General features: G+C 57.4%; 4 protein-coding genes across 7 annotated transcripts; 2 read left to right on the top strand and 2 right to left on the bottom strand.

The window, feature by feature from the left end:
- Nucleotides 1-18,325: 18,325 nt before the first annotated feature.
- GLIS2 (GLIS family zinc finger 2) lies at nucleotides 18,326-54,253 on the top strand. 4 transcript variants are annotated; one of them, XM_044980375.1, is made up of 7 exons: nucleotides 18,326-19,053; nucleotides 43,035-43,376; nucleotides 43,943-44,115; nucleotides 45,419-45,595; nucleotides 47,485-47,618; nucleotides 48,436-48,554; nucleotides 49,155-54,253. In XM_044980375.1, the coding sequence occupies exons 2-7, from the start codon at nucleotides 43,142-43,144 to the stop codon at nucleotides 49,961-49,963; spliced, it is 1,647 nt and encodes a 548-aa protein (XP_044836310.1). In that variant the 5' UTR covers nucleotides 18,326-19,053; nucleotides 43,035-43,141; the 3' UTR covers nucleotides 49,964-54,253. The 4 variants fall into 4 exon arrangements, with proteins under 4 accessions (XP_044836310.1, XP_044836308.1, XP_044836309.1 ...); XM_044980373.1 differs by lacking the exon at nucleotides 18,326-19,053 and adding an exon at nucleotides 41,532-42,250; XM_044980374.1 differs by lacking the exon at nucleotides 18,326-19,053 and adding an exon at nucleotides 41,536-42,250 and having other exon boundaries at nucleotides 43,035-43,316.
- A 2,333-nt stretch (nucleotides 54,254-56,586) lies between these two features.
- PAM16 (presequence translocase associated motor 16) lies at nucleotides 56,587-61,400 on the bottom strand. Its single transcript, XM_044978865.1, has 5 exons — nucleotides 61,062-61,400; nucleotides 59,498-59,582; nucleotides 58,605-58,741; nucleotides 57,989-58,054; nucleotides 56,587-56,745 (listed from the first exon to the last, which is right to left on the bottom strand). The coding sequence occupies exons 1-5, from the start codon at nucleotides 61,383-61,385 to the stop codon at nucleotides 56,653-56,655; spliced, it is 705 nt and encodes a 234-aa protein (XP_044834800.1). The 5' UTR covers nucleotides 61,386-61,400; the 3' UTR covers nucleotides 56,587-56,652.
- A 3,694-nt stretch (nucleotides 61,401-65,094) lies between these two features.
- CORO7 (coronin 7) lies at nucleotides 65,095-242,203 on the bottom strand. Its single transcript, XM_044978862.1, has 28 exons — nucleotides 242,068-242,203; nucleotides 220,434-220,530; nucleotides 218,890-218,964; nucleotides 217,124-217,194; nucleotides 216,149-216,332; nucleotides 215,154-215,230; nucleotides 204,168-204,218; nucleotides 165,560-165,646; nucleotides 163,608-163,690; nucleotides 81,055-81,109; nucleotides 80,549-80,606; nucleotides 78,923-79,068; nucleotides 78,475-78,570; nucleotides 77,670-77,810; nucleotides 76,473-76,587; nucleotides 76,051-76,226; nucleotides 75,307-75,415; nucleotides 74,171-74,257; nucleotides 73,588-73,730; nucleotides 71,916-72,020; nucleotides 71,508-71,593; nucleotides 70,370-70,511; nucleotides 69,451-69,540; nucleotides 67,423-67,539; nucleotides 67,158-67,293; nucleotides 66,611-66,702; nucleotides 65,837-65,923; nucleotides 65,095-65,299 (listed from the first exon to the last, which is right to left on the bottom strand). The coding sequence occupies exons 1-28, from the start codon at nucleotides 242,125-242,127 to the stop codon at nucleotides 65,294-65,296; spliced, it is 2,772 nt and encodes a 923-aa protein (XP_044834797.1). The 5' UTR covers nucleotides 242,128-242,203; the 3' UTR covers nucleotides 65,095-65,293.
- On the top strand, nucleotides 98,955-123,287 carry VASN (vasorin). Its single transcript, XM_044978864.1, has 2 exons — nucleotides 98,955-99,099; nucleotides 120,608-123,287. Exon 2 carries the CDS (start codon nucleotides 120,618-120,620, stop codon nucleotides 122,631-122,633), a length of 2,016 nt encoding a protein of 671 aa, XP_044834799.1. The 5' UTR covers nucleotides 98,955-99,099; nucleotides 120,608-120,617; the 3' UTR covers nucleotides 122,634-123,287.
- Nucleotides 242,204-242,861: the final 658 nt, after the last annotated feature.

Raw genomic sequence — 242,861 nt, 5'->3', positions numbered from 1 at the left:
GCAAAAAGTCCCTGCAGGCAGGCATGTGACTTCATCTGGCCACAGGGTCACTGGCTCCTAAATCACCAGGCCTAAGAGAGCCCCCTTCCCATCCAGCCCTGGTAGGCTGACCAGACAGCAAGTGTGAAAAATTGGGACTGGGGTGGGGGGTAATAGGAGCCTATATAAGGAAAAGACCCCAAAATCAGGACTGTCCCTATAAAATTGGGACATCTGGTCACCCTAGGCCCCGGCACAGGCCACGTCGTGCCCCAGGCAGAGGGAGCCCCTTCCTGCAGGCACTCTCCAATTTTGATAGTGGTTGTTTGGTTGCTGTCCCGTGGGGATGGGCAGGGCTGGGAGCATTGCAAACCCAGCGCTCTGCAGGGCTGATTCTCCCCTGCCCGGCACATGGTGCACTCACCCCAGTGCAAAGCGGGTGCACAATGCCCACAGGGCTGGGTACAGTGCAGCACCTGCTTTCCTGGTGCACCCCCTAGTGGCTAAGTACCTGGTACTACAGCCCCTTAGGAGACTCCCCAGCAATGCGCTGATTCTGGGGAGGGTGGCAACAGCTGAGCCGCCAAGATGCTTAGTGAGGGGGTCGAGCACCAGGGAACTCCCGCCCCAGGGAGGGAGCCAGATGGTCCTTGGGCTGGGAGGGATGGGACCACTGAGCCTCATGGGAACCATGTGGAGCCGCAGCTGCCAACTGGAGCTCATTGGCAGGGCCTGAATTCACATTGCCAGGGCCCTGAGCCAACAGATGCCAGGGAGGGGAGGGTGGCCCTCATAAAGGCAGGGTCAGCTGGATCTGGGTCCTGCTGTCTGACGAAGCCCCCTCATTCTCCAGCCCCCTCGTTCTCCAGCTCAGACCACTGCCCACCTAACCAGGCCATGGTGCCCCACTGCCCAGCCTCCTCCATAGCCAGCACCACCCTCCCTGGCATTGCCAGCAGGAGAAGGCCCGCAGGGACTGAGCTACTCCCCGCTCTGGGAAAGGGGGTGGGGGTCCCTCCAAGAAAGTGCACAGTGGGCTGAGGGAGCTTGGCACTGCCCCGTTCTGTGCTTAGAGGCTTTCAGCCTCCAGGGCTGTTAAAGCAGCTTCTGCCACCTCAAACCATTGTCTGCCCAAACCACTGGAGAAACAGCTGGATTCTCTGTGCTGAGCATTCGGTGCCACTTCCCATGCCTGGAGCCAGGACCACACTGAGAGATGCGCTGGAAAAGCTGTTTGCTTTCCCGTCTAGCTGCTGCATCCGAGGAAATGGGCCAGTGGTGAGAGCACAGGACTAGGAGTCAGGAATTCTCATCCCAGCTCCACTACTTCCTGGAAGCCACAGGCCAGTGGCTGAGGACCAGATTCATACCTGCTCTAACTCCACTGATGCCCCGCCCTTCCAAGTCCCTGTCGGTAGAACCGGTGGGAGGGCTTTAACCTAAAGAGCTTTGGCATACATTGGTAACAGTGAAATGAGGTGCAAGTTTTTAACAGTGCAGGTGGTTAACCACTGGAACAATTCACTAAGGCTCATGGGGGATTCGCGACCACTGACAACTTTTAACTCAAGATGGGCTGTTGTAATGCTGCCTGCAGTGACTCCAGAGCAGCGTACTAACCTCAAGGCAGACTGCCACAAACCAGGACACAGCCCCCACAGCCCCAGGTCTGTACTTACATTTCACCAACCAGTTATCAAGTGTCAACCCCCTTGGTGCTATCACAGCCTAAACCTGGAGTCACAGGGGTCCTCTGATTTATCTCACCACCCAGGTCAAGCCTACCTTGACACCCAGGATCACAGCAATGGTCAGGTTATGCCCAGTCCCAAAGGACCAGTCACTTACTCCAGGTCAATTGCACCTTAGATCTCACACCTTAGACAACTCTTGTAGCCAATTCTATGCTAAACTATCTAAAGCGATCTGATGTAAGAGAAGGATATGGGAGAGTTATGTACAATGTAAAGCAGGTAAATGTCCATACACACAAATGAGTTACAATCTTACATTTCAGAAAATAATAGAAACTTCTATAATCTCTATGTGTCCAAGCTAAACAGCTGGGGGGCTTTTGCTTATGCCTAGAACACCTTGCCCTGGAGTCCAAGCAGAATAGAGGATTTGTATCCCCCTCCTGCCATGTGCTCTGAGCTGCAAACTTAGCTGAGGGAAGGAATCCACTTGCATGACTCATCTTCACAGTGGATGGGAGGGGGAGAGCTTTACCATCCCATGATAGTCCTCCTGGTGATGATGGACTTTTCCTGTTGGGCAGGACATGACACCTGCTGTTGGAGATCAGCCCTTCGTTACTGTCTCTCTCCTGTCTGGTGGTTCACAATCCCGGAGGCTCACAGTATAACCACTCAGTAGGGGATACAGGTGCTCTAAGGGAGATTAATGCTGGCAGCAGCTCACAAGCATTCCATAAACACTAAACACACTTTCCAAATCTTATTCCCTGTTTTAACCGTGCTAGTGCACCAGGGAGCCAGAGTGCTTCCAGATCTGCATTTGTCAGTGTTCCGTTGATATGCGGGGACCTTGGCATGAGCTGGCACCTGCTCTGCCAATGTTACCGGTGGCTGTCTAAAAGATCTACTCTAGGAATTACTTTGGCAAAGTCATGTGGCCTGTGTTAGACAGGAGGCCAGACCAGATGAGCCCGGTTGTCCCTTCTGGACTTGGAATCTAGGACTCCCTGGACTGTCGGTGCGAGAGGCACATGGGTGTGATTCTCTACTGCTGCACAGCTGGCCTGCAGTTTCCCAGCCTGGTGCTCGCACCCAGCAGCTCCCACTCTAGCCCCTCGTGGATTGAGTCTGTGTCTTTGTTCTCGTTCTATGTAGCGCAACAACTAGCACTGGGGCTGCAGGCTCTGGGCACTCTGCAAAGTATGTAAAGTGACATCAAGCAGCAGCTTCCCACAGCTCACCCCTCTGAATACAAACAGCCCCCGACACACGGACCAGTGCTACCGTCTCTGCCAGCTCCCCTCAATGAGCAGCGGAGACCGGACAGCGCCCACTAGCTCATGGCTGTTACCTGATTAAACACAGCCAGCTTCAGTCACCCCTGGCTGCAAAGAAGCAGCCCAATGGAGGGGGATGTTGCGATACCTGGGAAGGGATAATCTCCACCATCACTTCTGCTTGTTTTTCCCACCGCCCCTCGCTCTGGGCCACATTGCTCCTCAGCCGCTCCCTCTCCCCCACATCCCAGACCCCAGGTCAATCTGTCAGCGGCGCCTGCTGGATCTGTTGCAGTGGGGAGCGAGCTGGTGTCAGCCGCAGGCTGGAAGCATGACAAGCTCGGGTAAGATGCCGGCTAGCATGTCTGAAGCTGTTGTCTGGACTAGGCGTGGCCAGCCAGTCTGGCTTGAGACAAGTGGGCCTGCATCTCCAGGGGCTCCTCAGCCATGCTAGGCTACCTCACCTGCGCCGTCCGAGTGAAAATCACACCCTTTGTGCTTGTCAGGACAGGGCCTTGGACCCGACAAGCAGTTGCTCAGTGCCTAAATGGGAGCAGATGGGTACCATGGAGTCAGTTTTGACTTAGTGGGTAGAGCACTGGCCTGGGACTCAGGAGACCTGGATTCTATTCCCAGCTCGTGCCTCAGTTTCCCTACCTGCATGCACTTTGTAAAGTGCTTTGTGATCTCCTAATGGAAAGTGCCAGGTCTTCTTCTCCTTCTTATTTTGAAAATCTGCCCTGGCTCTTTCATCAGTCATAGGCGACCTCCCATGTCCTGAAAGGCTGCGCTACTGCCCACCTGCCCCTGCTCAAATAAATGGTAAATTCTCAGAATGGAGAGGGGTAACTAGTGGTGTTCCCCAAAGGTCAGTCCTAGGACCAATCCTATTCAACTTATTCATAAATGATCTGGAGAAAGGGGTAAACAGTGGGGGGGCAAAGTGTGCAGATGATACTAAACTGCTCAAGACAGTTAAGACCAAAGCAGACTGTGAAGAACATCAAAAAGATCTCACAAAACTAAGTGATTGGGCAACAAAATGGCAAATGAAATTTAATGTGGATAAATGTAAAGTAATGCACACTGGAAAAAATAACCCCAGCTATACATACAATATGATGGGGGGCTAATTTAGCTACAACTAATCAGGAAAGAGATCTTGGAGTCATCATGGATAGTTCTCCGAAGACGTCCATGCAGTGTACAGCGGCAGTCAAAAAAGCAAGCAGGATGTTAGGAATCATTAAAAAAGGGATAAGAGTAAGATGGAGACTATCTTATTGCCATTATATAAATCCATGGTACGCCCACATCTTGAATACTGCGTACAGATGTGGTCTCCTCATCTCAAAAAAATATATACTGGCATTAGAAAAGGTTCAGAGAAGGGCAATTAAAATGATTAGGGTTTGGAACAGGTCCCATACAAGGAGAGATTAAAGAGGCTAGGACTTTTCAGCTTGGAAAAGAGGAGACTAAGGGGGGATATGATAGAGGTATATAAAATCATGAGTGGTGTGGAGAAAGTGAATAAGGAAAAGTTATTTACTTGTTCCCATAATATAAGAACTAGGGGTCACCAAATGAAATTAATAGGCAGCAGGTTTAAAACAAATAAAAGGAAGTTCTTCACACAGTGCACAGTCAACCTGTGGAACTCCTTGCCTGAGGAGTTGTGAAGGCTAGGACTATAACAGGGTTTAAAAGAGAACTAGATAAATTCATGGAGGTTAAGTCCATTAATGGCTATTAGCCAGGATGGGTAAGGAAAGGTGTCCCTAGCCTCTGTTTGTCAGAGGGTGGAGATGGATGGCAGGAGAGAGATCACCTGATCATTACCTGTTAGGTTCACTCCCTCTGGGGCACCTGGCATTGGCCACTGTCAGAAGACAGGATACTGGGCTGGATGGACCTTTGGTCTGACCCAGTATGGCCGTTCTTATGTTCTCCCAGGCTGCCAGTAAATCCTGCCCTGTAAAGTACAGACTTATAATGACCAAATCAGTTTCTGGAACTACAGTCCCAGTGTCTCTGCTCCTTCAGATCCATTTATGCCACTTCAGCAGCACAAACAGCTCCCGGGGGGACCCGAGCGTTGGCCCATAGCATGTGGAGCCCTATGCCCAGCCCCGGCATAGGGGGAGTGGGACAGGAGGGAGGGGACTGAATGCTGCAGTGTACCAGCCATTGTTTGCTTCCCATAGAGGCCTGGGACACTGCCTGGAGCTGCTTTAACTCACCCTGCGGGACCCTGATGAGCCTAGAGCCACCCCTGCTCTGCCCATCCAGTCCTGTGGTGAGAGCGGGAACAGCAGCCCCGCAACGGGCCCTGGGGGCTAACCCGGGCTGAAGAGAGCAAGGAGGAGCCACTGCAATGCAGTCCTGGCAACACCAGCGGGAGTGGCAAGAAGAGAGCGAGCGGAGAACCAAGGAGAGTAACGCCACCGAGGAACTGCCACAACAGAGTTTGCCAGAACAAGGAACCCAGCTGAACCCAACTTGTCTGCCTGGGTCAGCGGCAGGGCTTGCCAGGGCTGAGCCCCAGCACCTCTGGGCCTGGCAGTTCAGACCCCCGGCACCTCCGGGCCTGGCAGTTTGTAGCCCCAGCACCTCTGAGCTCAGCAGTTCAGAGCCCCATCACCTCCAGGCCTGGCAGTTCAGAGCCCCGGCACCTCTGGGGTTGCTGTGTCAGTTATTATCAAGGTTGATTCCCAACTCTGGCACTTCGAGTGCAGAAGGTGGGGGCCTGCAACGATTCTAAAAATTAATACTGGCCACTCCAGGCTTGTATTAAATTCCCAACGTTACAGCTTTTCTCTGACCTTGGATGGGTAGATGCTGCCACCACCCACATGCAGAACCTGTTTGAGAGCCCTGGAAGGCGCACTTGGGAATTCCTTCCTGTAGGTACCCTCAAGCCCTTTCACCCCCACCCCCGGGGAATTGCTGAGAAGGAAAAAAAAAGATCAGCTGTTGCCACCAGCTAATTAAACAATGAGCACAAATCTCTTAAGACACAAAAATCCAATTCTATTCTTTAAAAAGGTAAATTTTATTAACAAAAAAAAGAGAGAGAAAGAAAATACACCTGGGAACTCAGGCTATTGCTAAATTTTAAAAGAAAGTACAAGGATTAAGCACCAAGAATAGCTTAACTGAGGCCCAGCTTAAAGGTTACAAGCAAAACAAAAGCACCTGGGGTTAGCACAGAGGACTCCACAAGCCATAACGAAATAAAAGGGACAAACCTAATCGTATCTTCCTAGACATTTCCTGATCTACTTACATATCTGGGCTTTTAAATGAGTAGTTTCTAGGTACAATACTGATGATTTTTTTCATACCTGGCCCAAGCTTCTTACAACATAGCTCTGCCCTGTTCGCTTCTCCCAAGGAGAACAACTACAGACAGACAAAAGAGGAGTCTTTTTTCAATTTTAAAAAGTTCTAGCCTTCCCATTGGCTCTTTTGGCCAGGTGCCTACTCACTTTCTTTTACCTATGCATCACAGTGAGTAACTCTTTACAGGTAGAGCAATTAGAGAACAGCTACTAAGAGGGAGTTTATAGACACTGGCTGGCTGGGTGTCCATAAAAGGAAGCTACCTCCCCCCTGCCCCTTCATTTATCACAGTTATTTAAGTAAAAAAATTGCTTGAGTCCCAGCACCTCTTTCATTACAAAGTAAGCGCTGGTCAGCAACCCACATGCGGCTCACAAGTCGCATGCTTACAATGGTTACCTGGGTCCCATATTGGATGATTGGTGGAACAGGCCAAACACCTGTTTCCTCCAGAGTCAGCTTCCTCCTGTGCAATGCAGCCCTGGAGAGCTAAAAGGTCATCCATGTGCTTTCACCTCTAGGGCACCGGTTCAAATCTAGCCCTGCCATGGCTGAATGCTGTGCCAGCAGGGGAAGTGGGTTGGCACATCTCAGTCCAATTCCTAGTGGACAATAGTGCACCTCAGGAAACCCCCTGCCACAGCTCGGACTAGCTGGCCCCTTGCAGCACCAGCAGAGAAACCTTGCATTAAGCGGCTGATCGTCCCCCAGAGAGGATCCCTTCATGGCAGGGTATGAGACATGCAGCCAGAGAGGCAGGATACCTTTCAAGGGCAGTGCCCAGGTTCAGCAGATAAACAGAGGGCATCATGCTCCAGCACTGCCAAGCGGGCACCAGGCAACAGCATGACAGCCACACACAAATATTTGGGTTTGACCCCACAGGACGCATGGGTCTAATTTAAATATCTTCAGGCTGGGAAACATCGTTTGTGTGTGTTCTCGAGATGGGCCTGACCCAATTTCAAGCTGCTCCAGACTTGGGGGGCGGATAATGAAATCCACATCTGAATTTTGTAACTTTGGGCCATTTCTAATCCCCCATAAACCACCTACTCTTATACCCTTTTTCCATGTACGATGAGTGCTGCCCAACGGCGCTCAGCTATCCCTATAGTAAAACCGGTGCAACTAGCAGTGTCTATAGTTAAGTTTGTCTGACATTTTCCATTATAAGACCCTAGTTTTTGTTGCTTATAAGTTTGCCAAACTTTAACCATTTGGGCTGAAATTTCCCAGTCTCAGTGTCCACCTCAGGCTGATTTTACATTTCAGCTAAAATGGTTCAGCCACTTCCAAGAACAAGATATGGGGAAATATGTTTGTGACACCACACCCTATATTCTTCATAGAGATATTATGATATGAATATGGCATAACTAAGATATGTTTTATGCAAGATGGATCATGTGAGGTTTCATTGGAAATGTTATGATGTACTGATTATGATTATTCGATTTCTATGCATGTATTATTTTTGTATCTAAAGATAGGAATATTGACTATGTAACAACTACAAGTGGGGAACGCCAACCAGCCAGAATGCAATCAGTCTGGATGGGCCCTTAGGGAGAACAATAGGTCTTGGAAGATGCTAATCTCCCACCTTCCTGAGAAGCTTCCTGGGATGCTGCTTTGACACTACAGGGTCATGTGATCATGTCACCTGGTCCTGGACTCCATTTTGGTCTGCTAGTATTTTTCTACAAATAGTGGGTGGGGATCAAACTGGGAAACAAAGGATTCCCGCCATATATAAATCCTATTTAAAGCAGGGAAGTGAGTTAATTTTGGTTGGTTCTTCACTGAATCCCCACCCAAGACCACTGCTGAAAACACCTAAGACTGATCTGGGGAAGAAAATACTGCACCCAGGTTAGAAGGTGTCTGGCCTGTGAAAGGAATATCTGTATGTCTAAGCTGCAAGCAAGAGCAGTTTGTCTACAACAGGGGTCGGCAACCTATGGCACACGTGCCAAAGATGGCACGTGACCCGTTTTTTAATGGCACGTGGCTGCCTGCTGGGACTCCGCGTGCCATTAAAAATCCTGCCGATACGGCAAGCTGCAGGGTCCGCACTCCCGGGCCGGAGCGTCCGGCCAAGCGCAGCAAGCCGGCGGCCCCTCCTCCACCTTCCCCCACTTCCCCTGGAGCCTTGCCGCCGCGTGTGCAGTGCTCTGGGGGCTGGGGCTGCGTGCTCCCACGGGGCAGCATTTGGCTCCGTGGGGAGGGAAAGATGCGCCCTGCTCATCTGGAGCCCTGCCGCCTCGCACGCAGCGCTCTGAGGGGGTGAGGCGGGGCTGCGCGCGTGCACGCGGCGGCACAGATCCGGATGAGCGGGGAGCCTCATGGTAAGGGGTCCGGGGCTGGTGGGGGGCTGGGTAAGGGGTGGGGGCAGTCAAGGGACAGGGAGCAGGGGGGGCTGGATGGGGGGTTGGGATCCCGGGGGTTAGGGGCAGGGGTCTCTGGAGTGGGCAGTCAGGGAGCAGGCGGGGTTGGATGGGGCATGGGAGTTCCGGGGTCTGTTAGGGGCTGGGGGGTGGATAGGGGTCAGGGCAGTCAGGGGACAGAGAGCAAGGAGGGTCCTGGGGGTCAGTTTGGGTGGGGGGGTCTCTGGAGGGGGTGGTCAGGAGACAAGGAGCTGGGGGGGTTGGATGAGTCGGGAATTCTGGGCGGGCTGTCAGGAGGTAGGGGTGTGGAGAGGGGTTGGGGCAGGCAGGGAGCAGGGGCGGGGGTTGTATGGGTCCAGAGTTCTGGGGGTCCTGTCAGGGGGCGGGGAGCGGTTAGATAGGCATGGGAGCCCAGGGGGTCTGTCTGGGTGTGGGGGTGTGGATAAGGGTTGGGGCAGTCAGGGGACAGGTAGAGGGTAGGGTTCTAGGGGGGCAGTCAGGGGACAAGGGGTAGGGAGGCTTAGATAGGGGGTGGGGTCCCAGGAGGGGGTAGTCAGGACAAGGAGCGGGGGCGGGGTTGGGGGTTCTGGGTTTAAAACAAATAAAAGGAAGTTCTTCACACAGTGCACAGTCAACCTGTGGAACACAGTTCTCTGTGCAGTGCAAGACAATATAATTTTGGGTTTGCACCCCAGAGGGGGTGTGCACTTGAGTGCTGGGCAATCTCTGAGCTGAGTCTTCCCAGGCAGAGCTGATCTCAGTGTCTGTGCCTCTTTGCAGCTGGGTGTGGACCTACCTGTGTGTGCTGGAGGAGGCTGGAGAGCCTGGCTCAGCAGGACAGTGTAAGGGAGCCCAGACTGGTGGGACCAGTGGGCTCAGTGGTACCCCAGTACATCAGGTGGCACCCTTGGGAGGGGGGGGGGCAATCCATCACAAGATTGTTTTCCCATGTTTAAAAAAAATCCTTACAATGTTTTTATTGAGATGCTCCAGTGCCTTCATGTTATGGAGCAAAGACTTGGAATATGAGGGGTGGGGGCTAGTGTCAGGGAGGTGCCTTTGGTGAAAATCCCCCCAAATCTGGCCTTGTTATAAACAGCTGAAGAATCTCCATCCATGCATGCTGAGGTGGGACTTGTTAGAAGCTGGCAGATACATTCCTCAAAGGGTTCTGGGTGCCCTGGGCATGCTCCTGCCCCTCACAGCACTTACTGCCAACATGAGCCATCTCTGCAGGGCGACTGAGCATGCCCCATCTCACGGATGTAGCGGCTGAGCAGAACTTGCCCTGCAATTGCTTGTCCTGGCTGTCAGGGCTTCTCTCATGCTGGGCACTGGAGCTGAAAGCTTGGAGATTGTCTCAACTGTACTCTCAACACCCTCCCTGCAGCTGCTGGTGCCCAGGCAGCACAGAGAAGGAGGAATGGCCTGGCTGGAACGCAAAGGGGTGAGGAACTGGAGACAGGGCAGGAGCAGAGGGGGGCAGAAGGTAGGGAGACAGGAACAAGTGGGAGGCAAGGGGCAGAAGCAAGGGATGGGGAAGGATATAAAGAGGGGGGGTCAAGGGCAGGAACTGGGGAGAAGACCAGGAGCAGAGGGAGGGGTTCAGTGGCAGGGGATCGGACAGAGGTGGGGAAGGATGAATAGAAGTGGGAGCATGGTTGGCAGCAGAGGGGACAGGAGCAGAAGAGAACAGGGAGAGCCTGGGGGATGGGGGCAACAAGGTCTGTAACCACTAGAGAACACTCCCCTCCAGAACCTGGAATTGAACTCAGCATGCCTTCTCTATCTAGCAAAAAGCTGAGAAGCCCACTGGCAAAATGTGTGTCTCCAACGCCCTCTAGTGGCAGGCCCAAATAGTTGACTCAAGTTGTAAAGGTTGGTGCTGTAGAACTAAAGGTGATTCATGGGGCAGGGTCAAAATGGGTCTGCAGTTTGGGTTTTTCAATGTTTAAGGGTTTTTTTTAAAATGTAGGAAATTACATTGAAAACGACTTCAAATAATGTTAAGGTAGCAAAGGCAGGTGCTCAAAAGATAGGAAATGCCAGAATTAATGCTGCCCATGCAACCTTAACTCTGCCCCTTGATTCATGATACAAGTCTTCAATTACATGATCACAGACGTCCATAATTACATGTCCATAGGACCCCCTGTCTCATTCAGTGCACAAGACAGACCAGCTAGGGGATGAGGCAGGGCTGTGCAGTGAAGGAGGCAATCCCCTGCCTCATAGTTTTTATAGAAGCTGGAAGGTGAGGCAGGAAAAAAAGGATGGTTTCATGGTTTAAGCAGTTGAATGCTGCCCCAGAGAACTGGATTCCATCCCTGCCTGTGCCACTGTGTTCCTATCTGATGCTGAGCAAGTCATGTAAGTATTTTCACAGGTGACCACTGGGGTCTAATTTGCAGAAGTGCTGACTACTCACCACAGGCACTGCAGTCGATGGGAGCTGGGCTCTGAACAGACACAGGGCTATAAAATGTGGAGTTATCTAAAAATCTCACGCACATCTCCAGTAGAGCACCCAAAACTAGCTGATGCTATTGACGATTGGCTTGAACCTCTGTGCCTCCATTCCCACTGTGTAAAATGGGGGAAATACCATTCCGGCTCCCCTAGGCACACAACCTCCCTAGGCAATTTAGACCAGCGTTTAACCACCCTGACAGTTAGGAAGTTTTTCCTAATGTCCAGCCTACACCATCCTTGCTGCAATTTAAGCCCATTGCTTCTTGTCCTAGCCTCAGAGGTTAAGGAGAACAATTTTTCTCCCTCCTCCTTGTAACAACCTTTTATGTACTTCAAAAATGTTATCGTGTCCTTCCTCAGTCTTCTCTTTTCCAGACTAAACAAATCCAGTTTTTTCAATCTTCCCTCATAGGTCATGTTTTCTAGACATTTAATCATTTTTGTTGCTCTTCTCCGGGCTTTCACCAATTTGTTGACATCTTTCCTGAAATGTGGCACCCAGAACTGGACACATTGCTCCAGTTGAGGCCTAATCAGCGTGGAGTAGAATGGAAGAATTACTTCTTGTGTCCTGCTTACAACACTCCTGCTAATACATCCCAGAATGATGTTCGTTTTTTTGCAACAGTGTTACACCATTCACTCCTATTTAGCTTGTGATCCACTATGACCCCTAGACCTCTTTCTGCAGTACTCCTGTGACTTTGCACTCCATATGCTTTATGAAAATATACTTGGAATGTGAATATAATGTAACTGGAATATGCTTTATGCAAAAGGTCTCTTGTAAGGTATCATTACAAAGCTTATAATCTACTGAGTGTGTTCATCCTATTTGTATGATGTATTATTCTTGTATCTGAAGCTGGAAATATGAAGTATTACTCTGAAGTCCTACTGTAATTATACAAAATGTGGGTCATTAATGGTGGTTTAGAATCTTGATGCCTCCCATTGACCAGGACAATTGGTTGTAAATGGCTCTGTTTACTTGTAAGCCTTCCTGTATACGTGGATGCCAGCCAGTGAGTAATGAATTCTCACAGGACATGTGAACATGTCACATGATAATGGAATCCATCTTAAACGTGGTGCTTTTCTATTTAGAAGGAAGGGTGGAAACCTGAGAGAGACAAAGGATTCCCGCCTTGTGCCAAAGATATAAAAGGGGGTGGAACAGAACAAAGGGGGTGGCAGTCATGAGAAAACCCCTAGTTACAACCTGAGCTGGAACTAACAAGAACTGTACCAGGGGAAAGGATTGGCCCAGACTAAGAAGGAGTCTAGTCTGTGAAAGAAGCTTATTGGAACATCTCTGAGGGTGAGATTTACCTGTATTCAGTTTCTTAAATGTATTAGATTTAGACTTGTGGGGTTTTTTGTTTTGTTTTGCTTGGTAACTTACTTTGTTCTGTCTGTTATTACTTGAAACCACTTAAATCCTTTTTTTTTTACTTAATAAAATCACTTGTTTATTAATTAACCCAGAGTAAGTGATTAATACCTGGGGGCGGCAAACAGCTGTGCATCTGTCTCTATCAGTGTTATACAGGGCAATTTATGAGTTTACCCTGGATAAGCCTTATACAGAGTAAAACACATTTATTTGGGGTTTGGATCCCATTGGGAGTTGGGTGTCTGGGTGCTGGAAATAAGTGACTTTCTGAGCAGTTTTTGGTTAAAGTCAGCAGCTTTGGGCGGCATGGACCAGACCTGGGTCTGTGTTGCAGGAGACTAGTGTGTCTGGCTCAACAAGGCAGGGTTCTGGAGTCCCAAGCTGGCAGGGAAAATGGGCACAAAGGTAATTCCAGCACATCAGGTGACAGTCCCAAGGGGGTGTCTGTAACCGAACCCATCACAACTCCTTCCTAGGCAGTCATTTCCCATTTTGTATGTGTGGAACTGATTGTTCCTTCCTAAGTGGAGTACTTTGTTTTTGTCCTTATAGAATTTCATCCTATTTACTTCAGACCATTTCTCCAGTTTGTCCAGATCATTTTGAAGTTTAATCCTAGCCTCCAAAGCACTTGCAACCCCTCCCAGCTTGGTAACATCCACAAACTTTATAAGTGTACCCTCTATGCCATTATCTAAATCATTGATGAAGATATTGAACAGAACCAGACCAAGAACCGATCCCTGTGGAACCCCACTCACTATGCCCTTCCTGCATGACAGTGAACCACTGGAAAACCCTTTACAAGAGAGTAGTTGTCAACCAGTTATGCACCCACCTTATGGTAGCTCCAGCTGTTTCCCTAGTTTGTTTATGAGAAGGTCATGCGAGACAGTATCAAAAGCCTTACTAAAGTCAAGATATACCACGTCTACCACTTCCCCCCTAGCCACAAGGCTTGTTACTCTGTCAAAGAAAGCTATTAAGTTGGTTTGACACAATTTGTTCTCAACAAATCCACGCTGTTACTTATCGTCTTATCTTCTAGGTGTTTGCAAATTAATTGCTTGATTATTTGCTCTATTGTCTTTCCTAGTGCTGAAGTTAAGCTGACTGGTCTGTAATTCCCCAGGTTGTCTTTATTCCCCTTTTTATAGATTGGAAAATGCCACTCTATTTGTCTGTCCTCTGGAATCTCTCCTATCTTCCATCAGTTTTCAAAGATAATCGTTAATGGCTCAGGTATCTCCTCAGTCAGCTCCTTGGGTATTCTAGGAAGCAGGGTTGTAATGATGTAATTAAAGGCTGTGTCATAATGCATATGGACAAGGGGGTAGAGTTAAGGTGGCACAGGCCACCTTAACTCTGGCATTTCCTAGCATTTGAGTGCTTGACTTTGCCATCTTAACTCTCTTTTTAGCATAGCGTGCAATGTTATTGAATGTAAAAGGATCATGAGGGAAGGAGCTCACGAGGAAGCACTGGTGGATGGGAGCCAGGATTCCTGCCTCTGCTCTGCCACAGACTGTGGGCAGCTCACTTTGCCTCTCTCTGTGCTTTATTTTCCCTAGCTGTAAAATGTGGCAATCACAGTTGCTTCAGAGGGCCGCGATGCTGTTTGTCACACTGCTCGCATGTCCTTGTGTCGGAAGTGCAAGCTGTTTGTACAATTATGGTGGTACAATTGTGAGACACCTGACACATCCAAGCAGATAGGAAAACATTGGTGTTGTGAAGGCCAATACTATAACAGGGTTCAAAAGGGAGCTAGATAGATTCATGGAAGATAGGTCCATCAATGGCTATTAGCCAGGATGGGCACGGATGGTGTCCCTAGCCTCTGTTTGCCAGAAGCTGGGATTGGGTGACCGGGCATGGATCACTTGATAACCTGACTGTTCATTACCTTTGGGGCACCTGCCCTTGTCCACTGCCAGAAGACAGGATACTGGGCTTGATGGACCTTTGGTCTGACCCAGTATGGCTATTCTTATATTAACATGGATGGGGATTGGAAAGAGGCGTAGATTACTAGTGTGGGCCAATTCCATTGTTGTGGGGTGAAGCTTCCCCTGGGGAAGGCTAGCTTTCTGCCCCATCTCTTCCACCCATGACCCCGCCCACACTCCACCCCTGCTCCACCACAAGCCCCACCCCAGGCTCCATAACTTCCCCACTCAGCCACCCCTGGCCACATCCCTGCTCACCCCCCTGTAAGTGGGGAAAACCTCCAGGAGGAGGGGTGGAGTGGAGGAGAGGACAGGACTCACCAGGCAGCAGCAGGCCGTGGGGGCCTCAGGGAAGGGGCAGAGCTAACATAGTTCAGGTGTCCGGCAGCAGCTGCACCAGGGGAGGCCTCCCCTGGCCTATTATACCTGCCGCCCACGGCCTGCTAGCTGTGTATTCTTGTGCAGGGTGGGCAGCCCTCCTGAGCTAGCTGGATGTGGGGCTACAGCCACTAGCTGTTCCCCCTAGACCCAGAAGTTCTTCCCTTTTCCCCAGTGCCCTGTTCTGTTCTTCCCTCCATCTCGCCTCTCTGAGCACGGCTCCAAATGCCCCAAGCTGACAAGGGCCACGCTCTGCCTCTTGATCAATTTTTCCTCTGGAATATGCCCATGGTTTCTCTGCTCCCTGCAAACACACCAGGGCTGTTAACGGGCTGCTAATGCGGCAGCATGCTCAATCCTCACCACTTGTCCAGCGCTGCTGGGAAAACAAGGGACATTTGTGCACATGCCATTATTGCATGGCTTCATGGGCAGAAGCCATGTTTCGGCCCTCGCTGGGCAGCACAGGTAACCTGTCACCATGAGAGATGGGGTTTCAGGCCAGGAGAGTTCACCCAGAGGAGGGGCTATGGATTTGAAAATTAGATTCAACCAACCCCTTGTGCAGCGCCTCAGTCAGCCCCAGGAGTCCAGGATGGCTTGAGGCCCTGGCCATGAGATCTGGAATCTTTCCCTCTAGCTCAATGGCCTGGCTCCATTGACATTAACTCCTAGGTTACCTGTGGCCCATATGAAATGAGGGGCTGATCGCAATGTATTTCCAATTCACAGATTCTAAGGGCAGAAGCACTGTGATCACCCACTCTGCCCTCCTGTAACACAGGCCAAAGACCTGCCCCAAAATAATTAACTTGCCCCTTCACAGGCAGCAGCAGAGGAGGCGAGGATTGATAGAGCCACAGAAACTGAACTCCACCGTCCCATCTGGCTGGTCAGTGGGACCCGGGGACTTTAGCAGCTTCAGCATTTTGTAAAGAACTCTGTGTTTTTAAAGGGAGAACTTTGGAATGGGTTTTCCACAGACCCTGCTGTGCCCGCTCACCCATCCACTCTCCCCTGCCCACCCCTGTTTCACAGCTGGCCTCCTTTGGCCACAGTCACAGGGTGAGTCAGGGGCTCATCTAGGACCAGAGCTCAGGTGGGTCACAGGACCCAAAGAGCCCCGCGAGCCAGGCAGCGACACAGTAACGGACAGCGAGATGGATCCGGGGGTGCAATCCCTGGACCCTCCATAGCAGCTAGGCAGGGGGAGGGGAGCTGCCTGCACTGGCCGCAGCAGAGGAAGCTGCTGATCTAAGAGGGCTTTTCCAGCTCCAACTCCTGAGGTTACTGTAACCCCCCCGCCAAGCTGGGCTCAGTTGGCCCTGCTCTCCCTCTCCCGCTGTAACCTCCCCTCCCCCCCGGGTCTCCTTAACCCCCGTCTCACCCACACCCCGGCCCGTGCAGCAGGGCGCTCTCCCAGCGGGCCCCAGGGAAGCAGAGCTGAGCCCCCCGCAGGCCCGGGAGGGGAGCAGCCCTGGCTGCTGCTGCTGCTGCCGCCGCCCTTCACGTTCCCCGCCCGGCCCAGCCCCACCTGGGCCCGCTGCCCAGCGAGCCCGGGCTGCCCCGTGCCCGCAGCGGGGAGTTTCCACTTAGTCACGGCCGGGGAATCTCTCCCCTCCCCTCCCCGCCCCGCGGCTGGGCGGGGCGCGAGCTCCAGCGCTCCCCCACCTCCTGCCTCCGGAAGCGGGGCGGCCCCTTGGCTCGGCATCGTGGGGCCCGGCCGGGGCAGCGGCCTCCGCCCGACGGAAATAGCCACAGGCCGCCCGGGCCATAGAGCCACCACCGCCCTCCGGCGCGTCACGCCCAGCTGCCGTGCAGCCAGGGGGCTCGGGGGACATCACGCGCTGAAGGTGGCCGGGGCGGCGCTGTGTGCTGGGCTCCCTGGAGAGACACGGGGACCTGCTGTCCCTTGTCTTGCACCATGGCCGGATTCCCGAGCACCTGCCCCTGCCTTAAACCGACTTGGCTGGGGCTCAGTGGCTACAGGAGCGGCCAGGGAAAAGCGGCTCTATTGGTTACATTTGCTGTCTCAAACGACATCACTTCCTGGGGGGAAGGCCCATAAAGGGGCGGCTCCCGGCAGCGAGGCTGGCCGAGCAAAGCAGTGGCTGGCTGTTGTTGTTGTTCTGGAGGTTAATTCTCATCCCTGTTCATGTGGGCACAGCTGTAACCTTAGCCCTTCCCCCTCTAAAGAGGCACCGCGAGTCCTCCAGATAGCCCCATCGTCCCTGATCGTCCTGGCTGCCCGCGCTGTCCCTGAGTTCTGGGGTATCGGGAAATGCGCCAATCTCAAAACGTTGCCGAGGTTTCAGATTGTAAAGACGAATCCTGATTGTGCAAATTCCCCTCCTCTCTGCCCGCCCCGTCTGCACTGGCTTGGGCTCTTGTTACATCTGCTTCTACAGCCCCCTTATGGGAGCCTGTGGCTGCCCCCTTCTGAGCAGGTAGTTGGCAGAACTCCTTTCAGAATCCGGATTGGCTGCAGGGTCACTGGAGCAAGGTGAAGGGCTCCCAGCCAGCGCCCTAAGGACCCGCCCCTGGCCTGCATGCACTCAAAGCCCCATGCTGGCAACGAGGAGTGGGCACAGAGCCCAGGGATGCTGCCTGGCCTTGCACTACCCAGGGGCACCAAGCCAGCCCCAGCTCTAGTCTGAACACACACACCCCATTCACCCAGATGCGTTGGTCTCTCCTTCCCCTCTAGGCCCAGGTAATTCACAGCAGGCTTATTTACTGCAAGGATTTTGTGCCCCCTCTCGCGTGAGGCCCTCAAACCACTTTGCAGTCGTTAGTTCCCAGGCTGAGCCTGGCAGTTCCTCCTAAGGCTCTTCATTAATAGTAGCAGTTTTCCAGTGGGAAACTGAGGCAATGTGACCTGCCTGTGGCCACACAGCAAATCGGTGGCAGAGCTCAGAAGAGACTCCACCAGTCCTGATGGAACCACCAGACCTAGCCCCTTCTTCACAGCCCCCTAAAGCCCCTTAGCAAAGAGAAACCGCTTAGGGGAATGTAAAGGGGCACCAGAAATTAAAGTGCTGCTGTGGAACCTGCCTGCCCCCGCCGGGCTTCCCACCCCTCTCCGATCCTTTCAGGGCTTGCCGCAGGGCTGAGGGAGGGGACGGGCAAGGGATGTGTGTGAGAGGAATGCAGGGCAGCCATCGTTTCCCAACTGTCCCCCTCCTCCCCAGGTGCATTGCTCACACCCCTGGGCCCGGAGAAGCTCGCCTCGCCTCCCTGCAGCCTGTGACCTTCCCTGCTCCTGGCGCGGCGGGGGAGCTGGATTCCTGCAGGGATTTCCTGGGGAATGTGGGGAGGTGGGTGGTGGGCCGGGGCTGGGACTGCATTGTGCGCGTCCCTCCCTCCCCTGGCTGGGCTGTGTGCCTGCTTCTCCAGCCTGTCCTAGTGCTGCCCTCTAGCCAGGGGAGGAGCTGCTGGGGGGCATGCGCTCAGCTCCCAGGGTTTGGTTCAGCCTTGAAATGGAGAATTTGTCTGAAACTGATCAGCGCTGGTCAATTTCAGACAGCTCCGCAGGGCTGCAATAAATCACGCTGGGAAATAACACCCCCCTCCACAGCCCCCTCCATCCATCCACCCACCCACCATCCCTCCCTCCCTCCCTCCCCTCTCTTCCCCTGAAACAGGCGATCACCTCTGATCCGCAGCCTTTTCCTTTCAAACCACTCACTCCCGCCCCCCACCCCCAAAAAAAAGCCGGAGGAGGAGAAGAGACGCTTCCATCTCCCCGCAGCCCCTGCTCGCTTTGCGCCGCAAGCCCCCTCCCCACCCTGCCGCCTGGAAGCAGAGACCAGCCCCTCCACCCTCCTTCCCCAGGACTGAGAGACACAAATCCAGCGCTAGAGGCAACGGCAAACATCCCTGATCTCCGGAGCTGCAGATGTGGCGGAGCAGCCGACGGCCCAGGCGCTGGGGGTGTTCCAGGGAAAGCAGCTCTTTCTTCTTCCAGGCGAGGTCCGCATCTGCTTCGGCTCCCGGGGCCCCGTGGAAACCTGTCCTCCCTGCTTCACCCATTTGCAGTCTGCTGTGAAAATTCCGGTACGATCGTCCGACACCCCTCTCCATCTCAACCCCCGCAGCAGGCAAGAGACACACAAAGCGGCGAGGAGCAGAGGTCTGTGTCGTCTGTCCCCCCTCCCCCTGGTAGAAAAGGTAAGGGAATCCGCGTTGCCTTCAGTGCACCGGGCTGTGATATTGCCAACTCTTTGTCGTGCTGTTTGCTTGTTGGGGGGGGCGGGGGTTGGCTGGCGGAGTCACTTTCCGTGCAGATTGCAAGAGATTGGTTGCAGATCTCCCCGGATTTTTGGTTCTGGGGTGGGGGTGGACTTGGGCTTGATATGGTAGAGCTAGTGCAGGGGGAGCAGGTTGGTAATAACTAGTTTGCATGTTGATTCAGTAGGTGCCACTCACCTTGTGCTGTTGTGAGACCTCCTATACCTCCCACCTTTATTTTAGATATAAAGCAGAAAACTTCAGCGTGAAAGTCCCCGTCCCCCCCGACATTTTTGGAAACAGCCATCAGTTGCAGCAGGCTGCCTTTATCGGCGGGGGGAGAGTATTCTGGATTGCGGGAGGAAGTTGTGTGTCATGAACATTCATTAAGTGGAAGCAAACGCTTTGTAGTAAGGGCAGGTTTCAAAGGAACACCCCCCACACACACACAACTACCAGTAAACAAGTAACCCCCCCCCCCTACACACACACTCATTTCAATTTGGGTCTAGATGCCCAAGGCTGCTGAGATTGGCGAGGGAGTCACCCTCCAGTGAACCTGCCCCTCTCTCTTCCTCTTGGAAGCAGAAAGGACATTTCTTTCTCTGCCTCTGCCAAGCACTTCAGGCGCCCTGGGAGAAAATGCAGGGCAGTGTGTATAAAATGGTGCTAACCAGAGGCTTCAGCGGGCCAGGGCACTTAGCTGCATGACTTACATGACTCTCCAGACACCACTGGAAGGGAAAATAGCTATTGCAAAGAGAAGGGGGTCGCAGGTCCCTGCAGGAGCAGGCCAGGTTTGGGTGTCAATAACTCGAGTCCTTAGCTGGACTGGTTTTGAGCCCTGCAGTTTTCTTATGTCTTGCTAGAGCGCTGCCAACATGCAGGGCGCTCCCCAGCGAGAGTGGACGGGACCACTGCCCCACAGCACTTACAATCAGAGTAGGCCTGAATTTCATTTTGTTGGTTCTGGCAGTGAGTTTCTGTTCTGGAGAGGAAAATGAATGGGAAGCTGGGCTGGCACCATCTCCCTGGCACCTGCAGTGAACTGGCTCTGTCCCTCCAGCAGGTCCCTTTGGTGATGCATGCGTGTGTGAGAGCGTGGTGGCGTGGCTAACTCTGGTGGCTCGTGCTTGTCTGATTTGCCTCTTCCAAGGAGAGATGGAACCCCAGGCTGCTGGGCTGCATGCCCCTTGCTGTAGCACCTGTGCCAATGTGGGCTGGCAGGTTTGTGCAGCCATGTGTGATCTCTAGTGGCATGTCCAGCTAAGCAGTTTGGTTTGGGAATTCACGTGCTGGCACCTCAGGGTGGGCAGGTGCCTAGACCCCATGACCATGGGTGTATTGGGATAATGGAGCCCATCCCCAGCTGCCATGTGGTTTATAGTGATCTCAGGCTGTGCACTTCTTTGGTCTCTCAAGCTAAGCAGGGTCTGCCTTGGCCAAGGTTGGGATGGGAGATATGCAAGGGAGGGACTAGAAGAAGTGGGCTATGGTGTTGCTGGTTCATTAGGGGACACTCTTCACTATGGGCCCAATGCCCCACCTTGGTACTAGGGGGCACTGTGTTGCCATGTGCTGGTCTTTCTGTGCCTGCTTGTTGTCAGGGCATGCTCTGGTGCTTTGTACCCCAGAAGGGTCATCCTGGCCAAATCCTACCTGGGGCAGCTAAACCTCCTGTGGTAGTTTCATCTGGATAAGATCTTCTCCCCCATTCCATGAATTAAACTGAAGTGTTGCTGTGCCCTGTTAAATGGCTGCTGGGTTCCCCTCCAGAGGTGGTAGCATTTCGGTGGTGGGTGACGTGTGTTTGGAGTCTTAGGGAGGCAGTGGAAATGAGCGACTCCCTCTGCAAGACTCACTTGAGACTTGCCCTTTACTCCAGGCTGAAATTCCTCTCCAACACCACAGTGCTGGACCGAGCACACGGATGCAGCAGAGGACAGCTGACATTTCTGTAATGTTGGTCAGGTCACACTTCAACCATGAGCCTTTTGGAAATCTCACCCTGGCACACTCCAGTCTTTGGCTAAAACCCCACAGTCCCCAGATCTCGAAGGTCCCAGCACCTCCCAGGGAAAAGATATTGAGAATCAATGGCAACAGTTTCTAACTGGGGGGGAAGGGAAGGGAGCTGGCCCAGGTATTGGGGCGGAGATCAGGCAGCAGGGCTGGGGATGGCTGTGCAGTGGGAGTCAAGGAGACAGCAGAGAGCCCCCTGGCTCAGCAAGTGCCCCTCCCCACACTGCCCCATACAGCTCTGCTCCCTGCCTGCCCAGCCCCGTGTCCCTCTGCACAGCCCGGATTTCTCTGCTCCAGCCCCCTGTCTCATTCTGCTTCTATTGTGGATGGATGTTGCCACCAAGCGATACCAACGGGATGACTTCCTATGATGAGAAATACAGATTTTTACAAAAACCTGGGAGATCCCCTCCCCACAGCGTTTGGTCGCTGACAGGCGGTTGCTGAAGCGGGAGGGTGATTTAGAGACCTGGGTACTCATCCCAGCTCAGCTCTCAGCCCTTGGGCCTGTCACCTCTGTGCCTCATTTCCCAGGGTAGCGCCACGCCTGGCCACCCAAACATAGCACCCTGCCTTCCAACCAACACACAGCCCAAACCACGTCCACACTCAGCACTGCACCTCCGTCTGTGGAGAACGAGTGTTCCTCGGGCTGGCGGAGTGATGCGGCAAGCAGGAGGGTGTACTGGGTGCTGGAGCTGAAAGAGGGTCTGTGGTGCGGCTGGTAGGGTGTGAATGTGTTTGCCTAGCATGGTGTTTGGGTGGCCAGGTGCGGGAGGGGAGGCTGGGACCGGCGTTTGGGTGGCCAGGCGGGAAGAGGAGGGTGACATGGGTGTTTGGGTGGCCAGGCGGGGGACAGGAGGCTGGTGGGGGCATTTGGGTGGCCAGGCAGTGGAGGGGAGGCTGGTGGGGGCATTTGGGTGGCCAGGCAGTGGAGGGGAGGCTGGCACAGGCGTTTGCATGGGTGGCAGGTGAAGGACCAGAGGGCCCCGGCCTGAGGATCCGCACCCCTTCTCTGCCAGAGCTCCCCCTCCCTGTGGCCATCAGCCCCTCTCCCCCCAGCCCTGGAGCACCGGGCAGCCAGTGCGTGGGCCCCCCTCCTGGCCCTCTAGCACAGGGCAGGCAGGCAGCACACTCCCCCCTGCCAGCTGCCAAGCACAAGGGAGATGGGCAGCGTATTCCCCCTCCCTCCCCAGCCCCTGAGCACAGGGTGGGCAGGTGGGCGGCATGCGGCCCCCCCCCCCGACACAGGGCAGGCAGCCCCAGTGCCTCCAGCCCACTCCTCCAAGCTGGGGCCCCCCAGCACAGGGCATCCCCAGCCACCCCAAGTCCTGGCCACCCTAGCCCCAGCCCCAGCACGCTGCTTCCCTAAAGAAGAGCAGCCTGCCTGGGCTGGGTCATTGGGGCCCAGCAGGGAAGGGCAAGCAGGGCTTTGGAGAGGAGCGTGGGTGGGGCCACGCCAGGCTGTTTGGGGAGGCACAACCTCCCCCAGCCTATGCGATGTGGCGCACATGGGTGGCCGGGTGGGGGAGGGGAGGATGGCATGGGCATTTGGGTGGCCGGGGGGGGGAGGGGAGGGTGACATGGGTGTTTGGGTGGCCAGGTGGGGGAAGGGAGGCTGGGTGGTGGCGTTTGGGTGGCCGGGTGGGGGAGGTGAGGGTGACATGGGCGTTTGGGTGGCCGGACGGGGGAGGGGAGGATGACATGGTCCATAAACGTTGGCTTTCCCTGGCAATGTCCTGTCTGTTCCATGATTGCGTTGCTAGGAAATGCGCTGCAGCAACCTGAACTGCAGGTTCATTATGCCCTGTGGTGGTGGGGCCATGTGACGTGAGCGAGGGACCCCCTGACGGGGTTTGACGGGCGTCAGGGCAGGCCAGTAGCTGTGCCAGGCCAGCCCCACTGACAGGGGTGGCTCTAGGTATTTTGCCGCCCCAAGCACAGCAGGCAGGCTGCCTTCGGCGGCTTGCCTGCGGGAGGTCCCGTGAATTTGGCGGCAGCCTGCGGGAGGTCCGCCAAAGCCGCAGGACCAGTGGACCCTCCACAGGCATGCCTCCGAAGGCAACCTGCCTGCCGCCCTCGCAAGCGACCAGCAGAGCACCCCCCGTGGCTTGCCGCCCCAGGCACGCGCTTGGCGTGCTGGTGCCTGGAGCCGCCCCTTCCCACTGAGTGCTGACAGGCTCAGCGTGTGCCCCACATCTGCATTGGGATTCTTGTCTCCCTCCATCTCCAGGGCCCTGAGTTAGCAGGAGTCCAACTGAGCAGAGCCTAGGCAGAGAGAGAAATCAGCAGTAGGAAGTGCTTGTAACAGGGACCTGCAATCGCTTGTTTGTCCCTAGAATGATCACCTGGGTGTATTGGCCATGCAGGGCCTCAGGCAGGTGTAATTTGGAGGTTGGGGGAGTGGAGGATCCATGTCTGAGGGGGAAAAGGAGGAGACCTTTCTCTGGCAGGTGGATTTGAGGAAAATGGTGGCTCTCTGACTCGGCTCAGGAGCTTGATGCATTAGAACAAGTGCTGGTGGAGCTGGGGTGGGTGGAAGGGGCTGGTGTGGAAGGCAGAGGGGCAGGATCTAGTACCACGACAGGCGTGGGGTGGGGTGTCTGGGGCTGATCTCCAGGCATTGCACATTGAGAAATGTCAGCTAATAAATCCCCCTCCCACAGGGGTCTGATATTCAACTTCTCCCTCTCCCTGGGGTCCTCCAACTTCGGCACCCAGAGCTTGGGAGGCGACTGCATTGGGCCCCGGAGATCAAACCCTGCCCGTGCTGAAATCACTAGCGTGCGTTGCCTTCGAGAGCCCCGCTCCCCTGCAGAGCCCCTGTCAAGAGCAGGGCCCTACATGGCCTGGCTGGGGAGAAGGAGCTGCGCCATGAGTTGTTACCACTCCTAGTTCCGTGGCCCGAGGGTGCCAAGTGGCACTTTGCCCGCTGCCATGGTTCAACCTGACTGGTTTGCTTTGCTGCCCGTGTACTGCAGCATGCTGAGCCCCTTCTCCGGCGGGTCACCTGCCCTCCCAAAGCCTGAGCCGGACCTGCCCACCTTCTAGAGTCCCTAACCCCTGTGCTGGGGTGGGAACAGCGCCCCACTCGTGAACTGGGCCCTGTCTGAAGCAGGTTCTCCCTCCTTGCGTCTTTCCACCTCCATTCCTCACCTCTCTGGCAGGTGCTCAGGGGAGCCAGAGCTCTCTGCATTTGGCTCCCTTCCCAGGGGAAAAGCCACTGGGAAACAAACAGATGGAGTGGAGTGGGCTCTGTGAGCTCTCTGGCCCCGTCCCTGCCTCGGGCTCCCTTCTACCCCTAGGCCCAGCAGCTAGGACGAGCCGATCCTGCACATCCTGGCTTTCTTGTATCCCCAGGTGCCCACCTTGCAAAGCCCGGGGAGACCCCAGCCTGTCCCATGCCTGCGGGCCCATCCGAGGAGCCATGTGATGTGGCTCAGCTGAGCGTGCGCTTTGCCACTCCCGAAACTGCCCGGAACTGTGCATTCATTCCCGGCAGGGGGGCAGTAACTGGCTGGCGGAGCCTTTCCCACACTGAAGCACAGGAGTGTCTGCCACGGTGCTGGGGGAGGGCTGCCTGCAAAAGCCCTAGCCCCTGGCATTTCCCTGTCAAGATGCAAAGGGGCAGGGAGCTAGCAGACGGACTGCTGCCCTCGCAAGGCCTCGGCAGACGGCCCCGGTGCCAAGGAGGCTGCGAGCTGCTAAAAGGCTCTCTTGTTTGAAAGGCTTATTTTGCAGCTCAGGGCCGCGTCCTGCCCAGCAGCCAAGACGAGTCGATCTGGCTACTGCTGCCGGGGCTGGGGCCATAGGGAGCAGCCACCCAGCCTCCCGATCAGACCACCGGCTGCCAGCCTAGTGCCTGCACGGCCCCCTGGGTAGGACACCCTGGTGGCTGAGGAGAGACGGGTTCCCATTCTTCCCTCTACACAGGGCCCATCTTGGGTTAGGAAGGGAAGAGGGGTCTGCGGGGCGTGTCCTGGAGGAGGAGGGACTAGGGGCATCAGAGGAGGTGGCAGTCCCAGCGTGGGGCCCATACAGCGCAGGAGTATTCACAGTAACCCACTGGATGGCAGTAGTGCCCATTGTGCCAGGTGCTGCCCAGTGAGAGACCGACTCTGCCCACTGAGCCAGTCAGATAGAGGAAGGGTTCTCACCCCACTGGCCAGGTAGGGAATTGAGGCCTGCAGAGACGAAGGGACTTGCTCAGAGTCCCCCAGGGAGCCTGTAGCACAGCTGGGAACTGGATGCAGCTCTCCTGGGTTGCCGTGCAGTCATCCTCCCTCTGTACGTGCCAGGGACGACACTCTGCCCCTGCGACTGGCCGCTGCGGGAGTCCCAGCTCCAGCCAGTCTGCAGGCGCTGGGTGCACACGCTGGGAGCCGGGCCACCCTGGCGGCTGGCATCACTCTGAACAGCCCGGGGACGTGAGGGGGATGTTCCCCCGCCCAGCGTTCAGACGCTTCCTTTCCTAGCACCGGCGAGATTCTCCTGTGTACTGGAAACACCCTGCACCTCCTCTTACAGCCTCTCCCCTCCCCCAGCCACCCTGGAGAGGGTCTGGCCCATCCGTGGGCCAGCCAGGGCAGTTCTAACAGCATGGCAGGAGGGGCGCAGTGAGGTGGGACATGACCATATCCGGCAACCCCTGATGAAACTCCTATGGACACATGGGGAAAAGGAGGAGCAGGAACTGTCAGGTTCACTAGCCGGCCATGCCCTACTGACAGACCGGCGTTTGCTTTTTCCAAGATGGTCAGGGAGGCAACCCTATGCTCTTGGTGTCCCTAAACCTTCCATTGCCAGAATTTGGGAGTGGACGACAGGGGATGGAGCACTCGATAATTGCCCTGTACTGTTCATTCCCTCTGAAGCACCTGGCACCGGCCACTGTCGGAAGACAGGACACTTGGCTAGATGGACCATTGGTCTGACCCTGTATGGCCGTTCTTACCTTCTTATGGTCAACCCTCTCCCTCTGGTTGTAGTACTCCTGCTCCTCTGTTACCCAGAGTCTTCCCAAGAAAGCCGAGGGGATGAGGCCTGACTTTCTAATGGATAAAACAAACAGCAAGCCAACTGACCCTTCCAGGCCGCTGCTCCTCAACAGAAAGACTGGCCCAGGCCCATCCTGTCTCAGGGCAGGGTGCCACGTGACTCCGGCCCAGCTGCTAGAAGTACCATCTGGCTGATCCATGCTGCCTCCTCGTCTGGGCAGCGTATTCCACAGCATCCGTGTGGCCTCTTAAGAGCTCTGGGTTCAGTTCCTGCCGCTGCCCTCCTGCATTGTGGGAAGGGGGCTCTGGCTCCTCCAGACCCAGGCTGGGGGCAGGTGGGCAGCCCCAGCACCTCTCTTGATGCTGGTATTGGCATCGCTGGTGGGACACACGCTGCCCCTCTCACCACTATGGGGCTGCCCATTCAGGCCTCCAGCCCTCACTTTTCTCAGGGCAGGATCCTATGACCTCCAGGCCAGGCCCGAGGCTGCAGACCCTCGGGACTCTCTGTGATCCCCTCCGTGGGACTGAGTTCAGTGCAGCACCCGCTGTCCCGTTCTGCCAGGGCAGGGGCAGCCGGTGCCCAGCCAGAGCTCCTAAGGCAAAGTGCTGTTTCCTCAGAATGAAAGTGTCTAAAACACACGAGCCCACTGAGCAGCGTGTGGGCAGGCCTGGCTGGTCTCCTCCTGCAGGGCTGTTTCTGGTCCCAGCCTCCTGCCTCTCAGTGAGTCACCCTCTCCCCAGGCCAGGCTGTTCTACTGCTCAGGGCCCTTTGTCTGCTGAACCAGGTCAAACCAGGCCAGGGCTGTTTCCAGGGGCGGAGGAGCGGCTTCAGCTGTTACCTGCTTTGTTCCACTCCTGGGGCTTTGCATTAGTTACACCTAGGGTGACCAGACGGCAAATGAGAAAAATTGGGACGGGGGGCTGGCACGTACAGCTGGTGTATCCTACCTAGTTACACCCCACACTTCCCCCACGGTCATGGCTGCAGGAGGCCTCCCTTATGTGACCCATTTAGCCAAGAATACAATCTCTGCCAGCCCGGCAGTCCATGGATAGCATTAGCACAACCAGCCTCGAATGCTCCATGTGTCCATCATGGGTGCCGGCCCTGCAGCTCCCCCACCCCATCAGAGAAGCAGGGGAAAGCGCTGGGGTAGACGGTTCCACTTCTATTCCTTTTCCCGCATCCCTTTTCTCTCCCGGAGCAGCCTGCATGTGAGAACGCTGCATTCTCCAGCCACCCCCATCCTCCCCCGAACTCCCTCAGCTCCGCTCCCGCCTGTGTGGGCTCCCCGGGCCAGGCTGATGCGTCACCATGAGACTAGGGGCACAGTGGCTCTGTCCCCAGCACTGCACAGGGGCTGGCATGTACAGCTGGTGTATCCCATGCCTGGTGCCAGACCCCACCTCCCATTTCTGCGTCCACCTCCCCCCTCTCTGGGTCCGTTCCCCACCCCAATGCCCTGCCTGGCCAGTCCAGCAGGGCTGTGCTGCAGGTGCCCAGGCACAGCTGGTATGTGCAATCCAACCTGGAGCAGATGGGCTTGTGGCTCTGGAAGCATCTCACAGTACCCAGGCGCTAGGGGCCCGGGTCTCCCCTCTCATGGGGGTCCATGGACCGGGCGTGGTTTTCAGCCTCGTCTCCAGAGGAGCGGTGGCTGGGCTCCCCTTCGCTGCTGCCTGGGCTTCTGGCTTGACCGAGCATTGCCCATCCATCCCCATCCACGCTGGCCTTGCCGTTAGCCTCCCGGCGGGCCATCGCAAGTGCTGCTAGGCGGCTGGGGAATTTCAGGGCCCATCGCTCTGCGTGTGTTTTTGGGGGTGGAGGCTGCTCTGGTGGGGCGCAGGGTTGGCCCTGGTCTTTGCCCCACTCTCTCTCCCCTGGATACACTGCAAAGTCAGTTCTTTCTCCAGCCAGCTGCTTAGGAGGGAGCCTTGATTCCCTCCCCACTCACCTTATGGGGCCGCGGGGCGATTCCTTCCTGCCTCTGCCCTGGAGCATGAGGGTGGATTGGACCCTGCTTGGGCTCAGAAGTGCCTGCAGAGGCTCCCTGGGAATGGCTTGCCCCTCCCTCTCTGAGCCCTGGCACGGCAGCGCAGATGAGGACAGTCCCTGTGTCTTTTGGCCCTTCCCTGTTTCTCTCCCTTGCTATTTCTGGCTGGCTTCACGACGCAGCTGCGGCTCCACAGACAGCTTGGGGCCGGCCGGCTCCCCGTTGGCAGGAGCCCAGGTGAAGCATTCAGGATGCTGCTGGCTTGTTCTCGGCCCCTCCTGGGCCTAGCAGATTCTGCTGCGATGGCACCCGGGCTGCCCCTGCCCTGGGGAAATGTGGGGCAGGGCTGGACGTGCTCTGGCTCTCCCGGGATATCTGAGAGTATCATGCCTGCGGAGCTGGCAAATGCTCTGCTGTGGGGCAGCCATGTTTGACCTTGAACTGAGAGCATGGACGCTCCCACCATCGTGGGTGCCAATGGCTCCCCGCACCCGGCCTCTGAGCCCACAGCCAGGCACTGACTAACCTATACCCCCACCCAGGCCGCTGCCTGATGGGACCCAGCTGTGCCCTGGGTCTGCAGCAGCTAATGGCATCACTTAAGGGCTAGTGCCACCCCCCCACACACCCTGGCAGATTGTCTCTCCTGAGAGCAGACAGGTTTGGGGGCAGCTCGGCCTGCTGCTCATGCTTCCCATCTGAGCGGGCGGGGGGGCTTACTCTCCCCTGCCTGGTGGTTGCGTCGCTGGTGAGTGAGGGGCGAGGATGGGGAGAACGCAACCTGGGGCATTCCCAGGTGATGGAGCCGGCACGCAGGAGCGTGTGTGTGTGTGCAGCGGGGCAGTGGAGATCCAGGAAGAGGGCAGGGAAATTGAGGCAGACGCAGTGCTAGTGACGAGGCAACCGGGGTGGGAAGAGAGCCCATCCAAGCTCATCTCTAATGATGCTATGCCCCTGTTGCAGGCTGGGGCTCCCTGCCACACTGGTAGCACGCTGGGGGAGGGAAGGCGGCACTGACCATCCCCTCACCAGGGCAGGTGGCAGTCACTCTCGCTGGCAATCCAGCAGAGACGTCGGGGCCCAGACGGCATTGCTCTGTCTTTAGGTCCTGCAAGAGATGGGTCCATGATCTGGGCCTGCTTCAGCTGCATGCCAGAGAGGGGGGAAGGTGCAGTCGGCTGGGGTTTGTGGCAGAGCACCCCGTGATGCGCACGCACACTTCACCATGGGGCCAGCACTGGCTCTGCGGGTCAGTGGGAGCCTGACATGAAGCTGGGAGGCAGGCGCGCTTGTAGGGGAAGCACTGATTTTAACCTGCAGGGGACCTGAGTACGACCCCTGAGGAGGAGGCACTAGGCCACCCCGCGAGGGGCAGGATGGCAGGAGCATCCCAGGCTGGTGATTGGGATCTGCCTAGCACAGGCCCCTGCCCTATGGCCCTGGGCCACCATGCCCCTGGGCTGCTGGACAGAAGTGAGTGAGTATGAAGGTGGCAGGGCACGGCCAGGCCCAGGAGGAGAAGGCCAATGGGGGTGGGACTGCTCCCCAATCCCCTCTTTTGCACCCACATTCCAGAGTAGGGTGCGGGACCAGCAACTGCCTGGCTCAGTGGGCTCAGTGTGCGCTGGCTGAAGTGTTCTGGTAGCTCCCCCAATGCACTTTTAGGGGTTCCCCAAGGGTCTGGGGTGACTCCCTAGCACCTGCTCACAGAGGGAGTGAGTGCCGGCTGAGCCTACCAGGGGAAACTCCCCAGCTGCTGGCACCATGGGCGCTCTGCTCCAGGCTCCATGAGGTGGGCCAACAATGGACACAGCCCACCTGAGTGCCCCTCCCTTGTCTCCTGGACGTGCACACCCGCCCGCTGCACCCCACTTCTCCACTTTCCCCTCGGTTCAACATGCTCCCGAGCTGAGCAGAGATGCGAAGTTGATTTAACAGAGCCCAAGATAAAGAGTCAATTGCAGACCGGGTTCCGGGTCAAAGAAAAGCACTGGCCATAATGCAGCCTGTGCTTGTTACCGGGTGACTTTCCTGGCAAAATCAGGCCTTGCAGCGCCTGTGCAGTCCAGAGAGCCCGGATCCCCACTTCGTGAGCCCCCCACTGGCTGAGTGGCTCCTCCCGTGCCAGATAGCAGCTTGGGTGAGTTCTGCTGCCTTTACGCAGTTCCAGGCCATTGGTTCTTAGCCCCCCTTAGAGAACCCTCCAGGGATTGGTTTGTCTTTGGGGAGGCTCAGGCGATGAGCTCACTTCCACCGTTTTGCAACCCAAGATCCCGCATGTGACATCTCGTTGGCCATTCCCTGGTGCTCGTGGGGTCATAGCTGGGCCCTGTGGTGAGGCCAGGCTGGGCTGCAAAGAGAGACTCTCGTTCCGTGGCATCTCTTGAAGCCCCCCTCTGTTCCCAGCCAGACCCGCCCTGCAGGGAGGGGTGCCCACTGCCCAGTGTGCTCCTGCCAGGGGGCATGGAGGAAACCGGCCAGCAAAACAGCCCTCAGTGCACTAGGAACCTGGTGATGACGTCTGTCTCCATGGCCCAGCAAAACCAGAACTCCTGCTTATCTCCCATGCACCCCAGAGCAAGCAGCGCCCAAGAGCCCTTTGACTACACCTGGCCCCGCAGCTTGGGCAGCAGTGGAAGGCAACTGGCACGCTGGGGTTGTCCTTGCTCGCTGGGCACAGTGGCAGGGCTTTGTAGGACCCAGGAGCAGGCAGGACCCTGCTTTTACACCCCAGCTGTACACCAGCGCCTCCTAGTGCCACACAGGGGCTTCTGCACAGCACTGGCTCCTGCGGTGGGCCGGCCTGCCTGCCAGCCCTGCGGCCATTGGGTTTGCCCTGATGAATTGTACCCCGGTACTGGTCAGTCCCGCCTGACGGGGCGATCTGACGAGCTCCCAGTCCCTGGGGATTGGAGCACAGGGAGCCCCTCCGAGCCCCGGTGTGGACACTCCAAACCATAGGCTGCTTCTGAAAACGGTGCCCTCCAGGCTAGCGATCCCTGGCCCCGATGCTCTGAGTTGTGGCCTGGAGGGATTCCTGGCTCATGTGTGCATGATTCCCTCCTGCCACAGCCCCAGCTCAATCTCCTTTGTTTCCTGGGGTGTGGCCTGTGCCCAGTGGGGAGCTCTTGTGCCATGGGAGGAGATTGTGCTGCGTGTGTGTGGGCAGGGTCCGATACTGCTCTCGGTGTCCCGTATGACACCTCTGTGTGGCTACAGCTGGCCTGCACCTAGGCCCATGTAATGGACACACCCGTCTTGGGACAAACCTGGGAACCGAGGCCCTGCCGGCCTGGAGTGCCCAGAGAGCCACTTTTTGCAAGAGCTGGGATGTTAGCTGGAGCGTGCTGGCTCCTTAGCTTCCCTGTCACTGCCTGCCCTACGCTGGGATGGTGAGTTGCTGTCTGCTGTTAAAACAGCTGCCCTGTCCCAGCCCAGAGGTGGCTGCATTTCAATGGGGGCTGAATTGATTTCTGTACAATCATGATTTTGCCCCGATGCTTTGGGGAAGAACCCAATGTGGCAGCTGAGCAGGATTCGGGTCATTGGAGGTGCTGCCAGGCTGCAGACGCTGATATCTGCCCTCCCCATCCCCTGTGCTGCCCTCAAAGCCTGCGATCCCCAGCCCTTGTAGACCATGTTATGGGTTCACAGGCATGCAGCTGGGTGGCAGACTGAGCTTGCCAGGGCGCAGGCTCCTGTGAGTGGGTTTGGATCAGGGAGGATTCAGCGGCAGAGGCTCTTGGATGGAAGAGTGGTGATTTCCGGGGCAGACCCTGCAGGTGACACCAACTTGCTGGGGGAGCGGGATGTCCATGTTTGGCACATGGAAATGCCCGTCCCTCCTCCTCCGCAGCTGCTGGCGCTTTCCCCTGGAGCAGTGCTGTGATTTCCTGGGGATCACGGCAACTTCCGCACGCTCCCTTGTCTTGGGGGGACCCCTGGAGAGAATCAGTCTGTAGGGCCTCTGGAGAGCCTGCAACCCAGGGCAGTGCTAGGCTCCATTGCCAACTGCATGGAGGCTGTTGGGTGGCCCAACTGTCCTGACCTGGATCGGAACTGGCAGCCTCAGTCCCCTGGGGCTGGGCCGTCCAGCGCCCGGCATTGGCATTTCAAAGCAGCCAGACGCAGGGTGTAAATGGCTCAGGGGAGGGACCAGGATGCGTGGGGGAAGGGACGTCTCTCCCCCAGGTGAGTGAGCCACTTTAGCACCTGGACTGCCCTGCCCCTGCCACCTACCCTGTGCCCATGGACGTGGCACGGCCAGACCAGCTTGTGCCATTGCCCCGTTTTTACATGTCTGGCTCCCCGTTTGTTACATCTGTCTGAAGGAGGGGTGTGGATCTCAGGATGCCTGAATCCAAAGCCACCTCTGGGTCTGGACTGGAGGGCAGTGGCAGAGCTGGGAGCCCAGGGCTGGGCTAGTGGAGGGCTGTGGGTCAGGAGTGAGGGGCATTGGCACAGCTGGGCAGGGAACCCAGGGCTTGGCTAATGGGGGTTGTGGGTCAGGAGTGAGGGGCGTCGGCAGCACCTAGCTGCGCTCTGCCCCGGGCCGTGCTCTGGGCCCCCCAGCCTGCCCCTGCTGCGGCAGGCATGGCAGGCCGCGATGTCTGGGGGGCAAGGCAGGGCGGCTCTTGCTGTTCCGGTTCCTCTGGATTCGAGGAAGGTTTGTTCCCAGGAATTTGGTGCTTCGGGGCCAGTTTGGTTTGGCAGCTGCTCGCTCGCTCGGGAGTAGTTTCTTCCGCGGTTCGAAGCCCTTTCCCAGCCAGCGGGCCCCACCCATGCTGGCTCCCAGTAGCAGCTCAGGAATCTAGGATGAGGCCAGCCGGCTGGGGAGAATGGGTGGGGGAAGGCCCTCAGCTCCCCCTCCCCCTTGCCCTCCGCCTTGCCCTGGCGTGCAGGCTCTGGGCCCCCGGCCAAACCCCTGGCCTTTGCTCAGGCCTCCTGTCAGCCTGCCCCTGCCGGGTGGAGCTGGGGCCCCATTTGGATGGGGCGGGAAAGCCGCCAGCGCCTGGGCTGGGGGGACTGAGTGGAGCAGCTGGGTCAGGCAGGGTGGGGCTGAGACTGGGACCGGCCCTGGCAGCTACCTGGGTTCTGTTCCCCCCATAGGCAGTTGCCCCCTGTCTGAAGGAGCTGCCCCCAGGGCATGCCCTGCTCTTCTCCAGCCCCAGCCAGCCTGTGCTCTCAGCAGCACCCCTTGCTGGCTCCGTGAAGCTGGGAGCAGATTGGGGTGGGTGGGAAGGGCAGCGGGTGTCCAGCTCACAGCTGGCACATCCCATCACTGGCACTGCATGCACTGAGTTCCTAGCAGCCTTTTGTGTGACTCCCGCCCTGGGGCAACCCCGGTCCCTGGGCCGGCTGCTTCCTGTTCACAGCGGGTTCAAGCTGCTTACCCTCGCAGGGGATGGGCTCCAGGCTCTGACAGGCCTTGGCCATCCCCACCTCAGTGCCCCCTGCCCCCGCTGGCTCTGGGCTGGCAGCAGGGGCGGCTCTAGGTATTTTGCTGCCCCAAGCACGGCAGGCAGGCTGCCTTCGGCGGCGTGCCTGCGGGAGGTCCCCAGTCCCGCTGATTCGGTGGCAGCCTGCGGGAGGTCTGCCGAAGCCGCGGGACCAGCAGACCCTCCGCAGGCATGCTGCCGAAGGCAACCTGCCTGCTGCCCTCGCGGTGACTGGCAGAGCGCTCCCCATGGCTTGCCGCCCCAGGCACGTGCTTGGCGTGCTGGTGCCTGGAGCCGCCCCTGGCTGGCACCAAAGGCTGTGCCACCAGAGGCTGATGCGGCAGCACTAGGGGTGCGGCCCTACCCCATTTGATACCTGCTGGGCATGGTGGAGCCCAGCACTGGGATTCCCTGTGCCATCGGCCTGTCTGGCCGGCGTGTGGCCCTTGGGGGTCCTTCAGGCATGGGTGCTGGGGGCAGGCTGGGCATTGCCAGTCCTGCTCCTGCTGCCTCCCCGGGGCTGGCAGCAGGGTCCTGCCTGTCCATGGGGCTCAAGCCAGGCTCTAAAGGCAGGCTGCCCTCACCGTGCCCTGCGCTGCCCTCGCCCTGTCCTCGCTGTGCCCTGCCTTTGCCCTGCCCTCACTCTGTCCTACTCGCTGTGCTGGGGCTTGACCCAGGAACCTCTGAGCATGAGGGAAATGCAGCCAATGCCCTGGGGACTGCGCTGGGGCGCTGCAGGAAAGTGGGTGCTGGGCCCCTTGGCAGAACGCGAGAGAGTGTGTGGAGGGGTGAGGCCGTGTGCAGGATGGGGGAGTGAGGGCAGGTGTGTCAGGCCGTGGGGGTTCTGGGGTTGCAAGGTGTGAGTGAGGGGCTGTGATCCTGGGGGCTGACTGTGCCGTGAGTAGGGCTGGCTCTGTTTTTTGCTGCCCCAAGCACAGCAGGCAGGCGGCTTTTGGCAGCACGCCTGCGGGAGGTCCACTGGTCACGCGGATTCGGTGGCATGCCTGTGGGAGGTCCGCCGGTGCTGCGCCATCAGCGTCCCCACCGCCAAATTGTCGCCGAAACCGTGGGACTGGCAGACCTCCCACAGGCATGCCACTGATTGCCGCCTGCCTGCCGCCCTCACAGCGACTGTCAGGCTGCTCCCCACGGCTTGCCGCCCCAGGCACGCGCTTGCTGCGCTGGTGCCTGGAGCCACCCCTGGCCCTGAGCCAGGTTCAAACCCCAGGCCTTTGGCACGGTGTCAGGTCTGCCGGGCCAGGCTCAGCAGGCTGGGAAATGCCCTGGCAGCATCTGAATCTGGGCTGTGAAGTTGCGGGGTGGAGGTGGGGGTGCGGGCGGGGAGTCCGCCTGCCCTGACCCCGTGCGCCTGCTGGGTGACCATCGCCACGGCCCCAGAATACTGGACATTTCCGTGGCGTGACCTCAGCCCCACTGGTGTGACCTCTGGAAGTGTGACCCCACCACTGTGTGTGCAAGGTCATACCTGCGGGGGCGGGGCGGGGCATTCTCCAAAGTGATGCCCTCCGCTCATGACAGTGGGCAGACCACATCGGGTTTTGTCTCAGTCCTGGGCAGGGGACAAACCGCAGACAGAGTGGGCTGTCTGGCTATGCCCTGCCACCCCTGAGCCTGGGCCTGGGTTCTCCTGCCCCACCCAGGGCATCACTCCAGGTGGGCAGGGTGCAGCCTGTAGGCTGAGGACCTCCCTGGTGAATAGAACCAGGCGTTAACTGCTTGCCGCACTTTCTGAGGCCAGGCAGTTCTTGGGGGGTGGGGGGTGACTCTTTGTGGGGTGGGGCACTATAGTGGGCATGGCCTCAGGGGGTGGGTCCTATCCAGTGGGGGGTGGTGCCTGTCAGGGACATTACAGATGTGGTGTCGGGAGGCAGGGTGTGTTGGGGACAGTACTGGTGTGGTCTCAGGGGTGGGGCCAGCGTAGTCTTGGGGCGGGGCCTGTTGTGGACAGTTCAGGCATGGTCTTAAGGGCAAGTCATGTCTGGGACAGTACAGGCATGGTCTGGGGGGTAGGTCCTGTAGGGGACAGAACCTGAGTGGTCTTGCGGGGGCAGGCCTTGTCGGGGACAATACAGGCGGGGCCTTAGGGGCGGAGCCTTGGGCAGTACAGATGTGTTCTCAGGGGCGGGGCCTACCAGGGGCAGTACCAGCGTGGTCTCAGGGGGCGGGGCCTGTCAGGGACAGTACCGGGGTGGTCTAGGGGCTCAGACCTGTCGGGGACAGTGCAGGCGTGGTCTTGGGGGCGGGGCCTGTCAGGGACAGTACGAGTGTGAGGTGCCCTCATGTGGCAAGGCTGGGCTTAGAGTGTTGCGGCCCAGCTTAAACAGGGGCCCGCGTTGGCCCCATCTCTCCACCCCCATTGCCACGAGCTCTGTGGTGTGCGGGCGCCTGGCCCTGGGCACATGATGGGAGAGGAGCTCCCCCTGCTGGGGGGGCAGCGTGGGGTCTCCCGCTGCTCTCCTGGCCCCCACTGACCAGCCCTGTTTCCTCTCCCCACCCCCAGTCTACCTGGGAGCAGCCGTGGGAGCTGCCAGGTTCCTGTCAGGGAGGGCGACTTGCTGCCTGAGTGGGCGACCTCCTCCCGGGCCCCTCCCCCCAGCACCCCTCCCCCAAGGGCTGATGATGGCGAGGCTCCTGCCCTGTTCCCTGGGCCCCACTTCCCTCCTCTGCTCCATTTCCCTGCTCTCCCCGGCCCTCTTCTCTTCTCTTCTCCTGCCTCCTTCGGCTCTCCCCCGCCCCATCCCTGCGGTGAGGCAGAATGACAGGCAGGCAGTAGAGGGATCTCGCAGATGGGTGGGCGGACAGATGGACAGGCAAGAGCATGGGTGGATGGACAGACTAGCAGGTGGGCAGATGGATAGGCTGTGACGAAGTGGGAATATTTTGATGAGGCCAGATTGTGCCTCAGTTTCCCCTATATGTGGCATCGTTGCCTCAGGGGTGGCAGAAGGCTGATTTCTCTCAGGGCAGGTGAAGAGACATAGCATGGGCATCGTCTGGCTGTCTGGGTCTTGGTCCCCATATCAGTGGAGCCTCTGACAAGACAATGGCAGATCCAGTTTCCTGCACATTGATACCTGAGAAGCAGGGACCCCGCCTCTCTGCAGGGGGCTGAGAAGCATGGTGGGAAACAAAGCACTGGGTGTGGGGGAGCTAAGCGCTGGCTGCCGGAGGGAATTGGGCTTCTTCACCCCCAGCATCTCCTTTGGCTCCCTGTGGGGGAGGGGTAATGCTCTCAGTGGGAGGTCCCCCAGTGCTCTCAGTGGAGCCTCTGGGTGCTGAGTGCTATTGGAAGTCTGGCCCAAAGAGACTTGCTAGGGGTCCCAGAGCAGGTGGTGAGGTTGGGGCATGATCAGCTGAGTCCCCACCCCCCATGACTTCACCAGAAGCCCACTCTGCCCTTGGGATACCACACTACAACCCCTGCCCCACCACTCCCCTGCCGTGGAGGGGCAGTGGGGAGGGCACATGTGTGTGCTGGGAATTGGGGGGAGGGAGGTGTGTGTGTGTGTGCAGGGGATGGGGGTAGGGAGGGTTGTGTGCAGGGAATGGGGAGGGGTGTTCACAGGGGATTGGGGAGGGGAGAGGTGTGTGTGTGTGTGTGTGCAGGGGAAGGGAAGGGGTGTGCACAGGGGAAGAGGATGGGAGAGGGGTGTGTGCAGGGGGTTGAGGGAAGGGAGGGGCGTGTGCAGGGGAGGGGGTGTGTGTGTTCAGTGGGTGGGGAGAGGGGAGGGGTGTGCACAGGGGAAAGGGTGGGGGAGGGGTGTGTGCAGGGGGTTGGGGAGGGGTGTGTGCAGGGGAGAAGGGGAGGGGTGGGTGTGCAAGGGAGAGGGATGGGGAGGGTTTGTTCAGTGGATGGGGGAGGGGTGTGCACAGGGGAACGGGAGTGGGGGAGGAGGGTGCGCAGGGGAGAGGGGTGGGGAGGAGGGTGTTCAGTGGATGGGGGAGAGGAGGGGTGTGTTTGCAGGGGATTGGGAGGGGAGGTGGTGTGATGGGACAGGAGCGCTTTGCATGCGTGTTTGGAACACTGGGTGGGGGGGGCGCTGGTTGGCTGGCGGGGGCGGGGGGCACTGGGGCTGGCTGGTGTGTGTAGCAACGAGCCCCCAGCCCAGTCCCCTGCCCTTATACTGGCGCCTCCTGCTGGCCCAAAGGCCCAGGTCAGTGCAGCGTGCCTGGCTCCTCCACCCTGCCCAGCATCTCTGCGAGAGCTGGAGGGACCTGGGAGGAGAGGCTGGGTCAGGCTCCATGGCCCTGCTGAGCCTGCCAGTGCAGGGCCAGTCGGTGCCACTGGGCTTGGCCTGCCCCGCTGACACATCGCTCAGGGGTCCTGCCTTCTCTGTGAGTTTATCCTGCCTGTTGCCAGCCCAGCCAGCTGCCCCCAGCCCTGCCCCACACCCCATGCAACAGCCCTGGCCCCATGGGCACAGGCTCCATCGCCCTGGCTGGAAGACAGGGGTCCGGGGGGGGGGAGTCCATGTCTCCCCCTTGCCGCCCCTGCTCAGCCTGGTGCTCGGCCCCCGCCCCCGGCCTGTCCTCACCCCCCACGCAGGGCTGGGAGACGCTTTGCATTCCAGAGCGTCTGAGCCTGGCCTGGCCGGATGCCAGCATGGGGGTGGGGGGTGCCTGGGCGCGGGGGCAGGGACAGGCCTGCTCGAGCCAGGCAGAGCCAGGGAACAGGTGCCACACGGGCACGACTGGCAGGGGCTCTGGCCCAGGTGGGGGAGAAGGAGGCTGGCATGGGGAGAGGACGTGCAGGGGGGAGCAAGGGCTGGCCTCAGCTCCGCGGAAGTCTCTGCTTCCTGCTTGCCAGCCCCGGGCTCGCTGGAGAGGAAAGAGCCCCCCATTCATGCGCCAGGCGCTGGGCTGCAGCTGCAGACACAGGCGGGGTGGGGGGCTGGCGCGGGGCCTGCCAGAGGGTCAGGAGCAGAACGAAAACAAACCCGGCCCACCGCCAGGGGCACTGCAGGGAGTGCCCCCCAGTGCCACGCTGGCAGGGCTTGGCACAGAGCCCAGGCCAGCAACACCCCCCCTGGGGGGCAGTGCCCACTGAGACGGAGCCTGGCTTGAGGGAACAGCACAGGGCCTGTGTGTGTGTGTGGGGGGGGAATTTCTTGAACCTGTAGAAAGCGGGGGATGCCCTAGGATATTTCTGCCCTTGGGGTCCCTGGGGGTGCAGGATGGAACCCCCTGGGGTGTCAGTGCCAGGGTGGGGGATGGAGCCCTCCCAGATGTCAGTGCCGGAGGCCCGAAGCTGGCTGTGCTCTGGGCTGGAGGGGCCTGGTGGTGGTCGTGGGGGCAGTCCCAGGATGTCTGTCCCCTGCAATGGGAGTGCTCTAATGCTGGCACTGGCCCATCCCTCCAGCCCTGCGTTGGGGGGGAGCGGGGACTGCAGAGGTTAAGCCTGGTGTGGGAATGTCTTGGACCCGAGAATGGGGCCCCTGTGGTCCTAGGGGCCCCAAAGGGTGGGAGTGACCAGGCCATGTGGGCCTGTGCCAGGCTGTGCTGAGTGCGGGGATGGGCTGAGAGCTGGGGACATTGCGCCTGCCCCTCCTCCCTGCTGCCTCTCTGCTGTGCCCAGCCAGCGTCTCTGCCCTGCGCTGTGCCGCCCTCTGCCCAGCCCGAGCACTGATATCCCAGCCTGACCCCAGGCTGGCTCTGTGGCCCCCTCCCCATGCCTGGCTCAGGGCCTGGCAGTCCGGGCCTGGTTTGGGTTGCAGTGAGGAGGTGGTGGTAGGGGGCTCCCAAGGGAGGGTGCTAGTGAGCCCTAGACTCTAGGAGGAGCTGGCTGAGATCACAGCTGAGACGAGCACCTTGTTCTCAGCCAGCTGCAAAACACCCTTCTCCAAAGCCAGTGTAGGCACCTTGCTCTGCACAGGGGTGGGGGGAGGGGAGGTGCCAGGGCTGAGACAGCAGGGGCTGTGGGTTGGGATTGAGGGGCACCGGCAGAGCTGGGGTGGGGGGCGGGTGTAACAGGCCTGGTTTGTACACAGCCCCCTGCATTGTCCAGTCCCTGCTGGAAGGGGGTGAGTGCGTCTGCTGGGGGGGGTGTGATGGGGGGCTGGATGGCTGTGGAGGGGCGCTGCAGGGCTGGCCCAGTGGGTGCAGCAGGGATGAACTGAGGCAGCTGGAGAGGCAGTGTGTGCTGCAGAGCCGGGAGATCTGGCTGCGGGCACCGTGGGGCTGGAGCAGGGCCGGGTGTGGGCACCATGGGGCTGGGGGGATGGGTGTGGGCACTGTGGGGCTGGGGGGGCCTGTGGCACATTCCCTGCTATCCTGCTGCAGGCAGCGCAGGGTGTGGGGCTGCTCACTCCCAGAAGGGGGTCTGCAGGGCCGAGCGCATCCCACGCAGAGGGAGGCAAAGGGGGTGGGGGATGAGCATCTCGCTCTTGGATCTGCTGGCGTTGGCAGAAGCCAGGGCAGTGGCAGGACGAGAAGCCCCTGGACTGGGTGGCGGGCGCCTGTATGTGATGCCCCTGCTCTCACAGGTGGTGGGTGGCAGATGGGTGATGCTCTTCCCCTGCCAAGGAAAGGTGCCTGGGTCGCTGCCTGAGGTGCTCAGCAGAGCCCCTTCCTGCACAGCCCCTGCCTGGGCAGGGCCAGCCACGGAGCTGCCTGGGGTCTCACTGCAGCACAGGCACCTCTGGGATCAGGCTGTGTGGGGTGCTGGGGGCTCTCCGAGCACTGCCAACTCCTCATCACTGTCCTCCTGGCCATGTGGGGAAACTGAGTCACAGGGCAAGGTGAGACGTGCAGGGGCGTGCCAGGGCATGATGCCACGGCAGGAAGCAGGCAGGAAATGAGCCAGGCCTGGCGTCCATGGAGGAGCCCAGGATGGCAGTGCAGGGCCCGCCTGGCCGGGCTCACAAGGAACCAGCTAGCAGACGGCTGGCAGCCCGCCAGGTCCCCTCCCCTGCCCCAGGGAGAGGCCCCGGGCAGGGCAGGGCAGTCCAAGGAGGGAGGCCGTGAATGCAGCTGGAGCCTTCCCAGGCTCTGAACTGCCGAAGATAAATATTTACTTCCTTCCTCCCCCTTCCCTGTGCCCGGCGCAGCCAGACAGGGGGCCACAGGCCGGCTGGACGGCGGTTGGTTGGGTGCCCCTCCCTGCCCACCCCAGCGGGGCTGCCCCCAGCCAGGAGCAGGGAGGCCCAGCAGCCCTTTGGGGGCTGTTGAGGATCGGGGGCGGGGGAGGGGCACGGTCTGCTGGCTGGGCTCTGGGCTGATCCAAAGCTGCCCAATAGGAAGGGGCGCAGGGCCCTCGGGCACTGGCTGCCGGACCCCAGCCAGGCCCTGGGGCGCCGAGGCTCGGCGCAAACCTCATGGTGCCCAGCAGGGCCAGCCTGGCCTGAGCTGAGTGGCTCTGGGCTGGCAGGCAGGGGGCAGAGTGAGGCTGGCTGTGAAGTGGGCACCTCTCATGTCCTCATGCTGGGGACAGTGCCCCCCAGGTCTGGGTCTGCCCATCCCCCTTCCCTAACCACCCCCAACCCTTCAACCTAGCAATGCATCTGGCCCCGTGCTGCCCCCCCCAGCCCCATTCTGCCCCCCCACTCCCCAGCCCCATACTGCCCCCCCACTCCCCAGTCCTGTGCTGCCCCCCCCTCCCCAGCCCCATTCTGCCCCCCCACTCCTCAGTCCTGTGCTGCTCCCCCACACTCCCCAGCCCCATTCTGCCCCCCCACTCCTGTGCTGCTCCCCCCCACTCCCCAGCCCCATTCTGCCCCCCCCACTCCTCAGTCCTGTGCTGCTCCCCCACACTCCCCAGCCCCATTCTGCCCCCCCACTCCTGTGCTGCTCCCCCCCACTCCCCAGCCCCATTCTGCCCCCCCCCACGCTCTCTGTCCCCCTGCTGCCCCCCAAACCTGCCAAGCTGAATCCCCTCCTGGCTCCAGCAGCTTCAGGCTGCTGGTGATGGGGAGGCGCCTGCAGCCCCTTGCTAGCCCAGCTCTGGGCTCCCCACATGGCTGGCACAGGCCTGGTTCAGACTCCCTGGCCTTCCCTGCCCAGCGCCCTAGGCTGAGGGAGTTTGTCCCCCCAGAGCAGGCTGAGCTCCAGGTTTGCAAGCTCCATGATGTGTCGCAATCTCCCCGTGGACGGCAGGAGCAGCAAGGCCCAGGGCAGGCTCCCTCCTCAGCTGTCAGAGCTTTGCCTCCTCCAGCCTGGCCCCGCCGAGAATCTCAAAGCACCTGAAAACCCCAGGGGGCTGCGGGTTGGGAGTGAGGGGCACCGGCAGAGCGGGGTTGGATGCTTGCCCAGAGCCCCTCCACACTGGGCCTGGCTTTGCCCTGGCGTCTGTGAGCCCTGCATAGGCCTGAGTAACCGTGTAAAGCAGAGGGGCCGGCATGTGACTGGGCTGGTGTCTGCTGGGCCCCGCCCTGCAGAGCCCTGCGGCTCCTGGCGCTGCCCCCTGAGCTGTGGCTGCTGCAGGCAGAGGGGAAACAGCTGCTTGTAATTCCAGACGGGTCACTGTGCTGGGGGGCTGCAGCCCGGCTCTGGACCAGCTCAGCCAGTTCTGCCGGCTGCCTCTGGCCCCATCCACCCCTCCCCGCCTGGCAGGCTGGGCGAGGCAGGCGGTCACTGAACCCAGCCCCTGCCTGATGGCTCCTCACTGATCCTAGGACCCGCCCCCCATCTGGCTCAGTGGGAGCGGGCATGGAGCTCCATGGAAAATGTAGGGCTGAGTTCTGAGCCAGGCAAGGGGAGGCGCAGGAGCTGGGACTCTCCAGCGCAGCCAGGGTGGTGAGAGGCTGCCAGGACTCTGCCCTCAGGGGGGGTGCTTATGGGGGGGGGGGCACTGGGCAGGGGTGGGAGCTGGATGGGATGGGTGGCAGGGGCAGTGTCGTGGCACCTACTGCATCTGCTTTTCAGCTCTGGAGGTCTGGCGAAAATGGGGTTCAGGGGGCCCCAGGATTCGGCTAGCAGGGGGCTGCAGGTCAAGAGTGAGAGGCACTAGCAGAGCTGGGGGTGGGGGGGAGCCCTGCCCAGCCCACAATGTCCTACTTTTGTACACAGAACTGCTCCTTCTCCAGGATCTGTCCTTGCATTTCCCAGCCCCCTGTTAAGAGCAGGCCTGGTGACAAGTTTTGGGGGGCTCCTGATGGCAGGTTGGAGGGGGATCCTGGTGGCAGGATTTGTGGCTCTTGGCAGCAGGTTGGGGCAGAGGTGCTGGAACAATTTGTATAGTGGGGGTGCTGAGAGCCATTGAACCAGACTGTAAACCCCATGTATGATGGAAACCACTTTAAGCTGTGGGGGGCTCCTGATGGCAGATTTTGGGGGGGGCTCCTGGCAGCAGGTGGGGGAGGCACCTGGTGGCAGGTTTTGGAGCTCCTGGCCCCGATCCTGTGGCTGCTGGGACAGGCTGCGTGCAGGGTGGGGGTGCACGGGTGGCCATGTGTGGGTCCTAGAGGGTGGCATGACCCAATTCACCTCCCTGTCCCTCTGCTCCCCTGCAGGTTGCCTGGGCACCCTGCCTCTGCCCCCGGGCTGCAGGGGGAGCAGGCCCCAGAGGACGCCATCTGCTCCCTGCCGGAGGACACTGTTGGTGGCCACACCGGGCACCATGCACTCCCTGGACGAGCCCCTCGACCTCAAGATCAGCATCTCCAAGCTGCGGGCGGTGCGGGAGAAGCGGACGCTGGGCAGCACCAAGCACCGGGCCTTGCACCGCGAGCTCAAGAGCCAGGATGATGGTGCCACGGCGATGGGCCCTGGCTCACCTGGCTCCCCGCTGGCCGGTGAGAGGGGAAGGGGCCTCCAGGGCCCCACCCGGGGGGACCACCTTCCTACACCCTCTGGTACGGACACCAGGGGGTGCCACCAGGGCTGGCTCCAGCTTTTTTGCAGCCCCAATTGGCGAAGCCAATAAATAAATAAATGGAAAAAGCCGCGATCGGCTGCTCTTCGGCAGCAGCTCTACCGCGCCGCTTCATTTTTTGGCAGCAATTCGGTGGTGGGTTCTTCCCTCCGAGAGGGACTGAGGGACCTGCCGCCAAAGACCTGGACGTGCCGCCCCTTTCCATTGGCCGCCCCAGGCACCTGCTTCCTTTGCTGGTGCCTGGAGCCAGCCCTGGGCGCTGCCTGGGTGCAGTATTCGCCGGGTGGGACCGGTAGTGAGAGAGCCTTGGGGCACACTCTGCCCCCTGCTGGCCACCTGCCCCTGGGGCTGGGCCCACATGGCTGGGGTCCCCCAGGCCTTGCTGGGATCCCTTGGGGCAGGCCATGAGCTGTGGGGCTGGGCACAGGGAGTGAGGAAGAGGGGGGTCGCTGCCGCGCCCTGCCCCAGAGGTGGCTGCATTGCAGTGGTGGGGAAAGGTGCTCGGGGTGGGAATCGCTGCTCACCCGCTGGCTGTGTGCCCCCCAGGTCCCCTGCTGCCCTCCAAGTACCATGACAAACGGGACGCTCGCTTCTCCTCGATGCCCCTGCTGGACCTCAGCCTGTCGCCCCCGTCCGGCCCGGACTCCCCCGGCGGCAGCACCTCGCTGTCCCCTGAGCGGCAGGGCAGCGGGGACCTGCCCATGGCCCCCACCCCCCATGTAAGTGATGGGCTACGGCAGGGCAGGGGCTGGGGCAGACAGGGGAGCTGCTGGGAAGGGGGCTGGGGGCACCGCTGCAGCAGCTCCCTCCCCCGGCTCAGCAGGAAGAGCCTTTTCCAGATGGCTGCCCCTCTGCTCACGGCAGCCCCACACCTAAGGCCCTGGGCCCCGCTGGGCTGGGCTGGGCCACCAGGGAGGGGAGGGGGAGGGGGAGAGGGATGGGTTGGGGTGGGGAGGGAGGGGGAGGATGGGGAGAGGGATGGGCTGGGGTGAGGAGGGAGGGGGATGATGGGGAGAGAGATGGGCTGGGGCGGGAGGAGAGGGAGAGGGATGGGCTGGGGTGGTGGGGAAGGGAGTGGGATGGGCCGGGGCAGGGAGGGTGTGGTAGAGGGAGGGCTGGGTTGGGGGGAGGAGAGGGAGGGCTGGCGTGGGGGGAAGGGAGTGGGATGGGCCGGAGCAGGGTGGGTGGGGGAGAGGGAGGGCTGGGCTGGGGGGGGGGAGGGAGGGCTGGGGGGGGAAGGGAGTGGGATGGGCCGGAGCAGGGAGGGTGGGGGAGAGGGAGGGCTGGGCTGGGGGGGGGGGAGGGAGGGCTGGGCTGGGGGGAAGGGAGTGGGATGGGCCGGAGCAGGGAGGGTGGGGGGAGACGGAGGGCTGGGGTGGGGGGAAGGGAGTGGGATGGGCCGGAGCAGGGAGGGTGGGGGAGAGGGAGGGCTGGGGTGGGGGGAAGGGAGTGGGATGGGCCGGAGCAGGGAGGGTGTGGGAGAGGGAGGGCTGGGGTGGGGGGAGGAGAGGGAGGGCTGGGGTGGGGGGAAGGGAGTGGGATGGGCCGGAGCAGGGAGGGTGGGGGAGAGGGAGGGCTGGGCTGGGGCAGGGAGGGTGGGGGAGAGGGATGGGATGGGGTGGTGGGGAAGGGAGTGGGATGGGCTGCAGCAGAGGTGTTGGGGGGAAGGGTGGCTCGCCCGGCCTGTGCCTGCCTGGGGATGGGCACCGGGCCCACACGGGGTGTGCAGGTTGTGGTGCGGCAGAGCTTGGGGAAGCTGGCCCCAGCTGGGACGAGGGGGTTGGGTGCAAGTGGGGGGCTCATTGCACTGCAGAGCTTTGGGATCCAGCTGTGCAACATCCTTCCTAATCCCCAGGGTGGGGCACTTCTGCCCCCCCAGTCCCCTGCCCCAGCTGGTGTCTCTGACCAACCCCCGAGCTCCCTGCTCCAGCTGGTGTCTCTGACCCACCCCAGGCCCCGCCCCCCGAACTCCCTGCTCCAGCCGATATCTCTGACCCAGCACCTTTGTTCTCCCCCCCACAGGATTTCCCGTCCCTGCGCTACATCGACGGCCTCCCGAGCTCCTTCCAGTTCTTCCTGCCCCTGGGCTCAGGCGGTGCCCTGCACCTGCCGGCCTCGGCCTTCCTCACCCCCACCAAGGAGAAGCGCCTCTCCTCAGAGCTGCCCCTGCCGCAGCAGCTGGTGTGTCGCTGGGCCAAGGTGAGGAGGGCAGCCAGGCCCCGGGGGGCTGGGCGGGGGGTTGAGCCCATGGCCCCAGTCCTGTGTAGGATAAATCCCCTGACATCTGCGTCCTAGAGGGGGGCAGCGAGGGGCATGCCGCGGGGCTGTGGGGCAGATGGGGGCAGCGAGGGGCATGCTGAGGGGCGGATGGGGGCAGCGAGGGGCATGCCGCGGGGCTGTGGGGCGGATGGGGCAGCGAGGGGCATGCCGCGGGGCTGTGGGGCGGATGGGGGCAGCGAGGGGCGTGCCGCGGGGCTGTGGGGCGGATGGGGGCAGCGAGGGGCGTGCCGCGGGGCTGAGGGGCGGAGGGGGGCAGCGAGGGGCGTGCCGCGGGGCTGAGGGGCGGATGGGGCAGCGAGGGGCGTGCCGCGGGGCTGTGGGGCGGATGGGGCAGCGAGGGGCGTGCCGCGGGGCTGTGGGGCGGATGGGGGCAGCGAGGGGCGTGCTGCGGGGCTGTGGGGCGGATGGGGGCAGCGAGGGGCGTGCCGCGGGGCTGAGGGGCGGATGGGGCAGCGAGGGGCGTGCCGCGGGGCTGTGGGGCGGATGGGGCAGCGAGGGGCGTGCCGCGGGGCTGTGGGGCGGATGGGGGCAGCGAGGGGCGTGCCGCGGGGCTGAGGGGCGGATGGGGGCAGCGAGGGGCGTGCCGCGGGGCGGATGGGGCAGCGAGGGGCGTGCCGCGGGGCTGTGGGGCGGATGGGGGCAGCGAGGGACGTGCCGCGGGGCTGTGGGGCGGATGGGGGCAGCGAGGGGCGTGCCGCGGGGCTGTGGGGCGGATGGGGCAGCGAGGGGCGTGCCGCGGGGCTGTGGGGCGGATGGGGCAGCGAGGGGCGTGCCGCGGGGCTGTGGGGCGGATGGGGCAGCGAGGGGCGTGCCGCGGGGCTGTGGGGCGGACGGGGCAGCGAGGGGCGTGCCGCGGGGCTGTGGGGCGGATGGGGCAGCGAGGGGCATGCCGCGGGGCTGAGGGGCGGATGGGGCAGCGAGGGGCATGCCGCGGGGCTGAAGGCGGCAGTGAGGGGTGTGCCGTAGGGTGAAGGGAGGGTAGCGAGGGGTGTGCTTTGGGGCAGGGATGTGTGAGGGGGGTGCTGTGGGGCAGGGGGGATGGGGCTAGGTGGCTGCAAGGGGTGTGCCATTCGGTGGTGGGGGATGGGGCAGAGGGTGCTGGGAGGGGCGTGCCATGGGGCTACGAGGGTCAGAGGGGGATGCAGAGGGGGCTGCGAGGGGTGTGCTCAAGGGGCGTGCCATGGGGCTGCGAGGGGCGTGCCATGGGGTGGAGGGGGCTGGGGTGGAGGGGGCTGCGAGGGGCGTGCCATGGGGTGGAGGGGGCTGGGGTGGAGGGGGCTGTGAGGGGCGTGCCATGGGGTGGAGGGGGCTGGGGCGGAGGGGGCTGCGAGGGGCGTGCTGTGGGGCGGAGGGGGCTGTGAGGGGCGTGCCGTGGGGTGGAGGGGGCTGCGAGGGGCATGCTGTGCGGTGAAGCGGGGCTGGGGCGGAGGGGGCTGTGTGGCGTGTGCCGTGGGACAGGTCTTTGGGACACTGCCCCTCCTGACCATTGGTGGATCTCTATGGGCCACCTCTCCCAGTCACCCTTCCCAGCCCGGCGCCCGCAGCCTCTGGGGCCAGGCACAGCCGTGGCGGGTCTGGGCTAGGGAGTGATGGGGCGGGGTGGGTACATCCTGGCCAGTCCTCAGGGGGCCCAAGCCACTTCCCACTTGATCCCTCCTGCCGTGCATCAAAACACCCACTCCTCCCCCAGACGGCCCCCTGTAGCCGTCCCTCCACCAGCCAGGCCCCCCTGTGATCCCCCCCCAGCCAGATGCAGTGGGGCTCCCCCTGCTGCCACCGTCTGACCCAACCCTGCCCTCCCCCCGCAGTGTAACCAGCTCTTCGACCTGCTCCAGGATCTGGTGGATCACGTCAACGACTTCCACGTCAAGCCAGAGAAGGACGCGGGTTACTGCTGCCACTGGGAGGGCTGCGCGCGCCATGGCCGGGGCTTCAATGCCAGGTGGGGGCTGGGGGCGCTGAGGCTGGGACAGTGAGCTGCAGGGAGAGAGGGAGATGCGGCTCGGGACCCCGAGACCGATGGGAGGGAACAGGAAAGAGATTCAGGCAGATTGTGGCTTCCCAGGGAACCACGTGTGTCAGTTACACCAACAACTGTTAGTGACACACTGGCTGGTTATGGGGCAAGGACGGGGCGGGGGGATCAGGACTGGGCGGTTAAGGGGCAGGGACGGGGAGATTGGGGCTGGGTAGTTATAGGGTGGGACGGGGATCTGTGCTGTGTTGTTATGGGGTGGGGAGATCAGGGCTGGGTGGTTAAAGGGCAGAGATTGCGGGGGGGGTTGTCTGGGGCAGTTACGGGGTTACGGGGCACGGATGAGGAGGTCTGGGTGGAGTGGTTATGGGGCAGGACAGGGATTCAGTTGGGGGCAGGAGCAGATCTGGGCTCTGCCCCGATTCCTGGGTATGATATTGGACAAGTCTGTGTCCTGTCTGAGCTGGGAACCATTCCTGGCCCCCCCGGGGGCCGCTGTGGCGATTTGTGTGTCCTGTGATGGGGGAAGGGGAACAGCTGTTCCATCAGCTCCCTGGATTCCCATGGCAGCTGCAGCCCCACAGCACCTTGCTGGGCCAGCTCACCCCAGCCGGGCCCCCCTCTCGCCACGGTGCCCTGCCAGGCCAGCTCACCCCAGCCGGACCCCCCCCCCCTCTCGCCACGGTGCCCTGCCAGGCCAGCTCACCCCAGCCGGGCCCCCCTCTCGCCACGGTGCCCTGCCAGGCCAGCTCATCCCAGCTGGCTTCCCTTCTCCCTGGGGCAGGTACAAGATGCTGATCCACATTCGCACCCACACCAACGAGAAGCCTCATCGCTGCCCAACCTGCAACAAGAGCTTCTCCAGGCTGGAAAACCTTAAAATCCACAACCGCTCGCACACAGGTCAGTGTCAGGGACAGGGGGCCTGGGTGTCATCCCCTCGCACGCAGGTCAGTGTCAGGGACAGGGGGCCTGGGTGTCATCCCCTCGCACGCAGGTCAGTGTCTGGGATAGGGGGTCTGGGTGTCACCCCCTCGCACACAGGTCAGTGTCAGGGACAGGGGGCCTGGGTGTCATCCCCTCGCACGCAGGTCAGTGTCTGGGACAGGGGGTCTGGGTGTTACCCCCTCGCACACAGGTCAGTGTCAGGGACAGGGGGCCTGGGTGTCATCCCCTCGCACGCAGGTCAGTGTCAGGGCAGCCCATGGCCCAGCGGCACGGCCCTGTGGCACGCCGGGTCAGGCAGCCCATGGCTCAGTGGCGGAGGCCCCAGGGCACGCCGGGTCACGCAGCCCATGGCCTGGCAGTGGAAGTGCCATGGCACGCTGGGTTAGGCAGCCCATGGCAGGCCATGGCCCGGCGGCAGAGGCTCCATGGCCCGCCGGATCAAGCAGCCTGTGGCTGGAGGTGGAGGCCCTGTGGCACACTGAGTGTGGCAGCGGCCCCATGGCCTGCTGGGTCGAGAAGCCTGTGGCAGCCCATGGCTGTTGTGTCCCCCTGCAGGCGAGAAACCCTACATGTGCCCCTACGAGGGCTGCAGCAAGCGCTACTCCAACTCCAGCGACCGCTTCAAGCACACGCGCACCCACTACGTGGACAAGCCCTACTACTGCAAGATGCCCGGCTGCCACAAGCGCTACACGGACCCCAGCTCACTGCGCAAGCACATCAAGGCCCATGGCCACTTTGTGTCCCACGAGCAGCAGGAGCTGCTCAAACTCCAGCAGCCTCCCAAGACCCCCGTCACCTCGGCGGAAGTGCCTTACGTCAACGGGGCGCAGCTCATCATCCCCAACCCGGCCGCCCTCTTCGGTGGGCATGCGCTGTCCGGCCTGGGCGCCTCTCTGCCCATCCCCCTGGCCCCGGGGCCGCTGGACCTCAGCACCCTGGCCTGTGGCGCCATGGGCTCTGCCGCGCTGCCGGGGCTGCCCAGCCCCGTGCTGTCCCTCAATGGGGCGCCACTCAACTTGGCCAAGAGCCCCTTGCTGGCGTCTCCCTTCGGGGCCGGCGGGCTGGGGCTGCCAGTGGTGTCCCTGCTTGCTGGCAAGACGGACGTGGAGAAGTGCCAGGTGGGCGACACCAGGGTGGCCAAAGCGGGCAAAGCTCAGGGGCTCGAGAGCCGCAAAGACTCGTGTGACAGGACTGAGCGGGCCCGGCTCAGGCACGCTCCGGAGAGCCTGCCGCTGCTGCCCGGCACAGTGCTGGACCTGTCCACCGGCGTGAGCTCTATGGGCAGCCCCGAGGCCCTGCCGCCCGGCTGGGTGGTGATCCCCCCGGGCTCCGTCTTGCTGAAGCCGGCCGTGGTGAACTGAATGAACGAAGCCCAGATGCAAGACAAGGCACCACCTTGGCCCGAGTCTTGACGGGTGAATCTGCCAGCGGGGTGGGGGGGAGCCGGACCTCCCGCCCCTTCCCCTGTGACTGCCGCTTGGGTCTCGCTTGGACCCTTCACGAAAGATGAGTTTGACTCTTCTGAGAATAGCAATAATCCCCATCCCAGCCCCGCGGCTGGCCCGCACCACCAGCCCAGCACAGGCTGCTCCAGAGGCCTCTTCGTGGGACCCCCTGAGACAGCTAACTGCCCCCTTCCTGAGTCAGCCGCACCCTGGCGCCTCCTGCTGGCTCTCCAGGGTGCCAACGCTGGCGCAGGACACAGCAGGAGCAGGCTCATGGCTCTGGCAGGCACCAGGGTCGGTTGTGGCAGCAGAGCGGGCGCCGGAGAGGGATGATTGCGGAGGGACCAGAGCCAGGCTGTGGCTCTGGGAGCAATGGAGTGTGGAGCTGGATCGGGGCCCTAGGGCCAGCCTGGTGTGCCATCACCCTGTCTCTCCCTGGGGGCTGCCTGCCCCAGGCCTAAGGCAGTGGGAGGCGCCGCTATTTTATTTATCTCACCCAACACCCCGCTCTGACAGGTCCCACGTCGGGCCCTAGTCCCTGGTGCTGACCAGGTGCCCCCTGCCTGAGGCCTGATCCACGCAGCCACCTGCATTGAGGTCCCACCCCCCAGCCCCATGTCCACCCCCCAGTCAGTGCCAGGTGCTCATGTCCTAGCGCCCTCTGCTGGCTGTGTGAAGCCCAGTAGCTGGGTGGGTGTGAGCGAGCCCAGGGGAAGGGCCCACTGACCCTCCCCAGCCTGCGGCTCCTGGGTGTGGTGGCCCCTGGCCCCTGCAGCAGAGCTGCCCCCTTGGCACTGGCCACACCCTCTGGCCATCACACATGGCCTGGCAGGGAGGACGGTGCCAGCAGAACCCACAAACACAGGCATGTCCCCCCCCCCCCCCGAGCCCCATGACGCAGGCAGCCCTGGGCACCTTCTTCTCTGGCTCAGGGTAAGCCCCCCACCCTAGGATTGGCACTGCCATGGCGTTGGGCTGGGGGGCTCCCTCCACTCCAGCTCCGGTTCCCGCATACCGTGGGACGCTGGCTCGTTTCCAGGAGCTCCCATGTGAGGGGCTCTAGCACCTTGCTCGCCCCAACACCTGCCACTGGCCCTCTCCCATCACCCACCTCCCTGTGCCTGTGCCTGCGCCAGCCCAGCCTGCAGCACAGCCAGCACCCTGGGAGCCAAGCGGCGTTTTCCTGCCATGCGGCGCTGACCTGGGAGCAGCCAGCCCAGCCATGTGGGACCACCAGGAGCCACCAAAGCAGGGGTGTTCCCGTTGTCACCCCCCAGCTGACGGAGTTCCCACCAGGCGCCCTGCCCAGTCTGACCCCCTCTCCCCTCCAGATCAGTCGGGCCCCGATTGCACCCAGCTGGCTCCGGGCCCGTGCGCCAGCGGAGAAGGCAGAGCTACTCACCCGCATCTGGGCTTGCCCGCCGGAGATGCCAGCGAGACAAGACCATGATGAACTTCTGGACTGCAGCCCCATCGCCCTTCAGCTCTGGGTTGACTGGACTCAGACAGACAGACGGCCCCCCCAGTCCCATGGGGAGCCCTGTCCCCAGATCCCCCCCCCGACAACGCATACTGGCTGAGTATGCCGCTCGCCGGCTCCCGTGCCCCTTCCCCAATGATGGGGGAGGGTGGGGGCAAGATCGCCTTCAGCTCTGTTAGAACCTTAGCATGTAACGCAAGTGTGTGTGGCTGGCCGGCGCCACAGGGCCGGAGCCCCCCTGCCCGCCTTCCTGGCTGTGAACCCTGGTGCTAGTGTCCTGGCCAGCCCAGCTGGGAGGCGGGTGCCAGGGGCAGTACTTCAGTTAACACCCTGAGTGGGCAGATTGCTGCAGCCCCACCCTGCAGGGAGCCCTTGGGCCACCACCCACAACCTGGCGCTGCACCTGCCAAGCCCCCATTCTGGCCAGCTGCCAAGGTGAGCCTCATCAGGCCTGGGACTGAGCCCCCACCCCACTGTTCCTCCCCCCCCACCCCTGGCAAGGCCTGCTGCTGATGCTCCCCAAACTGGTTTGCCTCCACCCTTTGGCCAGATCCCCCCACAGACCCATCTCCCAATGACTGGCTCAGCAGCTGCAACCTTCTCCAGCCTCGCCCCAGCCTGACTGCCCGGAGCCCTGGCTAGCCCTGCCCTGGCACATGCCACCTCCCTGAGGCATGGCTGCCAGGCTGCCTGTGGGCACATGGCCTGGGCAGGCTGGTGCCCTGAGAACTCCCCTGGGCCTGTCCTCAGCCAGGGGCTGCAGCATATGCAGGTAGGAGGGACCCCATTAGCGCTGTCCCCCCCACACAGAGTAATTCCCATGGGCTGGGTGCAGCCAGCTGCCCCACATTCTTCTCTGGCTCCATCGATGGGCCTAGCTGTGCCCCCCACTGTCACTGCCCCAGGGGGTGGGTTGGAGACACCCCAGCCAGCCCTGTGGGCAGCCTGGTGAGCAGCAGGCCCAGTGCCAGGCTCAGACCCAGCAGCATTGGGTGACAGCTGGATGCCCCTGGGGCACCCGGTCCGGGGGAGGAGCAGCAGGAGGCAGAGCCTGGTCCATCAGAGCACTGTGGTTATGGGTGCCAGCTGCTGGGGAGCATGAGCTTCCCCCCCTCCCCATATGCACGCCGCTGGTTAGAAAGCTAATTACACACACAGCATAGGGCCACTCTCACTGCCCACGGTGCAGCCTGGGGGGAGGGCTCTGCTACCCCACAGCACTGGGGGCTGATGTGTCTGCTCCTCCCAGCCACGGGGCATCACAGCCCTCGCTCAGCGTGGGGGGGAGCAGCTGGTAAGCTGCTGGGGCTCTGCCCTGAGAGGGCAGCAAGCCAATCTAAGTTACAGCATTAAATGTGGGGTGGCCAAGGCTGTGGCCTGAGACTACAGCTCCCAGCAGGCACTCCACCCCGTTCTGAGCAGTGCCTACTGGGAGCTGTAGTCTCCAGGCGACACCTGCCCATGAGGAATAGAGCCACAACAATGTACAGATTGGGGTCATGCCATGCGGCCCAGCGGGCTCCTCCCAGCCTGGCGAGGGCCTGGTGTGGCTGCCCCCAGCAGGGAGCAGATCTGGGCAGGGTTGGCCCCTGCACGATGTGGGTCTGGAGGTTCAGCTGTGGCCAAAGAGGGCAGGCATGTTGGCTGGCTGGCACCGCAGAGCTGCACTGAGCCGTGGTGGGTGATGCCTGTGGGCTCAGCCCGTCTCTTCAGCTGGTGCTGGCCGGATGGCCCCGCGCAGTATGTACCGTAAGCTATCCTAGACACTCCAGGGCCAGCCAGGCTGGCCTACGGACGTATAAGCTACATAAACTCTTTAGACTGATTTAGCACTTTGAGTGGCCGCTCCAGAGCCAAGCTCCTTGGGCACAGCTAGGCCTGGGCATGGCATGGCTGTGCCCGCAGGAGCAGGCCCAGGCCCTTCCTGAGGACAGGGCATCTCCAAGCAGCCACCGCTTGTGCCCAGGTCTCCTGGCCTCTCCCCCTCCCCACGCTTGCCCCTCGGACGCTCCCTCCCCCCCAGAGGGATTGCTCAGTGCTTGCCCCAAGGGGCCCACCCGGACTAACCCTCCCTTGTAGGAGGGGTCTCGCTGTCTTTTCTCCTCCTCCTGGTATACAAGGGGGTCCTGCGTACCTCTCCCCTGCCCTCAGCAGGACCCCTGCTCTGCTGCCACCCTCCAACCAGGAGATCCCCCTGGCCAGGCTCTAGACCCCCTCACTGGCCACATCCTCCACCTCAAAAGCTCCATTGCAGCTGCTAGAGGGAGGGGCCCTCAGGGTCTGGTGGTTACAGCACTGCAGCCTGGCTGGCGGGGAGCCAGCCCCCCAGAGCCAACACTTGGGGGGGAACTGGTGCTGCGGGTGAGCACCATGCCTGCCAGCTCTGGGGCTGCCGAGAGATCCCTGCCCTCTCGCCCCAGGCCAGGCAAGCAGCATGCCACTCAAAGGGTTAACGGTAGCACAGCATGTGCTTTGTGCTAGACTAGGCCTGCCAGGCCGGTATACGTTTTGTTTTTTGGTCGTCGTCGCACATTCCAGGCTCTCGGTATTTTACCCGTCTCTAAGTGCCTTTCTCTGGTAGTGTACGTTCTTTCTCCTCTCGGCTCCATTGCTGTTAGCATAGCGTTTAACTAAAGAAACAGAGCGAGACGCGCTCACGACTGCCCCTCTCGGCCTCCACAGGAGAGGACGTTTAGTAAGAAAACAATAAAGTGAATTGACAAGTTGCCCTGGCTGTGTCGGCCTGTGATTGCTTTTCAGGGGCTCTCCCTGCTCAGCGCCACCTAGGGACACCACCCCCATGAGCACATCTCTGCCTGGGAACGGGCGGGGGGTTGCACAGGAGCTGCTGGCGATGAGAGACAGTGGGCAGGGCTCTGGTGTGAGGATGGGAAGAGCTGGGTTTGAGCCCGGAGCTGCTGGGAGATCTTGGACAAGTGGCCACCCATTTCCCTTCTCCCTCGGTGCCTAGCTGGTCCACAAGCTCTTACCACCTCCCAAGTCTGGCCAGTGCCCAGCGCAATGAGGCCTGCAGGTACTACCGAAATGGAGAGGGGGAGCCAGGATGCTGCAACCCCGTTTGGGAGTCACTGAGCCCTCTGGTACTGAGGTCTCCCCCCACCCCCCAGGCCAGAAGGCAGCCAGGTCAGGCTTAGAATCATAGTCATAGACTTTAAGGTCAGAAGGGACCATTATGATCATCTAGTCTGACCTCCTGCACAACACAAGCCACAGAATCTCACCCACCCACTCCTGTATCAAACCCCTAACCTATGTCTGAGCTATGAGAGTTCTCAAATTGTGTTTTAAAGACTTCAAGGTGCAGAGAATCCTCCAGCAAGTGACCTGTGCCCCATGCTGCAGAGGAAGGTGAAAAACCCCCAGGGCCTCTGCCAATCTGCCCTGGAGGATTCCTTCCCGACCCCAAATATGGCGATCAGTTAAACCCTGAGCATGTGGGCAAGACTCACCAGCCAGACACCCAGGAAAGAATTCTCTGTAGTAACTCAGATCCCACCCTATCTAGTGTCGCATCACAGGCCATTGGGCATATTTACCACTAATAGTCAAAGATCAATTAATTGCCAAAAGTAGGCTATGCCATCATACCATCCCTTCCATAAACTTATCAAACTTAGTCTCAAAGCCAGATATATCTTTTGCGTCCACTGCTCCCCTTGGAAGGCTGTTCCAGAACTTCACTCCTCTGATGGTTAGAAACCTTCGTGTAAGGGTTTGGGATGAACCTCAATGTTCTCAGGAGTGTCCATCTCTCTGTGCAGCCAGCCCGGGACAATCAGGAGCGAGCGAGGGAATGTCAGAGCCCGCCCTGCAGTGCCAGGGGGCAGAGAAGGGCTTCTGCCAAGCAGCACAGAGGGCAGTGCCATAAAGGCTTTGCGTGTGTCACTGTGGTACCGATGGCCCTTAGGAAATGGAAACAATCTACTATGCCAGCTAGGTTATTCCCTCTGGTCTGTTCCCAGCCGGATCTCAGGACTTGGTAAAGCTAACCCCCCATGGGGTGGGGGCTGCTGTCCCCCCGAGAGCTGCAGGATCGTGCTGCTTTGGGAACATGTCGCCTGCCGCCCCCCGGGTGGCCTGGTAGTTACGATGATCAGGAGTGGCAGGAGCACGGATCTGACAGCTGTTGTGATCAGCGGCTGCCAGAGCTCACCTCGCTGGAGGGGTTTGTGGAACAACGCTGCGCCCCAGGAAATGCTCCAAGCATTTCAGGGCAGCTGAAGCCTGGAGTTTATGGGGGAGCCCCTAGAAGCCATGCGGGCTGCTACCCTCCCCAGTCTGCCAGGGGCCCAGGCTGGTGGTTTTCCTGTGGTGGTGACAGGCCAGCAGCAGGGCGGTTACAGCTCCTGGGCTCAGCCGTTCCCCTTGCTCCTGGGAAGGAGCCACAAAGGGGCCATTTGCTGCACTCTAGTTTGGCAAAACCCTCTCAGAAATGGTGCCTGGTGAGATTTGGTTCCTAAGCCCCCTGGGCTCAGTCTGGTCCCAAGAGCCTGGCCTCCGTGGCTGGACAGGAGTGGCTGAGACAGGCAGCTGGGGCTTTCCAAATGGCTGGGCAGAAAATGCATCACTGCAGCCCCCAGGTGAAACCGGCGGCCCTGCACCCTGGTTAGTCTCCTTGCCCCGCTAAACTGCTGGGCTCTTTAGGCTGCCCTCGCCCCCAGGGAGAGCTGGGCGTACAGGGGTCCTAACAGTTAGGGTGGGCTCACGCTGATTCCCGGGGGCCCAGCAGTGGGTCTCCCCGCACGGCAGCTTCCCCACCTCCTACCAGATCTCTGCCCATGTCGTCCGAGTCTTCCTCCCCAGCAGACACTGGCCTGAGGACGCTGGTGGACCTGGCCAGGGAGTGGAAGGGCAGATACGAATGGTCCAGGAAGGAATGCTCCTCCCCCATCTACTTCACTGCCCATTTGTCCTAGTGCATTATGGGAGGCCCCCGGCCATCCGGTAGTGGATACAGCTGCCCGCAGAGCAATGGGCCAGGCCGTGACCCCCCATCTCTCCCACGGAATCTCCTGAATCCAAAGCGCACACAGGAAGCTGCAGAGAGGGGATTTATTGGCTGGCTATAATTTAGAGGGGCTGAGAAGAGGGCATAGGGGGGTAGTTACGTCTCTGGCTTCTGCCCCTGTTCTCTTTCACTCTGTCTCTCGGCCGTGATTCGGAGCTCTTCGTCCAGCCGCTCCTTGGCTCTCACCACCTGCGGGACAGTGTCTCCAATGAGTCTCACCTACCGCCCAGTCCGCCATACCCGGGCCGGGCCTCAGGATAGCCAAGAGACATGGCTGCACTTCACAGGGCAGCCAGGAGGCGGCAACAGAACCCAACTGTGTGACTGGCTAAGTTCCCTCTAAGCTGCGCAGCTGCCTATTAAGCCCTGCACAGGGGCTCAGGCGAGGAGAGGCGCCCCTCCCTGCTGGCCCCAGTGCGGACCTGTCGCGGCCGGGGAAGAGGAGTCCCTCCCCTGGGCTGGCCCCAGTGTCGCTCTGCCTTGGCTGGGAGAGAGGAACCTCTCCCTCAGCCCGGCCCAGCCCCGCCGGGGAGAGGTGCCTTTCCCCCAGCACTGAGTTGCTGCGGCGAGAGAGGGCTGGGGGGGAGTCATCTCACCCCACTGCAGCCCCAGGGCAGCCTGCACCCCAAACCCCTCATCCCTGGCCCCACCCCCCACCCCAACCTGCTGCCTCAGCCCTGAACCCCCTCCCACATCCCAAACCCCTCATCCCCAGCCCCATCCCAGAGCCTGCACCCCCAGCCAGAGCCCTCACCCCCACACACCGCCACCCTCTTCCCCAGCCGTGAGTCCCCTCACACACTCCAAACCCCTCGGCCCCACCCCCCCCACATGAATTTTATTATGTGCACCAATATGAAGGTGACATGTCACATGTCATCTCCATTTTGGTGCACGTAACAAAATACATTCTGCACATTGGACGTAAAAATTAGAGGGAACACTGGTGACTGGCATGGGGGGGGCTGCTGATAGTGGCTCCAGGCCAGGGCCCGCCATGCAGCAGCAGAGGGACCTGAGAAAGACGCTGCAGCCCAGGGAAGTTTGCCCCCTCAATCCACATGCCCCAGAGAGCACAGGATGGGCAAACAGACGCTGTGCCAGACCCCAGGGAACTCGGCCTTTCTCAGGGTCCGACATGCTGCCATCGGAGACACCCAGGGTCCAGCCTGCGTGACAGGGGGCCCAGAGAGGTGTGGGGGCATGTGGGCGGGGTGTGGGGATGGAGACATCCAGAGGGCACTGCCAGCAGGACGTTCACCCTGCTCAGAGGGGTAATTAGAGCACCACAAACAGCAATGACAGCCTTAGAGCCTCCAGCCCCAACTGCCAGCTCCCAAGAGAGCCAGCTGACCCCCAAACCGGTGAGGCCAGCCCAATAGCCTGGCACAGAGCAGGACGGATGCCCAGACCCATCCAACACCCTGCTTACCTTAGACTGCAGGTAAAATGATCCCCCCACTGACTTGTCATTCACCTTGAACAAGTGATCGTAGTTCTGCCAAAGGAAACAAGCCAACCATGAGCTGCCTCTGCTGGCTGCCCCTCGCTCTGCATTTCAGCGCGCTGCTAGCTGGCTGTTCTAAGCCATAGTGACAAGTCCCTCCAGGGGACAGCCATGGCAGTGCCCATGTCCTGAGGAAGAGGGAGCAGCCACCCTCGCTCACTGACACTCGGCCAGCAAGGGCATGCAAATTTGCTGGGGGGCTGTCATGGGGGGTTGAGTCCAAGCACTTCAGCCCAGAGCCTCTCTCCCCCCTGCAGCACTGGAAAGCCCTGATTACAGGGCAGAAGGAAGGTGCAAATGCCTCAATGCACCATGGGTAACAGGCCTGCTGAAGGAAGCTGCTGCACTGAGATTAGAGGTGCCTAGACCCAACTGGCCACTCACACTCACTCCCTGGAGCAAAACACGCCGCCACCCAGCCATCTCCTGCCAGAGCGAGAACACCCGGCTGCAGCAGCTGGGAAAAGGGGCTGGCCTCTCAGCAACCTGCTGCCATGCAGGCCTGCCTGCTGGACCGTCCCACGCCGAGCCGCAGCTTTACCTTCTGAATTTCCTCCGGGCTCAGCTTGGAGATGTTGAGGATCTGCTGGGCCTCCTGCAGGCTGATCCCCGAGATGCTGGTGGCTGCAGCAGACTGGGGCCCGGCACGTCCCCGCGCATCGGCCGCTGCTCGGCTGGCTGTTCAGAGAGACCCTGAGCTGATCACTCCTCCAGTCACAGCCCTCTCTCCCCGGCCCACCTGGCCACTGAGCTCACAGGAGAGCTTCCCTGGGGCTATTGAACATGCAAAGGGAAGTGCCACAGGACCTTTATTGACATAAGGAAACCGGAGGGGGGGGGGAGAGAGGGGGAAAGAGGGCAGGGGGTGGCCACGTGAGCCAATTCCAGTCAGTCATAGGCTGTGTGGGGCAATGGGGATGATCCTGCCCTCCCTCCCAGAGGATCCCCCTGCTCTCTGTACAGCACTTGGAACTGTCCCCACCAGGGCCACAGTAAGCCTGGCCCAGGCAGCCACCGAGCAGTGCCCCCAGGAAACACCTGGGGCCAGACTTGGGGGCACTGCTCCCCAGGCTACAGAGGCCAGTTCCGACAGCAAATCTGGGGCCCCCAGAGACTGGAATCCTAGCCCAGGTCCCCATCCCCGCTCCCTGCCCGGCAGCAGCTCGTGTTACTAGCCTAGGTCCATGAAGGCAACACGCTAACACTAATGCACGTTACTGAGCAGTTACCACAAGCAATGGTGCCAATCCAGTCTGCTTTCCCTCAGCAGCACAGGCCCAGTGCCCTGCTCCTGCCAGCAGCCCTTTAACATGCAGAACACAGACCCTAAACCAGAGCCAAGGCCAGGGGTCACCCTCAAGGCGAACATGAGGTTTCCATGGATACCCCCCTTGGGTGGAAGAGACAAGGCTGGTGACGGTGGCTGGTGCTTACCTGCAAATTCCTGCCGGAGCGCCCGAGCGAAGGCCCTGCCCACCACCTGTACCCCCACCACGATGATCTGTGCCAGGTACTTGGCCTGCAGACAAAGCACAAGCAGTCAAACACCCGCTGCTGACAGGGGCCTACAGAAGAGGCCTTCTGTGTGGGTGTGCCCAGGTTACTCCTCAGACCTTGCATCGTTCAGGAAGGGCATGAGGTAAATAGGAAGATCCAGCTCCCCCTCTCCCCTCACAACTCAAGCACTAGTCAGCTTAAAAGCCCTCTCCTCCCCCAAAGCATTCACCCTGCCAAAAGCCAGCAATCGGTTAACCCAGCCAGTGACGCAACATGGTCCAGAAGAGCCAGGGGCAGATCAGGGCCAGTGCCCTGGAACTAGTTAAACCACTAGCTATGGGAGCCCAGGAAAAGCAGCCAGATGTGACCCCAATGCTCGCTGGGCACTGGATGCAAAAGGGAAGCTGGGGACTCTCAGTGCGGTTCTAGACAAACCCTGCACTGGGGGTGGGGGGGCACTTCACCAGATCGCGCATCTGACTTCAGAGTAACCTCAGCCCGGGGTGTTTGGGTTACACAGCGAGTGCCTTCTAGTGGCCAGGAAGCTGCACATTCCTGCTGGCTGTATACAGAGCAAGGGCACCACAGGGTGGACACTGGAAATGGAGGAGCAGCTAATGCCCCTGCATTAGGATGTGAAAGAAACCAGACAGGCCACTGTACACTGATGCCAGGTGCTGGGCTCATCCCTCACACCCAGGGCTGCCCAGAGGATTCAGGGGGCCTGGGGCAAAGCAATTTCAGGGGCCCCTTCCATAAAAAAAAAGTTACAATACTATAGAACACTATATTCTTGTGGGGCCCAGGGCCTGGGGCAAATTGCCCCACTTGCCCCCCCTCTGGGCGGCCCTGCTCACACCAGTGGCGCTGATGAGCCGCGGCAGCCAGAGTCGCAAGTGAACGGCGGACACCGCAGGAGCCAGGCAGGTGACACCTTCTGCCAGGCAGAGCGGGTCAAGCGCTGCCCTGGCGCCTCTCCCCCGAGGCGGGGGAGTTTTTACAGCCCCAGCCTGGGACGCCGCAGCGCACACGTGCTCTGCCCAGGGCTGCTTGCCACGGGGCACTAGGCGATGCACCGAGCGCCGTCTAAGCGGGGTGCGGTGCCCGGGGAGGCCGGCACTGCCCGGGCCGGCAGCCGGGCCACGGAGCTGGTCTGTACGGCCCAGGGCCGCCGCCGCCGCCCACAGGTGCCTGGCAGGGCCGGGCGAGGCAGGTCCTGCCCTGGCCGGGCTGCATGGACCCAGGGGGCGCCGGGCTCGGCCCCGGCCCCGCCGCTTCCGCCTGCCCGGGCAGGGGCTTGGGCCGGGCGGGCCCCGGGGTCTGTCCCAGCGCCGCAAGGGGCCCGTGGGCGAGTCGGTGAAACGCCCCCCGGGGCAGGGCCGAGCCACGCGGCGGGGCCCGGGGCAGCCCCGACTCTCGGCGCCCCCCGGCGGGCCCTGCGCGGGACGGAGCGCGGCGCGGGGCGGCCCCGGCTCGGGGCAGCGATCCCGGCCCCGCTCACCATGTCCCCGGCGCGTCCGGCCTGCAGCAGGCCCCGGCTCAGGGAGCGAAGGGCAGCGGCCCCCGCGGGGGCGCCATAGAGACGGTGCCGGGCAGAGTGTCGCCGCGGCCATCGAGCGGCAGGTGCCGAGCGTCGCGCGAGAGGGGAGTGCGTCCCCTGGCGGACGGCGGGGAGGCTGCAGCGGGGCCGGGGCTGGCGTGCTCCTGTCCGCTCATCCCCATCTTGGCCCCAGCGCCAGCACCCCCGTGCCACGTGCTGTGGCCGTGCCCCACGGCCTGACCACAGCCACCCCCCGCGCTGGGGGACAGCAGCGCCACGGCCCATCTCTAGCGCTTGGGTCGGCCCGGCCCGAGATCCGCCAGCCCCTCCCGCCACGCTCCGCACCCGCGGCCCCTCGAGTGTTTCCCTGGGCAGGGCACGGCCCCATCTTGCTGGCAGGGAGAACGCGGGGGCAGCAGGGAACCGGCTGAGCTGGCATTTGGCCACGGCCCTGGCACAACACGGCCCTGGCGAGCACAGTGCCCTGGCATCAACGCTAGCTGGGGCAGAGCCCTCGGGCTGCGGTCTCGTCCCATGGCACAGCAGTGACAGCACCGTGCGGGGGCACTGCTTCCAGGGCTAACAGACACAGCCCCCTTACTGGGTTGGCTTGGCCCGCTCTCGCTAGTGCACTCCCGTTCAAACACTGACCAGGCCTGGCAGCTTGGCAGGACTGATCTGCCAAGCTCACAGCGTAGCTTGATGTGTGTGTGCTGTGCTTGCAACGGTGCCATGCTGGGAGCCAGCAGCTGAGCGGTGTGATAAACAACACCTGTGCAGTGGAGCATTGTGTGCCATACAGTGGCCGTACCTGTTCTTAACCATAAAAGCGGCTGGAAAGATGTTTTCTCACGATATCACAATATTTCACAATAATTCACAATACTGTGAATCACAATAACCAGTTTAAAAACATCTTCACCCTCCGAGGTGGGTCAGCCAAGAGGTGCCCAGTGGTCTCATTTGGGCCTCAGACTCTGGGCTTGAACTGGAGCCAGGTGGAAAAATTCCAGCCAAACATTTTAGGTCAGAATTTGCGTTTGTCAAAATCAGACTGTTTTGCTCTGTGCTGCCTGATGTCTGGCCAGCGCCCCCGCCCGCCTGGCAGGGAGACGAGCCTGGGCAGACACCCCGGCTCTGGGGCAGCCCGCCATGTCCACAGAGTTGGAGACCCCAGGGCTCTCACGCACGTAACTCCAGGGCAGCTGTGGCTCTGGGGCAGCTCAGCAGGTGAACGACCCCTGAGCCGACCTCCAGTCCTTTGAATGGCCAATTTCAACATGTTTAGGTTTGGTTCCAAATCGCAACAAAACCAGACTTCAAACAATCAGCCAAGGTCGGTGGAGAGAGGGGCTTTGGTAGGTTGCCCCTGCTGCCAGCTCCCTGCCCATGCCTGGTGCAATAGCATTCACTAGAACAACAGGGAGCCAGTTACCCTGTGGCACTGGCAGTTCCCTTCCCCCAGGGCCTCGCATCTGAGCTCAATTGTCTCCATGTTTCGGGTCACCTCCACAGGGGCACAGCCTCGCCCAGCTGGGCCTAGGCGTAGCATGGCTGCGATTCCCAACCGCTCCCATGCAGTGCCCGCACCAAGGGCAGCCATCTCCCAAGCTGCAGGGAGCCCTGAGCTGTGAACACGGCCCCTGCAGGCTCCAAGCGGGCCAGGCCGGAGCATCGGTGATGCGCTTAGCGGGAGACGAGGGTACCTGGCACTGAAAACTGCTGGCTGTAGGACAACGCGCTGGGCTCGGGGGCTGGGGTGTACCACTGCTGCACCCCTGTACCCCACCAAGGAAAATGGAGGGCTGGCAGAGCCCTGGGAGGCACCTTCCATTGACCACAACAGTGGTGGTGAGCGCTAAGGCTCACCCACAGGAACACCGGGTCTGAGGGGAGAAGGCACAGTCAGCTGCAGCGGCTCAGGGACTCCCTGCCCGTGGTACTCAGCACGCGATCTAAGCCACATTGGCTACCTGCATTGGGCTTGGCCCTCCCAGTGACAGCAGCTGCAGCCCATGAGCTCAGCCGAAAAGCCAGCCAGGTGACAGGCAAGTGGGAGTTGGCCACAGGCCAGCACCGACAGGGAGCTGCTGCACCAGTAGGCCAAGAGGGAGGTGTGAGAATCCATCCCCCCACAGCCCCGGAGGAAGCCAGCCGAGGAGGAGGCTTTGTCTGCCACGCTGCCTTTCAGGGACTACAGATTTGCTGCCTCCGATTTTTTTTTTTCTTTTTAAGTACCATTTTTTATTAAAACTCACGGCACCATTTCAGAAGCCCCCTCCCCACCGCTGGTTGCTGGCATTTGTCCTCTCCCAGCAAGCACCCACTGAGTCCCCACTCCCAGATTCCCGGGCCATACAAAGCACAGCCCCGCCCAGCTCGGCCTTGGCACAGCCCCAGCCCTGCTCTGGCACTTGGGCTTGTTGGCAAGGCAGTGCCCCTCGCAGTGCCAGGCCCCCCAGGAAGAGCTGGGCAGCTGTGGGCCTTGGCTTGGGGTAGCTCAGCTCTCTGGCCCCAGCTCTGCTCTCTCACCCCAAGAGAACATTCTCCCACCGCCCAGGCAGGTCACAAACCGGGCGACATCACATGCTCTCTGCTAGACACTGCCTAGGTGAGCTAAAGGCTCACACTGCTGGTGAAATATTGTGCAGAGGGAATGTAACGCTGGGGAAGGATGCCAGCCTGGCAGCCCTGGAGCCTGGAGGTGTCCAGACTGCGTACCCCACAAGCAGCAGGGCTAGCATCTTCGGGTACCGCCCACTCGAGCGGCACTAAACGCCAGGCTCAGAGGGAAATCAGCAGTAGTGCCTGGGACGTGAGTCTGAGTTGTAACCAAGGGGCACCGCCCACCCGCAGCAGCAGCCTGTGCCCCAAGCCCAGCCTAGGGTAGAGGGGAGGCTCTGGAGGCGTGGCAGTGGGGTTGCAGTGGCAGCTCCGGTGGGGCTGGGGCTGGGTGTGGGCTGGCAATGCCACACAGGCTGGGCACCCTCGGGTTCCTGATTTCTGGGAGGTGCAGCTGAACCACAGTGCTGAGCTTCAGGCCTGTTCCATCCCTGCTCTCCGCCAAGGCTACCCACCAGCGACCCCTGCCCACCCTCCAGACAGGCAGCCCTCGAGGCCAGGGTGTGGTGCCTCTCTGGGGAGGCTTGTGCTTTGAACGTCTGCCTGACGGGAAACAGAACAAGTGAGACTCCGCCTTCAGATCTGAACTGAAGAACAATCTCAAGCCAAGTCCCTGCACTGGATCGACAGGTGCCAGCAAGCCGGGGCAGCCGGGGCGACAGCCGGACACAGAGAAGGCACTTGGTGTATGTTGGGCTGTGGTGATTCCAGCCTCCAGCCCTTGCTCCATGCAGCCTGAAAGAAGGCCCCGATTCAGCAGCGTGGGGAATATGCAGGCGCTCCGGGGTAGGCTTGTGGAGGTGTTCAAGGCACCCGCTTCCCTGGTGTCAGACCCCTAATCCCCATGAGCTGTGAGCAGGGCTGGCCTGAAGGAGGCACTGCAGGCTGCACCCTTGCTTGGGGGCTGTGCTCAGTCGGGTTGTGAGAACAGGGAGGATTGGTTGCTATGAAAGGCCAGGCTGGGAGCCCCAGACCCCATGGTGGCACCCCCAGCTCCCCACGGCTCGCTCCTTCCCCAGTCTTGCAGCCCCCGGGGTGGCTCTGTCCCTGCCCCCACCACTGTGCCATTGGCTGGGGCCCAAGCACAACATGGACGTCAGCCAACCGTCCCGAGGGTGGGTGGTTTGAGGTGCCCGGAGGAGCCTGCTGGTCGAACGGGCAGAGGGTATAAACTCCTGGCCGAAGCCGTGGGCAGCATGGCCAGCCCCGGCCTGGCAGCACAGCAGTCGGCGGAGCGTCCGTAGCCCTGCCAGACCCCACGCGGAGAGGAGGGTGCAGCCTGGCGAAGCTGGCAGGATCTGGCTCACTCCGTCCGTTAGCCCATAGGTAACAAGGCAGAGCCTGGCACAGAGCTGGCTTCCTGGGCTCTTTGGGAAAGGGCCGGGGCTGGGCCTGAGCCCCTCCAGGGAGATCGGTGCTGGATTGGGGAGCGGCGAAGCCCTGGGGTATATTGGCACAGTCCAGCGAAAGGCAAGGCCGCAGCATGGGGGCTGTGAAGGCCAGTCAGGGAGCCAGCAGCATTGGCACGGAGGAGATTGCGGTTCCAGGAGACAGGAGTCACCCCTCCAGGGCTAGTCCTGCAAAGAAAGAGATGGAGTGAGCGGGAGCCCGGGCAGTGCGCCTGGCACACGGGTGTGATCGCTGGGTACGCTGCCCTCTCTGGATCCCCCCTCATTGCGGGCAGGGCTACTGGCACAGAGGTGTGATCACCGGGCACACTACCCTCTCCGGATCCACCCGCATCCCAGGCAGGGCGCCTGGCACACGGGTGCGATCGTTGGGTACGCTGCCCTCTCTGGATCCCCCCTCATCGCGGGCAGGGCTCCTGGCACAGGGGTGTGATTGCTCTCTGCCCCCTCCAGAGCCCCACAAGTCCCTGTGGGTATGGAGGGCCATGAGGGTTTCTCCTCAGGGAACCAACTGTAGCTCCCGCTGCCCAGCTTCCCACATGGGGTGGGGAGCAGGAGGTGGGGGTCCAGGCAGCACTGTGGCCCCAGCTCTCCTCCCCTCACGACCAGCGAACCAAGTGACTGGCTCCTGCCCCCCACCCCCAGGGGAGCGCGTCACAACACCCCCCTGTCCCGTCACCCCTGCAGCAGGCCCCCTGGCCCTACCCATTCCGCTTCATCCACCCCTTCGAAGGATTCCTGCGGCAGGGGGTCGTCCCGGTTACCCAGCTTGGCCACCATTGCGCTCAGCAGCTGCAGGGAGAAGGGCAGAGCGTCAGTGCCGTCCCGCGATGGGACCCAGGGGCCTTCCCAGCGCTCGCTGCCCCCACGGTGTCTGCTACTGGCAGCCAGGTGGGGGAATACGGACAGTGCAGTCCCACTCCTCGGCCCCAGGCACGGCATGGAGACTAACTGTCCAGTGGGCACTGGTGTGCCAGATACTCCCCGCTCCCTCAGAAGCGCTGGCGGGTCAGTGCCTGGCAGGAGGTTCCATGGGACTGGTGGGTGGGGTCAGCACCTGGTGAGGAGAGGGCTCCTGGTGGGCAGGATCAGCGCCAGTCGGGGAGGGGGCTCCAGGGGGCTGGCGGGCAGGGTCAGCGCCAGGCGGGGAGGGGGCTCCAGGGGGCTGGCGGGCAGGTCAGCGCCAGGCGGGGAGGGGGCTCCAGGGGGCTGGCGGGCAGGGTCAGCGCCTAGCGGGGAGGGGGCTCAGTGGGACTCATGGGCGGGGTCAGCGCCCAGCGGGGAGGGGGCTCTGTGGGGCTCGTGGGTGGGGTCAGTGCCTGGCATGGACAACGGGGGGACCCAGCAGGGTCAGTGGTCCCCAGCGCTGGGCCAGGTGCAGCCTGAAGCTGTGGGGGCAGGATGGCCTGGCTGGGCAGTGCTGGCAGGGGCGGGCAAGCCGAGGCGAGTCAAGGCACATGGGTCCCCAGGGCAGCCCACCTCCTCCTTCTTCTGCTCGTCAGACTTCTCCTCTAGGTAGACCGAGGCCGGGACGTACTTCCGGGTCGGCGCCTCCTGCGGGGCCGCGCTCACTGGCACAGACGGGACCAGAGGGAGAGAGCATCATGAGCACCCATCTCCTCACCCCCACTCGCCCGGCACCGCCCGGCCCCGAGCTCACCGGCCTTCACAAAGGGCCACCAGAGAACAGCTCCGCATGGCCTCCTCCAGTCCCAGCCAGCCTGGGGCACAGCCTGCCCGCTCAGAGCGGGCAAGGACCCCCGGACTCCTCCCCTGCCCGCCCTGAGCCCAGCAAGGGCTTGCCGGTCTGATCAGCCTGAGCTGGGGCTATGGGTCCTCCTCCCAGTGCCACATAGCCAGGGACACCTCCTCCCCCGAGCGCCCTCACTCTACCCCCTGACATTGGTGCATGTGGGGAACAGGAAGGTGCATGGGACCCACTCTGCACACCCGGGGGCCAGCCCCCACCTGCGCTGCACCTGGCACTCTGGGTCCCCCCCCGGCCGATGGCCCTGCCCTCGCCCACCTGGAATCATGTCCCGGGGCTGGAGGCTGATGGTGCGGTGCTGCCCATTGGTTCCTGCGCGCCAGGCCGCAGCGGGGAGGGCCGGCTCCCAGCACACTGCAGTGGCCGGGTAGATGTCGTCCTGGAAATAGTCCTTCTGCATGGGGGAAGAAGGCCGGGGTTAGGGGCTGGAAAGGGGGAGGCAGCACGCCAGGGCTTGCTCCTCGGGGCTCAGACTCTCCCGGCCCGGCTCCCCATGAAGCCCAAGGAGTCCAATGCCACCCACCTTGACTCGGGGGACCCTGAAGGCAATCGGCTCGATGGAGCTCTGCCTCAGGCGCAGAGCCCTGGCAAACTCCACCTCCCGCACGTCGCACTCCGTCTTGGGCAGGAACACGAAGCCCTGGGAAAGCAGAGAGGGAGATGTCAGAGTCCCGCCCTGGCCTGGCAGCGGCACCCCCTGGGGACTTGGCCCCTGTGAACCTCACTTCCAGGGCACTGGGAATAAGGCCGAGTCCTGCTCTCCTGCTCAGCGGGGGGGCAGGAATGGCAGTGGAGTGACGGGCCCACAGGAGTCCGTGTTCAGCCAGTGCTGCCAGCTCCCTGGCACTGCCTACTCAGGGCACAGGATTTGTGCAGGCCCCATGGCCCTCTGCAGAGTTATAAGGCAAAGCCAGAGAGGGAAGGCCTGAACCACCAATGAGATGCAGCCACTTCTGGTGTGGAACCTGGCAGCTGATTAACAGCACAGGACAACAGCATGCAAATGAAGAAAACTGACAGTCATTTGACACTGCAGTGGAGCTGAATGGAGGCAGAACGTCCTCACCCCAATTGGAACAGGAACCCAGTCTGGCATCCTGACCTCTGCAAAAAGTGTCATGGGGTGGCACACAAAGGATGGTACTGACCCCTGGCCCCACCCTCTCCTCCCGCTTCTGCCCCTCCCCAGTCGCTATAGCACCCTGTGCCACAGGGCTCCTGGTGCAGTCTGGGATGCCGGGCCGTGAAGGCCAGGTGCCCAAAGCCCACGAGAAAGGCCCTACCATGGGACCGGTCTGTCGACTGCCTATATGGGCAACGCTCACCATGCCAGCCCCTGGGGAAGGGCAGTTCAGAGCCCTCTTCTCTCCCTCCCTGTACCACACCCCACACTGTGGAGAGCCAAGCCCCCGGGCACACCTCTAACCTGGTGCCTGCCCATGGACACCCATGCCCAGGGAGGGATGTGGTGCTCCTGCCCACCCATGGCCAGCGTGCAGCGAGAGGGACCGCTGCAGACTCCAACAGCCCGGGGGGCAGCTGACAGCCTGGACTTGGGGGTGGGGGGGCTGGGGGCACTGCCAGGGGGCTTCCCCTGCACACACGGGGGGGCAGCTCCACCTGTCTCTGGAGTGGATTCCTCCTGCATACGTAGCACGGGTTTACACCCGTGTTCCTGCACATACCCCACGGCACCACACAGCCCTCTAGCGGCCATGGCGGGGAATTGCTGTGCTATAACGCCCTGCGCACTGGAGAGAGTGACTCCCCTGGATGGCCACTAGAGGGCGGCTTTGCACCTGCTATACGAGGGAGCGGAGTGGCGCGGTCCCGGCTGCAGAAGGACTGGCAGGGAAAAGGAGGGGGTGAGGTGTGAGTGGATCTGTCTGGGGATGTCACCCGGTCTCCCGGGGACGGGGTTACACAGCCCGTCCCTGGGCTACTGAGCCCTGGGATGGTCAAACCCTGGGGAACATGTGATCGGGGACAGCCCTGCACGGGGACCCCTGGGGTGCAGAGGGCTCTGCTGTCGCTAGAGCCCAGCTGTGCCCGCTCTGCCATGCTCCGATGCAGCGCTGTGGCCTGGACCAGGACTGTGCCCCTGGTGTGACAGAACCACCATGGCCTGGGGCTGTTCGAGCCAGGACAGCTGGCATGGAGCGCTCAGGTCTCCTTGCTCGGGCAGTGGATACAGAAATCACCCCCCATGCACAGATCAGGACTGAGCCGGGGAGCAGAGGCATTGGGGTCTCTGTGCTCATCAGCTGTTGGGAGATCCAGCTGTCCCAACCCAGCCAACCGGGCAGCTGCCCCATCCACCCAGCCTCACAGAAACCAGCCGCCAGCCAAGGGAGGGCAGCAGCAAAGGCAGGTGTTGCCAGGCCACCCCCAGGCCTAGCTTGACTGAGGGAGGCCAGGGCACACGCTGCACAGGCAGAGCTCAGCTGGGGGCGGCTGGAGCCCCTGCCTTTGTGAGTGGGCAGCTGGCCTGGCACTGCAGAGGTGACCCTACTCCCTCTGCCCAGGGCCCTCTCCCCACCAGCCCCGGTACCTTGTGAGGGTCGCTGGAGGCGAAGCTGTTGCACTCCAGGAAGAAGGGCGCCTCAGGGACCAGCTCGTAGACAAAGACTCTCGTGTCGCCCTAAACGCCAAGGGCAAGGAGAGTCGCGTGAAGGGAGAGCTGGTGATGTACGGGGTGCGGCCAGGCCGGGTGCTGATGTCGGGGGGGGCTGCCATGTCCCCCTGGCATTGTCATGGTGTGTGGTGAGCCAGCCGGGATGCAGCAACCTCCTGGCATCGCGGGGAGGGAGGCAATGGGCCGTGGGGAGGCTCCGTGGCGGGACCCAGAGGAGGAGCAGCCCCCAGCCCTCCAGGGCCGGCTGCATTGAGAGCATGGCCTGAAGCTTGGCCGCCATGGGATGGAGCCAGTGGGACTGTCCAGGCCAACAGCCTCCCAACAGGGGGCCCAGGCAGGGAGCTGATCCCCCGTGCAGGGAGACTCCGCTCCATCATCCTGGGGCCGAGCCCTCTGGAGACCCCCCACCCCAAACAGAGCGTGGTCACTGGTGCCCCAGCGGCCAGGCACGGGGGCACTCCCTGCTGGGCTGCCGGGCACTGCCTCTCCCAGGCTCACACCCATGTGCCATGCCCTGTGGGACAGGCAGAGCTCAGACGCTGCTCAGCCCTTTCTCCAATGCCACGGGCTCCTCGACTGCCCAGTGGCCTGGGGCAGCCCCGCTGGTATCCTGGCACAGTCTGAGGCCTGGCAGCTCAGCCGGGACATGCCATCCGCAGCGACAATGGAGAGACGAGGATGGGGCCTGTTGGTCCAAGCCCTGGGAATGCCCCAGTCGCACTCCTGGCTCCACCGGGACCTCGCTCTGCAACTCACTTCCAGGTTGGCTCCTATGCCCTATGGTTGGCAGGGCAGGCAAGGAACTGGCTGAGCTGCCCCTCCCCCAGACACTCACCTTGCCGGTGAGGAAGACCACGCTGGTGTCCGGATCGTAGAAGGGGATGAGGGTGGAGGGAGCCGTGTCGATGCTCTCCACTGCCAGGGGCCCGGCTGCCAGGGACGTTGCGTCAGACAGGTACAGCTGGCGCTCGCTGCGGCTGCATGGAGAACATGGCGCGGATCAGCGAGGCCTGACGCCAGCTCAGCACACAGCTGCCCTCACCCTCCTGCGGGAAGATGCTGTTCCCTTGGCAATCCCATTCCTGGGGCACTGCCATGCAGGAGGCCAAGCGGCATGGAGGCCGGCTCGGCTCAGGCTGTGGCTGCCTCCCAGTCCAGATGTGCACCGGGCCGGGCAGGGTAGCTGGGACACAGGAATTCGCAGGCCGGGCAGCAGGGAGATGGACACAGTGCCAGGGTGTTGACCTGGTGTCTAGATAAAGGCCAGGTGCAGAGCAGGGCGGATGGATCTGGCTTCAGGGCCCAGGCCTGGCTCCCGGCGGGGAGATCTGCGGAATGGCAGGTGGCCCTGCCTCCTGGGCCCCTCGCTGGGGCCACCTCTCACAAGGCCTCCTGCTGTGCTAACAGAGCCACCCCCCACCCCACCTGGCGCAGCTGCAGGCTCCTGCCTGGTCCCCAGGGATCCCCTGGGGCTTCCTCTGCAAACCAGCTCCAGTGTCCCAGGGAGTGCGTGGCCCCCTCGGGAATGCAGCCCCGTGGGGTGGCAGGGCCAGCGTGCATCAGCAACCCCCGGCTCCGTAGGGCGATCTGGGGTCCCCAGCACAGCAGTTATCCAAGCTGGGACTCTGCAGCATGGCCAGCCACACAACCCAGCCAGGAGATGACTGACCCCCTGAGTGGTCCCTCTGGGGAGGGTGTGGCTGGATGCCAGGCTGCTCCGGGCACTGGCACGAAGCTGGCATCCCTCGCTCCGGAGCCTTGCCTTGCGGAGCAGGCGGCACAGCCGGGCTGAGGGCACAGCCCTGCTGGGACCAGCGATCAGTGCTATTTGGCACCACAGCCTGCATGCGGGGTCAGCTGCTGTCTTCCCCCCAGGGGTGGCTGCACTGCCAGGACCATGGCAATCGAAGTTATCGCAGGGCCGTGACCTGCGCAGGTGACTGCCGGCTTGGGGACACAGCACCAGCCCTTACCTGTCGAAGCCAGACACCAGCAGGTAGCGGCCACCACAGACCCAGACCAGCCTCGCGCCTCGCCCTCCCTCTGGGCCGGGGCCTTCCTGTGGCGGGGAGAGAACCGTGACTCTCTGGCATACGCCCCCCACGCTCCCTGTACAGCTGCCTCCACCCCGGCCGGTGGCCCAGGGGAACAGGCTGCGCAGGGCAGATCCGGGGCGGGACAGGGAGGCAGGAGTGGAAGCATGTGACTGGCTGGGCACAGCAGAGCACACTGCTTCCATGCTGCCCACTCCCCCTGCTACCAGCCAGGCACCCCCACAGGGACCCGTGCCCCACAGCTCCCTCCTGGTCCCCCACCGCCCCATGCCTGGCTCCATCATGCCCTCCCCTCCACCCCCCAGGAGGAAGCGACTGACCCCTCACCTGCTCGGGCTCCGGGGACTGGCGGGGCACATAGACCCGCACTCTGCCATCCTTGCTGACCGTGGCCAGCTTCTGGCCATCCGGACTCCAAGCCAGGCTGAAGATCTGAAAGACACCCGCTGCCTGCGTCACGCATGTCCTGGCCCTGGGCACCGGCCGCGTGGTGCTCACCGAGCATGGTAAGCAGGGAAGGGCTGGCAGCGACGAGGCGGGCAGGCTGGGGCCCCCCAATCCAAGCTGCGATCGTGAGGAGCCGGCTTGGGAGAGGCTGGAGGCTCACACTGGAAGGGTTAAAGCAGAGTGGGGCAGCATGGACCGTGGGAGTGGAGGGACCTCTGCAGGCAAGGGGAGAATCAGCAGGGGCCTGCTGGCTGAATCAGCCTGTGCGTGCCAGAGAAGGGGGCCCAGCCCCACGCCGGGACAGCCACAGACCCGCTGCGGCTGCCTCTGCCAGGCCTCACTCCCATGCTGAACCTGCGCCAGTTTAAATCAGTTCAGCTAGGCCAGTCTCCCCCCATGGAGACGCTCAGATTTCCGACTGGCACTTGTAGCCCACGCCCAGTGTGTCCCACGCAGCCTGGCTCCGGCACGGGGACGTGGCTCTGGGCACGCCAGGCTGGCCTGCACTCCTGAACCACACCAGCTGGGGATGGGAATCCCGAGGGCACGCAGGGTGGGATCCGGCCGTCAGCCCCCCAGACAGGCCCCCAGAGACAGGGGCTCCCTTAGCACAGGTCCCAGCCCCCCACATGCCCACAGGCAAACAGGCACACCCAGCAGGTGCTGATTCCCACCCCCTGCTAACGCGGTCCCATCTGTCCCGAGTCCTGCTGGGGAGCGCGGGGAGTGGCCGTGGGCAGGGCCCTCCCAGCACCGTCGCCATGAGGCTCAGTGGCCCGGCTGAGACGTTGGCTGGCAAAGGCCAGTTAGGATGCAGTTCTGGGGGCGTGGGGCGTATACACTAACAGCACTGCTTCGTAGTACGGCTCCTGGGCTTTCCACTCTCACCCTGCCTTCATCCACATTGACCCTGGGACAGTGACTGGAGCTCACACCCCTGCAGCCAGAGCTCTGCTTGGTGCCGCCCTGGGCATGAGCCAGCAGCCAGGCCGGGCAGGCACTGCAGCCCGGAGAGTCAGGCTGGTCTGGGAGTGGGCCGGTGCCGAGCTCATCTGGAAGGATCCGGCTGGAGGGAGCTACCCCCCTGCGTGGGTTTCAGGGCTGACCCCTGGCGCACGGAGGGCTGACACGCCCCAGCTGCCAGACACAAGCTGTCCCCTGTGTTCTTGGCCACGCTTGCCTGGCTTGGGGTCCCAAGGGAGCATTCTGGGACTGACCATCTCTCAGGAGGGGTGCAGCCTACAGCAGGCTGTGGGGGATTCTCATCTCCCTGGCTATGGCCAGCTGCAGATGTTTATCCATTTTGAAAAGCCCTGTGTATTTCTCCGGCAACGACAGCCACGCTCCATGTCACTGACTGCACCCTCCCCTCCTGCGTGGGGCAGTTGCAGTGTGGGGGAGCTGCAGGCCTTCCCTGCCCATGGTGACTCCTTTTCCTTGCCCCTTGGCATATCAGGGCATCCACCAGCACCAGCCTCCCCCTGCCTTCCCCACACAGATCCCCACGCCGGGCACTGCTCTGCCCAGCTCCCTGGCCTCGCTTGCCCCCTACCTGGTCTCGGTGCCCCCTCAGGCACAGCTCCTCCCTGCCCGCCTTCAGGTCCCAGATCCGCACGCTCATGTCGTAGGAGGAGGAAGCCAGTATGTCTGCAGCCAGGGGGTGGAATTTGAGGGAGTAGATCTTCTCCGTGTGACCTTGGGGAAGAGAGAGGGGAGATCTCTGTGGCCTGGCGTGGGCAAGGGAGCCAGGGCGCGACAGGAGCTGATGTGCCCTGACGCTCTGTTCAGAGCCCCCAAGCGCATGGCGTGTGAAGCCCAGAGCAAGGAGCCGGCGAGCCTGGTCTATTGAAACCAGGCTTGGTTAGAGGGACAGAGCAGTGACAGTGCCAGTGCCCCGTCTGCACCCCACCTGGCGCCGAGGGAGCCAGCCAGCTGGCAAATCCTGGGGCTTTGTTTCTCCAGCAGTGCCACACTCCTGTCCCCTCCGGATGGTTTGCTCTGCAGGCCCCAGCTTAGAGATGGGCTCATCCACTTAAGGGAAAGCTTGGCTCCAGCGCAGCATGACTGCGGGGCAGGCCGGGCACTCGGAGCCTCTCCCTGTCTGCCAGCAGCGCAGACACCCCCACAGCCCTTACCTCTGAGCACGGCCTCAGGCTCCAGCAGCGTCTCCTGCAGCCCTCCGGGGGGGATTCGCCACAGTCGGATCTTGGCATCGTCGCCCGCTGAACGCCCGAGGCGGCCGAACAGAGACAAAGAATGAGCCAGGCGCTAATGGGTTCTGGGCACCAGTGCCTGGGAGGCCCCAGGAGCAGGCAGGCGCTAACAGCCTCTGCCCCTTGGGATGCTGGGGCCTTGGGCAGGCGAAGATCAGGGATGTGAGCTGTCCTCTGGGAAGGACAAGGGCCCGAGGCAGCAGGACAACCTGAAATGTGTCCACACCCCGAGTGGCCCCCAACACGTTTTAAAAACTGCTAAAACTTCATTTTCAAGCATTCCTAAAAACCTCCCGCTCCCATTTCCCAGAGATTGCTTGGCCTGTTTTAATCACCCGCAGAAATCCGCGGGGGAAGGGACCCGGCCGAGGAGCCCCAAGGCAATGGCAACAATACTTGGGAAACGAGCACATTCTGCACTTGTGGGTTCTACTGGAGTCAGTGGCATCAGCCTCATTCCACAGGTGGGGAAACTGAGGCACAGAGCCTTGTCTTGCAGCAGTGACTGTCCCGTGGCTACCTAGAAAGTCAGCGGCAAAGCCTGGGCTAGAACCCAACCTGCCCGACAGGTCCTGATACAACCACTAGACCACACTGCTCATGCAGTGATTACTAAAAAGATCAGGAACTCACTAGCCTATGAGAGGAGATCTAGCAATAACGGGGAGCAGGGGGACCAGATCCCAGGGCTGGGAATCAAGAGATTCTACTCCTGGCTCTGCCACCTGGCTGACCTTGAGCGAGGGAATAGAAACTGTGCCTCAGTTTCCCCATCTGTAAAATGGGATTACACAGATTCCCTTTGTGGGTGAGGTGGGGGAAGGGCTTGGGGGCTTACTGAAGGTCTACAAAGCGTGTTGGAGATCTGTGGAGGAAGGCACCAGAGAAGGGCAGCGAAGAGGGACTGCTGATCTTAACGGTGTGTCCTGGGAGGGGGAGAGCATCGGACAGCCCTGGACATGGGCCTGGAATGAGGAGAGTTCTCCTAGGCCAGCAGCACAGCCCCACCCCCCGCAGTGGGGAGCCGGGCGTTAGGGGGGGACAGAGAGTTCACGCACCGACTGCGAGGCGCTGCAGGTCGAAGGGGTCCCAGCAGAAGTCTGCGACCGGCGTCCCATTCTCGATGGTGGGCACGGACGTGTCTGGGAGCCGGCCCGGCTTGGAGAGCTGCAGCAGAGTCCCGCAGTCAATGCAGCGCAGCAGCTTGGTTACCTTCACCCCATCCCCAGGCATGCCCCGGCGGAGAGGATGGCACGTCGCTTCCTCTCCCCTCCCCCCAGTCTCAGTACCACCCTCCCCAGGCCACTTGTGATGGGCCTTGGTGGCAGGAGTGTGTGGGCGACAGTGCCCTCTAGTGGCTGGCTCACAGAGGGGATTACAGATCCGCTATTGCTACCACCTAGGGGAGCAGCCCTTCAGTGCAGGCTGGTGGGGCTGGGGGGTTTGATCACCCCACATGTGTGATCTCCTTGGGAACATGTGCCTGCAGCACACTGAGCTGTCAGAGTGGGGCCGGCTTGGGGGAGGCAGGCCCCACACCCGGGAGTCCAGCCCCACAGGGTCCCCTGTGTGATATCGCGGTGCCGGGGCCTGGGCCAGCCAGGGAATGCAGTCTCAGCAACGCCTCCAGCCACTCCCCTTGGGCAGCGGGCAGCAGCCGCAGCAGAGCAGGCCAGGGCTCTTTCAGCCCTGGGGAGGGGCCGGGTGGAGGCACGCTGGCAGGGAAGCTTGCCCTCCCAGGGCCCATGCCACGCCCATGCCATGGCATGTCCCAACAGCGCCCAGCCCCACTGTGCACCTACCTCCAGCACAGCGATCTGCCCGCCTGCTGACAGCAGCGGGACGGCGACGCGCAGCCGGTTGGCGCAGATGCCGTCGCTCTCTCCCGGTGTGGTGAGGTTCAGCCCCTTGAGGTTGGTGATGTGGGTGCCGCGGGGCAGCACCGTACCCAGGGTGTGACGGAACTTGGAGCTGGGCCCTGGGGGAGACGAGGGCAGGAGTGAGGGATTTGCCTCCAACCAGGGCAAGGCCTCACGGACCATCCCCAGCTCTGGCTGCCCACCTGGGCCGAGAAGGAGCCGGGTGCCAGCTGCCGCTCCTCTCTCTGCCCATCTTCCAGGAGACGGCAGAGTGCCCTGGGCGTGGCAGCCACCTCGCGCCCGGCTCCAGGCTGCACCCACCTAGCCAAACGCCCCCGCCCCCCTGAGCGGCTACTCGCACTTACCCAGAATGCTCTGCAGGGACTTCTGACTAGGACTGGGGCTGGTGGTGGAGAGAGATGGGGCTGAGCTGGAGGGAGAGCTCAGGGAGCTGGGGGGAGACGAGAGGCCGCTGCCCTCCTGCGGGGAAGAACAGACCCCACAGGGAGTCAGGGGGTTAAACAGCCTGGCCAAAGCCCCTCTCTTCCACCCAATGCAGCCAGGCAGGGAACCAGGCAGTGGTCAGGTGCCAACCCCTGGGGGATGGGAGCTGCAGCCCCTGGGAGTCATCAGGAATGGGGGGTAGCTGGGAGAATCTAATGCTGGGCTAGAATAGCCAGGGGCTGCTGATTGGATTGGAGAGTATTGGCAGAGCTGGGGGGCAGGTTGGGATTCAAGGGTGTTGGCAGAGCTGGGGGCAGGTCAGGATTGGAAGGAACTGGCAGAGATGGGGAGCAGGTTGGGATTGGAGGGTGTTGGGCAGATGTTGGGAGCAGGGCTGGTAGAGTTGGGGGACCGGTTGGGATTGGAAGGCATTGGCAGAAGTGGAGGGCAGGGCTGGCAGAGCTGGGGGCAGGTCAGGATTGGAGGGTGTTGGCAGAGCTGGGGGGCAGGGCTGGCAGAGCTGGGGGCAGGTCAGGATTGGAGGGTGTTGGCAGGGCTGGGGGGCAGGGCTGGCAGAGCTGGGGGCAGGTCGGGATTGGAGGGTGTTGGCAGGGCTGGGGGGCAGGGCTGGCAGAGCTGGGGGCAGGTCAGGATTGGAGGGTGTTGGCAGGGCTGGGGGGCAGAGCTGGCAGAGCTGGGGGCAGGTTGGGATTGGAGGGTGTTGGCAGGGCTGGGGGGCAGGGCTGGCAGAGTTGGGGGGCAAGTTGGGATTGGAAGGAATGGGCAGAGGTGGGGAGCAGGCCTGGCAGAGCTGGGGGGCTGCTGGTCGGGATCAAAGCCTTTCACCTCCACAAGCCTTTCACCCCACACGACACTAATGCCCCCCACCCTTTCCGTGGCCGTTTGTCACAGTCCTGGCCCCGCCCTCACTCCTGTGCCACCCTGCACACCCCCACCCAGGTTCTGGGGTGACTGCCCCACGCGCCCCAGGCCAGGTGTGCCCCACGCCCCAGTGCACGCTGGGAGCTTGGCAGCGCCCCAGCGATGTGTCCGTGTGTGGGACCCCGAGGCAGCCCCTGCCCTGTGGGCTGGCAGCTCCAGCCAGGCCCATCACTCACGCTCCTGTCCACGTCCCCAGAGCGGATGGCGGGCTGCTGGGTGGTGGGTGGAGCAGGCTCCTCACGCCGGGCAGGGGGACACAGGCAGGAGGTGAAGGTCTCCCGGGGCCTGCGGGCCGGGTTCAGGCTCATCTTCTCCACCTGACGGGCAGCAGCAGAGGGTCACTTCCCAGCACTGTGGCTGCCACCCCAACCCCCATCACCCGCAGGGGGCTCTCTGAAGCCTGCAGAGGGCGGCGCTCCCCGGGGGGGGGCAGGACCCCCAGCCTGCTCTACATGGGGGGGTTCCCAGAGCTGCCACCCCCAGCTCAGCAATGGTGGGAATGGACAAGGCTCTGACTCCGAAATGTCACGTCACGGAGACCTGCCCTGGCGGTGACCAGCCTCTTCAGCGAAAGCCATAGTAGGCAGCACAGTAGCCTCACACCCCCGGCACCAACGGGGGGTGGGGGGCTCACACCAATGGCACCAATGGGGGGGGCCTCACCCCAAGCACCAAGGGGGGGGCCTTGTACCCCAGTACCAATGCGGGGGCCTCAAACCATTGGCACCAACAGTGGGGGTTCACGCCCTTGGCATCAGTGGGGGGGCTTATACCACTGGCACCAATGGGGGGCCTCACGCAACCAGCACCAATGCGGGGGCTTATATCACCAGCACCAATGGGGGGGCTCGCACCATTGGCACCAATGGAGGGGAGGGGCACCCCGGCACCAGTGGGGGTAGCAATGGAGAGAAGCTGTAGAAGCGCCTCTCCTCAGGCACCCTGGGTCTCCGAAGGCCAAGTCAGCAGCTGGGTGGGTACCTGCTTGTTGTCTCCTGCCCACCAGCCCTGCGCTGATACTGCGGGGACGGGCCCAGTGGAGTCCGGGAACAGATCTTCGTGGAACTCCTGCAAGGACTGGAAGAGACACAGGCTGTAAGTGGCACTGAGTGACCATATGCCAGGGAAGGGCTGGCATGATCCCGCCCCCTGGCAGGACCATCGCTGTGAGCATGAACCTCACTGGGGAGAGGGGATGCAGGGTAGACTCAGTCCTGCTCTTCAGTAGCCAGGGCAGCTGGCCGCACCTGCCCTGGGGTTCGCAGGGAACCTGCTGAGCCATGTGCTCCTGGGAGCGAAGGGACAGAGCACGGCTCAGAACCAAGCCCTGAAATGGTTAACATCATCCTTTGGACTCAGGCCGGCCCGGTGGCACGGGGCTGCCAGATATCCGTGCCCAGGGCCGCCCTGGCCCCCCGCGCCAGCTCACCTTGCGGGGCACCGTGTAGCTGATGGGAACAATGAAGCTGTCCGTCAGCTGCAGGACTCTGAGCACCTCGCAGGACATGACGTCCAGTGCCCGCTTTGGCACCAGGGCGGCACCCTTGGCCTTGCCCTCTGTCAGACACTGGGTCACTAGCAGGAAATGGAGACACGGTGTGAGTGGGGCTGCGCTGCCCATCGCCTGGAGGAGGCTGGAGAGGCCGGGCAGCCTGCGGGACTATCAGCAGGTATTTACTGGCATCGGAGCCATCTGGGGGGAGGACACGGACCCCAGCCCTGCCAGACCCCAGTCAGGCACAGGCCTTCCCTTTACGTACCCACACCTGCCCCGCTGAATTTGGCCCTCGGGCACTGCGGCTGGTCACGCTCTCAATCACAGCACAGCCTTCAGGCTTGTCGCTCACTTGACATCCGTGCCCAGCGCAGTTACAGACCAGCTCCCCGGTCAGCCATCCCGGGGCACGGGCGGGAGCCTTCTCCGCACCAGGTTGCAAGGCCTTGTTTCAATTGCCAAAGCCTCAGGCAAGGCAGCGCTCAGCACATAGGCCAATCTACCCAGCCCTGTGGGCACTACCCCTGCCAGCCACCACCCCACACTGGCCTTTCAGGCATTCATAGCTGCTTTTCCTGTGGCTCGGCCAGTGGCACAAGGAGGAGCCAGCATCACTGCACCAGCCCATGCCACATGCACCACAGGAAGCCCCAGACACGCTGACCCGACAAAACCAGGCAGCAGGTGTGGGGGCAATCAGGGTACCTCAGGGCCAGTTTAGCACTTGAGTGGTCCCAGAGTTCTTGAGTGGTCCCAGAGTTTTCCCTGTCCCAGGCCAACTCCCTGGGGCCCCTCATACTGCGGCTAGGTGATCCCCTTGCCGCTGGCTGGCGTAACTCACTGCGCTGCCATACGTGGCCCCTGACACCCGGGGACCTGCTGGCTGTACCCTTGCCCCAGGTCCAATTCCCCTAGGACCCTGCTTCCAGGGCAGCCCCTCCAGGGGTCGGGGTCCCCTGCTCCCCCAGCGTGACACTGTGTGCCCTGCAAGCTGCACAGCCGCCCCGTTAGCGGGCCTCCTCCTGCCCCGAGCCATCCCCACAGACAGGGGCTCCGCTGTGTCACCCAGCCATTCCCAGAGCACACCACACAGAGGGTCCCACTGAGCAGCCCCCTGCCTGCGGCACTCACGGTAACCGACTGAATGCATTGGCCAGGCATACTGTGAGGGTGTGGCATAGCACTGTGCCCTCTGTCAGGGACTGCCCTGGCATGGGTTGGGCTGCCAGCTGGCCTGGGGTTTCACCCATTCCCTGTCACCAGGCTCAGCCCTTAGACTATACACAGCTCACAGCACCCCAGGACGTCCCGCGGGCACTCACCAGCTGGTTATTGGAGCACTACTCGGGCGGCCTGGACCCACTGGCTAATATCAGAGGGTCTCTTGGGGGGGCAGTCAGGGTGACCCCAATACCCAAGCCTCCCCCCAAAGAAGTGGGCTGCTTCCCATCTGCCATGTCAGCCCTTCCCACGGCCTGAGAACAGCTCCTGGGGCCGGGCACCCCAGGTCCATGGGGCTTGGGAAGGGAAGTGCAGGGCGGCCGCCAGATGGATACTCACCCTGTGTCAGGGCTGGCAGCGAGGGGCACACTTCAAAGCAGTAGAGGAGATTTTCACCCTGAAACAGAGACAAGATGGCAGGGCCAAAATGGCCGCACAGATCCTGGGCAGGCACAACGGGCTGCTCCCGTCCAGGCTCGGCACCACTGCAGCCAACTCTCGCCTGGACACACCAGCCGCCATGGGGGCTTCAGAGACAGTGAAATTCCACCGCCCCCACCCCAGGGATGGAGCGAGACCCCTTGCCTGGGGACGCCCCCTAAGGGGACAGGGCAGTGATGCCCCCAGTGGAGTGGACTAGCAGTGCACCCAACCTCACCTAAGGGGGAGCAGAGGGGTCTAGAACAAGGGGGCCCTGCTCAGCTGAACCCCACCATGGGAACTAGGGGGAAACCATGCTCCTGGCCCGAATGCTTTGGGGTGAGAGCCCCAGGGCCCCCAAGGATAGCCCCGGCCCCCCAGTTACAACAACTGCAGCATGGCCGCCCAGATCTCCCAGCACTCACCTTTCCAGCCACCACCAAGAGCCCGGTGTCGGGGTCCAAGAGTGGGATCGCTGCCCTAAAAGACAAAGGAGCCTGGTGAGGGGAACTGCTCGGGGCCAGGCCTATGGATCAGCCACGCCGCTGCCAGCACCCACAGAGGGGCGCCAGCCCGCCAGCCCCTGACAGCACCAGCCAGCAGTCACAACGGGCAATGCCAGCAGAACCCTGGGCTTCTCAATCGGCCTGTGGGATGGCTCCCCGTTAGGGAGCGGCTCCGGGGCATGTTCCCCAGCAGGGCGCAGCACCAGTGCAGCACTTTGGTTTTTCAGTTTGGTTCTGACTCCCTTGTTTTTCCCTCAGGCCCAGGCCAGCAGAGTGACCACCCACAGGTGCAGGGACACGGCCAGACGCTAGCCCTCCTGACAGGGGGCTTTCCCTGAGGGAGCCGGGGGCAGCCCGGGGGGTTCAGGAGCTGAGGGCTGAGCTGACAGCCTTTGCCCAAGTTGGAAATGGACAAAAATGCACTGAAGTCGAAAAGCTTTGAGCGAGCTCCTTATATGGAGATTGAGCTGCCGGACACAGCAGCCGGCTGCAGCCGGGGGCGCTGAGTGCGCCGGAGGGACGCGGGAAAGGAAAGGGAGACGCAGATAAAGCTCTTCAAAGGGCCTCAGTTCTCCAGCCTGCTCAGTGACCAGCTCCCAGCGACCGTCCCAGCGGGACCCAGTCCCAGCCTGTTGCCCGGACCATCCCAGTGGGGTCCAGTCACATCCCGGCACCCGGGCCATCCCCACTGGGACCAGAAGTTACTGAAAGTACGCTCCCCATGCTGCCCTGCGGCCCACCGCTCTTCCAGCCTTGGGTCCCCTCCATGGCTCTGCCAATGCCCCCGATCCCTGCCTTGCCCCCCAATGCTAATCCAGCCCCAGGTCCTACCCACATCCACGGCTGTGCCGATGCCCCTCAGTTGCCAAGGTGGCGTGCAGCAGACTAAGACTGGTGCTATGGCCGATACAGCAGCTGGTGTTAAAAGTGCAGCAACCACTTTTTTCTCGGCGGCAAGATTTCTTTGACAACATTTACGTGCCAGGCCAAAACCAGCCGGCCGCATTTCCCAGGGTGCTGGCATCAGTGCTGCCATGACATTGGCCCCTGCAGGGCTTAGGGGAAGGAGCTGGGTGCGTGCCAGAGTCCCCATAATTAAGAATCACAGAGTAACAGACTCCATGGGCCTGAGGGGGTTGGACTAGATGACCTCCTGAGGTCCCTTCCAACCCTGATATTCTATGATTCTATGAGGGGGGCCCTGGCCTGCCTATGCCAGAAACTGTGATGAGAGGCCAACTTCCCCGTCTGAGCCTCGTGTCCTGAGCAACATGCAGCACCATCTTGGGGGCACCACCCCTCCCAAGCAGTGATCAGATGCTGTCAGGAAGGAGGAATGGTGATTGCCCCCATCTGTACCGGCATCACCAGTCAGCCAGCACCCCCAGACACCAGAGCTCTGAGAGCGATGCTGGCGCTCACCCTGCCAGCGTTCCCTGCAGTCTATTACCCAGGGTGCTGGCACTCCATTCCCACCATCTCACAGACTCACAGACTTCAGCAGGCTGTGCCACAGCAGCTTCCCCACCATGTCCAGCACCTCACAGGGAGCTTCTGGAGACATGCCCTGCACGTCACCCCTCGCTGCATGGCGCAGCTTGGGCATCGCCCCGGGTACATTCTTGGTGAGTGATAAATTGTTGGCTAGTAAAGGTTGGGAAAGTAAATATGACCCAGGTAAAAGTGATGTGCTTAAAGTAGCTCAGTGTAATAAGACACTATTTGTGGAAAACAGCAGTTTACCTGGTAAGGAAGCTGCCACACTCTCCCAGTATTTGTCTGTAACCAGCCCTGTGTGCTGGGACAAGGGAGAGGAAGGCAAGGAAAGTTTGGATGAGCCTAGGCAGCCCTGTGAGCTGATGGCTTTGTCTAAGCAGCAGTATGGGAAGGCAAGGATAGTGGAAAAAATCATAGAATATCAGGGTTGGAAGGGACCTCATCTAGTCCAACCCCCTGCTCAAAGCAGGACCAATCCCCAGACAGATTTTTGCCCCAGATACCTATATGGCCCCCTTGAAGATTGAATTCACAACCCTGGGTTTAGGAGGCCAATGCTCAAACCACTGAGCTATGAGTATCCTTATACCATACCTGTTACATGTGTGGAGAATTGTGACAGTGAAGGGAATGTACCTGTGTCTGTTAGAGGTATTGACTTGCCTATGGAGGGAACTACCCAGTCTCCAAGCAGTTGTCTGTGAATAGCCCTGTGTGCTGGGACAAGGGAAATGAGATCCCAAGCTGTGTATCTGTAAAGGGGAATATTTCTCCAGCTCTTCTTTGTCTGTGGAGCAGACAGAAGGTGCCTTTCAGTTTGTGATGCTTGAGGGTAGAGGAGTTGGCTCTGGATTCAACTAAAGCCCAGGAAGGGAATGGTCCTAAGTTTGTGTCTGCTAGGGAGAATGGCATGTAACTAGGTTGCATCCAGTTAGTGTCCTAGAGACCAAACAGTTCTGGTGCTTTTATTTTGCCTGTTGCTGAGAAAGGGTGTAGCCACTCTGCCTGACCAGGGTGATACCCTAGCTGGGGCACAAGGAAGACATAAAGGTAATTTGATTGTGTTACCTACTAACACTTTGGAAACTTGTAGCAAAAAGGAAAAGATTCCTGAGCTTGTGAGTGGCAAAGGGGAGGAGAATGCTTCTAAGCTTTTGTCTATGAAATCTAGCAGGTTGCCTAAAAGGGGATTGTGTAGCAATCCGCCTGATGGGCCAAAAGGTGATCCTGGTTGTAAGTGAAACTCAGGAGTTAGTAGTGGCTCAGCAGAGCAATGCTTCTGTGGAGCAAGGTAAAGGTGAATTGGTGCCTAAAAAGATTCCTGAAGAGAAAAATGTTCAGGGTAGTCTCTGCAAGCAGTTTGCTGCAACTGAAGGGCGTGGAAGTAATTTAATCAAGGAAGTTTCAGTTCCTAACAGCCAGAAATTTTCAGTTGTGAATGGATCCATTGACTTTCTCTTTGAAACATCCAGTGTGGATCGCTTAGAAAAGGTCTCAGATGAAATGAAAATTGTCAGGGAATTTGAATAGCCCTATGACCACATGGCTGTGTTTGGCCAGCTTGTTGGGAAAACAATGGTGTTGGGACAGGACTGTCCCCATGCTGACTCTTTGAGTAAGCAGTCAGTAACTCAGGTACTGAGGAAAGATTGGGTTACTGGTTTTTCAGAGCAGAACAGCCTTGTGACTGAACTCACAAGGATGCAGGGGAAAGCAGGCAAACTCTCACCCTTAGGTACTTTGAATTTGTTTGGTATCTCTTTAAAACAGAGTCCGGTCTCTAAGTTGCTGGTGGTGGTAGATTCACAAACAAGCATGCAGGAGAGCATCTGTGTAGAAGATGTCCATAGCACAAAGGGTCTGCAGATGGTGAACACACCTAGCCAGCAAAGGAATTCCTGTGAGCAGGAAATTTCAGTTTTCAGCCTTCTAAGAAAAAGATGGTGGTGGGGGGGGGGGAAGAACCCAATCCTGCTGAAGGGAAGAATGAGTGTCCAGCCTTGAAATTGGAATTTAAAAGCTAGTGTCTGTGTTAATGCAAATTACCTAGCTGGCAGGAAGAAGAAAGACTTGCTAATAGTTGTTAGCAAAGAGAGCCAGTGGATTCTGTTAAGCAAGAGGAATCTGGGTTTGATCCTACAGGACAAGGAGAAAAAAGAGAACTTAATTTTGCAAAGGGAAGCCACGGGGTAACCCTAAAAGAGCCAAACCCCAATGGTATTGAGCCAAAGGTGTGGCATGACAAACACGATTGTAAATGGACACTTGCAATTAATTTGTTGTTATTGCTAATGGTAATTTTTGTAACTAATGTGTTGCTATTACCAAGAACTGTACAAATGTACAATGTGCCTAATCTTTTGAAAAAAGCCTTGAACATGTTAAAAGGGATACATAAGAACAAACTTTATGTTAAAAGGCCTTGTTATAGTGATGTTTCACAGTTAATGCCTGTAAACAGTATTGGAAGTTTTCACAGGAGAAAAGACATTCCAGACCTGATGTGCTGTATGAAGAGGGAAACTGAGGCACACTACTATATTGCTTTCACGGCTAAATGCCAAGATTCCTATACTATGGACAACATTAATATCTACATTGACTTGATATTAACTGGGTTCCAAACATTTGCTAGAGCTTGTATGGATAAAGTAGCTATGTTCTTTAGCTTTTGGCAAGATCACATGAGACATACAGGAACCATGCTGCAAGAGCAGATCCAATCCGCTAGTGTTCTAACCAAGTCTTACCTTGAGTTTGTAAAGAGATTCAATCAGATTATTGAACATGACTTGAATAAACCATTTCTGTTACACACCAATACTAGCTGTAGTAAGACAGAACCAAGGATGGGGAGCTCTTGGGATGCAGTCAATGATGTTTGTGTCATCCCTTCCTGCATCAATTTTGCATTGGGGGTATGACGTTATTGACATGAACTGTAACTGTATAGATCATGGTTGCAACCACTGTTATATATTTGCAGCAAATATTGTACGAAGGTTGTCGAGTGAGGTGTCTATGAGAAGGTTATGATTTGCTGGTTATGATTATGCTGTCTGTATGCATGTATCGTTTTTATGTTTGAAGTTATAAATATTGGCTATGTACTTGTATCTCAGTGTGTTTGATTCTGAGTAGCACCAGTGAAGCATTTGGCCAGCTTATTGAGAAGGGACTCTTCAGATTAAGTGCCCAGTCAAGAAACGCTTAACTGACAATGGACCTTGGGAGACTCCAATCCACATGAGAAGTCGTCCTGGGAATGTTCAAGGTAGCATGTGAGCAATGGCTGCTCTCCCTGTAAAGTCATGCATGGTCATGCTTGCCCATGTGGCTACAAAGTCCATCTTGTTGCTGTGATTTTGCACAGCAGAACAAAGGGGTTTCCGCCCACAAGAGAGAGAATATAAAAGGCCCTGGAACCCCTCCATTTTGTCTTCAATCCTGCTTCTTACCTCTGGAGGAATTTTGCTACAAACCGAAGCTCTGAACAAAGGACTGAATAACCCATCCAAGCTGTGGATGTACTCCAGAGACTTGATTTGAACCTGCGGTTTATTCCATCACTGCTACAAGCCTGAACCAAGAACTTTGCCATTACTGTATGTAATTGATTCCATTTAGCCAGTTTTAACTCTCATCTATATTTCTTCCTTTTTATGAATAAACCTTTAGATTCTAGATTCTAAAGGGTTGGCAACAGCGTGATTTGTGGGTAAGATCTGACTGGTATATTGACCTGGGTCTGGGGTTTGGCCCTTTGGGATCGGGAGAAACTTTTTGTCTTTTACTGGGTATAGCAGGGTGGACACCCGCTCCTGCCCCGAGGGGCTTAAAACAGCACTAGGAAAGGGCTGTGGTAGGAGAAAGCAGCCACTGGGCTGATTGGGGGAAGCAGGCAGAGTGGCAGCAACGCTCCAAATGGAGCCCAGCTGGCCCCTTATAAGAGGCCGCGTGCCAGGAGCCCAAACAGTCTCTCTCTAGCTGTAGAGGGAGATGGGCCTGGCTGCAGGGCTGGGGGAAGGCCAAGGGAGCTGGGGCGCTCTGGCCTGGAAAGGCCTAGTATAAGGCCAAACAGGTACTGGGTGGTAAAGGAAGGCAGCAGGTCCAAACCCCCCTTGCCAGTGATGAGTGGCTGACACTGCAGTCTGCCCCAGGGAACAGGGGCTAGTTGGTGACTGGCAGTAGCCTTACACTGAGGCAAGGTGGGGATAGGGGGTGGGGGTTCCCCTGGACAGGGAGACCCTGAGACTGTGGAGTTACTGCCAGGGGGCAGCACCCGGATAACAGGCCACCACAGTCCAGGGAGGAATGTGGGGTCCTAGTGGCAGTGGGACACTGGCCTGCAGAGGGCGCTCCAAGGCTGGAAACGAGCTAATTCCCAAGACACCAGCAGGAGGCACTGCAGGGGTGAGTCTGCATGCTTACACTGGGGTATTGGTTATCATAACCATTCACCCCCATAAGGAGTGATACTGGTGGTGATACTGGGAAACTGGAGTGTCTGAAGGAATTGCTTGTATGACTTCTGGTTAGCCATTGGGGTAAAACCAAAGTCCTCTCTGATTGGCTGGTTTGGTGTGCCTTAATAATAAAGGACCCCCAGCCTTGGGCTGTGACTGCCCTGCTCCAAGCAATTTGTCCTGAATTGATACTCTCAGTAGTGTCCTGTCAGAGGCTGTATCCAGCGGCGTAGTTGGCAGGATACACATTATCACAGGTTAATTGGGTTTTTGGATCAGAACCACATGCTTGTCAAAATCCAATTTTGATATCGGAGAGTTTACGGGTTAAAAATCAAGATCCTGACAGAAAAAGCCTGGAAGAATTGTGCTTACAGAGAGGGCTGTATTTTAAGCAAAAGGACCCAGAGCAGGAACTGAAAAATCTGTTAATTGCCAGTGATAAGGAAGCAGACCCGACAAAAATGCTTGCAGTGAGAAACCAGCAGCTAGAACCTGAACAAAAGAAAAACTAGATGATATGGAAGGAGAAGTTACTGAAAGAGAACATCTGTGTTTTGAACAGGAACAAAAAATGGCATGTATTCGATTGCAGGAACTAGAAGCTAAGGCAAAAGTGGACAGACTTAAGCTCCAACTCACAAGAATAAGGAACAGCAGGAACTGTATCATACTGAAAAAACAGTCCCACTCAACAACACAGATGGGGATAGAATCTATCCAGTTTGTAACAATGTTGGTATTTTGTTTGACTCTAAGCAGTTGTCTGTGTGTAACTAAATTTACCCCAATGCTGGCACCTTTTATGTAAATGCTTTTACTCTGAGCTCGGGTGAAGGTAACGCCATAACTTGTGTAGAGAATGTAAAAGTCAATGGTAAAAGCTGTTTAAGGAAAATTACAGATTCTAACATCACTCTTGTTAAAGCAGATCTCATCAAAGGAGAAGATTATTTACCAAATAAGAGTGTGCATACTGTAATTCTCTTAGGGTGACCAGATGTCCCGATTTTATAGAGACAGTCCTGATTTTTGGGTCTCTTTCTTATATAGGCTCCTATTACCCCCACCCCCGGTCCCGATTTTTCACATTTGCTATCTGGTCACCCTAAATCCTCTGAGTTTACTGTACGTGTGCCTTTAGCCAGAATCCATCTTGAATGGACTGGTGTTAAACATGAAATTATAGCTGGTGTAAGAAAGTTATTGCCTACAGATCTTTCAATTGAGGATGATATTAAAGCTTTGTTCAGTCAGGTTGACATAAACCAGTCACAGGAAAGAAATAATCTTGAATCTGTGTCTATTAGGGGCAAGGATTTGCCTATGGAGGGTTTCTCCAAATGTTTGTCTGAGGAAGATGGCTGTTTGTGCAAAGAAGCAGTGCATATGTGGAAAACATTTCTGAGTGTCTGTGTGATATCTCAGAAGTGAATCTGGCATTAGATAAGGCTCAGGAAGATGTTTCTCTAGAGCAAATTAAAATTTATTCCATCACTGCTACAAGCCTGAATCAAGAACTTTGCCATTACTATATGTAACTGATTCCATTTAACCGGTTTTAGCTCTCATCTATATTTCTTTTTATGAATAAACTTTTAGATTCTAAAGGAACAGCAACAGGATGATTTGTGGGTAAGATCTGACTGGTATATTGACCTGGGTCTGGGGCTTGATCCTTTGGGATCGGGAGAACCTGTTTTTCTTTTACTGAGGTATTGGGTTTTCATAACCATTCACTCCCCTAAGGAGCGGTGCTGGTGGTGATACTGGGAAACTGGAGTGTCTGAGAGAATTGCTTGTATGACTTCTGGTTAGTCAGTGGGTTAAAACCGAAGTCCTCTCTGTTTGGCTGGTTTGGTGTGCAAAGGACCCCCAGCCTTGGGCTGTGACTGCCCTGCCAGGCATCGATGGGCCTGCGCTAACAGAGCCACCAGAAAAACCAGCAAATGCAGGGGACCAGGGAAGGAGGTTAGATGAGATGAGATGAGGTGGTCGGGGGTCATGATCCGTTCCAGATCACACGCACTGGATGTTGTCTGAAGACTGCAGGGGCGAGCCAGTCGCCACCTGGGTCCCCCGTCACCAGGGAAATCCCGGATCCCAAATTGGGATGAAAAGTAGAAAACTTAGAATATTTACTGGAATGAAACATTCTGAAAAATTGTGTTTTGGCCTCGTGGACTGGCCACAAGGAAAAGTTTTAATAGCTTCCCATCAAAAATTTCAACCAAACATATGCTCCTGCAACCATTTCAATTCCATCAGCTCAGTGATTTCCAGCAACCCAACAGAACATCATGGGCCATCTCCATGGCTGGGCTAGAACCAGGGAAGATGCCGATCACAGAGATCAGACAGACACAGACCCCTCCACTCCCAACCCCTCAAGTGAGTTCATCTGACACACCTTGATGTCCAGTCGCTGTTCCCTTTCAAACAGCAGTAGGAGAGAAACCCTCTTCAGAGACAGGACCGTGTGCCTGTGACCCCACAGATGCTGGCAGGAAGGCCAGACCAGGGCCCGCGATGATGTTTAATTCACTGTTTTGGTAACGGATTCCATTTCACACTGAGATTGCCCCATCAAGCCTAGAAATCAGGTCTCCATTGAACACAGCAATGCCCCCTGTGACAGGGATCACAATCCAAGTCACCCAACCAAAGCCCTCCTCAGCAGCCAGCCAACCTTTCTATGGGCCTGCGGACACACCCACGAGATTCGTCTCCAGGACGTCCTGCAGCAGTGAGTCCCAGCAGCTAACTCTAGGCAAGAACAAATGTCCTGATGGACTGATTTGGAAATGAGACCCACTTTCCTAGTCCCTGCTGGCATCTGAGAACTAGAGACGCCAACTCAGATGTTTTTTGTTTTGAAAGTTAATGTAAAAAAATCATAGAAGTCATGACTGTGTCAACCTCAAAGGTTGGCTCCCTCAATATCCCCCGCTCCTGACCTGCAACTCCATCTCCTCACTCCACTCTGATTATGGTTCCATTCTGCTCCCTGGACCAGCAGAACATCCCCGGTACCAAGGAGCAGGGCAGATGCTTCTCCAGTGCCCCCTGCTGTGCCCCCGCTCTCCCAGCACACACAGCAGGGTGATGCTGCTGCAGGCAGGCATGCGGAGCTAGAGCTGGGAGAGCTTTCAAAGCACTAAGGAGGTGCCAGGGTTGCGGCATGGTGGAACTCCCTGAACAGAGCGAGTGGATCAGTGCTGCTTTTGCAGAGCAGAACCCAGCCCACACCGCCCAGAGAGGGGCAGGTTCTGTGCCAGGACTCGTTCTCGCCGTGAGAGGTCAGCGGAGATTCCCCCACCCCTGCCTCCGCACCGGGCTGTGAGAATTCTTTGCAGCACTGTCTACTTCCCCCTGATTTATGGCTTCCCATGTCATAATCCTTTAATATACAACGCCCGGCCTGACGTGTTTACAGTGGCCTCTCCTGGAACCTGTCTGCTGGGAACTCACTGATGCCTGGGAACATCTGCCCCCCAGGCCGTGATTTACAGGCCGGCGGGATCCAGTCGCAGCTCCCCCCTGGTCTGGGGCTCCTGCACTGAGCCACACCCAGGGCTGGGCTGCAGCAGGTTCCCGTCCCGTCACTGCTGCCTCCCAGCCTCTGACTGCTTGGCACACGCTGCCTCCGCATCCAGGTACCTGCTCCAGTGAAACGCTCCCATGCCCGGAGAACGCCCCGGGTGCACCTGGGCAGGACTGCCGAGAAGCAGCCGCGCCCCCCGGCCCTGGTTGGAAGGTGGCCAAAAGTGATTAGTGCCTGATGCTGGCATCTGGGAACTGAGTGTGGCAGGTCTCAGTCCACGTCCCAGCCACCACCAGCCCAGCTGGCACTGAGTGACCCTCTGACAGGCAGCCTCAGCTGAGACCCAGGAGTGAGCTGGGCATGGAGAGTGGAGGAGAGACCGTCCTCCTGGATGGGCTCACCATTAGCCAGCCAATCTGGGCTTCCAAGGCAGAGGGACCCCAGCGAGGGTAACGGCTCTCTGCTGGCAACCCCTCCCTGCTCTCCTGGCGCAGCAGAGAGTGCTGCTTCCCCCTTCTTGTCCCCCAGGGACCACCTGGCCCTGAGAGCACCTGGCTCAGCTTCTGCCCACCCCGTGCAGGGCCGGCCAGCCAGATGGATGAGGCCCCAGGCACCAGGACAGCCCCTCTCTCTCCCACACTCAAGCAGCACCAATGCCAGCATGGAACAGTGCCCGGGGGAGGATCATGGCTGCGCCAGGATGGCAGTTTCCAAATATGAGGCGGGGGGAAGAGTTCACTGTTTGGCACCTCCCCACCCCTGCTCAATTGCAGCCCGGACCCCGCAGCCTCTCCATGCTGGGGCTACTCCTGCCGCCCTCTGCAGCTACAGACCCAGCAGCTGGGTGGAAAAGCCCAAGCAAGGCGCCTGACGTGAGCAGCCGGGAGCCCTGCAAGAACAGGCCCAGTGTGGGATTCCCAATGCCCTGGCCCAACAGGCCCAAGGGATCATGCCCTTGGCACAGGGCCCGGAGCATGCACGGTGAGGTTTACCTCGCCCCCAGGCCAACAGAGCTCATGGCAGGAACCTTGGGAGCTAAAGCCATGCGAGTGCAGCACCAGGAGCTCCAGCAGCACAGCACGGCCTCGCACAAGATGGGGCGGTCCTGAAAGCCTCGATGGGCAGGAGTTCCTGGCATCCATTGCTAACTTGCAGAACCGCTGCTAGCACCCTCAGCCATGCTGGGGAGTGCGGACAGAGGGGCTAAGAAGGGAAGATGGCCACGCTGGGGATGTGGGTGGAGGAGGAATGGGGGACAGGGGCTGCAGGGGGAGGGGATCAGGAAGCGTGAGGAGATCCGGTCACCTAATCCTAGAGTACTTCCCAGCCTGTGGGGGAACTGGACCCTCCTGCTTCCAGGTCTGCTCTGACCAGGTTTGCCCACAGACCACGCCAGCCCCCCAGGAGATGCAGGTGGGTCCTGCCCTCTGGGCTCAGCATCAGATGGTCCCTGGAAAGTCATGGAGAAGGAGCTCAGCTCTAGCCTGGGCACCACCCCCCAGCTCCCATGTCCCAGCCAGGCTCAGCCCTCAAGGGAGCAGGGCCTGGGAGCCTGCCATGCTGGGCAGGAAGCGGGGGTCGGGGGGTGAGGTTGCGGGGCTGGTTCACGCTGGCTGAAAGTCTCCTGGATGGAGACCGGCTAGCTGCCCAGCCCGGGCACACAGACTCGCGCCAGTAGGGCTCATGCCAGCACGCTACAGACAACATGGGCACCTGGCAGCTCCAGTGGCGGCTCAGGCTGCACACCCGAGCTGGGAGCCGGGGTGGGGTTGGAGGCTGGCCAGAGCCTCTGCACTGCCACAACCTCCACACAGGTGTTTCATCGCTGCCTGCTGCAGTGTAGACCCACGGGGCTCCCCCATCCACTGCATGAGCTTCCCGTGTGCTCCTGACAGCACCTGCCTGTGCCAAGGTCCCCTCCTGCCTTAGTAGTTCCCTGGCACATGGAAGTTGCCGGTGCCTCCTTGATACCAGGACCCCTGCCCTCCCACAAAGCTCACGACGCCTTCCCCGTGCCAGGCTCCCACTCTCAGAGATCACTGGTGCCTCCTCTGTGCCAGGGCTCCTGCACACCCATGGAGCTCACTGGCGCCTTTCTCCTCCTGAGGGCCACCCCTCCCATCCCCCCCTCCACTCCCAAACCAGCCCTTCAGGTGGAAAGCTGATCACCGTGGGTTCCTCTGGGTTGGCAATACCCAGCCCCTGTCCGCCACCAGCCATTGCTTTGGGCCACAGAGCTGGCAAAGAAATACTCCAAGTGCCAAGGAATCTCAGAGACCTGCTGTCCAGCCCACACCCACCCTGGTGCTGTGCAGTGCTGCAGCTGGACTCACCTGGCGCCACCATCACAGAGGCTGCGGGTGCATGATGGGACGTGAGAGCCATCGAGCCTCTGGGCATCTCAGCCTGTGGCACCTCCCAGTGAGGGCCTGGCACAGGTGCAACAGGGAGAACAACGTCCAGGCGGGGTGGGGAACTGGGGGTAGCCAAGGCCCCACTCTACCATGTACCTGCTTCCCATCCTGTGGCCCGGTATGTTGCTCACTCCCGACCCTGCCACTGACTAGTCCCCCCAGCCTGGCCCCCTGAGGCATGGGCTGGCTTGCATTGGGGGGCTCTCTGCTTTCAGGCTAGAGGAATTAGACCGGTGCCATTACCCACCCCCAGTTTGGCATCCCACAGCTCTGCCCGAACCCCTCAGTCCTGACCCACGCCCACCCCCTGATATTCCAGCCCTGAGACGCAACACACAGATCTTAGCTTGTCAGCTCATAGGATAGGGACTGGCTGCATATTCAGTGTCCGTACAGCACCCAGCACATAGGGCCTGGAGCGCCTAGGCACTGCTGTAATATACAGGTACCTAACAAATGTACAATGCATAGCACATGGAGGCTGGGGTTGGGGGTGGGTGGGTAGGCATTACCATAATATACCTAATAAATGTACAGCACCCCGCACATGGGAGTCTGGGGTGCCTAGGCACTACCCTAATACAACTAATAAACATACAGCACCAGCACATGGGGGTCTAGGGTGCCTAGGCACTACCCTAATACACCTAATTAATGTACAGCAACCACCACCATGGGATCCTGGGCCATGAGTGTAGTATCTAGATACTACCATAATACACTAACCCAGCACAAAGTTGTCCTGGGCCACAACTGGGGTGCCTAGGCACTAGCGTAATACACATATGAAACATACAGTGCCTAGCACATGGGGCCCTGGGGTGCCTAGGCACTACCGTAATTTACCTAATAAAGGTAAAGCACCCACCACAGTGGGATCCTATGCCATGACTGGGGCTCCTAGCAGGGCCGGTGCAACCATTTAGGCGACCTAGGCGGTCGCCTAGGGTGCTGGCATTTGGGGGGCGCCATTTTCTTCGGCAGCGACCGCGGCAGCCAGATCTTCGGCCACCCCAGTCGCCGCCGGCATTTAGGCGGAGGGAGCTGGGGCAGGGGAGCGCGGGGAGGGCCACCTGCAGCAAGTAAGGGGGGGCAGCATGCAGGGGAACTCCCCGCCCCAGCTCACCCCTGCCCCGCCTCCTCCCCAAGCACGCCGTGGCTGCTTCACTTCTTCTGCCTCCCAGGCTTGCAGTGCCAATCAGCTTAGGCGCCGCAAGCCTGCGAGGCGGGAGAAGTGAAGCAGCGACGGTGTGCTCGTGCTCGTGAGCAGAGCAGGGGTGAGCTGAGGCGGGGGGGGGTGCCTCAGGGCGGGGGGAGAGCTGCTGCAAGGGGAGTGCCTCAGGGTGGAGGGGGGGAGCTGCCACGGGGGGGGGCAAGGGTGTGGGGGGGGGAGGGCGCAAGGTGGAAGTTTCACCTAGGGCGTTAAACATCCTTGCACCAGCCCTGGCTCCTAGGCACTACCATAATACAAATAACAATGTTTGCCAACACTCCTCAACCCTGCCTGCAGCCCCTCCTGCTGTTCCAATCCTGGGCTCCCTACACACAGCTCTGCCAGCTCCCTTCACTCCTGGGCACCTGGGCACTCACTGGTGCCATTAAGAAAAGGCTGGAGGTGCTGCCCAGTATGGGTTCTTGCATGCAGAAATGCCAAGCAAAGGCAGGCTCCATATCTGAGGCAGAAGGATGTCTCCTTGCCCCCGGGCTGGAGGCATTGCTCCAACAAGTTGAGCTGGACAAACACATCACTGGACCAGGGAGGGGTTCATGGTCTGTCCTGGATTCAGTCCCACCCTGTCCTACCTGCCAGGGTAGGCTGACTGCATGGGGAAGAAGAAGGGAGGAGGCAGGCTTCCAAGCTGGGCTGCTCTGGCAGAGAGCTCTGGGCTCTGAGCAGAGGACCTAGGGGTGGGCTGATCAGCCCCGCGCTGGAACCTTAGAAGCTGCCAGGCCTGGGTAGGTGGCTTGCACTGGATTTTGTCATCTTACCGCCCGAGCGCCAACCTTGCTCAGAGCACCTGGGCCATGCATTACAGCAACTGAGGAAAATCCCCTGCTCACACCATGGCTCGGCACTAAGGCAGCAAAACACAGACAGATGCTGTGTTCCACTCCAGAAGTAGCTGCATCTTGGGTGGGGGAGAGGGCCGGGGGGGAGCCATCCCTGCTGCATGGTGTGTAGGGCACTTGGGGTCCTTTGAAATGACCTCAGCAAAGCCCCATCCAGCAGCGGCTCCTATGCCTGAGGAGGGGTAGCTCACCAGAGTGCATGCGAGAATGGCCACTGAGGGACCCCCTGAGCTCTTCCTGAACACCTCTGTCCAGTGAGCTTGGGCATTCTGGGGTGCAGAGCAACCAACTCTCCTGCTGACTCTGGATGGGGCCAGGTGTACTCAGCACATGGGCCCATCAGTCCCTGCTCCTGCCATATGAGCCTTTGCTGCTTTGGGGAGGGACGGTGCTCCCAGCCTCCTGAGAGGCTGGGCTTTGGCCTCGGACTGCTCCCAGCAGCACCTGCTGAGCCCCCCGGTACCTAGTCACCCGGGGTTGGATCCGGCAGCATCCCAGACCTCCACCTGGCCCCCACCACGGCAGGTCATACCACATGCTGGCCAGGAGCAGGAATGCTCCTACCCCACTCCTGCACCCGGCCACAGGTGACGGAAGCTCGGGGGCAAAGAGACACAGCCACTGCAGGATGCCAGCCTGGTGTATACAAAACCTTCCCCAGCAGCCTGTCAGCCTAGCTCCTTGGACTTCGCCCACTGCACAGTAGGGACAACGGGGGGGATGCTGAAATGGAGAAGGGGCCATTAGCTGGGGCGATAAAAGAACAACAAGGCTATAAACCTGGAACTGAGCACGGTTAATCAGCGCCGCTGTTTACCTAAGATAGGGGCAGGGGAGCAAACTAAACACTCAGCTTTAAAGAGAACAAAGGGACAATATATTATTTTTGGCCTGACATTTTTGTGGTTACCCAGGGCGAGGGAGGGAGATAGGCACTGCCAATCTGCACTGGGATTTGACTGGGAAGCTGACCCAGCATTCACTTCCTGTCCCAAACTGCAGCCTGCTATGGTCCAGGCCCCCACCCTATGTGGGGGGCACATGAATTGTGTGGCACTGCACCCTCGAGTTGTCTCGTCCCAGGCTGGTCCAGGAGCACTGGTTATTTCTTTAGTTGGATATAAGAGTCCCCCGACCCTGGCCCTGTCGCACCCCAATTTCCAGCTGACTCTGCCCTCTGGAGGTTGTTGGTGGGAAGTCAGCTTTAGGTCTGCAGAACCTAGGAGGCATTTGGGGGCTTCTGCCATTAGGAAAGGGGGTGACTCTCTATGAGCAGGGACCAAAGGCTTTCAGATTTGGGGCAAGAAGAGTGAGTTGAATTCCCCACCCAAGCAAACCTTGACAGCAATGAACAGTGCGATTTCATGCCACCCCAACACAACCCCCAGCCTGCTTCCATCAGTGGGAGAGGAGCACAGCAGGGTCAGCAGTGATAGGGTTAATCACACTGGCAATGAAGGAGCATTGTTAGCCTTCCAAGGTAACATCCTCTTGTGAGGAATGGGACAGGCACAGTCCTCTCCAAGCAATTGTTTCAGGCTCTCTACAGACTCAGGCAGATGTTGCTACAACAGTCATACCTTGCTCATACTTTGCAGGTTACCTTTACCATCATACAGGTTACAGACAATGAACACTTAGAATCTGAAGCTTAATTATGTTATAAATATATAAAGGGAAACATTCTGATGATTCACACCACCAGTTAATCAGCATATACACAGTGCACTGTTCAACTGCCTCTATGTTCCACCCCAGAGGTGGCTACATTTTAGTACTGGGTGGAGTGGCTCCTGCATCTAGAAAAATCACTTTGGGATCCTACAACAAATGCAAGACAGGAAGCGAACAACAAACCGGCTTCTGAGTCAGCAAATCCTCTGGCTCTCAAAGCAGGGTCTCAACACAGGCAATGGAGCCATTCAGCACCATACTGCTTCTTTTGCTGAGCAACAATACAGGGTGTGCAGGAGAACCACAGGGCACCTGCAGGGGAAGGGCTGTGTGGGCATGTGGGCATATATTCTGGAGAGATGGTGGAACAGATCCCCCCAATCTGCATCGGGGGGGGAGCTTTTGACAAATTGCAGATGTGGGCCAGGAATTGGCCCACATCTGCAATAGAGCAAGAGGATCCGGCCTATACTCATCTGGGTGCCTACACTATGCCTGTTAGGGGTTGCCTTTGTATTGGGCAGCCAGGGGCATGGGGCACTCGGGGGAAGGGCGCTTGAGCCAAGCCTCCAGGATCAGCCAGGTAAATGCACCTGTGCTGACAGCACCTGCTCTGCTGGTTCTGCAGGGAACAGCCCTACCTGGCTAGACCGTGACCATGTTCATTAGGTTCATGGCCTGCTTCCAAAAGGCAGCTACCACCAATCTGAACAAGGGGCCCGGAGTCAAGGCTCATCTCCAGCTGTGGGGTCCCAGCACCAGGCGCATCCTCTCATTCTTTAACCCAGCCCCTGCGGCTTTCCCCTGCTTTCTCACTGGAGGCAACGCAGAGCTGCTAGGAGGAGAAAGGCAGGGGAAAGCTTTGCTCAAGCAGCCAAGAGCCTGATGCAGAGAGGAAATACACAAGCTTGCCCCCTCCATGCTGAGCAGCCCAGAGGGGGTGGTCAGAAGCCAAATAAGCGCCAGGCCCACAGTTTGTTTTGTATGGTCCTAGTAGGTACATTCCAATCCAGTTTCGACAGCTATTGGCACGACCAGTTATACAAATATTGCCCATGTTAATCCGGCTGGTGTGTGTGCCGAGAGCAAATGCCTGCCGGGGCCAGGGCTGGCTACCACAGGCTGCCACGTATTAGATGGCGCTGCCCAAGCGCCCAGCTCCTGCCCAGCATCCTCATGCACAGTCAGTCACTGCTTCTCCTGGCTTCCTTCCCCCGCACCCTGCTCACTCGCTCAGATACTGCCATCTGTACTCATAATAAAGGGGTGCTGGGCTGGCTGCCCTGGGGGCACTCCAGAACCAGATGGTGGTGGGGGGGAAATCAGAGCTGACACTGGGATCTGGGGGAGGGGAGATCAGGGCTGACACCAGGATCTGGGGTGGGGGGGAGATCGGGGCTGACACCGAATTTGGGGGGGAGATTGGAGCTGACACTGGGATTTTAGGGGGGAGATTGGGGCTGACACTGGATCTGGGTGGAGATTAGAGCTGACACCGGGATTGGGGGGAGGGGAGATCGGAGCTGACATCAGAATCTTGGTGTGGAGATTGGGGCTGACACCGGGATCGGGAGTGGGGTGGGGAAAATCCAGTCTGACACCAGAATCTGGGGGGGGGGGAAGGAAGGGGGAGATCAGGGCTAACACCAGGATGGGGGGGGAGGGAACAGGGCTGACCCAGGATCTTGTGGGGAGATCAGGGCTGACACTGGGATCTGCAGATCTGCGGGGCAGGGGAGAGATTGGGGATGACACCAGGACCTGGGGTAGCGGGAGATTGGGGCTGACTGACACCGGGATCGGGGGGGGGGGGAAGGGGGAGATGGTGCTGACACTGGAATGTGTGTGTGGGGGGAGATCGGGGCTGACACCAGGATGTGTGTGTGTGTGAGAGAGAGAATGGGGCTGACCCCTGGGGCTAGCACGGATGGGGGGGAGGGTCAAGGTTTCCATCACACATAGGGTCACAGTTGGTTCAATGGCTCGCAGTGCCCCATTCACACACGGCTCCAGCCCCCCATCCCTTGCCCCGCCCCCGCTCTCACGGAGGCGCTGCCGCCAATCCAGGGGCTCTGCCCGGGGGCCCCGCCCTCCGGCCCCGCCCACTTTCCCTTAAAGGCTCCGGCGGCGCGCGGTGGCTAGGGCTGGAACTCCGAGCCGCGGTGCAAAGGCCGGGGTGCGAGGCGCTGCAGCCGGTGCCCGCAGCCCTGGGCCGGGCCCGCTCGCTGGCTGCGGTCGGTCGGTCAACCTGGAGGCTGCATCGCCCGGAGCTCGCCCTCAGCGGCTCGCTCCGCTCCGGGTGAGTCCAGCCGGCCTTTGTCTCCGCGGGTACCTGGGGCGGGGAGCCGGGGCGCCGGCTGCAGCAGCTGGCCCGCCGGTGAGGGGGCCCTGCCACGGGCCGTGCGCTGCCGGGGAGACCGGCATTGCTGGGGCTAGGGGCCGGCCCCGGAGCTCGCCGTAGCTAGCTGCTGAGCTGCCCCGGCTAAGGGAGCCCGGCCCGCTGCCCCACGGTGCTGCCGATCCAGGCAGGTAGTGGGCACAGCTTAGCTTGCAGATCCCCTGTCCCGAGGGCATTATGCGGAGCGGTGGGGGTCCCGCGGCCCCCTTCCATTCCTTTGCCGCCTGGCCCCTCCTAGGGGGACGAACCCCAGCCAGCTCCCCGAGCACGGGCTGTCGGGGGACCCGCGGGAAGGGCTCAGCCTGCGGCTGGGAGGAAGCGGGGACCCCGCCGAACAGAGGCCCGAAGGCAGTGGGGGGGAGGACATTGCTATACCAAGGGAACAGTAACACGGGCCAGCCCCTCCCCACCTGGACCCGGAGCAGAACAGCGCCTGCTAATAGCACAAGGGAGCCGGGCCAGCCCCCCCCGCGCAGCGACCGCATCTCGCGATCGGATTTACAGGGACTTGTAAAGCTTAATAGACTGCGAGCCCCGATAAGATCTGTTGGCTGCCGGCGAACAGCCGGGGCGGGCCCCTCTCGCGGCGGGAGCCAGCCTCCCTGGAGGCCGAGCCGCGGCCAGCCCAATTATTAACTAGACGCAAGGAAGAAGTGGGGAGTCAATCAGCCCCCCTGCAGCGCCGCGTGAGGGGCAGACCCTGAGCGCAGTGGCCCTGCCTTGGGTCTGGGCGCTCCCCATAGCGCCCTGGCTAGGTGGACAGAGGAACCAGCCCCACAGTTCGTGCTGGCCCTTAGCTAGTGCATGGGGGTCTCTGCCAGCCCCCTTGGCAGATGCCAGGGTGGCTTTGGGGAGGCGCAGGAGGTGATGTGAGGTTGAAGCATCAGTAGGCAGGCTTGGAGCTCTGGCCTAGTGGCCTCTGGGCTAGGGAGTCAGTAGATTCCACAAGTCTTTTGGGGCCGAAGCCCCCTGGGCAGATGGACCTCTCCATGCTGAAGCCGGTGGCTTGTTGGTGTGAGGAATGGAGTGGCCTCTATGGCAATATTTCCCAAGGCCAGGCCAAGCTGAGCATGCCCCTCCCAACAGCACACAGGCACTTTAACCCACCCAGGTGCCTGTGGGATAGAGCAGCCAGGGTACACACAGGTTTGAGTCTGAGTGAAGAGAAGGTGGGCAGCGAGAGTGGCCAAGGCTGTAGTGCCGGTGACACTGTGCAGTGTGCAGGGTGGTTTCCAGAGCAGTTTGTAGCAGTGATGGGTGCTGTGGGGTGGGGGCAGCCCTCCCTGCCTGGCGGTGTTTATTTTCTTCTCTCTTTTGCTAGTGGGACACAGGAGGCTCTGTAAATAGAGTGTCAGACACAGGAAAGGGGTTCTGTTAATAAGCAGCCTGGCTGGACTCTCTCCAGCAGCGCAGAGCTGGCGGAATACACCTCCCTTGCTGCTGGCCTACCTCCAGCCCAGGGAGCCACCTATCAGCAAGGCCCCTTGCCTCTGTCAGAGGGGGGCACAGAGCTGGTGCTGGGAAGCATGGGGGGGAGAGTGCAGGGTCAGGAACATGTACTGGGGAGGGGGTCCAGAGCCTTGCAGCAAGTGGTGGGGCTGTCCTGGGAACAGCTGGGGGGAGGGATGCTCAAAGGAGCCAGTATTCTCAGCAGCCTTGGCATTAGGATTGTGTATCATGATGCAGTGCTGTGTGTGACCCCACAGCAGGATATTGCCTCAAATGGCTCTGCCCCAGCCTACTGCAGGTGGCACTGGGCTGGGCCCAAGCAGGGCACAAGGGGAAGCTGTGCTCTCAAGTTTAAGGGCTAGACACATCTGTAAAGAAACCAAAGCTCAGACTGTGCTGCCTGGTTCTGTAGCAGAGATGGCCTACCAGCCACACAGACCCTTCCTGCCAGTGGCACCATGCCAGGGCCCTGTTTTCCACATTCATGGGGAGCCCATAGCTGTCAGCAGGGCTGTGAGCAGCACAGGGGCAGGCCTGTCCCTGGGACATGCTGGGGAGAGGTGCTGACAGCAAATGGGTCCTCTCATCCCATCTGGGGCACAACCACTGGCAGAGGATCACCTGAAACAACCCTCCCCCCAAGCCCTGAGATTGAGTAGCACTAATCCCTCAGGAAAGGGCCAATGGCTGTCCCCAGGTTCTGGGAGCCAGGGCCAGCCAGCCTTTCAGCCCTGGCCCTGTGGATTTTACTGGACCTCAGCCCAGGTGCTTGGTTAAGTGCAGGCTTCTAGAATGGGGGATGGCTGGGTCATGCCAGCCTCTGGTGGCACAAGGCTGTGCCCAGCAGGGATGAGGCTCCTTCCCTTTACAGCTGGGCTGAACTTCATATAGCTGAGTGTTTGGTCTGGGTGGGGCTGGCTAACACTCCCATGGGGGGCGGGGGGAGATGCTTGAGGCAGCCTGGTCTGGGTGGGAGCAAGAAGAAAGCATTTGGTCACTGTAAAAGCAGTTCCCCAGCACCACAGGCCCCCAGCCATGCTTCTGCATGGAGCTCTGCATGCCGGGAGCCCTCTGCGCTCTGCTCTGAGCTAGTTCTCAGTGCCCTCTGCAGGCAGCCAGGGTAGCACTGACCCGTCTGCCTACACCCACAGCTGGTGCCATGTGGCACAGGAAGTGCCCTTCCATTGCCTGGCTAATGGGCCTGGGCCTTGACCTGGAGGGGGACCCCTTGTGGATCTCCATGGCCTCTCTGCCGAGGGGGCCAGTCATTGCCTAGGGTAGTGGTGGGGAGTTTCCTGTGCTGAGGATGACAGCTGGTTAATTACTATTTTTATAGTCCACACAACCCTCTGTCACCCTGTTGGGTCACCCTGGGGCCTGATGTAACTCCCAGCTTAGGCAACTCACTGGCTGGGCTGGGGTTTCTTCCTTCTGGCTCACCTGCTGAGCACCCTTCCTTCCCTCCCACCCCAGCGCAGCCTGGAGCAAACCTGCCAGGCTCAGGCCCAGCTAAGCAGCTGGAGTCATGGGATCGGAATTCTCATTAGTGGCTGCTTGGCGAGGAGCTCTCTGGCCGGGCGTGCGCGTGTCAGACGGTGCTGAGGGCGTGGGTGGGTTTGGGTGTTGGAGCCAGGCCTCCCTTGCATTCATGGGCTTATGTTGCTTTCAAGAAAGCAGCCCTGCTGGTTTCTGTCACTCCCAGCACCTGGGTCAGCCCTTCAGCGGGTGGGGGGGGGGGCGCTAGTAAAAGGATGGGCAGTGTGCTGCTGAGACAGGATGGAAAATCCCCTTCTCTACTCTACAGCCAGGAAGGAGGATTGGGGGATCCATGCAGGCCCCTTGGCCTGCTGCTGCTGCCTGGAGGGAATGCAATAAACAGCCCACACATTCCTTTGGGGCTGCCTCAGAGACTTAATTAAGTGAGAAGGGGGATGTGGGGGAGGAGGTGGTTGGGATGAAGGGGAGGGGGATTAAGTAGCTAAGCCTGACCCCCTGCCTGCTCCCAGGGCGCACACTGAAGTGGAGCTACAGGCGGAGCAGTGCCTGCAACCTGACACGGCCAGGCTGGGCCAGGGGCCTGCAGGATCTGGTTGTGAAGCTTGGGGGTGGGAGCCCAAGGGGCCAAGAAACACATAGCTAGCAACAGGTAGCTGGCAAATGCATGCCCAGCAAGAGGAGGGTGCCCAGCACAGCTTTCCTACAGGAGAGACTGTACCAAGCTCACAGCCTGGCACATGCAAATGGTTGAGATGTGAGACCAGTTCAGGCTTGCTGAGCGCCTGCTGTGTTGGTCCTAAAGTGGGACCTGGAACCCAGGGAAAGAAGTACCCCTCTCGGCCACAGCCCACCACTGCCTGCACCCCCTCCTCCAGCACAAAGGTGGTCTTGGCCTCCCTGTGGAGTAGAAGGCGGCTCAGGCCTAATTTTTAAACCCCACCTAGACTTGAACCAGGCTTGAGCCTGGTTCAAGAGGGTTGAGTTGTTTTTGACCTGACCCAGTGCTGCCCTGCCACACCAGCTGTTGCCCCTGCTGGTTGTGTATGCTGCTTACTTCCCAACATGCTCCCTCCATGGCATGCACTGCGTAGTGAGGTGGCAGTGGCTGGCAGGAGCAGGTGACTCCTCCACCCAGGAGGTGAAGAGCCAACCCAAGCCTGAGAGTCAGGTTTTTTTTCCAGTTCAGCCTAAGCTCTCAGCCAGGTCCCATTGAGTGGCAGGGCTGTGCTGCAGAGATCCCTCATGAGGGACAGGCGCATACCCAGTATGCTCACTCCAGAGGCCCTGAGCTGCCATTGTGTTGGCAGTGAGCAGCCGGAATGCTCCACCTCCTAGCCCAGTCCACCATCTACTTCCTCCAACCTGCAGCAGCAACACCCTGCTTCTGAAATAAGGTTCAGCTTAGATAGTGTGGTGCCCAGCTACTGTGGTGAGGGGCATAGTGTGGCTGGAAGGCTTGGTTGGCTGAGCATGGGGGTGTTCTAGCTAAGACAGGCAGCAGCTTTCATTAGGTGTCTAACCCAGGAGCAGGGTGCCCCAGGAAGGACTCGGGGAGACCCCTGATTTGGAGATGTGCTGACATCAGCTTTGCTCTCATTCACTGCACCAGAGCCAGCTCCCTGCTTCAAGGCCTCTGGCTTCCTGCTGCCCTCTTTCCTCGGCTCAAATGGCTGGGCTCATAATCCGAGCCCTGCCCAGCTCTCTGCACCCTGCCCTGGTGGGCATGGAGAGCAACTGATCACAGGCCTCAATCTCTTTGAAGAGGAGAACAAATTGGGGAGAGGCTGGAACTGGCATGTGAATGTGCAAGCCCAATAGGAAGGATTTTAAACTCGGGGGTCATATCCTAAGACTGGAGAATTGCAATTGGAGCATCTGAATTAAGAAAAGTGATCTGGGAAACTCTAGGCCTGTTAATTTGACCTCAATTGTATACAAGGTCTAAGAACACCTTTTGAAAGAGTAATTAAAGACGACAAGGTAAACAGTAATTTGGGATAGAAAACAACATGGTGTCACACAGGATGGATGGTGCCAGACCAACCTGATCTTTGAGACAATGACGAATTTTCTAGACAAAGGAAATACAGAGGAGGGCTGGAATATCATAAGGAGAGTTGGGTGACCTTGAAAACTGGAGTAGTAGAAATGGGATGAAACTGAATAGTGCAAAGTCATGCACTTAGGGACTAACAACAAGGACTTGCTACAAGCTGGGGGTGAATCAGCTGGCAGTGACAGGAAGAGAGAGACCTAGGTGTGTTGGTTGATCATAAGATAACTGAGCTGTCAATGTGATGCAGCTGTGAAAAAGGCTAACATGGTCCTGGAGTGCCTCAGGCAAGGTATTTCCAGTAGACAGGGAAGAGTTAGCACCATTATACAAGGCACTGGTGAGACCCCATCTGGAATACTGCAGGCAGTTTTGATCCCCTTTCTTTAAGAAAGATGAACTCAAACTGGAATGGTGCAGAGAAGAGCTACTAGGATGATCAGAGGAGTGGAGAACCTGCCTTATGAGAGGAGTCTTAAGGAGCTTGGCTTGTTTAGCCTCACCAAACAGACTGAGGGGAGATGCATTTATAGAACAATCGTACCAGAGGGATAAATACCAGGGAGGGAGAGGAGTTATTTGAGACCGTGTTGGCACAAGGCCAGTTTATATCTATTTGTTCATCATTAAGTTTAGGTTTTAAATTGGACCAAGTTTCACCATCAGAGGAATGAAGTTCTGGAACAGCCTTCTGAGGGGAGCAGTGGGGACAAAACGTCACTTGTTTCAAGATTGAGCTTGATCCATTTATGGAGGGGAAGGCCTGGTGAGGTTGCCTGCGATGGCATATGGCCTAGCTGTAACTGCTATTAGCCAGTATCTCCAACAGCCCCAGATGGGGACACTAGCTGGGGTAAGCTCTGAGTTACTCTAGAGCAGTGGTTCTCAAACTTTTGTACTGGTAACCCCTTTCACATAGCAAGCCTCTGAGTGTGACCCACCCCACCCCATATAAATTAAATACTTTTAAAATCTATTTAACACCATTATAAATGCTGGAGGCAAAGCATGGTTTGGGGTGGAGGCTGACTGCTTGTGACCCCCTGAGGGGTCCCAATCCCCAGTTTGAGGACCCCTGCTCTAGAGAATTCTTGCTCTCAAGTGTCTGGCTGGTGGGTCTTGCCCACGTGCTCAGGGTCTAACTGATTGCCAATCTGACTGGGGGAAATTCTTCCCCAACCCCAAATATGGCAGAGTCCCTTTGGGGAGCAGGGTTTCACCTTCCTCTACAGCAGGGTGGGCAAACTATGGCCCATAGGCTGTTTTAATCCTGCCCTCAAGCTCCTGCTGGGGAGCAGGGTTTGGGGCTGCTCCACACAGCTCCCAAAAGCAGCAGCATGTCCCCTCTCCAGCTCCTATGCATAGGGGTAGCCAGGGGGCTGTGCTCTGCATGCTGCCCCTGCCCCAAGTGCCACCCCCACAGCTCTTATTGGCCAGGAACCACAGCTAATGGGAGCTGCAGGGGCAGCACCTGCAGATGGGACAGAGCTGCCTGGCTGCACCTCTGCCTAGGAGCCTGAGCGGGGACATGACACTGCTTCCAGAAGCCACTTGAGGCAAGCACTGCCTGGAGCCTGCACCCCAAGCCACTCCCTGTGCCCCAACCCCCTGCCTGAGCCCTGATCCTCCTCCTGCCCTCTGAACCTCAGTCCCAGCCCAGAACCCCTCATCCCCACCCCCACCCCAGAGCCTGCCCCCTCAGTCCAGAGTCCCCAGTCCGCTGCCCCAGCTCGGAGCCCCCCTCCTGCCCTCCAAATCTCAGTTCCAGCCTAGAGCACACTCCTACACCCCAAACCCCTCATCCCCAGCCCCACCCCTGAGCTCACACCTCCAGCTGGAGCCCTCACTTCCCCCTGCCCTGCCCCACCCCAGAGCCCTCTCCTGCACCCTAAACTCCTCATCTCTGGTCCCACCCCAGAGCCTACACCCCAACCTTGGGAGCATTCATGGCTCGCCATACAATGTCTATACCCAGATGTGGACCTCGGGCCAAAAAGTTTGCCCACCCCAGCTCTATAGCATGGGGTACAGGTCACTTGCTGGTTTGAACTACAGTAGAACCTCAGTTATGAACTCCTCAGGAATGGAGGCTGTTCATAACTCTGAACAAAACATTTTGGTTGTCCTTTTCAAGTTTACAACTGAACATTGACTTAATACAGCTTTGAAACTTTACTATACAGAAGAGAAGCTGCTTTCAACCACCTTAATTTAAATGAAACTAGCACAGGAACAGTTGCCTCACCTTGTCAAATCTTTTTTAAACTTTCCCTTTTGTTTTTAGTAGTTTACCTTTAACACAGGACTGTGCTGTGTTTGCTTGTTTTGTCTCTGCTGCCTGATTGGGTATTTCTGGATCCAAATGAGGGGTGTGGCTGACCTGTCAGTTCATGACTCTGGTGTTCCTAACTCTGAGGCTCTACTGTAGCGTTAATGGGGGATTCTCTGCAACTTGAAGTCTTTAAAGCATGATGTGAGGACTTCAGTAACTCAGCCAGAGGTTAGGGGTCTGTTAAAGGAGGGGCTGGGTATGGGTCTGTGGGCTGTCCTGTGCAGGAGGACAGGATCATATGGTCGTCCCTTCTGGCCGCAAGTCTGTATCCAGAAAAAGCAACTATGATGATCAGAGGTTTGGTAAATGAGCTATGAGGCAAGGCTGAAAGAACTGGGCATGCTTAGTCTTAGAGAAGGCTGCGGGGGGGTGGGGTGGGGGGAACACCTGAGAACAGTAAAAGGTTGTTCTCTACATTGACTGAGGGGAGCACAAGATGGAATTGACTTAGTCTGCAGCAAGGGAGATTAGGTTAGATATTAGGAAAAATTGTCCAAGTCAAAGGACAGTTGAGCTGTGGAACAGGCTTCCCAGGGAGGTTGTGGAATCCTCCTCACTGGAGGTTTTTAAAATCAGGTTGGACAAACACCTCTTGGGGTTGGTCTAAGGCCACGTCTGCACTACAGACCTTACAGCTGCGCTGCTTTAAGGTCTCCTATGTAGCACCACTATGCTGGCAGGGGAGAGCTCTCCCGCTGGCATAGTTACCCCATGAGTGGCAGCAGTGACACAGTGCTGTACACACTGGTGCTTTTTTCAGTGAAACTTAGGTCAGGCAGCAGGGTGGGGTTTTTCCACACCCCTGAACAACAATATTGCTGACAAAAGTGCTAGTGTAGACCAAGCCTAAGTGTAGGGGATGGAGCAGACAACCCCTCAAGGGCCCTTCCAGCCTTGCATTTGTTACTCTGCCTATCTTGCAGTTCAGGCACTGTCCAGTGGGAGGCAGCGGGTGTTCTGATTTACACTGGGTGAACAGGAGTCACCCCAGTGAAGCCAATGGAGTTAGTGGTGTAGGAGGCAGCAGAATCAGATCCCAAGGATTTAAACTAGAGATAGGCCTGAACCAACCCCCTGACACCCCAGGTGCCTAAAAGGTGGTTAAAACCACCAGGATAGATGATGGAGGAGGGGATGGGGCATAGGAGGGATAAGTCCTTGGTGCCATCTAGGACCCTGCATGATCCAGTTTGTTGAACTCCACTGGCTGACGTGGCTCTTCCAGGCCCAGCAGCTCTGGGAGTGTCTCTCCCTCTCTGGCCACAGGAAGGCTGGCTGCCCACTAAGTGCCCTTCCCAATTATGGGTTGCAGCTATTGTGCACTAATTACAGCCTGCCTGCCACGGCTTCTGTGGCCAAGGGGCTGTGCACGGGGATGGGGTCAAGGGCTGCATGTGGCATCTGACTGCCTTTGTCCTGGGGCAGGGGGAGAGGGGTGGAACTGGGCCCAGCTGTGCTTTGATGTGTAGGCACAGCAGATCCCTGCAACAGGAGTGTTGGAAATCCAGGCTGGCACGCTCGAGCCAGCTGCTGCCTCCCTGGGATGAGCATGGAGTGGGAGAGACTCGGTTTAGCTTGGGGTGGGGATTCCAGGGGGTTTCTGCCCCCTCAGGCTCACTCCTCACCAGGGCAGCAAGCCCTTGGTGCCGCTGAACAAACACCACAGGTGCCACTGGGCTTGGGGCAACTTGCCCCACTGCTGCCCAGGCTGATGGCTTCCAGCACACTGGCAGGGAAGCTGGTGCTGCTCAGAGGCAAGGCCACCGCCCCACATCATGCAGGAGCTCCAGGGGGCACAAGCTCAGTCCCCTGCATCAACCCGTAGAACGTAGTGCTTGGCTGCTGGGTGTTGGCCCTAAGTTGGCATATTTTGGGCTGAGGTGCTGGGTGAGGAGGGCACACATGCTTTAGGAGGCTGTTCCCACTGCTACAAACCCTGTGCAGGGGGTTGGGAGTGGGGGGCAGGCCACACAGGAACAGAGGGCAAGGGAAGGGGTGGAGCCAAGCTGAGGTATGTTCAGAGGGGCAGTGAGTTGCTGCTCCTCTGAGCACAAAGGGTTAAACCAGCCAGGGAGGTGGCATGGGAAGGGCAGAGCTGACCAGTCTGTCCTGCCAGGCTGTCTGATGCTACCCCCTGCTCAACGCTCCATTTGCAGCTGGATTCAAACAGGAGGGTAGGGAGCTAACTAAAGCCAGGGGCAGAGGGCTGGCACAGAGGGGTGAGGGAGTGGCTGGGTGAGTGGCTACACAGTTCTTTGGGCCCTGGTGTTGGTACAGTGCCCAGCACAAGGGGGCCCAGCTTGGCTGTGCCATTTAGGGGCCCTGACAACATGAGGTGTAAACCCAGCACCTGCTAGGCAGGCAGGATGCTGCAGGGACTGAGGGCAGCAGGATTAAGGGACAGAACTGGCCATCCCATTCGGGGGGCAGCACCCCTGGGGCCAAGCAGCAGAGAAGGGGCATGCTAGGGCTCTGGATTTGCCTCCCTGCCCTCTGAGTACTCCCTGAGAACCCCCCCAACTGAGCTCTGTCCCCTCCCAGCCTGCATCAGCCAAACCCAACCCAGGTGCTGTGGTGGGGCAGTCATGGGCCAGGGGTGGGGAGGACCTGCACAGCCTGCTTTGCTCCAGCTCTTCCCTCAGGCTCACCCCAAGGCTGTATGTGCTGCTCCCACAGTGACCCATCCCCCAGTCTGTCCCCTTGGTACTGCCCAGAGGACCTTGGGCCTGGCACAGCCCTGCTCCATTTTCCTCCACAGTCCCAGTGGTGCTGGCAGCTTATGGGCCGAGGTGGGCAGGTAACAGCGCATCAGAGTCCACACAGCTCCCTCAGCTTCTCAGCCAGGCTCTGAGGGCTCACAGTGCCATGGGGCCACAGTCCTCTGGGCAATCCAGGAGTGGCTCCATGCTAGCCAGCCCATCCCCCTCTTTGGACAGGCGTGCTATGCTGGCTAATGCAGCCAGAGTGGGCAGCCAGTGAGCCAGACCAGGCTGTGCAGTGGCTTCCCCAGGCCCTCTCAGACCTCTGCCCTGAGTGCCAGGTACCCTCCCTGCCTGCCTTCACTAACAGATGGCGTGATGTGCACGTGCACATGCTGGGTCACCAGAATTCCACACCAGCCCCTGCCCTGGCAGCCCTGGGGAGAGGGGAGGAGAGGAGGACAGGCACCCGGCGAGGGGAGCTGTGGTGCTGAATGCCCACCAGGGAGGCATGCAGACAGTGTGGTGATGAGCTGGGGCCAGACTTGTGCTGGCTGCTTTAAGGGAAATCTAAAGCTTTCTAGCTGCTCTGGGCACCCCAGGGAGCCCTCTGCCACCCGAGGTCAGGCTGAGCCCAAGGCACTGGAAGGCTGCTCTGTGCCCAGGAGGGAGGGTACAGCAATGCTCCCCTGAGGAAAGAAGCAAAGGGGGGACCAATTCCAGGCAGCAGGGGGTTGCTCTGTTCAACATGTGTGGGCATGGTGCCAGGCTGCCCAGGCAATAGGACTGGAGGGAGACAGGTGAATCTTAGGGCCAGGTTCAGCCCTGCTTTACCCCAATCTGTAAGACCAGGCAAAGCCCCCCCTCCCTATGCCAGGAGGGCTGGTGGGGGATGCAGGTGCCTGAGAGCTTCAAGCCTGGGGGCATGCAGATATCCAGCACAGTCACTGGGCCAGGAAGGGGAGCAGGCCCAGAGAATGCTGCCCCATGGACAGAGTCAAGGCAGTCTCCATTCAGTAGGGCTAGTAGGAAGCCCTCAGGGAAGATTAAAGCTGCCCTCAACTGGCCGAGTGCTCAAGAGAGGAACCCTAGGAACAGTCTGCTCTGGGGAGACCTGCATGGGGCTGGCTGTGAGGGTGTGCCCCTCCCTGGGCTGCCTAAGAAAATCTGAATGCTACAGAGCACCAAGACAGCAACTCCTTCCTGACTCCAGTGGCAGTCAATTTATAGATGGGAGGCCTGGGGGTTTATCTAAGCTCGCATCACTGCCTACCCCACTTGCAATATGTATCCTTGAGTTACAGCCTGTAGCAGGGACTTCCCCAGGTTCACACTTCAGTCTTTTTAAAAAACAAACAAAAAACCCCTTGTTTTCTGCCTCTTACCATTCCCCAGTGCCTCCTTGTGCCTGCACCATGGGGCAAGGCTTCTCTCTAGCATCCCTTAGTGCTGGCCGGGGTACGCAGGAGCTGCATGGAGGGGATCTGCAAGCCAGTCCCACCCCACTCAGCTGCCTGGGGTGTTTGCTCCAAGCCTGTGGGCAGTGGAGGAGTACAGCAGGCAGGGAACTTGTGAGGGGGCGGCTGGGCTCTGTCTCTAAGGCGAGTGAATTCGGTACAGCCCTCCTGGTCAGTCCGGTCACCAAGTAAACAACCTCCACCCAGGCAGGCTGGCAGGGAACTGGGCTGCCTGGGCCCAGCTCCACACAGCTGGAAAAGATGAACAATCCAGCAAGTCTCCATGCTGTGGGCCCACAGGATGGGAGGTTGGGCTGGATTTAGTGCTCCGGCTGTGTTCACTTGGGCCCGTGGCAAAGCAAGCGTGCTGCCAGCATTAGCGGCTTAATGCCTCCCAGAGAAGCAGGGCTTTGTCTCCATCCCATTTGGCTCCTCGCTGGGCCCCCCTTTTCCTGTCTCCCCCGTTTATTAGGTGTAAGCCTGTCTGAGCAGTGCTAAGCCAGCAAGCTTTCTCCGGGATATGGTTAACCCCTCAGGGTCCAGCATCTCCACTTAGCAAGCACTGTGCGATGGAGTGCCACTGTGCCCAGGACCTCCGGCTGTCTAGTTCTCTCAGCCATGCCCCTGTGGGGGGAACACAGGCTGGCCTCTGTTGCCTCACTAGCCCAGGGGCTCGCCTCTAGCAGCAGCCCATGGCCAGCACCATGCACCTAGTCAGCTGTTCAGTGCTAGAGCTGGGCTGGAGGGGACACAGCTGAGGGGGAACAGGTGACCCCATTCAGGTCACCACGTAAAGGAGGGAGGGGCCCTGATGCCAGCCACTGGCTCAGCCTTTGCCAGGTTGCATACGAAGGGCAGGGTGAGGCAGGGACTCATCACACGGAAGTGCAATTAGGAAGCTGTCCCTGCCTGGCCCTCAGGGTGCGGGCGGGCTCGTGGCAGGGAGCTTCAGTCCACAATTAAGCATGGGTGGGGCAAAGCCACCCAGCAGCCTGGTCCTGACCCAGCAGCGTGGGGAAGAAATGCCCACACAATTAAAGGGACAGCAGTTTAGTCAGCAGCTTGGCCGCAGTGCCAGACACGTCAGCGAAACCTGACCCTGGCATTTCAAAACTGACTCCCACCCTAGTGCTGGCAGCACGCCTGCTCTGGTGCCCTGCCAGGCCCCTATGTGCTTCCCAAGAGCACTCGACTGCCTGCAGCCCTCACTGGGCAAGAGAGCATTGCTGGGAGCACCAGTGGGCTGAACCAGTACCCCTCAGAGCCAGGGCTGCCCCCTGCCACTCTCATTTCCCCCCTCCCCCCCACTTGCCAGGGCTGGGCACAGCACAGCTTCCCTGCAGAGAGCCAGAGCCATGGTGAGCTGCCCCCTCCTCTGGCAGCAGGACCAGGGGGTACAGGCTGGGGGAGAGCCTCCCACCCACAGACCCTGGCTGTGTCAAGGGGCCCTGAAGAGTGCCAAGGGCTCCTTGGTCTGGACTAGCACCCCCAGCTGCTAGGTAGGAAAGTCCACAAGCCTCATCCACCCTGGCCTCCTTGCTGCAGGTACAGCCCCAGTTCTCTGTGCTTGGCCCCAGCTGCACTGCAGGTCTGTGGTCTGAGCTTCACTCGGCTTGGCTAGCTCAGCCACCCAGCGCTCTGCCCTTCTCTAGCGCCAGCTGCCCGGGGATCTCCAAGCATGTGACAAGTATTACTGCGCTGGGCAGGAAAGCGGCATTATCCCTGTTTGACAGCGGGGGAATGGAGGCCCCAAGAAGGCACAGGAGCTGGCAGGGCTCCTGATCCCTGCTGCTAGGCTGTCCCCACAGGCCTGGCCCAAAGCAAGCAGTGCTGTGTCAATGCTCTGCTGGAAGCTCAGACGCGGGTTACGCTGTGTGACACAGAGGGCTTTGCCCTGGGGTTGATATGTGCCTTGTCACTCATTATCCTGGGTTAAACACTGACCTTCCAGTCAGTTCACTGGGGGGCCAGTGCCCCCCTCTGAGCATGGTGCTCCCTGGCCAGGCATCTCAGTGCCAGCATATCCCCCTTGCTGCTGCCTGGCTGACAGGTTGCACCTCATGGTGCAGTGCCCAGCCTAGCTGCAGGCAGCTCTACAGACCAGCTGCGCTGTGTGAGTGAGTGTCAGATGGCGGCAGAGCAGGACAGTCCTGTCCCTGCAGCCGCAGCCCTTGCCTGGTGCCGAGGGTATAAGATTTCCTTTAACAGGAGCCATTCTTTGGGGGTGCTCCCTACCTCACCGGGGGGACCCAGGTGCTGGGGCTCAGTGCTCCACCCAGGCCAGCTTTAGCTGAAGCAGGAGGGGAAGTGCTGGATTCCTCTTTGCTTCAAGTCCCCACATCTTGGGAACAGATGCGACCTGTGGCCACAGAGGGGTTTAAAATTCCAGCCCGGTGCCAGGCGAGTAGGAGGGAGCCTTTGCCCTGCACAGCAGGCTGCCTGCCCAGGGCCCAAAGCCTGCAGCTGTGAATTGGGCTAGTCACAGCCATGCCATGGGCCATGCAGCCCCAGGATGGGAGAGCACTGCCGGCCAGGAGCTGCCCCTGGGGGGAGTGCAGAGGACAGCTGGGGAGAAGGACATGGAGGTGGTGGTGGTTGGGGGGGGGAGGGAGTTCAGACAGCCTTTTCCCACCCCTTACAGCCCCCCCACCCTACCCCTTTCTGCAGCGGCCACTCCACAGCACCTGTCTGCCCCGTACAGCAATCCTGCCTGTGGGCACTAAGCCTGCTCCTGCCTAGAACGCTGTACAAAGCAAATCCCTAGGGCATGCCGGCAGCAAGGTGACTGTTTGAATGAGGCAGCGGGGACCATCTTTATCAGCTCAGTGACCCCTCCCCCCCCACCCCTCCAGCCAGAGCAGCGCCACTCGTGCTCTGCCAGGGGTTTATCTCCGTGCCAAGGCCACAGACTCCCCCAGGATCTCAGACACAATGACTTTGGTGAGGCTGCAGGCTGGGCGTGCTTGGCTGCAACTGGCAGTGGCCACTTGTGTGCTGCTGGGTCAGGCCTGGAGCAGGGGCCTGGAGTAAGGAGAGGCTGTGAGCACAGCCTTGGGTCAGAGGACCCCTGCACTTTGGCTAGGGGGGAGGCAGAGCTGGTCTTGGGGTGGGTGGGGGCAGGGGTCAGTCCTGTGTCAGGCAGGCCCCCCACTGCTCTGTAACAGGCTGTTGGGGGGAAGGCCAAGCACTGACTGGCCAATCCCCAGGGAGGAGGGGACACCAAGACAGACCCACTCCTCTCTCCTGCTGCTGATAATGCAACAGGACCCTCCACTGCTAACTTGGCCTGGCAGTGCCTCCTTTGGCCACAGCTGGCTCTCATTACCCACAGCCTCCAGGCCACGGGAGGCCTCAGCAGGTAAAAGATCACAGGGCAGCAGGAGGGAGGAGACAGGCCAGGGAGCGCCTGATGCTATCCCATGGGGCTTGGCCAAAGGAACAGCTCAGGCCCCCCTGCCTCCCTGGAGCTTTTCCTGCTAGCTGCCTCCTTTCCTTATCTCTGTGATGCAGGGGGGAGCTTGATTGCCCCCTCTCTGGGCAGCGGGGCCAGTGTGGCTGGCTAGCAGCAGCGCTTTTCCTGCAGCCTGCCTCTTCCTCTCCATGGTCGGGCCTTGCCATGAGCAGCTCTGGCCCTGGCCTAGTGCCCTGTAGCCCTCTGCTAGCCCCTCCTAGGCTCTTTGGGCTGTCAGGACTGCAAACCACAGCCCCCCTCCCCCAGCCCAGCTGCACATTCCACAATTTATTACCTGGCTGAAGCCCATGCCAGCTCTGCTGATATTTACGAAGATCTCCCCCCTCCCCACAATTGGTAATTACTCCTCTTATTAAAAGGACTGACAGACAGGCTGAGAACCAAGCCTGCCCCTGTGATCCCAGTGGCCCTTTGTGCTTTGGTGTATGCTGGCTCCCTGGGGGGCTGCACCCTCCCCACAGGCCATGCCCTGGGTGAGGATGGCTAAATGGGGGCATCTCAGTGTTCCTTCCCCCCCATGGGCTCCCTGCAGGGAACAGCTGGCATGGAGACTGATTGCTCCAAAGTGTCCTCTGCAAAATTCAACCATGTGCTTGGAGCCTGTCACCATTCCTCCACCAGTCTCCATTTCCTCCCTGTGGGCCGTAGGTAGAACGGAACATCTGCCTGAGGGGCAGAGAACGGGAAGGTGTGCCCAAGGGGTGGAGAGCAGCGCCACACACAGGGCGAGAGGGGACCATGGCAGCCCTTACCAAGGGTAGGCTACCAGGCAGACCAATCACAGCAACCAGTTACAAAGACTCTTCTCCCCCTCCCCCACCCCCCCCAACTCACACCCCCGTGAGAAGAATCTGAATTTGCAGGCTGGCCGGAAAGGATCCCCAGAGGGTCTGGAAGTGCAGCTCCTGTGGAGGCTACTTGTGTTCTTGCAAATAAATCTAATTGTAATAATAACCAAGCGATGACAGCTTGGCAAATGCCTCCAGCCTTCCTGAGACGTTCACTTTGGAGCCACGGGCCAGGGTCCTAACCCCCAGCTGCCGGGAGCTGAGAGGAACAACCTGAGCTCCATGGGGCAGAGGGACTGGGGAGGTGCCAGATACCTAGTATAGTGTGGGTGCTACTGGAGTGTAAATATCTGGTAATGGCAGAGACCTCGCAGCATTCTCAGCCATGCCATCTGCCTCTCTAAACACTCTGGCGTGCGCCTCTGTCTCTAGCTAGCGTTTAGCTTGCCCCAAGTGGCTGCAATGTTCCTTGCTCCTCGGTCTAGTGCCACCCACTGGGCAAACACAAGAGACGTGCCAATGAGCTGCTTTCCCCCCCCCCACCCCCCAGCTCGGCAATCTGCTGCTGTTACCACAGAGACAGTCTGAGCTTCAGCTGCCCATTTCCTGCCCCTCTGGCTTGCAGACAGCTGAGCCAGGTGCTGGGGAGCCATATTGGGGGTGGGGGGCAGGATGCGGAAAGGGAGCTCCAATGCAACCCGAGCTGAGATGCTGCAGGGCAGTAGTGGGGGAGCAGCATAGGTCAGCTGCTCTAACATGCAGCTCCTTACAGAGCGGGTGCCCAGGGTAATAGGCAGGGCTCAGCCCATTCTCCAGGGGGGCAAGAAGAGCTCCTGCCAGGATTCACTCGGTGAGATCCAGTGGAGACTCTGTGCTCCATCTTAAACAAGGCCCAGGGATGTTCCCTGCATTCCCAACTGCCTCTGGATGCTCCCACCCAGAGCAATGACTTAAGGCATGGCCGGATTTCAGAGCTGCCTCGCCAGGACTCTGGGTGGAAGGAATCCAGCAGTGAATGGTGCCTCTAATAGTTGTTCCAAGTGCTGGGCTGAAAACGCCGCCCAGAGGTGTGGGGGGCGAGTAATGAGGTCAAGTCACGAGGTCTTGCTAGCCCCTGCCCAGCATGAGCAAGAGGGACTCGGGCGCACTCAGGGCAGGATGGCCACAGGGCTCTTGGGGAGCCGTGGGCAGGACTCTCTGGGCAATGCACCGCAAGAGTCTTTTGACAGTTACTCTGCACTCCAGTGAGGGAGGCAGAGGAACAAGGTGAGATCAGCCAAGCCCCCTGGCCCTCACCGCAGTCAGTGGGGGTGCCAGTGCATTGCTCGCTGGAGAGTGCCCTGCTGTGTTCTCTCCCTATAACAACAGCCAAGGAGCCCAGGCAGAGGAATTGCAGCTAGGGGGTGGGCGGGATGGCAAAGCACGGAGGAGTTCGGTGCCGTCAGCCAACTGCCACTTCACCGTAGTCGGGTCACAAGGCAAGAGTACAGTGGTTTCTCATCACAGTCCCGAGGGGGCAACACGCTTAGTTCAGGCTGCCATTGCATGGCCCTGGCTCCAGAGTCACTGGCAGAACTGTGTGGGTGGGGCACCGGACAGTGGCTGTCTGCATGATGCCTGACCCTAGCTGGGGTAGTCACTTTAGAAGCAATACATTCACCTAGGAGACAAGTAGGCACTAGTCTGAGTGTGAGCATGGCGCAGGGGTGTGGCGAGCACCCTCCCGGCTGCAGTGCAGAGCTCTGGCTGGAGAGAGCCAAGCTCGAAGGCACTGGCACAGAGCGTAAGGAATGCCTGGCTCCCCTGTGGCATTGCACACACACAGCCATGGCACCTGCTGGAGAGTTCCCAGCAGGAAGAGCTCTTGGCATCCCCTAATGTGATGCCATTCTGTGGGCTCAGAAATAATTCTGGAAACAGTAAAAAAAAACCTCTCAGAAATGCCCCAGTGTGTTGAGGGGGTGGATCCTGCAGCCACCACTTCCCCTGTAACATCTCTAATGGTGCTTCTGCTGCCCCCTGGCTCCACAGCAGCCAGTCAGCCTCTGTCCTAGCGACTATGTCAAGGGCTGTAGTGCTCTTCCCGTCTCTGCTGGACGTCTGACAGCAGCTTCCCCCAGTTTGGGGCAGATCCAGGAGCGCTGACCAAAGCAATGGGGCTCCGGCTGCACATGGGCTGGGAGGAGGGGGAAATGGGTCAGCTGGGCTCTCCAGGCCGTCCCAAGCACTTGGGCTCCTGCATGGGAATTGTGTGACCAGCTCTGCTCTGGTGTCAGAGACGGGGGAAGAAAAGGTGAGCGTTCCGAAAGCAGTCGCCGGGGCGCCCAGGGACAGCCAGCAGGTGATTAAAGAGCTTTCAGAAGCAATGAGGCAGGGGAGCAGCTCCCTTCCTGAGTGCAGACTGTGCCCTGCTCATGGGAGGTGGCAGCCATGCCCAGCGGTAGTGCTTGGGGCTGCTCTCCTCTGGGGTGATCTGTTGGTTGGAGCGGGAAGGGCACTGCCCATTGATACCGACGGGTGGTCAGGGACAGGGCTGAAAGCAGCTGCGCTTTGGGTGAGTTGCCCTCCAGCAGCCAGGGGAGGGATGAGGGGGCAGCTCCTGGCCCCCCCAGTCCTATCTCAGAGGATCCAGGGAACTAGAGGGTCTGTGGTGACTCTTGCTGATATGCAAAGGGCTGGAATTTCCTCCCCACAACTCATGTATGTAGGCAGGGACCTTGGGGGCTTCCTCCTTCCCCTGGGGACTGGGCTGGGAGTATCTGTCAGAGTCAAGATGGCATGACCCACACATTGAATTTCAGATGGCTGCGGAGGTGGTGGCCCTTGGCCCTTCCAGTGCTTGTCTATGCTAGTGCCAGGCTGTGCCCAGCATAGCATCCAGGGGACGGGCAGAGCCTTTGCTGGCTATTCTAAGGGGATCTGTTTGCAGGGCGAAGGCAGCAGACTCCAGGAGATGGCAGCAAAGGGGAAAGCAGGGGGCCATGAAGCCAGGGGCAAGTGCTCCTCTCCCCTGCTGGCATGTTCCAGCAGCGACCAGAGCTGGTGTGCCCGGGGGCCAGCGATGGCTGGCACTTGTGGGCATTGCCCAGCGGGAAGATTTGACATGTGCCAGGCTGGGAGGTGAAGCCCAGAGCCCTAGTCGCTCCACAGCCTAGAGCACGGCCCTCACTGTGGTCCCCAGTGCCTGGAGCTCAGCCTGCTGCACAGAAGAGAGCGCTGGAGGATGTGAGTCACTGGGATGAAATGTTCCCTCTCCCCCAGCCCCCCTGCGAGGGAGTCCAAGCTTTGAGTAACACTGGGATGGGCCAGCCAAGTACCACCAACAGCCAGGTCCTGTCCGAGCCATGCCGGGATGGATGACAGTGCTAGGAAGCTGCCAAAACCAGGGGTGTGCCGTTAGCAGCAAGAGGGAGCTGAGGAGATGTGTGGGATTGGATTGGAAGGGAGCAGGGCCGGGGACTGGGACTATTCAGGTGACGGGCACAGGGAGTGCGGGAGGAAGAGGAGGAGGAGCAGTGACCCTTCCCTGTCCTGGACGATGTCGCTGCACTGTGGCATGGAAATGTACCCTAGGTTGTTTCAGGCAGGGACACTAAGGCAGCCAGCGGGTCAGACAGCAAGGGCCGAGTGCCCGCTCCGTGGGTGAGGCTCATGTTGGCTGCTAGTGAGAACGGTACCGTGCGCTCATGGCATCAGGCAAGACTCTCCCCCCTGCTGATCTCGCACATGGGGCTGTGGTGAGACGCACGTGAGGAGGAGAGACTGTCCTGCCTTGTCTTCGCTGGCGCTTTGCAAATCAACTCCCCAGGCCTGAGTATGGACAGCCAAGAAATCAACCCCACTGTACTGAGCCAGCGAGCCAGCTCCCACTGCGCCACCCCCACGGACCACCTGGGAAGCCCCTTGGGATGCACGGATATTGCACATTGGGGGATGCCGAGGCAGGGCAGCTGGGCAGGAGGATGGAAGGGGGCCTGTCAGCCCTCTCAGCTGTGCAGGGGTCAAAGGACACAGTCCCAGAGGCCCCAGGAGTGGATGGGGGGCTGGTCGTGCATGCTGGCACATGGCAGGCACGCTCCAGCACAGGCTGGCCAGACTCTCCGCAGCTCCGCACTGCAGGCTGCCAGGGGAGCTGCCTCATCCTGCCGAGGTCTCCAAGGGGCGGAGCAAGGATCTGTCCCCAGCCAGCCGGCACTGCGCCAGATGGCTGGTTTCAAACACTGCACGCTGGGAGCATGTCACCCATGACCTAGCCTTGAGAGCCCAATGTTGGATCTCTGAATGCAAGCCGGGGAGGGAAGGGACATTAGATGGCGGGTGCTGGCGGCCAGAGCAAGCAGGTGAGAATAGTCCAGAGAGTGGGGTCGCTAAGGGAATCCAGGAACCAGGAAGGGATGAGTAATAGCTCAGGAAAAGCGATGCAGCACGGCGGGAGTCCCGATATGGGGCCTGTGGTCAGACATGCAAAGCCCCTGCTCAGCCAGGAGCTGCAGATGGCACTGAACACTCCCAGCTGTGCTGGGCCTGCGCACCATGGGGACCCTTTGATCCTGCAAGGCTGCACGACGCTTCACCTGCAGCTGGCTTGCCACAGGGACCCCTAGCAGGGCGGTTTCCCAGCCAGGGGCCACTGAGCCCTCAAGAGAAAGGAGGGGGATGGTCTAAGTGCCTGGGCACCCTCTGCCTGGCAGAAGTCTCATCAGTACCGATGGCCCAGTCTAGATATAGCTGCAGCAGTGCGTGATCCCCTGCTGACAGCGGGCTGGCTCTCTCTGGCCTGAGCAGCGAGGCGAGGAACTGGTAAACCAGCTGGAATTGCAGGAATCCGGCCTCATCTGACAGCCAGTAAATGTGGCAGCCCGAGGCATGGAAACCGGAGGAAGTTGCTGTAAGAAGAGCCTGGGTCTCTATAGGGAATGGCTCTCTCTAGCTGCCCCTCTTCCTCACACCTGTATGCCCCCATCCCTCTCCAAGTCGGGCTTCATCAGAATCATCCTCGCTGGGCTAAAGGAAAGGGGAGTGCAGGGAGGAAGGGGAGCCCAGCATCGCCCCCTTAACACTGCAGAGCCAGTCTAAGACAGGTCGCTTATCAGCAACGGGAAACCCAGCCAAAGCCTTTCTGCGTGAGCCTTTTGCAGTAACTGACCCGTGGGGTGGAAATCCAGCGTGTCGTGCTGGCTGCAGCAGGAGAGGTTGCTGCAGGAGTGTTTCCTGCAGGCTGGGTTCTCCAGCAGAACCTGCTCCCCCAGCAGGGCTCAAGCTGCTGCCCATGGGGCACCAGAATGACATGAAAAGGACCCCGACATTTGAGGGTGTTTGGGTCCATGAATGGGGGGTGGGCAGGGTTTGAAATCCAGATCCAAGTTCTGTGGCTTTACTCTCTAAGCCCATCACCTTCCGCTGCCCAGCAATATGACTCGCCCCCTCCCAAGATTTCTCAGGGGTTTGCTATTGCATGACACACCATCTGCAGACATGACCCCGTGAGCAGCTCTCTGCCCTACCTCGCCCACCCTAGCCCTGCCCAAATAACCCCTTGGGGTATGGAGACTGGCTGTAACCTTACAGACATGTCAGAAGAAATGCGATGGGGTCAGACACTTGATTCCCAACCCCCAATATCATCTGGCAGGTAACATTTCTCTGGTTTTTCCCTCTACAGAGAGTCCAGCATGGACCACCTGATCCTGTGGACGCTGCTGCTTCTGTCCCCCATAGCCCGGGTTCAGGGCTGTCCCTCAGGCTGCCAGTGCAGCCAGCCACAAGTTGTGTTCTGTGCGGCCCGGAGGAGCCACACCGTCCCGAGTGGCCTGCCACTGGACACAACCTACCTGTACGCCTTCGAGAACGGCATCACCTCGCTCCATGACGACAGCTTCCGGGGCCTCCCGGCACTGCAGCAGCTGGACCTCTCCCAGAACAAGATTTCCAGCCTCCAGAGGAATGTCTTCCAGCCCCTCACCAACCTTGTCAACTTGGATCTGTCATCCAACCAGCTGCGTGAGATCACCAACGAAACCTTCCACGGGCTGCGCCTGCTGGAGCGCCTCTACCTGGACCGGAACCGAATCCAGCGCATCCACCCGGCTGCCTTGGACACGCTGGAGAACCTGCTGGAGCTGAAGCTCCAGAACAATCAGCTGCATTCAGTTCCTCCGCTGAACCTTCCCAAGCTCCTGCTGCTGGACATAAGCCACAACGGCATTGCCACCATCGAAGCTGGTGCCTTTCACACGGTGAACATAGAGTCTCTCAAGATCGCAGGGCTGGGACTGAGCAGCTTGGATGAGGAGCTTTTTCAGAACTTGAACAACCTCCACGAGCTGGACATCTCGGGCAACTCGCTGGGCAGAGTCCCGGAGGTGCTCCGGCGGCTCCGGGGCCTCACCAGGCTCAGCCTGGCTGGGAACACCCAAATCGCTCAGCTGCAGGCGGAGAATTTCGGGGAGCTGCCCAACCTCCAAGAGCTGGACATCAGCAACCTCAACCTCAACACCATCCCCCAGGACTTCTTCAGCCTCTTCCCCAGGCTCCGGGCCATCACCGCGGCCGAGAATCCATTCAATTGCCTCTGCCAGCTGAGCTGGTTTGGGCGCTGGTTACACACCAGCCATGTCACGCTCAGGAGGTCCGAGGAGACAAGGTGCCACTTCCCTCCCAAGAACGCTGCTAAGCTCCTCCAGCACCTGGAATATGCAGACTTCGGCTGTCCTGCCACCCCAACCCCCACTCCCACCCTGAGAACCACCTCCCTGCAGCCGGCTGTGCTCCTCACCAGCAGCGGGCACTCTGTGCTGGAGCCCAGCCTTGCTGCTCCCACTCATGAGTCCGCACCCCGGCAGGACAGCTCTACGCGCGCACCACACACGCCTGCGCAGGGGCCGACTAGCCCCGAGATGCAGATTTGCCCTCCCCGGACGTGCTTAAATGGGGGCACCTGCCAGCTAGACGCGCACAACCACCTGGAGTGCCAGTGCCCCAACGGCTTCTCGGGCTTGTACTGCGAGGCCGAGATCCGGAGAACAACCCTGCCCCCCATCACCCAGGCGCCCACGCAGAGCAAGCAAATCAGCATTAAGCAGGTCAGCAGCACCTCACTGACGGTGGACTTAAAAAACTATCAGCAGGCCAAAGATCAGCTGAAGGGCATCCGCCTGACCTACCGCAACCTGTCCGGGCCCGACAAGCGGCCGGTCACGCTCAGCCTGCCGACGTCGCTCTCCGAATACACCGTACGCGCGCTGAGACCGAACTCCACCTACCACCTCTGCACTGGGCCACTGGGGGAGAAGCCCTCCGAAGGGGAGTTCTGCATCGAGGCCCACACTGCTGTGCAGGGGACTCACCAGCAGCACCTGCCCGTCACCCAGAGCAAAGACAGCAACCTGACGCTCATGATCGTGCCAGCGCTCGCTGCTGTGCTGCTGCTGGTTATTGCTGTGACAGCAGTCACGTACTATCTCCGGCACCGACGGGCTAAGGCGCATGCCGATGCTGGGGTGGACTCCAGCCCCCTGGAGCTGGAAGGGGTGAAAACGTGTCTGGAAAACAGAGACTTAGCGACCCACAGTCAAAAGCTGCCAGAGAACGTGGCGGTGCTGAACGGCTTAGAATGCGACGTCCCCCTGATGCACCAACGCTACCCCAGTAACAACAACAGCCCAGCGGTCAAGCCATCTTATTTCTAGAGCAAAAGAGAGACCGTGAGAGAGTCTCCATTCACAAGTCCCAGAGCCTGGATGGACGGGATACGGGCTGACCGTTGTTACTACCCAGGGAACGTTCCACATGGGACAAGGGACATTGAGGGTTAACTTAAATTAAGACAAAACCCCACATAATGTGCAATTTTCCTAGAGGCTTATACACTTAGGAAGTAGACACTGTAATTTATCCGCTCAGCACATGACTAAGTGCCTGCATTTCCCTGGCTGCCCTGCTGTGTGTGCAGAGAGAAGGTTTTTAGCCACCGCTACACAGAAAGATGTGTGACTTAGTTAAGAGGCCTCAGTGTGCTGGTAACAAAAGCTCCTTTAGCTAAGTGCTGCCCAGGATAACAGACTCCTCAGTAGTTCTACCTGAAAAGCAGGAAAGGAAGGAAAAAAACCCAACACACACAGCCAGAGGTGCAGGGACTCTCGGACTTACTCTCCCAGTGCGTTGAAGGAAAAAACCACCCGGGAATTAAAGCTTTAAGAATTTTTAGAGAATATTTATACATGATTATTTCCCATTTCTTCTGGGAAAGCTCTTTTCTAACACAGATCTGTGTCCTTTTGTTTTGTAAAATAGATGAAGGAGGATGCTTTTTGTACAAAAATAAAATCTTTTGTACAGCGTTAGCTGCATCCGGCTTGTGAGGGATGCTAAGGCTGTAGGCACAGACCGACACGTCAGCGTCTCCCTACAGCACCGAGAAGTGGAAACACCGAGTTACCACTCCAGCTTTGAGGAGGGGGCCAGTGTCCTTAGGAGGAATTACAGCTTCCCATGATTTGCAGGAGTCCGGTTATCATGGGGAGAGCAGTGGTGATGGCTGGGTGGGGCGTGCATTGAGTTTTCACTATTGTGCAAATAATTGGCTCTCACAGTGTAATTAGGAGGAAAAAATTAAGCTCTTGGAGAACTCCAGCTGTCAAGGTTCTTTATCCCTTTTCTTTAATTCCTCGAGCCCCAGCCCCACAGGAGCTACAGTGAGTCTCTGATTTTAACAGACTGCTGCAGCTTTCCATTTATGTTCAAATTGGGTGCACCAATTTAACGCTGGCAAAAAGCACGGGCCAGCACACCCTGGACACGGGAACCCTCTCTATCTCCGGGGTGGGGAGAGCACTCACCGGGCCGCTGCAGCTTCCCCAGCAGCAGATTCTGCCCATGCAAGGGACCCCCTCTCTGGCTGAGCAGGGTGCTACGTCGGCAGGGCCAGTCACTGCTTGGCAGTTTGCCCCAAGAGACGCCGCTCGCACCAACTGTGTGGGTGGCTTCCCTGATGTGGCTCCTGAGGCGGAATTGTGACCAAACTTAGCTGCCACCGAGCAGTGGCTCTGCACAGCCAGCAGGTGGGAAGGGCGGTGGGTCCCTTGTGAGTTGGAGGGAACATGGACAGGCCAGCTAGTGGCGAAGGGCCCTCTAGCCCAAGGCAGCCTGCCCTCTCTGTAGCATCTGTCACCAAACCCCATTTCCATTAGCAGAACTGGTGGCAGATCTGCACCATCTAGGGTGGGAGCATGGTCCAAGGGTCAGGGCACCAAGTGGAGAATCTATTCCCAACTCTGCCACTTCCCCACTGTGCAGCTCTGCCTCAGGTTCCCAGGTTGGTAAAATGCTTTGAGATTACGGCGGGGGAGCGTTCCATACCGAGCAGTTACGTATGTGTATTGAAGCAGAGCCTGGGAGCCCCAGTTATGGACTAGGCACTGTACAAACAGAACACAACGCTCCTGCCTCAAAAAAGCGATGGAGACAGGCCCGATCTGTGCAGGCTGGAGAACGGAGCTCGGTCCTGGCCAGTACATGAGTCAGACGATGCTCTGACAAGATTTCTTTCTGTTAAAGAGACCAAAAGCCTCATCTAAATCTCCTCTGTGGGGGGTGGGGAGTGAGGGGTAATGGGGGAGCTGTCAGTGGCTGCTCAGGCCTGTTTCCGCAGGCCGGCCTGATAAGGTGAATTCCTTTCCCTGGATGAACCTCGTGCCCGAAGTGTCGGGAAGCGAGTCCTGGTGCAATGCAAACACACGAGCACCAGACGCTTCGCTAGGCTCTGAGCCAAAATTAGCAGGATTTCGGTATCACTAGTTCTCCCAGGCTCCTCCTTCCTCTCTTAACACCAGATGACAGTCAGTCGTTAGCAGGGTTTATTAGCGTATGAAACAGGAACAGTTTTCATTGCTAGATGCTGGAGGGAAGCCCTGGGAAATCCAGCTGGCTGCCCCACTGTGCCCAAGCCTTTCCTGCCCCCAGGGCACCGATGCTCATTTCATCTTTTTGAGGAGTCCAACAAATTCCCTCCCCTCTCCAAGTCACAGGAGTGGCCATTTCTGCAGTGGTTGGCTCTGCCTAGCCCAAGGCTTATCTGGGGGGAGGCTGGGACATGGAGGTTTGTGCAGCCCAGGGAGTCAGCTGGAGACTGAGCGGCTCTCCCCACTGGCGTTTCAGCAGCCCCCTGTGCAAGAGAAACACACAGAACAACTCCCACCGAGGGCCGGCTCTGGTGGCTCCTGGAGTGGCCACTGTAAAGGTGGCTCAAGGCACTGCTGGGGGCAGGATCACATCTGCACTAGTGATTCCCACTGGCTTTGGCACCATTCCATGGTATCGCCTAGGCCCCTGGGGGTTGTGTGTGCTTCCTCAGTGCAGGCAAGGCCTCTGGGGTTCCCAGGTTAACAGCCTAGTAAGCTGCCCTGGGGTGGGGCAGCTCCCTTTTCTCTTGGGCTGACCCACAGCCTGTCTGCAGACACCCATGTGTCAGTTACCCTGGGAAAGGTCTTTGGAGCTGTGGAGGACAGAAACTTCTTTGTTTCCTCCCTTTTCAAGGTGACTTGCAAAGGAAATACACTGGCTGTAGGGCTCGCTTGGCTTCGGTTCTGGATTGAGGAGGGCAACTATGTGTTTGGGTATGTTTTGTTTCTTTAACCTTTGGACTAGCAGGAACATCAGATCTGAGCTTCCTGTTTTGGTGGAGGACTCAGATGTGGATTGGGTCTTTTCTCAGCCCTTCGCTGCATCGTCCCTAACAAGGTATTTCCTTCTCCCCCACGTTGAATAGACGTTGACAAGAAAACAACCAGTTTTAAACAACCTGAATAAAACTCACTGCGCTTCCAGGCATCAGGTTTTATTTCCTTAGTATCTCAGATACCAATAAGCTACCACCAGTTCCCCAGTCAGCCACAGACCTTCCAGGGTAGGCAGAACATACATTTCTAATGTGAAAAACATAAATCCAATGCCCTTTCGACACTGTGAAGGCCTGTACGGTACTCTTGTGCAGCTCAGCTGTGAATGAGACCTGGCATTCATGGGAACCACTCAGGGAACTCCTAGCAGTCAGAGCGGGCGGACTACACGCTCGCCCTCTGTGGGGATGGTGGAGGTACCAGGAACTGGTCCCGCTAGCTTAGTTCTTCCCTGCCCACCTCCAGAGAGAGCTGCTGCAGCAAGGGGTTTTGTTGAGGTCGGAGAGTGAAGAATACATCCCTCCCCAGCCGCCCCCCTTCCAACAGCAGGGTGCAGACCACAAGCCCATCAGTCGCCAGGCAAAGAATAGTGAGTTCTCCATCCCAGCAGCGAGGCTGCAGGTTCCACCTGGCTGATTAGCAATCAGTGAACAAAGCTCCTCAGAGCTAAGGGAGGGCTGGGCTGCCAGCCCAGCACGGAGCCCCAACCCCACAGGAAGGCCCAGCTGGAGCGTGACACAGCATTACAGCTCCGAACGGCAGTGCAAAAGACCCTGGCCCTTACGCCCAGGAAATGCAGGGCAGGCTGCTGCCAAGGCGTTCCACGGAGGAGACCACTCCCTGCTCGCTGTGAAAACAGCAGCCCCACGCTCGGTGTGTAACACGTCAGCACACAGGTTCCCAAAGGGCTGCCAGACATCACCCAGCTCTGAAATGCAGCCACCTCTGGGGGGCAGAAAGCAGCAGTGGCTAATTAAACATAGCATCATTACCCAACAGCTTAGGCCTGGAAGTGAAGAAGAAACCACCATATCCCATGGAATGGCAAGGAAACAGACCATAACCACCAGAGTGGAATTTGGCTGAGACGTCGGGGTGAGAGCCTGCTCAGGACCGATAGCACCTCCGCAGGCAGAGTCCTCCTGGCACTGTGCTAGGATGCTGGGTTAGGGCGGGCGTAGGGGAGAGACAGCCACCTACGGAATCACCAACACCACTTCCTGCAGCGCAGGGGGTCAGATGGGCGCTCAGCCTCAGGGGGTACGGCTGCAGGTGGAACTATCATGCAGGGTAGAGCTGAAGTGCAGGGATAGGATCAGCCTGGAGGAGCCCCTGAAAATGGCTTTCCCAGCCATGCCCGCTGCAGGGTCCCTCTCTCTCTCTAGCCTCCGTCTGATCCCACCATTGTCCAACCACCACAAAACCAGCAGCGATGGGACGTGTCCTGCCTACAAGCCGAGCCAGGCGTTCAGCAGAGATCTCGTGCTCCGCTCCACCATCAGAGGGCAGAGGGGACGGTTCAGCCACAGGACAAAAAGCTAGCACCATCAGGGTCCCCTGCCCAGCCCCAGGCCGGCAGGCACCGGGGGCTGGGTCGCTGTACTCAAACCGACCCATTGTGCCCCAGCCCAGGGGATGAATGAAAGACAAGCTGCCCCACAGCGCATGCTGTACTGGGTTCACAGGGGAAGGGGGCAGTTTCCCTGGCGCTCTGTGTGCCTGCAGGAGGGTTGGCTGGCTTTAGGCAGCCCCAGCGTGTTTACATGGAGATTTGGGAGTGCGAGAATTTAGAATTCATTTGGTTTCACTTTTCCTTAGCCGAATTCCATCAATATTTACACAGCTGCCTCTCATTTCTTCACCCACCACCCTTGCCTCCCCCTCCATAGCCCCCCTCCCCCCGACCCAGCCGCTCGCTGACGGGCCCGCCTGGCTCTGATTAACGCAGCGTTACAGAACTCGGATTACGCATGGATCGGAGTGTGGCCTGCAGCCCCTGGCCCAGCTCCCCTCCAGACTGCAGGGGCAGGTAGGGCTCTCGGAGAGCAGAGGGCTGAGACGGTCAGGCCCTGCGGCACTGCTTTTCCCTGGCTCCCTTTCCCTCTCCATTGCAGCAGCCTGAGTTTCCCAGTGCGGGGCCTCTGCCGAGCAGGTGTTGCCAACTAGACAAGTTCGGCTGTGAGAGAACAGCAGAGGTTTGAGTCAGGCCCGGTGCAAACAGCGCCCCAGATCTGAATTGCACCAGCCATTGAGCGCCTGCATTCCCAGAGCTGGCCCAATACTCCACCTTCGCCAACTTGCGCTACTGCTATTTCAATCCTGGGCCTGCCCCCCTAGTTCTGCCCAGACCCCTCGCTCCTGGCCCCCCAGCCTGGCTATTTCTCTCCTTGACCACGCGGACAAAAGCTTTCCTGCCTGCTACGTGCGGTGGTGCGGACACACAATAGCGCTGCCTGGAGAAGCGAGTGCCCAGTGCCAAGCCCTGGCCCCTGAGCGGCTTGGTTCTGCTGGGTGAGCTGTGGGCACAGGGGGGCTCACGCAGCCTGGCTGGGTGTAGCTGCCAGAGGCATGAGGCAGTCCCAGGGAGCGTCCGGGAGAGGCTGGGATCCGGTCAGTGCAGGTAGCTCCTTGGCTCGCTGGGCTGGAGGTTTTCCCTTCCAAAGTGCTAATGTACCACAAATCTGTACTTGGCAGAGTGCTAACCACGGCACTGATGATGCCAGCCTGAGCGTGCAAAGCTCACCCCACGCAGCAGGGGTCAGGTCTAACGATCTCCTTGACACTACTGACATGGACCCCGCTGTGAGCACAGCACTGGGCGCCAGCCAACGTCCCGCTGCCCTGCCTCCTGCCGGATGGAGCCGCAGCCTATGGGCCGCCCCACGGGGAGCAAGGGGCATGGGCAAGGGTGGCAGACCTGGGCCTTCAGCCAAGGCGAGGCTGTGCCATTATAAACACACAGCTCAAAGGCCACTTCTCTCCACTGCTCAGACTTGTTCCCTGTCCCTCCTGCACACTGCCTATGCCCCTTCTTCCAGAGCCGAGGTGCAGGGCTCCCCGTATTCTCCCAAGTCCTCCAAGTGTCGCCATTCACCCCCAGTGCCCCCAGCAGTTCACACAAGGAACCAGCCTTTCCCCAGCTGCTGCAGAGCCCGGGCCATTGCGCATAACACCAACGCCTCAGGCCTGTTCACATCTCCCTAGTGCGGTGACTCGCAGTATGTCTACACTACCTGCCAGATCGGCGGGCAGCGATCGATCCAGTGGGGAATAATCGACCTCTGAGCACTCTCCCGTTGACTCCTGTACTCCAGCGCCGCGAGAGCGCAGGTGGAATCGACGGGGGAGCAGCAGCAGACTCACCGCGGTGAAGACACCACAGTAAGTCGATCTAAGTACGTTGACTTCAGCTACGTTATTCACATAGCTGAAGTTGCATAACTTAGATCGATCCCCCCCCAGTGCAGACCAGGCCTCGGAGGAGGGCTGGGGAGCCGAGTGCTATCGGGAGTGTGCTATACGGCGGGGAGGGAAGGATGGGTGGCTAAGCACAGCCCCAAGGCAGGAGAGCTCGCTGTGGGCCAGGATACTGATGCACCACGCTCAATGAGATCACTGCTGGGCAGTGTCACAGGACTGTTAAGGGCCCAGCCGCACACGTGTACACAGGAGACCGCAGGTAGGGTGACCAGACAAGAAGTGTGAAAAATCAGGACAGGGGGTGGGGAGTAATAGGAGCCTATATAAGAAAAAAGACCCAAAAATCGGGACTGTCCCTATAAAATCGGGACATCTGGTCACCCTAACTGCAGGTCTCGGTGCAGCCTGCATGTGTCTCACAGAGCACAACACATTCACTTGGCCTGCGCTCGCCTGACATCTCCTGTGGGCCAGCATATCCAGCCCCATGGGACTTCTTTAGCAGCCTTAAATATAAGTGAGCACACACCCACACGTGCACACACCTCGCACGCGAATGCACACACTTCACACACACACACCCAGCGGATATGAGCAGGGGGGCTAGGAAAGGCTGTCCAGCAGTTTCCATTCTAGCCTCTTTTTTTCACTCACTCGGTTTCTGACTTGTTCCCCTTTCGGGCTGGAGTTTGCAGGCCTGTCTCTGCCCAGTGCGCAGCTTCATCTGGAACATCTGAGCAGACACAGGTCAGCCGCTCTGCTTGCCAGGAGAGCGACTCAGACAGAGGTTTGTTGGCTCCTAGCAGCCGCGGGACTGACAGGATTACCCCATTTGAAACGGGGACTGTGACCTGGAAATCAGGTTCCCCAAGGAGCAGCCAGGGGGCTCTGGAGCAGGCCAGTTAGTGAGCATGTGGAACGATTCTCTCACACACCCGACCATGGTGCAGGGCTGGGTCACCTTTCCAGTCACGTGCCTCAGCTCCTGGAGCACTGACGCCAGCAGAGCAGTGTCTAGGATAGGGCTTAGGGATACTGCCTCAGCCCCTGCACCTGCCTATGGAGCATTTAATGCCACAATCTCCGCATTCCCTTCACACACTGCCTCTTCTCGCCTGGCTAGACAGCACCTAGCACAATGGGGCCCTGCTCAGTGCTGGGGCCGCCAGGCCCTGTGGTAATCTATCATAAATAATATCTACTGTTGCTACGTCCCTCGCCACCATCACCAGATCAGCTGGGTGCCTCACAGCCTTTTCTGTATTCACCCCTGAGGAGCAGGGCAGGGCTACTGGACAGATCTGACAAAGTGAATTGACCAAGGTCCCACAGGGTGTCTGTGGCAGAGCAGGGACCTGGATACAGCTCTTCTGAATCTCAGAGGCTAGCACCTTAACCACTGGCCATCCCTGCTCCCTTACAGGGAGCTAGAGAGCTTATACTCCCTGTCTATGGAATTGTGGTCTGGGGCTGGTAATGAGAAATGGAGCCTTTGCCCCTCGTTAGCCAGTGTGAACATGACTCAGACTGGTACAGCCCTGGAGCTATTACTTCAGTTCAATGGGGCTCAGGCAAGTTCGAATGCTGATCTCAGGCCAGTTCTTTGTGGTCGAGTGGGCACATCATAAAAAACAGCCTCGTCCACTGGAACTAGCCGGCCCCTTTGTTGGCAGGGGAAGCCAAGGACTGGGGTGGGCAAGGGGTGAGGTGGAGATTGCAAGACTGTAGCTATTACATGGGTAGAGTTTGGCTGCCTCCATCCTCTCTCCCAGGAGCGCTAACCACATGCCTAACAACCAGCTGGATTTTAGTTCCCTCACACGGGTCATAAGTTTAACTCCCTCTCCCAGCCCCAAAGCTCAGCCTCAAATCCGTGTCTGAGCAGAGCTGAAGTTGGCCCAGGGCAGAGGAGCCAGAAGGTCCCCTGGAGTTCTACTGTGAGGCTGCAGCTTGGCAGCTCTGGGTGCCAAGGGCTGATGCCTGCAGACGGCCTGGAGTGAGAAGTCGCCCTGCGCCCGGAGGATTCTGGCCCGGGCAGCGGATCATCCAGCACAGGCGCGACTGGACCGAGCTGGATTTTTTGGAGTCACTCCTCAGGTGGACTTCCTGGAGGGCTGCTTTCTATTAGAGGAGGGGCCATCTCTCTGGGAGCTGGCACTCAGATCTCCGCGGCCAGGCGAGAGGGACGCCCTCTTCCTTTCAAAGGGCCCATTGTAGTCCCCTCCCAGCAGATTTTTTAAATTAACATCCCAAATTCCTCTGAAAATTGCTGCTGACTAAATATTTTTGCGGGGAGCTTTGTATATTTTCCATCCCCACAACGAAGAGATGAAAAATCTTTTCTCAAGTCCAAGCTTTCTGTTAACCAGCGGAGGGTTGGTGGAGGGCTAGAAGGGGGCGGCGAGGACGAACTGGCTGCAATATTAACTGTTGCTCTGCAGTGTTCTCGGCCACCCTTGCCCCCTCCAAACCCTACGGCAGCCGTCCAGGCACTGGCTCCTGACCTGCTGGGTTAATAGACTTGTACAGGGAAGCAGCTGATCGCAGCCAGACTGCGCTCGCTGGATCTTCCAACGCGAGGCAACAAATGAGGCATTATACAGCTTTGCACCGTAGTTGTCGAGAGATGTGCGCAGAACAGCAGCGCGACACCCGCTCCCATACGCACGAGGGGGGAAAGCGAGAGCCCAGCGCTGTATTTCCTGGTCCGCTTGGGAAAGGAAGGGCGGACTCGCTGCTGTGCATGGAAACGGCAAGGAGGAGGCAGGCCTGGCCTAGGTCAGGTGAAATGCCTCATCATGGAACCTCGTTTGTCAGTTGGCCAGGCAACACTGCCCCTCAGACAGCAGGTCAGCACAGAGCAAGGAGGCTCAGCTCCTCAATCCGATTCTCCAGAGAGGGTCCAGCTCATCTGCCAGGGGCTGTCAGCACAAGGGGCACCGGATGCTGCCTACTGCATGGCCTCACAGGTACGTCAACTGGCTGTATCGAACATACAGACGGAGACAGCTGCTGGTAGCCCTGACAACACTTTACAAACCAGCTGGGTAGGCAGCCCAGCACCCTGGGAGGTAAGAAAGGGATCTAGATGGTTCATGCAGGTTAAATGCAGCCACTTCTAGGGTGGATCACAGCAACTATGGAACAGCACACAGCAACACTTCACTTCATCTCCTGCCACAGGCTGCTGTGTCTAACGGAAATGGCAGGGGTACATTAGGTAGCAAGCATGTCACTCAGAGTTAGAATTCAGCAGGACACTGGCATTAAAGACCCCGGCCAAGATTTTACCTGAGACCCCCAGAAGGGCGTGATTTTCACAGCACAGGTCCTGGGAGGAGAGGGAGGGCTTCAGGCGGTCAGGCCATGACTGGACTGTCACCTTCACCACTGGATCAGGGCCAGGCGTGGCCCAGCAGGCCAATCCGTTGACTGGAGGCAGAGGAGACCTGAGCTGCTGGCAAACAATACTGCGAAGAGCTGAGAGGATGCAGCGCTGGCCACAGGAAGCCCAGCTGGGCTGCACAACAGCCCGAGGAATGGCCAGGTAAGGGCAGCTTACAGGGCCCCAGATGCACAGACAGCTTCCCCAGAAAGTGATCCCATGTGAGCCTGGTGCTGGTGAAAGCTGCTGGGTCCACAGCCCTGGAGACCAAAGTCCTCCTACTTCCATAGCGATCAAGGCCAGAAGGAACCATTAGATCCTCCTGCCTATCACAGCCCAAATGCCCCTGCGCTGAGCCCCATTTCACTTACACCAAAGCATTGCCGTGCGCAGGGGCTGACCTGGGAGCCCCAGGCAGAGAACAGGAGGCTGTGCGGTGGCGGGAGATCCTCTACCACAGCCACAGATCACTGTGCCTGTAATCTGCAGACACTCAGCCCATGGGGCCCCTGGGAAGCCACAGCCATTTCAGAACCGTGACCCGGCAGTTGGCGTCCGAGGGCAGCCTGGTGCAATCCTTCCATCATAGACCAAAGCTACCACGGACAATGCAGGCGGAGTGCACCAGCAGCAGATTAGAGGAGGCCCATTGTGCGGCAGTGGCTAATTCCTGGGTGCTGAATCAGCACCAAGGAAGGATTGCAAAACCCCTGCAATTAAACCCCAAATCCCTCTTGCTATTAAATCCAGCCCTTGCTGGTAACTGAGATCTTGAGCAGGAAGCCACTGCCGGAGCCTTGGAGCTTTGCATGGGGCACACATCCCACACCAGACCCATACTTGGCAAGGCTGCCATTTGCTAATCTAAGTGGGGTTTCTCTCCTTCCGGTGCTGCATGCCAAGCACGCTCTGACAGCTCTAATCACAGAGGATAGCAATGGTCGGGCTGGAGCAGACCCAGGATCCTGTCTCTGACGCTGGCCACAGCCACTCCAGAAGAAGGTGCAAGAGCCCTGCAGTTCTGGGCTGCCTGGCCACAAGGGAAGTTCCTTCCTGATCCCGGCAATTAGGAGCTGGCTCGCGCCCTGGAGCAGGAGGGTTTATAGCTCCTTCCAAACTCTTTATTTAATCCTTATTATTGTAATTCTGAATGTTCTCATCATCCACAGAAACAGCCAAGCAAACCCCTCTCAGCTCCTGGCCACACTGACCTCTTGTGGCAATGAGTTCCGCAGGCTGAGTGTGTGGAAAGAGCATGTCCTTTGGTCAGTTTTAAAGCATCCTTTACGGTTTGATGAGCTGTTCCCTTGTTCTCATGTGAGAAAGGGAACTAGACTATCCTGATCTCCCTTCTCTGAGCCAGAACTCATTGTTTGACTCCTGTCTAAACCTAGCAGCCCCAATCTTTTGCATCTCTCCAAAGCTTCCCTGCCCCGAGGCTAGACAGGGCTAGAGCTTGCTGGCCATAAGAATCCAGCACAGGTTTCTCTCTGCCTTCCAACATTGTGCCCAGCATCTACGCAAGGTTTTCCACCTTTGCTCCAGCCCAGGAGAGGTTCCTCGCCTGAGGAGGGCTTGCTGGCCACCAGCCTCCATTTGTAGTGGCTGTGTAAATCCAGCCCCATTCAATGGACTTCAGCAGGCCTTTCTCGCTGCCTTTGGCCCAGGGAAGTATTTCAGCATGTTTCATCACTGACAGTTTACAAATGACTTAGACTGGACACAGAAAGACCAAGGCCAGCTGGGCAGGGTGGTCTGCAGGGCTTTGGCCAGCCTCCTCTTCAGTAACTCAAGCAGCAGGGACCCCTCCACTTCCTGCTACACCTTCTGTGCTTTCTGTAGCTCCCTTTCCCCCCCCCCCCCAGCCCCATGGCAGCTGCAGAGGGATTTGGGAGCTGGAGTACCAAGGGTGCTGGTTAATTGTGTGCCACCCCACCCTACTGGTCAAGGAGATGAGGCAGCAGGGCTGGACAGCTGGGATGCTCTGATGGAGGGAGATTTAAAGAGAAAACATGAGGGCACAATCCTCCCTATGTAAAAATCTGCAAGCGGGACAGGGCGGCCAGCAGTGGAATTTCAGGGGCACTTTCAGGCAGGGTACTTCACTCTTGTGCTAGCACCAGCACTCTCATCATGATCCAACATGCTCCCTCTGCTAGCCATGCTTAGAGCTCAGTGCTCTGGCATAGCTACAGCTCGCCCAGTGACATGCAGCATCCCAGCACCCAGGGCAGGGCATGGGGGTGTATCTAGATCTTGCCTCCCATGTAGAGCCCGTGCGCAAGGGAGAGCAATTGCCTGCTTCCCGGAAAGCTGCAGAGGCCTGAGTGCAGGCGGGCAGGCGTACGCCAGAACCACAGCCGGGGCGAGGGCGCCGGCCCATCTGGGAATCATTTCAGCAATTGCACTGCTAGCTGCCTTCCATCAGCCCGCCGGCCCCTCACCCCGCATGCAGCTATTTTTACAGGGAGTAATTACCAGGTCAGCCCTGTCCTGCAGCAACCCAGCTCACCAGACACTATTAACCCTTTCAGGGGGAGAAGCAGAGAAAATGGCACCTGCAGGCTTTGGCCGAGATACCCTGCATGGTGCCAGGGCACGCACATGGCAGCTCCCACTTCTCTCCAGGAGTTCCTCCTGTGCAGCCCTTCTCCCCGTGGGGAGGGCATCACGCTGGTCTCTGGCACAGCGTGCAATGGTGCCCTTGCCAATGAAATGCCAGCTATCACCTTCAGACAACCTCGGGAGCTGCTTCTTCAAGTGGCGTCCACTCAAAGCGATGCGTCTTGCAGCACCAGTCCCGAGCCCTCCAGGGCCTGCGTCTCAGGGCACTGCAATCAAGGCTATGCACTGTCCCACGGGTGCTAATGCACCGGGGGAGGTGGGAGCCCTGGGCCAGGCAGGGGTTCGTGAGAGCACCATACCATGCAGTGCCAGAGCAGAATCTGCCTTTGAATTTCTTCACTTTGTGTCTTTGTGTCTCAATCTGGATGTGCCAGTGGCATGCAGGGGGAGGGAGAGAGGGACATTGGCACAAGGTGGGGAAGGAATCTGCACACACCGCACAGAGCTGTGTCAGTGCTGAATATGACAACAAACTGCTGACAGCAAACATTTGGCAAGGCTGGTTTTTCCCTACTGGTGAAAGGGGCCAGGCTGACAATCTCAGAGACAAGCCACAGCCCAGCTGCAGCATCTGGGCAGCGCCAGGACAAGATTCCCCTGGGCTGCCCCCCCACAATGTGCCTCAGTCCTGACCCTGGCATCCATGGCTCCGTTCAGTCTTCAGAGATGGCCAGCCAAGCGGGTGGTTTGTGTGATGTGGTCTCCCTTACTACACCCCTCAGCACTTACCCAGGCCCTGCCTTCTCCCCCCATCCCATCACCAGAATTACTTTGTCCAGTCATGGAAAAACAGCCCCACGACTTGCTTCAGTGCGAACTCCTCCTCACTCCAGCCAGGCCTCTCCCTCAGTTCACTCACCACCTCCTTGAATCACCTGGACCCAGGGGAGGTTTGGCATCTGCTCCCAGGCTTCATGCAGCCACCTCTTCCAGGCCAGCCCCACAATAACCTGGGGGCATGCCATGTTATAACCCTTGCCCCGGGGAGCCATTTCAAAGGCTTCGATCTTGGTGGTAAATGGGGATCTCCCTTGGGCAGCCTTCACGCTGCCCAGACGTAGCAGAGGGCCACACTGGGTGCCAGTGCTGGAGTCTCGCTACCCGTTGGGTTCCATGTAGAATTCTGGGTCTGGCATGTCAGGGCCAAGGTCCCAACCCTCCCTGACCTTGACGCTGTCATCACCAACCTCTGTCTGTTTCAGGTACGTGTGGGTGACAAGAGGAAATGGAATTCAAGAGACCTCAAATCGCTTCAATGCTGGGAGCACAGCTGCAGGCTTCAGCTGGCAGGGGCATGCCCAGAGCCAGGGACTCACAACAAGACCCGGGAACCTGCCTGTTCCAAGGATCAGCACTCACTATGTGCACCACCTGCAAGCAGCAGTGCCTGCAGCCATGCTCACCGGTCCATTCCCTCCAGGGCCTCAGCTCACCCTCCAGCTGAGTGGAAGAGAAGATCAAAGGGCCTGGAGACTTTCTCAGGGCTCAAGGGACAGCTGGGGCTAACTGCCTTTGGTGCTTTGGGACCCTCTGAACATTGGAGCCCCGACCTCTGGGACCAGAAGAATGTCAGCTTCTCTCGGCAAGGCTTAGCAAGCAGCTGCCCTATGGGATTGCCAACACCTGGCTCGCCCCCTGCCTGGCTCCGACCGCACCAGCAGAGCAGGCCTGGTTCTGATGGCGGGGGATCAGCCACCAGGAATAGTGAACCCTGGGGAAAAAAGGGCAAGATTCGAAAGGGGAGCCCGGCGGGTTTGGCTGAAAGGGGAGCCCGGCTGGAGCAGCTCCGCAGGGCAGCCGGGGGAGCTGGGAACACCCACAGAATGACAGCCAAGCCCCCAGTTTATAACCCCCAGGCAGCCAGGACGTAGGGAACGAAATCGCCAGAACGGTTGTGATCAATTACGTGTGGGCAGCAGAGCCATTGCACCCAACCTGGGGACCAGCGCAGGCCTTGCAGCCCAAGGACGGCCTCGGCTCCCATCAGCTTTCTGAGCCCCTCGTTCACTCTTTGCAGCCCCTTCCTCCCCAGTGAAGTACTGGTGAAGGAAGGAGGAAAGCCCCCTTCCCACTGACAGCAGCCATCTCCAGCCCAAAGCCTTGCGGGGGGAGGGGAGGATCGCAGGGCGGAGGCTACTGACTGAGGGCTGGATCTGAAGGAGTGTGGCTTGCAAACAAAGGGGAGTCAGGAATTCCCTCCTCTCCTCAGCCGCTGAGACCCGACTGAGGGGTCGCCCATTTCCATGGCAGCAGCCGACACTGCCCTAGACAGTCCTCATGCCAAGCGGTGGCTGGGCCTACCCAGAGGCATGCAGGCTGCCGGCCTGGCCCCCTGCCGCTGAAGGGGAAACAGCCTCTGAACTTGGGTCAAAGGCGACTTCCCCTCCCCCTCGCCCAGGAGCACACAGCTGCAGAGCATGCGGCAAGGAGAGCCAGTAGGGATGGGTTAAACGTGGCATTGTCCTGGATCCTTGTGCTACACCCCCAGGAGAGCTGGGTCTAGAACTCCAAACTCCACCCCTTGAGCTAGGGGAGCTCTGCAATGCCAGAGCAGGAGCAGCTCCAATGGGGCGCTACCATTCACTCCTAGGGGATCCCTCAGAGCCAAAGCTGGGGGCTGAGCATTAGAGTCACATTGTTCTTTCCGTGGGGTGGGGTGGGAACCACAGTTTCCCAGCATGGCAAGAAGGCAGCCAGCCTGCCAAGGATGATGCCAGCTGGAGTTCCAAGTACTGGCGAGTGCCTCTGCCCTCCACTGCTAACAAAGCCCCATGCCCCTCTAGCACACAGGCCACGCGTCACTGTTAAAGAAGCAGGTTGGGCCATGGAGATGGGCACATGGGAGAAGGAGCATCAGGGGGTTTTAGCACCGCTCGGGGACAAGAGGGAGAGCAGCAGGGGCAGCGAGGCGGGAGCAGCAGAGATAAAGCTCCCTGGGCCAGGTTTTCAAAGAGATTCACATGCCGAAGTACCTCTGAAAATCTGTCCCCCGCTCTTCCAGCATCTCTGCCTAGTGTCTCTGGTAGCTCACTGCCACGCTATCCACATCACCTGTCTGAAAGTGGTGGCTCCAGAACCAGGCTTGGTACCGAGGGCTCTGCGCAGCGCCTGACCGGCTGGACTGGCCTAGCAAGGGCCCTGGGAAGCGGATATCCTGGAGACTTGCACCCTGGCCCCAGGGAGTCCTGGGAAGAGACTGGCAGGCTAGAAAGCCCATTTCTGCTCACTCCCCTCTCCCAAGAAGGAACCAGCTCAGACTGCTGACAACCTGCCTGGCAGCTGTCACTCCCATGCATGCTCTAGCTGGGATTGAGCAAGCACACTCAAAGCAGCAGTGCAGCTGCTGGGGCACAGGCGGTGCCTGAGTGCTGTCCTGTTTGAGACCCTAGCTTGCTAAAAGAGTGGGTAGATCGGCTAATGTGGCCTGCATCTTGCAGGAGGTCAGACTAGATGATCATAATGGTCCCTTCTGATCTTGAATTCTATGATTCTATGATTCTATGATACATGCGTGGGGCGCAGCAGCAGCATGAGAAATGGCCAGATATGGCCCGTACCTCCCAGGCTGCACCATCGCCCAGCTGCTCACTGCCCCAGGAAGTCATTGAGGCTGAGAATGGACCAAGCGTATCCAGAATGATTGTAATTATCTTTGAAAACTTATGGCGATCGGAGGAGGTCCCGGATGACTGGAAAAAGGCTAATGTGCCCATCTTTAAAAAAGGGAAGGAGGAGGATACGGGGAACTACAGACCAGTCAGCCTCACCTCAGTCTCTGGAAAAATCATGGAGCAGGTCCTCAAGGAATCAATTCTGAAGCACTAAGGGCTAGTCTACACTTACGAGCCGGGTCGACGCAGTGAGTTCGACTTCTCGGAGTTCGAACTATCGCGTCTAATCTGGACGCGATAGTTCGAACTCCGGAAGCGATAGTTCGAACTCCGGTACTCCACCACTGCAAAAGGCGGTGGCGGAGTCGACCTTGGAGCCGCGGACTTCGATTCCGCGGCGTCTGGACGGGTGAGTAGTTCGAACTAGGGTACTTCGAATTCAGCTACGCTATTCACGTAGCTGAATTTGCGTACCCTAGTTCGACCCCGCTTCTTAGTGTGGACCAGCCCTTAGAGAAGAGGAAAGTGATCAGGAACAGTCAGCATGGATTCACCAAGGGCAAGTCATGCCTGACTAACCTAATTGCCTTCTATGATGAGATAACTGGGTCTGTGGATGAGGGGAAAGCAGTGGATGTGTTATTCCTTGACTTTAGCAAAGCTTTTGATACGATCTCCCACAGTATTCTTGCCAGCAAGTTAAAGTATGGGCTGGATGAAAGGACTATAAGGTGGATAGAAAGCTGGCTAGATCGTCGGGCTCAGCGGGTAGTGATCAATGGCTCCATGTCTAGTTGGCAGCCGGTTTCAAGCGGAGTGCCCCAAGGGTCGGTCCTGGGGCCGGTTTTGTTCAATATCTTCATTAATGATCTGGAGGATGGCGTGTACTGCAACCTCAGCAAGTTTGCAGATGATACTAAACTGGGAGGAGTGGTTGATACGCTGGAGGGTAGGGATAGGATACAGAGGGACCTAGACAAATTAGAGGATTGGGCCAAAAGAAACCTGATGAGGTTCAACAAGGACAAGTGCAGAATCCTGCACTTAGGACTGAAGAATACCATTCACTGTTACAGACTAGGGACCGAATGGCTAGGCAGCAGGTGTGCAGAAAAGGATCTAGGGGTTACAGTGGACGAGAAGCTGGATATGAGTCAACAGTGTGCCCTTGTTGCCAAGAAAGCTAATGGCATTTTGGGCTGTATAAGTAGGGGCATTGCCAGCAGATCGAAGGACGTGATCATTCCCCTTTTTTCAACATTGGTGAGGCCTCATCTGGAGTACTGTGTCCAGTTTTGGGCCCCACACTACAAGAAGGATGTGGACAAATTGGAAAGAGTCCAGCGGAGGGCAACAAAAATGATTAGGGGGCTGGAGCACATGACTTATGAGGAGAGGCTGAGGGAACTGGGATTGTTTAGTCTGCAGAAGAGAAGAATGAGGGGGGATTTGATAGCTGCTTTCAACTACCTGAAAGGGGGTTCCAAAGAGGATGGCTCTAGACTGGTCTCAGTGGTACCAGATGACAGAACAAGGAGTAATGGTCTCAAGTTGCAGTGGGGGAGGTTTAGGTTGGATATTAGGAAAAAAATTTTCACTAGGAAGGTGGTGAAGCACTGGAATGGGTTACCTAGGGAAGTGGTGGAATCTCCTTCCTTAGAGGTTTTTAAGGTCAGGCTTGACAAAGCCCTGGCTGGGATGATTTAGTTGGGGTTGGTCCTGCTTTGAGCAGGGGGTTGGACTAGATGACCTTCTGAGGTCCCTTCCAACACTGATATTAGATTATTCTATTCTATGATTCAATGAATGACCCACATTGCGGAAGGGTTCTCAGATGCTGTGCTCTAGGGCCTGAGCCGAGCTTTACCCATTACCCGAGCTCTGTGTGGGTGGCAGATTATCCCACCGTGGCTATTGTGGATCTGACACCTGCCTCTGAACCATCTAGTTCTGGCCCCTGTTGGCAATGGAATCCCAGACTAGCTGGCCCATTGGTCTGATCCCAGGCGGCCATTCCTACACTCCCACGGCCAAAGGCACCAGCAATGGGACATCAGAGCAAACTGGCCACGCCGCTAAGGGCACAGATATGTTAGAGTGTCACTGGAAGGAGGTCACCGGGCGACAGCAGCACAGCAGGTGCAGGGGGCAGCGGGATGGGAGGGGTTAATCTAAAGCTCCCAGCCCTTCGCTGAGAAAGTTATATGATCAGGGTTGTGTTTGTCAGGGGTCCCTGGGGCCATCTCAAGCCTTTCCTTGGCAGAGCTCATTGGATTGATCATGGCTCGGCTGTTCTACGCTGCTTGCTCTGGAGAGGGTTTTAAATGCTGTGGCTAACTGATTAAACCGCCTCAGATTTGGATTATTAATGGGGCTCCATCCATCTTAAACTCAAGAGCTGGCGGATTACTTCTCCCATTTGTAAGGCCCTCTGATAGCACTGCAAAGGGAATGGTATAAAAACGTAGACACTTCTCTTACATGGCACCATGCTTGCAATTGCCATGTTCTGCCTTTGGCCTGCCAGCTGAGAGAGTGCAGTGCACATATCAGGGTTTGCCCTGAGTTACGCTGGGTTTCCAGAACCTGTCTCTGCACAACAGCAGCATCAGCAGAAATGGGAAAACCCTTATCCCACTCTCGGAGCACTTACAGGGACAGCACCTCCAGATGCCTTAGCCACAGGGGGTGGCCAGGTCTCTGGGCAGCCGGCCTTCACCTGTCCCATGGAAATGCAGAGCAGAGGAGAGAGCTGTGTGTGTGTCTAGGGCAGAGGGACAGAGGCAGAGATGATCTAGCATTCCAATCCAGCTCCCCGGGACCAAGTCCCCTGTCTGATGGAGCACTCCCCTGGGAGATGATACCAAACTGGGAGGGATTGCAACTGCTTTGGAGGACAGGGTCATAATTCAAAATGATCTGGACAATTGGAGAAATGGTCTGAGGTAAACAGGATGAAGTTTAACAAAGACAAATGCAAAGTGCTCCACTTAGGAAGGAACAATCAGTTTCACGCATACAGAATGGGAAGAGACTGTCTAGGAAGGAGTACGGCAGAAAGGGATCTAGGGGTTATAGTGGACCACAAGCTAAATATGAGTCAACAGTGTGATGCTGTTGCAAAAAAAGCAAACCTGATTCTGGGATGCATTAACAGGTGTGTTGTGAGCAAGACACGAGAAGTAATTCTTCTGCTCTACTCTGCGCTGGTTAGGCCTCAACTGGAGTATTGTGTCCAGTTCTGGGCACCGCATTTCAAGAAAGACGTGGAGAAATTGGAGAGGGTCCAGAGAAGAGCAACAAGAATGATTAAAGGTCTTGAGAACATGACCTATGAAGGAAGGCTGAAAGAATTGGGTTTGTTTAGTTTGGAAAAGAGAAGACTGAGAGGGCACATGATAGCAGTTTTCAGGTATCTAAAAGGGTGTCATCAGGAGGAGGGAGAAAACTTGTTCACTTTAGCCTCTAAGGATAGAACAAGAAGCAATGGGCTTAAACTGCAGCAAGGGAGGTTTAGGTTGGACATTAGGAAAAACTTCGTAACTGTCAGGGTGGTTAAGCACTGGAATAAATTGCCTAGGGAGGTTGTGGAATCTCCATCTCTGGAGATATTTAAGAGGAGGTTAGATAAATGTCTATCGGGGATGGTCTAGACAGTATTTGGTCCTGCCATGAGGGCAGGGAACTGGACTCGATGACCTCTCGAGGTCCCTGCCAGTCCTAGAGTCTATGAATATACACATGCCAGGACTGTGGCAGACAGGAAAGTTGGCCTAGGTGTTAGAGAGCGAGCCTGGGACTCCGGAGATCTGGGTCCAGTTCCCTGCTGTGCCGCAGGCTTCCTTTGTGACCCTGGACAAGTCCCTTAGGCTCACTGCAGCTCAGTGCCCATGTAGGACAGCTAACGGATAAATACCTTGAGGACTGAGTGCAATTTTGGGGGCCACTGAAGCTCCAGACAGAGCTACAACTTCTTGCTGTTGTATTAGACCAGAGCTAGCTAGGGAGCTCTGCCCCTAGACAAGAACTAGGTGGCAGGCACGTGGCCAGCAGAGGCAAAGGAAACCAGTTTCCTATTTTATCAGCCAACGGGTGCTGGCTGGTGCATTTGTCTCTTGCATCTCTCATGGCTCTGCCTGGCCTAGGATCTCTAGGTTGGTGCTCTAGCCAGTTAGCAGTGTGGACTTTAACCCGAGCGACAGTGGCCAGGTTAAAGCAAGGGGGACCCTCCCAGCTGAGCACATGGTAGATAGCACCTAGTTGTTCCACAGCACTTCTCATCTTGAGATTGCCAAGTACTCTACAGTGGTGGTCAGTATCATTGTCCCCATTCTACAGGTGGGCAAACTGAGGCACAGAGAGGCGCCGTGATTTGTCCAAGGTCACCCAGCTGGCCTAGGGTAAAGTTGGGAACAGAACCCAGGGGCCTGAAGTCCCAGTCTAGTGCTCTATCAGTCCAGGCCACCTCCCCTCCACTAGACCTTTAGAAGGTGTTCGATTAGCTAACACACTTCCAAGTCCTAGCCTAGCCCACACCCAGGAGCAGAGAGGATCTGACTGGAGACACAACCCCCCTCCACACACCAAGCTACAGCCCTAGGCTCAGAGTCCTACAGCCCTGGGGTGCCCCAAAAGAAATCAGAGCTGCTTGCACCAGCCTAGCACTGCTGACAGGGCTCCTGAGTGCCAATTTTGACTGTGCCGAGTATCAGGACCCTGTCGAAAGCTGCCGTCCAAAGGGGGTTTAATGCCAGGGAAGGTCTGCAGTGGCTCTGGAAGGCCTGGTGCAGGAAGTGCCCGGGACACACAGACCCCAGCAGTGCTGGGTTCCCCTCACTCTCCAAACAGCTGCCCTGATTTTTGCAGGTTAAAGCAAGGGGGACCTTGCAGCTTAGTGAATGATCAGTACAAGGGCTTGGGGCAATCGTCTGTGCAGGGAGGGAAGAGATGGTTCCCTCCTGCTCCCCAAATGCAACAGTAGCGCCTCTCCACCTGGCTTTAATTGCCACTGGCTGGGGTTCAGTCGCAGAGCTGCCATGCCCGGGCCAGCTGTCAAAGCAGCACTTGCGGGGCTCGGGAAACACACTACAAAAGCCATCGTAAAACCTCCATTAAAGCCGATAAAAGGGATGAGATGGAGCTCCTGTGGCTGGGAAGGTGGAGATGCATTCCTCAGAGCGCAAAGGGGGAGCAGCCTCTCGCCAAGCCAGGAGATCACGCACATGCTCACGTCTTTTGTTCCTAAGGGACAGCTCTTGATAACACTATCCATTGCGGCAGGGAAAGGGTTAACAGAGCATCAATCTGGAGCCCTTCCTCCTCTCCTCTCTGCTTCCCCCCAGCACCAGGCCAGGAGAGAATGTTTCCATGAGACTCACATCTGCCCCCGATTTCCAAAGAGAGAAAAGAACCAGACACTCCGTGAAGTCTCCTAGGAACTCGGCTATTACTATCACTTCTCCACGAAAGGCGCTCTGATACCACAGTGATGGGCGGCAGGATAAGCCAGACAGACCTCCCCAAGCATCCCAGAATTCTTAGCACTGGCTGCCGGACAATGGCAGCTGCGCATGTTCCCTTGAACCCAAGCGCCAGAGACGTTGCCCCAGCCCACAGGGTAACGCAGCAAGTGAGGGGCAGAGGCCACTGGCTGGCCCTCCGCTCAGAAAGCTGTGTCCGTTCCAAGCCACAGGAGCTCTGCATTTGTCTAGTGAGTATTCCTGGGAGCTTGTAAATCTGGTGAAACCCTGGAACAGCTGCTCCCGTATCACCAGTTTTACAGGGCTTCCCATCAAACGGGATCACAGCCACTTCCAACAGTGGCCCTCCTTGCCCCCAAAGCTGAGGGCCCCCCCTTGGGACCCATGTCTTGCCTCCTAGGCCCTAAGACTTTGATCTCCAGAGCAGACACAGCTCCCACTGACTTCAGTGGCGACTTGGGCAGAGCAATGCCTCTGAAAGCCAGGCCAGAAGTGGATGCAAATTATTATTATTTCTATTACAGTAGCACTGGGGAGCCCAGTCCTGGGCCAGGACCCCAGTGCGCTAGGCGCTGTACAAACATAGAACAGAAAGACATGTTCCCTGTGTAGTGCAGAGAGCAATCCTGGGGCCAGGGGCTGGATAATCCAAGAGCTCACATCCATCAACCAAGGTCTAGGATTCAGATGTGTGGGTGCCATTCCAATACCAGAATCGTCTCTGGCTCCCAAAGCTGAGGGACTACACAGAGGTTGACTTATTCTCCCCTCTGCCCTCATCTTCCTAGGAGGGGGAATCAACCTGCAACCTCTTGTCAGACCAGGCAAGCCTGGCAATGTGTGAATTCTCTCACCAGGCTCGGAAAGACGGGCTGGGTGGAGGGGGAGCTGTGCTGGGCTGTGCTATGCCGTCCCAGCAGTGAGAGCTGGAAAAGGCCCTGAGCTCGGAGATACTCCACCCCCAAGGGCCAGTGCGGGACTTGGCCCATTGCACTTTCTCCAGTGGTTTGGCTAGTCTAGTTTTCTGTGTCCCAAATGCCGAAAGCTTCCCCCATTTCCCTGGGGAGGGGGCACCACAGCTCCGGCCATCCCACTGGCAGGATGATTGCCTAAAGGTCAGCCTAAAGTGTCCCTCTCTCCATTTCCCCCAATTACCCCTCATTTTCTGCCAGCCTAAATAACTCCTCCCCTTCAAGGGGTTATCCTTTCCCCTCCATTCCCGCACTCACACGGTAACCAAGGGTCCCCTCAAGGGCATATGGGTCCCCCAGCTGGATGTTCGGCCTGGCCTCCGGAGCTCTGCCCTGTCCCCCACCCTAGCTCTCCTCCCAGAGCTGCTCGCGGGGCTCGGCAGATGTTCCGGTAACCAGCTGACTTGTGAACCCAGCTGTATGAAGGGAGCAAAAGTTCACAAAGTGACACAATAGCCGATACCAATAACTGCAGTTGGGAAAAGGCGCGGAAGGGAAACGGACGCTGAATTAGTCCAATCAACCAGGCCTATTGAGAGAACTCACAGGCTGGGTGACGATCGTGCCCAGTAGACTAGAGAAGTGTGGGACTGGAAATCAATGGCTCAAAATTAATGTGTCAGAAATGGGGCCTAATTGGTGGACAAAATAATGAGGGGGTGGGCTGTTCCACCCTCCTCCCTTTTGGGGCTCCTAACAAGAGGCTCTTGTGTGGGGGAGCTGGCTACTGTGGGGGTGAGGGGGTGACTGAAAGATCAGAGAAGGAGGAGTGTGCGTCAGCATCCTGGCTGCCATCTCCTGGGACCCGGGGCCTTCTCCATCCTCCTCCTGAGAGATGTCCTGAGCAGACCAGACCAGAGAGAAGGACCCAGCCAACATCTCCAACTCCCTTGCTCCAGTTAACTCCCAAACTCCACCTGGGGTGTGAGATGGTGTCACCCCCTCCCGTGTGTGTCTTTTTCCTTCCCCACCTTACATCCTCCCATCCCTACCCCTCTCCTTTCGCCTTCTGTCTAATAAGAGCTGCCTTAGCTGGCCAAAGCGGTGAGCCTGGGACCAGGAGGGAGTCAAAGCAATGTCCTCAAGAGCCCAATGATGGCCCAAATGTGCCAGCTCTCAGACCGTGTGCTGGGCCTGTGTTTCTCCAGCGCCTAGGCTGCAAACATGAATCAACCCCCCCAGCCAGAAGCTGCACTGTCTGTGCTGGTCTTTTTTCTCCCCTTCTTGTCTTGTTTGCTCTTCTCAGGAAACAGGATGGGACCTTAACAGCAGCACCGACAGCTCCAGCCCATTGCAGCCAACTTCCCTTCTTCCCCCCCAAGGACCAGTTAGCACCATCTTTAACACCCCCGAGAGACAGTCGAACCAGGGGGTTCTCTAACCCCTCTCTCCAGCCCAGGGAAAGGGCACAAGGGATGCTGTTCAAATGAAAGCCTGACTAATACTTGACATTTGAAACATTTTTGCTGGTTTTCTTGCTTTTCTGTGTGTTCAGTCAAAGGTTCAAAGGCTGTTTGGTGGTGCATGGTACCAAGCTGGCAGAGGTCTCTGTGTATCATCCCCTGACCTTGCTGAACACTGGTTAATGTCAGACAGTGACAGGGTCATGTTCCACCTAAATCAACACAACGGCCCTGCCTCCTGCTCTGGCCTGCTGGCAGCTGCTCATGCTGGCAAGACTTCTGTCAGCGAAAGGCTGCTCCTTGGGAACAACAGCCCCCGCACTGGACCCTGGCATCCCTCTCCTCAGCCCCCTGAGGAGCACCGAGGGCAAGGCAGCAGCGGCCGGCTGGAGCCTCGGAGAAAATACAATCAGGTGACAGTGTGAGGATGAAAGCAGACCTGGCCCAATCCTCAGCCCTGCAGGCGTTACAGTGCATGGCTCTACCTCACACCACACACAGCGGGCCAGGAGGCTGGGCTGGCTACCAGGGAGGAGGGGTGCTGGCTTTAAGGCTGCTCCCCAGAAGCCAGGATGGAGGCCAAGACTGAGCTATGCAGAGACCCCCTGTCACGGAGTGGGGGGAAGTCAGGGCCCTGCACCCCTCTTCCTGCGATTCACCATGACTCTCAGCCAGACAGTAAAACAGAAGGTTTATTAGATGACAGGAACATAGTCCCAAGCAGAGCACATAGGTACAACCAGGACACCTCAATCAAGTCCTTCTGGGGGGGTTAGGGAGCTTAGACCCCAGCTTTGGGGTTCCCTGTGTTTCACCACCCAGCCCAAAACTGAAACACCCTCCAGCCATCTCACTCAGCCTCCCCCAGGCTCCTTCCCCACTCTTTGTCCAGTTCCTGGGCAGAGGTGTCACCTGGCCTCCAACCCCCTTCCTGGGTTCTCATGTTACGTATTCAGGTATCCTCCCTCAAGGAAAGTCTCCCATCCCCAATGCAGACAGTCCCAGCAAAACTCCCCTGCAACCTTCCCAGGTCAATACTCCCCACTCAGTATTCAAAGAACACATTAAGAACATTCCCACTTCGTCACACACGCACACACACACACACACCTGGGACAAGGCCCCCTCTTGAGGCCCACAGAGGCTGCCCCTTTCCGGCCCACCTGCACCAGTTCAGTGTTGTTATGCCTGCCACTCCTCCGGTGCTCCCCAGCTGCGAATCTCCAAGCCGAGCGAGCCGCACAGAGGGGAACGAGGCCCCGGTGGCTGTCCACGGTGATGCCCCGAGGCATGGCAGAACTGGGAGAGCCCAAGCCGGTGCCCTGCCCCGTGAGCCAGGCTGCCCTGCACTGCCACACAGCTCCGTGTGCACGTCCTGTGCCTCGCCCACCTCCCAGCTCTGCGACCCGTTGCGGGCCAGTTCCAGGGCTCTGTCTCTCCCTTCGCTGGGTGCCAAGAGAGCCTACAGTTCTGGGCTGGGCGCCGTGGGCCACAGCTCCACTTCCTAGCCATGGGCAGGCTGTGTCTTCACCCTGCCAGCCTTGGAGGTGGGCACTATCTGTGTGCGCACAGATCTCCACCCCAGGGGACCCCATCCACAACAGCGCCACTCACCACAGCCAGATTACACTATCGTTGGTAATAAAGGGCTGCACAGCCGTTTTGCTTGGCACCTGGTCTGGGTACTATGCCAGGGCAGAGCTGGAGGGAACGCTGCCAGTTATTCTCCTCCACCACAGATCTGTCCCCCCTCCCCCTTGCTCACTGCTGGCTAGCTTGCTGGCTGGTGGCTGCTCTTACACTCAGCTCTCTAACCCTGCCTGAAACCCAGATGCCCAGAGGATGCCACCTGCACTGCCATGGGGCTGGAATGCATGCGGTGCCTGGTGCAGACCCTGTGGAGGAGCACAGGCTCCCCACCCCAGCTCAACAGGAGCGTCTGTACAGACTGGAGACTGGTCTGACTCGGTGCGCCTGTGGCTGCCTGCCCCAGTTTGACTGACTTCCCCTTGGGGACCCGTCTTTCGAAGGAAAGTATCTGGACTAGCCCCAGCCCATGGACTGCTGCACTCCATGCACACTACCTCCACTCGGCCTAGCCTGCACCACGGCGACACATGCCAATGCTGCCCTCTGAGCCGGGGACGCAGGGGGTGGGACACCTCCAAACCGCAGGCCCGGTGTTGCAGGGAGCAGTGCTGATTCTCCACCCTCTAACAAATACTGCACTGATGTGTGGGGGGCGCTGTCTTTCAGACGAGATGGAAGCTAATGGCTTGTCTACATTACTACAGCAGCAGCACTTCAGTGGAGACGCTACCTACACTGAGGCCAGGGGCTCTCCCCTCGGTGTAGTTACTACACCTCGCTGAGCGACAACATTGCTGGGTTGAGCTAATTTTTTAGCGTAGCTCAGGCCCAAGGTCCTGACCTCCTGTGATCTTTAAACATCCCAGGCACTCCACACAAGAACCGGTCTGGTGGCATTCTCGGTCTGACTGAATTCCAGCGGGGGTAATTATACTCTGTCTACATGAAACCACCCCACAGTTTCCCGTGGACATGGAATTGTTTACTTCCTGTCCCAGCGTGGAGTGGGGTAGTGTTGTGCAATGGCAGCTGCTGTACTCCTCCCCAGAGGTGGCTGTGTGTCAGCGCTGCGCAAGCAACCCCTATCTTAGGAGCTCTCCAGCAGAAAGGTGCTGCATGAACGTACAAGCTTATTGGTGCTTATGGTCCAGTCTGGTAAGTGGGGCCCAGTCGGCACCTGGGACACAGGGCAGCACCTCAGAATTTGGGCTGAGAAGGCAGGGGCTTCCAGCAGCATGTGAGAGATGAGTGGAGGGAAAGCAAGACCCCCAGCAAGCCCAGCAAGGCTCGCACGAGCCCACAGCGAGCTGGCAGAGGCGGAAACGCGGGTCAGGGGCATCTCTAAGCATGGTGGGGAGGTGGCGACTGCGCTCAGAGTGGGTTCGCTGGGAATAGGGGGTGCATTCCCCTCCCACACCCTGCAGCGTTCACACACCACAGAACGTGAGCCAGGGACGGGGCTGCTCAGCGGGGCAGCCTGGGGTACCTAGCCTTCCACTGCCAGAGCGCTGGGCTCACGCTGCTGGCCGGGGAGGGCTGAGCTGGTCCAGAGAACTGCCCCAGCCCTTTGGGGGAGCAGAAACACTGAGGTGCCAGCCCCAGAAGGCCCGAGCTGGCTTGCTCTGGTTACAGCATTGGTGGAGCCGGCGGGGGGAGGAGGGGGGGCGTCACATGGCCCTACACCCCCAGCTTTATCCTCTCAGAGCAGCTGCTCACCCCCCAGTGCTGCCCCCGGCCCAGCAGCCAGGCACTACCCCGGAAGCAGGAGCCAAGGCCATGGCTAGCAATAGGACTCCTCCTGCCTGGCCAGGAAGGAGAACGGAGGGGTTGCCACGACTGAGCTTTGCTAGGTGCTCTAAGCCCGGAGGGGGAAGGCTGGTCCGAGAGCCCCAGGGCTCTGGCTGGGCACCGCTAAGACCCTGCCTGGCACTGGAGCAGAGCCCTTGCTACGGATAGCTGGGAAGCTGCAGCAGGAATACCGAGGAGTTTGGGCTGAGTAGGTGTCTAGAACGGCACCCCAGCAGGGTAAGAGCCCCCCATGGTAGGACGGGTGGGACAGTACAGCCGGGACGGCAGGGTCTGCGCACCCGACACAGGTCAGGCCCAGCTGCCGGCCACGCGCGTGAGCTGCTGGCATGCAGCAGGGGTGGAGGGACTCTGCCCCCGGCGTGTCAGCCAGAGCAGCCAGCTCAGCACGGCTCCCTTCCCGCTAGGCCGGCTGCACTAATGACTGGGCTGAGCTTCCTGGCCGCCCCCGGATTACTTCCTCTAGGAGCTAAACAAGCTGCTTGCTTGACTCATCCAGCCGCCCTCGCGCAGCAGCTTCTCCCATGCAAGGCGAGGGGGCAGCACCCTCACCCGTCTGCCCCGGCGGTCACCGTGCTGCACCCTGGAGAGGCACAGCCGAAGCCCTGGTGGAACCTGGCTCCCAACAATGATGCCACAACATGCCAGGGTGGTGGGAACAAGCAAGGAAGCTCACACGGGCCGAGCCAGAGGCAGAACAGGGGTCTCACTCCCCACGAGAGGCCCTGAGCAGAGAGGGGCGCCTGACACGAGGATCAACCGGGTCTCCAGGGGGGGGGGGGACTAATGCCAGGCCAATATTTCAAAAGAGCAGAGACAACCCAGTCCCACTCTGTGCAGTCCAACACCTGCCAGAGGGGCGAGCTCTGGCACTGCTGCCCGGCAGCCCCCTGCTCTGCCAGTGCCCCTCCATCCTGCCCTGCAGCCTCCTGCTCTCCCAGTCCTGCCCCCACCTCTGCCAGTGCCCCTCAGTCCTGCCCTGCCTCCCCCTGCTCTGCCAGTGCCCCTCAGTCCTGCCCTGCCGCCCCCTGCTCTACCAGCCCTGCCCCCCACCTCTACCAGTGCCCCTCCATCCTGCCCTGCAGCCCCCTGCTCTCCCAGTCCTGCCCCCTGCTCTGCCAGTGCCCCTCAGTCCTGCCCTGCCGCCCCCTGCTCTACCAGCCCTGCCCCCACCTCTACCAGTGCCCCTCAATCCTGCCCTGCAGCCCCCTGCTCTGCCAGTGCTCACTAAAGATTAATGTCACTTTGGCTCATCCTAATTTGCGTCCAGTTGCAAGAGACTCAGACCCGGTCTGAGGGCCATGGATCCCTCAGTTACATGCCAAGATACAAGCTTCTCCCTTGCTGGGCACTTTATCCTGGGGTGTGGGTGCTCGGCAAGCCCCTGGCAAGCGAGCGTGAGCTGCGTCCCTGCCTTTGTAAAGGGGTCGAGCCCCCCTCCCCGCTTAGGAAGGGCCTCAGACCCGCTCTCATTCACCCCCCTGCCCGAGAGGACCGAGGGACACAGGAAAGCAATGGGCTGCAAGGAGCTGCTGCCCTAGGGCAGGGCTGACACCTCTCGCTTTGTACCCTCCTCACTTCAACACGCACTGTCGGCCCCGCTCAGGCGGGAGGCTCCCGCATGGCTGGGGCTACGCAGGGGAAGCTGTGAAGTGAGTTGCTGAGCGGAAAGAGCCGCTTCTAAGAGCTCACTCAGGCTGCCCCAGCGGCTGCTGTGCTACGCGGGGGAGCCGGCCGGAGCCAGACAAAGGAACATGGACTGGAAAGGAGCACGGAGCGCAGCTCTACACGGCAGGTGGCTCCGACAGCTCTGCTGACCTGCGGCACCCGCTGGTGTCCGTGAAAGGCCCATTCTTCGCTGTCTGTCCTTGGACAGTCCTGCCATTCACGCTCCCTCCCCAGCTCCTGCCTTGGCTCGTGTTTCAGCTGGGCTTCTCTGCTCCAGGGGACAGAGCCAGGGTGAGGCAAGGGCCACTGGGCAAGGCCAGGGAGGGAGACGAGACGTCATGTCCGTAAGGGATTTAGAAACCCTTGATTGCAGGTGCCACCACCCTTGCGGGAAGGGGGCACCAGACCCCATGGGGGTTGAACGTCTGCAGCCCCAGGACACCAAGAAGTGCTGTCAGTAGAAAGCCACCGGGTCAGCTGGCTTGTCCAAAGCCGGAGGATTGTCTGCCAGCAGCGGAAGCAGCTCTCTCGGCCCAGCGAGCCGTTCGCAACCCTCCCACCCTGCACTCACAGAACTGCCTTGGGCAGGCCCCACCAGCGTAGGCTGGTCCCCTCAGACTGGAAAGCCAACGGCAGCCGGCAGGCTAGGAGAGTCGGGCACTGAGGAGGGATAGATGGGCGAAGATGAGTCGGCTCCCATATTGCCCCTAAGTGCCAGGCAGAACGGGAACTAGCTCAGTGGGGAGCAGCGCTTAGTTCACTGAACACCAAAGCGCTTTGCTGCAGCGCGTAGCACACTGGGGCAGTGGAGACGGCAAGAGTGCCCCCTCCTGGGAGAGGTCCCCAGGCTGCAGCCCTAACCCAGTGCGCTGCTCTCTACTCCGGTTCGGTAACACCCAGACAAGGGAACCGTGTAGCTGAGATACAAGTCCTGCCATCACAGCAGCTGCTGAACCAGAGAAGCTGGCAGACCCTGCCTGGGCATCTCACTTCTTATCTGCTGCACCCTCCAGACCTGGGCGAGTCCTGGAACTGCACCATCTGCCAGGCAGAAAGCAGGCTCCCTCACCCCATTTTCTGAGTGTTTGATTTCCTTTAACTTGCTGCTTCTAACGCCACTTCTGAGCTGCCCGATTGTTTCCAGGGTTGCCCTACTTGGGGCAAACCCTTCTCCCCCCAAAATACCCAGTGGCTTGCTCCCAGAGGAGGATTTAACAGGCTAGGTGTTCAGTGCTGCAGAGAGGGCTGTGGCTGACTCCCCGCCCTGAGCAGATGGGGGGTACCAAGGGCCCAGCCACGCACTGCCATTAAAGATTCCCAGGATCTTCCCCCGGGAATAGGGACGTTGACTCCAGGGACCTGGACAAAGACTCTCTCCCTAAACTCCCCTGACTACGGTCTCTTCCCTCACTTCCTGGACTAAGCTGTTCTGTAGCGTTCCTGAAAGCTGTGCTGTGTTCCACCCCAGAGGCGGCTGCATGGCAGTGGGTAGCAGCCCCTCCCATCCTGATGGATCCCAGCGCAACCGAGGCCATTTGACTTCCGGCAGGAACAGGCTGCGTGTGCTAGTGCAGGCAGACCTGGCCGCACTGCCAAACTAACTGCTAATCCCGGCCACATTTTACAGAGCTTGTACCAGAGCAGGCCGGCCAACACTAACCTTGGGTGAGGCAGCGCCAGGGCCAAGGGGAGAGCAGGAAGCCAGGCTGCGGCGGGTCAGGCAGTGGTTTAGACACTATGCTCGCATCAGGGCAGAAGCTGGTTTGTTCGATCAGCTGCCTTGGAGTGAAGGGAGGAGAAGAAAACCTGAGCCACTCTGAGTCAGCCGGCGCACCAGGCCCTGCAGTGCCCACCTGCTCCCTCTCCCAGGGTTAATCCCAATCTGCGCCTGCAGAGCCACCAGACCAGGGGCTCCATTCCAGAGCAGGCAGATGTGCTACCACGCCCAGTGCTACCACCAACAGGGGGTGCTGCGACACTGGTGTGAGGGAGGCAGGCATTACAATGGGAAAGGAACTCTCCAGGCTGGGGGCAGGGGAGCCGTGCAGGGGACCAGGGAGGGGCCGGAGCATCCCCTAACACAAGAATGTCCCAGCTATTGGGCCTGGCCTGTGACAGCACCTCCCTGCTCCTCCAGGCTGGTGCCAGTGAGCTCGGAGGGGAATGGGACGTGTCTCCCATCCCAGCACACCTCTGCGCTCAGAGTCAGGAAGGTAACAGCTCCGTTCCCAGCTTCCAGGGTCAGCAGACCCTGCAAGCCAGCAGAGCTCTTCTCACTCAGAGCAAAGGCTCACAGAACCTCCCGAGGGTGTAGGCAGACACCGCAGTGCGTGAGTCAATCTGTTGGGACAAAGTACCGGAAAACAGAGTGCAGGGAGTACTCCTGCCCTGCCCCCAGGAGACAGGCTAGGTCGGAGCCAGCAGGGCTCTGGCTGCACTAGCTACAGCATGCGAGCTCCAGCACGACTCAGGGGCCAGAGGCTGAGCTGTCCAAAGCCTTGTGCACGCTGGAGGGAGGATGTTTATAGCAGCAGCCGGCCAGTCACTTCCTTCCAGCTGTGACGGGCACTGGGCCTTGCCCTGTTCACAGACTCACCCCGAGCAGAGCTACATTCGCTCCCAGCATGCCCCTGTGCGCCAACATGAGAGCTGAGGAATGGCAGCTTGGGGAGCAAGAGGGTGGGCTCAGGGGCCAGGGGCACAAGACACCCAGCTGGAACCCAGGGCACGAGGGCAGAGCCACGGGGCACCCAACTTCATGCAGGGCTTCCCCATGTCCCACTGTGGCAGGGCTCAGCTCAGCCGTGACACACCTGGGTCCCAGGCCTGGCAGAGCTCCTGCACTGTGAAACCCAGCCCTGTTCTCCAGACCCTGCTGAGGCCTCTCAACACTTCCCAGCGCCCCCATGCCCACGCCAACTTCTCCCCTCCAAGCCGCTTCCCCAGCAGAACAGACACACCCAATGCCAATGCTGCTCGACACTTGGTTAGCAAATGCTCCCTTGCCCGCTGCTCACTGGGCCCTGCTCCACCAGCCAGCGCCTACCAGTTTCTTGGGGACCGAAGCGCAGAGAGGAGCGGCCGGTATGCAGAGCAGGCTGCAGCACGTAACCCCGAGGACGGTTTCTGGGCTGCCCTCGGGCCATGTCCAGCCTGGAACCCCATCAAACAAGACCAAGCCCTGGAGGAAGCCAGCTGCACTTAGTGTTAGCCCCTCACTTCCTCCTCAAACTCTCTGGCCGGTACGAGGGACCAGAGAGACTGGCAGTGCCAAGCAGTGATTTCCTGGTTCCCTAAAGGAGGTGCCAGTCACCTCTTCCTGGCCTCACGTGCCCCCCTCTGCCTAAGAGGAGCACATAGCCAGTGCCCAGGGGACTGAAAGGGGCCTCTCCCTGGGCACCAAGAGCCTTGGCCTGCTTCACACAGGGGCAAGGCTGGCCCCCTCCTGCTTCCTCCACCCAGAGTGACTGCCCCAAACTCCTGGTGACCAGCCCTGAAGTGAAGCCAGACAGTTTGGACAGATGGGGTCTCAGAGACAGGCACTTGGTGGCTCCTGAAGATAAACTGACCTTTCAGCTGTGTTTCCCCTGCCCCTGTGGCCTCCTGGTTAACAGTAGCCAATGGGGCTTCACGAACCAGGGCTGTACCTGAGGAATCCTGGGTCCCAGGGCTGGGAAAGGGCTGTGGGGTGCTTTCCTTGTTGTGCCTCGCAGAGGCAGGGCGATTCCAGCTGATTTTCCTCAGCTGGCAGTAATTGAGCCAAAGAGGGCACAGGGTGAGAGCAGGGACCCACCCAGAACAGCACCTGCCCCCATCTGGATCTGGAAAAGACTCCAGCAAATTTCACAAGAGAACCTACTGCCCTCAGGGGAAGAGGCTGGCAGGACACAGTGGTTGTCCTGTTGCTCACCAGATGAGTGATCTAAAGAACTCAAAGTCACCTCACAGGGATTTTACAATTACAAATGGGTAAGCCTAACTACAGTACCAGGCACATTGGTTGGAACTATAGTAAAGAACAGAATTGTCAGACACATTGATGAACATGATTTGTTGGGCAAGAGTCAGATGGTTTTTGTAAAGGGAAATCATGCCTCCCCAATCTACTAGAATTCTTTGAGGGGGTCAACAAACATGTGGACAAGGGTGATCCAGTGGACATAGCGTACTTGGATTTTCAGAAAGCCTTTGACAAGGTCCCTCACCAAAGGCTCTTAAGCAAAGTAAGAAGTCATGGGATAAGAGGGAAGGTCCTCTCATGGTAACTGGTTAAAAGATAGGAAACAAAGGGTAGGAATAAAAGGACAAGTTTCAGAATGGAGAGATAAATAGTGGGGTCCCCCAGGGATGTGTACTGGGACTAGTGCTGTTCAACATATTCATAAATGATCTGGAAAAAGGGGTAAACAGTGAGGTGGCAAAGTTTGCACATGATACAAAATTGCTCAAGAGAGTTAAGTCCAATGCAGACTGTGAAGATTTACAAAGGGACCTCACAAAACTGGGCAACAAAATGGCAGATGAAATTCCATGTTGATAAATGCCAAGTAATGCTCATTAGAAAACATAGTTCCGACTGTATATACAAAATGATGGGGTCTAAATTAACTGTTACAACTCAACAAAGATCTTGGAGTTGTGGATACTTCTCTGAAAACATCTGCTGAACGTTCAGCGGCAGTCAAACAAGCTAACAAAATATCAGGAACCATTAGGAAAGGGATAGATAATATGACAATGAATATCACAATGCTGCTACTATATAAATCCATGGTACACCCACACCCTGAATACTGTGTGCAGTTCTGGTCACCTCATCTCAAAAAAAAAAAGATATATTGGATTTGGAAAAAGTACAGAGAAGGGCAACAAAAATGATTAGGGGGGTGGAACAGCTTCCATATGAGGAGATATTAAAAGGATTGGGATTGTTCATCTTGGAAAACAAACGACTGAAGGGGGATATGATAGAAGTCTATGAAATCATGAGTGGAGTGGAGAAAGTGAATAGGGAAGTGTTATTTACCCCTTCACATAACACAAGAACCAGGGGTCACTCAATGAAATCAATAGGCAGCAAATTTAAAACAAACAAAAGGAAGTATTTCTTCATACAACGCACAGTCAACCTGTGGAACTCTTTGCCAGGTGATGTTGTGAAGGTCAAAACTATAACAGGGCTCAAAAAAGAACTAGATAAGTTCCTGGAGGACAGGTCCATCAACGGCTATTAGCCAAGATGGTCAGGGATGCAACTCCATGCTCTGGGTGTCCCTAAGCCTCTGACTGCCAGAAGCTGGGACTGTACGACAGGGGATGGATCACTCAATAATTGTCCTGTTCTGTTCACTCCCTCTGGAGCATCTGGCACCAGTCACTGTCAGAAGAGAGGATACTGGGCTAGATGGACCACTGGTCTGACCCAGTGTGGCTGTTTCACCCAGTGCGTGGCTTGCGTAGCTCAGTTCGGTAGGGAAAAGGATTCCACTTGGACCATCAGGCAGCAGAGAATTTTGTAAGGATATAACCAGTCGTAGAGTCCCCACACAGCTCTGCTGGTGCCCCTCAATCCCAACCTGCAGCTCCCCCCACCCCCACTATCCCAGCCCGGGCTCCCCACTCAGCTCTGCTGGTGCCCCTCAACCCCAACCCGCAGACCCTTGCTACCCCAGCCCTGGCCAATCTTGAGCAGGGACAGGTCACAGCGTGGGGTAGCTGTGTGACATGGACAAGCCAGTGCTAGGCTGAGACACCAAATCCCATTTCACGGGCAGCCCAGGCAGGCCAAGATGCTGGCTCACTGAAGGCACAAAGTGTGTGCAGCTGTGTGAGCCCCCCCCACTTTGGTCCATCACAGCCCACCTACACGGAGGCCCCTCCAATCCAGTCACTGACAGCAGCTAGTGCCTTCTGCTCAGTCCTCAGCACCACGGGCCCAGCACTAGCCCAAGGAGGAGCCTTAAGCCGAAGGTTTTCAGCAGAGGAAAAACAGCATTTGCTTATCACATTTGCAAGTAACAAGCCAAAACCCTGCACTGGTTTGTCATTTCAAAGAGATTTAGAGGGAGAGGGGGAGGGAGGAATGGAATCTCGCCTTCCTATTTCAGCCCAACTGCGCTGCTTTCTAAAAACACCCCTCCCTCCCTCAGATCTGCAGTGTGCATCCCGGGGGGATGGAGCCCCTGGCTCACCCCTCTCTAATCAGTTCGCCTCCTGACCCCTCCACTGCTCCCTCCCCCCAATCCTTTTTATCACCTCTGATTTCAATACCGCTGTGCCCCTGTGAACCCCTGAAGTGACACACAGATAGGAGCCGTGCACACAGCCTTCCAGTCACATTCCTCCAGCACAGATAAAGCCCAGCAGCCAAAATAATTCCAGCCTGCAAAAACATAGCCACAGAGCTGGAAGGCACTTCTGGATCTAATTTAGAAGCTGAATTCCAACCCGCCCCTCAGCTGCCTTCCTTAGCAATCCACGTGCGCACGCTAGCAGGGGCTGAGGGAGGCCTCGCCCAGCGTGCACTGGGCTTGCTGGATTCTAAGTACAGATATTAGATCCATTCTGCGCAGCAGCAGCGGGTCTGGACTGAGGATTACTAGGGCTCCTAAATCCAGAGTGGTTCTAAAGGGCCTTGAAACAAGAATCGGCTTAGGTGCAGAGGCAGATTTCTGGGGTCAGCAGCCAAAGGAACATTCAGAGATTTTTACTAATGCAAATTTCTTCTACCAAGACAAGCTCCTTAGCCAGATCTGCAGTCGACACAAGCAAGCAACCCTTTACTGAGTTGTGAGTTCTCAACAGGGCTTTGTAGAATAAGGACTGAGCAATAGAAAACACAACAGACAGCAGTGCCCAGCACCCTTGTGCGTGCGGGTATGTGATACCCCTGGGTGCCCGCAGGAAGGGTGTGCAAGGAGGATGCCAGGCAGCCAGCTGAGCGACAGTAGCAATAGCAGGGTGCCCAGTTATGCTGGGCATGGGGAGCAGAGGTTCCAGCCATCCCAGCAGCACAGAGCAGCCTGCAAGGGGAGCAGTGCTTTCCAGAAGGTAACTGGGGAGAGGCCTCGCTAACAGCATCTTCCAGCCGCTGGCTGAGCTGTGAGGTGTTCGAGCCAGCAGCTCCCGACATTTCTGGCCCTGTGCACCGGGACCCAGCTTCCTGCCGGGCTGTGCAGATCTGGCAAATTATGGGCTTGAGTGTGATTTTGGAGGGCATTTCTTTCCCTCTCCTGCTGGAGCCAGGGGGCCCCCTCGGAGCAGAGGCCTCGGTGCCGTACTCTCTCACCAAGCTATTTCCTCTGCCCCAAAGGGCGGGAGATGCCAGCGTGGGGGTGACAGGAGAAGGTCTCCAGGCAGCAGGCGAGATCAGCCCGAGCAGTGCCCGTTCCTACAGGCCTGGCACCTACAGTCAGCACCATCCCAGCGCCCCCTTGTGTTCCTGCAGGGAGCGGCAGAGCTGGCTCTGATGACAGGGATTGTCACTCAATTAGCCAAAATCCAAACGTTTCCACCTGTTCTAAGTTGCACGGAACACTTCTCTGCTTCCAGATGCCGCTCCTCGCACGCCAAGAGAGGCTGTCTAGAAAGAAGGCATGCCAGACCCACGGAGCACAGCACAGCTATTCTGATTGTTTCAAGCATTAGTGGACGTTTTAGCTCTAACCTTCCCTGCAGCTTTGGGAGCCCCAACCCAAAGCCTTGGGCTTCCCAATGAGACCCACAACACCAAACTCACCCAGCTAATTTAAAGATGAGTGTTAACTCTGAAGTGGAATGATGACGTTTTATGTGTCAGCTATTTCACTGCTGATCAAAGCACACGAGAAAGGAGAGACCATCTCCGGTCTGCTGTGAGGGGCAGCTTGAGTTCTTGAGTGCTCTTGCTTGTGGGTGGAGCCTGGGAGAGTAACCCCCATACTTCTGACCCCTGAATTCAGGGAAGGAATGATTGCTGTGCAGTCTCTCCCATCATCCCCTTTAAGCACCTGCAGTGAGATCTGCCTAGAACAGATACTAGGGACATAGCGCGGGGGAGCTAGAATGACGGGAAGAGTGAGAGAGCGAGATCCCCTGAAACCAGCGCCCAGCCTGAGACAGCGACAAGGCAGAGCCCCCGGGAAGGTCACTGGGTTGACACAGCAAAGAGCCTGAGTCCTACTGCCCTGCACCTCACCTTTCCCTCCTGTGCAGCGGGGTGGGGGAGAGCTCAGCCCGAGGGCTCGTTCCCCCTGAAGAGCGACGGGGGCAGCTCCCGAGGCGACCCATGCCAAGCGACAACTGACGGATGCATCCCAAACGCCTCTCAACAGGAGGGGGAGCCCAACCGTGCCTTCCCCACAACTCCCCGCAGATGCCTCAATCAAGGCTGGAGACAGCATCCGCTAAGCATTGTGCTCCTGGGGCTGCCTCCCATCCCGGCCAAGGCAGCAATGCTGTGCCCAGGAGACACAGGGAGGGAGCAGGGAGAGCCACTGCTCGGGGAGGAAGTAGGATGATCCTCAGGAGCAGCCTGACAGACGGCAGCCCTTGCCGCTGTGCTGTGCTGGTGGGATGTTGCCAGTACGGTGTGTGTGTGTGGGGGGAGCTGAGCTAGCCGCCCTCCCTTGCGATGCCAATTCACCTCCCCACCCCCCGCCGAGTCTGCCCTGGCTCCCCCCCACGCACGACAGGCACGTCTGACCTCTCCTAGAATGGGCACCATGCCAGGCAGCACCCGCCATGACCAGCTGTATGTACGCAGGGGGCTGCCCCCGGGACACACTACCTTTCCCCCCCTGCTGCAGCCAGCCCCAGCACCCACTCGGAAACCTGGCACCAGCCACTGCTATCCCAGACGTGGGCCAGGTACTGACCAGCATCCAGACACGGCCCCACACTGGCCACCCTCCAGCCACTGAAGAGGGCAGAGTCTAGCACTATCCTAAGCATGGCGAGCGGAGAGAAGGGGAGATACTGTGTCCATGCAGAGATTCCTAGGCCAGGCAGGATCAGTCTGCCCTCCCGGGCTGTTCACCTTTGGATGTGGCCCCTGCAGGGGCTGAGATTGGTGAGGCATAGTGCCAGATGCCTCAGCCTGCCTAGCACCATGACCCAGCTCCCCAGCAGCCTGGGGCTGAGAGGCCTGGCTTGGAGTGAGCGAGCAACAGAGAAATAAACTCAGATGTGTACCCAGAGGAACCCCCCACTCTCCTGCCCGACTCTCTGTCTCCAACTTCACACAGGGGAACAAATCCTGGCTCTACGGGCAAGGGGCTACAGGGTTCCCACCCGAGAGCCCAGCCAGAAGGACAGGGAGGAAGCCATTACCACGGCCTGCTGGTGATGGCGCAATGGGAGCGCAGCAGATCAGCAGCCCTTGGAAGGCTAGATGGTCACCCAGGAAAGCGGAGATGTTCCTGAACCCCATGGGACCCAGCCCCATGCCCACGTATGCTCTGCGCGCTTGCAGGACAGAGAGCAGTGTAGCAAGGAGATGGCATGGGGGGCAGGTCTGCTCAATGGACCCAGTGTTAACCCAGAAACTGAAACTTCTCACTACCACAGAGAGCCCAAGCGTGCAACTGACAAGCAAAGGGAAACCGACCAGCCCTGCTGCAATCCCTCATTTGGGGGCAGGGCAAGAGCCCCCCAGCCCACCTGGCCCTCCCTTCAGGGTGAGTTTTTCTCCCCCCCACAGATGAATTTCCTTCTCTAATTGCTGCTCTCTTTAAGGCCATAAATCCAACCCAGCGTGGGAGGGGTCATGCCAGGCCGAAGGGAGCACAGTTGTCTCTGCAGTCCTGATGGCGCAGCCGTCTTCACAGCTTTTTTGGGGAGCGCTGACCCACCAAGGCCACGAATGCGCCTTTCCCAAACAGCCCACAAGCAGGGGTGAGCAAACGCCATGTGCACCTCAAATCAGCGCGTGCGCAGCGTTAGCGTCATTCCCAGAGTGCCGGCCCCAGAAACAGAGTGGGACACAAGTCACCACACGCGTCTCCGGGTGACGGGCAGACACAGTCCCACACAGAGAACAAAGCAGGGACCTGGCGGTTTGGGTCACTTGCCCCATGGAATCTCCTTTTCTCCAAACATCCAGCTCCTGGCATTTCCCAGACACCGGCACCTTCCCCCGGCTGAGTGCCCCCACTGGCGCCACTAAAGTGCAAGGGTCACCAGTGACTCGACCCTGCCCAGCATTCCCAACAGAGGGGGCAAGGGGTGGGCATCCTCCCTGGGCACCCTCCCTCCAGCACTTCCAGTCGGATTGAACTTTGTGGTCCTACATAAGCCACTCCCGGGGCGAAGGGGAGAGAAGCCAGGCAGCTGGCTCTAGGGAATGGAGGACAGGATGACTGCAGCCTGCTCCTGGAGCCGCTGGCCCCTGCGAGACTGCTCTGGGGCTTCAGCAGGGTACCCTGAGCATGTCCCTGTGCATGGCGGAATTTCTACTGGCACCCGCTGGGCCATGGCCAGGTGACCCCACAGGGGGATTTTGCCGTATGCTGGCCCAGAGCTGTGTGCACGGTCGGGGGCGTCTCTGAACGGCCAAAGCGCCGTGCATTGACTGCACAGGCCAGAGGAGAGAGATCTGCCCCGGAGGAGTTTCCCCAGCCAAGGAGATCTGAGGAAACCTGCCACGTGCCGCACTCTCCCCCTGTCATCCGGCCTCCCCAGCACTCTCCTGCCCGGGGCCCAGGACAGGAGGCACTGGAGGTTTGCCCCCCTGGGTCCCAGGGAGCAGCGTGACATGGGGCATGCAGAGAAGATGTTATCCAGTGCTGCCCGAGCAGGAAGTACAGGGGAGCCGGGAAGCCCCCCCACCCTTTGTGTAAGTATCCCCTTGACATTGCAGCAAGCAGAGACTGGCGTCATTCACCGGGCGCTGCGGCACTGGGCCTGTCCTCTCCTGGCACCTGTGTCCTATTCATTACCTGCCTCTAGTGCCAGCACTGCCAGGCCTGCCTTTAGTGCCAGCATTTCCCCCACACCCCTCCCCGGCATTGCCACACCTCCCCCGGCACCCGCATCTCTCCCGGCATTGCCACACCTCCCCCGGCACCCGCATCTCCCCCACGTCCCTCCCCAGCATTGCCACACCTCCCCCGGCACCAGCATCTCCCCCGGCATTGCCACACCTCCCCCGGCACCAGCATCTCCCCCGGCATTGCCACCCCTCACTGCCATCAGCATCTTGCCATGCCCCTCCCCCGACACTGCCACGCCTCCCCTGGCACCCGCATCTCCCCATGCCCCTCCCAGGTATTGCCACGCATCCCCTGGCACCCGCATCTCCCACACACCCTTCCCCTGACACTGCCACGCCTCCCCTAGCACCAGCACCTCCCCACTCCACCCCCCAATCTCCACTCCTCACCCCACACAGCCAGGCGTTGTCGGGGGAGGGAAAGCGATTGCACATCTGGAGCACTAGGGGCGGGTCAGTGAAGGGGGCTGGGAGCATTTCCAGTGGGCAGCCAGCATCCGCTCATACCCAGTGCCAGCAATGCCAAAGTTACAAGCCACCGCACGCATTTTCACTGCCTCTCACGGCAGAGGGCTCTGGACACAGGGGTGGACTGTTGGCCTGGCTAACACCACACCCAGAGTCTGCTCAGGCCCCTTCATGGGCTGCACCAACCATCTTCTGTGCCCCCATAACCTCAACAGTTCAACACCAACCCAACATCTCCTTCCCCTCCCTGCTCTGATCCCAGATCTCCCATCTGGGACACCCAGCTCCAGGGCCTGCCACAGAGCCCAGCCTGCTTCCCGCAGCTCCTCCAACCTTTGTGCCCCTTTCCAGCCCAAACGTCTGTGCTTGGAGGAGCTCTGCCCCCAGGCCCGGAAAGGGGCAGGCAGCCTTGTTACAACGGGCAGCTGCAGCCTGGCACGTCTCACTGGGAACATCCCTCCTGGCTCGGCCAGATGCAAACCCAACCCCACATGGCACAGACCAAGCTCAGAGCCCCCCACGCCAGTAACTGTCAGCAGCACGGCCCCTCACGCCACCCCCAATGCTGGGACCGGGGGCCGCGCTCCTACCCTGAGGAGGTGTCCAGCGCGAAGGAGACGAGCGAGCTGCTGAATCGCCGTGTGTCCCACAGCTTCACCTCACGCTCCCTCATCTGCAGAAGCAGAAAGACACATGCTTATTGGTCGTGTACATGTACACACACGCACACACACACACGCACACACACACGGCCAGGTGCTGGGCTCCAAGCCGCGGTGCTTTGGGGGCAGTACCAGCGGCTGCTGCAGCCAGAGGCAGCAATGAGGCGGCCCTAGAGGCACAGCCAGTCCCTCGTGGGATACACGGCGCAGGGGTTTGTGCCCATGGCTCTGAGCCCCCTGGGGGCGGCCCAGTGAGATCAAACCAGACCCCTTCCGCGCTGGGGAGTGGCTCCCCCAGCCGTTTGGGGTTTTCCCTCTCCCAGGCCCACATGCAGGCGTGAGCAGCCGCCACAGAAGCTGCAGGCTGAATGGCGGTTGGCTTTGAGGAGCAGGGACTAGAGCCGGGGGGCTGCAGGGCAGGGGCTTTCATGCTGAACCACCAGCAAGGGGACACAAGTGGGAGCCTTTTTGTGGGGTGAGACACCAGGGAACCACCCCCACGCAGGACTCAAAAGCAGCAAGTTCTGGACAAAAGTGAACATGGGTGACCCCAGTGAATCCTGGGACGGGCTATGCTGTGGGGAACCCTGGGCTATGCTGGGGGGGGGAGCAGGCAGTGACAGCATGCAATCCTCTTTCCCTTTCTGAAAGGGACAGGCAGCCTGGGCAGGCAGTCATGAACCTCCCCGCAAGGAGAGGGGACCTCGATATCTACTGCATTCAGGGGAACGTGCTCCCTAGACAGCGAGGCCTTTGCCTGGAGCCCTCTCCCTGCATCTTCCACGGCACGTGGCAGGCTCAGCCGCCCATCAGGCACTGTTCCAAGGGGAATCCATCCCCGTGGAGTGCACTGGCGGAGAGGCAGATATCAAAGAGTGAAGCCCTGCGGCTCCTGGCCATCTTCAGTGCAGCACTCAGTGGTGCCGAGGATGGGCAGTGGGGTCAGAGGGGCTGGGGGAGCCGAGAGGTGACGGAGGCCGACTCCAAGACGTTTCTCTCAAGCCTGCCCTGGCTGCTGCTTCAGTGGGCACTGGTGAGCCTGCTCCCCCGGGCTCGCTGCTCGCTTGCATGCCACAAGTCGGGATTAACTATTCCCAATGGCCTTTGTCGCTTTCCCTAGCTCCACCCCACTGCCCAGAGGGCAAAAATATGGGCACGGTGATGGGTCAGCAGCTGTCGCGGGAGCGCTCAGATCCCAGCACGCAGGCTGCGTCCAGAGTAACCCCCCGGCACGTGGCCCTGCAAGCAAATGGCAACACGCGCTGAGCTCAGGAGCTTTCACTTGCACGCGGCCACTGGGGACAGAGCTCAGTACTAGCTCCCCGCTCAGCGCACCCTGCTCCAACGCAGCATGGGCTCGGCCATGCTAGCCCTTCCCACGAGTCTGCTCCTGGTGTACTCCAAGCACCGCAGCTCCGCACTGCGGCATATGGCAGAAGCAGGCAGCGCAGGGGAGCTGGGCTCGGTGTTATCTAGCCCTGCTCAGAGCCCTAGTCTCCCTCAGATCTGCAGTTTCAAATCCTAGCAGGGTCACCTCGTCTCCTCATTCTCCCCAGGTGGTGGGAGCTCCAGGCAGCCCCTCGGAGAGGAAATGACAAAGTGTCGGCCTGGCTGTTCTACTTGGCCGCTACCACTGCCAGGGAACTTGGAAAGCCCAGGAGGTGGGCGCAGCACTCTGCCAATATTGCACTTGCTCTTGCTCCATTCAAGATGTGGTGGGCGAGCTGGCCTCCCCTACAGAACCAGCTGGCCCTTAGGGGAGGGATGTACAGAGTGACCGGCGGGACCCATGGCACCATCTGCACAGGAGCGAGGCGGTGGAAAGCCCCAGTGAAGGAACAATCCTAGCTAAGGGCGCTGGGGCGAGCAGGGGGCAATACCTGGCTGAATCCTATGGAGAGGACATAATCGCTGGCGTTCATCCAGAGCAGCCTGGAATCCTTGTTGTTTTCGTGACCCTGGATGCTCTGAAAAACACAAAGGAGACCCAACGATCACTATTTGCACAGCACTAGGGGTGTGCACAGCCTGGCAGAGCCGCTCTGTGCAGTGACTGAAAAGGGCACCTCTGGGTCTTTCCGGGACTCAGTTACACACGAGTTTGATCTGCCAGCCCTGCATAATCTGGCTGGGAACCAAGAGCCAGGCCAGGTTCCTCACGTCTCGCTGAGCCCCAGTAATGAAGTCTCTCCTGTGACCTTCACTGGGTTTGCACACGTGTCGCTGAGCTCAGCAAGCAATGCCGCTGCTGCTGCATGAAGTGGACCAGATCTCAGCTCCTTCCCCCAAACCGGGCTGGCCGCGCAGGCCCACGGGAGCACTAACAGCACAGCTCTGGGCCAGTTTGTGCCACGGGAAGGGGCCAGTTTCACACAGTCACTTTTCCGAGCAGAAAGTCGCTGGCCAGTCTAAGATGCCCCATTCCCAGCGACAGGAGCACAGCTGGGAGCAGCAGGGCTGGGAAACGCTACAGCCCCCACTCTGCACCTTGTCATCTCTGGTCGTGGCGAGGGGAGGGGAGCACTGGCAGAAGGCTATGCCACGCTGGCAGTGCAGTCACACAGCCGTGCCGCCCCCGCCCAAGGACATCTCCAGCCAGAGCAATGCCAGCCAAGGCAGCGCAGTGAGGTAGGGAAGAGAGGAGCTCGTTTCATCCTAGGACTTTGCAGATGGTCTCTTAGCCCAGCCCAACACAAAGGCCTTTTCTACTCAGCCAGCCCCAACACACACTGGGCCCCAGGCATGGCCAGAAGCTTCCAAAACCCTGTTCAGCCCCCTACAGCCACGGAGGTGGGGGGGGGGGGAATCTGAGCAAAGGCCAGAGAGTCGGGAACCCCTGCGTCCCAGTCCTGACTTGCTGTGGCTTTGAGTAAAGCACAACCTCTGTGCCTCAGTTTCCCCAGTCAAATACCATTGGCCTAGCTCGCAGGACCGGCGAGGGCTAATGTCTGCATAGTGCTTTCAAGATGAAAAGCCTGAGTTCAAAAGCCTGGTTCTGCTCTGAGAAATGACTACGTGAAATGGCCCCTTCCCGCTCGCTTGTGCACGCACCAGCTCCCCCGCCCACCAACGCACCCGAAAACAGCTGTCTGCTTTGTCCCCCTGTTGGCTTGGCAGGGCCAGCCTGGCTCTGGGGGTGGCTGGAGTCTCTAGGGCTGGCAGAGGCAAAGCCAGCCCAGCTGGTGCATGAGGACAGGCAGCTAGAGCACTCCAGAGTTCTCCCCTGCGGCACCTGTGCAAACCAGGGGCATGGCTTGGGCTCACAGGTATTAGGGCAGCTCCCTGGGGATCCCAGGCCACAAGGAGGGCCCCTCCACGCCCTGGCGGAGACCACTTCTGCTTACTGCTAGCTGAGCCCACTCGATCCAGAGGCAGTGAGACGCAGACACCCTCCCATCCCCCCTGCCCCCGCCGCCATTTCCAAAAAGTCCCTTTCCAGAGGAAGGGCAGAGGATTAGCTCTCGTTAACCAGCTCTGGCTGGTTGCCACTCGGCAGACGGCCCCCAGCTGGGCCCTGAGGTTAGCGGCATTCCAGCGGAGCGGATCAGCTGGTGCCCACCCCCATTACGCACCAGACGCTGGTTTCCTAGACGCTTATTGAGAAAGTTCCAGTTGTAAAAAACCCCAAACCACTAATGTTTTAAGCGCGTCAGGGAAAAGCAAAGGCCCCTGCCAGGGCTAAGCTGGGAATGCAACTTCAGAAAGCTCCAGACACCAGAAGAGCTCATTCTCTCCCCGAGAGCTCCCAGGTCTGAACTAGCAATTAACTAAGAGGCCGGCATGGCTCCATGTCATTACACCAAGCGGGCAGCGGGCAGGCGCCGTTCAAATCCACCAGCCCCGCTCAGGCTGGGGCCATCATCTCTCCCAAGCTCCCCTGGGCTGGGCGTGGTCCATGGCTGTGTGGAAATGCCAGTGTGGCAGGAAGTGGGTTGGCGCTCTTCCACCCAAACCAGCTCCTGGACACAGCGTCCCAGGGCTGTGCTGCGGTGGGCCACGGATCACTCAGACGCAAGGTAGAGGTCACGAGTGCCAGTGCTCAGAGGAGATCCCAGGGCCGACTCCGTCTGCAAGCTGCCCAGCGCTAGGGCCTGCGGCCCGAAGGAATCCCGGCTCAAGGAGTCCATTCGGCCTCCCTGCGCTTTCAACTGGACACAGAGCTGCCCAGGCGTTAGCTCTGCTGAGAAACGGACCTGCCCTTTCAGCGTGGCTAATGCCAGCTCTGGCAGGGTTTGCAATGCTGGGGGCACCAGCACAGAGCTGGAAATCTAGCACGATGGTCTATCCCTGATAGACGTGGTGATCGCTGATAGACGTGGTGTTAGAAACCCAAGCGGTGCCAGCAGTACCCTACGCTGGGGCTCCCGATACTGCTAGCACCGGCATTGGCAAATACAACTCTGCCTAGACACTGCAGGACGGCGAGTCAGGCCCTGGGTTGAGCACAGAGCTGGCAGCAGGAGAGCTGTGCCCTGGAACCTAAGCCCCATAAGTGGCTGCTGCTGGCCCCCCTGGCAGGAAGCCAGGGAGCAGCTGGGCTCTGGGGGAAGGAGCTGCTCTCGGCTTGTTCTGTTTGCAGTGGAGGGGGACTGATCACACCTTCAGTGATGCGCAGAACTAGACACCTCCACGGCTTCCCCCTGCCACTGCCCCAGTCACCTACAGCAGCCCATGGATTGGGTCAGGGGCTCAGTATTAGCCCTGGGCACGGGCACAGCAGCATCCTGTATGGCACCATGTGCCAATGCTATGGCATCGCACAGGAAGGAAGCAGGCTAGTGACGCTGCTCCGAGAGGGGAGCCCACACAGATCCTTAGATCCACTGGCACAAACAGAACAGAGATCCCACTTCCCCCTTGCAGAGACTGAGTGCAAAGCCAGGGAGCCACTTCACGCTGCATGGCTGTACAAGCTTGGAGTGCCCAGGCCTGGCGTGCACCATGGGGCAGCACGGCCAGCCAGCAGGTGTAGGGACCATGGGCCTCCAGGGGGTTGGGGCGTCCTACAGACTTACAGGCTAACACACGGCAGAGATTTCATTTCCCAAGAGAACAGCTTCTGCCTACAAAGGTGTTCCCAGCTTAGCCACTTCCCCAGTGTCTTGGGGAGTCACAGGCATCCATCACCCCAAGAAGCCACGAGCACTGGTAAGCTCATGCTGTCCACCCCTGTGCTGCCCCACACTGGACACAGCGAGCTGCCCCAGTGAGCATGGCTGTGTCCTGGTCTCCCTTGGGTCCCACACACAGCCCTTGTCACGTTATTGACTTGAACTGGGACCGTATAGAACATGGTTGCAACCAAGGTCCTGTAGTGGCACCAAATCTTGTATAAAGGGGTCAAATGACGTGTTTAAGACAAGGTTATGGTTTGCTGGTTATGATTATGCTGTCTATATGTGTGTATCAATTTTATAGTTGAAGTTATGAATATTGGCTCTATACTGCCTGTATTATGCTATGATTCTGGGAAACATCCCAGACAAGTTGGTGTTAGATCTGCCTAGCCTGCTTGACGACCCATTAAGGACCATCAGCTATACAACTGACCCACTGAGAGAAGGCAGATAGGCCTGTATGCAGGAACTTGCCCATGTGACTCCAGACTCCATTTTGCTATAATTTTCCACAGTAAGAACAAAGAGGTGTTCTTACACCTGGAAAAGACCATAAAAGGCTGATGCCTCATCTCCATCTGGTCTTCAATCCTGCTTCATACCTCTGGAGGGACTTTGCTACAAATGGAAGCTCTACACAAAGGACTGAATGACCCATCCAAGCTGTGGATGTACTCCAGAGAATTTGATTTGAACCTGCAGTTTATTCTATCACTGCTACAAGCCTGAACCAAGACTTTGCCATTACTGGATGTAATTGATTCCATTTAACCAATTCTAGCTCTCATCTATATCTTTTCCTTTTATGAATAAACCTTTAGTTTTTAAATTCTAAAGGATTAGCAACAGCGTGATTTGTGGGTAAGATCTGATTTGTATATTGACCTGGGTCTGGGGCTTGGTCCTTTGGGATCAGGAGAACCTTTTTTCTTTCACTGCATTACTGGTTTTCATAACCATTTGTCCCCATAACGAGTGGCACTGGTGGTGATACTGGGAAACTGGAGTGTCTAAGGGAATTGCTTGTGTGACTTGTGGTTAGCCAGTGGGGTGAAACCAAAGTCTTCTTAGTCTGGCTGGTTTGGTTTGCCTTAGAGGTGAAAAAACCCCAGCCTTGGGCTGTGACTGCCCTGTTTTAAGCAATTTATCCTGAATTGGCACTCTCAGTTGGGTCCTGCCAGAACCAGCATCGTTACAGCCCTGCAATGTGCCGGGGTGCGGTGGAAGCAGACCACACATGTGCTGGTTTGCTCCAGGGCAGTGGCACCCGGCCCCCACGCCAAGGGAGAGCACAGCTCATCCCGCTGAGTTTGCTCCAGTGGATGCTCTGTCTGGCCCTGCAGCTCCTCGCCCCACGGGCACTATCCAGTTCTGAGCGCTGCCCCCTTGGGTGGCCGACATGCAACCGACTTTAACACTTGCAGCTGCCCTCACGGCTTCCTCCTCTCTCCTGCTGGCCTGGAAAGGCAGAGATGGGAGCAGGCCAGATCTGCAGACAGCATAGGCCTGTGGGCCCTTCCATACTGCCCAGCCACCTCCACCGAGCCTGCCTCCCCCATAGCACGCTGGGGCCTCAGGAAACGGGTTCTGGGGAAGGAGGAGGATTGAGAGCAGGAGGGGGAAGGGGACAGGGTAACCTGCTGCGTATCCAGCGAAGGCCTCGTGTTCTCTCTGGAGCATGGGCCATAGTGCCCGGGGAGCACCCACACTCTGCCGTGGCGACCCCAATGCATGCAGCTCACTGCTGCCTGGGATGCTCAGCGGCGGCCTGCTCCCAGCCCTCACTCCCCAGCCGATGGCGTGTGCCCATTCAGCAAGGAGGCCAGGCCCAGTGACTGTACTGGTCCTCTTAGAATCCATGAACAAGCAGCAGAACAGGGCCGAAGCCGGAGAGCCCGAGGGCTCCTGCAGAACCCAGCGCAGAGAACCTGGGCAGCCCCACGACACCCCTCCAGAGCCCACTCCCCTGTCCACCCCACATGGGATCTTCACAGACCCAACAGACACGCTTCCAGCCCTGGTAATGCAGAAATGCTTTGCCTCCCGAGTGCCTTCCCTCAAGCACTCTGCAAAGGGGGGTTGATCCCAGTTTTCATACTCGGGAACACTGAGGCATGGGGTGGGTGCACCCTGCTAAGGTCACACAATGGTAGCAGCAGAGCCTGGGACAGCAGGCAGCCTGGGGGGGGAGCTGATACAAATGCCCAGCCATCATACCCCAGAGTGACACACCTCTCTTCCAGAGACGAGGGGAAAGCACACGACAGCCGGTCACATCACCAGTGCAGAGGGGACTGGCTGCTGCCACTCTTCACCCACTGAGCCCCAATCTGCGCCCACTGAGTTATAACGTCAAAGCCAGAGGCTGAACTTCAAGGAATCCTACAGCCACCAGGGGAGCAGCGCCCCTGCAAGAGCCCAGCTGCGATGACAGCAGGTTTGAGCTTTGAACACCCGAGATGCTGAGTTCGGAGCTGTGCCTCCTCCCGAGGTCCCCGTCCCAGCGGTGACGTTTCACAGCACGTGGGCTCAGTGTTCTCCATAGGATCCGCAGCGCTAGGCACAACCGACCCCAGAACCACTCAGACCACTCGGCAAGTTCATTGACAGCAAGATCCTTCCCTTCTGGGAATCCCAGGCACTGAAGCTCCCTGCATGGGCTGGCTGAGGGTTCATGGTTAACAACCGCTCCAATGTCACCAGACCCAGAGCGCCTGTGACAGGGTGCTACACTGAAACAAAGGCCGTTCCGGAGCTCCCCTGGGCTGCACTCGTCTGCATGCTCAGCACTGCCAATTCCAGCATCCCGTGAGCCTCGAGGTGGATGCAGCAGCCAATGGGAGGCTTTGGCACCGCTGCCCTGTTGAATGAGGGGGGTGTGATACATGGCAGATGCTCAGCTGGATAGACAGCTGGGACCCTGCCAGTGCCCTTATGGCTCTCTCATGTGACCCAAAGGAGCCAGTCCAGTAGGAGCCATGAGGAACTGGTCCCAGGTGGACGCTCAGGTCCAGATCCCGGTGCACAGGGAGCTGAGGGGAGGAGTGTTCCTGGGGACGAAAGGGGCCCTTCAGAGGCGACGAGCAGGATAAACTGCACAGCTGGTAGCACGGACAGTAGTCATACGGCCTAGCAAGGGGCTCCAAAGCCCGCCCTCCAGCAGGGCTGTGGGGCTGGGTGAAGGGCTTGTGAGTCCTGGGACCGGGCAGGAATTCCTAGAGGACAGGTCTGTTGCAGACTGCGTGCAACGCGAAGGGATGAACCCACTGGCACTGGCAGGCTAGGAGATGGTGTCACGGAGTCCCTGGGCGATGCTTTGGAACTGCTCCCCACAAAGCCAGTCAGGACTTTGGGGAGCCTCCTCTCCCTCAGAGCAGACTGTCTTCAGGGCAAGAAGCTCACACGGCTTCTTCACCTCCTGGGTCTCTCCTTGGAGCATTCAGCACATGCCCCTCCGTGCGCTTCCCACAGCGAGTCCGCCCAGGCGGGGTCCTGGGGAAGCCAGGGGGTCCTGCACGCACCCGCACTTCGCTTCGCAGACAGATGTGACTCGTAGCCAGCCAGTAAAACAGAGGTTTATTAGATGACAGGAACAGTCTAAAACAGAGCTTTTAGGTACAGAGAACCAGACCCTCAGCCGGGTCCATTCTGGGGCCCAGCGAGGCAGACACTCACATCTGCCCTCACTTCCCGTCCCCAGCCAGCCCCAAACGGAAACCCCCTCCAGCCCCTCCTTTCTGGCCTTTGTCTCTTTCCTGGTCACCCGATCTCTTTGTTCTCCCACACCTTTAGCCATCCCCTTGCAGGGGGGAAGGGCCCGGGCCATTAGTTGCCACGGAGACAGAGTGTCGGCCAGAAACTGAGGCACCCACACAGTATTCAGAGGAAACATTAAGAACAGTCCCACTTCATCACAGATGGGAAAGGGGCAAGCCAGGGAGGGAGCTGTTCACTCCAGGAGAGAGAGATTTTTGGAAGGAGAGAGGCAGCAAGCGGCCCCTTGTGTTATTAAACCAGGAGGGGGCCTACAAGGGGAAACAGACAAGCAAGAACTTCCATGTCCATGGCCTAAGGAGTAAGAGGGTGATTAAAGGGGCAGGGCTGGCCCCTTGGGAGGCCCCCCTCCCACCCCATTAGACACAGATCCTCCAGGTGGGGGCACACAGGCAGATCAGTTAGGCCCAATGGTGAGTTTGTTTCATTAGAAAGAACAACACATCCAGACTAATCTGAAGGGAAGGGGGTTTCTGCTCAACAGCAGCAATGATGGTTTGGGGCTCTTTTCCCTCGGGGGGGGGGGGGGGGAAAACCTGGAACCAGGGATTTCCCTACACCTGAACTCCCCCCCAACCCCCAGTGGTTAACTAGTTACCATCAACTCGCAGTGTGGCCAATTTAGTCGTTTTCCAGCTAGATCGAGGTGTTTTAATTTTCTAGTTGGAAAACAATTCCATTTAGTTGGTGGTTGGAAATCTGAACTGAAATGGAAACATTACTACACACTTTAAAAGCAGATATATGATCAAATGCTTGTATCTGAAAAAGCATAATAGGTTTGAAGAGTCTGAGCAAAGACAAGCTTCCTCACACAGCTGTGTTTGTTCTGACAGTATCGGCGCGTTCGTTTCGGCAATGCTGGCCGACCTAATCGTTTCAAATGATGATTTATAAACAACAATAAATCATCAGAAATTCAAATGCTGGTGTTTATTGGTGTTTTATGATGTTTAAAATGTGGGGCCGAGAGGTAGCGCCAAATCACCTTGCCAACGAAAACGTACGAAGCTGGCCACAGAGTGAGCTTAGCTCCTCTTTTGTTAGTGAAATTCCATGACAGTTTATGCACATATAGAAGGAATTAACATAATTTCTTGTTCTTGGGACAACTAGATTAGTATGTTTTAGGGACTTGGCTCCAGAATGCTAGATTTGTGACTGGGAAACTTATATCAATATACGTTTCCTGGGAGGCCCAGGTTTTTAAAATGCATTATTTGCCATGGTCGTTATCTCATTTCGGTGCTATCTCGAGAGGTCATTAGCTCAGGGAGTTTCTGTCCTAAACATTTTTATTATATTATAATTAATTTTTCACAAGTCAATTTAAATTAAATACATTTTAAACATTTTTTGTTTTAGAAATCGAAAACTGTCATGTGTTTTTCAAATTATTACTTTGGTGTCATAAAGCCCGCCCCTACCTTTGTCCTCCTGGTCTCACCTCCCCCACACCACAAATTCAAACACCCCTTCTCCCATCAATTCCTGGGGAAAATGCTGCCTGGACCCAGCCCCCGGGGATCAGAACAATACACTGGCTGTGAACGGGCAGGGACTCGGACCATTCTGGCCAAGGCACTGCAGTGACCAGCGTAGATGCAGCCGGCAAGAGGCAAAGGAGATGGTCGGCTTCCTAGCAGTGCCCCTTCTCTACCCCAAAGGTCTCTAAAGCACGCTCAGGGTCTCAGAGGTGGGACCTGCGTACTGCACAGAGACGACGCCCTAGGGAAATAGAAGGACAGTGAAAGGAGATTTGTTTCTATCCAGATTTTCCCCAGTGAGCATTTCACATTGGGTAGGGGGGGTGGGGGAAAATCAACCCCCCGAATTACATCAATTGGGAAATGCTGGCACAGTCCCTGGAAAAAATCATGGAGCAGGTCCTCAAGGAATCAATTCTGAAGCACTTAGAGGAGAGGAAAGTGATTAGGAATAGTCAGCATGGATTCACCAAGGGCAAGTCAGGCCTGACTAACCTAATTGCCTTCTATGATGAGATAACTTGCTCTGTGGATGAGGGGAAAGCAGTGGATGTGCTATTCCTTGACTTTAGCTTTTGATACAGTCTCCCACAGTATTCTTGCCGGCAAGTTAAAGAAGCATGGGCTGAATGAATGGACTATAAGGTGGATAGAAAACTGGCTAGATCATCGGGCTCAACAGGTAGTGATCAATGGCTCCATGTCTAGTTGGCAGCCGGTATCAAGCGGAGTGCCCCAAGGGTCGGTCCTGGGGCTGGTTTTGTTCAATATCTTCATTAATGATCTGGAGGATGGCGTGTACTGCAACCTCAGCAAGTTTGCAGATGATACTAAACTGGGAGGAGTGGTTGATACGCTGGAGGGTAGGGATAGGATACAGAGGGACCTAGACAAATTAGAGGATTGGGCCAAAAGAAACCTGATGAGGTTCAACAAGGACAAGTGCAGAATCCTGCACTTAGGACTGAAGAATACCATTCACTGTTACAGACTAGGGACCGAATGGCTAGGCAGCAGGTGTGCAGAAAAGGATCTAGGGGTTACAGTGGACGAGAAGCTGGATATGAGTCAACAGTGTGCCCTTGTTGCCAAGAAAGCTAACGGCATTTTGGGTTGTATAAGTAGGGGCATTGCCAGCAGATCGAAGGACGTGATCATTCCCCTTTTTTCAACATTGGTGAGGCCTCATCTGGAGTACTGTGTCCAGTTTTGGGCCCCACACTACAAGAAGGATGTGGACAAATTGGAAAGAGTCCAGCGGAGGGCAACAAAAATGATTAGGGGGCTGGAGCACATGACTTATGAGGAGAGGCTGAGGGAACTGGGATTGTTTAGTCTGCAGAAGAGAAGAATGAGGGGGGATTTGATAGCTGCTTTCAACTACCTGAAAGGGGGTTCCAAAGAGGATGGCTCTAGACTGGTCTCAGTGGTACCAGATGACAGAACAAGGAGTAATGGTCTCAAGTTGCAGTGGGGGAGGTTTAGGTTGGATATTAGGAAAAAAAATTTCACTAGGAAGGTGGTGAAGCACTGGAATGGGTTACCTAGGGAAGTGGTGGAATCTCCTTCCTTAGAGGTTTTTAAGGCCTGGCTTGACAAAGCCCTGGCTGGGATGATTTAGTTGGTGTTGGTCCTGCTTTGAGCAGGGGGTTGGACTAGATGACCTCCTGAGATCCCTTCTGTCACGGAGTGTGGGCGAGTCAAGGCCCTGTCCCCCCCGGCTTCCTGTGATTGACTCTCAGCCAGCCAATAAAACAGGAGGCTTATTTAGACGACAGGAACACAGTCCAAGACAGGCCTTGCAGGTACAGACAACAGGACCCCTTCAGTTAGGTCCATCTAGGCGGCCAAGGAGGCCAGAGCCGCATTGGGAGACCAGAGCCCCATCTGGGCTCCCCTCCATTCTCCCAGCCAGCTCCAAACTGAAACTCCCTCCATCCGTCTCACTCAGCCTCCCTCCGGCTCCTCCCCCACCCTTTGTCCAGTTTCCCAGGCAGAGGTGTCACCTGGCCTCCAACCCCCTTCCTGGTTCTCATGTTACGTGCTCAGGTAGCCTCCCTCAAGGAAAGTCTCCCATCCCCAATGCAGACAGTCCCAGCAAAACTCCCCTGCAACCTTCCCAGGCCAACACTCCCCACTCAGCATTCAAAGAACACATTAAGAACATTCCCAGTTCGTCACACCTTCCAACCCTGATATTCTATTATTCTAGGGCCTCATGTTCCCGCCTGCGCTCTGGGCCAGGCTCCCTGGTCAGCCTATGTCTGCAAGAATGCCCCAGGGTCACCCCTGCTGCAGGCCACAGCAGTTGCACAGGCAAGGCGCATCACGTGGCCAGCTGCGGCCCTCGGCTCAGAGAAGAGAAGCAGGGGGCACTGCGGTAGCATTTCAGAATTCAAAGCTCTCCATTTCAGAGTGGTCAGTTTGTCCCTGAATACAGGTCCACTTTCCGCAGACACTTTTCACAAAAATGTTTTATTCAAAACCCAGTCAAGATAGAAAGTCTCTGGCTAGGCCTAGCAGCCGGCAGCTCTCCAGGGACAGACGTCCTTGTCTGATCCCAGTAAGGGGCCAGCGCAGCTCAGAGCGTGCGAGCTGGATTGCGTAGCAGAACTGCCCAGGCCGTTCCCACTGCAGTGACCCTGCCCAGGCCAAGCCAATCCACCCTTTCAGCACAGGCCAGGTCAAAGGGACCCTTCACTGCCATGTCAACTCTATTGCACTTCAGACACAGGATCTCATTTTAGCAGTGGAGTCTCTTTAACCAGGCCTCAGTGCTCCTCCCATTCGAGACTCACGCCTCGGTTCAGGCCAGAGCAGTCTAATCCCCCCCACACACTCTGCTCTGCTGCGACTGGAGCCTCAGGCGTGTGGAGAGGAGAGTGGGGTTAGCACCTCTGCATGGACCAGAGGGAAGGCCATTAACACCCTGCCGTGTCTGACTCCATAAAGAACAGGTGTGTGGAGCGTGCGGAACGGCTGGAAAAGTGATTTCACGGAAACGGCTCTTCTGAAGCCGCAAACTGCTTCACGGGGCTGGCGCTGGAGCAGGGATGGAGGGACAGCTCAGCCAGCAGCTCCCGATTGTCCTACTGCTTGCTCAGCACCCCGGCAAGAGGGGAAGCAAGAGAATAAGATGCTTTGATCCAGTTTGAGCATGTGACGATGCTCCCACCCCTCCAGGAGCATAGGAGGGCCAGGCCCTGGCTCAGCGAGGATCCTGTGAGCACTGCGATGGGAGCAGGTCAGGAAGGGAATGGGACAGAGTCAGCCAATCTCTCCCACCATGAGCACCACTCTTACTAAAGAGCAAACTGCCTTTGTGGGAGTGGGGTCAGAGATCCAGGGCTGGGGGAGAAGAGCCCAAAGCCGGGCTGGGAAGAAGCGCCCGCCAGCCTTGGGAAAGCAGGATTAGCCCATGGGCACAGGATGGGCTGTGATTGACTCTCAGCCAGCCAATAAAACAGGAGGCTTATTTAGACAACAGGAACACAGTCCAAGACAGGCCTTGCAGGTACAGACAACAGGATCCCTTCAGTTAGGTCCATCTAGGGGGCCAAGGAGGCCAGAGCCGCATTGGGAGACCAGAGCCCCATCTGGGCTCCCCTCCATTCTCCCAGCCAGCTCCAAACTGAAACTCCCTCCATCCGTCTCACTCAGCCTCCCTCCGGCTCCTCCCCCACCCTTTGTCCACTTTCCCAGGCAGGCTGGCCTTTACTGAGGCACTGCAATGAGCTGGGTAGAGGACACGCCCATCGGCTCCCACCTTAGCCGGGGGAGAGGTAGACAGCTTCCAAAAGCCAGGCTGAGCCAGCCCCAGTCCCATCCTGCCCGGGGCTGCCGGCTGTGCTGGATCATTCCTCAGCACCATCTCCTCTGCATCCATCTCAAGCAGCACCTGGCTGAGGCACAGGAGTAGGCGAGATGCTGCCTCTGCTCTAGAGGAGGGCTGGCAGGAACTGTGCCCTGCCTCCGTCCCTGGTAGGGGAGATGGAGCTGCTCCTGTCTATTGAAATGCTTTAGATTGCAGGTGCCCTGTCTCCACCCAGCCACGCTCCTGAGAGCATGCGGCTCAGTGCCAGCAGCTCAGAGGACCACATCCCCCTCCCCAAACTGGCTACACCCCCCAGCTACGGATCTGTACCCCTCCCCCAGCTCACTCCCTAGAAACGGCCAACAGAGTTTATTGCTGAGATTAACATTCCATTTCTTCTTGTCCCAATGGTATATCCTCCTGCACTCCGCTATCCCCTGAATGCACAGAACCCCTCCCCAGGAGTTTGGGGGGGCAGAGGTAGGCACCTCCTGACTACAGGGATGGACTGTGTCACTGCCTGGCCCTGCGGACCCCACAGAGACATGCCCAGAGCAGACATACCAGGCTCCCATGGCATTGGGCAGAAACAAGGGGCTGCTGTCCCGCTCCCACAATGGCAAAGAGCAGGTGATGGAGCAGACTCACCAGGTCCCCTGGGCCTGGGAAGGAAGGGCGACTGCTGCTGGGGTGGCTGACACACCAGGCGGTGCAGATGTCACAAGCGAGAAGTGAGTGTGCAGGGGTAGGGGTGTGTGAGAGAGAGAGAGAGAGAGAGAGCGCGCGCGCGGAGTGTGCAGGGTGTGTGTGTGACTGGAGTGTGCCATAGCACCCCCGCGTGGTGGGCTCCTGCTGGATTCTCTACAGCCCGGTCCTGGTGGGCAGCAGACTGCATGGCAAACCTCTCGGCATCCCAGCCACCGGCATGAACACCCAGGGCCAGACAAGGCAATTATCAAGTAGGCTCCCCAGTAGCATCTACCCCCTCCAGGTTCCCCAGGGACTCGGCCATACTGCAGGGACACAGAGCAAGTCCTCCCTTTGTGCCCCCAGGGGCAGGACAAGAGCTCCCCAGGCCCTGGAAGGAGCAAATGCAGCTGGTGGCTGCTGTGCCTGATAGTCAGGGGACCAGTAGCTGGAGAGGAGGTGGTGGGCTCTGTTCTATGTGCGCGTGCGGCCAGGAGCGCCCAGGATGCTCCCAGCTCAGAGTGGGCAGCTTCTTGTACATACTACTAAAGGCCCAGAAATCCAGGGCGGAGAATCTTGGACCCATCTAGTGTCACCCCAGCCAGGAGCCATGGCAGGATTGTCCCTTCTTCTCTAGTGCCTGGGCTGGCTAATTTGGAGCAGCCCCAGAGGTGGAGTTTCTGCCCCTTTTTGGCAGACTGACCCACAGCCTGGAGGGCTCTTCCCTGGCAGGAAGTTTTGCTGGAGTTTTCCTTCTGTTAATCTCAACCCACTACTCTCTGAACCAGCCCTTGCTGGTGCTGACAGGCTCCATGCACCTGGAGCCAGCTGTGCCCCCCCGAGCTATCCAGAGCGACACTCCAGGGCTGAGAGCAGAGGCCCAGGGCCCAGTGATACACAGGGGCAGCCTGTGGATGTTCCAGCCCAACGCAAACCATTTCTGGCACACAGGGAGCCTGCTGAGTGGAGGCAGCCTTGGCTAACACAGGCCTCCAGCCCCCAGCCATGCTGCTCCAGGATGCTGGGCTGCAGTAGGCTAAAGAGACGTGGGGGGCCTGGGGAGGAGCAGGAAAAGATGGCCCTGTGAATGGGGTGTAGATGCTACATGTCAGTGGCAGCTGTTGGCCGCTGAATGGGTGCCGGGTCAGTGAACTGGTAACAGCTGGCCGCAGTGAGACAGCGACTGCTGCTGCCTAGGAGCGCAGGGAACAAAGGAAAGTCACCAGCCCCCCAACGCAGCCTCCACTCCCATGGCCAAAGCAATAGCTGGCGGGGAGAATATTGACTTTCCCCCTGACAACAGACAAGGGAGGATGGCTGGGACCGCTCAGCCACACAGAGATTGTTGGGAGTGGGTCCCGGCCCTTGCCAGTAGGAGAGCCAGAGGCCAGGCAGCCGTAGCTAGGACGCAGCCTGAAAACTACACTGCTCTCGCCTCCCGGGACTGGGGCGCTGCGGGTTCTATTTACCCGTGCTGGGAGCCGAGGGTGGCAGCCGGCTCGCTGGGAAAGAGGCAAACGTCAAATCAGCTCCGAAGTTTACAAAAAAAGAGAACAATCCCACAAGAGCTCGCCAACTTCCTATCCCATCAACTGGCTCCCCGCCCCCACTCCATTGGAGTTGCTTTCTCCGCGGGTCACGAGGAAACTTCAAAGCCGGGAAATCAGCACAGTCATGCCAAAAATCCCTCCCCCTCACTCATTTCCCCTGCCTGCTCTGCCAGGGCTGAGGGAGGGGGAGCAGCTGCTCTCCTCTGTTGGGAGCATGCAGCCTGCTCCAGCGAGTGCGGCATGGAGCTGTGAGTGAAGCCCATGGACCCAACTCACTTCAAGAGCCGGCTATGCCCTTGACTCCTCTGGGCGTCAGGTTTTCCCTCTTCCATGGAATGGCTGCTACAGCCACAGCAACCACCTGAACCCACTAGCTGCAGCCGAACATGCTGGTGAGCCAAACCTGCGCTGGGCAGCGGGAGCAGAATGAGCTGAGCACAAGCTCTCCCTGTGCCCTCGCGGCTTTGCACATGCACATGTGTACCTGTGTAGCTGGCAATGCAGGAAGCGTGCACACACCCCCAAGGCGGGGAGGGTGGGGTGGATAAAAGATTGCTTTGTCCGGAATCCACCGAGCTAGAGAGAAACCTGCCAGGCCCATGCTCAGAATAACGAGGCAAGAGGAAACGTACCGAAACTCCCCTAGGAACCGTGGCCCATACAACGCTGAGTACAACAAGGCAGACAGTGCAGCACGTGGGCTGTACCCCCCACCCCTCCTGGCTGTGACAGACAAGTGATGGGGCTCAATCCAGGGGCGGCTGGGTGAAACTCGCCGGCCTGTGCTGTGCACAAGGTCCAGCTACATGATCTAATGGTCCCTTCTGGCCGGAAACACTAGAGTTCGGCTCCTTCTCTCTGTCGCTATAGGTCAGGAGGAAGAAAAGGAGCAAATGCTAGTGCACTCCTAGCTGCAGCAGGTCAGCAGGAAGAGCAGGGGGTGTGCCCAGCAGGGCTGGGCACTGGAATCAGCCAGGCTGGGCAGTGAAGAGGGACTGAGTGGGGCTGGGGTTTGAGGAATTACAAATGGCCCAGATCTGTAGCCCAGCAAGTCCCACCTCCTGGCTCCAAAGAGTGACCACTAATGATGGCTCGCCCAAAGGCAATGACCTGCCTACGCAGACAATGCTGTGCTCTCAGTACCTACAATCGATGGCTGGGTTACCTGTCTCCACCTGTGTAACTAACGAGTTATTGGCACGGGTAGGCACAGGATCCTGCACGTCCATTCTTCCCGGGCAGCTCTGCTTGGACTAGCCACTGTAAAAAATGGCACCTTGAGCATCAGATCTGGGAAGAGAGCAGATGGGAGACAGCATCTGTCTTTGCCCACAGGGGTGAAGGCTGGCCGCATACGGACCCTGGCCTGTTCAGGTGTAGTATGGCAAAGCAAACCAGCCACATGCATTGTCAGAAACCATCTCTCGCTGCCAGCTGCAGACCATTCTTCACACCATGTTGACGTCACCGAGAAATCTGGGCAGGGCAAGTGGGCCCACACCAGGCACCTCACTGAGAAGCGTGCTCTTGGGTGGTCGAAGAGCCCTGCGTACTGTGGTAGGCGCGGGTTGGCCCTTCTCAGCCATTCCAGCTGCAGCATCCTCACGCTGGCCGTGTGGAGGAGCCATGCTGCTTAACATGGGAGCCATGCTGCCTGCGTGGGTCAAATGGTCCCCGTGACAATGCACATAGTTGATTAGCAGCTTCGTGTCCCCCAGCTTCCTGTAAGACGAACGGAGCCCAGTGGAACACAATACTCTGCTGCACGGTACCTTCTTACTTCGCAGACCTGTCCCCGCTGCCTCCTGCCAGCAAATGGCCAGCAGCCATTGCACCCTGGAGACAAACGGCTCATCTATGCAGCCTTAGATAAAGGCATGTGGGTCGCTGTCGTGGGAAGAGATTGCTAGCTTCTCTGTGTGGGGCTGCACGGGTTCTTCAGAGTCTCCATCTCTAGCTGTTACGGCTGCAAAGAAAAATTCTCAAAGCGTAACCTGAATGTGACTCAACATGCAGCGATCTCTGCCCAAGTTTGCAGAGAGCCTGAAACACTAGCTCTGAGGCATGAGCCATCCCACTGGTTCCAACGGGATGCCAATGGTGACGGCAGTGTTGACACAGACAATTTCACTGTTTAGAGCATGTAAGGAAGGAGAGGAAATACACTGTGAAGAGCTACGCAGCCTCCTGCCAGTGCTCCTTTTGGGTAGGCCGGACCGCTGCAGCAGTGTATGAGCTGAAGGAAACGCTGCTGTTCAGACTTGGGGAGATGTTGCTTTAGGTGGTCCCAGCCCTGGTGGGAAGCATGGTACAAACATCTCCGTTCGATAAGCCGGGAATCTAGTGTGAGCAGGCCTGGGCTGGAGCAAGGCTGGGAAGGCAGGACAAGCCAGCCAGGGCTGCAGGAAGGAAAACTTCAACCAAGAACTCCTGCATGAGCCTGCGGGGGGGTGTGGGGAGGCGGGGTTCCTGATCTCCGACGACCCTCTGCCCAGCCCAGGGAAAGACTAGCTACCATCTAAAGAAGACGAGGGCGTGGATTTACCACTAGCCGGGGCCAGTCCAACAGGGGACAGAGCCAGAGCTGAGACCGTAAGGAGCCAGCCATGTTAGGAATAGCTATGAGAGAGGGATGGAGAGAGCAGCACAGCATGAGCCATTCCCACCGCATCCGCCCAGCCAGGGCACAGCACGGCCGGCACAGCTGGAGTCTGACCCAGTGCCCAACCCTCAATTCCAGCCTGGGCTTTTTGCCAGGCCCCGCCTCAGCATGCAGCAGGCCCAGAAGAGGGAGGGAGCTGCCAGGTCTCTCTGGTGCAGAAGGCAGGCATGTTGCTGCCCTGCTAGGATGTTTGCTCATTGCCCTCCCTACCAGGCAGTCGGCCTCCCCTGTCACTCCTCCAGCTTCCCTCGGGGCTCCCAATGGATGGAGCGCATGCACTGCAAGGAACCTGTGCAAGAACTCTCCACAAATGGGATGCTTCCGCCCCTCCCCGAGTCCCTGGGGCAGGGGTGGGCACAGACAACGCAGAAGCCCACTGGGCACATGGGTGGACGAGGGTCAGGACTGCCACATGTGGACAACAAAGCCCTCTACATGCACGCTGCACAGCACGGGCAGCTCAGCAAGCTACATGCCGCAGCCCCTCCTCTTCTGCCCTCACGCCTGCCCATTCCCCAGGAACGGGTCCCCAGCGGGACCGCCTCCAGCAGGGAGGGCACCGTGGCAGCCCTTGGCTTCTCCTGAGACTGCCAGCTGGTGAGAGCCAGGGACTCATCTCCCATGGTCTCATGTCAACAGCTGCACTGGCAGGGGTTTCAAGCTGTGGCGTGGAGGCAGAAGGTTGCACATCCTCATGAGCAGCCATAGTCACCTCGACACAAGAACAGAGCAATCTGGGCGCAACCTGGCAAAGCGCTGCCCCCATTCTAGGTCTGAGTGGGGACAATAAATAAATGGAGATATCCCATCTCCTAGAACTGGAAGGGACCTTGAAAGGTCATCAAGTCCAGCCCCCTGCCTTCACTAGCAGGACCAAATACTGATTTTGCCCCAGATCCTTAAGTGGCCCCCTCAAGGACTAAACTCACAACCCTGGGTTTAGCAGGCCAATGCTCAAACCATGAGCTCTCTCTCCCCCCTCCAGAAGTGGGTTTGCCATAGACACCAGCCCCAGAGGAGTCGCCTCACCCCAGATGTTCACAGGTCTGGCCTTTGGCCAGCACCGGACGGCATCCCGGGATGTTTCAGCACTCAGTGGGATGCAGTCCCCCAGCCCCACTGGGACAGATTCCAACAGAGCAGCAAGTGGAGAGTGCATCCTGCCATGACTCTGCTGGCTGGGGCTTGGTCAGAAAGAATCCTGCCTTCTGCACCATCCCAGATCTCCCCTGGTGGCTCCTGCCTACAAACCAGAAGTGGCTCATGTCCCTGTTGAGGGCGGGACAGGCCGGCACATGGGGGAAGCTGCTGCTGCTCTCCAAGTCAGCACTTCATTCAGAGGAAAAAGCATAAGGGCCCTGCCTGGTCCCAGTGGCGGACGGCTCCCGCCATACAGTACCCAAATCAAACACCACTGTGTCCTCTTGGCTCCTCCTCCACTTTCACATCTTTGCAATACCAAGCAGCATTCTTGTGAAAGACGGATGAGGGGGAGAAGAGAAGAGGAAATATAAACAGTCTTATACAGTTACACTAGGGAACAGAAGCTTGAGAGCCTGTAGTATGTGTTACTATAAATAGACAGCCCATAGCTAGGCCAACTTTTTCCAGAGCTTCCCACGGCCTCCTTGGGAATGTGGGATACAGGGGACTACTCTCCGAGCATGAAGGAAGTTTGGCTACTGAGGGTGGGAGTCAGGTACCCCCTGGGTGACCTCCACATGGGATATTACGTCAGCCGGGAGGTGGGAAGAGAGAAAATTAAACCTCTGTGCGCTGCCGAATCTTTTCTCACCAGCCCCCCTTCCTGAAGCAATCCCCAGCCAGCTGAGATCTGACATCACGGCGAGCACAGGACACTCCCCGAGATCAGCTGTGACAGGAGACTTTGCAGAGCCGGATGGGTTCTCGTGCAGTGGGGATTCCTGGGCGGATCCAGAGGGTCGTGGAAGGATCTCCCGAGCAGAGGGCTGAATTCCCACGATCCGAGGTGTTATTTCTTTGGCTTTCACATTGTTTCACCACATGGGTTGTGGGGGCAGCGGCCACACTGACGGGCCACGGCAGACTCGGCTCACCACTCCAAGACAGGCATTTGCAGTGGTCTGCCGCTTAGCAGCATGAGCAAAGGAGCGGCTGCAGCACTCATTTGATGCTGCAGAAGAGGAGCAAAGCCCAAATGAGACGTCAAAAAAGGGATGTTTGAGAGCACAGAAAAGAAACCTCACAAGGAACGAATGATGCCAGTTAGGGGTGCACCTTGTCAGCAGCCAGGACTCCTGGGTTGTTTCCAACTTGGTTAGCAAAGAACATCTCACACCGTAACCCAAATCAGAAGCAACCCTGACTGCAGCAATAAGACATTTCTCCAATGCCTTTCCTCTCACAACATCCCAAAGCATTTTGAGCACTATTCAGGAACTTCGTCACCCACCGGTGAAATGCGGCTGCGTCTGGAGTGGAAAGCGGCTGTTGCCGAACACAGGAAGAGAAGAATACGGTTACCCACTCAGAAATGGAGGGGCAATTTAAGTGGGCAGAGGGTGATTGTCTCCTGTGAAGTTTGCTAGGCACAAGTCAGGGTGCTAGCTTCTCTGCAATACTCACCTGCGAGCGGGACCTCGTGTTGGCATTCATGGGGAAGAGGGCACCTCCTGCAGCACGCTGGCAGCCGGCTCAGTACCCACCTGGGGGAAGGGCACCACCGACTGGCTCACCAGTGGCATTTCCCAGGCTCTCTCTGGGAGAACTCTGTCACGGAGTCCCCGGGCAATGCTCTGGAACTGCTCCTTACAAAGCCAGTCAGGACTTTGGGGCGCCTCCTCTCCCTTGGAGCAGACTGTCTCCAGGGCAAGAAGCTCACACAGCTTCACCTCCTGGGTCTCTCCTTGGAGCATTCAGCATCCTCTGCCCCTCCGTGCGCTTTCACAGCGAGTCCGCCCAGGTGGGGTCCTGGGGAAGCCAGAGGGTCCTGCACCCCAACTTCGCAGTCAGACGTGACTCTTAGCCAGCCAGTAAAACAGAGGTTTATTTGATGACAGGAACACGGTCTAAAACAGAGCTTGTAGGTACAGGGAACGGGACCCCTCGGCTGGGTCCATTCTGGGGGGGAAGTGAGACAGACACTCATGTCTGCACTTCACTCCTTGTCTTCAGCCAGCTCCAGACTGAAAAGCCCTCCAGCCCCTCCTTCTCTGCTCAGTTCCTTTCCCTGGCCAGGAGGTCACCTGATCTCTCTATCTCCAACACCTTCAGTTGGCACCTTTGCAGAGGAGGGGCCCAGGCCATCAGTTGCTAGGAGAGAGTGTCAGGCATTTAGGTACACTGGCCCTTTGCTCTGCAGCAACCATACACCCTTATACCAACACCTAGACACTTAAGAACTTCATAGGGGACACTGAGGCACCAACACAGTATTCAGAGAAAACATTAAGAACATTCCCAGTTCATCACAAACTCCCACCCCAGTTGTGAACAGTTCAAGCCCGTACCCCAGGGAGCAGTGCTGGATCTCCTCACGGCATTCTCTGGTGTACTGGAGCTTCTCCCCCTGCCCTTGGGGGAGCTATCCCTGCCCCCGACAGATTGACCCATCAGGAATGGGGTTTCTCCCACCCCCATCATTCTGCAGCTCAGCTAGTATCCGTTTCAGAGAAACCACCCGATTCTGGTCCCCTTTCCGATCGATCTGCAAGCAGAAGGATCACAGCTGGGTACGGCCTAACCGTGACAGTCACACGTACAAAGACCCAGCTCCTCCAGGCTCTGCAGAGAGTGAGAGACCCCGCCCCAGCCCACCCTCCCAGCCATCAGAGCAAGGCAGCCAGCACAGGACCTGGCACTCAGTACCCCAGCCAATGCTGCATAGTCCAGCAAATCCCCCTCAACCAGCTTCACAGCAGCACTTCCTGCACCTAGCAGCTCCAACTCTAATAGCAGTTGAGGGAGCAGAGACGCCCGCCCCAGGCAGGCCTCCAATCCCAAACCCGGGGAGCACAGCGCATGGGGGCAGGCTGCTGGAGTCGCAGTGAGGGGAGCAGCAGAGCCAGCAAGGGGCCGCTGGAGTCACCGCTCACATAATTGCTGCCTGGGCATCAATGGGAGTGAGTGGAGAACCCAGACAGGAGGCAAGCCCCCCTCCACTCCCGCCAGCTGCCTTTGCCAGGAGGCTCATTTCCGTTTACTGACAGTCCTTTAGAAACAGCAGCTCGGTGCCGTGCACAGCAGGCCCTCTGCCCTAGTGATCCACTGCCTGGCATCTGCCTGCTTCCTGAGGCCAGCGGGGGTGCCAGCTTCAAAGCAGAGGGCTGCCAAAGCCCTGCACTCCAGAGGGAGCAGCCCCCGTGCTGAGAGCTGCTCCCTGAACTCCTCAGGCTCCCCTGCGAGGGGGGACGGAGACACTTGTCTGCCTTTGAAACACGTTTGGGACACACTCTAGGCAGTGCATATTAGTACTAGAGACTCACCCTCACCCCCCCAGGGCCAGGTCATCATGTGTGTTTCCCCTTTTGGGCCGGGGAGTGGGGATGGTCAGAGTCCCTCCATACATGATGGCAGCCTTCTCTTTACTGCTCTAACCATGGGGCTCCTCCAGTGGTTGGTAGGGGGACCTGGGCCCACCCTGTACTCCACGTCCCGGCTCAGGGGCCCTCCGGTAACCAGCCCAGGGCTGGAATGTCCTAGCTTGCTTCTATTCCCTGGAACCGTCTCCTACCTTCCTGGCTTCCCCTCTCTCTGGGTTCACCAACCTCCCAACTCCCTTCTCCCAGGCAGTGACCATGGCCAGCCCTCTGTAGTCCTTAGCACACCTCTGCCCTCTCAGGGAGTGACGGGAGCCTGCTACCCTGCAGCCCCTTCTGTTCCCAGCATCCTGGCTTATACAGGCCCCACCTGTCCCTGCCCCTCTGAGCCTTGTGTCTAAATCCCTCCTCGTCTCCTCCTCCAGGTGCAGCCAGGGCAGTTAACTGGCTCCCTTAGTCATCTTCACCCCCCACCATACTCCCCCAGCACCAGCACTCTCCTTCTCCCCACCCCCAGTACACCCACATTACCGCAGCAGAGAGCCCGGCACAAGTGTTACAAGGAGAGAAGATCTAGCCGGTTCCGGGGACACACCGAGAGCTTGGAAAGGGCATTTCCAAGTCTGGCCTGTGTTCTCGACTTCCTTGTCTGCTGTGGTGCAGCGCCCCCTCCCCCCGCCCCCAAGCAGAGAGGGAAGGTTACCACCTCCTACCATCCCATGTCTCCAACTTTCCTGTTCCCAAGCTTCTGCCAACAGCTCCTGAGGCATCTTGCACAAGGGCCAGGAAAGCGCTTGAGCTCCAGCACCCTGCCGCCTGCCCATGCCTCAATTTCTCTCTGTACCAGGCCCCCAGGACCAGCGATTCCCCTCCAGGTCATGACAGAGGGAAGCAGAGCTGGCTTGGAGGCTCACTTTCACCTGGTAGCACTCAGCCCTGACCCCTGGCTCTAGAGCCAGCACACAGAGCTGGGGGGAGGAGAGGTACACAGGGCTCAACAGCTGCCAGGGCTGGCAGCGCCATGGCATGGCTCTGGTGGCTGCCCCAGCTGCCCACGGCCTTAGGGAGTGCTGCTGGGCCTTGGTGCCTGGGGAGGGGAGAGGCAGCTTGGGGGAGGGGAGGAGAAGCTGGGAAAGGACTGAGGGGATCGACAGACGCTGGGGGTTTGCTCCCAGGACGTGTCACGCGCACCTCCCCACGCCCCTACTCCCAGCACCGCCCCCACTCAAGGGGAAGTTTCTCATGAGAAGACACTGCATTCTTGCCTATCCCACACGGGCCACGCTCGCTGGCTTCCCAGCGAGGCTCATTAACGCAGCCTCGTCCCCGCTCCCTAATCGAAGCCAGGTGCCGGCCAGATGCACAGCTGGGGCCACTCAGTGCTTGGGCAGCACATGAGTGAGTGAGTGGGCGAAGAGGAACAGGGCTGCGTTCCTTTACCACACCCCCGCTCAGCTCACAGCCGCTTTCCCCACTCACCAGCCAGGGGACTGGGGTAGGGGGCAGGGCTGGTTTGCACCAGCAGGGCCCTTTGCAGAGTCACTCCAAGGGAGCGCACAAGCCTGTCCGTTCCCTGAGCTAGGTGGAAACATCACTAGCTCCTGCACTCAGAGCGGCGCTGGCCTGGCGTCATGCCTAGGGCGAAGCAGGCCCACTGCCTTCCACTGAGAAAGCGCAGCCCCAGAGCAGGGCCACCCACTTCCTGGGGCATCTCCCAGTGTCTCCCTACCCCCACCCTGCTCCCCACTCAGATCTAAGTGTCCCTCCTCTTCTAGCAACAAGCAGGAGAACCAAGGCCTGGGGACAGCAGACATGGAGGGCCCGGTGGTGACATGCAGAGGGGGCAGGACGACAGAGAGCGGGGCCCTGAAGAGGCACCTTCCAGGACAGCTGAACTCTCTCTCCTGGTTGCTGCGCCGTGGCTCCCAGCCCCTCCCCTCCCTGGCGGCACAATGCTGGGAGCCAGATTCCGCCCAAGCAGGAGCTGTTCCTCACAGCTAGCCTGGCCCTAGTGGCCCTGCCCTCACAGCCACCCAGGGCTGCCTCCAAGCTGCCGGGGCACTCCTGACACTTCCCCCGCTGTCAGGCTAGCACCGGCATAAGCACTGTTGGAGGCAGGTCACCAGGTCATGCATCCCCCCCTGCCCCGGCTTACACTAGCTCTTGCACTGCGGAGGGCAAGGTGTGGTGGAGTAGGGACTGTCTACGTGGGGGATGGGAAAGCCAGGGAGGATTTTAGGTGAGACGCAGGTATTCAGACTGTAAGACAAGCTAGGCCTGGGGGAGGGGAGATCGACACCTCTGCCCAGGAGCTAGACAAAGGAAAAGGTTGAGCAGTCTTCGGTTTGGGACCTGGGTGGTGGGTTTGCAGGGGAACCTAGGCTGGAATCCAGACACCCTGAACCCCCAGAAAGGTCTGATTGAGGGGTCCTGGCTCTGAACACGAGCTCTGCTATATCCTGTGTTCCTGTTTTCCAATAAACCTTCTGTTTTACTTGCTGGCTGAGAGGCACTGTGAGTCCCAGGAAGAGGGGTGCAGGGCCGGACTCCCCCATACTCTGTGACACAAGGTCAGCAAGGGGGAAGTACTGGCGACTTCCAGTGCTGGCACCCTGCCCCCCCCCCCCCACTGGTTACATTAGAGCAGCCCAAGGTGCAGGGGCTGCATTTGAATGTCCTTCCCAGTATGCCCATGCAACCCGCCTCTAGGCCTGCAGGTGCCTCAGCACCAGCCTGGGCTCCACAGCAGGGTGCACCCTCGCCTGCAAGCCAGCAAGGATCCCCTCGGAACAGCCCCCCCTGCAGAGACACCTGGCAGGTACAGAGCTGGCACTGTCATGCTGCTGTGTAAAGGGAACACAGCCGCCGAGCCCCTGCCAGCTCAGAGCATGGCGCCTTTCCAAGGACTCCCCCTGCACCTGCTTCATCCAGCCCCATGGCCTGCCCTGGCAGCGACCCATACCCAACTCTTCAGAGCAGGAGCCCCGCCCCACAGACACACCCAGCCAGTCATTCCAACACCAGGCACTGGCACTGGGGAGCTCCAGGGCATCATCTCATACCGCGCCCCTTCATCCAACGCCTGACAGCCAGCACTGCGGCACCATCTGAGGGGAGGTGTCACTTACTGCACTGCGTGCTGTGCCATTGAGAGTGGCATATTTGTGTGCTGGGAAGAGAGGGACCCCTGGCACTCTGCCCCTATTCACTGTGATTGGGATTTGGCTGCTGCAGGGTTGATCAGCCCACACTAAGTGCCAGGCTGGTGCCTTCCTTCAGGGTTCTGCCCCAGATAATTGCTGAGGTACCTAGTGCTAACCAGGGGAGAAGGGGTGGGAGTTGCATGTGCAATGAGAGAAGAGCGTTAACAAGCGTTTGAGGACACATCCCCATCCCTGCACCATCAGCTCCCAGGCTAGGACCAGGAGACGCCATTTCTCTGCATGGACCTTCCTAAACCAATACAGAAATGATGGAATTTCCAGTAGGCCTGCTGCCCCCCCCCCCCCAAACACAGCTCTCCCTGGCACAGCACAACGGGCAGGAGCCAGTCCTGGCCCGGTCCTGCCAGTGCCATGGACCAGCACAGACCACTTCACTTCGAAACACAGCAGAGGCACGCAAGCTGGAGCAGAATGGAAGGGTTAAAGCAGAGAGGCAGGGCCTCGGTGGCAGCACACTCAGAGCACTGTACAAAGAAGAGAGAGAGTGGAGCAAGGGACGTGGGCAGGGGAATGAGAGGAGCAGAGCAAGTCTGGGGACAGGAAGGCAAGGGAAGGTAGTCCACAGCAAGTGCTGACAGCCAAGCAGTAATGGCATCATGGTTGGTGAGGACTGGACCCTAGAGAGGGGATGGGTAACTGGGCGGTATTGAAGGAGAGCACAGAACAGGCTAGCACAGGAGTCAGAGCAGACAGGGCCGGCATGACTGCAGAGGGTGCGCTGGTCCCGCGGCTCGGGTGGACCTCCCGCAGGCATGACTGCGGAAGGTCCGCCGGAGCCGCCTGCCGCCCTCCCAGCGCACCCTCTGCAGGCGCATCTGCAAGAGGTCCCCCGGAGCCGCGGGACCAGCAGCGCGCCCCCTGCGGCATGCCGCCCTGCTTGGGGCGGCCAAATTCCTAGAGCCGCCCCTGAGAGCAGAGATGTGAGTAATGGAGGCACAAGCCTAACAGCCAGTCGCAGCGGGGTCACAGAAAGACAGCAACAGGCACTTTGTGACCCAGGTATGCGAGGGCAGCAGGGAAGACGGGGTGTCCGGCGTTGCAGGGAAAGAGAGAGGCTGAAGCAGAATGTGGGACACGAGACCTTCCCCACAGGCAGATTTGAGTCCTTGGAGCACTCCAGGGATGGAAGCTGGGGCGGGAGCAGGAGCTGATCAAGTCAGGCCAGGGAGACAGTGGGGCTGCAGGGACTGGTACAGGTAGGTGTCATCACCATGGAGGGGCTGGCTCAGATTAGCAAGGAGAAATCCCAGAGAGAAACACTGAGGGAGGATACAGGTTTAAGGCATTAATTAATGGCTCTTTATTGGCCAGCAATTTCCCAGCACAGCCACCTTAACCTGGCCAGAACCTGCAGGGAGCACGGCTGGCAGGAGCAGATGCAGTCCCAGCCCATGGGCCCTGGTTACCATGGCAGCCTGCACTCTGCTATTTCTAACTTGATTTCCAGACCATCACACTACCAACAACCCCACCCAACCTCTGGCAACAGCTAGGCAGTGCAGAGGAGAGCGTGGGGGAGGGGCACTGTCCCGAGGACCACGGCAGAGCAGACACTAGACACAAGGGGCTTGGTGCTTCACCGTCCTGCTATCAGCCTCTCGCTGCTTGGCACTCTCCATCCAAGCACGTTTTGGAGTCAGAACCTAAACAGTGTAGGGGTAGCTCTTCCCTGCTGCTGACTCAGCAGACACTGACAGCGAGCGTGCTAGGGATCCTCAAACAGTGATCTGGGGGTGGGACGTCCATCCCCATCCAGTGGCCATCTCGCCGATGCCTCGCCAGTGAGCTCAGCTTGGTATTTCCCCAGTGCACCGCTGGCCCAGCAGTGCTGCGACAGTTCCTGTTCTCACCCCTCTGTTGATTAGCTCAATAATTGGTGAGCAGCATTCCAGGTGGATCCCCCAAACAGGGAAGAAGGGGTGCAGTGACTGTGGTTCTTTGCAATATGTCCCTCTGGGCACTCTACTTCAGGGGCACCTGCACCTCTCAAGCCCTGGATCGGAGATTTTCAGCATCCGTTCAACCCGCACATGCGGCCTGTGCCTCCCCGTGCTGGACACCGAGACTACATCAGGGTGCATGGGCAAACCCTCAGTTCTTTCTTCATCCAAACGTTGTCCAAAAGCAGAGGGGAAAGAGGTTGGGTCATGGAGCACCCATAGGGAGACATCTTGAGGAACCACAGTTACGGCACAGAGCAAGTAACCCTTCGAGCAGTGTCCCTGTGGGTGCTTCCCTGCAGCTACCTCCCATGCAGTACCCCAGATGGAGGAGGGGGCTTCAGAACAGAGTCCAAAACTGAAGACTGTGCTGCAGAACCAAGTGCCACATGGGACCTGACAGCATGGATCAGAGTAAGGTTTCGAAGCCCACGGAGCAGCCCCACAGATCTCAGATACTGATGCATTGTTCAGCGATACTGTAGGTGTTGCCAGTGAATGGGATGAATGTGCTATTGCTCTTTGCAGGGGCGAGATGAATCCCTGCAGCTCATAACACGTGATAATACTCCCAGATATCCACCTCTACAGTCTCAGAGCAGAGATCAAGGATCCCGCAGAGCTATCCATGAAGGAAATGAAAGGCTTATGTGGCTTCCTAAGTTGCTTGGTCCTATCTAAGAAAAAGGCTAATGCCCTTCTAACATCCAGGGTATGGAGACAGGATTCCTGCTGAGAAGTATGGGCTTTGGGGAAAGGTAGGTGAATGGATTGACTAAGGTGGAACTCTCACAGAACCTTAGGCAAGAATTAGGCTGTGGATGTAAAGAGACCTTGTCCTTAAAGAACACCATGGGGGGCGGGGCAGGGAATCTACCAACAAGGGTCCAAACTCCCTGATCCTATGGGCCAAAGTGATGGCTACTAAAAAAGGTAGTCTTCATAGATAAATGCAACAGAGAACAGGTTGCCACAGGTTAAAATGGAAGTCTCAAAAGGTAACTGAGTACAAGGTTGAGGTCCCAGGTTGCAGTAGGATCTCTAACCTACAGAGAGAGATGCTCCAAACCCTTAATAAAGCTAGACAGTACTGGGTGAGACTCCTTCTACTGGAGGATGAAAGGCATATATTGTGGCCAAATGGACCTTAATTGAACTAACTGATAACCCCTGTTTCTTCAGATCCAATGGATAATCCAGGATGGCTGGAAGCGGCACCAAACCAGGCACAAGGCAGTGACAACACTTCCATTTCCACAGGGAAGTAGTGCGGGTTGATCTATTTCTAGAATTCATTAACACTGGTTGTACTTCCGGAGAGCAGGAGGAGTCTAATCCTATGAGCCCTTGAGGAGCCACGCCCTGAGGTGAAGAACTGCTATCCTGGGATGAAATGCACGACCCACATCCTGTGACAGGAGCTTGAGCGACAGTTGGACACACCAGTGAAGCAGGTGAGGGTACCAAGCTTGTCTCAGCCAAGTTAGCACTAAGGACAACTCTGGCTCTGTCCTGTCTGATCTTGTTCATCACTCTCAGTATCAGCAGTGTTGGAGGAAACTCACAGAACGGACCCTTCTTCCAAGACCAAAGAAAGGTCTCTCCCAATGAGTGGTGGCTCAGACCCCCCCTTCAGCAGAAAAGAGGGCATTTTCCGTTGCTGGAGGTGGCCAAGAGACCCACCTCTGCCGGTCCCCATCTTTGGGGCATGCTGTGGAGAACTTGGATGTCTAGCCCCATTCATAGTCCTGTGAGAAGTGTCTGCGGAGGACATTGGCTGTGGTGTTGTGAATATCTGGGAGGCAGACCGCTGAAATTTGGATCACCAGTTCCATAGTTTCATGGCTTCGGTCACAGGGGGCGGGGGGGAGGATCTTGCTCCTCACTGTTTGTTGACACAGAACATGCGAGATACACTGCCTGTCATGACCCTTATTGATTTGCCCCCAATGAGGGGTTGGAAACAAAGGCAAGCATTCCTGACAGCCCTGAACTCCAACAGATAGATGTGGAGACTGGTTTCCTGAATTGTCCATCTGCCCTGAGCCGTGAGGGGACTGAGGTAGGCTCCCCATCCCAACAGCGACGCATCTCTTGTTAAAGTCATTGATTGGTCTGTCCAAGGCGTATGCCAGGAGAACAGGTAGTTCTGAGCCAACCCTGGAGGCAGGGGAGGTTTAGCCTTGCGTGATTGGTCACAAAGTTGCAAGCTGCCATGTGCCCCAGCAGCTGAAGACAGTGATCTATTTTGGTCTGAGGATTCCCCTGAATTGCCGGTACTAGACCTGACAAGGTTACAAATGTCTCTAAAGGAAATTAGGCTTTGATAGTCAACGAGCCCAAATACACCCTGTAAACACCCTATAAACTGTATCTTCTGTACAGGGATTAACATGGACTTTTTTACATTCATGTGCAGACCCGACTCCTGGGACAGAGCGAGGGCCATCTGGGTGGAAGACAGCACTGCTTTGGAGGAGAAACCCTTGCATAGGTGCTGGCTCTGTGGGTGCTCCGGGGCTGGAGCACCCACCAGCATCTCCCCTATCAGCTCCCTGCCACCAGCAGGCCCTGCAGATCAGTGCCTCTCCCTCCCTCCCTGCGCCTCCCACCTGCAGCGATCAGCTGTTTCGCAGCATGCAGGCAGGAGGCTGGGAGGAGCAAGGACTCAGTGCGTTCAGGGGAGGGGGCAGACCTGGGCAGGAAGAGGTGGGGAGTGGGTGGGGGCTTGGGGGAAGAGGTAGAATGGGGAAGGGCCTGGGGCGGAGCTGTGGATCGAGCCCCCCCAGCACTTTGAAAAGTCAGTGCCTGTGAGCCCTTGATTAGCAAGTGGGACGAAGTGGGACTGTTCTTAAGGTTTCCTCTGAATACTGTGTGGGTGCCTCGATTTCCCTTATGCATTTCTTAAGTCTCCAGCATGCATAAATGGCTGACACACTGTCTCCTAGCAACAAGTGGCTGGGGCCCTTTCCCCCCTGCAAGGGGATGGCTAAAGGTGAACAAAGATCAGGTGACCTCCTGGCCCGGGAAAGAGACAAAGGCCAGAAAGGAGGGGGTTTCAGTTTGGAGCTGGCTGGGGTTGGGAAGTGAGGGCAGACGGGGTTGTCTAGCTCGCTGGGCCCCAGAATGGATATGGCTGAGGGGTTCCATTCTCTGTACCTACAAGCTCTGTTTTAGACTATGTTCCTGTCATCTAATAAACCTCTGTTTTACTGGCTGGCTAAGAGTCACGTCTGACTGTGAAGTGGAAGTGCATGTAGGACCCTCTGGCTTCCCCAGGACCCCACCTGGGTGGATCTGCTGTGGGAAGCGCATGGAGAGGCATATACTGAATGCTCCATGGTCAGACCCAGGAAGGTGAAGCCGTGTGAGCTTCTTGCCCTGAAGACAGTCTGCTCCAAGGGAGAGGAGGCTCCCCAAAGTCCTGACTGGCTTTGTGGGGAGCAGTTCCAGAGCATCGCCCAGGGACTCCGTGACAGCAAGTCATCGAGGTACGGGAAGACTAGGATTGCTTCTTGTCGGAGGGAAGCCACCACTACCACCAAGACCTTTAAGAATATCCTTGGGGCTGGGGAAAGGCCGAAGAGAAGCACTTGGCATTGGAAATGATCTTGGCTTATAGTGTTGGAAAGAGGCAAGGTGGTCTCCAAATGGTGGGGGAGAGGTGGGCTAATGGGTATAGCTATAAATCCAGAGGTGCGAGGGGATTTGAATCCTCACCCAACCCATCAAAACTACTCCTTTGAAGATGGCTGGGTGGTTGTGGAGGGCATTTGGGTGACCCTCTTTCCCTGAACTCAATGTCTTGTCGGGGGTGGGGGGAGTGGAAGGGGGAAAAAAGAAATCGGTGGATCTATGGAACCCAGAAAGCTGAGCAGGATGTAATCACTGGGCAGTCTGTGACCTACTGAATTGTTTCTTATTTGTAGGTGTAGCTATGCCTGGGGATAATAAAGTAGCCCTAGAGTCCATTAGAATGTGCAAGGACTTATCCTCTGAACAGCAGGGCCCGGGGCAGACTCACAGCCACAGTAAACCAAGCCCCTCTCTAGTTAGATGCACTGGTTCCTTCCCTTGGCTGTTCCCACCTACACCCCCAGTGGGAAGATCGGCAAATCCAAACCAAACTCCAAGCTTGGAATCTGGAGACCTAGGGCGCTCAAGTTTGGTCTTCCTGCATTTGAAGCTGAGCTGGTAAGACGTGGCTGCTCTGGAAGCTTGCTAGGGGAAGGCTGGCATTTGGTGGAATGAGGATAATCAGTGGGATACAGTAATACAAGGGTACCAAATACCCAGGAACAACAGAGTAGGTCATGCTAATGGGTGACAAAAAGCAGTGTCAAATAAGGAGAAAATCTTAAATGAATCAGACAGCTCCATAGAATCTCTGATAGCTCTGTGGGTGGCGGTGGGGGGCATCAGTCCATCACCTGCACCACAGCGGCTGACAGCTCCATGGTGCCTGGGGGTTCTGGGGCTGGTGGCTTGGCGTACCAGGTCCCCACCCCTACTGCCCAAGGGGGCTCTGGGGCTGGTGGTGCCAGGGCCCCCAAAGCCCGTGGTGGCTCAGAGCTCCAGGGCCCCTGCTGGCTGACAGCTCCGGCCTCCCACTCCGGGGCTGAAACAGAAAATTTCATGGAGGTCTCTGAAAGTTACAGAATCCATAACCTCCATGACATAATCTTATCCTTAATAAGGGGGATTTCAACTATCCCCATATTTACTGGGAACATGTCACCTCAAGATAGGATGCAGAGATAAAGTTTCTAGACACCATTAATGGCTGCTTCTTGGAGCAGCTAGTCCTGGAACCCTCAAGGGGAGGGGCCATTCTGGATTTAGTGCTAAGTGGTGCACAGGATCTGGTCCAAGAAGTAACCGTAGCTGAACCGCTCAGTAATAGTGACCTTAATGTAATTAAATGCAACATGCTTGTAGGGGGGAAAATGCCAAAAAAAAAAAGCCACCACCGTTGCATTTAACTTTAAAAAGGGGGATTACACAAGAATGAGAACGCTAGTTAGATGGAAATTAAAAAGCGCAGTCACAAGGGTACAGTGACTGGAAACTACTTAAAACACACTGTAAGTGAAGCTCAGACTAAACATATATCCCAAATAAATAACGCCAGGAAGACCAAAAGAGGGCCACCATGGCTAAAGAGCAGAGTATAATGGAGGCCATTAGAGGCAGAGGCATCCTTTACAATTTGGAAGTCAAATCCTACTGAGGAAAATAGGAAGGGGCACAAACTCTGGCAAGTAAAATGTAAGAATTTGAGAAGCAATTTGCTAACAATGCACAAACTAACTTTTTTAAGTTCAGCAGAAGCAGTTCGCCAAGTGGGCAGCTGGGCCGCTAGATGACACAGGAATCAAAAGGAGCACTCAAGGAAGACAAGGCCATTGCAGAGAAGTTGAACCAATTCTTTCCATCAGTCTTCACTGCAGAGAAGGTCAGGGAGATACCAAAATCAGATCCATTCTTTTTGGGTAACAAATCTGAAGTACTGTCCAAAATTGATGTGTCAATAGAAGAGGTTTTAGAACAAATTGATTAACAGCAAAAAGTCACCAGGATCAGATGGTATCACCCAAGAGTTCTGAAGGAACTCAAATATGAAAATGCAGAACTACTAACTGTGTTATGGAAATTACCATAACCATGAAATCAGCCTCTGTACCAGGAGACTGGAAGGTAACTAATGTGATGCCAATTTTTAAAAAGGGCTTCAGAGGCGATCCTGGCAATTACAGGCTGGTAAACCTAACTTCAGTACAGGGCAAATTTATAGAAACTATAGTAAACAAAATTATCAGATACAGATAAACCTGATTTGTTGGGGAAGAGTCTTTTGTAAAGGGAAACCATGCCACACCAATCTATTAGAATTCTCTGAGGGGATTAAAAACATATGGATAAGGGTGATCCAGTCAATTTATTGTATAGTTGGATTTCAAGAAAGCCTTTGAGGAGGTCCTTCACCAAACTAAGCAATGAGATAAGAGGGAAGGTCCTCTCATGGATCAGAAGCTGGTTGGAAGACAGGAAACAAAGGCTTGGAGTAAATGATCAGTTTTCACAATGGAGAGAGGTGAACAGCAGGGTCTCCCAGGAATCCGAAGAAGTGAGCTGTAGCTCACGAAAGCTCATGCTGAAATAAATTTGTTAGTCTCTAAGGTGCCACAAGTACTCCTGTTCTTTGTACTGGCACTGTTCAATGTATTCATTAATGATCTGGAAAAGGAGGTGAACAATGAAGCAGCGAAGTTGGCAGACAATGCAAAATTATTCAAGATCATTAAGTCCCAAGCAGACTGCAAGGAGTTACAGAGGGAATCTTACACAACTGGGCAACAAAATGACAGATGAAATTCAATGTAGATGATGCACATTGAAAAAAATAATCCCAACTATGCATATAAAATGATGGGATCTAAATTAGTGGTTACCACTCAAGAAAGATCTAGGAGACACCGTGGATAGTTCTCTGAAAACTTCCACATAGTGTACAGCAGCGGTTAAAAAGACTAACCGTCTATTAAGAACTAGTAGGAAAGGGATTGATAAAACAGAAAATATAATGCCATTATATAAACCTCTGATGTGCTCACACCTTGAATACTGTGTCCAGTTCTACTTGTTCCATCTCAAAAAGGATATCGTAGAACTGGAAAAGGTTCAGAGAAGGGCAAGAAAGATTATCAATGCTCTCATAGGAGAATAAAAGATCAGGACTGTTCATCTTAGAAAAGAGACTATCGTTCCCCTCCTCCTGCCCTCTAGTGCAGAGGGGACAGACATGCATAGCAGAAATCCACCACCACAGCTGGCACCCAGGTGCTGGCAGCCTCAGCAGAACAATCAAGGCTTGAATGGCTCAGAGACAGAACTCCTACCCCCCACCCCCGCAGGAGCGGACCTGAAGGTCAATGGAGAGGCACCTAGTTGAGGGAAGTTCACGTGGCCCTAGCCTGTTGTGACGGAGCGATTCTGGCGGGACCCAACTGAGAGTGCCAAATCAGGACCAATTGCTCAAACAGGGCAGTCACAGCCCTAGGCTGGGGTTTTTCCACCTCTAAGGCAAACCAAACCAGCCAGACAAAAAGGACTTCGGTCTCACCCCACTGGCTAACCACAAGTCACACGAGCAATTTCCTTAGACACTCCAGTCTCCCAGTATCACCACCAGTGCACTCGTCCTGGGGATGAATGGTTATGAAAACCAACACCCCAATAAAAGAAAAAGGTTCTCTCGATCCCAAAGGGCCAAGCCCCAGGTCAATATACACATCAGATCTTACCCACAAATCACGCTGTTGCCAATCCTTTAGAATCTAAAATCTAAAGGTTTATTCATAAAGGGAAAAAGGTAGAGATGAGAGGTAGAATTGGTTAAATGGAGTCAATTACATACAGCAATGGCAAAGTTCTTAGTTCAGGCTTGCAGCAGTGATGGCATAAACTGCAGGTTCAAATCAAGTCTCTGGAACATCCCCCGCTGGGATGGGTCATTCAGTCCTTTGTGCAGAGCTTCAGGTTGTAGCAAAGTCCCTCCAGAGGTAAGAAGCAGGATTGAAGACAAGATGGAGATGATGCATCAGCCTTATATAGGCTTTTCCAGGTGTAAGAACCTCTTTGTTCTTACTGTGGAGAATCACAGCAAAATGGAGTCTGCAGTCATATGGACAAGTCTCTGCATACCTTGCAGCGTCACAAGGCGTGTCTGCCTTCTCTCCATGGGTCAATTGTGTAGCTGATGGTCCTTAATGGGCCATCAAGCAGGCTAAGCAGAGCTAACACCAGCTTGTCTGGGATATCACCCAGAAGCACATCACCAACTTGAAATACAGACAGTATAGCGCCAATATACATAACTTCAACTAAAAATGATACATGCACATAGACAGCATAATCATAACCAGCCACCCATAACCTGGCCTTAGACACCTTATATGACCCCCTTTACCTAAGATTTGGTGCCATTACAGGACCTTGGTTGCAACCCATGTTCTATGTGGTCCCAATTTATATCAATAACGTCACACCTGTACTATCCCTGTCCTAGGGAAAGACAGAGGAGCCCCGGCTGCAGGGCTACCAGTCAGGCGCCAACATTCCATGCGGTCACAGCCCGAATCCCCGGCTTCTTGTTTGCATTGGTCAGATTGTTTTTAAATTAAAGAAGGAGCAGCGAGACAGTCCTGAGTAACTGCAGTACCCAGGCTCTCAGAGGAAAGGCTGTGACCATTCTATGCCATGAAGGATCAGAACATGCCTATGGCGTCAGAGGTCCGGAGCCTCCGGATATTAGCATCACAAGTTTTGCATCAGATTTTAAGTTACATCCTGCCCCTATTTCTGTCACATCAGTGGTTCCAGCTGACCTGGAAAACTCATTGCACTGGTGCCTCAATAGCTGCCATGCAAACTGGGTCACGTCAAAGGACAGAGCGCAGCAACCCACTGCTTTCCACAGTGGCCCTAAGATGACACCATTTCATAGCAGCTCTGGGCCACAGGAGAAGAAGCCCTCCCAAGTAACCCAGCCACTCCAGCAACAGGAAAATCAGATTTTATTCCTCTTGGCTAACTAAATCCTGTGCAAACTCTCAGGATTTATGGCATTTTAAAGGTTTTCCCTTCAGCTCAATATAATATGTGGCATTTCTAGAAGACTAAACAGCTTCATTAGTTATGAGCGAGACTGGATTATGGCTGCAACTCAGCGTTTCTTGGTAACTGCCAAGAAGGTGCATGTTTCTCTTGGCAACCCTGGACACAGATGAGGGGCTTGCACTGGACACAAACATAGATGGATCAGACGGCAGAGGAGGCAAACTGCCTACTTTCAACAGCCACCATCATTCACACAATATTTTTAATAGCTCAGCTAGACGGGGTCCACCCTCTCTGGGAGACTCGTCTGGAACTCGCCGAGCTCAACCCTTGCTAACGTGCCATTATACAACCAGACAGGGGCTCGCAGAGAATAAATAAGGGGCGCTCTGGAGTAGCACAGGGTTGCACGCCAGCAGGGAGAGACTCAGTGCTTTGCAGCAGTGTTGGGAGTACACCTGGAGCAGTACTCCAGGGAGGCAAAGATGCAGTTCAAAAGGTGAACATTTGCCATTCCAGCTCGTGTTAGCTACTCCACTTCCCCACGACAGCCACTGTGCATATAGCCACCCCAGGGGAGAGAGGGGCTGTGTACAAGCCAGGCCTACGCAAGATGCTTTGATTGGCACCCGAGCAATGTGTGGTAAAAGGCAGACAGGGCTTAAAACGCAACAGCGGGGCAGCTGTAGCAGTGTAGCATAGACACGGCGAGGATGCATTCTGCTGTCAGCATACGTTAATCCACCTCCCCAAGAGGTGTCTACATCAGGGGTCAGGTCGGTATAGTATCGTCCCTCAGGGGGGTGGATCTTTCCCACCCCCAAGAGACGTAGCTATAGCGATGTACATTCAGAGTGTTGCTGAAAATCTTATTCCCTGCGTGCCCTTCATCCTGGGAGACCCCACCTCCCTCGCTGCTGAGCGTAGCCACCTCAGTGTTGGAACATAGCATGGCTGCGGAGGGGAGGCAGGCTAGTGCAACAAATGGAAAAGAAGTCAGGCCAGGACCCCGGAGCTAACACCTCTGACGTGCAGGAAGGATGCTGTGGGATGGATGATAGCCCCAAGTGGTCAGAGTTAAGGCTCTTCCAGCAGCACCGAGTCCCCTAGCACCATGCTAGTGCACCGGCTCAATAGCCAAGATGGAACAGCACCACCTGCTGAATCAGAGACACCATTTCCTGCAGCAGCCTGGGTTTTCTGTCAGTGTCATCCATCCAAATTCTGACCAGGCCTCACCATGCTTAGCCTATGCCACCTGATGAGAACAGCCCAAGTGGGGCATGGCTGTATGACCCAGCTGGTTCAGACAATGCTAGGGGCTGCCCTGTGGGATGCCCCAGCCAGCAAGAGCTAGGAGCCTGGCGGAAACTGATCACTCAGCCCCAAAGGGAGGGAGGTCCCACACCCGCTGACAGCCAGCCTTCTGACTAGTCCCAGGGAGAAGACCGCAGGCTTGTGCATGAGCAGCGTCTCCACTGCCTCCCACGGAAAGATCTGAGCAGCTGGAGCAATTTGTTGAGACAGGCTGAAGGATGGGGCAAGGGCGACTGGCTACCAGCGCAGCACTGAGATGCAGGCCAGCCCATGCTGCCTTGTCCCAGCTAGCCGACACCCGGGCGCCCCAGGCTCACCTCTACTCAGCCCCTCATGTGCGGGCTACGGGCAAGCACTCAGAATAGCCAGTGGGCCTTTAACCACAAAGGCCAGGTGGCATGGCTCTCTGACTCTGCAGCAAGAGGCTGCATTTTGCTGCACTCTGGCCAATAATGCATCGTTAATCCCCATTCCTGCACTGGGGGGGGAGGGGGGCGGGTATGGGAGAGGGAGTTCTGCCCACTGCCAGCACCTAGACAGACGGACAGACACCCAGTAGAGCAGACTGTCAGCTCCTGGCACACAGGCCTCTAGTGCTGGTGCTGAAGAGGAATCTCCACTGGCTGCGAGCGGTATTAGTGCAGCGAGTTCTCAACAGGCCACAGCCATGAGACTGGCAGAAGGGCCTAACTGGCACAACCCACCGCCCGTCTGACGCCATGCGTGACTGGGGAGACCACACCAGCCAGTGTCTTACACACACACTCCCCACAACAAAAAGTGAGGCCTAACATACAATGGTAGAGCTGCAGCATGAGCAGTTGGAGGGTGTGGACGCTGGATGTCCTGGCAGGAAACACAGGCTGGGCACACAGGGGAAGCCACTACTTCTTTCCCCTCCTCAATGCTTCCTATAACTCAAGCCATCCCGGAGGGGAGAGGGACCTCAGCATCCCAGAAGCCACAGGAAACCTTTAATGGGGGCTGTTTAAACTCCATGCTGAATGCAGCTCCAACCCCGCTATTTATTTTCTAATCACTGCATCTGCTGAGTTGGTCTGAGCTGGTCGGTCAGAACTCAATGGCGCTGAAGCTATTTCATTCAGCTGCTGGAAAAACCTGGAGGCAAACAACCCATGTGGGAGCCACCTCCCTCCCCGCTGGAGCTGGGGCTGCTGCCAGGCCCCGACCAGTCGCTTTGAATTCACAGAATACCAGGATCAGGATGAAAGGGGACTGCAGATTGGAAGCAGGTGTCCGGCACTGAAGTCTTCATGGCCTAAAAGCTTCCCCATGCTTTGTGCAGAGAGCCTTGGGGAAGCCAAGAAAGGACCATATGCCAGAGGACGAGGCGGCAACAGGCAGAACTTCACCAGGCAAAAAGACAGCCAGAGCCCGCGGCAGCCAGCAGCCATTCCGGGCATCCAAGATTCAGTGGTTTGGGTGTATGAACACCCAGAGGTCGGTACAGTTCTTCATCCCATGCTGAACAGTCTCCGTGGAGCTGCCCGGAGCACACCCCACCGCAAGGAACTCAGTCTAATGATATCCTTCCAAACCCTGGTACCTCTCCCAAATATCAGACCCCGGCAGCAAAGATCCCATACAGACAGGCTCCAGACTATCTGCGCCTTGCAGCACTCGGGTCAATTCAGCTCCTTCTACTGGGCCCATCACCGTGGTATCTGACCACCAATCTCTAATTCGCTTTGCTCCACCCAGGTTGTCCGTTCGTTTCCCCTCACCCTGCTGGCAGACCAAGGAAAGAAGGAAGTACCTGGGCTGCAGCTGGCTTGGTCCTTGGGTCAAAGATCCGCAGCTTCTTATCCTGTGGAGATACAAGAACAGTCGGAGGTGAGCACCTGCTCCAGGAGAGACCCGAGTCAATGCCCAGATCCATAGCCACACTTGCCCTCATTCAAGCTGCTTTCTCCTGGCAGGGGTGGAGATGGGTCCCTGCAACTCCCCAAGGGTCCCCTGGCCTGTTTTATTTACTGACTCCTCTCCCCTGCCAGTCAGAGCCGGCATTTATCCAGCCAAGGGGCTCCCCCCTGGACTCTAGCAGGGATGCTTCTGCATTGAGTAATAGCTGGCAAGTCCTGCCTGCTTGGGGTGGGGGTGGTCTGCCAGACCCAGAGCAAGCGCAGAGTGCAAGGTCTGGTACCTGGGGACCAGCCAGCACTGCTGCCCTGGAGCACCTAGGGACCACTCACACCTGGAGGAGGAGGGGACTCTAAACACAAGGGTCACTTAGAGACCCACAAATGCCTGGTCATTGGGCCCAAGGTGGAGGTGAAGGCCAGGGGCACGCCCCCAGCCCAGTGACTGTCCCACACCTCACTTGGAAAGTGGAGGAACCATGTCACACTAAGAGGCAGCTCGATTAATTATTCTCCTGCATCTCTCTGCCTCCCAATCAGCCCCGCTAAGGGAGTCTCCAAGGTGTCACTGCAGCTCACATACACCCCGGCGCTAGCTGTCATCTAGCCCGGCCAGCTACCAGAGCCACAAAATCGCCTGCAGCGCGTGGTCTGCACACCCCTGGGGATTCGCTCACGAGGCTGCTCCAGCTTCCCTGCTCCAGTACCTGAGCTGGCTGGGTTAAAGCTAGCTTGGGGACATCGATCTGAGCTGCGATTGAGCACTGCAGTCCTCGGGCACAGAGTGCTCAGGGCTCAGAGTCCCTGAGGCCTATATATCTGCCTTGTTAAAAAGCCACTTCACTGTCCATGAGGGAAGGAAAGGGAACCCCATCGGCCTAGGAAATGCTGCTGGGTACTGAGATGGGCAGAGATCAAAGTGCACCTACAGGCGAAATAAAGTGACTGAGAAACAACCCTTCATATGCCACCACTCTGCTCTGCCACATGCGGCGAGCCCTGCAGCTCCCATTAGGGGAGAGGGAGCTGAATTTATCTGGCTGGTGTGTGAGCCGAGTCTGTGCTGGTGGCAGAGCTCCCAGCAGGGTGTGCAGACCCCAGGGGCACTGACAGTTCTGGTGCTTGGAAAGCCGCTGTCTGTGCTCACCCCCGAGCACGCTGGCTCTGGCAGGACAGAGTTTCCCTCCACACCAGAGTGACCAGCTCTCCCATGGACCCGGCATGGTGCTCACCCCAATCTGATCCCCCTTCACGGGCAGGCAGGCTTGGGGCTTTGACCAGTTTGGGGCCTATTCCCTCCTCCCCCATCAGATGGAAACCCATCCCCTCACTCACAGGGTCAAGGCCGACACTCGAGCCATCTGGAGCCCACACGTCAGGGTGGGGGGAGGAGAGCTGAACAAGGGGGAAGCCACACCTGCCCCCAAAGATGCTAAGGAAGGAATTGCAGGCTCCCTCGCCTCCAGCTCTTGAGAGCCCGGCTGGGGAGCTCCCTGTGGCAGCAGCTCAGAGGGCCGGAAGGAGGACAGAGGGAGCTGGCAGCCTCTGCAGAGGAAGGATGCGCCTTTGGCCTGGCTGTTAGTGCAATGACCAAGCCCTTGGTCTGAGCGTTATCCTGGAGAGCCCTGCCATACACATGGGGAGTGTGGTGACAGCAATCGGCAGGCTCGGCCTGACACCCCACGTCTCTAGAGCTCTGGGCTGTGTGTGTTAGGGAGTGTTCCCATGGGTCGCACAATCCATGGGATTCAGTCACACCAGCCCCAATTGGCTTCACCACCCCCATAACACCCCCAGGCACTGACTGCCCTGCAAACTGCTCTTGCAGGCCAGGACCCCAGGGATCAAGCCCCTTATCAACATTGCACTGACAACAGTCCAGGATGATCAAGGACACTGGTGCAGACAAGGACAATAGCAGTGATTTCTGCTCCATCTCCACCCTAGAAACTCTGCATCCCTGGGCTGCTTCCTCTTCTCTCGTGCTCTTGGGGCCGTCTCTTATCTTGCTCCGGGAGAGTCCAGGGGTCTGTTTTGTCTGCCCATGTGCCCTGGTTCTGTGTCCAGGGGAATATGAGTCGAGGAAGGCAGCCATGGTGAAGGCCAACGGCTGGAGAGGAGCCCACAGTGGAATCAATAACAGTTCAGAGTACACCACAAGGGCGTTAGAGGTGCCGACTGGCCCGGCTAGTGTGCTCGCTTCTCCTGGCAGAGGCTCCCAGGGAAGGTGCGACTAGAAATGCCTGGACCAAGGGAAACTGCAGCGGGACCTGATTCTAAGGAGGCGGGACTGAGAGCTGACTTCATTGCAGTCACCTCCCCATCACCACACTTCCCTTGCCTCTCGGGCATCCCGCTGGCACAGCACTTTTCAGATGATCCATGTTCCTAAATCACTTTGAGATGGGGGAGGGGAGCCCTACTGCTCAGCTCCCTGCCCGGGGCCAGGACTGACTGCTCTCCACTGGCTTGTTGATCATGCGCATCACCCTAGCAGTCCCAGGACACTGCAGGACTCCATGGTGCTAGGTGCTGTACAAACCCAGGACAAGTCTATCCTCCTTTGCTGAGCTGGCAGCAAGGCTGCCCCCGCTCAGCTCTGAGGAGTGGGAACTTTGAAGGCATGCTTTATAAAGGGGGCCTGAAAGCACAGTTGCCAACCTTCACGCGGTAAATAAGCACCCAGACTTTCACAATGAGCCAAAAATCAAACTAATCCCATTTCAAAACAAGGCTAAAACAAGCCAATCCCTAAGAACCCCAACACTCTATGTGACTAGATCCCCGCAGTGTGCAGTCTGGGACTGTGGTGGGCCCTCTGTGCACCCCGACTCTCTCCCCCTCCTTGCCCCTGCTTGCCGGGAGCTGATTTTAAAAAAAAAACACGCAACAAGCCACAAGCCAAAAACTAGCCAACAAGCAACTCACAAGCCAATTAAGCCAAAAACAAGCCCAATGTCTGTTTTTTTCAAGGGTTTGGCATGTCTGCCTGAAAGGCGTCTTTCCCCCACCCCCATCAAACAGAGCCCCCAGGCAGCCAAGGGCTGGCTGAGCTGAGAATTAGCAAGGTTGGGACCCTACAAGGAAGCAGCCTGCAGTGGAGAGAAATGATTACGATTCAAGCTGTTCAAACGCTCAGAGCCTTTCTCCCAGCTCCAGCCTTCCCACAAGGGCATGGGAGGACAGGAGTGCAAGGACAGAGCTCCAGAGGCCTGGTCTGGAGAGACTCCTTGGGGTGCTCTAGTGATGAGGAGCTCCAGCAATAGTGGGACTTTAGAAGGGACAGGGCTGTGTTAACACCACACCCCCCAGACTGGCTCTGAGCAAGAGGTCCAGTGCCAGGACCCTAGCAGCGCCAGTCTGCCCACCCCGGCTCTGCTGAAGAGTCGAGCACAGACCAGACTGGGGTGCCCTGAAGGTCGGAGGCCTGCCCTTGCAGAATCCAGAGACCTGCCCTAAGCTGAGTGCTCAAGACAGGCAGGGAAAGTGCTGCACAGCCGGCCCTTCCAGAGCAGTACATGTATCACAAGCACCATCTAGTGCTCGCTCACCAGTCTCACACCACCACCTTCTCCCTCTCCCAACCATGCGCTGCGATGCCCCACCTAGAACACAAAGCCAGCCAGCTCTGAAACACCCCACCCCCGATTCATCATTTCTACAGTGCCCAGAATGTGCCTGGTGACTTTCCAGCACAGCTAGGGTTGCCAGGCATCTGGTTTTCGACCAGAACACCCGGTCAAAAGGGGGCCCTGGTGGCTCTGGTCAGCACCACCGACCAGGCCATTAAAAGTCCGGTCAGCAACTCAGTGGGGGTCCAGGGCTAAGGCAGGCTCCCTACTTGCCCTGGCTCCACTTTGCCCCCAGAAGTGACCGCCAGGTCCCTGCGGCCCCGAGGCCTGCCCAGCACCGGTTCCACAGCTCCCATTGGCTGGGAGCCGCAACCAATGGGAGCCGCGGGGGGCAGCACCCATGGGCACGATGGCAGCATGTACTACGCAGAGCTGCCTGGCTGCCCATGTGCCTAGAGGCTTCAGGGACCTGGCAGCTGCTTCCTTGGAGGGCTCGGCACCCCAACCCCCTGCCCAGAGTCCCCTCCTGTACCCTAAACCTCTCATCCCCTGCCCCACCCCAGCTCCCCCACCCCCCTGCTCCAGTCCAGAGCCCACACCCTCAACTGGAGCCCTCACCCCCTTCTGCACCCCAAACCCCTCACCCCCCTGCCCCACCCCAGAGCCCTCTTCTCCCTGGTCCCACCCCAGAGCCCTCACCCTCTCCCGCACCCCAATCACCTGTCTCAGCCCAATGAAAGTGAGTGAGGGTGGGGAGAGTGAGCGACAGAGGGAGGGGGAATAGAGCGAGTAGGAGGCGGGGCCTCAGAGAAGGGGCAGGACAGCAGCAGGGCAGGGGTGTTTGGTTTTGTGTGATTAGAAAGTTGGCAACCCTAACACATCCTTCAGCTGAGCCCCGCACACCCCTGCCTCGGCTGGGGACGAAGTTTGCTTCTGCTGTCCCTAGGACCCATGGCCAGGAGTAAGCAGTAGGTTTCTTTGGGAGGGAAGTCTCAATCTCTCCGGTGAACTGAGCCGGGCTGGCAGACATGGACTCTTATTATGCTAGTGAACGGAGGCCCACTGTGCTAGGTGCTGTATATACGGGAGAGGTGCTGCCCCGAATGCAGGATTGCTAGGTTCTGGTCAAGGCTTTGTTACTGGCTCTACCTTTGGGCCCCCACCCAGAGCAGTACACTGGGATTAAGTATGTGCCTAGTGCGAGTGCTGCTAGAGATCCTTGGGGGAAGGTGCTACAGATGGGCAATGTGTTACTCTGCCCTCTCTCTCATAAGAGAGGCCATACTGGGTCAGACCGAAGGTCCATCTAGCCCAGCATCCTGTCTTCTGACAGTGGCCAGTGCCAGGTGCCCCAGATGGAATGAACAGAACAGGTAATCACCCAGTGATCCATCCCCATCACCCATTTCCTCTCGATCACTCTTTGCTTCATGCCCACTGGCACAGCTCTCCATAGCATGGCTCAGATCAGCCGTCTCATGCTGGGGTCCACTACCAAGAGGAGATTGCAGGCTGGGAGTCCTTCCTATGCTCTAGCTCTGCTGCAGGTGTGTTTGTAATCAGACCTGCTAATGGGGAGTTTGTGGCACGCTCGCTCCTGTGGGCCCTGCAGAGCCCACCCAGCTCTGGGGGAGGAAGCTGGCGTCTGTAGGGCTGGCAGGAACAAAGACAGCCTAGGCCGGGTAGTGGGGGAAGGGCAGCTGCAGCATATTCCTTCGCAGGCATCCACTAAATTCTCAACGGATGTCTGCCCCTCCTGAAGGCAGAGGCCTGCCCAGGTGTCAGGGAGACAAAACCAGGTTCTTTAACGCTGGAGAGAATGGAAAGCATCCACAAGGACACCCAGGGCCCTAACAGAGCTCGGGCTCCCTCCCTCAACACCTTTGCTGGTAAGATGAGCAGGTACAAAGGGCAAAAAGCATCACAGCGACTGCCTTGAACCAAGTCCTCACCAGCATGGGGCCCGGGGGCTCAGAGCCGGAGTGGCCTCCATCACTCAAGCCCGCCCCAGACCGGCTGAATCTTGCCCGTTCCCTTCCACCCAGCTGACTGACCAGAGCAGTGGATCAGCCCACTGCACAGGCACCTCACAGCACGGCAGAGCGGGCCTGTCCCTCACTCCCATCCAATGCAAGGAGACCCGGAACAGTGGAACCCACCGGGAGCCTAGCCCATCCTCCCCCTCATCTCCAATGAGCAGCAGAGGCGCATGGGGTAATTGGATTTCAGCAGGGGCAGCACAATGTGGAAACAGCCCGGCAGGGCCAGCCAACCTATGAGGGGAGACCAGCCCAGTTACCCCCCCACACTGTCCTCACGGGGCACCAGTGACCCCACCCCTCGCCACAAGCCCCCGGGGAAGAGAACAGGCTGGGAGGAGCCACTCACAAGCACAGGAGTGGGTAGGATCAGCCACAACAGGAACCTTTGGCCATCACCACGTCCAATGCTTTGACTGGGCATTCTCTGCCCCCTGCTGGGGGTGCCAACGTCCTCCCTCCTCTCCCCACCTGCTCCATGCACTCCCTTTTCCCATCCTCCAGCCCGTTAGCTGATCATCTCCCAGCAAAACCCAGCTCAGGCTGGTGGCACTGCTGTATCATGAGCTGAGCACGCCAGGGTTTGTTCTTACAGCCTCCTTCCGCCCAGATGCCATTGGTCTGGTCATTTCACCGGCAGCATCATCAGGGCAGGGATTGCCTCTCACTGTGTTTGCACAGCGCCTAGCACAACGGGGCCTGGGAACTGCTGGAATATGGCTAAGGATCTACCGCAGAAAGCAGGAGCGCTCTGGCGGGGCAGGACTGTTTAGAGGAGCCAGACGGAGTGGGATGCGAGGAGAGAGTTTGAGTGACGCACGTTTCTGGAATCTCCCCCACAACTTGGCCAGGAAAAGCTTGCGCTTGCCACCCATGACAGAGGTCAGCAAAGACCCAACAACTTTGGAGGAGTCTGATGGTTCCAGTCACATGCACTGGCAGTGACAAAGCTCAGTCTTCAGGGACCCGTGGGATTAGGGCCTGAGATCTAGGGTGAAATCCTGGCCCCTTGAAGCTAATGGCAGAACTCCCCTTGACAGCAGAGGGCCAGGATTTCCCCTTGCTGCTGAAGTGTCGTATTTGCCTCCACCATTACCTACTAAGGCAAGGAGCCCATAATCCCCTACGCCAGGTCATCTCTGCCACGGCAAGAGGTGGCATCAGCCCTTCCAGCCTGGCCAATGGAAGCGCTGCGCTCAGAGGGCTCAAAGGCAGTCAGAGGCCTGCATCGACCAGTACAAGTCACAAGAACACCGCAGCTTGAAAGTCACTGGATTGCTTTCACATGCACTTCAGCCGTGCTGTCTGCAATCCAGTGGGCAAACAGAAGGGACGAGACAAAGAACGAGACACCTGCCAGTGCAGCCACACAGGGAAGAGACAGCCCAGGGAACAGCCAATCGATCGCATGTGATTACCTGGGCTGCTATCAGCGAGCTGTCATGGATGTCTAATTTTGCCTTCCCCTGTCAGCAGCTAGAGCTAGAAGTCATTAGCCCAGCTGCAGACAGATTTGCCAACATCAACAGGAATATTACTGCCTCACTTCCTCTTCTGGAGGCACAAAATGCAGTATGCCTGCAGAGTCCAGGTAGCCAGGGAGAGCCAGCACCAGCCATGCCAAGGATCGTGCACACACTCAGAGATCATGGGGTACAGAAACTGCAGGAATGATTGTCCAATCAGAGAGGGACAAGTTGCAGGAATTTACTTTGAATCCAGTTGGTTCTGATTATGGATCAAGAAGTTCTACTTGTAGCCCGTGAGAGTTTTTGTTCATCAGGATCTCAAACAGTTTTATACATACCTAGTAACTAAAGTTCCCTCTAAACTGCGTGGCCACATGGATATCAAGGGCTGCGCAGGGGGCGAGAGGTGCCTCTTCCCCGGCCTCGGGCTGCTATGGTGAGAGAGGGCTGAGGGTAGTCCTCTCCCCCTACCACAGCCCTGGGGCAGCCTGTACCCCAGAGCCCTCACCCCAGAGCCCTCACCCCCTGCACCCTAACCCTCTGCCGCAGCCCTGATTCTCCCACCCCTCATCCTCAACCCCACCGCAGAGCCCTCACCCTACCCCCTGCACCCTAACCCTCTGCCCCAGCCCTGATTCTCCCACCCCTCATCCTCAACCCCACCGCAGAGCCCTCACCCTACCCCCTGCACCCCAACCCTCTGCCCCAGGCCTGAACCCCTCATCCCCAGCCCAACCCCAGAAGCCCACATCCCCAGCCAGAGCCCTCACCCCCCCCACCCCCAACCCTCTGCCCCAGCTCTGATCTCCCCCAGCACCCCTCATCTCCAGCCCTACCCGAGAGCCCTCACCCCCTGCACCCTCTCTGCCCCAGCCCTGAGCCCTCTCCTGGCACCCTAAACCCCTCATCCCTAGTGCCACACCCATAGCCTGCACCCTCCACACCCAGAGCCTCTGCCCCAGCTCTGATCCCTCCGCACCCTGAACCCCTCATCCCCAGCCCAACCCCAGAAGCCCACATCCACAGCTGGAGCATTCCCCCCTCTCCCCTCCAACCCTCTGCCCCAGCCCTGAGCCCCCTCCCACACACCGAACCCCTCGGTCCCACCCCCACCACACATCACCTCCATACTGGTGCACATAATACAATTAATTCCACACATGGATGTAAAAAATTAGAGGGAACATTGCATGAATTCTGCTGAAGGAAGCCAGGCAAATCAAGAACCATGGAAAATCCTGGGTGACCCCTGCTGGCCATCCTGTAGCACTGCCTGACAGACTACTTAGGACTAAGGCTCTACTTGAATTGCATAATGATTGTGAAAAAATTGCGGCTGAGTTGCGGACAAGCCATGGAAAATTGCAGAAAAGTATTACCACAAACAATAAGATCCATTATTAAAGTACATTATTACTTTCCCACAATTTTCTGCTGTCAGCCGCCCAGGAGGGCACGGCAGGGCTCCCACTGTCAAAATTGTGGTGGAAGCCTAATATTGCAGAATCCACAATTTCCACAATGCTGCAAGTTAAGAAGGGCCTTATGACTATCAGTTATGATGACATTAATAACTGATTAAGCCTGATGTTAAGTGGCAGTGTCTTGAAAATACTGTATCTAGTAAATAAAATATTTAACTCTTATTCAGCCAGATGAAGAGAACTACAATCTGCAATAGCACCATCTAGTGACTCCATTAATATTACATTCCTATTTTACAGAAGGAAGAATCAAGTTTACTATTACCATAGACTTGAAAGAATCTTGGAGAAATGCTTACTGTGCACTGTGGTGCAGTTCTCTATACATGCTGAGCATATCCCCAGGAAAGCTTGTTTCTGGCCTTAATCTCTATGATTGCAGTTGTTATGCATCGACCTGCTGCCTGAAGGTTATATTGGTACCCATGCAAGCGAGCCAGCATAGCATTAGAACATTGCACAGAGTACTCCACTTATGCAGCACATGCTGCTAAGGGAACAACACCAAATCCAGGGTCACACTCTGATCTCACATTTGCCACCCGCCCATACATTTCACTAGTCATTGCTGGCAACATATAGTACTACAGAACACATCATGCCCTCCCCTCCACTCAACCTCTTCTCTCTCCTGCAGGGACATTGGCAGGCTTTCTGCTGAAGATTAACCAGAATGCAGGTCCCACTCAGAGAGCCATTACTCCTCTAGCAGATGGTTCCTACATCAAGCATTGCTCTGGGTGCTTACTGGGGCGTCTGCCTCCGCAGAGTGGTATTCCCCACCCCTTACACTCTTCCCTCCAGATACTCTTATTAGGAAAGAGTTACACTGTTCATTAGGAGTGGATGTGTTCAAATACTGAGCAGGTCTCTGGAGTGCAGGCCAGCCTCTTGAATTCCCACTCCATGACTAGTGGATTTACATAACTGTAGGAAAACAGCATCCTGTGTTCATGCAGGATCCCAGAGAGCTTACCCATCTCACAGGAATCTCTTAATGCAGCTGCCTCTAGGGTGGAACAGAACAGCACACAGCAACACTGTATAAAAGCTAAGGATAGGAAGTGACTATTGTACCCAGTTGAAACTGCAGGAGGAATTAAAGAAGGCAGAACCCAACTGGTGATGCTATTTGAACAGAGAACCAGGATTAACAGCCCAATTGTGGCAAGGAATGCCATGGGAACTGCAGCCTCCAATCTGTTAAGTGATTTCACATGATGAGCTAAGAGGATGGGTAACAGCAAAGGCTGTCAAGGAGAGGCAAGCAGTGGGGACGAGGAAGGTGATGGGTTAAACTGCTTTTGCTGTTTTGCAGGGAGACAGTACAATTGTTCATAACATATCAAGTGTTTTCAACCCGAGACTGGAGGAGGGAAGCAGAAATGCTGATGGCAGACCAATAGCCAGGAGAGGGGACCACATGGAGCAGAAGGTGACACACTGATGGTGGCTCTAGGAAAGGGGTTTTGCAGGGGTAAGAGCATGTATGGCAAGAGGAATTTGCCAGTTTCCCTGCTGCCTTTCCAAGCAAGTAGCTCTCTAGACAAAAGCTCTGCCATTTCCCTAGTACTGGAGTGGGAGGTCGTCACTGGAAAGCAGCAAACTGGAGCACACACGCCAGGTCAATCAGTCACCACGTATCTGATTTACTCCTCCCCTTGCATCAGGCCCCAGACTCACCTCTGTCAGACCCCTTTCTCTGGTAAAAGCTGAACTCCTTTCCCCAGCACATGGGGTGAGAGGGGTTTGGGCCAGGGAGAAGGCGAGGGCCAGTTCAAAGGAGAACGGAGGTCAGGCCTTTCCAGCCTGCGCCTGCTAGCTCAGCAAGGACAAGACCAAGGACGGCACATGCGAGAGCTCTTCGCATTTTGCCATTTCCCCTCCTGCTCCCTTCTCCTCTGCCAGGCTCAGCCCCTCCAGCAGCTTGTCCAGTCCCATCCCCTGCTGCACCAGTGTCATGGGCTCCTTGGCAGACAGGAGGCTAGTCCAGGCTTAGCTCTGCTGCAGGGGAGGCTAGAGAGCACTGGGCATCTAGTGCACAAGCTGCTCGACACTCACGCCTTGGTTTTACAAGACTGCCCACAGGTGCTGCGGGGCGCAGCCCCGGGCTGCTTGAGAGAAGAGGTAGCAGGCTGGGCTCCAGCAGCAGCACTCCTAGCGCAGCAGAGGGAGGGGAATGATCTTCAGATGCTCCCATCACATGGTGGCTCGATCATACCCCAGAGCCCAACCCCCAAACGCCACTCACCAGATCTGCCCAGGAAATAGCACCTGGGGTTCCCAGCCCACCTGACCTGGTGCACCCACTGCGCTCACCTTAGAGGAGGTGCCGAGGAGGGCGCCATCTTGTTTCCAGGACACACTCTGGATCAGGTCGCCGTGAGGTTCCAGTGCTGGGAAGGTGAGTGAGAATTGGAGTCAATCCCTGCCAGTTACAAGCTACCAGCCAGGCACAGCTGTCAGTCACCACTAGGGGAGGGCAAAAGGGGGGAGATTCAACCCCGCCCTCACAAATATACAATCTCATCCCAGGCCATGTCACAGGCCAGACACTTAGCACATGGCAGCACTTTAGAAGAGTGGCTGCAGTTTGTGCCACTGCAGGCATTAGTCTCGTCTCCAGCCAACACTTCCATTTCAAACGCTGGATTTTTGCCTGGAAATAACAGGTGACTGAATTTGGGTTCATTTTCACACAAAGGGCCGTGCCCCAGCCCCAATGGCTCCTGGTCTAATTCAGAGGCAGGGAGCACCAGGAGAAATGGCCCACTCAAGGGCCTGGCAGTAGCATAGGCCTCCTTCACATAGGGCCCTGGTTCAAACCCAGCTGAGGCCAGGAGTGCCCAAGCGCCATCCCAACAGGTGGGGCTGTTCAGTGGCCAGCATGACACGTGTGCTGGTCTCATACAGGCCCCAGAGTGAGGGGAGCAGGTGCCCGCACCACTGCTCACCACACGCTCTGGACGGGTGTCTCAGCAGGGAGGCCAAGGAGTAAGTGGGCCACGGTGCCTGAACTTCCTGTAGGGTGGCCCTTTTGGGACAGGGTTAAGATGCTGATGGGCGTCTAGGACAGTCACTTCCCATGCCCTGCAGCACTGCTCAGGTGGTAGCTTTCACCAGCACTGAGGTCATTCAGAGACACCGCATCCACAAAGGGGACACAGAGCCGGCCCAGGGTCTAGCCCCAGGCAGGTAGCAGGAGTTCCTGGAGTAAATGCAGCTGAGCAGAGACTTGCTCCGGCATTCACTCAGGAGAAAGCTGTGGCCAGGCCAAGGCACATGCTCTGCAGGACTGCGACAGCCATGCCTACCTGTCAGAGGTTTCTGCTGGGCCACATCCCAGACCTTTGCCGTTCTCCCAGCTCCGCTCACCAGTACACCGTCCGCTGTCGGGTGGAACTGGAGTGTCTCTACCTGGCACCCTGCCGGCCCCAGGGTCACTCCAGGGCAGGAGGGCAGGTCCTGGCCGCTCTCAGACAGGCGCCACACCTTCACCTACAGCCCGAGACAGTAAGGTGAACCCCAGCAAGACCCCTCCCCCAGGCCCAAATCCCCCAGGAAGATGCCATGCACTCAGAAGGCTCCATTTGTCACAGCACCCATGTGCAGAGGTGCGGTTTGAACTGGGCTCCTCTACCCCAGAAAGCTGGCCGCAACTGCTTGGCCTTTCACCTCCTGGGCTTTGTCCCTGCCAGGCAGGGTGACTGGAGCCTCTGTGAGGTCCCCAGTCCTACCCAACTGGGTATGCACCCTGGGTGCCGCGTGGGGTTATAGATCCGAGGCAATCACAGCCCTTTCCCCTTCCTTCCCCAGCATGGACAGAGCGGACACACAGCCCACCTGCCTCACAAGTGCAGCTGCCCCTTGAGCCCACCCTCCCCGCCAGAGGTGGCAGCTATGAACACCTTGGCTTGTTCCCAGCAGAGCACAGTTCCCATAGCCTGTCACTGCCCCAGACCCTGAGGGGGGCACTGAGCCCGCATCTGACTGATCTCCTTGGGCTTTTGGCAGCTGCCTCTCCCCCCACAACTCAGAAGGGGTTTTCATCCTTCTCGTAGCCCAAATGCCAAGCACCCTCCTCTGAACAGCTGTTTTACATCCCCATCTCACAGCCCTGTGGCTGCCCCTCAGCCCCACTCCTTAGCCCTCCAGGAAAGGTGCCATACAAGCCAGGGCCAGTTCTCTATATGAGACAGCCCAGAGATGACCCCAGAGCCACGGGGCCGCCCTGCTTAGGAGGTTTGCCGCACACACACCCCTCAGCCCCCATTTCGATTTACACTCACAGTTTCATCGGCGGAGCCTGTTGCCAGCAGGAGCGCGTCGAATGGAGAAAAGTCAAAGTCCGTCACCATGTCTGATGGGGAGAGAGGAGAGCAGAGGTTCATTCCAACAGCACGTTGGCTCTCGGCTCCTAGGCCGCAGCACATCTGCTGCAGCCACGGCCCACTCGCTCTTTGCCCTACAACAGCCTTGCTACAGCCTTCTCCCAGAGCCCACTGCTCCTGGCAGGCAGCAATGGACAAACCTCCGCTGGCTTAGCAGCTCCATTTCCACAAGCAGCTGGAAGATCAGATGCTCATTGGAGCCCCACTGCTGAGCCAGGCATCTCAGGAGAGCAGAGTGGCTCTATTTCAGCCCTTGCTAACCCGCTGTGGGACGCCTTCCTTTCCCTTCTGCTGCCACAAGCTAACCAGCCTGTCCCAGGTGTCCTGCCAAGGGATGGGGAGAACTGGCTCGGTGGCCTTTCTGCTTTGTTAGGGACGGCTCAAAAAGGCCTGACAAGGGAGGTTGTGGAGATTGGTTCCATATAAGAAATTCCAGTTTTCTCGGAAGACTGTTGAAAACCCTGAAGGGGGAGGGGAGATAGCTACTCAACTCAAATGTCTGGAGCAGCTGGGAGGAAAGCACTTTGTGTGAAAGATCCAGCCATCCCATCTGAAGAGCTCCCATCATGCCCCAGGAGAGCGGGGACTCAGCTTTCTGGGTTTGAGCTGTACACCCTGTAATGGCAGCATACCTGCTCCTTTAACACCCACACTCAGGCCTTCTGCACCCATCAAAGTGCTCAGGCCCCAGTGAAATTTCCATTGCTGGCCCCCTACAAGAGAGGCAGTGGAATGCCTTGCTAACTAAGGGGTACAGTTGGTGTGAACATCTGCAGGAGCCTCATGACGTCAGCCAGACAGCGTCCAGCCCAGACAGCACCAAGGCCAGCACGCAGATGCACAGCTCTGTCAGGTCACACTACTGCAGCATGAGGCCCTGCTTCAGCAAGCGACGCCGCTGGTAACAAAATACCCCTTTGTGATTCCCTGGTTCGGCATGCGGGCAGCTGAAAGGCACTCCTTGTAACTCCATCTGCAGGGACCTGGGGGAGGGAAGCTGGCACAGTAATTAACAGCCCCTCTGCTGCATCTGGCACACTCAAGAAAGTAGGTCACTGCGTACTTTTCCATTTGTACAAAACGACGAGATACAGACCCATAAAGCATTTAAAAAAAAAACCAGACAACTCCTCCGGCTCTGATTATCTGCTGCATATGCCCTGAAAAATCCTCTGGTTGGAGCAGGCAGCCTATGTTGAGACAGGCCAGCAGGCTGCCCAGGCGCTGCCCTGCAATCCCACTAAGTGGTCAAGTACTCTTACACGCTCTTTCCTAGCATCTCAGTGATTGGGATAGTGGGCGACAAGTGCCAGCTCCTCTCCGAAGGGCCACTGACAGAGATCCAACCATTGCTTGGCTGTAAGAACCTCATGCAAGACATGGGAGGTGGCCCATGGCTAATGGATTAGCAGTAGGCAAGGGAGACTCACTGCTAGGTCACCAGTTCAAATCTGCACCAGGTCATTAATCACAAAAACCCCTTGCCTTCCAGTGGCTGACCCGTGAAACGCATCTGGTGGCTCTCAGTCCTGTTCTCAGCATATAGGAACGTGCCTCACAAACCTGCCCCTTCCTGGCAGTGTCAGAGAGGCCTTTGAGACTGCTTGGCTCCCATCCACTAGTGCTGGTCCCTTATTCGATATGTTTTGGTCTGGCGAGCTCACCTGAATGGCAGCACAGCTGGGACACAGCCCTCTTCCCTCCGTCCTGGCTCTCCAGCGGCACAATGCCCAACACACCTGAAAGACAACACAGGTCACGAGCTGCCCACCAGTCCATCATGGCCGCCCCTTGCTGAACACCATCCTGCTTGCCAGGAGTGCCACATGCCACACACGCCTAGCATCCAAAAGCAAGCCAGGGCGGAGAGTGGACATGCCTCTGACACCAGCTCAGCTGGGAGCTCCCATCTCCTGCAGGTGTTGGGTTCCATCCCCGCAGCATGTTTACAGGGAGACTCGGGTTGTGAAACAAACAATGTATCACATAGTCACAGATGACACCCCAAGGGCTGAGGGCAAGCATGTGTGAGCTCCCCCCAGCCATTGCTGGAGAGTGCCTGGACTAGTCATTAGCAGAGCACACCACCAAGGGAGTTTGCTGACTTCGTATCGGCCTGGTCTGAAGCACAGAGCGCTATTGGGGGAGATAAGGGTCACCAGTGTTCACACAGCACACTCCAGTTATGGTCCATTATTGGTGAGTAATAACTGAGATCACAGTCACCCCCTGTTCACTTCGACACCTCAGAGGATCCTGGGAACCAAGCAAAGCCAGGCCAGTACCCAAATGGGGCAGCCGCCAACCACAGACGTGGGGGACATGGTACCATCATGCTTGTACCATGGTACCAGCTGGGGGACGTGGTACCACCATACTTCCCGGAGACATTGTGCCGAACCAATGCCCCACAGGGCATACGGGGCGCTATACTGATAGAGCCATCTTTCCCACGAGGCAGGGGCCCTGAACACCGAGGTTTGTTATATTCGTGTCTTTAAGGAAGATAAGTAATCACATGATCTTGTTGTAACCCAGCCTCCCTGCCTCTGCTTTCACCCATTGTGCCCCCCTACTGTTGGTTGTTCTAACTCACTACATCCGGTTATTAGTCTGGAGCAGGGGTCCCCGCCATGGCGCCCGCGGGGGCATCTAAGTGCACCCGCATACTGGCGGGGGGACAAGCATCCGCTGAAATTTGGCAGCATTTCAGCGGCGACGCCTCTAGATGACGCTGCTGGCCACCAACAACCAACATCACCCAGAGGCATCGCCGCCGAAATTCAGCAACATTTTGGCAGCGACGCCTCTGGATAACGTCACTTGTTGGCAGCATTTCGGCAGATGATCGTCCCCTGCCATGGTCCTCCGTGGCTCGTTGTCTGGCACCTGCCAGACGTAAAAGGTTGGGGACCACTGGTCTGGAGCCTCTAGAGGGTTAAGAGACTCAGGTTCTAGTCCCTGCATGTCACTGCCCCTCTGTGCCTCAGTTTCCCCACCTATCCAATGGAGATAACATTTCCCTTCTCTATGTCTTGTCTAAATAGAAAGTAAACTCTTCAGGGGAGGGCCTGGCTGTGTTTGCACAGCACTTAGCACAACGGGGCCTCAATGACTATAGGGTTAGTGGGCACATTATCCGTGTTCCACACAGATCCGAGTCACCCTTCACTGCCAAGGCTCCACTCCAGCCCACCCAGCTCCTTACCTGCTGAATCAGCATTAAACGCTATCCAGTGGCAGCTGGATTTGATGTGGTTCCCACAGGAGGTGGTGGAGCCGGCTCGGACATCCCTGATCCAGGCCTGGAATCCAGAGGAGAAATCTGTATTAGGAGAGGCCTGCCCTGAGTGGGCTGGGGAGAAGGAAGAGGAGAGAAGCAGCCATGGAGCCAGATCTCCCATGCATCCAAGGGAGAAACACAGCCCTTCATCTGCCCAGAATCACACAGCTGTGCCCCCATCTCCCTAAGCCATTGCTTGCCCCAGGGGGTTACTCGCAGCATCCCTCTCCCTTGCTCTATTTCTAGCAGTGCTGGGCTCCCTCTGGGACTGCAGGCTACTTCTGTGGAGCAGCTACTCGCCCTGCCCAGCCACGCCGGCCAGCCCCAGGGGGCTCCCAGCAGGCTTGCCTGGGCACACCCCGGGGCACAGACAAGGCAGGCAGTTCAGAGCATGGGGATTCTCAGACTGTCACTGAGGGTGCAGATGGCAAACAGCCCCCGCACCCGAACAAGGCTTCCCCCATCAGGGCGAGGAGAGATCGGTGGGGTTCCCCATTCCCCAATACTCCACAGCTCACTCCCTATCTCCCCTCCACCCCTGACCCCACAAGCCCAGAGTTACAGACAGGTCATTCCAGGGCTGGCTCTCAAGGAATCCCGTCCAGTGGTTATTTGCCACTCCCAGACCCTTCCTCTCTCGCTCAGATCGGGAAGCACCCGCCTGGCAAGCCAGCCCTGCTCTGGGCCTGCCTGCACTAAGTTACCCCAGAGGCTGTCAGTCCTCAAATCCTGCCCTGATGGCTCATGCAGAACAGCCCCTATCCAGGGCTCTAGGAGCAGAAACACAATCACATCATCTGGCCAGGAATGAGCATCTCCTCCTCCCTCCACACCCCCATGGTAGGAGTCTCACAGCGCACCCTGATGGGCCCCCACCCAGGCATTATCTGACAAGTGAGAGCATGTGGTGTGTAGACACATCTGAGTTCACAGCCAAGGATGCCTCACTGAGAACTCCCTGCTACCGGCCAGGGGACAGCAAACTTCAACTAACCACACCAGTCCTGGCATCACGAGAGTTGCTCCCCAGCAGTCAGGGCCCGCTGAAGACTTGCAGCTTTGTACGGGCAAATCTAAAACCTGACATGTCACCTGGTAAGTGACTGCACCTGGGCTCTGGGATCAGCATTGCCAAGGGCTCTGCCTACATTGCAAACAAGAGGTGTGACCTTAGCTCAGGTTAGCTTACCTGGCTTACAACAGCAGCAAGGACACAGTCCCGTGGCTTTTAATTGGGTTAAGCGCCGGAGTTAAAAACCTGTAAGGGAGGCTGAGGTGGAATTCAAGCATTAAGAACACACCTTTTATTTGCAGCACAGACATACCCTATGAAACGTGCTCTGCACTCGCTGCACTTCCTGGCTGGCCTGAAAGCACGGCCCACAGCAGGAATCTAACTTCAGTACGGCCCAGGACTGGGTCACTGGGACAAGGTCTTTTTGACGTGTGTGTCCGTGCTCATCGCTCCTAGCTGGAACAGTCTGAAGAAACCGGGAGCCAAAGCAGCTTCCTTGGAGCTGACCCTCATTACCAGGCAATGAGCAAAGTCCTGCAAACAAGAGAGAGTCACTCTCTCTCCATTGCTTCCTCTAGTCTAGAAAGACTCAGTCTTCTTGGAGCTGAGCACTCGCCTCTGAGCCCCAAGCCTGGCTGAATCACGGTAGCACTGGGCAGCATCTGCACCCATGCTCCGAACAATCCTCTTCGCCCCACAGCCTCCACACACCCCCATGCGAAGCCACCCCCAGCAGCACCTCAGTCCACACCCAGCCTCTTCAAAGGTCAGCTTCAAGGCCCAGACTCTCTTGGTCCTTGCCCTGATTTTCAAGCACACGCCTGAGAAAATTTTAGCAGAAATTGTGAAGAGTTTTCACCATCTACAAGAGCACCATGAAAGACTCAGCTTTCTCTGGGGCAGGAGGCCTTGGCAGAGACAAGCATGGAGAGGGTTAGTGCGACCAGCAAGTTACACGGTGAGCATTGAGCAGGGACACTGACGGGTGAGAAAGTCAGAATGGTGCTGCCCCTATCTTCCTCTTTAATTGCCAGGATGTAGCCCCTTTCCGAGAGCTGCAGATTAACAGCTAATACTGTGCAAGAAACGGGGCCTAGAGTAGCTCCATGCGTAGCACGACTTTGTTTTCGAGCACTAGCCATTGGAGGCAGCTGCCACCCACTAACCCCGGGCAGAACCAAACAGGGACAGAGAGGGACAATGGGAACCGGAAAGCCCTGCTGTAAGTCTGTTCTCTGTTGAGATAAGTTCCTGTCTGCATCCTGTAAACTTGCCCATGGCCCATACCGGTATTGCCCTGGCCTCTTCTTTTGTCATTCAGTGTTGAACGCATTCTAAGACAATATGCATTTCCTCACCTTTTGGGGGCGAAGCCAGACTTTAAGGCACCTGCTCCCCTACATGGTGTTAACTTCGCTTGTGCCAATCAGAAACGAACACAAACAGGTTTTGGGCCCCGTCCCCTATGACACTTCTATGATGTCATAGTGGGTACTTTATGGCCTGCCTGCCATGTGCAGGCAGGGAGAGGAGAAAGAAAACGAATCCTGTGTATACCCGTGTATTCTGTGTATACCCGTGTATCCTGTGTATACCCGTGTATCCTGTGTATACCTGTAACCGAGCCTGATCATCTCGAAGCCTCTCTCTCAGCTCACGTGTTTCAAATAGAGCTTCTACGTTTGCCGGTCGTTATGCGTTGGTTTGTATTTGTAAGTATCAGTTATTACTAAATGCTGCATCTTTGTTTATAAATATTGTTAGTAGATATTTTAGTCATTGTGTGTTTTAAGTTTCATTAACTCTATTAGCTAATCATACGCTGCTCCCTTACCCCTTGTAATTATCCCCAATAAAACTTTTAAATTGATTAAGTTTAGTGTGTGTGTGTGTGTCTGCAGTTTGCATCGTGACCCACACTCTCCTTGCATCCCTTACCAATATAGTCTGTTGCCACGTGCAGCCTGGTAAATAACAGGCCTGCATTTTTCTTTTGCCCCTGCGAGTCCGTGGCAATCTACATGGCGTCACGAACAGGATGCAAGGAAGTTGGGCCATGCCCATGGCACGCTGCAGACCGCGCAGATAATGAAACTGAACAGTTCCAACATTTGCAGTTTCACCTTTTTACTAGCCAAAATTCGACTAATCCAAAAATAGAATGGATCTGTTCCCTTGGCTCGGGCAAAACTCTAAAAGGCTATACTGTGCCATTAACCCTGGCAGATACGGGGTGCCTCCTCCGGTGCCACCCGAGCTTTAGGTGTCAGCCAGCCGATTGTTCTCTACAGCCTCAGTGCACGGAGACTGTGGAAAACCTCGGTGCTGCAGATCCCTCTCAGCTTTGGAGAGAATGTAGCCGCATTGTTAGAAAATCCGGAGGTACCGTTTCCAAATTGATTCCCCCACCTCGGGTAATGCCTGCTGATCCGGCACACAAATTATTATGCCAGATGATAAAAGAATTAGATTTAATTAAGAAAACCAAAAAATTGCGACCCGATGAATATAAATCTGAGGATGTTTCCACCGTCCTGTTTAGCATGCTATGCAAGGCCCTTGATCTGTGCTCTGTCCTCCACGGGGGCACTATGTTTGCAGCTAAACAGGCAGCCCCAGGCTCACCTAAAGATGATAATGAGGAAAAGACAGAAAAGGTAGAGCCCATCACTAACTCTCTCCCCTCAAGTCCCTCTCAAAAAATCTTGCCACCCCCATACGAAGCTCCTAAAACTCCTCTGTATCCAGCTCTGCCAACAGCCCCAGAATTTACTGAATCTGAAACTGTAGCAGAAGCTTTGCCTATTGTGATAACTAAAACTAAAATGGATGCACAAACAGGCAACACCACGCAGGTTACTGAACTGCGAACTCGTACTAAAGCCGAACTTAAAGAGTTTTTAAAGGAAACGCAACGAAAAACCGATGAGGCCCCTATGGTTTGGATCGGACGGCTAGCCTTAGAACACGGAGCCGAACTGGTGGACCGTGAGGAAGCTGGCATCTTAGCTAAAACGGCCAATTGGGCACGAGGCTTCCCGGGTCATGCTTTATTAAATAATCGCATTTGGCCACTTACTACCCCGGCAGCTGCCATTTTAGCAATGCAAGGCAGTTTTAAAGGCTTGTATATCCCCCCGGGAGCCTTAGTCACTCCACATGATTTAATATGGGCAATCGCAGGAGCTTCCATAGCCCTGTGGGATCCACTACAAAACCCACTTAATTTAACTGTTCAACAGCAATTGGTGGCCACACCCTTTATATATGTTACTGATCCCACCCAAATTCCTGTCTCAGCAGAGGCAGTTGATTTAGCATTAGAAGCTGCCCCTGGAGCTGACACCGGTGCCATGCTGCACTTGCATGCAGCTGTTCGCAGATCCATCCTAACGTTATTTGAAGTAGTTAGTAAAATTAAGTTGTCACAGCCACCCCTGCCTGTTGTCCTCCCAGTTGAGTCGCCACCAAAAGACCCTCCAAAGAGTCAGTTTAATCCCCAAAAACATTCTGAGCGAACTAAAGCTGAACGGGCACGATTTGGCTTCCTTCTTAACAAAGGAATCCCCAAAGAAGCCCTGCGTAAAATGTCATGCCAAGAGCAGCAAAATATAGCCGAACAGCTAGGCTGGAAAAGTTGGGAGGACTATGTTAGATCAAAAAACGAATAGGGGCCGGATGCTGCCCGGCCCAAATTAAAGACCCCACCGATGAACGCCCATACGCCACCCTGTCAGTTAACGGTGACACTCCCACCTCCTTTTTATTAGACACTGGAGCTCAAGTTAGCATTATTGAGCCCAACGTTCCCCACTGTCCTACTGGCTCCTTTATGTTTGTTCAAGGCCTCAATGCAGTACAAGAAAAACCCGTGGTTTGGGTTAAAATTGCCCATGGAAAATACATAAGAAAAATAAAAGCCTTGTTAGGATCAAAAAATCTGCTAGGTGTTTCAGATATTAAAAAATTTAAACTGCATAATCAAATTCTGCAAGCCCTCCCTATAACTGTAGGCAATCACTCCCCCTATACCCCCGAAGTAGTTAACTCCCAGCCATGGAAATTTTCCCCTATCCCCACAAAATCTGAAGGGCTTCCCCTTATTGAAGCCTTGCTCACTCAGCTTCTAAAAGAGAAAAAGATAGAAAGGGTTACTGCATCCACCTTTCTATCCGCGGGTTGGGGTATTCCCAAGCCCGGCGATCCCTCTAAATATCGCCTTGTCATTGATTATAGACAAGCTAACAGCCGTGTAAAGCCTATTGCATTTTCCAGCTCTGTCACCATTCCAGAAATACAGCGACAACTTAGCAATGCAAGTAATCAGTGGGCATGTACTCTTGATTTAAAAGATATGTTTTACCAAATCCCACTCCAGGACACACAAGGAATCTTAAATTTTGCTTTTAAGGGCGTCCAATATAAATGGAAAGTCTGCCCACAGGGGTTCTGTAATTCACCTGCACTTGCATCGTCCCATCTCAATATCACATTACAAAAGGTAAAACCCCTACAGGATGTGTCTGTGTTAGCCTATGTAGATGACATTGTCATTTGTGGGCCCAATCCACAAGCAGTTCAAAGTACCACCCAAATGGTGATAGACGCATTAGAAGCAGATGGGTGGCAAATTAACAAAACAAAGAGCCACCTGCAGGCCAGCCAGCAATTCTCATTCTTGGGACTCCATTTCACTCCCACCACTCACACACAAGCCCCAGCCAGCGTATTAGACCCTTGGACAGAGGCCCCTCCAAAAAATAAACGAGAGCTTCAGCAGCTACTAGGTCTCCTTAATTATCACCGCCAATATATTCCGGCACCATTAATTTCTAACCTAGAAATCCTACAAAGCTCTCTCTCTTCTAAACGCTCCCGAGAAGTGTGGAATGCATCAGCACAAAAAAGCTTAGAGCAGCTAGCTGGCTGGTTCGCCTCTAATCCCGCCCTCGCCCGTTTTAATCCCCAAGAACCCCTCAACATTGATTTGTTTATCACAAAACACCATGTAGGGTTCACTGTATTGCAACATGGTAATGCCATTTACAATTGGGCCCATCGCCTGTCTGGACCCCAGTATAACTATGGTCTGGTGGGGAAAATGCTACTGGCTGCGTCCAGTGCTCGTCACTGGTCCCAAGTCCCTATCCCAGGTACCCTGTCTGGACCACATGTCCATTTAATCCCGTGGCTTACAAGTAACCCGAGTTTCATGGCACTACTCGCACCTGGCAGCTTCTATGTTTCCAGGTTGAGGTAGCTTGGCAGGCATGGACCCTAACTCCCAGCAATAACATCTTAGCCCCCCCATCTCACCAGCCGTTATGCATTGAAGTAAAATATGATCCCTGGGTTGTGTCTGACGGGGGCACCTCACCATCCCCTAGGGCGGGAGTTCTTTGTTCCACATGTAATCACTTTAATGTGCAGTTACTGCCCCCCTCCTGCTCCGCACAAGAATGCGAAGTGCAGGGCGTTCTTTTAGCTGCCCAGCATGTTGCTAATGCCCACTCTGCCAACAAGCAAGTTGTTTTAGGTATCGATTCTCAATTTTGTTTAGATATTTTAATTGAGCAAGCCTCTCCCTCAGCTTTTGTTAAAATGTGGGACCAAATTTTTACCCTAATTCGTAAATTCTCTCACCCTTGGTTCGTTACGCACTGTCCCTCTCATCGACCAGACTCTAACCCCCTGCATTCCAGTCTTGATCAAAGAATGAGAGAGGTCTCCCAAGTTCATATGGCAAATCCTGCCCCACAGGCCGACCCGCTGCTGCGCTGGCTCCACGAAGAATGGGGACACTTACCACCCACAAAATTGTACGGCCTGTTATCTGGCTTCTCTAAAGCCTGACGTTAGCCGCAGTCAGTGCGAGCTCATTGTTCAATCCTGCTTGCAGTGTGTGCAGGTAAAAACAATGAATCGTCCCCGATATGAGCGCTCTGCATACGCTGCAGAACACTTTGCCCCAGGTAGTACATGGCAAATTGACTTAATAGGACCCCTGCCAGGTGCTCGTCGTTTTCCAAAAGCCTTAGTTACTGTCGATCTGGGGTCTCGACAAACTTTTTGTGTCCCTCTTACTAAAACCAATGCCACTTCTGTCGCTGTGGCTCTTAAGCAAACAGCAGCTGCCTGGGGCACTCCCACTGAAGTCCAAGCAGATGGGGGGCCACCCTTTACCAGCAAAAGCATTGAACAGCTCATTTTTGGATGGGGGGCTTCCCTTCATATCCATACTAAGTATCATCCTCAAAGCAATGGTGTGGTGGAGCGAAAAATCGCAGTCCTTAAGACTATGTTGCGAACAGCAAACCCCAACCCTGATTTTAAAAACTGGAGTTCATTTTTACCCCAGGTACTTATCGCACTCAACCAGAGTTACTCTCGCTGGCCTCACATTTCACCTACACCTAAGCCGCCTTGGTCCCCCGTGTTTAAGATTGGCCAACTGGTTTGGCTTACAGAACCCCAAGCCTCTGGCCATCGAGAACCTATAAAAGCCACCATTCTCCAGGCCGGCAAGTACCCTAACACCTACTTAGTGGCTACAAGTACCCCTGGTAACAAGCTAGTTCATCATAACTGGCTCAGCAAATGTAGTTCTTAATAAACTAACTAACGCCCCTAAGCAGGGCTCGTATTATTTTGTTTTACAGGTTATACTGCTCTCCCTCACAACATCTTTGCCCACGGAGCCCTTAGGAGAGGGTGGACTACAAACTTGGTTCGCCGCCTACTGGGTACAGGAGGTCAGCGGAAACCAGTCCCTGTCAGCGCTGAGTCCAGAAGATTGTCTTGTTTGCTCCACTCAGTTCTCACCTAAATATCCATTACCCTTTCAATTTGTACCAATAGTTTATAATTTTTCTTCATTTAATATATCTAGTGTAAATTGTTCTTCCCCCTATGTGCAGTGGGCTGCTTCTAGTGTTTGGAATAATTGTTCCTCACAATTTAATTCTTATGTGTTTCCAGTTCTTAATGCTTCAGGTCGAAGTGATCATAGCTTTCCTTTAATTGAAAGTATTAGAGTTCCAGCATCTCATTGTTGGGTTTTTGTTGGTAATAGTTTAACCCCAGCCCCTACTTGGGTTGGTACTTATTCTAATTGTTCTATGTGGAGTTTCTCTTATGCTGATACCTCCCTAACTAAACCCACTCTTAATTCTACCTACCCCCCTCCCATTAATTGTTCTAATCGTTTTAATTATAATATTTTATTTGGAACCTTCTATACCTCCATAACACATACGTATCTGTTTCATGCCCAGCATATGCATCATGCTGAGGCTGCATGTATCAATCGTGCATCCAGCTTTTATTCTGTAACCAATAATGGGTGGAGCCATACCACAGTTTCTTCCTTAAGACCCGGTCATTTTTGGATTTGCGGTAATGTTGCATTTGCTGTGCTTCCTCCCAATCCCCGGGGTATATGCACCATTGGCACCCTGTATCTACAGGGCGGAGGTATATATACCTTGCCATCTAGCCACCGACACCATCGTAGTACCCACTCCTTTTGGACTCGTTTGCAAACAGCAGCTTCCTCCCTCGCCTCCTCTATTGTTAGTTTTAACCCTGTTGGTTATATGATGTTACGTGATCAAGTGCTGTTTCAATCCCTTGCTATTGAAATGCTTGCTAATACCACGGGCAAGGGCCTCTCCTTAATTAATCAGCAGTTAAATTCCCTTGTTCAGTATAGTATTCAAAATAGATTAATGATTCAATATTTGTTACAATCTTCCTCATTTTGTACTAAATTTGCTGAAGTATATCCTGACTTTGCTGATAAATGTTGCGTTTCTTTGCCTTCTATTTCTCCTAATTTGTCCTCAATTGTTAAAGACCTGCAAACGTTGAGCTCTACTGTCAGAGAGTCACGAGAGTCCTTCCAGTTTTGGTCATGGCTCGATTGGCTTGGCCTTGCGCCCTACAAATCCTATTTCCAATCCCTGTTTGTGTCCCTTCTGGTTGGGCTCGCTCTTCTCTGTCTCGGATGTGCCTTCATTAAAGCCTGCATTCACAAGTTTGTTGCCTCGGCCTATATCGCTTCCACCCCCGAAGCGCATCCCCTCGTAGGTGGGAATGAGGAGTCGGACTCGGAAGTTTAGGTTTTCGGCCAAACTATTTCGGCCAGGGCACGGGGGCATGTTGAGATAAGTTCCTGTCTGCATCCTGTAAACTTGCCCATGGCCCATACCGGTATTGCCCTGGCCTCTTCTTTTGTCATTCAGTGTTGAACGCATTCTAAGACAATATGCATTTCCTCACCTTTTGGGGGCGAAGCCAGACTTTAAGGCACCTGCTCCCCTACATGGTGTTAACTTCGCTTGTGCCAATCAGAAACGAACACAAACAGGTTTTGGGCCCCGTCCCCTATGACACTTCTATGATGTCATAGTGGGTACTTTATGGCCTGCCTGCCATGTGCAGGCAGGGAGAGGAGAAAGAAAACGAATCCTGTGTATACCCGTGTATTCTGTGTATACCCGTGTATCCTGTGTATACCCGTGTATCCTGTGTATACCTGTAACCGAGCCTGATCATCTCGAAGCCTCTCTCTCAGCTCACGTGTTTCAAATAGAGCTTCTACGTTTGCCGGTCGTTATGCGTTGGTTTGTATTTGTAAGTATCAGTTATTACTAAATGCTGCATCTTTGTTTATAAATATTGTTAGTAGATATTTTAGTCATTGTGTGTTTTAAGTTTCATTAACTCTATTAGCTAATCATACGCTGCTCCCTTACCCCTTGTAATTATCCCCAATAAAACTTTTAAATTGATTAAGTTTAGTGTGTGTGTGTGTGTCTGCAGTTTGCATCGTGACCCACACTCTCCTTGCATCCCTTACCAATATAGTCTGTTGCCACGTGCAGCCTGGTAAATAACAGGCCTGCATTTTTCTTTTGCCCCTGCGAGTCCGTGGCAATCTACATTCTCATGAACTACCAGGGCTACGAATCATCTGTCAAACACCATTGAAAAGATGTGATCTCTAATGGTACGCAGCCTTGATTTGTAGCCCTGGCAGGTCAACTTTCACTGGACCCTTGGACTAGCAGTGCTTTCGTGGCACTGGTCCAAGGCCTAATATAGCAGGTCTGGAACTATGGCTCAATGTAATTTCTAGTCCTTGAACTCCCAAACTCTTAACAGTTCGAGGCAGCTCGATCAATTCAGACTCTAAGGTACTGGTTTAAAACCCTTTGGAGTTTTGTGCTCAGCAACAAAATATTGTTGTGCTGGTTTTGAACTGACGTCGGTAGATTGCGTCTGTTCAGCACAATTCCTGTCTGAGATAGGTCGGAGGAAAGGGACTTAATTGAGATCATCCTAAAACACTTAGCAGTTATTTTTGTTGCCGGACACTAACTTGGTAGAGCACTTCCACGTCCTGTTTAGCTGGAAATTAATGCTCCAGATGAGGCAAACACACATGCTTAAGTAGCCATCAGGATGAGAAGCTGAAAACTACCACTATTCTAAGGGCTAGAGTAGAGGTTACTAACAGTTTATGATGGCCCATGCAAAGGATTTCTACCCACTCAGCGGCTACTGGCAGCTTCATAACTTGGCTTGTGCATGCCCAGAGTTACTGAGACAATAGCCTTGGCGAGCTACAAGGTTTGCTTTTCTCTCTGATTGATCCACAACTGCCATCATTTTAGACCGCTGTCGCCCCCACCCATTTTACAGACAATTTGTTAACACAGCCCTGCAATCTAGGAGTTCGACAAAATATAAGCAGCAAATATATGTGGTAGAACTTGGAACAGAGCCCAGAATTCTGACTCCCAGTCACCCACGCTAATGACTGTTCCTACAGTCGCTGGAGCTACTAGGGAAACATGAGAACTATGCACAGAAATCAATGTCAACTTTTTACTTTGCAAATCCCTAAACTTGAGTGGCAAAGATGGTCACTGCCACTGACAGGCCTGGTGCTCATGCAACACTAGGCTCTGGAGAAGGTTCACAGTCAAAAGTCATCTTAAAATATTTCTAGTCATATTAGATTTTGTCAATCTCTTTTCATTCAAACCAAGAGGTTTTAGTTTGGGCCCTAGTTACATTCCTGCAGTTAGAGCTAGCGCTCCGGAGTGCTAGATTAGGAGGCTGCTGGCTAGCAGGGGAAGGGGAACAGATACTGAGGGAAGGAAGGAATTTAACACATAAAGGCACTTGCCAGATCTGCATCATGCTGTCCTAGGGACAGGCTGGCAATTTTAGTCATCTGCACTTAAACGGCCAGCTATATTTAAATGCTAATCCTCACCTTTGAGTGACAAGATGAAAAAATGCTCCTACCTGGGATCTGATCCCGTTTTGGCTAAGAGACACAAAGGTTATGACTTGGGAATATTATTCTCAACATGAAAAATATTGGAGCTGGAAAAGGGACTGAACAGTGAGGTACCAATATTTGCAGGACGACAATGATTTAGATTAGCCAGGACTAGAGGAGATTAAGAGACACCCAAGTGAATAAATTACACAAGTTATAACATTCAAAAACCAGTTGGAGAACACTTCACTCTCCTTCGTCACTCGATTATAGACCTAAAAGTCGCAATATTACAACAAAAAAAACTTCAAAAACAGACTCCAACAAGAGACTGCTGAATTGGAATTAATTTGCAAATTGGACACCATTAAATTAGGCTTGAATAAAGACTGGGAGTGGATGGGTCATTACAGAAAATAAAACAATTTCCCCATGTGTATTCCCCCCCCCCCCCTTACGGTTCCTCACACCTTCTTGTCAACTGCTGGAAATGGGCCATTCCGATTACCACTACAAAACATTTTTTTCTCTCTTGCTAGTAATAGCTCATCTTAACTGATCACTCTTGTTAGAGTGTGTTAGAGTGGGCAACACCCATTGTTTCATGTTCTGTGTATATTTATCTTCCTACTGTATTTTCCACCGCATGCATCCAATGAAGTGGGTTTTAGCCCACGAAAGCTTACGCTCAAATAAATGCGTTAGTCTCTAAGGTGCCACAAGGACTCCTGTTCTTTTTACAACAGCAGAAGAAACCCATTGTTAACATGCTTCACTGCATTCTAAACTGTAACTACCCCCCAGTCTGTACCTGACACTTTGATAGAGACATCATAGATCAATACAGACAGAGACAAAAGTGCCCATCCCTCTTAATGCCAAAGGAAAAGTTGGATTTATGTTGGAAATCAAAGGAAGCCCTTACAGTTTGTGGTGAGTCCAATTCCCTATAGACAGGTGGCATGTCTCCTAGCCACCTCCCCAGATGGAACCAGTTGCCTCCTTACCGGCAGTCTCAGCAGAGATGTCAAGGACTAAATGGGCCATGGAGATCAATAGACCCCCCCCCCCCCGCCCTCTAGATGGTCTCTATAAAAGGCAGTGCAAGAAGCTGCCCTGGCTCTACCTATGTGGTGGAGAAAAAGCCTTGGCCCCCAGGGTTAAGCTGGCACCTTTCAGCAGGAAAACAAGAGGTGGCTTTGAGGTTTGTTTAGGCAGAAGAGATAGCTTAGTGGAGTAAGCATCAGATTTAGATTTCCCGGAAGCATGTTCAAATCCTGCAGAGGCCTGCACAAATGGCTGTGCTGGATTCCACAGTTTGTTGCGTCTTGTGAATGAGACCATAACTGCCCCACCTTACATGAAAGGGACCCCCCACTTAAAAAAGTCACTTGGGCCTACAGTGTATTTAGCCTGCTACTGTTAAAAGGAACACACGAAGTTACTGTAGCAGTTTAGAGAAGAGGTTCCCCCCCCTCCACTATTTTTCCTGTGTCTAGTCAGCTTTCTTATTTCCCCTCTATAGCCAGTTTCACCTCCTGAGGGCTTGTCACACAGCAAAATCATAAATAGGAAAGCCTTTGCAAAGCCACAAAAACTGCTAAGAGGATTCAGGCCGGTGAAGGCCCTGGAACGACTTTTAGCTCATTTTGGAAAAGGCCTCAAACAGATTACATTGACAGTGACTTGAAAAATATATTTATTTCTCAGCACTTCTATGAGTAGCAGTTCACCCTGGAGTCCTTGTCCAAACTTTCTAGACTCCTAACTGGCATTCAGCTTGCTGCCTGCAAATTCACCACTGACCTTTACCCCAGAGGTGTCTGCATTTCAGTTAAGTGGCACAGAGTTTGCTAAATCTGGGGGGATGGAAGGTGAAGCAAGTGAGTCCTATTCAGTGTTGCCCTGGCATGCTTAGCTCCAGCTTGCCCGGCACAAAGCAGACCATAGCAGAGGCATAACCCCCCCCATCCACACAGCCTACACTGAGGGCTGCCCTGACCCCTGCAGCTACCAGATAGGGGGTGTACACACCCTCCTCTCTGCCTCAGCCAGCACCAGGACAGAGATGAACTGGGCTCATTGTTTTCTCTGATGAGCAGTTTGCTGAGGTGCAGCCTCCCATTCTGACTTTGGATAGGAAGCTCTAGTAGCATAAACTCTACTGATGGGGAACTAAATCAGCACAGATCATACTGTGACTCAGGGAGCTCTTGCGACCAACTGGCCAAGGGCACAGGGGTGCATAAGAGTCTGGTCTCTCTGTAATAGTTTGCCAAAGGCTGTCATGCGAAGTCTTTGAATATTAGGTGCCCACTGTGCAGTATACATGTACAGACTGGGCCAAATGCTAACCAAGTGACTGCAAAGTCTCCCAGGGAGATCCTAGACAGGAAAACACAAGCAGCTGCGGCTATCCAATTGGCAAGTGAAGCCGATGGATTTTTGGACTATAACTGTACAGTAATCCTGCATCTTTCCACTATGGAGGCAAGAAGACACCGTGACTTGTTCCACAAACAGAAGATCCCAGCCAAGCCTGGCTGTAATATGCTGGAAGGATTTTGCTCTCTAACACAACCATGCCTTGGGAGTTAAGTTTAGGCTCTAGTATGCAAGTTATGATTTTATTTTATATGTAACCCTTGGTTGCCAATATTTCTGCTTGTTGTCACTTGAATCTCTGTCTTTGTTAAGTAAACTTATACCTGCTCCCTAAGTGCCGTGGTGTAAGAGGAGCAGTGTTTGATGGTATCGCTCAAAGCTGGGGTGTACCGCTCCTTTAAGAACAGAGGACCTGAGAACTCAGTGTCCAGTGGACAGGGACGGGAGAACTCCAGGGAGGTGTTTGGAGGGCATGGGGAATGGCAGTGCTTGTGTTGCCAGAGGTTGATAGCGTTGGGAAGCTGACCCTGGCAGGCATAGACAAGACTTCCTCATGCCCATGGTAGCGAGGTGCTTCTCAAACCTGTGTAGTATAACACACCTCACAGGAGGTGTAAGCAGCCACTATCCAATAGCAGGTAGTCACTGAGGCTACCCCAGAAGGCCTCCAGGGGGCAGTTGTGGAATCCTAGGCCAGGCTAGTCCATGTCACTTCTCTTAGAGCAGGGATCTCAAACTCAAATCACCACGAGGGCCACATGAGGACTAGTACATTGGATCGAGGGCCGCATATCTGAACCCTTTTCATACAACGATACAAAAATATAGTAAAAAATGAAAACAATGAAGAGTAATATAGTATGCCAGGGGTAGGCAACCTGCGACACGCGAGCTGATTTTCAGTGGCACTCACACTGCCCGGGGCCTGGACACCAGTCTGGGGGCTCTGCATTTTAATTTAATTTTAAATGAAGCTTCTTAAACATTTTAAAAACCTTATTTACTTTACATACAGTAGTTTAGTTATATATTATAGATTTATTGAAAGAGACCTTCTAAAAACGTTACAATGTATTAGTGACACGCGAAGCCTTAAATCAGAGTGAATAAATGAAGACTCGGCACAGCACTTCTGAAAGGTTGCAGATCCCCGTAGTATGCTATTAAAAGTCAATGTATTAACTGTTTTTAAAAACCGTAATGCAAAGACATTTATATTTTATTAAAACCCACCTGTAACTATTCCTTATGTTGTCAGTAACACTGAGGATGATCTACACTAACAGTCTATCACCACAGCTGTAATGGCAGGAACTTTTTGAAGTAACTATTCATACAAAATAGGTTGCCACTTTTAACAAACATTCTTCCCAACTACTCACAGCAAAGAATCATACATGTTGAACTTCAGACCTCAGACTGCTCGTCTAGTCCATGAGGCCCCGCCCCTGCCCTGCCTCTTCCCACTCATTCCCCATCCTCTGCATGTACTTAGCACTTGCTCATCTGTAGATCCTGAGTGGCATACAAAGGTAAAGGCACTCAATAGCTCAGATGGCAGAATTAAAGGATCTGAAAGCGTTTTCTGAGAGATATTGTGGTCTATTAAACAGCACATGGGTTGAGGAGATTAGACGTGTCTATCTGTCCCCCCACTGCCCATCCTAGGGCCCTGGCCCTTTGGTAAGGAAGGCTTAACTAGCAGTGGGTGGCATTTCCAGGACCACCTATTTTACTGTGCAGCCCGAGTATCATTTCCCCAGACAATGTCTCACTGCTGCATGCTGGCAGACATCTGCACCTCATTCACGCCAAGGGGAAGGCTTCCTTGCAGCAGACAACAGCTCCGCCAAACATGGATGCAGTCCCCCAGCACATGAGGGATCTCGAAGGAGCTACCACAGCCTGGCCAGGCTGACACAGACACTCATCTCTCCCCACTTCTCCGAGGCCAGTTAGCTACAGTAGCTGCCTGGTTCCCAGACCTCAAGCTCTCATTCATGAGACAGAATGCAAGCCTCGCTCTCAGGTGCCTTCCAAACAGCGAGGCAGACACCGAGGGGGAGCAACTTTTGTCCCCCAGAACGTGAACAGGGCAGAGGCTGAATGGTGCAGGGCTGGAAACCAGGGATCGCTGCAGTGCCTTTGCTTCTCCGTCACCCATTCAAAGCCGAGGCCAGGACAGTGGTGGCGCCGTCATTACTCCCTGAAGGCAGAGGCGATGCATGTTGCTGATCTCCTTCCAGGTCCCAGAGGATGAGCAGCCTCAAACGCTCATCAGAAACCAGCCCCTCCCAGTCATTACGGAGCCCGGGACAAGATGTTAGGCTCTGCCCCCATCTCTCTTGGCACCCCAGTCAAACCCGGTCTCACCTCACAGGAGTGGCAGGGGAAGTGCTGGAGTAGGAGCTGCCCCATCTCTGCTCCAGGGTGGGAGGGGGATGCTGGGTGATGTCAAGGAAAGCAACAAGACATGCTGGGAGCGAGAGACACAGAGCACAGCTGGTGCTGCAGGCCTGAGTCTCCCTGACACCCCCATGGGTGTTGTCAAGTTGCTGCCCAGGAGCCCTGGAGCTTGGACAACGTTCCCAGCAAGCCCTTCTGACTGGCAGCCTTCGTTCCTTCATGGGCAGGTTCAGCGGAGAAGCCGACAAGTGGCCTATGGAGCCCCACCTGCCCCGACTCCTGGATCTGGCTCCTCTGGGTGGGAGTGGGGGGAGCAAACACTGCCGCTCCCCATGCTGCTGCCCTGCTCTGCAGGCAGAGGAGTTTGTTCTCCACAGCTGTCAGCCCAACACTTCCACAAAGCATGGGATTCAATTCTAAACTGAGCCAGGGGCATTCTGTGAGAAGCTGGACCTTGCTGGCTACCAATATCTGTAACTAGCCCAGCTGAAACCTGGGCCTGCTGTCAGTGCAGCTCCCACAGCCTTCAGCGTGAGCGGCGACATCCATAATGCCTGCCAGTCAGAGTGTATTTTTATACTCACTGCTGTTTCGCAGGCAGCTCAGCTCCTGTTAGGCCTTTGAAATTTAGCAGTTTGTTAATCTGAATATGGAGAATCAACCCTTTGAAGAAAGCTTAAGCCACAGCCAGTCAAGATTCCAGTCACTCGACAGAAGCATCAATGGGCCGGGTGGGTTCTTGGCTCTGCACACCTGACTGGGGGTCTGAAGCACAAAGCCAAGAACCTATTGGGAGGTGCAGGGAGCTGCTGTAACTAGGCCATTGCTTCCGGTTTTACCTGCAGAATTAATTTGACCTGCACTCAAGAACTGCTGGCAGACAGCCGCTCATTGCACAGGCCCTGGGTTATGAGACCCTGGGTCTGCAGTTAAAAATATGGAAGGAGAAAAAAAAAGTCTCCATGTTAAGGAATCAGAATTTGGGTCATACACACCAGATCTCATGGACAGCAGTCAGCACCAAGCACTGTCCAGACTGTGCTCTGTAGAGGGGCAGCAAAGTCGAGTGGTCTCACTCGCAGCTGCAAGCCAGTAACAAACCCTAACCCTGGTCTGGCCGCACCTTGCCACATGGCCTCAGGGAAGAGATCTCACCTGTGCCTGCTAAAAGAGGAGAGCTGCAGGCACAATACTCCAGGCTCATTATCGCTGCACTGCTGCAGCCTCACCTCCCCTGCCTCCCACTGACTTTTCCTCCTGAATTGCTTGGACTTGAATCTCCAGTGCCAGGCAGCCCTGTAGCCTCCCTCAGAGAGCCAAGTGCCATCACCCTGCAGCCTGGCCACCCACCATGGCACCAGCCTCACCCCCTAACACCTGCCTTCCCTTTCTTTCCTGGGTGTTCTTGAAAGGTATTGGTGGAATTCCTCCTTGGCTTTTATCAGCAAGGCCTGAGCTGCCTTGCCTTCAGACCTGCTCTGTCTGATCTAGGAGGAGATTCAGGTTTCACACTGGCAACAGATTTGAGGTCTGCACTTCAGTACTACTTGACCACAGTGCTCCTGCACCAGGGAAGAAGAGGGGCCATAATTCAAGGCAATGTATTTACCACAGGAAAGGGCAGAATGCACCGTACCCCTGATTGGCTGGGTAACCAAAACAACTACACCCCCTGAAATTAGACTGGTAGCCAAAAAACTCAATAGCCTCTCCACCTGCAGTTACCCAACTCACCCACCTCTTCCCTGCCTGGATATTGCGCATGCCTCTTTTCTCAGACAAACTCCACAATCCCAGTTAGTTCTGCCATCCTCCTCCCACACCACCCCAGTGTCTCCTCCCTCACTTTGCTAGCTTCCCTTTACTCAAGGGGGGCTTTGCAACAAGTCCCTAGTCCCCTGCCCTTCATTTATTCATCCCTGACCCATAAAGGCCACCGAACCCAGAAGGGCTAATCTAGAGTCCTTATGGCTCTCATAACAGGGTGTCAAAAAACCTCCCAAGCCCTGAAACAGCAGGTCAGGATGGGGTCACTAGAGTAGCATGAGGCAATACTTCCTCCCTTGGTCCTGTCCCCTAGTCCTAGCCATCTGCTGGTCTGAATACAAACAGACAAGGTTTGGTCTCCCAGTGGATGATCCAACAGAGGGCACCCCAGGGCATTTCCTACTCCTGTTCCTTTTCCAATTTCTTCTCCAGCTGTTCCTTCTCTTTTCTGGCTCCCTCCTGTTCCAGTTCCCTCCCTTCCCCCAGGATCGGCCCTGTGCTCCTGAACAGAGTTTGCAGAAGAGATGTGATCTTGGTCAGTTTTACGCTGCCACTGGGAAACACTGTGTGCCGGAGACAGGCAGCAAGACAAGGAGCTGTGCCCTGAGCCTAGACCGGTATAGCAGAGGGACTACAGGCCAGGACGGAGGTGCATCAGCAGGGCCAAGTGGTGTCCGGGGTGGAACAGCAGCTTTAGGTAGGTGAAGTTTGCACAACACTTGCCCACAAGATGACTGGCTCCAGCAGTTCTAATGGACATTAAATCAGCTGTTTGAGAGGGGGATAGTTAAATGTTTAAAGCTAAACTTTGCTGCCCAATAAACAAAAACCAGCCGCGCTTCTGTTTAGTGAGTCGGATACTCTAACAGTTTGCCAGTGTGCTCAGTGGTCTGCTGAACTGTGAGCACCTGGAAGCAGACACATTGTCCAATGTGACTGTAAAGTGCCATGTGCAATTATACTGCTCTAACACAACCACCCTGACAAGCTATATAGCACCTCTCATTTCTGAGCACTCAGCAATCCACAAAAATGCAGCCACCTCTGGGGGGGGCAGTGAACTGACCTGAAGCACACAACGGCTCTATACAAGACCTTCAGTTATCCTTGAGGAGAAACCAGAACAAAAATTCTGTTGCTGTTTTCACAGCAAGTTGGGGAAACTGTGTGTGGGAGGAAATCAAAGGAAACAGAAAACTGTACTGTCAAGGAGGGCTGCACATCTTGGAAACCAACCTAGGAGATACTCAGACTGGAGATGAGACAGTGGGAGCCACTGTACTCATCACTGAGAGATTATTTAGATGCCTCCATATGGACACTAGAACCTAACTTTAGGCACACACTCATTATGAAAATCTTAGCCAGGGATTCACCTGGGAGCTGGGGCAAATGGCCAGTGCAGCACTCCAAGATCCCCACCAACCAGCTGCTATAGAAGTGCAGGGCTGTGTATAGCGTGGCAGAGAGTCACAGAACTTTAGACTCTTAAAGGAGATCATTACTACACAGGCACAAAACATTTTCATCATTTTGAATGTAGTAATTCAGAGCTTCTCACACTTGTATGCACTGTGCACTATACAGCACTGCAGCGAGCTATCCACAAATCTGCACCCTCACTTCCTTATCTACAGAATCATGGGACTGCACAGTTCCACTCTGCACCACTCAGGGGCACAGAATTGACTTGGGCAGTCCCCTGGTATCACAGGAGCAGGTTCAATCTTCTGTTTATGTAAAGGAAGTAGTTGGGTATTAATATTTCTTTTGCCTTTAACAGCCACAAATTTACACTTTCAAGAGTGAGGAAATGTGAAAGATATGCTGAACATCCTTAACTCCCAATGGAGTTCCTGCATAGTGCAGTTACTAGTTAGGCTTATGCAGTGTGCCTCCAAATTAAGGGGCTGATCCTCTAGCCTTAGTTTGCATGAGATGGCTAACAGAAGCCAATGAGGCCACTCACCACATGTAAACAGGCTGCAGGATGAGGCCCTTGTTAGAGCACCTTCACTCTTCTGCTTCCTAATGCTTAAGTTTGCAGCCTATTGCATTCAGAGTGTTTGACACCCAAGATTCCCAGTTTGCACTGAGAGAAGTTCCCCATAGTGTTGCATTTGTGGATCGCTGTCATGCAGTGACCTCACCTCCTGCTCTAATTCACGGGTAGCATACATGCACACAGCCAGTCTCTGCCACATTAGCATAAAGGGCATGTTGAAACATTTTCATTTCCTAGCAGGTTAAGCTACAATTTGCTCTGTAGACAAAAGCTCTACAGCACAGGGAAGAGGTTACTCAACCCCTGAGAGGAAGAGAGGGCGGAAATGCTGAGAACATCTTGTGATACAAAAACCTAAACTGAAAACAGTTGCAAACAACACTTTGAGAAGTCCATTGGAACGGCACACTGTGGTAAACTTAGCATTTCAAAGCCACATGGCACCATAATATCTAGCAGAGCAGTGTCATGAGGAAAAAAGTTTCTGGGGAGAACACTTACAATAAGGCAGATAACCCTAGGCGAAAAATGCTAAGATCCAACACAGGAACACAACGGTATTTGTGTTTTACAGACAGGGTGCCAACCAGGCAGCCTAGATAGCAACAAAGTCACTAAAAAACTCATTTCAAGTCAGCTGGATCTTGTTTTCCAGTTATTGTTGGTATAAAAAAAAATCTAAAATCGGCATGTGTGTTCAGGGGCTGGCTGATGGGATGAGAGTTGTTCTCTGATTTCTGACAGTTAAAAAATAATGCAGAACAAAGCAGCCTGGAGATGGCCTGAGATCAAATAAAGCCCGGGAAACACGATGCCGTTCAGCGGTCTGGATGTGGGCAGCGGAAGCGCTGATAAGTCCAAACTGGAGGGCCCACATCTACTCACAGCCAGGACAGGCACCTGGAGATCACCATCCATCAGGGAAGAGCCCCCCACTCCAGGACCTAGGGACCAGACTTCCACCATCCTGCACCACACATGGCCATTCATGCCAGAGCAAGCTGGGGGCAGAGGGTTCTACTTCCACTGGACCCCAGTGCAGTAACTGGGAGTGATGGAGCAGACAGACTCAGACCCCAGAGCCCATCCCAACCACAGGCTGCCTAGGACCAGCTGTGATTGGGGAACCTCAGGAAGAGGCGTTGTCCCCTTCCCCGTCACCCCAGGCTGCATGGGCAGGGAGGGAGCTAGAGGGGAGGGAACAAGGCCCTTGGGGGGCCACCCAGCCAACCCTGCCCAGCATCATGGAATGTCAGAGCCCCTCAGACTGCACCCCCCAGCTCTGCCTGGCACCTGGGAGCACCAGGAAAGGGGCTCCAAGGGGAGAGCCACGTGCCCTCAGCCCCATACAGCCTGTGGGGGAGGGGATGGAAACTGACCACCACGGGGCAGGGCGGGGAAAGCGGAGGGTCAGGGAGCCTCGGGGCAGGGCTCCCCCAGAGCAGGGCAGGGCTCCCCCAGAGCAAGGCAGGGGAAGCGGGGGTAATCCTCAGGGATCCACAGAGGCGGGGGGCTCCTGGTATCCCGGAGGCGGGGCTGGGAGAGCAGGGACGGGGGTTCGGGGTCCCCAGGGGGGTTCCCAGGGACGAGGCTGGGAAAGCGCGGCTCCTCGGGGGCTCCCGGGGCGGGGCGGGGCGGATCGCACAGTGCGCGGCTGCAGGGGCGGCCCTGCCCCGGCCGGACTCACCTCCTTACGGGCCGGCTTGGCCACCGCGTGCCGGAACCGAGACGCCTTGAAGCGGTTCATGGTGCCGGCTCGGGGCTCCCAGCGTCTCTTCCTCCCGCGGGCTCCCGCTGCCACCGCCGCGCCCTCCCCTAGCCGGCAGTCCCGCCCCCGCACCAGCCCCCGCCCCTACTCCGCGTAGGCCACGCCCCTGTGCCACGCCACGCCCCTTCTTCCATCAGACCCCGCCCCTGCACGTGGCCACACCCCTTCTGTCCACGGGCTCCGCCCCATCCTGGCCCCGCCCCTATTTACCATAGGCCCCGCCCCTGGCTGTGGCACAGGTGGTTGAGTGATGCTCAGGACACATCCCCTGCCCTGCCCCTTGGTTGGGTGTGTCCCAGGGTGCCGCCTGCTAACCATGCCCAGTGCCACGCTACTAGCAGGGCCAGGAGTTTACCTGAGCAAGGGCAGCTCCCAGCATAGCTCCGCTCTGACCTGAGCTGCAGGAGGGGACGTGCCCTGCATGGGGTCTTGAGCCCATGACTGTAATGGGGCTGCTCCCAGTGCGGGCCCACAGGAGCAAGGCCTGAGTGCTGGTCACTGCATTGTCGAGGTTCCATGGTTTCCTTTCCCTGTCCCAGCCGGCAAGGGGCAATAGGGTAAGGTGCCACCAGCCTGGGCGTGGCCTGGTCAGCAGGGGTTCATTGTTTGCCCCTCAGGTCACTCCTGAGTTCCACTCCCTACATGACCAGACAACAGTAGACAAGGATTCCAGACTTCTGCCAACCAACACCAGACTGCTCATTAATAAAACC

The sequence above is a fragment of the Mauremys mutica genome, chromosome 11 (assembly GCF_020497125.1).
Source record: "Mauremys mutica isolate MM-2020 ecotype Southern chromosome 11, ASM2049712v1, whole genome shotgun sequence".
Lineage (NCBI taxonomy): Eukaryota > Metazoa > Chordata > Testudines > Geoemydidae > Mauremys > Mauremys mutica.
Note: the sequence above shows the minus strand (reverse complement) of the source record. Positions and strands in the feature narration are given on the sequence as shown.

Bases quoted from the DNA above. Each gene is read 5' to 3' on its own strand.
- PAM16 (XM_044978865.1), bottom strand. From the start codon at position 61,385: ATGGGCCGTGGCGCTGCTGTCCCCCAGCGCGGGGGGTGGCTGTGGTCA. The intron at 58,055-58,604 runs GTAAAGCTGCGG...TTCCTTTGGCAG, and splicing joins GCCCGGAGGAAATTCAGAAG to AACTACGATCACTTGTTCAA. The intron at 56,746-57,988 runs GTAAGCAGGGTG...ACTGTCCCGCAG, and splicing joins CATTTTACCTGCAGTCTAAG to GTGGTGAGAGCCAAGGAGCG.
- CORO7 (XM_044978862.1), bottom strand. From the start codon at position 242,127: ATGAACCGCTTCAAGGCGTCTCGGTTCCGGCACGCGGTGGCCAAGCCG. The intron at 218,965-220,433 runs GTAAGGAGCTGG...GTTGTCTTTCAG, and splicing joins GTTTAATGCTGATTCAGCAG to GTGTGTTGGGCATTGTGCCG. The intron at 204,219-215,153 runs GTGAGCGCAGTG...GTATCTCCACAG, and splicing joins TCCTCGGCACCTCCTCTAAG to GATAAGAAGCTGCGGATCTT.
- VASN (XM_044978864.1), top strand. From the start codon at position 120,618: ATGGACCACCTGATCCTGTGGACGCTGCTGCTTCTGTCCCCCATAGCC.
- GLIS2 (XM_044980373.1), top strand. The intron at 43,377-43,942 runs GTACGGACACCA...TGTGCCCCCCAG, and splicing joins CCACCTTCCTACACCCTCTG to GTCCCCTGCTGCCCTCCAAG. The intron at 48,555-49,154 runs GTCAGTGTCAGG...GTCCCCCTGCAG, and splicing joins CCACAACCGCTCGCACACAG to GCGAGAAACCCTACATGTGC.